The sequence below is a fragment of the Toxorhynchites rutilus genome, chromosome 2, assembly GCF_029784135.1.
Source record: "Toxorhynchites rutilus septentrionalis strain SRP chromosome 2, ASM2978413v1, whole genome shotgun sequence".
Taxonomy (NCBI): Eukaryota; Metazoa; Arthropoda; class Insecta; order Diptera; family Culicidae; genus Toxorhynchites; species Toxorhynchites rutilus.
The window spans coordinates 55,604,806-55,822,097 of record NC_073745.1 but is presented as its reverse complement, the minus strand read 5'-3'; the positions used below and the strand labels follow the sequence as shown (position 1 = coordinate 55,822,097).

The window sequence follows — 217,292 nt, the reverse complement described above, 5'->3', positions numbered from 1 at the left end:
TGTTTATTGATAAAAATTATAGCCTTACCAATGGTAACGATTTGTCATGAAATCTTCGATTTTTTTCAACATTGTCCGGGAGCTCATTATTTTCTTGCAAATTCCATTTACGCTATCTCCATATCCTCACAATGTTTAGTTTACATCCCAAATCAGAGTGCCTTTTTATTGCTTAAACAAACATGTGGTTTATTTTGTTTATGCCAAACGTACATAAATATTTATAAGATAAGGAAAACATCTTGATCATTTGATTGCTTGTGTAACAACATTGTACGAGTATTACGTAGTAAACTATAGACTTTCTGTTTTTATCGATATTATTATAATCAGCGAATGATTTATTAGGGAAAGTGGGGGGAATTTGGACCCCCTAAGCAAATCGCCTAATATTTGCAAACCAATACGGTCTAAATAAAAAATGTCACATTGTATACTGAGCTACACTTGTTTTCTCTCAATCAATAATATTTAATCATTATATCGAGCTTCAAATTACCACATATATCATAAAATAAAAGAGATGATTGATTTTTGAACATTAAAATTTGATGCGGGGTGATTTGGACTGTCTGTGGGGTGATTTGGTCCAGTGTGTGTTTCATCGAAAAAACATACTTATGGCTATGTAAAGTATTTTGGGATAATGCTACAATCAGTAACAATTTTTCTTGGATTGGTACCAAGTGTCTTGGCCAGATTCCAGACCAGAAAAGTTGGATTGAAACCATCTCGAATTCTGCATGGATTTTTTCACTGTTGTTTGAGCCTTTTCAAACACTTGCGATGCTTGGTCAAAGAAAATCCGTTCTTGATGGTCAACGGGATCATCGATCACGATGATACTGCAGATGTTTTGTTTTTACTAGGTTCATTATAGCCATCAGGCACTACCGAACCTGTAAGGCACCGTGCACATATTACGTAACGCTAAAAATCCAGATTTTGTACCACATCCCCCCCTCCCCTACGTAAAGCAACTTCCTATCTCTAATACACAGAAAGTAACGCAACCTCGACCCCGCCTAAAAGCGAAAGCCATTGATGTTTAGACGAGATAATTCTGTTTTCAAATAAAGTGCTTAATTTTATTGCCTGATTTTTTGAAAACTCAAACAGCCAGCCAGCTTTAATAAAAATACTCGAGAATAAGCTCACAATCGATATTTTAAAATATCGATTGTGAGGATATGGAGATAGCGTAAATGGAATTTGCAAGAAAATAATGAGCTCCAGGACAATGTTGAAAAAAATCGAAGATTTCATGACAAATCGTTACCATTGGTAAGGCTATAATTTTTATCAATAAACATATGTAATAGAAAATAGAAACAAACTTGAAATGAAATTTAAGCGAAAAAATAGAATTTCTTGATTTTTTCCTCAAAACCGGAGGAATGTCCACGTGGACAACTGGGGGAGGGGTATAAGGAATGTCCACGCTTTTCCACGGAGGGGGAGGGGGGTGTCTAAAATCATGCTTTTTCTGTCCACGTGGTATGTGGACAGCCCCTAACAGAGAAATCAAAACCAAGCTGCCTGGGGGAAATCGCCATTGCAAATACATGAATGTAGGGGGAGCTTTTGTTCCTACCGAAATGTGTTCCCTAACAGAGACATCAAAACCAAGTAAGGGGGAACTTTTGTTCCTACCGAAATGTGTTCCCTAACAGAGACATCAAAACCAAACTGCCTGGGGGAAATCGGCATTGCAAACACATGAAAGTGAGGGAGAACTTTTGTTCCTACCGAAATGTGTTCCCTAACAGAGACATCAAAACCAAACTGCCTGGGGGAAATCGGCATTGCAAACACATGAAAGTGAGGGAGAACTTTTGTTCCTACCGAAATGTGTTCCCTAACAGAGACATCAAAATCAAGCTGACTGGGGGAAATCGACATTGCAAATAAATGCAAGTCGGGGGCATTTTTATATTGCAAGTAAGGTGAGTGATACGATTAATTCTAGCTAATAAAATTTAAATTTGGAACTTTAATGCTAGTTGCTTCGTGAAATTTCATATCAATGACCGATCATGCATTGTGAAAAATTTAGCAGTGTAGGTGTAAAATTGTATATGGTAGCAGTTGTGTTAAAAATGACTTGATACATGAAACGATTTATTTCAATTTTCATACATAAAAACCAAGATGTGTTCCCGCTTGAGAACGGGTCGTTTGGTTTAAGCTGTTTGTTTTTTTTTCACCCATTTTTACCCAAGGAAAGTTTATACGGAGAGAAAAATTAGAAAAGTGAAGAAATATTAGAAATTTGATTTCCCATATGCTCTACATATAGCATTAGGTATTGTTAATCCAATTAAAATTCGGATTGGGTTGAATAAACACCTAGAAAGTATAAATTATAAAAGAAAATTACCTTTTTCATTTCAAATATGTTTTCTCTATATTAAAGTACCATTTTTATACTGATGAGAAAAATTGATAATTGTGTTCGGTATTGGTAATTATCTTATATTACATTGGTGAGTTTTTTTTCCTTTATTTCATCCATACATAACACAGGAGGCATCTCGTCTGGGATCATAGAGGGCGGTTTTTTCAATCTCGTTCCACTTCGGTATCTTTTATCTGATTCGCACCGTCCAGCGACTGTTTACCATCTTTCTGTCATCATCACTCGGTAAACACTGGTGGAGTGAACAAACAATACCCTACAACCAAACAAAACGGCCCTTTTCATGGTCACCAAATCATTATCAAAGAGTTTAACAATGTAATTCTTCAAACATATCCAAAATCAACACATAGCCTAACGTAATCCTACGTCAATTATGCGGTCGTGTCTCAGACACAACCCTCCTGTGACTTTTTTTTTTATTAAAGAGATTTTCAGTCGAAAAAAAAACCTTTTGAGACGTTTTTTTGATGAAAATAAACTGAAACAAGCCAACATTAATTTTTTTTTCGTCTTTTTATTTAATAATTTTTTTCGGAGAAGAGAGATGTGTGGCGTGTCCAGTTCTGGCAACACGGGCGTCGTTAATTCAGCGATCAAGTTGACCAGGTACTCGGGACATTTCCCGCCATGATCACAGCAGGCAGTCACCGCTTGGCTTTGGGCGGTCTCCGATTATCCCGCGAACGCTCATGGACACACAAAAAGTACCCGCAGCTTGCAAAAACAAGACCGACTAGATTATATATCGGTTATGTTATATTTGATGAAAAATTCTTCTAATCATATGGTCAAACAGACGATTCCATTTGAATAATGAGAAAATTTGGTACAGGATATAGTTGTGACTCATCTAAATCAGTTGATTTAAATAACATTTTGGAATTGAATAACTTAAAAGATGGCGGCATTGAAGGCGTCATTATTGATTCTAACCCAAAAATTCATTTTGATTAGGGGAAGTGGGGGCATAGTGGTCACCCTAAGGAATACGCCCATTTCCAGCGTCCACATACCGATTCAGTTTCCGTTTCTCGAAGAATGTTATAGTTCAACTCATTGTTCTTCAAGATAGCAAACGGCTTTTACCATAAAAAATCGAAATAATACACTGTTCATTATTAGAAAAATAAGTGAAAAATCGAACATTTTTCTTGCTTGGAGGTAAAGTGGTCATCTAGTGGGTGCAAAGTGGCCACTCGCACATATCAAACTAAATGGGATAGATTTATGCGTTTTTTTTTCGTCCAAATTTGTTTAAATCATATTTTATTTAGTAGGTACATGTATGAAATAAGCTTGGTCTATTCACCTAGAGTCTCGATTCAAATTTTGTCATGCATGCAAAAAAGAAGTAAGAAACACATAACGTTCCGCATAATTAGGCTTGGTTTAGTTGGAGTGGCATATTTATCCAGGGTCAAAGCCACAAAAGGATCGTCTTCGAGAGCAGAATGTGATGCGGCTTTAGTAAACAGGACATTGTAAGTCGTTATTCACCTATGACCACTTTGCCCCAAAACATCAAAGTAATTTCTATGCTAATTAATCGCTGAGATTGAACAAAATATCTGTTCATCTCTCCTAGAAAATGTGAACAGTCGTCCAAACCGATGATTTGTGCAATATATCAGATTGAATAAATAAAATTTCACGAGAAATTCCTTAGATACCATGCGCACAGAACTACGGCCTAATGGCTATCGAGAGAGCAATTTCTGTTTTTATTTATATTTTGACATGTGACAGCTCTACTGAAGTACAGGGTGACTCAAAAGTTATTAAATTCTTCAAACATAAGGTGACTATCAATACGGCATCTATAGTCAATAGTTATACTACCAAACAAGCAGGTGACCACTTTGCCCCCCATGACCAATTTGTCCCCACTACCCCTACGTTGATTTTGAGAAGGTGAGACGGTGTGGCGTAGGAGCGGTGGCTGTTCGTTGTCACAAAAGTAAGTAAGAAGTTACATGCGACTCGAAAGGTCAGAAAAAAATGTGTATCATTATTTACGCGATGACTATGTTCAAAAGAGAATTCTCGATCGATCATACATTGGATAATTCGATTCATTTTATTTATTATATTCACTTCGTTTGGCTCAAATATACCTCCCAACCCGAAATGAGTAATACCAAACGTCGTTCTCCTCTGGCGTAACCACTAAATCGATTTCCTCCATTAGAACAGTTGTCCCGATGATCATTAAAACAATTTTACGACTATACGCCACGACTGCAAACTGTCGCTTCCACATATTTCGCCATGGTGACACCGTGCTGCAGCGGTTCCCACACAGGAGAAAAAAAATGCATTAATTTTTTGTTCAACCCTCGCATCAGAGTAAAAAAATACGACGACGGACGAAAACTAAAACCATTCTCTGTGGGCCTAGGAAAGTGCTAGAAATGCATTAAAATTAGAGACCTACACACCGAGAACCCGAACCATAAGAAGAAGGGAAAAAAACTCGTAATTAATTCCCTGATGAGTTCGACACTGGCTGCTGACGGGGTCTGCAAGAACAATAGACTCTCGATTTCGTGTCCCTTCCATCTCATCCTGCTTCATCCTTGTTTCGAATCGCTTGGTTGTTTAGTGTTTTTGGAACATAGGATATCAGATGCGCGCTATTCATCGAGTGTTAGGGTTGGCTCGAAATAGTTGCCAGTGGGCCTAAAATTCGGCTTTACTCCTTCTTGCCTCAAACTGTTCCCATTTGAGATGACCACAGTCGAGCATTTGCCCTAGCGATGAATGAATGACAAAGGATACAAACTTTCGTCTTCGCCTCCGGTTCCACGTTTGCCACACGGCAGAGGTGTTGGAAGGGATCGAAATGTTGTAAAAACAGAAGAGAAGAACAGAACAAAGTTTCTTCTCGTAACCATTCAAATTCGGTGCACAATCGATGATGGATGCTTGTCTGTGGTGGTGGTGGTGGCAGCAGCAGCCAGCCAGCAGTGATGATAATTAATTCTGCCGACGTATTTTTCAATGTTTGCATGAAAGATGTGCGTCCTTTTTACTCTCTCCAGCCTGCGTTGCTATCTCACTTCTCGCCGTTGATCTTGAAGAGGATGCTGAATCAGCGTTAACATCAAGAGTCACAGGAGGAGAGAAGGATGGCTCTGGAGTTGCGATCTTGAGAGATTAGAAACAAAGGATTTCGTTGGGACCGGTGTGTTGGTAGTCTGGAGATACTGCCGATGCAACAGTAGCTGAAGTGCTGTGATTCATGATCGCAGAATAAGAGAGGTGTGTTTTCTGAGATGCAGGGACTGAAAGATTATATATAAAACAATTAGATCAAAACATGAGGACCCAATGAACTAACTTGCGACGTAAATACAATAGATCGGACGTGTCATTTAGGGGTGCATTTGTGTGTTTTGCATGAAACCTTGGAGACCTCGAGCACAATCATCGGTTTAGGTTTATTTCATAAATGTAAAAAGGGTAAATCATCCTTTTATAGAAAAGTTTGTTTTTGATTTTAAAACAAAACACCCAACAAATTCAAAAAGTGGATTAAATTTCTATTCGGAGCAATAAATTGGGAAAGAATCAATTTTGCACCTCTTCGAGCATTTCAGCTGTATCTCACCAATAACTCAACTATCCATTTTTTCCAATTCATTTATTTGTAAGGCTCAATCGCATGAGCTTTGCGGAGCCACTAATTCATGATTTGTTTTTACAGAATTTCAACTTAAATCTTTGTTTAGTAGGTTTCGACCGATTACTCGCGGTTTACTCGAGGTTAGAGGGGCAACAATTTCTGTGGGACCGGTCAGGTTAGGGGTATGGATATGAGGGTGACCGGAATAAATCGCCACAGTAAACAACTGCAACAGAAACAACCGCTTAGAAAAAGTGTAGTAGGCTAGAAATATTTGGCGCGGGAAAAACATCATGTGCCTCACATTTCTATTATAAATTTATTCTCTTGTTCTCGTTTTTCGAAATTTATTCTGAGGACAATGTAATGGGGACGAAGTCCCCATTTGGCGAGGATAAGGAATCGAGGCGGCCCATGCCGCCAAGATGACGCAATCCGAGTCCACCGCCGACCCGCCGTCGGAAGCGGCGGTGTCTCGCACGCAAACCTGGGATCCACTGATTGCCCGGTTAGTTTGAAACATAGGATACGATCCTTTAGCAATGTCCGACCGAGCTCTAGCGAGCGTCGGACGGTATACGTCTGCCCGGGGCGTTACGTTTGCCTGGGGCGATACGTTTGCCCGGTTAATTCTTGTTTTGAAATACAATACCGCGCCACAATATTTATAGCCTACTACACATTTTATAAGCGGTGGTTTCTGTTGCAGTCGTTTTCTGTGGCGATTTATTCCGGGAACCGGATATGAGGTATCATTGTCTCCACCGAGAGTTGCCGCACGCACTGTAGCATTGTGCATAATGACCAGGGATAGCATCTGGTGTTCGACTATCTGTCGAGGGTGGGCGACGGTGAGATGAGGGGACAATAACAAACTAATAACGAAAGAGAAAAAAAACACACAAAAGCATTAAATTCTTATACTAGACCGTTCACAAACATATAGATCAACTGCATATAGCAGATGTCGCGAGTTCCCAACACGTCTCTAACAGGAACATAGGGTTGTCTTCCTTGGGCCCTAAAGGCATTCAAAAGGTACTCTCTGGCTGCGTAGTTATCCGTACATTGCCAAACTGCGTGATCGATGTCATCGTAACCGTTTCCACACCGGCAGACATTGCTTTGAACAAGATTTATTCTGTGGAGATGCACATTACACGAATGAAGTCACGTCTTACGTCCAAACCTTTGAGCCACGCTCTCGAAGAAACATTTGGAATAATTGAATATAACCACCGCCCAAGACTTCCAGTGTCCGAATCGGTTTGCCAACTCAAGAGGGAACTCTGACGCAGTAATTGGAAAAATTCATCGTATGAAATCTGTCTATCAAACAATTCGCTTTCCCATCTATCATCCTTTCTCATCTTTTTTTTTTCAAGACTTCTTTAATTGATGGTTTTTCCGTATAGACGAGATACTTTACGTAATCTCACGAAAAGAAGTCTAGAGATATCAAATCACACTATCTAGGCCCGGGTTTCTCAAAGTGGTCGATATTGGTTTCGACAAAAAAGAAAACTGATTTTAGGGGTCGACGAGGTCTGATAATCGACCTCTATTACCCCTAATAATTCAAATTTTTATTTGAAACATTCAAGATACTGTATATATAATATACAGTATAAAATATTGATATCTTATAAGAATGATTAATACTTCTGTACAAAGTATGATTGTTGTAATTTTCAAAAACTGCGTGCACAAGTTCGTACAAGACAGAAAATTCGGCTAGTAAAAAAGCGTGAGCAAGTTCTGACAAAACAAAGAAACAATTTGAAAATGAAGGAAGATTTGAGTCTTCAACTTACCATTATTGAACCAGATTCAGATAGATAGCCATTCCATGCCAAACCGACATAGTGGTTCTCAGATTTTCGTAAAAAGTGGTGGTTTATTTCCTTGTCGCAAAACATTAGGCCGGTATTTATTTTTATTTAATTTCTCATAAGGGTGCTCATTTCTATTTTAATAACTAAACCGATTTAGATGATAGACATATAAAATTATAGCTGATCAGATAGTCTTTTCTGAAAAAATATTACATCTGTAGAAGATTTGGATTTTACTTTCGTCGTTGTTGATCGTATTTGTTTTTTATAGTTAGTATAGCTTCGGACTAGAGCGCGCTACATTTTTTTATTTTTTTCTTGAAACCTAAGATTTTTTTTGCATATCATATCCTAAAATCAGAGATGTCTTTTTTTTTGTTTTAGATCAATGATTTTTCAAAGATAACCGATGGCACGAAAAATCAGTTTTCCCCCTTTTCCAAAAATAACCCTTCCCAAAAAATTGGTTGTTAAAATTCAGTTAAGTGAGTAAAATTCAGTAAATATCAAGGTAAACACCTTTTTTTTTTTAAATCTGTGATGTGATGGATGAACCTTCTACTTTCTACCAATACACAGTCATCCTTATCGAAAAATATTAAACCGTATTTTTAGTTTTTTCATTAGGGCACCCTCTTCCAATTTAGGGCGATATCGAAAAATCTTTTTTTTTCCCTTTTTTCAAAAAAACGCCATTTTTCAAAACATTTATAGCTTTTGAACCACTGAACTGATTCAGATAATCGATATATCACAACTTTTTTTTATCTTCGCTTATTTTTCGTCGGCCTAGTTCCGCCACTTCAGTGCCAATCACCGACATCAGGGAGGCGACTCCACCTGTTCCTACCTATCAGACTCAACAACTCATGAGCCGGGCCAACTTCTTGTACTTCCCCTCCGAAGGAAGATGTAACCAGAGATTTTTCGCCTCAGAAAATCCCAACGATGCCAGCTGGGATTGAACCCAATATATATCACAATGAAGCCTGCGATATATATATATATATATATATATATATATATATATATATATATATATATATATATATATATATATAGGTGCTCCCTTGTTGAGTGGTTAGCGTCATAACTAACATGCCGGGTGTTCGGGTTCGATTCCCGTTCTGGTCGGGGGAATTTTTCGTCAAAGAAATTTCCTCCGACTTGCACTGTGATCACGCGTATTCTAGAGCTTGCCACTCAAAATGCATTCAAGGCGTGTTATTTGGCATAGAAATCTCAACTAAGTACTAATAAAAATGACGCAAGTAATACTACGTTGAGACGGCGAAGTTCCTCTAGGAACGTTAGTGCCATTGAAGAAGAAGATGAAATAAATGGAGTGACGTCTGTCTGTCTGATTCTTAAAGACTCCGAAAAAGAAGGTTTTCGTGACAGTTTGAGACCGCACCACCCCCCCCCCCCCCCCTCTTTAAAGGGGGGCTTCCATACAAATGAAACACAAATGTCTGCATTACTCGGAAATTAATCAAGCAAACCAAACCAAAGTTGGCATGTGAAGGTTTTAGGATGCAATAAATGTTTCTATGGTGGCTAGACACTCCACCCCCTCTCTCTAAGGGGAAGCTGCCAAATTTCAACGGGGTCGATAGAAGATCAATCAATGTACAATTATGCGATTGGATCCATGAACTTGCTCATAGTAAGAAAACGTTAATGTTTGAAGGTATTGATAACAAAAAACAAATTTTGGGCGGGACGAAGTCTGCCGGGTCAGCTAGTGTTCGATAAAATTGGATTCTATTGACATAGGAATATTGAACGAAGATTGAAAACAAGTTAACTTTGAAAAATCATAACTAAAAACGATAAAAATCACATCGCTGATTTTTGGGTATGTTATGTAAAAAAACTTTTAAAAAGCTTTCAAGAAAAAATATAAAAAAATATACCGCTCTCTATCTTTAAGCATGCATAACATTAAAAACATAACATAATATTAAAAAGCAAATACAATCAATAATTACAAAAACAAAAACCAATTTGTTTACAGTTGTGATACTTTTGAAAGAAGACTATCTCATTGGCTTCAGTTTGATATGTCGATTTGTTGAATCAGTCCTGTGGTTAATATGTTATGATTTTTTTGAAAAAAAGCATTTTGGGGAAAAAAATGATTTTTGGGACCATCGGTCAACTTTAAAAAACTATAAACGATAAAAATCACATTTCTGATTTTTGGATATGATTCGTAAAAAACAGTTTTCTAGCTTTCAAGCTTTCAAGAAGCAAATATAAAAATATATAGTGCTCTCTAGTCCGAAGTCATGTATAAAACTATAAAAGAATTACAATCAATAATTACGGAAATAAAAACCAATTTGCTAGTACAATATTTTCCCAAAAACTTCCAAATTTTTTTGCAACTAATTATCTTTAATATGAAATGTCGATCATCTGAATCGGTCCAGTAGTTCTAAAGTAATGAATTTTGAATGATTTTAATGAAAAAAATTATTTTTCGGTACCACCCTAAAATGGAAGAAGGTGCTCTAATGAGAAAATAAAAAAATACGGTTTAATATTTTTCGATAAGGACTTTTCACGGAAATCTGAGAACCAAAACTGATATTTACTGAATTTTACTCACTTTACCAAAGTTTTTAAATTTGTAGGTAATTTGTATGAATGGAAAAAAATTGGCTACAGGGGTCTAAGGGATCACTTCATTCTGTAAAAGGGGTCTACGCCTTAAACTAGTTTGAGAATCCCTGATCTAGGCGAACAATTTACAAGCCCAAAATGAGAAACTCGCTTTCCAACTGGGCTATTGTTTCGCATGCCGAGTATTAGCCCAGATTTAAAAAAGTTATTGCCAACTAATCCTGAGAAGAAAGTTATCGCAATGTCGATAAACGAAAAAACCACCTTCAATCTGCTATTGATCTAAACCCAACTTAGGTAGAAGAGAAAGTCGTGATAGGTGGAGAAATATTCAATCCAGATTCTGCAGAGAATTGTAATGGAAGCTCAGTTAGTCAGGAATCTACAAGCTCACGAAAAAAACTAATTTCAATTTGAACCATCCGTTGGAAATTAAACTTATAATTTCAACTGAAATAAAGTTCAGATCAATTCGCCACAAATGATTATTATGTGAGTATACGATTCTGGGTAAATGAGTTTGCGAAACATTTTTTCATTACGAATTTTGACAAAGCATTCAATTACCTTCTACAATGCGATGATGAAGGGTGTTTCGATCGAAATTTGTTCAAACAAGAGTGCAAAACTCTTTCGTTTAAAGGTTCAATTAGTTGAAAAACAGAAACAAATTTAACTATATACAGTTTCTAGTTGACCGAATATGATGACAAACATGAGGCGTAAGGGATACAACCACTTCATCCACGTAACCGCAGAATGTCAACTCATCTTAAACTGCTTCTTGCTTCCAAGAGGTTTTGGGTCTTCTTCAGATTCCGCTTTACGCGTTGGTCAACGATTGGATGGAGCTCGGTTATGTTGGGAAGATTTCTTTCCTTGGGCACATCCAGCACGTCATTTGGGGTATACCTAATGGCGTCGAGTGGAGCTTTCGCACCCGAGGCGGAAGTGTCTGGTTGCATCCCATCCCTCTTAAATTTGTGTATATGAAGTATGCTAAATGGTGAAGTTCTCGTTAATGTGTTTCTGCACCCCTAAAATCGTGGATTCGAGAAAAATGCATTTAAAATTTTGGACACATTTCTTTCGTTTGTTTTACATCGTATCTTCAGTCTGCAATTTCTGGATCATAAAACTGTCCTACAACACTTAAAATGTGATCTTCCTGTCACTTTTTTGGTGCCAAATAGGACATGTTGGCTTCTCTAACTGCTTCTGACATCCGCACCTCTGCTCGTTCGATTCATTCCTTATCCGATTTTCCGCAGAAATTGTTGAACTTCTGTCCAATTTCAATCTTAAGTTCCTTCATTATCTCCAAACCGCCTTGTAGATCATCATTAATGTTACAGGTTGCTATATTTGCTGCAATTTCTAAAACTTTTGACTGTTTGTATGTTTGTATGTTTATATGATTGAAACATGTTTGTCTGTAGCGCTGACCCACATTAATTGATTGAGATATCTGTATCAAATGAACGAACTTGACTTGGAGAACACATTATGTATTTTCTGCAATACACTCAATATCGGTATCAAATGAAATTATTTGACTGATAGAATACAGTAGAATGGTTTTATTATAGAGAAATATTCTAAAATAAAATAAGTAAAAAAAACTTTTTAAGTTAAACGGTTTAATTGTGATTAAACACAACTAAACATGTACGCATGTACTAAAAGCTAAAAAATAATTAGGCAAGTAGCAGTTAGCAGTTATCACACCTCTTCTTCATTAGTCTAGGGCATTGATAAGACTAAAATAAAATCGTTTTTAAATTTTTTCAAGTTTTCATAGTGTACTACCCCCTTAAATGATCAATGTCTTTACACTCACAACGTTTCATTGTAATCTTAGATATTGTTGCCAACGGCCAGTCGAGTTGGCATGAAATTCATCTATATCAGGTTTTAATTGAGGGGCTCAAAATGAAAGAGGTGTAAGTGACATCATTGATTTGTCTACATCGACTCTCTCTTTTGGTCATAACTTAGCTGCGAACACATTTCCATCTGTATTTGATAATATGGAAGATACGTCAGAACCTCATTTATCCGATTCTATAGCAAACTCAAATTGAAACGTTTTTTGCAGTTGAGTTATTAACTTGAGCTTAGCTTGGGTACAATTCGTAGATACCGTAACTCCACCATATTCTGCGCAGTTAAGATTTTTCAAAGTTTAAACCTTTCTGTATCCAAAATATATGCACCATATCACAAAACAGCTAATGCGGTCTTGAAACTATTTCATTAGTAGTAACATTGAAAATAAAACCGTTAATGCTTCATAAAACTTTTTTGAAAAATGTTCTCGAAAACATATGATGTGTGCCTGATTCTGCGCACTTAAATTGTAATACAGGTCGGACTCGGACTCGGATTATCCGGAGTATTGATTTTTTTCACTCCAGATAATCGAATCCTCCGGATAATCGAGTCAAAACAATTTTTTTTCTTTATTTGATTGTTTGCATGTATTTTTCGTTTTTTGAAAACAAAAGAGGAATTTGATTTTTGATTCATCCCCTTAAAGTCAGAAAACACCTTTCTCACATGAAAAAAATTAATTTATCTAGATTCTCTCAGGAGGTGATAGACGATCATATTTGATGAAAAAAAATCCTCCTACGCATATATTCGAATTTTGACAGTGACAGAGTTACAGATTTTTTTTTCGGACTCTGTTGCTTCAATCTGGCTCTACATTTAAAAGTACGTTACGGAAGACGATTCTGATACTCTAATTTGAAAGATGAGAAAATTTAGTACAGGATATAGCAGTGGAACAACTAAATTAGTGAATTTTAATAACATTTTGGAAGTGAAACACTTAAAAGTTAATAATTTTTAATGTGTTATTATTAATTTTATCCTTAAAGTTTATATTAAACTAGTCTGTTTCTATCAATTAAAATGAAGTTCTTTAATCGCTCCACAATTTGTTCTTTGACGCACAACTTCTATCTTTCTTAATTTGGCTGCAATATCGATATAAACAATTCCTGGTAAAAATTCAAGCAAAATCTTCAAAAATCACGACCACGACGACCAATCATTTTTACCCCACTGCACATGTAATAGTCACTTAAAATTCACCTTAATGTTGAAAGGTTACATTTATTCATGAATTAAGCCATATTTAAAATATAAAAAAATATATTTTTTTCCAAACTGTATATAATCGAGTCTGTATATCATCGAGTCCGACCTGTACTGTATTCTATTAGTCAAATCATTTCATTTAATTCCAATATTGGAGGGATTGCAAAAAATACATTTTGTGGCGGCGACCTTTTCGAATTTATAGTTGTATGGTTATTCAGCCATTTTTTGCGGCGTCCAGATTGAATTTTTCAAGATCATGGAATGCGCAGTTTTATAATGACAGTAGGACTAAAGGTATGTTCCAAATTTCAGATCAATCGTTCAACAGGAACGGGGTCAATTTTCTATTAATGTGGGACAACCCAACAAACATTCAAACGTACATAGAAACAGGTCAAGCTGAATGAAACCATTCAAAAAGTAATTAGTTGTTTGGAAACTGCGGCCATCTTGAAATTGGATTTTTCATTATCTGCTATGTTCTACTAGTCGAGAACTTTCTTTTCATACATTTTTGGGCATTTTTGATCAATAACTGTGTTCTACTAGACAAGCCTTTTCATTTGATACCCATATTGATGGGGTTCTGAGAAAATAGGTAATCCGCCATTTTGTAGTGGCCGCTTGATGGGGTTGTGAAAAAAATATATATGGCGCCATTTTGTAGCGGTGGCCATTTTGGATTTGAATTTCTCATAAATAACTGTATTCTATTAGCCAAGCCCGTTCATTAGATACCCACATTGATGGGGTTCTGAGAAAATATGTAATCCGCCATTTTGTAGTGGCCGCCATCTTAGATTTGCATTTTTCATAAAATAACTGTATTCTACTAGTCAAGCCCTTCCATTTGATACCCATATTGATGGGGTTGTGAAAAAATATATATGGCGCCATCTTGCGGTGGCGGCCATTTTGGATTAACATTTTTCATAAATAAATGTGTTCTGCTAGTCAAGCCCTTTCATTTGATACCCATATTGATGTGGTTCTGAGAAAATATGCAATCCGCCATTTTGTAGTGGCCGCCATCTTGGATTTGCATTTTTCATAAATAACTGCATTCTACTAATCAAGCCCTTTCTTTTGAAACCCATATTAGCTATTCAATATAGAATTATTATACAAATTATTCAAAATTTCCGAAAATCAAAAATAAAATACACCGGATAATCGAGTCTAAAATTCCGGATAATCGAATCCCGGATAATCGAGTTAGTGCAACACCAGTCAGCCACTCGCGATAAACAAAATTCGAGTCATCATAATATCGATCAAGCCAAGCGAGCGATCGATAAATAAACATAAACACACCACATCAACAATCATCCAGACTATAAACATAAACATCATGCCACCCAGATCGTTCTCACCAAATATGCTGAGTTAGAATAAGATTAAATATTGTAAACCATTTCATTCAGTATAAAAAGGCAGGGATAATCATTGTAAAGAACAGTTCTATGTGATCATTCAAATAGTGAATAAAAAAGGAGCTTCACTCCGAAATTATTTTTTTTACATTATTTAGTCCGAAAGTTATTAACTATCGAGTTTCCGGATAATCGAGTCCGACCTGTATTTCTAACTCTGCGTGGGTGTGCTGTTTTAATACACCACTACAATTGTTTGTATCACTAGTGGAGGGCACAAACAATAAAAACTAAACGGTCCTTTTCAGGGCCACTAAATTGTTAACAAAGAGATCAATAATGAAGTTTTACAAACATATCCAAAATCCATATACAACAAACAGCCAAACGTAATCGTAAGTTTTATGTGGTCGTGTGGTCAAATGTTACCAGGTGCTTACAAAACTCAACGGATGTCTTTTAATGGACAAGAAATATATGTAAGGGGCGACTTTAGATGAATATCAGGACATTTTTTAGAAAAATTCTGCTCGAAACATGGTTCTTGTTTAATTCGTGTTTGCAGTAGGATTGGGCGATCTTTACGAAAAGATCAACCTAGACGGATCGATTTTATAGACGGCTCAGGGATCGATTCGCAGAAAAATTTGAGAGCCCAGAAAAAAATTGTATTTTCCAGGGCATTCATCTTGTACCGTCATGGAATTATTTAATTCAATAAATTAATTGAAAATTATTATTAGATATTCAACAACTGATATTCATTCAGAGCTCTGCTGACAATAATCTAATAAAACTAATACGTCTGGCAATTTTGATAACGTTTGCATTAAAAAATGGAGTTTTTTCGGATGATGATAAAAAAAATATAATTGAGTTTGATGAATTTCCCATGGAAGGAAATTATATTAGCTTACTTGCAAATTAAATTCTACGCCTGTGGGAAGCTGCAATCAAAAGCGCTAAAATGTTTTTGGGAGAAACTACTAGCAACCATGATTTCACGTACGAGGAATTATCTACACTTCTCTCCCAGGTGGCCACAATGAATTCGCGCCCTATAACTCCATTATCAACCAATCCCAGCGATCCCCAACCTTTGACACCGGCACATATGCTCATCGGGAGACCACTCACTACGGTTCCAGAAGCCAATCTCTTGGAACGCAACATTTCTCTTCGATGTCCCGGTGGATCTATATCCAACGACTCGCACAGGAGTTCCGGTGTAGATGGCAAGCAGAATACGTTCGAAACCTGCAGCGCTTAAGCAAGTGGCAACCGGGTTACCGTTCTTTGAACGCGCACACTTCTGAACGGAGCTGCTTCACTGTTTTCGCCATCACGGTTAGAGTTCGACTGATAGAGCGGTTACTATGAGTAATGCTGCATGGGCAGTTTCGTCAGTGCGTGTGAAGGTGAACCCATGTTTTTTTTTTAATGCAAACGTTAAGATGAGCATAACAGTATTATATTAAAGTCCATTACGGAATAGCCAGAAACTCAAGGTGGCATAAGTGAAAAAACCTCCAATTGATATAGATTACAGGAATTATAATTAATGAGATAAGAAGGTAGAACCAGTTGTACCAGTTGTAAAACGTTTTTCGAAAAAAAAACAAATTTCTTAAATTTGAGGAATTCGTGAAGCTTATAGAGATTTTGTGGTTGGATTTTAGTATCGCATCAGTTGAAAGATTTTTCTACAATGACAAAATTTGGTCACGACATTAACGCTTTGATAATTTACAAACAGAACATTGATCTGAAATGATAAGTTCCAAAAATTATATCCTACTTCGCAAAGTCTCATCACCATCAAAATTTTTTTATTTTGTAGGGATCAAAGCAAGTCTTTTATGAATGTTCAATTGATTGGTTCCATTCTCGGTTTTATTCACTCCCTAAAATTAAAAAAAGCGTAATGTGTTGTATCCATGACACGACCGCAGTTTTCGACGTAGAACTACGGAATTGGATTATTCAATCGATCACAAACTATGAACCTTTTTACTCCTTGAGGTGTGATCGAACCCCACAACATGCAACAGTAAGGTTACCCTGCTGGAATTTGAAAGAATACTTTCATACGTTTATCTGAATAAATCCAGTGTATATCTATCCAAAATTCTGGATACTCTTCCATATCCGCACTAGCACAAACAAATTTCGTATGCTGCTCTTCTTTGTCATAGAGGCTTCCTCTACTTGTATCGAGCTGTATGTGTATGTGTGTAAAATCAGCATTAGGCATGAATGACCTCTAGCCCTGAGAAGGGCCCTTGTGGAAAGAAACTCTATTCCATACTCCTCTTCACCCGACAAGAAAACAATCCTCTCCCGCTCGACGCTCTGCGGCAACCATGTAGCTTCGATGACCACCTAACGAGAAGTAGTATGGCTTCAGGGTAAGGGTAAGGTATTGTATTATAGAGACTTTAAACTTTTTCAGTTCATTCGTCTCTAGACTTGAGAAAGGCCCTTGAAAAACTTTACTCTACTCCAGCACTACTCCTCCAACATCTTGCCTTGAGAAAAGCACTCGATCCCTCGCCGTCCAGCTCGTCCAGCAACGATGTTGTCCAGTCGGTGTCTACGCGACGAATGTGTGGCTTCAAATTTCGGATGGATTATTTAAGCCAAATACGTTGAAAACTGGCGGAAACGAATGTATCAGTTGCTCGTTATTGATAGCTCTGTTCGGGAATGCACTCAAATCGGCAGAACAAATGTATGGGAAAATGAGAATGCTTCCAGTTTTCATTGATTTAAACTGTTTAGGCATTAGTGGATTGTACTGTATAGTATATCAAACGAATCTTAGAGAATTTCCGAATCTATTGGTGTGCAAAGTATCAGAATTTGTTTGCTGTGAAAATAGTTATTAACTTTAACTTTATTTCACAAAAACGTGACCCGTTTTCTGATTTGGCACTCTTCCTGAAAGACGTAGTTCTACGTCAAAAAAAAAATTGGTTTAGTTTTACGTGACCAGTTTTTATTCCTGATCTCAAAAACGCTCAAAATGGTACAGAAAATGGACATACTGATTCAATGGGTCACTTCTGGGCTCGGCATAGTCATAATCAACTGAGGATAGACAGCTGACTATCTGACTGACTATATCCGTATTCAGTCGGAAATGACTTTTGGCTTCTTCAAGCAGTTTCTCCGCCAAAACGAGTCGGGTGTTTAGTCGCTATCTCCCTCTACCGACTCGACTATATCATTTCATTCTTCCCAGTCAAATTGTTTCATTGCATTTTGAAGTTTCATTGCATTTTGAAGTTTCATTGCATTTCGAATTCGTTTTGACCTCCAAAACGAATTCGTTTCTCTCTCTCTTTCTTTTGGGGTCGGGGATGGTTCTTGTGATACTTCGAAACCCCTCCCCCCTCTCTAAGGGGGGGCTGCCATAGAAATGAAACACAAATTTCTGCATGACTCGAAAATTAATCAAGCAAAGGAAACCAAATTTGGCATGTGGAGGGTTCAGGATGCAATAAATGTTTCCATGGTGGTTAGACATTCATCCCCCCTCTCTAAGGGGGGGCTGCCATAGAAATGAAACACAAATTTCTGCATTACTCGAAAACTAATCAAGCAAACCAAACCAAATTTAGCATGTGGAGGGTTCAGGATGCAATAAATGTTTCCATGGTGGTTAGACATTCATCCCCCCTCTCTAAGGGGGGGCTGCCATAGAAATGAAACACAAATTTCTGCATTACTCGAAAACTAATCAAGCAAACCAAACCAAATTTAGCATGTGAAGGTTTTAGGATGCACGAAATGTTTCTATGGAGAATTGTGTCTGAGATAATCTGATATTATAATGACGAGTTTTGGTAGAAGTACTAGGAATTTTATAGTAAAAGGTAATTTTAAAGGTATTTTTTTTTAATCAATGAACAATTCTGCGATTGGACCCATGAACAGCGCTTAGTAAGGAAACATAGATGTGATAACGAAAAATAAATTTTGGGCGGGACGAAGTTTGCCGGGTCAGCTAGTACTTCGTAAATGTCTAAGTTCGTTGGTTTGAGTTCTCCATGGGTAGACAATTAACCGTCCATTGATGGGGTAATCATCTGAAATGATGGGGAAAAATGGAGTAATTGCATCACAAATCAAGCTTTCGTTCCTCTTCATATTCGGGACATCGAAGCTGAGTTCCACAGCGAGTTTATATGAAGCAAATATAAACCAAACGGAAAGTAAAAAGTGGTGGATTTGAACAAACGGTTTTGCACGAATAATAATTTTTTTTTTTATGACGAAGAGCATTAGACAAAAGTATAATGTTTTGCTGAGCTAATTAGGTTGAAATATATAAATTAGCAACATTAGAAACATCTTTTCATTGCTGTAGAAAATGATGCTTTCTCTCTGGCGGGAAAAATAAACACATCTTCAGGAACAACATTATTAATGAAAATCAAATTATCCGTATCAAATGAATATTCTAGGTAAAAGTGTAACGAAAACATTGTTTAGTAGTGATTTTTTTCACGTTTTTTCAGGAGTCATTATTCGGAGAAAACGCAACCTGCAATGTATTTGTGGGCCTAGCAGATATTTCTAATTTCGCTGCCGGAGGGAATCGTTTGGTTGTCGAGGGTAATTTTACATACTTTTTTTTAATAGAAATGCAACGCGCTGATATGAAAACGCTAGGCATGGTTAGTTATCAATGGCTCAATCTTCATCCTGAGCCGTCGTTTTTCGATGAAAAGTTACAATATTCTTGGCCAATATCATAATTTACAGGGTCCGGCAATTGAACTGCTACATTACTTCAACAGTAATTATTACGTTGCACAGAAAATTGTATTTGACGACCCCTCGTCAGTTTGTTTACATTGTGTCTTAGCTGCAAGTGGATGTATGTGTTACTTTTGAGATCGAGTGTTATCCGCAAATATGGATATCGAACAGAAACGTAGTGCTGTAATTGCCTTGTTCCCAGCTGGGAAATGTCAGAAAGACATAGTTCGTGAGCTGTCCGCTATACCTGTGTGCAGAAGTTTTGTACACCGTACAGTTAAAAGATACCTGGAGACCGCAAGTGCCAAAAACGATATGGATGCCATGGTGAAGATCGTCAAGAAGCGCCTTAAGAGAAATTCTCGACGTAGGGCCACTAAATTGGCGAAGGATCTCAAAATATCCGATCGAAGTCTCCGTCGGATCCTGAAAGATAAACTACAGACCAAACCTTACAAGATCCAAAAGGTTCAAGATCTTTCGATGAGGCAAAAACAAGAACGGAAGGAATGTTGGAGAATATCGTGTTCACCGACGAGAAACTCTTCACCGTAGCACAGTTCGTGAATAAGCAGAACGACAGAGTTTGGTTGCCAGAAAGATACTGACGGCGACCAGGCGACAGAAACCTGCATCGGTGATGGTTTGGGCCGGAATCACCCGTGATGGCCGGACTCCGCTGGTTTTTGTCCCTGAAGGAGTGAAGATCAACCAAAATACGTGTCGGGAACTAGTTCTACAGAATGTCGTCGAACCGTGGGCACGTCGTCATTTTGGTTCCAGAGGTTGTGTTTTCCAGCAAGACTCGGCACCGGCGCACAAAGCGAAGAAAACCCATCTTCGGATTGTAGAGCATTTTCCAGGGTTCATTGCGAGTTCGGAGTGGCCGGCGAGTTCGCCGGACCTGAACCCTATGGACTTCGCTGTCGGGAGTATGTTTGAGGCCGAAGTCTGCTCTAATAAACATGAAAGTTTGGAAGCCTTGAAGCGACATCTGACAGCAGCCTGGGATAAAATACCACAAGAACATCTGCGAGCCCCTTACGATGCGCTCCTCGATCGTCTGCGGCGAGTGGTTAAACTCAAGGGCGAATAGGTTGAATTGTACCAGTGAATTTTTAAGAAGTGATTTGTTTTGAAGCAAAATTGAATAAATTTGAAATAAATTTTGTTTGCTTTGATCAATTTATCTGTTTGGTTCAATGTAGCACTTCAATTGCCGGACCCTGTATAATCAGGAACGACTATACAAATCGAGCGACAGTTAGGTTCAGCGTTATGATCATATTTTTCGGTATCACTAACAAAAGCAATTTTCTTATTGTTAGGGCAATTCGTCCAACTTTTGAGGTCCACTTTTCAAAGGTCCTGGTGAGAAGATTAATGAGTTATTTTAGTAATAATTATATACGGATTCGGAGTATGTAACATGACCATGCAAACAACATTTCAAAATAATTTTCATTCAATGTTTGAAAATTTAATACTGCCTTTGAGCATACTAATCAATTCTCTTATTCGATTCTGTATTGTTTGTCAACGAAATAAATAAACAGTTCCTAAAGTGAAAACCACTTTACAAAGCTCCACTCTATCACCACGTATTTGTTTTTTTATAAACTACAAAAATTCGTGAAAAAAATAGCACTCAAAATACAGTTGAAAAACCAACGGTTTGTTTACTTTTTCCTCACACATCCATAAAATCCGCCAGACGGCGACACCGTACCTGCTATGTCGCGAATGGTGACCGGAATAAATCGCCACAGTAAACAACTGCAACAGAAACAACCGCTTAGAAAAAGTGTAGTAGGCTAGAAATATTTGGCGCGGGAAAAACATCATGTGCCTCACATTTCTATTATAAATTTATTCTCTTGTTCTCGTTTTTCGAAATTTATTCTGAGGACAATGTAATGGGGACGAAGTCCCCATTTGGCGAGGATAAGGAATCGAGGCGGCCCATGCCGCCAAGATGACGCAATCCGAGTCCACCGCCGACCCGCCGTCGGAAGCGGCGGTGTCTCGCACGCAAACCTGGGATCCACTGATTGCCCGGTTAGTTTGAAACATAGGATACGATCCTTTAGCAATGTCCGACCGAGCTCTAGCGAGCGTCGGACGGTATACGTCTGCCCGGGGCGTTACGTTTGCCTGGGGCGATACGTTTGCCCGGTTAATTCTTGTTTTGAAATACAATACCGCGCCACAATATTTATAGCCTACTACACATTTTATAAGCGGTGGTTTCTGTTGCAGTCGTTTTCTGTGGCGATTTATTCCGGGAACCGTCGCGAATGGACGTAAAATAAGATTGCGTACGCGGGTATAAAATTACTGTCAGGGGGAAATGGAAGTGTGGCATGAATTCAGTGGAATTAAGAGGCAGATTGGTATTCATTAGTCACGTCAGTTAAAATAACCACTGACTGGACGTTAGTCAACGCTAGTCAATTCATTCTCTAGTCAAGTCACTTTTTGTTGACGGCGACTGCCGAAGCAGTTCTAGTCGAAGCGAAGCTACTGAGAGTCTTCATTTTTCACCTTCGAAGATTTTGGGCACTGCTTCTGGTAACGTGTAAATATTTAGAGAAATAATGAAAATAACTGAAACAATTCTATTTTGATGCATTTTATTAACATGTTTATATATAAAATTTACAGAAGCTAGTCAACTAATTGATGAAAAATATTTCTGTGAGTAAAAGTCAAAACCTCACAACGCAATGTGTCGACACTTTACCCCGCGTTTTTTTTCTCTCCAATTTGCTCATCTCGAATCATCAATTCTTAACAGTAAAATCCATTATATCCTATCGCTGTGAATAATTTGACACCTAACGGGAGCTGCGTTTTTTTTCTCCCTCGTGGCATCGTTATGCTTCATCTCGGTATCGGCTTCGCCTAGTCTCGTATGTGTGCAAATACGGCACATCACAGTGCATGTGTCCCCCACATACGGTGCGAAACATCCGCGCTAGGTTAGTAGTAGGAAATGCTCAGAAATAATGGTAAAAAAGCAGTGGAAATGATATAAAAATGCTATAATTAATGGTTGTTATGGTTCATAAAAGTATACAGTCGCTGCTTGGCTGTGTGTGTGAGGAAGAGTGTCCCCTCGGGTTTTTTTTGTTATTACTTCCTCGCCACTGTCTCCTGCATCCCTTTTTTTGCTGTCGCTGATTTGACTTCGATATGCGTTGCGTTTGTTTAGGCTAAACATTTTTTTAAGGGTTATTCTTCCACTTTTGCACGAAAAACGTAAATTTATTGATATTGGGAATATTGGTTTTCGGCTTTGCCGGATGCAGCCTGCTGCGAGTATCGCATTCTAATGGGCATAAAGGCACATAGTTCGAATGTTTGTGCGCAACGGCGGAGTTTAACTTGGGGCAAATATTGTGTTTTTTTCTGTTGAATGGATTGGTGACTCGTGCGCAATGTCCCCGTCTTTAAAGTCGCGCTTATTAGCGGGCAAATAATGTGTCGTGCGATATTTTTATTTTAATTTAAGAAGGGTTCAAGATCGACGAGGGGATTCTCCTGTGCCTTTCCTGTTTGTTTATCCCTTCCGTGAAACTAACGAGCATCACTTGCTCGCGTGCTAAAAATCTCCATATCAAATAAATAATAACAATCAATAGCTTTCGATAGGGATCATAAGGACTTTCTGCCTCCGATTTTGACCTTATTGTCTACTGGCTAGTTGGAAAAATACATTGTGTTTGCCTGTGTGTAAAAAAATCAGATTTAAAAGCCGATGCTTCGAAAATATGATAATTAAGAATCGGTTGTAATTGTATACTACCATGTGATGGCACTCGATAGCTAACAGAATAACATCCGTCAAACCACGTTTGTTCTGCAAGGCTTTACAAAGGCACTTTAAAATTCAAACTCATCCATAGTTCCCTACATTTAGCGGGGAAGATGTTTTCAGTCCATCTCGTACACAACATGTTAAAATTTAGCTTGACTTCGTCTGAGTGCGACCTAAGTACGATTTTGAAATATATTTATTTCTTTCCCATCCAACGCCCGGCTGGTTGATGAAGTACGACTTGCCCTCGTGTGGCTTGATTATTGTCCCGCAATCTGTGTGGAAAACGAAAATTGTTAGTGATATGAACCTCCCTAGAAGCTTCTAATAATTTGATACTCACAACCAACAGGTTTCCGCTTTTCGCACGCGTTATGCTCGGCTGGGGACCAGTTTGAATCTCGATCACACCCGTTTTTCCTCGGACTAGATTGTGCGAAAGTCTGGATGATGTGAATCGATGTTAAAAATCTCACTTTCGAAGATCGTTGAAACAAAACATGAAAACTTACGATCCCGTCTCGACGATGTTCACAATCTTGCGGTTCTTGGTCACGTCCACGATCCAGACGCAGCACTCGATGATGTCCGCCACATCCAGTATCAGGTCACCCTTGTCCTTCTTGAGCTCGAGCGGAATGCGTATCAGCATCAGACCGTCCCGTTCGCTAGTGATGCAGAAGTCGATCTTGTCCAGCGGGAGGCGATGCTTCTGTTTGTACGTTTTGCCATCGAGCAGGTACACGGCTTTGTCCGACAGCAGGAAGAAACGCTCGCGCGGTTTGTATCCGTGCCGATCGTACTTGATCACCGGGGTGGAGTACTGGAATGAAGAGGACGGTTGAGGTGTTTGATGTTCATTTGTTATTCAGCATTCATGGCAAACGTAACCGAAAATAACATGCGTTCACTTATGAGTACCATTAACGGAAATTTCCTTGAAATAACGATGAATAATTTATTCTAACGAGTATTTCAATAAGGACGCTACAAAATTAGACCGATAGGGACAGCAAACGAACGATTTTTTTTCTCGCTCTCTTGACATTTCTCTTCAGTAAGGTTTGCCATTTCAAAATGGAAAGATATACGATCCAACAACGATTTGAGATTATTAAAATTTACTACCGAAATTCGGAGTCAATGGCCTCAATATTAAAAGCGCTACGTCCAATTTATCTCTGTGACGTCGTTGTTGCGGATTTTGCAAAAAGATCGTGGCGTACATCCTTACAAGATCAAATTGACGCAAGATACTGAAGCCGGTTGACCACCAGAAGCGTCGTGTGTTCGTAAATTGGTCTGAGCAACAACTTGAAAATGATCCGGTTTTTCAACGATAAATCATCTTCGGCGATGAGGCTCATTTCTGGCTGAATGGCTTCGTCAATAAGCAAAATATGCGTTATTGGTCAGACAGCAATCCACACGAACTCCATGAGTCACCACTGCATCCCGAAAAAATTACGGTATCGGCGGCTTCATTGGGCCGGCCTTCTTCCGTGATCATCAAGACCGGTACGTTACTGTGAATGGGAATCGCTACCGCTCAATGATAACCGAATATTTTTGGCCCGAATTGGATGATATGAACTTGGTCAATATGTGGTCTCAACAGCCACAAGCCCCACAGCGAATTTAACAATCGATTTATTGAAAACCAAGTTTGGAGAGCGTGTTATCTCTCGAAATGGCCCAGTCAAATAGCCGCCTCGATCGTGCGATTTAACGCCGTTAGACTATTTCCTGTGGGGATAGGTCAAGTCTGTGGTCTATGCCAACAAGTCAGCGACGATTGATGAACTTTGTACGAATATCGAACGTGAAATTGCGTTGATTTTTGGGTAAATTGGGTTCAGCGTCAGGACTTCTGCAATCGTGGCCATACAAAAGAAATCGTGTTCCATACATAATGGGATCAAATGTACTTTCAAATGAATAAAGATTTTAATTGATATCCAAACCCGTTTTGTTTTAATTAAAAAAGACGGGTGGGTAATGTCGGGGACATAACCGGAGTGACGTAGGACTATACAAAGGGGACAGCTTTTGCTAAATATATATTTTAAATATATAGTTTTATTTTCTTCTCCTACGTGAATACCTACCTATCTACCTGAAAAAATTGATTACTTTACTGTTTACTTTTTATGAACATGTTGGGGGTTCTGAAAAGAACCTTTGGTGTTGTGTTTTTGCGTTTTTTTTTTACAAAATTGATTCTTGATTTTTTTCTGAAGGCTTTGTACTTTTTAAATGTTCAACGCCGAGCATCTTTCGGCGTATGAACATATCGTACAATCAAACTGATGGCTGTGATAGAGAATGCATAGGTGGTCATCAGCTCATTCACTATCATATATTTCACTATTGAGCACATTACCGTACCTTAAACTGTGGTATCGGAGACGAATGAATTGTAAGATTTGTAGTCTCCGCAAACAAAATAAATAAAAATGAAAAAGAACTGAGGTTTAGGAGACGAACTCTACGATCTGTCGAGAAATAAACGAGCTATAAGCGTTCTGAAAAACCAACAGTAAATACAGGGACGGATGACCTTCGGATTAAAGTCCTTTAATATAAGAACAGAGCAGCAGGAAATACATAGCTCATCATGATGCTCCTTAGTTATTTTTCTATACAATGCAGATGTAACGTCAGTCAATTTTCAACATCAGTTATCAACCAAAGAAAGCAGTTCTTGCTACCGAGAAAATTCGTTAATGCCATCCTGCATACAATGTGAAGCCACTTTTAATTCGGAAACCATGCATGGGTTTGTGAAAACTGAATGATCAATTTAAAAGACCCCAACCACCAATAAGTTCAAGAACAAGCATAACCAAAATAAAACAGTTTATATTATATGTCATATTATGTCACTTTAGAATGCATTGGTATTGTGAAAAACTTTTAATAACTCTTCTTTGAAAGGTTTAATGGCCCTGAAAAGCGCCGTGTTTTACGGTGGCTGGTTTTGCCACCAAAGCAGTCTGTATAAACAAACTTTTTCCTTCTTCTACCTGCTGCCGTTTTGCGATTGCGTTTGCCACTCGCTGAAACTAGTTGTTGCCACCGAACCGAATGTGCTCTGTTCTGTAGGCTGGTTTTCTTATTGTCGTGAACAGCTTCGCAAGCCAACTCGAGCACTCCGGCGGCCGAAATTCTATAACCGCTATTAGGTATACTGGTGCTCCGGCATCAATCCGTTGATGCGATGTGATGTGAAACGATGCCATACAACCACACTGATTTACGGCTTGAAAGAAAATGAGATATTTTTTGGGGTCCGCGCGTTTTGTACTCTAGCGGTACACACTCACAGGATAGAGACCAATCGGCAGACTCAGCCAAAGGGGCGAGTCCCACGAGACGAACTTGTGTTGGTTTGTTGATGTGATGTGATGCGAAACGATGTGGTGTACGGTTTGGATGAGAATGAGCGTTACCGCAGCGGAGCGGGGATTTTTAAGCTGACTGGCTGGCTCGAGAATTACGCATGCGTGACACTGCAACCAATGTTTCTTCATTTTTTTCTTTTTCCTTTCCAATCGTGCTTCATTCTATTTCGCTGCTGCTCTGGTTGCCCGTTTTGGTCAGTACGATTTGAGGAGCACAAAATGGACCAATCAAAAATGGGCACATAGTGCATTTTGACAATGCTTGATATTTCACAATTATTCAATTATTTATCTCAAGAAAAATGAAATGTTATTCGTTATGATAGATGCGTAGATATATTCGCTATCAATTGATGCAAAAATCTTTGCGATCTATTGAGAAATGCTCGAGTTATAAGCGTTCCAAATCTTGCATTTTTTCCTACTTGTTCAGTGCCTAGATTTTCATTTCACCCCCTATATCTTCCGGTTAGACGTAGTCCTACGTCAAAAAACATTTGTAGCGCTTTTATTGAAAAACCCGATATCTTTGTTCCTAAAGTTACATGTTTTCAACTATGTTTCAATCTACATAAATAGTTTTCCGATTCATTGAGTTGTAAACGAAATTGGAGCATTTGAATATGTTCCATTTCTGAATGATCTAATTTCAAAACTAAGCGAAATTCACTTGAAATAAAAAACGGTCATTTTTTGGTATTGGCCAGCTTAAAAAATATTTTTTAAGGTTTATCATTAAAAAATAAAAAAAAGTTAGACCGCTCCGTCCGAGATTTCGCAAATATGCTGAAAGTATCGTTTTTAACAAAAAAATGGACTAAATATGAACCGATCTGTAGGCTTATAAGAAGATTGTGACTCTAAACCGCCACAATAAACAAAATAAGTCGACCAAAACACGATCCCGGAAGTTGTACACGACGATGATAACAAAATTTGATTGCGTGACGATGGACACCGAAACCTACGTATTATAGGCTTCAAACAGCTTTCTGGCAGGAGGAACCGGAGTGGGGAAAAGGAAATCGTTAATCCGGGAATTAACGTGAATGAGTTTTTGGATAAAAAACGACTATGACCTTTCTTGGAATACGATTGCGATGTGCTATTTTGACCAAAGGGGTATGCCGCCAACAATGTGCATGTGGGATCGAAAAATATTGGGTCATCGTCAAGCGGAACCTCAAGAATACCCAAGCAACTGTTAAAAGCTAGAAGCAATTTAAGGGAGACTGGTGTTCTACGGCTAAATCAATTACAAAACGATTTTTTATATAGGGTTGGAGCAAAAGAAATGTCGTATTTCTGATCGAAATTTGACGCTTTATTTAACATATTTAAAATTATCCAATTTAATCCAAATATGCGCCGTTTTGTTCGCAAACTTGTTGCCATTTAGAAGGCAACTTCATTATCCCCCCCTTACAAACCCCCTCTCCTTATTTGCAAAAAAAACTCAGACAGCCAGTTTTCGCAAGTCTCTTTTGAGGCCAACTTAGTATCACCAAGAGTGTTTTGCATGGACCGGAAGAGATGATATTCTCTTGGAGCCAGGTCCGGGAATTCATTTATTTGTAAAGCTCAATCGTATAAGCTTTGCGGAGCCGCTAATTCAAGGTTTGTTTATACAAAGTTTCAACTAATTGCTATGTTTAGTAGGATTCGACCGAATACTCGCGGTTTACTCGAGGTTAAAAGGGGCAACAATTTTTGTGGGACAGGACAGGTTAGGGATTAGGATAAGGAGTACCGTTGTCTCAATAGAGGATTTCCACACGCACTGTAGCATTGTGCATAATGACCAGGGATATCATCTGGTGTTCGACTAGCTGTCGAGAGTGGGCGACGGTGAGATGAGGGTACAAGACAAACAAACTAATAACGAAAAAGAAGAACACAACAGCATTAAATTTTTATACTAGACCGTTTCACAAACATATAGATCAACTGCATATAGCAGATGTCGCGAGTTCCCAACACGTCTCTAACAGGAACATAGGGTTGTCTTCCTTGGGCCTCAAGGGCATTCAAAAGGTACTCTCTGGCTGCGTAATTATCCGTACATTGCCAAACTGCGTGATCGATGTCATCGTAACCGTTTCCACACCGACAGACATTTCTTTGAACGAGATTTATTCTGTGGAGATGCACATCTAGCGAGTAGTGGTTGGACATAAGTCTACTCATTACACGAATGAAGTCACGACTTACGTCCAAACCTTTGAACCACGCTCTCGAAGAAACATTAGGTATAATTGAATATAACCACCGCCCAAGACTTCCAGTGTCCCAATCGGTTTGCCAACTCAAGAGGGAACTCTGACGCAGTAATTGGAAAAATTCATCGTATGAAATCTGTCTATCAAACAATTCGCCTTCCTGGGCACCCACCTTTGCTAGAGTGTCCGCCTTCTCATTGCCAGGAATTGAGCAATGAGAGGGGACCCATACAAAGGTTATCTTATAAGATCTTTCGATCAGTGCACTCATCTGTAGCCTCACTTTTATGAGGAAATAAGATGGGTGCCTACAAGTTTTCATCGACTGGAGAGCCTCAAGCGAACTGAGACTATCCGAGATAATGAAGTAATGGTCTGCAGGCTTGTTGGAGATCATCCCCAATGCGAAGGCGATTGCTGCCAGCTCAGCAACATAAACGGAACAAGGTTCCTGCAGTTTACGGAAGGCGCTCGAATTTTCATTGAAAACACCGAAGCCAGTGGATCCATTGAGGCGAGACCCATCAGTGAAGTATCTTTTCATACAATTGACTTTTGAGTACTTTCGGTTAAAAATACGGGGAATGTAAGTTGATCGAAGCTGATCTGAGATTCCAAGTATTGCTTGTTTCATCGACAGATCGTATTCAATTGAGGAACTGCTGATGGTGAAGTGAGCACGGTCTGGAGTAAACGATGGAAGACAAATATCCGACGAAATATAGTGGTAATAAATTCTCATAAACCGAGATTGTATATTTAGATGCAGAATTTTTTCAAAGTTTTCAATCACAAGTGTGTTCGTGACTCCGCATTTCACCAGTATTCTGAGAGAAAGTTCCCAGAATCGGTTCTGTAGAGGAGTTACTCCTGCCAGAACCTCGAGACTCATGTTATGCGTTGAGTGCATACAGCCGAGAGCTATACGCAGACAATTATATTGAATTCGTTCCAATTTTAGAAGGTGACTTTTAGCTGCTGAGAGAAAGCAGAAAGAGCCATACTCCAGAATAGATAGAATAGTTGTTTTATAAAGCGTTATGAGATCTCCCGGATGAGCTCCCCACCACGTGCCGCAAATCGAGCGAAGAAAGTTGACCCTCTTTTGACATTTTTGCTTCAAACACGTAATGTGGGTATTCCAAGTGCATTTTGAATCAAACCAGACACCAAGGTACTTGAAGGTCAATGATTGGGTAATGCTTCTGCCCAAAAGCTTAAGTTGCAATTGGGCTAGGAACCGCTTTCGAGTAAACACTACCAGTTCTGTTTTCTGCGGCGAGAATTCGATCCCTAAGTTCCTTGCCCAAGAAGACAAGTTGTCTAGGGAATTTTGCAATGGTCTTTGCAAGTTTTCGGCATAGGGACCTCTGACGGAAACCACACCAGTTGTCTTAGCGTGCATTGTTCTGCCAAACAAAGGTCAATATCTTTTACATAATAATTATAAAGAAGGGGGCTGAGACATGAGCCTTGGGGTAGACCCATATAACTATTTCTGGAAGTTGTCAGTTGTCCAAGGGTGAAGTTCATTCGCTTTTCTGACAACAAATTGTACAAGAAGTTATTCAAAATTCCAGGAAGTCCACATCTGTCCAGATTGTCTGACAGAATTTCTATGGAAACCGAATCAAAAGCTCCCTTAATATCCAAGAATACTGAAGCCAGTTGCTCCTTGTGCGCAAAGGCCAGTTGAATATCTGTAGAAAGCAAAGCTAGACAATCGTTTGTTCCTTTGCTCTTGCGAAACCCAAATTGTGTACTTGATAGCAAATTATTTGTCTCGATCCATTGATCGAGTCTTCGAAGGATCATTTTCTCCAGCAATTTTCTAATGCACGAGAGCATAGCAATCGGACGGTATGAGTTATGGTCAGACGCCGGTTTGCCAGGCTTTTGAATTGCTATTACTTTTACCTGTCTCCATTCTTGTGGCACAATATTGTTTTCTAGTAGGGTATTGAATAAGTCTAGCAAGCGTCTTTTCGCGATATCGGGAAGATTTTTTAGAAGAACGAATTTAATCATATCGCTTCCGGGTGAAGAGTTGTTCGATGAAAGAAGAGCCATAGAAAATTCCAACATTGAGAATGGTCTGTCCAGAGATCCACCGCTTGGAGACGTTTCTCGAAGAATATGTTGGGTTGGAACTGAGTCTGGACAGACCTTTTTAGCGAAATCGGATATCCATCGGTTGGAGTATTCCTCACTCTCGTTGGTAGATGAGCGGTTACGCATGTTGCGAGCTACCCTCCACAAGGTACGTATTGAGGTTTCACGAGAAAGACCTTCAATGAAATTGCGCCAGTAACCGCGTTTTTTTGCTTTAATTAATTGTTTCAGCTGTATTTCAAGCTTCGAATATTCCTCGAAGTGTGTGGATGTTCCATGTCTACGAAAAGCTTTGAAAGCATCCGATTTTTTCAAATACAATTTTGTGCATTCGTCGTCCCAGCCAGGAGTGGCTGGTTTTCTTTTAAACGGAGCACTTGGAACTTTTCTTCTTTGTGCTTCCAATGAGCTTTTATACATCAAATCTACGAAAAATCGATATTCTTCCAATGGTGGAAGTATATCTATTGATTCGACACCAATTGTTACCGCCGTTGCAAATTTTTGCCAGTCGATGTTCCTTGTTAGATCAAATGGAACTCTAGATGGTTCAGTGGATTGCGGGCTACACTTGATTGATATATTGATTGGCAAGTGGTCGCTACCATGGGGATCATTGATGACCTTCCACTGACAATCTAATGATAGCGAGCTTGAGCAAAAAGATAGGTCGAGTCGACTTTCTCGAGCGTGTCGCTTCACCAGTGTTCAAGATAGTTAAATTGAAATCGTCACATAAATCGTAAAAAATAGCCGCTCTAGCGTCATCATAAGGATCACCCCACCCAGTACCATGGGAGTTCATGTCACCCAGTATTAGAACTGGGGATGAGAGAATCGAGACTAGATTCCAAAGTTGACTACGGCTAATGTTAGTATTTGGAGGGACGTATACTGAAGCTATGCAAAGTTCTTTATTCTTTGCCGTTATTTGACACGCGACAATTTCGACGTCTGATAGAGCTGGGAAAGGAATTTTATAGAAAGAGTAGCACTTTTTGATCCCCAAAAGTACTCCTCCATAAGAATCATTTCTATTCAGGCGAATAATGTTAAATTCGTGGAAGTTGAGTTCTGTATCTGAAGAAAGCCATGTTTCAGAAAGGGCGAATATATCACAGTCATAATTTTTAAGTAAAAATTTGAACGAGTCTAGTTTAGGCACTAGACTACGGCAGTTACATTGTAGCACATTGATCATATCTCCTACTACGTTAGGATATGATTGATGCAAGGAGGGGCCATGAAACAGTCAATTGCTTAAGATAAGACTTCAGAGATGGAAGCAAGGCAGAAATAAGGCTTCTAAGGGGGTCTTGAATATTGAGGGTGTTTAATATAAAGTCCACAATGTCCGAAAAAGCTATCAATCCTCGATTGGACGCGAATTTTCTATGAGAAGATCGAGGGGCATCGTTTTTATTTCTCTCTCTTCTGGGTAACGGCGTATAATCCTTACTGCAACCAGGAACTGGCTGAGAAGGAGTCTTCGGATTCGTTTTTTTACCATTACCCTTGGAATTAGACAATCTTCTGAGGATCATTTTAGCTTTCTTGCGGTGCATCATTGGTGAAGAGAGTTTTCTTTTTTGAGAATCATCCTTTGTCGAAGATTCTGGTGCAACCGTAGTATGATCCTCATCAGAATCAGAGTCCAATTCTTGAGTTGACAAAACCGAAAATTGGTTTTCATCATGAGCGGCTGATGCGGCCTTGAGCATTTCTGCATAAGTCCGCTTGGAGCGTCCTGTGATAGAACGCTTCACTGCGTGAGGATTCTCGCCACAGTGGATACATATTTCAACTGTTTGTGTACAAGAATCCTCACTGTGTTTTTCACCACATTTATCGCAGCGGAACTTGTTGTCGCAATGGCTGGAAGAATGTCCCAAATTTTTACAGATGGTGCAATTATAGATCCGCGGTACAAACAAGCGCATCGGAAAAAAACACTATCTACTTTCACATAGTTCGGGAGAACACAACCAGCGAAAGTCACCCGAAACGAGTGTGAAGGCTTATAGACTTTTTGGTTGTCTTCCAAATATGCTGCCTGTAGTTGCCTAACATCCAGAATCTTCACAAGCTCACCAATTATCGAGTTTTTAAAACAACCCGATGCTTTGTTCAATTCTTCAACACTCAGACTCGCATCGGAGACTACGCCTTATATCTCCACATCTCGAGAAGGGATGTAAATGTGGTACTCCCTGTTGAAAATCTCGTGGTCAACAATCTTGTTCGCCACATCAAAAGTCGGTGCTTCTACACGCAGTTTGTCCGGTCTCTCTTTACGTATCAAGACATCCGGATACTTACGCAGCAAATCTCTTGAAATATCAAGAGCTCTCAACGGTTTCCCTTTGGGCCGAAAGAAAACAACCCATGGTGCCTTTGAGGACTGTTGGTAATATCGCGTCCGCGCAACAATAGCATCAGCGGACGCCATAACGGTTGCGCAGACGGTGCGCAACCGTCTATGAAAACAAACAAAAAAAAAACTCACACACACACTCACACGCACACACTCGCGCAAAAACTCAACTTAAAACTAACTTAGAGTAAAAACTAACTTAAACTAAAAATTAGTTCAAATAAAAAATCTTCTTGAAAAAAAAAACAATAATTTCTTTAAGTCGATTCTTGTGTTATACTGGGAAAATTCAAATTTCTTCATTCGTGAAAAAAATTTGATAATTCGAGGCACTGATCAGAATGTATACCGAAGAAAATTAGACGTAGAAATTTTACCAACAAATGACTTATTTAGTTCAACACATACATATACGAAATTCGAAAAACAAAATAGAAAAATCACAAGAAAAAATATAAAATATACAACGATCATAAAAGTTTGTTGGAATAGCTTAAGGTGAAGATGGAACGAAGTCATTGTAGTAGTATAGGTAAAACCACGAGTTCTTATTGGGTAATAGTGTTTGTGAGAGAAGAGCAAAGCACACCGTTTGTTTTGATTTTCTTACGTAAATAGATCGAATCACTTATCAGACTGTGTGGCGCTTCACTGACACGAGTCTTAGAATATAATTGAAAAAATAATAGGAGTATCGGTAAGTTTCTTCGTTTTTTTCAGAAATTAATACTTTTTTCTGCAAAAATGGTTACAAATTTAGCATTCAAAGTATTGCCCATCGCAAGTCACAACCAGTATTGCCATACGTACAGATTTATCTGGAAAGGTACAGATTTTTTCGTTATTTTTGCTACAGATTCTGTACGATACAGATTTTCGTCAAAAAGTACAGATTGGTACAGATTCCTCCGCGTGTGAAATTTATTACATTCGAACAAAGCAACATTAAGGTACATGGCGACTTTTACGCTGCAGAATCGCTTGGAGCAATTTTTAATTCAAAATTTGTAGATTCAAAAAAACTATGTATTAGCATTATAAAACAAAAGAAGGACTTGCAAATGTAAATGTAGTATTTGTAGTAAATAAATGAGTATTTTTTCATGCTCAATTTCTACAACGAATATTTTCGATGGCACAGATTTTTGGACGTAAAAGTACAGATGAGAAAGGTTTTTAACCCCTCTGGTACAGATTAAATTGTGGCAACACTGGTCACTACTTTTCCCACCTTTCTGGCAATTCACGGATCCCTTTGTGGAAATAATCGGCCGGTTTGTCGGCTAACCACGAATCGATCCAATTTTTGAATTCATCAAAATTGGAGAAGTACTGGTCAACCAGGCCATGTTGCATCGATCGAAAAAGATAGTAATCGGACGGAGCAATGCCTGGAGAATACGGCGGGTGGGATAGGACCTTCCAATTCAGCGTTTCCAAGTATGTTAAGGCCGGTTTCGATGCAAAATAAGTTTATCGTGTTTTTGCTCGTATTGTAGCCGTTTTTCCTTCAGTGCACGGCTCAAACGCATCAATTGTCGTCGGTAGAGGTGCCCCGTAATGGTTTCATTCGGTTTTAGCAGCTAATAGTACACTACACCCAGCTGGTCCCACCAAATAGACAGCATAACCTTCTTCTTCTTCTTGAATGGCGTTAACGTTCCCTGTGGAACTTTTGCCGTCTCAACGTATTCATTAACTAGCGCCGTTCATTAATACTTGGTTGAGATTTCTATGCCGAATAACACGCCTTGAATGTACTCTAGAGTGGCAAGCTCTAGAATACGCGTGACCACAGTGCAAGCCGGAAGAATTTTCTTTGACGAAAAATCCCCCAACCAGAACGGGAATCGAACCCGAACACCCGGCATGATAGTGTGGGACGCTAACCACTCGGCCACGGGTGCACAGACAGCATAACCTTCTTGTCGTGAATATTCCGCGCGGCCGTCGATGTTGATGCATGGCCGGGGTATCCATACGTTGCCCGACGTTTAGGATTGTCGTAATGGGCCCACTTTTCATCGCCAGTAACGATTCGATGCAAAAACCCTTTCTTTTATGCAGTTGCTCGCACGTGAAAAAACGACGTTCGACGTCTCGTGGCTTCAATTCATACGGCACCCAATGTCCTATCTTTCGGATCATTCCCATTGCTTTTAAACGATCGGATATGGTTTGTGTATCTGCAAGTTCTTGTTGCGTTTGTGACGGATCTTGATCAAGTAAAGCCTCCAATTCTACATCTTCAAACTTTCTGGCGGTCCGGAACGTTCACTATTTTCATATGAAAAAAAACTATTTACATATGAAAAATAAAAAAACACGGGTGATTAAGAACGCTACAATTCAATCTGATGCAGTGCTGACTCAATTTATCTGTTCTCTTAGTAAGTCCTTGGGAATCCGAACGAGCCGGTGAGCTCACAGATTGATCCCATCAGACTGTAAGAACGGAGTAGGATACTCCAGTGAACCCTCATCCTGGTATCCAGAGAAGCAGAATCCACGTAACAGGAGGCCAACCGTACCGGAGATTCTGGTAAATAGCAGACCCAGATCGAAACAACCAGAAGAGTCAATGGCGGGCCTATTACGCACATTACACCGAACACCTGTGAGTAAATGTGAAAACAACTAGGGAAATACGGAAATTAGGATTCATTGAATAAACTCCGCAAAAAACCAAAATACACGTGTGTTTCGAGTTTATTTGTGAATGAGCTGATAATCTGGATACGTTTAAAACACTGTGAGTTTTGAAATATTGCAACAATTAGTGAAATATTTCACACAAACAAAAGTCTCTACTAAAAGAGGATATGGATGATTTTACCATGAACTGATCTTGTAAAGCCCTGATGGAAATTCGAACGTTTGACGATCGAACTAGAATGTCGCCAGAATTCGTCCAAAAGTTAGAGTAACGTTCGCCTCCAAGAGCAACGATAAATGAAAAATGACGAAACGACGTGCTTGAAAACTGCATTCCGATTATTTGACAACATTTACATTTGTAGTATGAAGCCCATAAGCTCAATATTGTACCAAAACTTGACAATCCTCCCAATTGTACTGAGTTACGCTTAATCGAAAGATTTTGAGCTGAAACGGGTGTTTTCTAGAAAGAAGCAGGCGTTTTAAAATGCAAAGTATTTCCAACAAATCCAGGTCAGACCTGCCGGTAACGTCACTGAGGAGCCTGTACAAACTCCTATGGCTCTCCGAACAATCTGTAAAGAAAAAATAAATAAATTTAAAAACTCACGTATAGCTTCTCGTAGTTCATTTGCGACAAGACAAAGTTGCTGATCGGGGTCGCGTGCGCTTTGGAGATCCGGTCGTCGATAAACCACGGTCCAACGCTTTCCGGGTAGTTTTTCTTCTTGTGCTGGAACATTGACTCGGAGAGAACCTTCAGCTCGAGCTGGTTTTTCCTCTCCGGCGTCAGACTACATCGATAGAGGCGCGCGAGGTGCAGTTTGTGCATTCGTCGCAACAGGATGGACGCATCTTGACAGTGCATCGGCGCTGGAATCCAGGTGTGGTTCATGAATGACCGAGGGAGGCTTCGGGCCAGCTTGTTCAGCCAGTGGCGTTTGGTGTGCTCGATGAAGGACCGGTTGCATTCGTTCGGTTCCTCGTGTCGGGTGATGAACCCTTTGATGAAGAAGCGGATCTTGTCGGCCGCGGCTCGGCGACGGCGGCGCTCTTGGATGGCTAAATAGCGCCGGATGTACTTCTGGCAGGCGATGATCTTGGCGTAGGTTTGTAGATAAATTTGCCGCTGCCGACGGCCCTTCCAACGGGCCTGAATAATCGAGGCGAGATAGTGCTTTTTCGCCTGGAATGCATCTTCAGTCTCGAACAAGGTTTTCGGGAAACGAATGAAGATTTTCGTCTTGCCCATCCGGTAGTCGTCCTTATTATAGCCCATTTCGCACGCAAGGACCTGAACGCCTTCCTTGGCGGGTCCATGGTAGTGTGGCCATGTCTGCCTACTGAGGCACTTGTAGCGCTTGAGGAACAATTCGTAGGACCGGCGATACGCGAATCCGGCCCTTCGTACGCGCAGGTTCTCCATCAAACCAAGATATTTAACCTGGTGACGGATTAGTTCAACATCGAAGTGACCAGGGGCCTGCAGGTCATTGGGTTTGATACATCGAATGTACGATGGTTCCTTACACATCAGGATGTCCATGAGATTGTTCAGCGAGTTCTTGAACTGTGTAACAGCCGTTTCTGGGCGTTTTTTGCTGGAAATCTCCGACGCTGGGAAACACTTCCGGATGATATCGTTTTTACAACCCGACATAGCTTCCTTCAAGTCTCTGAACAACAGATCGTTGTTTTTGTCCAAGAATCCATGAACGTGATATGTAACATCACCAGCATAGTGAATCAATCGGAACTCGTCACGACCCATCGTTTTCTGGATGGTCGTTGAGGCCCGGCTGTGGCAAATGTAGTGAGGGTGATTACCAAGGTTATCATTCATTTTCCCCAGGAAACTCATATCGGTGGGGTCTCCCGGGCGCAGACATTCTTCATCCATCAACGCAATAATTCCTTTGTGTTTCTCTTCGATCAAATTACAGATAACTTTGTTGTCAAAATATTCAACCGGTTCCCACTCGATACCTTCCTTCAGGTACTCCTCTTGTTCCTGTTTAAGTGTCAATTCCAGGAACAATTGCTGCAGCTTCTCGTTGCAAAAGTTAATGCAGAACTGCTCGAAGCTGTTCTTTTTGAATATCTCAAAGCCATAGATGTCAAGAATGCCCATAACACTGTTCTTCTTGATTGTATGTTCATTGTGCAGCGATGTGTTGATGCGTGACACCAGCCAGGTAAACAGTCGGTCGTACACTGCCTTTGCCAGGGCGTCCCGGGCGTAGATGGCCATATCACGATTCAGGGGACTTGTTACGATATCACCTCTGGCCTCGATCGAACGATGGATGAATGCAGTCCGGAGTTGCTCCTCCTCGCAGTTGAGAAGCTGAGGAAGAGAAAGGGTTTTACTGTAAGTATTTTCAAATTATGGTGAATACAGGGTCTTTCAGATTAAACGCTCACGCAACAAATTTCAATAACTTCTACAAAAGTGAACCGATTTTTATTTTTAAAAGCCAAAAATAAAGCTTATTTTAGGACATTTTCGATGTGACCACCCCTTTTATCGATAACGCGTTTTAAACGACGAACAAAATTCTTCATACACAACTCTAACATTACGACTTCGATGCTGTTGAAAATCCCAGTTATTTCTTCTTTAAGTTTCTCCAAATTGTGTGGCTTTTTATCATAGCAACGATCCTTCACGTACCCCGAGTAATACGATTTCACTAAAAATACACATTCTTGTAAATTGTACATCTTGACACTAAAAACCATCTAATCAGACTGAACGAGTAGCCGAATATTATTGTCCCGAAGTGGGGAATGCAGTGTTGGTATTGACGGAGCCAAATTTTTTTTTATAAGGAGCTATTCGATTTTTTTGCTTGAGTGTTTAATCCGAGAGACTCTGTATTATTGTCATTTATAACGATGTAGATAAGTTCAATAGACTGAAATTCTCGTAGTCCAAGAAGAGGCAGCACTCTGTGAGAATCGTCGGAATCTAACCCTGAAGTAGGACAGAGGATACAAACGATACAAACGATCTTCAATATACAGTGGAACCCTGTGTATCCGTGAGCGGATGATCCGCGGTGCGGATTATCCACGAAAGCGAGTTCCATAGTAATTCTATAGAGCTCCCCAAAATTTGTCAGTGTGACTTAAAGACTTGCTCTTTTGTTTTGGTTATGGCTTTTATATTATTTTCCCACTGGTGCACACTGATGGATAGTTTAATGATTCCTTTATTGATAAAACATAATTTTCGGGCTAAAATATCCTTATTTCGTGTTTACGCCTCGTATATCGCATTATCAGCGATTTTAGTTACCCGCGGTGACCTAGCCCGGCTATTTCGCGGATAATCGGGGTTCTACTGTACCACAAATTGAAGAAATTTTTCTTTTTAAATATCAATAAAAAAAATTCTTTCTAAATTATCTCAATTATTTCTTTGTTGTTGTGTCCATGATAATCCTGTGTCTGAATGAATTCCAAGGTATTTCAAGTGGTTCACCTTCTTCTGTAGGAGCATTGTACCACTGCGATCATTAGTTTGATCTATTGTGGCTATTGTTCACCTTGTCAATCACATGATTCTCGAGCTGTTAGTCGGGACAAGCGGAGATTTTTCTCGTAGGTGAGTGAAAACACATATATTTCGTTTTTGACAAATTTAGTCACAATAGATTTTCTTGGAAATCAGTCAGTCAGTCAGTCAGAACAGTCAGATCATTTTCAATATTTGGTACGATGGTTATAGAGTCAGAGCATGGATATTATGTCGTCAGCGAACAGTCTAGCAGTTCCTATCAATGGCAGATTATGGTTATCATTGTTGTACAAAAGAACCAACAGAGGTCCAATATTGCTACCCTGTGGTACACCAATGTTTATTGAACACAGGGTACTTCTGGCATTATTCAATGAAATATATTGCTGTCTGCCTGTGAGATAGCTATGTACAAGGTCCTCGGATGCTATAGATATTCAATTTTTTTAATAAGATTTCATAGTCAATGGTATCGAAAGCCTTTTCAATGTCAAGAAAAAGTGCGCCATCTATTAACTCATCCACAAACTCAGTGATGCCTGTTGTAGTGCTGCTGCATTGTCGAACCCGAACTGAAGTTTGTAGAACACATGTATGATCCTAAGCACCTCCGTTTGATTTGGCGGATACAAAAAAAGGAGTATGGGACATGATAGGAGTACATCAACGGGTTACCGTCATTTCGTTCAGGAATTTCGCGAGATAACTGCATTCCGTTGCTTGAAAAGCATTCGTCGAAAACGTCACACACTTCTTCATCATTTGTACATTCAATACCATCATGAGTCAGACCAATTTGGGTTCTTTCCTTGGAGCGCCCTAAAATGAAATTCAGTGTTTTCCACATTCGTGAATGATTCGTATTGTTAAGTATTTGTCATAAAAATGCTCTTTTAGATTTTTTTCTCTGTTTTTTTCTTTTTTCAACATAGTCCAGTATATTATTACTCGCATTGCGTTTATTATGTGTTTCAACAGATAAAACCTAATGACTGTAATTTAATTAGAAGTCGAATATAGTATTCCTGTGCCATTTTGGAATCGAAGATGGTGACTTTCGGCTTGTTAAAAACTGCTCTAAAAGACCGGACATGGCATGAAATCTCACAATACGATCGGGACAATAGTATAGGCATATATTAGGGATACCATCTGTTCGGAGTTGAAAATCAGGACACCTGTCACAGCTACGATTATGACCAAACCATTATCAATTTTTTGAGATATAAATAAATAAAAACACGTTGTATGTGATTTGCACTTCAAGAGGCCAAAACACTTCAATTTATTTATTTAAAGTATTTTTCGGATGACCCTTGCGGTGAAAATGATCCGGAGGTGATGGCTTCTGTTCTGTATGAGAATAGGAAATTTTTGGGCGGTTTCCGAGCCATCAAACATCAAGCGCAATAGTGTCGGAGAAAATCCATGGGTTTGAAGTTTTTAAGATGTTCGCAATGAAAGAGTCACTTCTGCAGCCCAAATCATCTGAACGATTTGATTTTTACACCACATAATCCCGCCTGGATTTGGAAGCAGTCTTCAGAAAACATACGCTGCGCTGCACTTGAATTGAATTTTCATCAGCGCGCGTTCATAACAAACACGTATTCTCTCTTGGTATGAATGTAAAAAAATCATAAACACGAGAGAACCGAATGAGATTCAGAACGAGAGAACAGCGCAAAGTTCAGATACTAAACATCGCTTCTCACTTGTGTTATACGCGCCTCATTCTAGACACATACACACGTAAAATTCTAGCGCCCGTTTTGTTTTCCCTCGTTCTAAGCAAAACATAAAAACAACAGCGCACATCCATACCAACCGTATGCACTTGTGTGAAAAAAAAAATAACTCAGATAACCAGATTCAAGCGCGGTGTAAAACAGGTATGGTAATACAGCGCAAAATTCGGTGCAAAACTCACTGCAAAAATGAAGCTGACAACAAAATATTTTATTTGTGGTTTGGAGCGTGCTCATTCGCCAGAGCGCATCTGGATACAAGGAGTGAGATCTCAATTGATTACAAAACACATAAGCACCGCATTCTGCATTCTGAAAACGGGTTGGAAGTGGAATCCAATTGAATGTTGTTGTAATATTTCGGTATTCGGAAAAGCTTTCCCAAATCAGATTTACATGTACGAACGATTGATGTAAATATCTCGTGCGGATCTTCTTCTTATTTTCTCTGTTCACGGAGACTTTAATGTCAGCAAATGACTAAGCAATAAGCACTTGAAATTGGACAATTTTCGCGATGCGGCAGATTTTTCGTTTTCCAATTTGTGATTTTTGATATATGGTAGAGAATAATTCACCATGTCAAATAAAATGTTTGATAAAAGCAACAGTGCCAGAGTTCAAGCAAGCTTTGGGTGCAGAAGCTCATATGGATTCTCCACATCGTGTAGAGAGTGCAGAGAGTTCGTGTACTGAATGGCAAGTAAAGGTTGTTGATTTTATACATTAACAAAGATATATAATGGTGGAACAAATATAAAATCGTCTGTGGTGGCAGTAAATGTATAGATACACGCTGGCAATAAGGTCACGTGTATTGATCTCACAAGAACAAGAATAAATCACGTATCAACCATCTTCAGTAGCTTTTACAAAGCCACCCATCGATCCTTTTCAGGATCACCAGTCAGTTTAAAAGAATCGAATTTTGTGTATTACCCTGTATCAATTATAATTCAATACTAATACTCATCCACTCACACATTCGCAAGAAGAACGATCAGCGAATTCTCAAAATATTCATTCATTCATTCATTGAGAATTGATTATAATGCAACTTTAAACAAATGATTATCACACATATCACAGATACAACCCACGTCTAGTTTTTACTCAAAAGCGAAATACAACAAATTTTTTTAATGAATTATGATTAGTCAACGCAATTCAATCTTTATAAAAAATCAGGACGAATGATAGAATATAAAAAATAAATCAGTACACCCCAAAAGCATCTCAAAATCAGGTCATGTCCTGCTAAACCAGGACAGGTGGTATCCCTAGCATATACTTTAAAGTTTAGTTTTATAGTGAACAGATAGGGTTTGAGCGAGAAAAAGATAATGTTAGAGTGGGAAGAACAAAGTCTTGGAGCGACGCGTGTGGAGTTGAACAAAAAAGTGCAAATTCAAATACACACTCAAAAATCAACGGTCAACGGTCAAAGTCATCGACAACGTTTACATCATCTTCAAGACGCGAACACAAACGTCCTTGCACAGATACGCGAAAATGTGCACACAGATGAATACATAGAGTCACTTAAAAGTTTCTGATACCAAAATCAAATGCATTACCCCGGTAGTGAGCACCGCCCGATAAGCCAAGCTTGTGCGATCCATTGCACAATGGTGCAGGAAGTGCAGTGAGATGGAAATTGGCACATTTATTTTTTAGACAAAAACTGTCTTTGACAAAGTTGTTACATATGATAGAGCGCTCGATTCTCTGTTGTCAAAAAAAGGGTGATCAAATTTTTTTATAGGTAGAGGTAAACATAGTTCGACAATGTTGTAGCACCAGTTATTTTAAGCAAGTTTGTACAACAAAGTCTTTTTTTATCTCTTAAAACAAATGATATAGCGCTTTTTTCTAAGTTGCGTAAGGGGGGGGGGGGGCCACCATAAAAAACGTTTTTTTTTGCTCTAACTTTTTTATTTATTTCAAATTATAAATGCAAACTGTCTTCAGAAGACTTTTAGAACGTACTAAGACAACCACAGGCGATGCAAAATTTGTCAATATCTCGACTCTACTCAAAGTTATTTATATTTCATCCCCAAAAATACGCTCTCTTCATTTGTTTGTCGTTCTTTTTGAGGCAAACATAAAACATGTTCATTGGCGGTATTTGAAAAAGCATATTAGACTCTATATAATAAGGGTTTTTCAAAATTATGTATTTTTTCTATTTGAGTTAACTTAAATTGAAATCATGAGTTTTTGGGTGAAAAACTTTGAAAAACTTTGAGTAGGATTAAGATATTAACAAGTTCTGCATCGCAAAGTGTTAGTCTTGATAAGCTCTATAAGCTGTCCGAAGATAACTTTCATGTTGAAATATAAAATTAGAGCAAAAAACCCCGTTTTTTCATGGTAATTTTACTTTGACATTGTTTATTTTTTTTTATTGGCGAGAAAAAAACTTGTTTTAGTGAGTCACAACGTTGTCACGACACGCTGGAAAGGCTCTAAAGTCAAAAGAGGGAGGGACGGTAAACACCTATAACATCGAAAATCTGACTATTGAGTGAGAGCTCTATATGTCGGTTTGGTGCTATTAGGGTTTTCATTGAACGTTCAAAATTATTTCGATAACTTATTCCTCCTGTAGGCGTTATTTTCCAAATCTGATAAATGTTGATGCTAGTTAGTGTTATAGATAATTACAAATAAAATGGAAAAAAATGGAAGGAGTGATAAAAATAACGGGTGTTTTTTTTAATGAGAAAAGGTTGTTGTGCAGAAATTAATGCGACACAAACTAGCAATTGATTATTGGCAGTAGAAAAAAGGCATATTGCGTGACTCATAGAAATCTATAATAATGGAAATAATTGGCGAAAAAATATGAAAAAATTGTATATCAATGAAGATCATGAAGAATCATGAAGAAGAATCTGTCGAAAAAAGGTTTGTTTCGATTCGGCTCGAACCTTGCAAATTTCTGATGTATGTTCACCTGTTTCTATAATAGCTTTAATTCAGAACGTTTAATCATTTAATCAGAATTTCTCTAAGATTTGTGTGATATGCTATACATTACTATTCCTCTGTCCGCAAATAGTTTAAATTTACAGTAATTATAACCATTATAATTTTTCCATGCATTTGTTTTATTCTATCCAAACATAGTCGTTTATAACAATTGCAACCACTCACCCAATCATTATCTAAACATGGTGCATTATACTAGATCCTAATTGGCTTTTTCCAAAATTCTTATTGTCAAGGCTAGAAGCTAATGAACTTCGAAGTTTGAAAACCGCATATAATAAGAAAAATACAGTTTTTGCCAATTGTTGCTCTACTACCGATTGATCGCATCTAAATCGTTCGTCTCGGAATGTGTAATGTAGACTCAGAGCAGTGCATTCATTATCACTAAGGAAACACACTGCGATATATGGCCGGCCAGCTTGTATATTGTTCTTGTGTGGACAAAACAATTTAATCAACCATCCTCGGCTGTTTCTACAAAACCTCACTAATCCATCGGTACTTATCAGAGCCTCCCAAATTTTTTACTAATGAGTTTATTCTATAGATTCGTTTCTTTCCCGAATAATGTCCAGACAGATGAACGGACGAATTTAATAACATAATTTTAAAGGCCTACGTCAATGAAGATGTTCTACAATTCATAATAATGGAATTTAAGGGTGAAAATCAAATACTAAGAGAAAGTAGATGCAAACACAAAACAAATTTTAGTCATAGAAAATCATTTCATGTTTACCCGGGTACCGATTTATCCTTGAAGCCAGGATTATTTTCAAAATACATTTAATGCATTCTGTATTTTGGCTGAGCAATATTATCCACGTACGAAAAAATTACACAAGTAATAATATTTTATTGACACTGAGAAATTGCTCTAAGAATGTGAGTGAAAAGAAAAAGAGAGAAAGAAAAAATATAATGCATACAGTTTGATATTTCAGACTTGATTAAGTCGAAACAGATACTGTACAGATACAAAATTGACAAAAATCGTTATCATTACAAATTACAAATTACGAAAAAATACAAAAACGACAAAAAATTACAAAAATAAACAAAAATGACAAATATGACAAAATAACAAATTAAATTATTATGTGGAATGTAGCTTACAAAATGTTTGATCTAATGCAATAACTCGAAATTTTGAATTTTGCGACCTGGTCCGCCCTGACTTAACACCGATTATATGTATAAAATGAGTCCATCTAAATTTTGATTGTCAATGATTTTAAGTTGAATTGAGTTTTTAGCGAAGCCAAGACCACCAGCAGATACCTCACGACAAGAGAAGATCGCTCCATATCCATTTCTATTGTGAATTGAACGAATATCAGCTTTAAGCCTCGTCTTGACACATCACAACGATTAATAAATAAAATTATCTGGTCAAATTTTACTAAGTCATTCATTCCATGAACATTCCATTGAGAAATTCTCAAATAATCACCGTTAACATTATTCGAACTAATGTTCTAATCATTCATATCGTAATGGAAAAAGTTAATTTTTGTGAAACATTCTATTGCAAATAAAAACAAATTAAGTAAAACAAAAATTGCAATTGAGATTTTAAAATCTAGTTGTTTCGTTTTTTTCTCTTGTACAAGGGAGTCTTAGTCATGTTTGAATATCTATAGCTCATTTTACTGAGACCGCTCTATTTTTTACGACGATAGAATCGTTCCAAATATATTTAATCTTCAATGCTTTCTGCGTACTTTCACGAAGTTCGCGGAGTAATTCGAGAGAGAAAGCGGAGTGTAATCGCCACGAGTGTGGTTCGACGTTATACGTGAAGGGGCAGTATAATCGGAACGAAAATTTAGCTTACCTTCGAAATTGCCGTCACGGATTCCGGCTTCAAAATCTTAGCTTTTCCTTCCTCTTCTGTGAATCCCACGTTGCCCATGTGAAGGACGCAGGCGATGATTTCGAGGATCATTTTCTGTTCTTCAGGTGGAATCTCAATCACCGTCATGGCTTTCTGTACCTGACGGAAATTGTCCTCATCTCGAATATTGGCATCGATTCTGTTGTCCTAAAATCGGAGCAAATTTCAATTATAAAGGTACAGAAACACGCCACGCCGCAACATTACCCACCCCATCAGTCAGATAGTAGTAAGTGTCCTGCTTCCGCTTGAGGAACAACTCCTGCAGCAGCTGGTCATCCGCCCCGGCCAGCAGCTGATAGAATATGTGGAAATTGCGCTCCCCCGCGCTCTGATGCACCACTCTGCTTTTCTCCAGCAGGTAGTTCAAAATGTTGCCACCCTCCGGAGCGCCGGTGAAATCGAACTGCACATCCATGTACTTTCCGAAACGAGACGAGTTGTCGTTCTTGTTGGTTTTGGCATTGCCGAATGCCTCGAGCACGGGATTGCTCTGTAGCAGTTTATCCTTGACTCCTTCGACGCTGCTGGTGTGGCCCGTCGCTGCGGCAATGAACTGCAGAACCTTCTTCGAGGCCTCCGTCTTGCCCGAGCCACTCTCGCCCGAGATGAGGATGCACTGGCCCCGGTTTTCCTCGGTCAACGACCGGTACGCGTTGTCGCTCAGGGCGAAGCTGTGGCAGAAGATGAATCGGTGTGTTATTTATAGCATAAAAGTAGTGATTCTGTAGTGATTCTGGCGCTGGTGGTCACTGACCGTTGGTGCCAATAGGAGTTAGTAATAAATCAAATAAATTAAGCTTGACATTGGCACTGCGCCAGATGCGGAGACTGATGTGCCACGCTGACAATTTTGCGTTTATAATTATGCGCAGAACGCATTCGAGTATTGTGTAGGTTTAATTTGAGAAGCAGACTGAATGCAATATAAAACTTAGTTTGTCTTGTGAAATTCGTGCTTCTGGAGCAATTCTGATTGGTATTGCTTCATTCAATCTGCTTCCTATTTATGAGAGTGCACACTTTCATAAAGATTTCGAACGAGAGACAGGTGCGAATAATTAACCAAATACTCACATATGTGGAGGCGCTTCGAAAAAGTGTCGCTTCCGGTACTCTTTGACATCCTCCTCCGTGTAGATCGGCAACTCCTTGTATGGATTGACGGAAATCAGGACGTGTCCAATGTAGGTCTAAAGGGGAAACGGAACACCGAAACATAAGAAATAACTTTATATCACAAATCACGAATACACACGCAACTCGTTAGGTAATTTGTAATTTGATCGAGCGCAGCCAAACATTTCCCTCGGGGGCCGTAGGGAAGAAGACAAAAGAATTGGGGTATCAAATTTCGAAACCAATGGTGCCGACCTCTGCAGCTTCGCTGCGTTTGCTTTTTGCAATTATGCAATGTGGCCTTCCTTCGCAGAAGGGTTTCAGCTAAAGGGCAAAAACTAACGATCGTGAGCTAGAGGCGAATGAACTGAAAAGTTTAAACCCTCTTAAAGCCAAAAAGAAGAAGAAGAAGAACGATCGTGATCGGTTGATTGCTAATTGGGAACTGTGTGATGTATGTGCATTGAAAGGGATCTGGGATAACGCGCGGAGAGATTTATTCAATTTGAGCGGAAGGATCAGATGAAAAATATGGCGACTTACGTATATGAGATTCTCCTGGAATCGCTTTTTCAGATTATCGATGAAGGCGTCCTCGCTCTGGTAGTCCTCCAGCAGGACCTGATCCTGCAGCCCCACCCGGTCCCGATCATGTAGTCCTCTTTCCATCTTGTTGCGGAATGTTGGCGGTTTTCTGCGTAAAAAGAAAGTGATGCGTGTTAGAGATGATGAATCAATTTTAAGACAAGTTAGTCATTGGTTTCAGATAAATTATATAAGTTGAAAATGATATACTTGAATTCAATTTAATCTTCCGTACAATTAGCCGATCTAGTCGTTATGTTATGTACATCTAGTTTAACGCATCAGAAATTATCAAATATGGTTTCCAATTTCTGTAATTCAAACAGCTTAAGTTTGTGCGACTATTCGAATCGCAATCGCTACTTTATGATCGGTCATTTTAAAGACTGTAACATCACTACTTGTATATTGATGAATTGAGCACACAAGTTGCCATCCAAGTCAAAAATTTTGGAGCGAAAGAAGATAAGAACAAAGCAAGAGTAAATGTGTACAAGATCTTCGAATACATCAATGCATGAGATGAGCTCCGCTGTTTCAAATGTGGGTTGGCGGGTTAATATCAAGAACAAATGTCCGGCTCATTGAAAAGCTTGTAACAACTACAGCGGACATATTACATAAATACAAAGAACAGAAATAAATCCGTAGATCGCCAGCAGCTCCCAAGAAGGTCCGAGTGGCTGGAGAGCTTTAGGAGGTTCTTCTTCTGTAGGAGCATTGTACCACTGCAACCATTGGTTTGATCTAGTGTAGTGCAGCTTTAGGAGGTTAAGCGAGTTGAATTCAGAGGTGAATCAGAATCGGTTGGTATCGTGAGTGAGAAGAACACATATTATGCCTTACATTCTAATAGTGGCTCAACCTATACTGTTGGTGGAATTTTGTTGGACTTCTAGGTAGGGATACCATCTGTCATAATTGAGCAGGACATGTTCTGGTTTTGAGATCCTTTTGGGGTTTCTTGATTTATTTTTCATATTACAGCACTTGTCCTGATTTTCATAAGAAAATCATTTCTGTTGACGAATTATATTTTATTCAGTGTATTTTGTTTTTGAGTAAAAACTTTTTTATTGGTAACAAAATTTTGCGAGCGCATATAAAGTGAGAATTGCATCTTACACCAGATCTTCCATCTGTTTTCATTCTAAGCTTATGTTTTACCGGCCACAGTGTTGTTATTGTGTTGTGTCTCAAAGGCTAAATGCTGCATATGTGATTCATACATGTAGGTGGCTAATAGCTTTATTTTGCTATTTTGTAATCAACGATGAGGCATTAAGGGCAAATCTGATTTGAAAAAGCATATACAAACACCGAAAAATTACAATAATATTCAATTGCCATTCGCTTTTAAATCCATTCTGAATTATGTGGTGCATAAAACAAATCCAGCCGCTGAGGGGTAGAAGGAACCCTTGCGTTGCATCTTAACAACTTCAAATCCATGGATTGTAATCCGCGCATGATGTTGGATGATTCAGAGATCGCTAGAAAATCTCCTGTGTTCGTACAAAGACAAATACCTTCATCTCTGAAAATTTTTCACCGCATGAATCCTCCGAGAAATATCCATATATATATATATATATAAATGGATTTCTGTCTGTCTGTCTGTCTGTCTGATTCTTATGGACTCGGAAACTACTCAACCGATCAACACGAAAATTGGTATGTAGGGGGTTTTTGGGCCCGGGGAAGGTTTTCGTGATATCTTGAGACACCTCCCTCCTCTCTAAGGGTTGCTAAGCTGCCATACAAATGAAACACAAAATTCTGCATTACTCGAGAATTATTCAAGCAAATGAAACCAAATTAGGCAATTGAGGTTTTAGGGTGCAATAAATATGTCTATGGTAGTTAGACCCTCCACCCCCCTCTCTAAGGGGGGGGGGGGCTGCCATACAAGGAGACACAAATTTCTGCATTACTCGAGAATTATTTAAGCAAATGGAACCAAATTAGGCATATTGTGGTTTTAGTGTGCAATAAATGTTTCTATTGTAGTTAGACTCTCCACCCCCCCCCCCCCCTCTCTGAGGGGGTGCTGCCATACAAATGAAACACAAATTTCTGCATAACTCAATAACTAATCACGCAAATGGAACAAAATTAAGCATATGGAGGTTTAAGGGTGCAATAAATGTTTCTATGATGGTTAGTTTCTCCACCCCCCCCCCCTCTCTAAGCGGGAGCTGCCATACAAATGAAACACAAATTTCTGCATTACTCGAGAATTATTCAAGGAAATGAAACCAAATTTCGCATGTGAAGGTTTTAGGGTGCAATAAATGTTTCTATGATGGTTAGATTTTCCACCCCCCCCCCTCTAAGAGGGGGGCTTCCATACAAATGAAACACAAATTTCTGAACTACTCGCGACATAATCAAGCAAATGAAACCAGATTTGGCATGTGGAGGTTTTAGGGTGCAATAAATAGTTCTATGATAGTTGGACTCTCCACTGCCAAACAAATGAAACACAAATTTCTGCATTACTCGAGAATTAATCAAGCAAATGTAACCAAATTGGGCATATTGAGGTTTTAGGGTGCAATAAATGTTTCTATGATGGTTAGACTCTCCACCCCCGTCTCTAAGGGGAGGGCTGCCATACAAATGAAACACAAATTGCTGAATTACTCGAGAATTAATCAAGCAAGCGAAATCAAATTTGGCATGTGGAGGTTAATGGTATGACACCCCTCCCTCCTCTGGAATGGAGAGGGGGTCCCATAAAAATATTACACATATTTCAACCAAAAATATTCCAACCAAACTAACAATTGAAAATTTTGGGAAAACTCTGAAGGAAAAAGGGGAAATTCGGAAAATTAAATTCCCATATCTTCTACAATTACATAGTGACAAGTGCTGTTAGTCCATTTGATGTTTGCGCTAGCGAAATTGATCTTTGTTCGAAACTCGAAATGGATTTTAATGTGATGAAACGCACTCTTATATCTTCTTCTATCCATACCAAAAAAGGGATCGCCAGATGTGTTGATAAGAGCAGAACTCGGGGAAGGAATTGTCCGATTTTTTTTTCTCTATTATAGTGACTTTCAACACATTTCGGCTGGTTCGTCACTTTTACTTCCATTTTTTGAAGAATGTCGGGAGTGAGAATTGAACTCGTGATCTCTGCTTGAGAGGTATGGATGTTATCACTACGCCAGATCGCCTCCGCTTATTGTCCGATTTAGGACTGTTTTCTATCATATTTTCTGTATAAAACATTTATTCCATGTAGCGGAGAAACATGTTATTTACATGTGGTTGAAAAATCTTGAACGAGAATTGTGTCTGAAAATAATCTGATATTATAATGATGAGTTTTGTTAGAAACAATAGGAATTTTATAGTAAAAAGTAAATTCAACGAGGACGAATAGAAGATCAATTAATAAACAGTTCTGCAATTGGACCCATGAACTTGCTCATAGTAAGAAAACGTGAATGTTTGAAGGTATTGAAAACACAAAACAAATTTTGGGCGGGACGAAGTTTTCCAGGTCAGCTAGTGTTAAATAAATAAATTGGAGTATTTTGGTCTCTTGAAGTAAAAAAACACTTACAAAAGGTTTTTCTAAATACATATCTCAAAGAATGTCAATGGTTTAGTCATAACAGAAGCTGTAACAGGTGTCCTCTGTTGGATAATTTGTGCGGCCGTTTCGTCGTTCATTAGGATGCATCCTTCGTACCTCGTAGATTATCATTGTATAACTGGGCACAGAGCATACACGATCTCAGCTCTTATGTTTACCAGATAAAAAAACACAATATTCTAGATTAGTAAAGATGCCATTATGGTATGGACCTCGGAAAGCCAAAAACAAAATGTTTTTTTAAAATAAAATTCTCGTTTGATAAAACAAATTGTTTTTAAAGCGTTTTCTATTACGTTGCCATTTGTTTAAAAAAAATAATTATAAAATTAGTTCATGCGATGGACAAAAGTATAAAAGTTTGATCATATCCAGTTTGAAATAAATCGGTTAACACATTAAACTCCGATTTTTTCTTGTTGCGCTCTCCATTTAACCCGCTTCAAGAGCGTTTGCACAATATCAGTGTCGGTCCCAGGTCCCAAAGATACTTATTGTATAAATAGAAAATAGTTAGAAACTCGCTTCATAGTCGAGTCACATTTCGTAAAACATTCGAAAACTCCCTCAATGAACATCATGAATCGAGTACAAATTCAAATAAATGAGACAAACCAGAAGAAAAGTAATTACATTTTTTTTTTAAATTTGAAATTTTTTTCCAACAGCACTGTATCACAAACACTTTGGCAGATAAGACAGTACAAGAGCCGAAACAAATTAGGGATTTAAGTTTTATTTTAGACTCCAAGCTACTTTTATTGACCGTATAATCCAATCATTAGAAGAGCAAACTACACGCTTGTATTAATAAAATGTTTTTTCCCACTTTATATTGCCTTTACACGGGCAAAATATTGAGTTTGTTCGATTGTAAACTGCTACTCAATAATGTTATGTGTATGTTGTGATATTTTGTTAAACTGAGTGAATCTTCTAGCTGTTGGGAGAAAAATCAGAGATATCAATTCATTCATTGTTCATTGTTCCAATGGACAGTTCCAGTTTCCATTTTTGTGTTATTATTAGCACATATATTCCGATGGTTCTTGCTGTAAGCTACAGAGCTTGCGTGAATAGAGAGACGAAGTTATTCTATAACAACAAACGAAGATGTTTGAAGGCCAACACAAAGTTAGGGCTCTGAGTACAGTCACTATCGTTTGCTTAGCAGTACGCGGATGCGCAACCATTTCGGCTTCGAAGACCACTCAAATCGTTCAGTTGATGCAAAATAAACTATAAATTCAATTCAATTTCGTTTCATCAAGTTAACCCTCTACAACCTAACCCCGCCTTTAGACGGGCTTCACGGATTTTCTTTTCAAATTATTCAGACATTATTTTCGATGCTCACCCCCACTAGAACGTCCTTAGAATATTTTCATCTATCACACATACACATTGGTTTTATGCTGGCAGCTTTCCGCTAGGAGTATTTTACGTTGAGAGTCGGAAATTCGAGATAAAAGTGGAATGGATTTTTTAGACAAATAAAAAATTTGGGTCTTAGAGGGTTAATCGACTAAAGCGTCTTTCAATAGCATCTTCAACGGTTTCAAGATAGATTTTAATACCTTTGTTCTTTATACTTTTTTCGAACAATGGACAGCATCAACTGCCACTGAAGGCGCTGTAGGATAGGGCGAGGCTAGTTGGTCATTTTTGAATAAATTTAGCTATAGCTTTATAGTACGAATTTTTGCGTTAGAATGTTATGTACCACAATAAAGCTTACCTTTTACCCTTTCAATGAAAAATAAACAGAGAATAATTTATTTAGCATTTTTCTTTTATTTAACGTCTTTATATCTCAGAATGAATTGACCAACTAACCCCACACACAGGGTAAGTTGGTCAGTAATAGGTATGTTTTTTTGAGCAAATAATAAACGTTTTTCCATTAGAAGTTTCCTTCATTATTAATTAATTAATTAAATCAAAACAAAAACAGTTTACTAATATCATGTAGCAAGTAAAAAAACAAATTAATGAAAATTTTAAATTATCATCGTTGTTAAAAATTATTCAGGTAATCTTTTCTAGCGATTTCGTCTCTCTTCCACTTTATGGCGAACCAGAGATTCCAGGCTTGAAGACATGTCTTCATTTTGAAGACATTTGGTTTGGTGAAGACATTTTGAAAACATTATGAAATATGTGAAGACATTTCAGTATGATAGTGTACGTGGATTGTAAAAGATAGTATTTCCATGAAATTCTAACTATTGGCCGAAAATATCGTCAAAAAAGCAGGGCTTCAGTCTCAGCGAACGAAGCGGTCTGAATACAGATTGTCTCTAGAAGACATTAGTTCATTTGCGCTCAAAAATTCAAATGATTGTGACATTGAATTTCTATTATTTTGGCCCCACTATACAATAGATTAACCTAGTTCTTTCAAACGACCACTTCACAAATCGAAGGTTTTCCGGTTACATACCTTTTCTACAATTAGTTTCATGGATATGGTTCGAGTTACAACCAAAATTTCAAAGCTGAAATAAACAAATAGAGTTATCTCAGTTCCGTTTTTTTGTGAAGAACTTTCCTCCGAGATTATGGTGAAGACATTTTCTCGTACCATGTCCAGACTTTTGAAAAAAATCACCTGGCATCCCTGCGACGCTAAACCGCTTGCATTCTTGCTTGCATTTATTTTGATTATAATTGTACCGTTCGCCCAAAGTATATAGAAATAGCCTCCAGCTATGCTACATTACTCAATGCAATATTGTGAGTTCTGATATTCAATGTGTGCGTTTATTATATTTAATGAAAATTTTACAGCACAAAATATAAATATGACAATTATATTGCAAGTGGTTTGTGTGGTGAATGTCTCGTTTCAAATACACTGGATTTAGCAGTAAAACATATGCTTTCTATATTTATTTATAGCTTGCGTAATGAAACACGGCATGTCTGAAAATTTTATATGCGTTGTTCTCAAACGAGCAATTTTTATGACCAACTAGCCCCTCTATATATGAAAAAGAATATTCGTGAAAATTCAATATTCAAATTCAAATTCAAACAAAAAAAATTTTAAAAGCGATTTCCATTAACACTTAAAGCTAATACGTACAGTAAACCTTTGTTTTACGTTTGAGCCGTTTTTTTCATGGTTATTAACCAGTTTTAGAACACATTTTATAATGCGCAAACCGTGAATAATTTTTGGCAAAATCGGAACTATGTCCGTATTTTTTAACCTTTAAGTTTTTCCAATTTGCTTATTTTATTGTATCAGCACATCGCTATTTTTCATCCATAGATCGCTAATTTTTTGGACGCTCGAATTCCAAGATATCGTCACTGACCAACTTATCCCTATGATCAACTAGCCCCGCCCTACCCTACTTCGTCTTTCAATCACTGAAATACAATCAAAAACTTGTTTGATGGAGCTGTGAATGTTGTAAGAACTTTTCTTAAATCAGGTAATCTACTAACTTTTGCGCGTCAAATGCCTATCGGAATATGACTTCACACTACAAAAAATGAGGTATACATAAGGTTAATTGAAATACGAAGACATCATATCGGTACCAGCCAGCACTTGTCCTGGAAAATACCCTTTTCAAGTTCTATTGAGATAGTACTGTTCTGAGGGATCCATTCCACAAAAATCGGTCAGATATTTTTGTCTACGACAAAAGTGACCGCAAAATCACCACATTGACGTCACTGTTTTACTGAACCAACTGTGCGAATGTCTGACAACTCCTTGGCCAAGCATGCAGAAACGTGAATTCCGTAGAGCTTAGTCCCTGTAAAATTCTAAACTAACGAATGCCTAAATTTTGCAAAAAAAATGCCATATATCATCGTAATATTAAAATCATATTTTTATGATATTTATTATGGCAAGTTGTTCATTATTTATTTGCTCACATAATAGGAACGCAACATAAGACGTGTAATGATCGATTCGACACATCGAGATAAGATTAAAGATAAAAATGTCATACCGTAATCATGACTCAGGTTGTATTCTCACAAAAATCGAAGCGTACTCATTTTTTTATTATTGAACAAAATTGCAACTTTTTTAGAACTTTTTAAATCCGAAATTGTTGAACCATTCGAGAGAAACATGTCCAAAACCTTGATTGCTTAACACTTCTAGCTTTTTGCGAGACCTCCATTGTGTCATGCCCTCACACCACATAAAATGGCACCGCTGGAATTCACTCCTGTGCCTAGATTCGGTAGGCCTATTCATCAACGTTGGCGTGACCGTCGGCTATTTCGATCTTGTAATGAGAAGTTAGTACCCCTGATACCACCATTTACATCTGCCTGTTAAATCCAATCCGCTCGGTTAAACGGTAATTGGGATGCAATTGTAATGTGTGTGTTTTTTTTTCATTTCGCAATGTTCTTCTCCGCTGTTTACACCGATACCGACTTCCCCATTTGATGAGCGCGAAAGTAAAAGCGCACTCACTGGTTGTACCTGGTGTCCAAGTCTTGCCCGGCGAGGAAAACTATAAATTAGTTGTAAATTCCATCTTGTACGTGGCGGAGTACTTGATTGAACGGTCCGAAGGATTGGATAATCCTCCGATTGCGTTCTCCGTTCTATACTTTCGGAGCAAATTGTTTGCTGTTATCTAAATACTGTGGAAATAAAAGTTGAAGATTGAAATTATTCTGAACTTACGTCATTTTGGTAGGTCTTCAACTTCGATTTTAGATCGATGTGAAGAAATTCACATACGATATACGCTAAACGTGATGCGTCGTTTGTAAATGTTTGAACTGGAATATTCTAGCGTTGTGGAAATTAATGATGGTTGAGGGCACTTTGTTATATCCAAAATCTTTAAGGATTTGTTCCAATTTCTGGATTGAAGTTTCTTGTGCAAGAAGAAACGTTATACTAGAACTCACAATTTTCAAATTCTTGCCGGTTCCCGCTGGTACTCGTGTATTTGAACAACAGAGTAATCTCCCTAAACCGGGGAATGGAATTTCTCCTTGAGTAATTCGGCAAACGTCTGCTGAATCAGAACCTTAACAAGAAAGCTTTTTTTTATTTAATGGATCCAAACTAGCATTGGTAGAAAAGATGCTTTTTTATTGTGTTACTAGCTGACTCGGCAAACTTCGTCCCGCCCAAAATTTATTTTTCGTTATCAATACCTTCAAACAATCACGTTTTCTTACTAAGCGCACGTTCATGGGTCCAATCGCAGAACTGTTCATTGATTGATCTTCTAATCTACCCTTTAAAATTACCTTTCACTATAAAATTCGTAGTACTTCTACCAAAATCCGTCATTATAATATTATTATTGAGGGATTATTTTCAGACACAATTCTCGTTCAAAATTTTCCAACCACTTGCAAATAACATGTTTCTCCGTTACATGGAATAAATGTTTGATACAGAGAATATGATAGAATAAAGACAGCCCTAAATCGGACAATTCCTTCCTCGAGCTTTGCTCTTACCGACACATTCGGCGATCCATTTTTATTTATTTAGAAAGGAGACTATATAGAAGTGTGTTTTATCACATTAAAATGCATTTCCACTTTTTCTTGATTAGTTCTCGAGGTATGCAGAAATTTGTGTTTCATTTGTATGGCAGCCTCCCCTTAGAGAGGAGGGAGCAGTGTCGAACCACCATAGAATCGTTCATCGATCCCTAAAATCTCTATATGCCAAGTTTGATTCCATTTTCTTGATTAGTTCTTGAGTTATGCAGAAATTCATGCTTCATTTATATGGCAGCCCCCCCTTAGAGAGGGGGGAGGAGTCTCTACTCACCACTGAAATGTTTCTTGCCCCCTAAAACATTCACATGCCAAATTTGGCCAAACTTTGCTTGATTGGTTTTCGAGGTATGAAGAAATTTGTGTTTCATTCGTATGGCAGCCCCCCCTTAGAGAAGGGAGAGCAGTGCCTAACCACCATAGAAATATTTATTGCCCTCCAAAACCTTCACATGCCAAATTTTGCTCCATTTTCTTGATTAGTTCTCGAGTTATGCAGAAATTTGTGTTTCATTCGTATGGCAGCTCCTCTTTAGAGAAGGGGGAGGAGTGTCTGATCATCTTAGAAACGTTTCTTGCCCCCTTAAATCTTCACATGCCAAATTTTGCTCCATTTGCTTGATTAGTTCTCAAGTTATGCAGAAATTTGTGTTTCATTCGTATGGCAGCTCCTCCTTAGAGAAAGGGGAGGAGTGTCTATTTACCATAGAAACGTTTATTGCACCCTAAAACCTTCATATGCTTAATTTGGCTCCATATTCTTGATTAGTTTTCGAGCTATGCAGAAATTTGTGTTTCATTTGTATGGAAGCCCCCCTAGAGAGGGGGAGGAGTGTTTACTCTCCATAGAAACGTTTCTTACCACCTAAAACCTTCACATGCCAAATTTTGCTCCATTTGCTTGATTAGTTCTCGAGTTATGCAGAAATTTTCGTTTCATTTGTATGGAAGCACCTCCTTAGAGAAGGGGGAGGAGTGTCTTTTTTTGGCAGACTTATCTCACTTCTTAACTAGGCGAACCTAGCCAGAATTTTCACCTGCCCCCGGGCTTCTGAATGCCAAAGACTAGGCTCTGCGGAATGCACGTATCTGCATGCTCGTGCTGTTTCAGTCCTGACCGAGAAATTGTCGGACAATCGCGCAGGTGCTAAGGATGACCGACTTTTGGATGCCGGCCAATTCCTTCTCCATGTTCAACACCTTTAGCGCTTCCAGAAGTGTCTTCGGGACAATTCCAGTTCCAGAGAGAACGACTGGAACAATTCTTGGGACCTCCCTTAGCCCCCACAGTTCCTTGAGCTCCACGGCCAATGGTCGGTACTTGCAGATTTTGCGACCGTGGGTCTCCTCCAGATTCTGGTTCAGTGGTATAGCGACATCGATGATGGTGACTTTGCGGTCGCTCTTGTCGTAAACCATTATATCTGGGCGGTTGTGGTGGATCGAGAGGTCGGTCAGAACAGTGCGATCCCAGTACAACTTGAAACGGTCATTTTCCAGGACAGGTGCAGGCAGGTACCGGTAGTTTGGTACGTTGTCTTCCAGTAGAGCACATTGGAGCGCCAGTTGTCGATGAACAATACGGGCCACGTTGTTGTGGCGCTCGGGGTAGGCTGCGTTGGCCAAAACGGGACAGCCTCCCATAATGTGCTCTATGTTTTCACCTGGTTGATGGCACATCCGGCAAATGTCATCAACGTCTTGATGCCAAACGTACCGCCTGCAGTTTCTCGTCGGCATTATCCTGTCCTGGATGGCTATCATGTCGGCTTCTACTACTGAAGAGAGTTCACCACGCGTTAGCCACAGATTAGATGCGGCCTTGTCGACGTGTGGCCGGTCCAGTTGATGGGGGTGGGCACCATGCACTGCCTTCTGCTTCCAAGCTGCAATCTTCTCCTCCACTGTCTGCAGATTGCAGTTGAGTTGGTACTCCGCTTGCGCCAAGTGCAGAGCGCTGTATCCTCTGTCGGCGGCGCAGACAGCCCGGTATAGCGCGTTTTGGTTGGCGCGTTCTGCGAAGTACTCGCGCAGTTGTCGTACCTGGGCAACACACAGTGCAGATATGACGACTATTCCAAGTCCCCCTTCTTTGCGTGGCAGTGAAACTCTCTCCAGTGCCGATTGAGGATGGTGCATTCCGGCCTCTTTGAATGCTTTCCTCATCCTCCTCTCAAGGTCCTCTAGGTCAGTTTTGCTCCATTTGACTACACCAAAACTGAAGGTCAGCAGGGGAACCGCGAATGTGTTGATCGCGCGTACCTTGTTCCCCGCGTTGAGGAATGTCCTCAGGACACAGTTCACTCGACTCAAGAACTTGTCTCGCAGCTCCGTCTTGATGTCGGAGTGGCGAATCCCGGTGAGCTGTCGGAATCCAAGATATTTATAGGATTCGCCACGAACCATGTCTCTTATGAACTCGCCGTCATAGACCTCGTAACCTCCGGATTCGGTAAGCTGCCCTTTCAGCAGATGGACACAGCGGCACTTGTCGAGGCCGAACTCCATGCAGATGTCCCTGCTTATGTCTTCGACAACCCGGATAGCTACACCTAGACGCAGACGTGAATCAGCGTAGACCTTGAGATCATCCATGTAGAAGGTATCAGTGCCAGACAAAACCAAAGCGGGCTGAAAGAGTCGCCTTGGAATATCCCCCTCTTTATCTGCAGCGTTCTAGACTGCAACACATTTTCCCCATCACTGAGGTGCAGAGACGTACTCCACTGCCTCATCGCATGCTGCAGGAACCTAACGACGACGGGATCAATTTTGTAGAGCTCCAATACCGGGACGAGAAACGAGTGAGGTATGGAGTCATAAGCCTTCCTGTAATCGATGTAGGCCATACTTAGGTTCCGCTGGTTATATACCGCCTGGCCGACTATCGCTGCGTCGATGATGGCCTGGTCTTTGCAGCCATGCGTATTTTTCCTGCATCCTTTCTGCTCTTCTGCGATGATGTGATGCTGTTCGCAGTGAGCAGAAACTTTGGCGGTAATTATGCTGCTCAGTATTTTGTACAGACTCGATAGGCACGTTATCGGTCTGTACTTTGATGGGTTCAATGTGTTGCTGTCTTTCGGGAGGAGGAAGGTGACGCCACGGGTGGCGAATTCAGGAAGGTTGTGTGGGTCACGTAGCACCTTGTTGAAGCACTCAGCTATCTTTGGATGTGCGACGGTCAGCTTCTTGTGCCAAAAGTTCTGGACACCATCGGGGCCCGGTGCTGCCCAGTTCCTCAGGTACCGCGAGGCTTCGCGGACATCGTTCTCTCCGACGATGATAGCTGGCATCTCTCCAATTTCACCACAACTCTCCTCCTCCCGTCTTAACCACATTTGCCCTTCGCGATGTTGTACTGGGGTTTCCCAAATACCAGCCCAGAAGTTCGTCACATCGCTAATATCTGGCAAACCTTCGTGGTAGTCGGGCTTCTCGTCGCTAATGTGGTCGTAGAACGCTTTTTCGTTATCTCTGAACATCCGATTTTGTTCCTGGCGCTTTGCAGAGTCAGAGTAACGTTTCAGCCGTTTAGTTAGGACGCTCAATTGCTGTACCAGTGTGTCGAGTTTTTCCGTCAGCTGGTGAGCTCCCAGCTGGCGAAGTTCAGTAGGCCGCACGATCACAGCAACTTGGCGACATAATTTCACCGATCTGCTGCCTCTTTTGTACGCCATCAGTCTTCCAATTGCGGCGCGCTTGTTTAGGATCCGTTGCTCCAATCTCCTTCGCCATGGAGGCTCACGCCTTTCACGGAGATGTTGGAGCAGTCCGCCTCTTGGCCTAATACGGTATCCTAAACTTTTGGCGGTCGCCACAGCAGCACAGTAAACTTTCAGTTGCAGCTCTTCCATGTTCTCAGCATCAACCAAGTGCAGCGGAAGAACGTGCTCGTTCATGAGCTTTACTGCACTTGTCAGCCTGCGGGAATGCTGCAACTTCGGGATCCTGGGGCGCGACAAAGGGTCCGTGTCGCGGAACTGTGAGATCGCCTCGTCGTAATGGAAGACCAGATCGCGTAGTAGTTGTTGATCTGGCTGTGGATCTTCCGGCTCAGGGGGTTGTTGTACTGTGGCCTCCACTGGTGCTGATTCGCGTGCCCCACTCGCGAATGAATTGCTCAGCCGTACTGAACTTCGTCTCGACACATCGTTTGCTCTGCTTGTTCTGGAGCTTAGTTCTCTCTGCACCTGCTGCTTGATCTCGTCGACTTGCGTTTGGGAGAGCATATTGTTGCGTACAATCGCTCTACGCCTCGCGTTCATCGCGTTTTGGTCAAGCCTCCCGACGAACTCTGGATACGCTTCCTCGAACATTGCGAGTATTCGAGGGCGACCGCTCATGTCCGTCTCCAAAGCAGTGCAGATGTAATAGGCGCGGATCACGAATTCATTCACTTCGTGTGTCCACATGATCCGTCGCCTAGTAGTACCCACAAGTGTGGACGACTGTCGTCTGACAGTCGCAACACGCCTCGTAGGCGCAGCGTTTCGTTGGTGATGTCGATGGCTGCTGTTTCCGTGTGGCGGTAGCTCTTCGGGTTGAACCCGGCTGGTGGCCCGCTCTTGCACATCGCCCTCCAGCCGCTGGCCGCTCGCTCTTACGCCCGTTCCAGGACCAGCTCCAGTTCGGGGACCCTCCTCGGGTGATCGCATTCGTAGTATTCGTCTTGACCTTAGCTCCATTGTCTGGGTGTATCTCCTTTGCCCGGGAGACAGCGGGTTGGCAGGCCTCCATGACCCGGGAGGCCTTCCCCGGGAGAGATATAGCGCTCTGACTCGCTCGCACCCCCTCACTTAGCCACTTTCGACACCCGTTCTCGGAGCCAAGACCAGGTGTGTGTTTCCAGTTCACGCCCGATCTAAAAATGTCGTCATATGATCTTCGTGGAAGCGTGAGATAGGAACATTTGAGACCAACAGGTAGGCTCCTACCCTAGTGTTGATCCCCATTTGAGAACCATCTTTTTTTTTTTTTTTATTATTTTTTTTTATATCTGTATTATAGTTTCAACACTTTTGGCTGGTTCGTCACTTTTTACTTCCAATTTTGGAAGAATGTTGGGAGTGAGAATTGAACTCGTGATCTTCAGCGTGAGAGGTATGGATGTTACCACTACGCCAGATCGGCTCCAGAGGGAGGAGTGTCTAGCCACCATAGATACATTGATTGCACCCCAGAAACCTCCACATTCCAAATTTGGTTTCGTTTGCTTGATTAATTCTCGAACAATGCAGAAATTTGTGTTTCATTTGTATGGCAGCCCCCCTTAGAGAGAGGGGAGGGGCTGCCACGAACTATCATAAGAACCTTCCCCGACCCCAAAAACCCCTACATACCAATTTTCATGTCGATCGGTTCAGTAGTTTTCGAGTCCATAAGAATCAGACAGATATAAAGACAGAAAGACAGACAGACAACATTTCCATTTATATATATATATATATATATATATATATATATATATATATATATCGTCAAATGCACAAACAAGGGCACCTATTTTGAAGAGTGTTAAAATGTTTGTATGTATGGAGCAGATTTTCCGTTCTCTCAGACTGAATGTCAGCTTTGGAATTGTACCTTAAAAAGATCCATACGATGCCAAGAAAGGATTTAACCAAGGCCGGCTGGGTGTAAGGCTTTTCCACACAGCGACGCTATCCACAGGTGTCGTTATACCAAAGCGCAAGAATATTACACCACATTATGAAAAAAAAATGTTTCTTACAAGTATATACGGGATTTTTTTTCTGAGCGTAAAACGTAGAGCGAAAACAACTGTATTTAATATGGAATTTTTGATGCCTGCTAATTTGCAAAGCGTCCCTTATTTTGCTATGACATATACAGGGGAACTTGTATATAACGTACCCTCGATATAACGTACATTTTATTTCGATATAACGTACTCATTTTCAATGTGTAAAAAATATTTTCGGAATTGGTACTGAGAGTTTCATGTCAATCTCACAGGTTCAACAAAGGACACTCGGTGGCCAGGGTATAGGTTCCCGAATTTTAATAAGAGCATTGGAAGCCCCATATAAACAATCGACCTGTGTATTGTGAATTCTGAAGAAGCTGATTATAGTCTCATGTTTGAAACCATAGCCCATAACAAGGACTTCCAAATCAAATTTGCATTTTTGCATTACATGCTCTGCAGTAGGACTTGAACATTTGTGCTGACGAATGAAGGCCCAAGCGGTCATTTTATCTATTTACCCTTAGGATTCGATTCAGTTAGAATCCGGAATGCCATTTCATTTTATACCATCGGTCGTAGTAGGCGTATCTCAAATATTTTGACAGCAAATTGTTTCGAAAACCTGTATCTTTCGACGGTAAAAATTTTACGTTGATCCGTTCCGTTTTGAAAAATTTGTGCAGGATGAATGCCGAGAGAAGACACCCACATTAAAAATCCGACGTGGTCAGGTACTCAAATCACGAAATTGACAGTGCATGATGTACTGAAACGCTTTCGTGGACGTGCAAGTGTTGTTCTGATGGGTCAAAGGATGCGTCTTAGTGGAACATACGATCAGAAGCCAAGGTGTGAAAATGAATAGGAGAGAGTGCCTGCAGAAACTCCCGTTGAAGTTTTGGTCAGATTTTGTAAGCAGTGGTACCCCGTGACAATGGGATCGATTACATTGAAAAAGACCTCAATCCTCCAAATCGACCCCCCTTCCCGACCAATCGAAAAATCTTGGGCAATTGTGAAGCGGAATTGCGAAATTGGTGCCAACGTGACTCGAAATGCTGCAGATATTAAGAGATCTTGAAATAAAATGGCCGCCGAGAATGACCAACAGAGAGTCCAACCGTTGATGGAGGTATCCGATGAAAAGTACGAAAATTCATCAACATTGTAAAGGAATAATTTCCACAGTATTTTTTTCTGAAAGAACAATAAATTATCTATATTTTGATATAAGATTTTTTTTGTTTTTTCAACCAATCCCGAGATACAACTGGTTTTATGATTCCGGATTCTAAATGAGTCAAGCTTTAATCAACAGTATGAAGGAAAACATCATGAGAAAGGGTGGCTTCATTTTCTAGTTGAACTTTTTCATCATTATTTACTCAAACTCAAACTTAAACAACAACATAAAAATGTTCCTGAGTTATTATGCTTCAATATAACGTACAATTCGATACAACGTACAATTTTGAAAGTCAAAATTTTGATGTCAAAAAATGTGCTTAATATATATTTTGGGTGTGATTTACTAAAAGTTGTCAGGTTGGGAGAAGATCATTTCAACAACGTTTGTCACAGTCGATTTGGATTTTGCCAAGGAGGCGTTAGAATAATAAGAAATTTGCTTATGCTTATGTTACGCTTATGCTTTACCTACAAAAAGGGACGGGTTAAGGATTTTTAAACGCAAAAAAATCAAATTTGAGTCGACCAATTTTTGTTCATTCCACATTCAATGTCAATGTTTCATTTTTTCCTTATCTTACGCAGTTCTAGTCATTTGACAAAGCAGTCTGAATTCTATAAATCGCCTAAAGCTTTGTCAAGCTCACATTCAACAGTCCTGTTTCATTTTCTCCCAGCGTACAATATCAATTTCATTTCATTTCATCAAATGACCACAACTCAATCTTATCCCCGGGTATCGAACAGTAAAGACCGACGTAAGCGTGTGCACTGATAATAAACAAAGTCACCCCCATAAACGCCATTCGCGCGAGATGTTCGCGCATACATACGACGTTTTCGCAAATAGATTCTTTTTTTCGCTTTTTGCTGCCTCACAATATCGCACCCTAGTGTGATAAAAAGTAAATAACCGTCCGGACAACACAATCTGAAATTACCCGAAGAAGTGCACAGGCACAGGCACAATAGCACAGTGTGGTTATTAGCGACCGCAAGAGAGATGTTGTTAGTCATCGACACCTTGGAGATTATGGCAAGGCGTTCGTTCATGAAACAATGTGGCCTACACTTTTTGTTCTAAATTGAACCTTCGAGTGGACTATTCCGGGTGATTTTTGTCTCTATTGGCTGGCGTTGATGTCAATCGGTACACGCCATATATTTTTCCATCGAATCAATTGATAATACTATCAAAGAACTGCGTACGTGATAGGGTGCAAATATGGCCGGGATGTCACGTTGTTTTTCTTGGAGTTTACATTTCACTTCAGAATTATACAATTATACGAACGGGTAGTGTTTGAAGTTAACATGATTGCATTACGATTCATAAGTCATTTTCATTTATTGTATCCGCGAGCGTGTTGATTGAAATTGTAACGATATATCATAAACATGGCTGCATACATTGTATGCATGCGATTCAACAAGTTAGTAACCCATTTCGACGATCAGCAGTACAAGTCGATTATGAACCGATTGATAGATGGAAAAATTTATTTGGAATTAACGCATTGGGAGGCTTTTTGATAGGCATTCTCTTATAACAGCGGGCGAAAATTCATTCAAAACGCATCAAACACTCATCAATGTACAACTTATATCACTTGAATAACGCCGCTGCGGATTGGGTATACACGTTCTTATACACAGCCTTGTCAGAAGAGAGAGAGAGCTTGCATAATCTTTACTCGACATTGTAGCTTTCTGTAGGTTGCACTAGAAAGTACCGGTAATGTATAGTATTGCACAATTATAGATGGTCAACCATAATGCGCTAATGCTGACGGCAAATTTATCCCTAATGCATTGCTATTCTAAATTCACTGAGATGGCATTCTTCCGATGTATGGGTGTCTTGTTGGAAATTATGGAGGCTATTCATACCTATTTTAAAGAAAAATTAAGTTTAATTTTCGATATAGATATAGGATATTAAATAAGATATTTTGGCGGTTTTTTTTTTGAACCCCTATGTGGTTTAACATAGGATCTATAGTGAAAATCGTACTTTTTCGTTTATTTCAAGCCATCTTCAAAATCTTCGAGTTATAAATTTGAAACAAAATACTGAATATGCATCTCACTACAGTGTATCAAGAAAAATCATCAAAAATTGAAGTACTAAAAAAATATTGAAATTTTGAAATAATTTTTTGGATTTAGAGATTCAGTAGAGTAGTGCGGGGCAAAGGTGCGCACGGGGAAAAAGTGCGCATTGGCCTTTTTGAAGCAAACGAACATAAAAATGCTACAACAGTGTATTCGTTTGATACATTACTACACCAGCAGCTCACACATATAAACACGATACATTTCATGAAAGTGACAAAAAGTTATGAGGTAAAAAGAGTTTTGCGATATTTGGATCTATTTTTTTCAGTTTTGGAGATGACGCTGGCGGATAATCGGGGCTCCACTGTATGTGTGATTTTTCTCAGTGTTGCGCGGTACAAAAAAATATATGTTTTTTATAATTCCAAAGGGTCTGGCTGGGTAAGGAAGTAAAATGTGCCCCCAAACCAAATCACCAGCTGTATTGAAAACATTGTATAGGGTACTAAATAAGAAATTTTGACAGTAGTACCATATATTTGAGTTCTTATATGGTACAACATAGGATCTATGGTAAAAAATGCACCTTTTCGTTTTTTAATGCCATTCTTAATAGCTTTGAGACAAAGATATGAAAAAAATACTAAAGTACATCTTAATAAGGTGTATCGATCAATATTTCCAAACAATTTTTTCATCAAAAAATCAAATGCTAAAAATTTGAATCAATTGTTATTTTAATTTTAAATTAGATGTTATTGTTTTTTATTTTGAGATTCAGTACTACTTTAGTTTGTATTTAAATTTCTTCCTACGTCTAATTTAGATATATGTGATTTTTTTTCAGATTTTTAGAATGTTTTTCGCAGTACAAAAAAAAAATATATATATATATTTCCAGGCATTTCGGAATTTTAAAAAAAAACCACTTTTGCTCTGATTTTTATTTAATTGCGTCCGTATGTGTTGTTTTTTCACATGTAGCGTAATTTTATCTTGAATTTTTGAGATGGTTGCGTAAAAAAATAATGTTTTGGCCTTTGGACATTTTTAATTTATTTTGAATTTAGAGACCCAGTACCGCTGTAATATTATATTGTAATATTTAAATTTTGTTTTTTGACGTAGGATTACGTCTTTCGGGAACATATCGGGGTACAAATTGAAAATCGAAAATCGAGCGCACCGTGAAAATTGTCTAATTTCAAATGCTTATTGTTCAGTCATTTCATGATGGATTGATGAGATTTTTGCGTCAATCAATTTCGGCACTCCATAACATTTTTTTACATTGAATAAAATAATATAGGTCATGAAACTAACTATCGAACAATTGAAAAATCTCAACCCATATCCTAACGGAAATACCCACTTCTGATAGGTCGAAATTGACGACATATGCGGCGGGTCCCAAACAGAGACATCAAAACCAAGCTGCCTAGGGGAAATTGGCATTGCAGATACATGAAAGTAGGGGGACGTTTTTTTCCACAGACATGTATTCCCTAACAGAGATTTTAAATCCATGGTTTCTGGGATAAATCAGCATGTAAAAACCCTCGATAGTTTAACTAACGACGCGTACAAATGGATAGTGCTCATTGTAACTAGCGTGGGCATTGCTGATTGCATACGTGCTGGCGAATAAGTTGGGAGCGATGAACAAGTGTGTTTTCGTTCCAATAAGGATCTTTCGATTGAAGAATGATGTTTCAATGAACTGAATAGAACTTATGCTTGATAGAATATAAATACAATTCAAATTTGGAACTTTTATGTTGGTTGCTCCCGTGGCCGAGTGGTTAGCGTCATACCTAACATGCCGGGGGTTCGGGTTCGATTCCCGTTCTGGTCAAGGAAATTTATCGTCAAAAAAATTTCCTCCGACTTGCACTGTGGTCACGCGAATTCTAGAGCTTGCCACCCAGAATGCATTCAAGGCGTGTTATTCAGCATAGAAATCTCAACTAAGTACTAATAAAAAATGACGCAAATAATACTACGTTGAGACGGTGAAGTTCCTTTAGGAACGTAGTGCCATTCAAGAAGAAGAAGATGTTGGTTGCTTCGTAAAACTTTTAGCACAACTGTAAGTGTAAAATTGTTTATGGTAGCTATTGTGTTAAAATGACTTGAAATATGAAACGATTTTTTTCTCCCAAGGAAAGCTCATGCGACGAGCAAAATTGGAAAAATGAAGGAATATTCAAAAAAGTGATTTCACATATGCTCTACATATCGTATTGGGTGCTGTTAGCCCAATTGAAATTCGCATTGAGGCATGTAGCATCGTGTTCCGTTGGATTTAAAGCGAAAAGGAAATGGGTTGAATAAACACTCAGAAAATAAAAAATTATGAATGAAATTACTTTTCCATTTCAAATATATTTTCTCTATACTTAAGTAACACTTTTTTTCTGGTGAGAAAAATTGGGTTCGATAATGATAAATATCTTATGTTGCTTTGATGAGCTTTTTTTTCTTTATTTAATCCATACATAACACAGGCGCCATCTCGTCCAGGACCACAGAGGGCGGCTTTGGTACGTGATACGCACCATCTAATGACTAATCACCATCCTTCTATCATTATCACTCGGTTATGGACACTAGTGGAGTGAACAAACAATACCTAACAACCAGACAAAACGGACCCAAATCATTATCGAAGAGTTTAACAAAGTAATTCTTCAAACATATCCAAAATCAGCGTGCAGCAGATAGCCTAACGGAATCCTACGTCAACTATGCGGTCGTGTCTTGGACACAACCCTCCTGTGACTTTTTTGTATGTCTAAATTTTGTCGGTATATTTAGAGCAAAAAATATACAAACAATGTTTTTTTTCTTGTATTTTTTTATCCCATTTGTTTATTTATTCAGGCTCATTAGCATTTTAGCTGTAATGGAGCCGGATTATATCGTGTACATGTTACATGTTTATTGTATCTATAATTTGCAAATTGAACAGAAGCCATTTTAGGCGTAAGAGTATTCCTTTTGTTCTTCCATGTTCAGTAGACCGGACAGCGGAGACAGTTGATATGTTCATTGTTGTGTTATTTATAGCACAAAAGCCCGATATTCTTATTGTTGCAAGCAGAGCTTGCATATATAAACTGACCAGACGTCCCGCGTTACGCGGGACAGTCCCGCTTTTCAACAAAATGTCCCGCGTGAGATTTCGTCCCGCGAAACGTCCCGCATTTGGCAAAAGAAACGAAAATGTCCCGCGATATCAATATATTTCAATATCACAATTTGATCATGTTGATTTTCTTAAATGGATGAACCTAAAAAAAACCTTTATTTGGCAGACTGTTCAAGTGCGCTTCTAATGCATCCAAAGATTAATACGTTGAGCTGGTTTCATCGCACCGACATTAGGATTTTTGTTTAAAGAGTGTCAACTGGAAGCGACAGCAACAAAATTGGAAAATGATTTTTATAAAAGTCCCCTATTGATCCGCAGGGACCAACGTGAGTCAGACGAAAAGTTCATCTTTGGTCCCCTAGCTCGGTCAGGACTTAACGTTTTGAATAAGCCGGAAGATCTAGTGTATGGTGGACAGGAAGAGGCAGAGTTGTTTGATGAAGTATCGTAAATGAAGCACTGGGCGGTCTTACGGAAGCTGGCCGGAACCTGAACCATGGCCGATGAAAAGATGTATATCGGTGTGTTATTTTACCATTTCGTGGGTTTGGTGGTCGTCTGTCCCTCCATTTTGGCCTTTCGCCCAAAAGTTTTCTATCGGGCGCAGCTGGGGAATGTTGGGAAGGTTGGTGGTCTTCGCGATAATGTTTATCTCCAGCCGATCCATTCTCCAGGGATCTTTTGGCATAATGGGCTGATCCCAGGTTCGGCATAAAGACCAAATCACCTTCCCAACTCCGGCAAGCACTTCGTACTATATATCTCCCCATTCACCATATGACTCGAAAGAAGAGCGGCTTGGACATTCCCTTTAAGTACGTCTCGTCTTTCATTATGAGTACGAAATAAAGGTTTTCACTTCTTTCGCCGGAAAGAAGTTTTTCACCAGCACCTCAAGCTACTCCTTCTGGGTGACTGTCTGCTGCTCAGATACGGCCGGTCTCGTCTGATGCTTCCGTATAAAAATGTCCATTTTGGCCAGATTCTTCCCCACCGTTTGGCCGGTTGCTTCGATCTCCCGGATTAAGAAGCGGCAAAGAGATGATATTGTAAATACCAGATCGGCTATATCTGGCGGACACAAAGTGCCTCAGAATGTCCAACTCTTTCGCTGTGGGGTGGAGCTTGCAGTATGGAAGAATCATCAAGTTGCTTGACAGTGCTGCTGCAGCGAATCAACAGCCTTGAATCATTTTTGTTGTAGACTTAATAAACGTAAGATTTAAAGAAAATTTGTTCCTATAAATTACCTTTCATCGCCATCCGAAATTAGTCCATTTTTTTAAATGCATACATTAACACTAAAATCGATGAAAAATTAATTGGAATTTTCGAGCATTCCATTCGGTAATTTGAAGAAAATTGTAGAATTTAAATCGTGCTTGCCAGGCGTAAATGCTTTGATTGTGCGAGTGATTTTCGGGCGTAAACAAAATCTAAACCACTGAAAAATCACAAATTAGTGCCGATGCTCAGAAAGAAATAATACTGATCAGTTTAGACTCGCTAAACTATGGTTTATGTTCACAGAACGTATATACATAACGTTTTGTTTTTTATGTCCCGCGTTAGACCTCTGACCATCTGGTCACTTTATGCATATAGATAGAGAGAGGCCAGGACTCCAACACTGAATCGATCTCCATCGCTGATGATTGTAGCTTGGACGCAGTTATTCTATAACAACACAAAGATGGTCAATTGAGGGCCCTGAGTTTTGAACTCACGATCGATCGCTTAGTAAGCGAACGTGCAACCAATGTGGCTACGATTTCTCGTATCTTAAAATATATTAGATTATATTAGATTATCAGATTTGGATTCAGGTGGTTTACCAAATTCAGTACGCAGTACACAGTACGATAGAGCTCTGTGAGAAAAAATAAAGTCCTTGTGGAAAGATCATTCGGATTAAACTTTTCACTACGAAAGACGTATAAATACGCTCTCGCCAGTCTTTCACTTCGAGAAAGTAAATACGAATGCAAAGAATGTGATCTAGGTTTATGCGTTGATCCGTGTTATAGAATATATCATAACGAAAGTAGTTATTAAATTGTTTCATCAATTGCGACATCCGCATAACGCGCCATAATTGCTGATGAATTTCTCCGAGGCGGGGCCGCAGTGAAATGGTTAATGAGAAGAACATTTTAAAAAAATCCAAATTATTATTTTATTTTAATTTGAATTTGATTGAAAACCACGAATACAATAAAATAATCTATTTCAATAAAATAAGAGTAATAATGCAGACGACGAAGAAAATTATTTTTGTGTCTCGCAATGCTCTTAAAAATTCAGGAAAAAATTACGCCACATGTAGAAAAAAGACACATACGAACGCATTTAAATAAAAATAAGAGCAGAAGTGGGTCTCAAAGTTATTTTTTTTTCAAAATTTCGAAATGCCAGAAAATATATAAAATATATTTTTTTTTGCACAGCGCATTTAATTTTTATTATTATTAGATTTTTTTAAAAATAAAAAATATATGAAATATTTTTTTTTGCACCGCGTATTTATTTTGTTTTAATAATTAGTTTTTTTGATGAAATAATTGTTCCAATATATTTATCGATACACCTTATTAAGATGTACTTTAAGTATTTTTTATCTTATTTTTGTCTCAAAGCTAATGAGAATGGCGTGAAAAAAACGAAGACACAGTTGAAACTAAGTTTCGCGCAACGAAAACAAGCTACACCCATAAAGCCAAACACTGATGGCTAGGAGCGACCTATAGTCATTTGCACTCTTCTCTTTTTCGCCTGCTTTGCCATGGCTCGGATGGTTGTGTTAATTGCAATGCCAGATGCACTTCAAGTGAAATATTCGCTAGCGTTTACAGCTCGAGGGGAAACATAAACCACAAAACGAGCAGAATAAGCGACCTTTATTGTTTCGGGCACAGAAAGATTCTGAAATTTTTTTCCTCAGAGGAGATGCAATACTTATACGCTAGCTTACTTACTAAGCAAGGGTGGAGTTTACTTCGCAAGTATCCTATTTTCACTATCCTTATTCGTTGTTTCTATTCCAGCGGCTGCATAAGTTGCCCGTTATTGACAGCTCTGTTCGGGAAAGCACACACATGGACAGAACAAATGTATGGGGAATGCTTCCAATTCTCATCAATATACAGACTATGGGATTGTTATGTATAGTATAGTTATTAACGTTAACTTTATTTCATAAAAACGTGACCTATTTTCTGATTTGGCACTCTTAATGTAAGACGTTGTCCTACGTCAAAAACAAAAATTTTGGAAAAGTGGCGATTTTTTTCTCGACATAGTCTCCTTTTAGCTCGATACACTTGACCCAGCGATGCTCCAACTCCTTTAATCCATCTGGAAAATACGTTTTTTCGAGGTCTGCATAGTAGGCCTCCGTGGTGGCGATGACCTCCTCGTTCGACTGAAATTTCTGCTCGGCGAGTAACTTTTTCAAGTTTGGAAATAAAAAAAAGTCGCACGGGGCCAAATGTGGAGAATATGGAATACGGGGCAGCAGCTCGTAGTGCAATTCAACCAATTTGGCCGTGGCGACGGCGAAGTTTCCATTTTTCCCATTTTTCTGAAATCCGCGGACACGCCCGCTTCCACAACGGTATACGGTCTACAAAACTACTAGTCCGATTCGGCTGAAATTTTGACAGTAGCCGTTTACGAGAATGTACTACACGATAAGTAATCTCTCTTGCGATACTGACACCATCAGTCGAAGAGGCTAAGTACTTATCGGACCGCCCTCGTATAACTCTTGAACTATGTTTTATACTAGTCGGTGTGGTTCGTGAGTACTAAAAAAGTGGAAAACGGAGACCAAATCGGAAGTCCCCTTATCGACACCTACAGAAATAGTGGCCCTAAACCGATCCCCCCATTGTTCTGAACCGACCTTCGAATTTTGCAGTGAATTTACGCCCAATTGACCGGAAATGACATACACGAATATATTCTTGTTTCGACTTCCAGTTTGCTGATAATGGCTCTAAATGATTAACAATGAACAATGATATTATATATATATATATTGGGTGAAAGGATTATAATAGCGGAAGTCAAATATCGTATTCCGATGCTATCTTGGAAACGAACTTCCAAAACGTGGCTTCCGGTTCATTGAAAACGGCACTAATAGACCGGAAATGAAGTTTGGGGAGTTGAGTTAGTCGTAGAATGTGTTAGAGCGAAATGGTGGTAGTAAAAGAACACAAACGGAAACGGAAACGGGAATGAAAATAATCAACGCTCAACACTCAAACGCTCAACACTCAAACGCTCAACGGCCATGGTTAACACGCAAACACAAACGCCCTCGTACATGGACACACAAACACACATTCATAAATAGATGTTTTGACACGTTCACACCGTCGACGGCGGACGAGAATTAATCAAAGGCGTCTGATTACACTGACAAATGCGTTCCCCCAGTAGTGAGCGCCGCCCGATGAGCCTTGTGCTTCCGATTGATGGTAAGCACCTGAGTGAGCCTATTAAATAGCTACGAAGCAAAAAAAAAGAGTGTCGGTTTAGGACCTTCTTCAGTTCGAATGGGTACGATTTCGCAGAGTATTGAAACTTAATAAATGTTTAAAAACTCATATCTTCATTTTGAACTATATCCACTATATCCATAGTCAGTTAGTAATGAATTTTGGCCTCTTCACGCAGTTTCTCCGCCAAAACGACTGAACAGTCAGTCGGGCGTTTAGTCGCTATCTCCCTCTACCGACTCGACTAGCGACCTCTACATTTCATTCTTCCCAGTCAAATTGTCTTCATTGCATTTTGAAGTGACTTTCCCAAAAACGAGTTCGTTCCTCTCTTTCTCTCTCCCATGTACATGTGCATGCATCGATGTTTGAGTTCAACGTGGTTTGATATACGCTACAGGTGAACTAGATTTTTTTGTATCGTACATGAAAATTACTTACACGTATAAAATAACGTGCAGTGTGTGTGTGCTATTTTGCACGCTCAATACTAACTAATACTAACGCGAGTACCTTATACTTGATAAAAGTCTAAGTTCGTTGGTTTGAGTTCACGATGGGTAAACAATAAACCGTCCATTGATGGGATAACTTCTTTTTTGCATCAGAAATCATGTTTTCGTTCCTCTTTATATGGACGTAAAAATAATATTGCGTACGCGGGTATGAATTAGTGTCAGGGGGAAATGGAAGTGTGGATTGAAGTCAGTTGAATGAAGAGGCAGATTTGTATTCATTAGTCGAGTCTGTTAAAATAATAAGTGACTGGACTAGTTCACCAGTCATCCTCGCTAGTCAACGCTAGTCAACTCACTTTTTGTTGGCGGCGACTGCCGAAGCAGTTCTAGTCGAAGCGAAGCTGCTGAGAGTAGAGTCGGTCCTCATTTTTCACCTTCGAAGATTTCGGGCCCTGCTTGCTATTTTCTATTTGATTATCCAAAAATATTATGTTTATAAATATAAATGTTCGAAGTAAAAAAGGCATTATAAAGAATCCTCGTGATTTTTTTCTAATTATCGCTTTCAAGAACAAAGCGAGCTGTAAAAAAAATCCGTGATTATTGCACAAAATTCTTCACTGTCTAATATTTGTTTTAAATTGATAAGAAAAAGTGCATTTTACACACGATTATGAATTTTCATGAATGAATTATGAATTTCTGGAATAACAAATGGAAAACCCTCAGAATAGTTTCTTGAAAAATCTTAAAACTTGAGAAGTTAATTTTACAATTATTTCAGGGTGTTGTTTAGTGGATATTCCCTCAGCATTCAAATGGAAGTATTTTAATTGTGCTGGCGTTTCTTTTATTCAGAACTAATTTTAGACAAGCATAGCTCAAAATCATTAAAGATCGATGACTATGTAATGGTTGAGGTTTCACCATATGCGTCGAGTCATTTTTTCATGAGATATTATTCTCTATCAAGTCTTAAACAATTTTCGAAAAGCTACCAAATACTCTGTGTATGATAACAACATGGGAAAATCTATTCAAATCCAGGTTCTTTGGAGTTAGCTTCAAACATAAAGCATAAGAAGAATGAAGGGGACTGGATTTCTGTTTAATTTTGGAATACATAGGAATTATGAGCGCCTTTAAAACATATTATTCAAAATGAAACCAGGTGGCGCACTGTTCGAATATTATGCTGGTACAGGACAAAACTGTGCACAACCAATCGTGCAACCAATAATTACTTTGTTTTTCACATCATAAATTGTGTAAAAAAGTGTAATATATACAAAAGAGGATAGATTTATTTCATCTCGAAGCTTTTAAAAATATTTTCCGAATTTATGAATGTGTTTTACTCCAGAACGCAAACATTAATATTGGTACAAATGGTTCGATAAAAAACGCTTACGCTTCATACGCTGCATTATTTTCCCCTAAAGGGGTTCGCATGTTCGTCAGAGCAAAAAACGTCACGACGTGTTGAAAAACTTCACACATAAATATCAAAATCGAACCGTTGAACCGTCCCACAAAAAGTGGACCCACCACCGGAGGTAGACGCCCAGACCCGGTTACATAAATGGCGAGATGAAATTCCACCTGGACCAAATGAAACACCCATTGGCGTTATCAGTACTTCACTCTTATCTCCCACCTCCCCATTGATATTCGTTCCACATATGGCGGTGCGCTTTCACCTTGTTGATTGTGTTACACAAGTCCTTCGATTAGTGCCATCCGGCGACAACCGACGCAGTCGAGCGCGAGTTAAAACAACACTTAGCCTGCGATCACCACAACGGATGAATCATGATAATCCGTTGAGCGAGGTGTTCCTACAGTATGACGCCATCTACTCCCCAATGTGCTGTTGTTGTTGTTGGTGGATGTTTCACGATCACCTGTGGGGTCATCATCTTCTGCTCATCCAGAAGTAAAACATGCGCTGGATATTTAGTGATTTACCCGCAATGATGCCATCGATGATTCCGATGATTCATCCCAGCCTCTCGTCTGCTTGACATTACCAATAGGTGGTCGATTGAGGTATATCCGCGTTTATGCACAATTCAAGGTTTGTCCGCATGGCATGAGGAATAAAATAAACAAATTTGCATACCCAAGCGCAATGGAGCTGACCGCTATAGACTTATCGAATAAATTATCAATCTGGTTAGGCCTAATTATGCATTATTCAATAATGCAATTGCAATTTGCGATGAGTCACCCGTAAAAAACGCACCTCTAGTTTATCACTTTCCTATGTAAATTATCCTGGAAATTATCGCATTGCCACAGAATCAATTCCGTAGCTTTTCTCAATGCCACATCGCCAACAATCAGAACAAAATGATGTCCAATTTAATACTCACCTTGAATTTTGCCAGTTATCCGCGATTGGGCACAGGAGAAGAAAGTAACGTTCCAAAAATCACTCCCGAAATCGGTGGTGTTTACACCGCGTTTTACCTGTTTGGAGTCCGACCCTTCAAACCAGACTAAATCGATGGTTCTCCTTCACTAGGTACGGCTGTCGAACTGTTTTGTGCACTTTTTGCCAATAATTTTCCGCGCTATCAATGCCCACCCGTCGTTATCAGTTAGTATCTTTCGTCATTACACCCACGGAATGACGGTGGATCGGGGGATGGAGGAAGGGACGGTTATTTTAACTTATCGTGCGCTCGCTATCTTTACAACGCACCAATAGTACAAATAATAGGTATGAGACAAATATTAGTCAAAGGATTTGGTGGTGTGGAAAGTATTGAAACAACGTGTGTTATAATAATTTGATTACGGTAGTTATTGTAGATTTGGATGTATTTCGATTGATTTCGGTAGGGATGAAATTCCTTCAATATTCATAAGTTGACGAGACTAACAGAACTCACAGATCTTCGATTCGAGGAACCCGCAAATTGTTTTTCCCCAGATTTTGCACGTGACAAACCACATTCAAATAGTCGATAATCATATAATAAACGACACTTGAGGAAAAAAAGTTCTACAAATCAAAGTTTCCGCTCTTATTTATAGAACTTTAGTGTCATCACGATTAAACTACCATGTGTACAGCTTATTTTTCCATGGATTTTTATTTCCGGCGTCCGTCCGCCAAAAAGATCATCCGCATAAACACACGCGCGCGCGATGATTGCAACCGATGTGTTTGCCCCCATCTGGGGTGCAATACAGCAGCTCATGGTTTTATGTGGGACGTGAAATAATTTGCAGATGCAAAACCGCTTCTTTATTGATATTTACTTGTAAATAACCGTACGGTCCAGCAAGTCATCCTTGGGATTTGATCATTGTGTGTTTGTTTTTATTCGGCTGCTTCAATGGTTAGCAGATGAAATTTTTGGATGAAGACAAGATCGTGCAAAACAAACGGATAATAACAAAATCAATACAGGGAAAATAGGATGATTCCAACAGCCAAGCTGTTGAACTGGGCTCAGCTGCTGATTGGTCAATTCTAAAACTGTATTATTAAAAAAATTTGAAAATACACTTCTACAGAATGTACTCGCGGTACATACTCTTAAATTAGTTTTCATGGCGAAGAATAACAGAAAAATATTATTTTTCGATCATCAAAAATATCGCACATCCTCTATTCACTATGTATTTTGTATTCTATTATTTTTTCATTACACGCTAAACGATTTATTTTCGACGCATTTTTACATCTTATATCGAACATGAGACGACAGGACATCACGCTACATATGAATGTCAAAAAGAGATTCATTTCATGAAATAAGTGAGGTGGGGAAAAATCATTTACATCAAGCCATTAGTTATATTGGAACGTTATTTTAAAATATCTGTATATTCTGAATGCGATAATGCGATCCGTTCGAGAAATTTTATAATACAGGAGAGTAGTTAATCAGTAGATGGATATGGAATTCCCGAGGAAATTACATCATCGATTTCCTCAGAGCGTGTGTCGAAAAAAAAATCTAAGCTAAGAAAGTGCGTATGAGGAACTTCTCGCTTTTGTCATTCAACCGAATACATCCAGCAACGTGTGGGATCGAATACGTGTAACGTCGTAACGGAGCTCATTAAAGATTTCATTTTTGTTTGAACACGTGTGTTGTAATGTCATGAAATTGCATGCGTTTTGCTCTGGCAATAGTAAAGACTGTGTCGGTGTTGCTCATGATAGCCTCTCGCAAGTGAATATATTATTCCTCACGCCCCTTCTGTGGATTGTGTCGTAGGAATTGCAGTCGTTCGCTCTGACATATCGACCATAAATTGTTGACACAACTCACGACATCGGAGAATGACGTTGTCCTGATCGCGTCAAATCATCATTCGACACACATAAAAATCCATCGATCACGCTCTCTTGTTTGTTTTGTCTCCTCTAATCACATGTTCATAAAAGAAATTTCTTCTGACTCCTGTGGTCACACATATTCTAGAACTTGTCACTCAAAATGCATTCAAGACGTGTTTCTTGGTATAGAAATCCAGATTATTGTTTCTTCTTCGAATCACAATTTCTTGTTACTGTGCAGAATTTTTCGTACCTCGCATTGTACGCGGCACTGGGCCGCTCGGAATCATTCCGTGGAAACACACTCTCTACTATGTAGCATAAATGCAAATTTGGTTGAGATTTGTACATTCGTTGATCTTGCGTGTCAGCCGCTTGGGCATCTGTGGAAAATTTAAAATCAAAAACTCACAGACAGGATCGCAGCTTTATACAGTCCACTGCTTGGAAAAAAAAGCCAATGTCTTCTATTACTGCCTTCTAGTATCGAACAAATAGTATGAAATAGCAAGTAAAATTTATTTATACTCGCGGAGCCTGGTTAGTATTTTTTCTGCTTTACTTTTGCGCTTCGATGCAAGCTCTTCAAGAAGGATCCTCGTTGCTACGTTAATTGCTTGTTTTGTTCGACAGTGAATCACAACCTAACTTCAGAAGCGCCGATCTGATTTAAAACCCTGGGCCATTTAACACGGTAGCGAAAGAGGACACTGATGCACGAATTTGTCAGGTTACTTCGGTTTCTAGCACAGGCAATTTTTTTTTGTGCATGGGATAGGGACCGCGCTAAAAAAATCGTGCAAAACTTCATCAGCGGCTTTAAAAATCGTGTTCGGTACACATTTTGAAAAAAAAAATTCTGTGCGGTAGAAAGGGACCGCATAAAAATAGTTTCCCCCAAGAAAATAACTCAAATCCACGCCATTCACCGTTCGACACTTTGCCTTTTCGGTTGTGCGTGGCTGTTTTGAGCTTTTAGTTGCATGTCGAAACGTGTTGCTGTTAGAAATCATGTCATGCAAAAACTTAGAAAAACTTAGAGCATTTCGTCGGTGTTAAGTCAGAGGGGACCAAGTGGCAAAATTGAAAATTTCGAGTTATTGATGGCATTTGGTTAAGCATTACGTGAGCTACATACCACACTTACCAGATTTGGAAAATCACGCGTACAGCAGGAATAACGTATCGAAATTGTTTTGAATGCTCAATGGATGCCCCTTATAGCACCAAACTTCAAGCTCGATTTTCTCGAAATTAGAAAAATGTTACATGGTCCGGTTTGACTTAACAACGACCATTTGATGAGAGGAGGGGAATGATTTCAGAAGTGGATAATTGAGACGCAAATATGCTTTTTTCGCACTGAAATGCATATAAACCATCGAAAAAACTAAATGGAAGATAACTTCGTCAAATATGCTTATTTTCATACACCGCACAAAAAAAATCGCGCCAAAAAAACCGCACAAGAACATTATTTTTTTTATCAATTAGTAACATTTATACTAGCTTGATAAAAAAGTTTCCTGAATCACCACCGTGTGGCGCTCTCTCTCAGTCATCCGTTTTTATTTTTCATTTTATCGTAGGTTGGCATTTAATAAAATTTCTATAAAATTCTATAAAATTTGTAGTGATGTTTTACATTTCTAAAAGTTACATTGTATTGAGTACATATTGTGCGTGACTCGATTTTGTACAATTTGCAAAAATTGCAAAATCAATCGTTATTCGTGAACATTTGGCTTAAAACGAAACGAATACCATTCAGCAAGCACCGAATTCACATGATTTGGCTCCTTTACGACCATTCGAACGACTCAAGAAACCACGTTTCAGCACCCGAGATGAGATAATGGAAAAATCGAAGATGGCACTCATGGCCGTACCACAAATCGAATATAACAAATGTTTCGAGGATTGCATCAAGTATAAGTGCGTTGCAGTCGATGGGGAGTACTTTGAAGGGGACAATATCGATATGGATGTATCATCTTGTATTTTTCATTTCCTGAATAAATTCCGGGAACTTTTTGATCAAGGTGGTATTACTCTTAAACATTTTATCATTGGAGTGAACTGATTATCATGCTACTTCGTTCAGTCGACAAAAAAGTATTAACGCTCCAAACATTGTACCTCCGACGTAACGTTTTCGTTTTCGAAATTTTGAACTTACATCCCGGTACAGAAATTAATGACGAAGTCCTACGTCAAAAAAACTCAATTTAATCCTGTACAAAACAAAATGCAACTATACATATTGTGTATCAAATAATAATTGGCTTTTCAAAATTTCGTAGCGAATTCTTCATTTTCGATTACATAATCCGTGCAGACATAAACTGGAACAGGTGGGTAATAAAGTTTTCGGGAGACGATATCCAAGCTTAGTGGATTTTTGAAACAATTAATTCAAATTGTGGAAACCTTCACGATTTATTCTGCGATTAACAACCTCTAGGTTGAGTTGATATCCGAAAATTGAGGTGGTCGATCCACTTGTTTTAACGCGCAACTTGTTTAAAGTGATTTTGTTGTACAATTCGGTTGATAAGAACAATAATTTAACCGTGCATTCTTCAAAAAAATAATAATTCAAAAACAAACCTATAAAATACTAACCTTTATGTTTTGACGTAGGACTACGTCTTTCATTTCTATACTAGGGTGTAAGTTCAAAGTTTCGAAAACGAAAGCGTTACGCTGGAGAACGAGATTTCGAGTGTTAATAAAGGGTGTGTCACATCAAATTGCATCACAGAAAAAACGCTGTAGAAATTCGCCCAGTAGACCGATCCTTTTGAAAATTTTAGACAGAAAAATTAAAACTATCAAACAACTTTTGGTATTTTCTTTTTATTCATACTTCGAGCCCAAGCCCGTATGCTCGCACCTTCCTCTTTACCCCGTCCATAAGGTTCTGTACAACGTCAGGTTGTAGTTTTTTTTGAACAGAAATACATTTTCTCTTGAAGTCCGCCTCCGATTTGACAACTTTTGGGTTCTTCCGGAGGGCCTGCTTCATAATCGCCCAATATTTCTTTATTGGGCGAAGCTCCGGCGCGTTGGGCGGGTTCATTTTCTTTGGCACGAAGGTGACCCCGTTGGCTTCGTACCACTCCAACACGTCCTTTGAATAAAGGGTGTGTCACATCAAATTACATCACGGAAAAAACGTTGTAGAAATTCGCCCAGTAGACCGATCCTTTTGAAAATTTTAGACAGTAAAATAAAAACTATTAAACAACTTTTGGCATTTTCTTTTTATTCATACTTCGAGCCCAAGCCCGTATGCTCGCACCTTCCTCTTTACCCCGTCCATAAGGTTCTGTACAACGTCAGGTTGTAGTTTTTTTTGAACAGAAATCCATTTTCTCTTGAAGTCCGCCTCCGATTTGACAACTTTTGGGTTCTTCCGGAGGGCCTGCTTCATAATCGCCCAATATTTCTTTATTGGGCGAAGCTCCGGCGCGTTGGGCGGGTTCATTTCCTTTGGCACGAAGGTGACCCCGTTGGCTTCGTATCACTCCAACACGTCCTTTGAATACTGGCACGAAGCGAGATCCGGCCAGAAGATGGTCGGGCCCTCGTGCTGCTTCAATAGTGGTAGTAAGCGCTTCTGTAGGCACTCCTTAAGGTAAACCAGCCCGTTTACCGTGCCGGTCATCACGAAGGGGGCGCTCCGCTTTCCGCAAGAGCAGATCGCTTGCCACACCATGTACTTTTTGGCAAACTTGGATAGTTTCTGCTTGCGAATCTCCTCCTTAACGCTGAATTTGTCCTCTGCGGAGAAGAACAACAGGCTCGGCAGCTGACGAAAGTCCGCTTTGACGTAGGTTTCGTCGTCCATTATCAGGCAATGCGGCTTCGTCAGCATTTCGGTGTACAGCTTCCGGGCTCGCGTCTTCCCCACCATGTTTCGCCTTTCGTCGCGGTTAGGAGCCTTCTGAACCTTGTATGTACGCAGGCCCTCCCGCTGCTTGGTCCGCTGGACGAATGAACTTGACAAATTCAGCTTATTGGCGACATCCCGGACCGAACTTCTCGGATCACGTCTAAACTGCTTAACTACGCGCTTGTGATCTTTTTCACTGACGGAGCATCCATTTTTTCCGTTCTTCACCTTCCGGTCGATGGTTAGGTTCTCGAAGTATAGTTTTAGTACTCTGCTGACCGTGGATTGGACGATTCCCAGCATCTTACCGATGCCCCGATGTGACAACTCCGGATTCTCGAAATGAGTGCGCAGGATTAATTCACGACGCTCTTTTTCTTTCGACGACATTTTCCAAATTTACGAAAAATTGACAGTGAAGCATGGCCAACGTGATCTATACACTCTCATCTGATTATAAGCGAAAACTGAAGATATAATTCCTAAAAATTAAATTTCTACAGCGTTTTTTCCGCGATGCAATTTGATGTGACACACCCTTTACCTCCTAAACAACTTGACAAAATGTTATGATAAACACTTTATTCGAAAGATAGAATGTCTACGAGTTATATGCTTGTTACATTTTGATTCAGAAACGTTTTTCAATAGCCCTAAAATTGCTTTCAAGACAGGCTATTGAAATCAAACCAATCGGTATATAAACGAGTGCCGCTCGGAAATCCACTCAGTTATGATTGTGCAACGATTGAGGTACGATCCCTGGAATGGATTGATGTTTCTCTAACACAGACTTCAAAACCATGGAGCCTGAGGAAATCGGCATTGCAAAATAAATACAAGCTGCGGGTACTTTTGTACTCGTTTGCGTTTTTGCAAATTGGAATGTTTCCCTAACACAGATTTCAAAAACATGGAGCCTGGGAAATTGACATTGCAAAATAGATGCAAACTTCGGGTACTTTTGTACTCGCTTGCATTTTTGCAAACCGGAATATAAATTCCGAAACCAAGAAGTTGGGAATATTGGCGTTGCAGATACATTCAAGTCGGCAATACTTACATACCCCAATGCATTTTTACACTCCGGAATTCGTTTTGCTAACACGGTCTACAAAAGCGGATACAATTGCAACGCTTTGGTTCGATTATTCAAGACTGCATTGGAAGATATCCCTTCATGTCGCCAGCTCACTGAACTTCTACGCATACCGTTTGATGATCAGGCAAAACGTTGATAACTATTTGCTGCGATAACTACTACCATAATGCATGAATTGACTTACATTGGGATTTTGTTGCAATTGAATTCGTAAATAGTTTCATTCATTCACTACTTTAATCAATACACACAAAAGATAGCTCTAAACAGCGGCGATATCGTACGCAATGAGGATCATCCGAGGTGGGATTACTGCTAATTGAAGAGATGTAATTGATTACTAAGCCAACGTTAGTCCTACGTCAACCTTGCGGTTATATCATAGGTATAACCCATCCATAGTATTTTACTTTTAAAGTTTAACTAATCCTACTAATCTTACTAATCCTAATAATCCTATTAATTCAAATGTTTGACTATCTATTTCGGTAAAATTTTCTCATTTTGACGTAGGACTACGTCTTACATTAAGGGTGCCAAATCAGAAAACAGGTCACGTTTTTATGAAATAAAGTTAACGTTAATAATTATTTTTGTTGCGAACGGATTTTAACAATTTGCCCACCAATTGAATCGGAAATTTTCTAAGATTTGTTTGATATGTTATATATTACAATCCCATAGTCTGTATATGGCTTAAATTGGTGAAAATTGGAAGCATTCCCATTTCCCTATACATTTGTTCAGTTCAATTGTTTGCTTTCCCGAACAGAGCTGTCAATAACGGACAACTTGTGCAGCCGCTAGAATAGAAACAACGAAGGGGGATAGCGAAAAGAGAATATTGGCGAAGTAAGCTTCACTCTTGCCTAGTAAGTAAGCTGTCGCTAACGTATAAGTATTGCATCTCCCCTGAGGAAAATACTCAGAACCTGTCTGTGCCCGAAACAACAAAGGTCGCTTATTCTGCTCGTTTTGTGTTCTATGTTTCCCCTCGAGTAGCGAAAAATATTCGCTAGATTTTGCGTGCATCGGCTCTGTTCTTATGCAACAAGCTCCTAGCTTTGTTGATGGTTTAGACCGAGAGTCGAGAAACAATTTTTCATAAACGGTCATTCTCGCGATGTTTCATTCGTATCGCTGCAACTGTGTGCATCTGTTAGACGCGTGTTTGATGCTTATTGAATGGCGATGCACGGAAGATGCCTCTCGTTGAATACTCAGTGCAATGCGTGCAGTGATATAAAGAAACAAATTGTGACATATGACCAATTAGTGTATTGTTCTCGCAAAGGCAAGAAAGAACTCAAAACTTTTTACTAAAGAGTTATTTATGCAATTTCGACTTATTCGCAAATAATATCCGAAATGATAAACCACCAATTTAAAAAAAATAGTTTGCGTAGTTCTACGTCCTAAGCGGTCGTGTCTCGGATACAACCCCTTGATTTTTTTTCAAATGAAAGCAACAGTGTCGTTCTCTTTGAATTAGCGCCAGTTTGAAGCAAACAGAGCCAAAAAAACAAAAAAAAAGTTCATTTACTGTCACAGTTGAGGCTTAACCATATGGCATATCCCAGGCTTCAACTTTAACTTTATTTTAATTTTACCATAAATTCATATTACAAGTTATTTATTACTTTTTTTTCATGTTATTTATAATAATCCTTCTCAATAACTCAGTAATGAAACCAACGAAGAAACCCCTAAAAAAGACCACCGAAACAGTCTACAAAAAGCTAAATCTTTTTCAAATGAATCAAAATTATCATATTTCCTCAACACGGTGCAACATTGAACAATCGAATTTGCATCTCTCTACAGTGACAAAATTGTATCAGAAAGTACGCGGTGACTAAGTAACGCGCCACAACTTACAATCGCACGAGAGTAGGGCAGCGGTGTTGCAACGCGTCTGGAATCTCTAAACAGCCCGATCGATGAAAGTGGGAAGTTTCCACGCATGTTATTAAAAGCCTACAATGCTAGCAGTTATTTGCATTCCCATTTTCGATTCATCCCACGAAAACATCGTAATAGCGTTCATCATTCATCATACGCAGAGCGTCAGATTCAAAATGATACGCGTCTGGCAATAATATGCAGAGCACGTGTCCATCGGACGCCGTGATCGATAGCGTTTGCAAAGGAAAGCAATTTACCGGGAAAAATTCTCAAAAATGGATTTGGGTCATCTATTCGATTTCCATTTTTGTACTTTCACTCGGAGAGCGTTTGTTTGTTTTGCTTTCGACTCGGCGGTGGCGCATATCAACGAATGAACTGTCAACCAGAGATGCACCAGACGTTGTATACGACGTTGTGTGCAACTCAGGCAAGCATGGTCATCGAACCCGCGAAGGTTGTGTCGAAGGAAAAACATGCTTCAATCAGTATCGCGCAATGCAAAACTCTTGACCTCAGGATGATTTGCTGCGTTCAGCGGAACGCCCCGAACCTACATCCATTGTACTTCCCAGCATTATTGCACTTGAGGGGTCCCTCATCGATGGCGTAAGCCTTGAGCTCTCGGAACAGGCCAAGATAAACACAAGAGAAGAGGTGAAAAAGTGGAGAAAAAATACATGCCAAACGTGACGATGGCAATCTGGCCGCCATTATATACCACTTTCGACTGTCGTGACGCTGACACATCATTTTCTCGCGCGTCTAAGTACAAGATAACCACCGCACAGGAAAGCGATAAAAATAGATCCTTCTACATGCTCAGAAAACCAGAAGCACGGCATGCTCTTCATTACGGCTCGCATTCGCGTCGTAAAATTGCAGTAAACTTTCGACATCACGCTGCAGGAATCACACTGCCATGAGAAGAACAGCTTGTTGCTGAGAGCAACTGTGGATGCCTTTCTTCAAGTACCTACTACCCATTTCGTTAAAAGCTAGTCGTAAACGAAACTACACAGATCTTCCTCCTGGCGTCATAATATTTGACCCCGACCAGATCGGCAACAATAACAGTTCCGGAACGCGCGAAGCTGTGCGAGAACTCATTGAAACGATTATCATCCGGAGCGATCTCGCAAAGCTACTAGCTTTGCCCAGATTACATTCGATTGTTAAAAAGCGCGCACAATCATTTAGGCCGACCGAGGAAGAGAACTATCATTGTCTCCGACCGGCGGCGTTCAGTGGATTCTTCCCACACCGTATGTATAATTCACAGTTCAGCTCAGCGATTAAAAACAGCCAAACTAACGGAGTCAAGCCGCGTAGGTTCAACTGTTTATTGCAAAATTTTTATGTTACACGAGCGGTCGACTTAAATATGCTCGATGATACTTTTTTAGCGTAGAAGAGTGTGACAGGTTTAGAAACCCGTTGTCAGTCTTCTTTAATCTTTTCATGAGAGGATGGCAGGGCGTAAGGAAGGGAAGCTGTTGAGTTAGAGTGGCCTACTTGAGATTTGTCCGTCTGTCAAAGGTTCAATCCTTCACCTACCATAAACCTGGTAGTCGATGGAGAAACAAGAAATCTGTTTTGTGTTTGAGGACCATAAGAAGTGATTGGTCAAAATAAAATGAGCGAATTAGTTCGTTCAAATTGAAACAGTAAAAATTTGACAATTGTAAAAAAATCATCCTCCAGGCTAAATAGAAATTAAACCCGAAAATCTCTACGATTTGTATTTCGGTAACTCGAGCACAAAGGGTGCCAATGAAAATGGTCATCTCGAATTTCAAAAAGTTACCCCATAAAAAATGTTTACCACCTCGAAAAAACACCCCATGCAAAATATCAGCTCAATCGGACTTAAGGGAGAGTGGCGCAAAGCGGTCAATTTTTTTTTGAAAATCGAAAAATCACCCAAGGGAGGAGTAAAGGAAATCGGGGTTTCGGGGTTTTTTGATGCCAAATGTCTTAAAAAGGCATGAAACGTCGAGATCTAGTGTCATCTAGAAAAAAAAAATTTGTTTTGTCAAAAATCGGCACTCTGGGACTTGGTTTTTTTTTTTGGAGTACGAAACGAAAAGTATGATTTTGGTAGCTAATAAAAAATAGTTATCTCGATTTTTCAATCGGAACTTGCTAAGAAATGTTGATTTGCACGATAATATACCCTATGCAAAATATTAGCTCATTCGGACTTCATTTACTGGTGTCACAAACGATAAAATTTTAGTTTTTTTTAAAACGAAAAATCACCGAAAACCGAAATTTTAAAAAAAAATTGATGCCAAATGTCTTAAAATTGCATAACTCATCGAGATTTACTAGATCTCGACAATCCATGCAATTTCAAGATATTTGGCATAAATTTTTTTTTCGGAAACCCCGATTTCCTTTCCTCCCCCCTTGGGTGATTTTTCGATTTTCAAAAAACTGAAACTTTGATCGTTTTGTGCCACTCTACCTTAAGTCTGATTGAGCTGAAATTCGGCATAGTGTGTTTTATCGAGGTGGTGAACACGAAGCCAAATATTATTGTATGCCTAACATATTTTTTCGGTCTGTTCTTAGAACCTAGTTAGGTTAGAAATGGTTAGGTTACCTTAAATATTTCAGTCGATTTGTTTCCATGTTCGATGTTTGACATTGTTTGCCACTGTTAATAATGGAAAAGTGGCAAACAAAATAGTGTTTGTACAAATTTCAAACCAAACTTTATCTGTCAAAAAGTGTAAAATATTTGACCCCCGGACAAACAATGTAGGGCCGCCTTAACTGTTGTTGAAAACCTGATTGGGGATACTTTGACACATTGACAAAAAAAAGTGAAAAGAGGGAGTGTGACCAGTATCAGCCGATGAAGTTTAGTGCTGGAGAAAATAATATTTTATAGTGAGAATCAATGAGAACCTAACATAAACTCATTCCTAGGATGATTATTAAGACATTCAAATTGGCGACGAGGTGAAAAAACATAGGACCAGTGTTGTAATGGACGACACTTTTTGTGACCATCATATATCGCCCTTGCGCGAAAATAACGGCTCAATATGTACTGTGAACGTGACGAAGAATGCATTGCTCCAACAGTTACATAAGAAATAAATGCACAGCCGCAAACACAACCATCAGTTGAACATTTAAATGTTCTCTCTTTCTGTCGGACGCATACAAAAATGCGGTGAAAATGTGCTATTTCCATACTACCGATTGTGGTCATAACCAGAGATGCCAACCTTTCTGATTTTTCAGGATTTCCCAGAATTTTTAGCACGCTCCCTGATATCCTGACGAAAACTTAATTTATCCTGATTTTTCTGAAATGATCCTGATTTTTTTTGACGTAGGACTACGTCTTTCATTTCTATACCGGGGTGTAAAATCAAAGTTTCGAAAACGAAAGCGTTACGCCGGAGACCGAGATTTTGAGCGTTAATAGCTCCTAAACAACTGAACGAAATGGTATGATAAACACTTCATTCGAAAGATAAAATGTCTACGCGTTCTATACTTGTTACTTTTTGATCCAAAAACTTGTTTCAATAGTCTTAATATTGCTTTCAAAACAGGCTATTGAAATCACCAATCGGTATATAAGCGAGCGCCGCTCGGAAATCCACTCAGTTCTAATTGAACAGCGATTGGAGCATGTTGTGGTGAAGCTCTTCATTTATCATGAAAGCGCGGATGAACGGTGTCACCAAGAGCCTGTTTGTGCACCTTAGGCCAGAAGGGAATCCATCAGGAGGAGAGTGATGCCACAAACGGTTCCCCGGGAAGACATCGCTACACACACATACACGCGCGGAATTCCTTCCGTTTGGATGCCATTCAGCATCGAGAAAGTTCCGGAAAGATCTAATCATTTCTGGAAAATAATCTGCCAGTTCCTCTGGGAATTTAAAAATACATTCATGTGAAAGAGTTTATTTGAATGTTTTCTATTCATGTAACACTGTGACCAAATATTTTTCAATCAAGTACTATTAACAGATGGTTATCGAGTTAGTATTAACCACTGGTGGGCTTCCAGTATCGAGGAAAATGTGGAAATATCTAATCGTTGCTGGAAAATAATCTGCCAGTTCCCCTTGGAATTGAAAATTACATTCAAGCGAAAGAGTTTATTTTAATGTTTTCTATCCATAAAATATCCATATAATACATTTGGGTTTGTGATTTGTCAATCAAGTACAGTTAGCAGGTTAGCTTCTGAAGATTATTCTTCAGAACAAGGTTTTTCGTATCCTATATTGGATGCATAAAACCTTGTGCCTCCAACGTAACGCTCACGTTTTCGAAGTCTCCCAAATATTCATTTATTCATTCATTCAGAATGGATTTAGATTCAACTTCAAACAAATGATCTCTAAATCAACGATAGTCCTACGTCACCCTTGCGGTTATACCATAGATATAACCCACTTCCTGTTTTTTTTATTTTTGAACTCCGCAATAAATATACTAGTTTACATGCCAAAGTTTTCTTCCATGATAGTTCTCCGGTTCGCACTTGTATATAACTTACATTAAGTTAAATTCTCTTTTTTATCTCTACCCTCAACTGTTTCGTGACTTTCCAAAAAGTGATTGTCTGGTGAATTTATGAAATAACGACGAGATTAAGATTGAGGAACAAATTGCTTTATTGAGGATAGTGTGTATGTAGATGTATCCCCAGCGTTATTAATGTAGGAATACGTTTCATGGTGCAAAATTACTCAAGAGAAAATTTCTGAATCCACAGTCAATATTAAGAGATTTTATTTGTAAATTGTTCGTAATAATAATTAAATAATTAAATCAACTTTAATTATGAGACTATGGTGAATACATCTATAACCGTACTAAATATCATTAAAAAAAGGAAATTCAACAAGTCTTCATCTGCTGATATGCTTTCCTCATTTGTTGAGTAAAGATTCATTCCAAAGCATGAACGATGAATTCAGTGAAAATGTTAGTATTGATTTCTCTGAAATTGACTGTAGTGATGCTGTAGGTTTTTTAGACAACATACCAACGATCAAAAAGTCAGGCGGAACACTAGTATTTCCGCTTATGCGAGGATTTATACCATGCTTATTGATTCTTTTACAAATCCGGTCTTCGCCCGAAGAAATATATACTCTATTTTTGGTGGGATTTGGAATGGATTCTGTATTATGAGCTACTACCAAGCAACCTGTTTCTCATATGTATGGCTCGCAGCAGTTTTCAACGAGGAAGCAAACATGTTCTGGGAGGATATACTATTTAAGCTGTGTGAAAGATGACGAAAGATTGTGAAACAAAACTATGGATACGAAATTAAATTATAATGTTTTGATTGAAAATGATGTTTTTGTTTTCCGAAAAATCGACATTAAGTTTCCGGACAACCCAATATGAGCTATCCTAATTTATCCTGATTTTTATTTTCATTCTGCCTGATTTTTTTAAATAATAGTTGGCAACCCTGGTCATAACCATCGTTTAATTCTGGTTAATTTGACTGTAGTTTTGATGTCAGATGACTGCAGATGATATGCATTCTTTCTCTCTGTATTATGATTTGAAGCGTAGCTTCACATATACAGTCACCTCCTCACTCACACACAAGCAAACCATTTATCATGACAATGTCATCCGAAAATGCGAATACAGAATAGAAACTGAGACAGGTTGGCGTCGACATCATGCCTCATACAGTATGAGTCATACGGTATGAGGCATGATGTCGACGCCAACCTCTCTCAGTTTCTATTCTGTTTTCGCATTTTCGGATGACATTGTCATGATAAATGGTTTGCTTGCTCACACATCCATACACGACGGATGGTACTTACACGGATTGCTCATACCAAAGCAACCGTCAAACTTTTCCCTATCAATTCCGAATGTGTTGAATGAACGTATTAAGCGGTGAACGTTCCCCGTGAACATCAAATGAATAAAACGAGGAAGTATCGAGATATCATATAACATTTTTAGTTCGACGGTCGTTTGAATGTTCATTTTATGATATTCATTAATAACACAGCACATACGCCTCCATTAATAGTCATACGATGGTGACCACTAGCGAGACTGCATGAGATTATGATTGTGTGTAGTGATTACATTTGAATTGAGTTATTTCATTGTTTTAAATCTTGGCAGGCGTACTCCCACTAAAAGATCGCTTCAATTTATTATTTCCTCGGTTCCTCATCCGGTGTAAGGTTATGAACCCATTGGTGATCGGAAATTTTGAGCAGTTGATTGAGCTAAATTTTCATTCTAGATTCATGAGTTCATATAATGAATTCATCTCCATGCAGGTTGTTCCTTCTTCGTATATTCCCGACCGTGTTTGTTTTCCTTCAATTCCTCTGTACATTTTGATCTGTTTATGAAGGAGAAAATCCATGAAATTCCAGATTATCTTCGATCGGGGATCGTTCCAACGATCTTCGGTGCAAAGTATGGGCGTGTCAATTGTGATAATATACTTTACTGATGGGTCCTCTATGAATGAGTCCACAGGATTTGGAGTGTTCAACGAATTTTTTAGCACCTCCCACAGTCTCCAGAATCCTTGCTCAGGGTATATTGCTGAATTGGCAGCAATACACTGGGCGCTGGACAGCGTCGCCTCACGACCTGTTGAACACTATTACATTGTAACGGATAGTCTTAACTCTGTCGAAGCTATCCGTTCAGTGAAGCCGGAAAAGCACTCGCCGTACTTCCTCGAGAGAATACGAGAAATTTTGAGTGCTTTATCCAGACGCTGTTATGTCATTACCTTTGTCTGGGTCCCTTCACATTGCTCCATTTCGGGTAATGAGAGGGCTGACTCATTAGCAAAGGTAGGTGCAATTGAAGGCGATATTTATCAGCGTCAAATCGCCTTCAATGAATTTTATTCTTTAGTCCGTAAAAATACCATCGCTAACTGGCGGCGCAAGTGGAATGAAGATGAATTGGGCCGGTGGTTCTACTCGATTATCCCTAAGGTTAGCCTCAAAACATGGTTCAAAAGTCTGGACTTGAGTCGGGACTTTATTCGGACCTTCACCCGACTCATGTCCAATCATTGTTCTTTAGATGCGCTACTTTTTCGTTACAAGCTTGCCGACAGCAATCTCTGCGTTTGTAGCCATGATTACCACGACATCGGACACGTTGTTTGGTCGTGCGAGCTGTATCTTGTCGCCAGATCGAATTTAGAAAACTCCCTTCGGACCCGAGGAAGGCAGCCCAATGTGCCGGTGAGAGATGTGTTGGCTCGATTAGACCTTGACTACATGTCCCAAATATATGTTTTCCTTAAAGATATCGATCTTCGAGTGTGATTGTTCTTAAAGGGTGTGTCACATCAAATTGCAGCACGGAAAAAACGCTGTAGAAATTTAAGTTTTAGGAATTATATCTTCAGCTTTCGCTTATAATCAGATAAGAGTGTATAGATCACGTTGGCCATGCTTCACTGTCAATTTTTCGTAAATTTGGAAAAATGTCGTCGAACGAAAAAGAGCGTCGTGAATTAATCCTGTGCACTCATTTCGAGAATCCGGAGTTGTCACATCGGGACATCGGTAAGATGCTGGGAATCGCCAATCCACGGTCAGCAGAGTACTAAAACGATACTTCGAGAACCAAACCATCGACCGGAAGGTGAAGAACGGCAAAAATGGATGCTCCGTCAGTGAAAAAGATCACAAGCGCGTAGTTAAGCAGTTTAGACGTGATCCGAGAAGTTCGGTCCGGGATGTCGCCAATAAGCTGAATTTGTCAAATTCATTCGTCCAGCAGACCAAGCAGCGGGAGGGCCTGCGTACATACAAGGTTCAGAAGGCTCCTAACCGCGACGAAAGGCAAAACATGGTGGGGAAGACGCGAGCCCAGAAGCTGTACACCGAAATGCTGACGAAGCCGCATTGCCTGGTAATGGACGACGAAACCTACGTCAAAGCGGACTTTCGTCAGCTGCCGGGCCTGTTGTTCTTCTCCGCAGAGGACAAATTCAGCGTTCCGGAGGAGATTCGCAAGCAGAAACTATCCAAGTTTGCCAAAAAGTACATGGTGTGGCAAGCGATCTGCTCTTGCGGAAAGCGGAGCGCCCCCTTCGTGATGACCGGCACGGTAAACGGGCAGGTTTACCTTAAGGAGTGCCTACAGAAGCGCTTACTACCACTATTGAAGCAGCACGAGGGCCCGACCATCTTCTGGCCGGATCTCGCTTCGTGCCACTATTCAAAGGATGTGTTGGAGTGGTACGAAGCCAACGGGGTCACCTTCGTGCCAAAGGAAATGAACCCGCCCAACGCGCCGGAGCTTCGCCAAATAGAGAAATATTGGGCGATTATGAAGCAGGCCCTCCGGAAGAACCCAAAAGTTGTCAAATCGGAGGCGGACTTCAAGAGAAAATGGATTTCTGTTAAAAAAAACTACAACCTGACGTTGTACAGAACCTTATGGACGGGGTAAAGAGGAAGGTGCGAGCATACGGGCTTGGGCTCGAAGTATGAATAAAAAGAAAATGCCAAAAGTTGTTTAATAGTTTTTATTTTACTGTCTAAAATTTTCAAAAGGATCGGTCTACTGGGCGAATTTCTACAGCGTTTTTTCCGTGATGCAATTTGATGTGACACACCCTTTAGTCACCTAGGTTTTCCGTATTGGATGTGTGAGTGGTTGCGTTCCTACCTATCTGGACGGTGGGCGTATGCAAACATCAATGGCTCTCACTCTCGGTACTTTCCTATCACATCAGGGGTGCCACAGGGAAGTGTTCTCGGACCGCTTATCTTCGTTTTGTTCATAAACGACCTGAGCTTTCGACTGAATGCTGGAAAACTTCTCTATGCCGACGATCTGAAAATTTATAGATCAATAACATCTCATCTTGACTGTTGCGCGCTTCAGGCTGACGTAGAGGAGCTACGGCGGTGGTGTGAGGATAACGGAATGGAATTGAACATCAAAAAATGCAAGGTTTAATGAGCATATCTGCGTCACTACCGCTATAGCGTTTGCAGCCCTTGGATTTGTTCGTCGGTGCACCAATAACTTCAGAGATGTTTACGCAATCAAATCGCTATATTGCTCCTTAGTACGTAGCATTTTGGAGTATGCTGCCTGCGTGTGGTCTCCGTTTCACAGCACCCAAATCACACGAATGAAGAGAGTACAGCGCAGTTTCATCAGATATGCACTCCGACAACTCCCTTGGATAGATCCACGATAGATACAATACGGTAGCACGACTTATGAGAAAGGCCTTTCAGCCATCTTGGATTTTGTATGTAAACAATCTGCAATATTTTGCAATATCTTGTTTTTGCTCTTTGTGTGAGGTATTGTTTTGGTGGGAATAAGAGCATTGAAAAATTGAAAGGTAAGTCTTTTACGGTTAAAGTTAGGTTTGTAATATACTCTATCTTATATGTTTCAGCTCAAGAGAATAAATCGACTTTCGGTGTCGTTAGGTGATGGAGGTATTTTTCCCGCGTTTTGCAGTTAGAGACGTCGGTTAATTATTCGATTGTAAGGTTTCTGGAATTTCAAGTTTTCCTATATCTAATATTCTTTGTTTCTGTGCTCTTGGTTAACAAAAACTTAATGCCTGTTTTTGATGGGGCATAAAAGGATTTCTAGGAACTTCCTGCGACTTGTTTTATCGTCGATATTGTTCAGCTCATATATTATAGAAAAAACCCGAAGCTGTAACTGTAAAAATAACCATAAGCCACCGATTAATTTTTAATTTACAGTTTACAATTCTTCCGCAAGTGCATTTATTGCACAAGTGTGTATATGCGTGACCGTTATATTTAGTGAACAACTATACGAATGTTAAACATTTATACTTTATTTTTGCACGTATGAATCTAACGACGAGTATATCGACGAATAATATATTAATCTATTCAATCCGGTGACAAAAGGACTAAAATCAAATAAGAATAGTCCGAAAATGATATAACGCATTATATTTAATAAATATTCCACGCCACTGACATTAATTTATACATTTCATTTAACAATATTCTAAAATAGGAAAAAAAGTCACTTGTCCAAAAAAGTTACTCCTGTACGCGCGTCGGTGTCTCAGACCGAAGGTGGTGAAAAACTGGTATACGTCCCCTTCGTACCAACTTATATGATACGCCAAACGATGATGAACAACGAATGACGAAGCTAGAGAGAATCGCAATGTCGTAGTGTTGATGTTTTCTGAGAAATGAACGAATTATTGATTTCTTGGTCTCTCAGACCTATGCGCGAGTATAGGAGTGTTAACCGTCATGGTGTTTCGTCGAAATTCTTCGGATATGCTAAATCATTTACGGTTGAACCATAAAAATGATTCCCTGGTGATGGAGGAGACTGGGAAGAAGAATTCAGGGTCTGCAGGAGTAAAATGCGGACTTAGAAAAGGTGCTCCCGTTCTAAAATAGTAGTATTCAAATTCAGAGTGCCGAGGAAAATATACCATACTAGTGGTCAATGATTCTATAAATGTACCTCTTTTGAACTAGTAGCTATAAGGACCAAGCAGAAATATTCAAACAAATCAGCTATTTCATTCAACATTCAAAGAACAGGTAATTTTGAACAGAAAAAAATTTATGTTGGTACAATAATAATATTGTGCATCATTCTCATTGTGTACTTTTTTTTCAATCGTCCTCAAAAAATCATGAAATGGTAAATTTATCAATATACTAAAATACCATTTCATTCAAAAACAATTATTCTGCACCATGTTTATTTCAAAATTATATTCAATGTAACTTTTAAAATTATGACATCATACTTTTTTATTACAAATATGTCTGTTCTTTTTGATTACTTTTTGATTACAAGAAATAAATATCGGTTAATCGAATACTGAAAAACAATTATTCGAATGAATCGAATATTTAAAAATGACCCCACGATTAATCGACAATTGAATAAACGAAAAATATAGACATCTCTATTTGCAGTCAAATCCCTTTCCACAGTCCTCTGTATATTTATACCGTTTCCCCTCGCGCACTTATTGACGACACGGTCACACCTTTATTCCACACATCTTGGATAGATCCAGACCATCTCCCCGACTACTCGAGCCGCTGCAGACTGATCGCGTTGGAATCGTCAGCTTCTAGGCGCGCCAACCTTCAAAAAATATTTGTGTTTGATCTGTTAAATGGAAATATTGACTGTTCATCCTTATTATATTATGTATCACTCTATGTACCATTCCGACAACTACGTGAGCGAGATTTGTTGTTTATCAATCGCCATAGGACTTCCTACGGATTCCATAACCCCTTAGAGAATTGTTTCCGTGAATTCAATAGTGCTTGTGCCGTGTTCGATTTTAACGTGTCCAAAACTGTCTTTAAAAATAGGATTAAGAATTTAATATAAGAATTCAGTCTGAGGAATTATAAACAATTCGAGACGGTGATAAATAAATAAATAAATAAATAAACATTTTCCAAAAAATATTAGAAGATAATTTTTTTGGCCAATGTGTCCCGTTTTTATTCCTGAATCATTTGGTCAGCCTAGAAATAATGGATTCTAAAAATGTTCGAAATTTGTGTCTCTATACTGGAGTGTTTACGAGCACTTAATATGATCCACACTGTGATGCTTTCAAATAGCTGATGTATTTTATATAGAATTCAAATATGGTTAACTGCCTAACCATTGTCTAGCTTCATTCACGCGGCTATCGAGTCAATATCCGGCATTGGTTATTGAAACTTCGTGGCGGCACACAAAAGCAATAAATCGCGTGAGCAAACGGGTGAATGTTTCTGTCCTATTGACATTCATTTTTCGATACTGTCGTCTATTCACATCACGCCTTGCTATTAAATACAGTAGCATCTGTTGAAGGTATCTTGAAATTCTGAGTGTGACAAAAGTCAGTATTGATACCAAAAACCAAATACCTAAACGTTGAATGTCGCCCAATTGTAGTAATTCGAGATGGGTTCGATTCAAACCACAAAAACAATTCGCTCACGATCCATCATCTCTCGCAGACCGGGAAAGTGTAACGAAAACAAAAATCCAAAACACATTACCCAACACATCGATAGCGCCATTTAGCGAAACTTCCTGGATATACAAACCGCCAGTCAGCCAGCCAGCCAGCTGCTGTCACGTTTGACCTACAAGTTCATATTTCAATTGGACCATGGTACGTGATCGGAGCTGTATCCTCGTTCCGCGACATTTTCCTTCACTTCACATTTACATTTGCACACCGCTGCTGCTGGTTGCGCTTTGCGAATGTCCTCACCTGACCTAGTCCTTGAACTGGGTGCAGCGCACCCATTGCCTTTCATAAATGAGCATTCATTCGCCTTTCCAAGGTGCGCCTCATTTTCGGCGGTGTGCATTATTTCGTTGGAGACCTTGTCGTCAATCCTAGGGTTCATCTCACTAATGGCTCGCGAATTACTTTCGTCATTGAGAGTGCTGTGGAGAATGCAAACAACGGTCAGCGCCAAAGTGAACTGCATGGTGCAGCCAAATTGGTGGTTAATAAGGTGCTCCATCGAGAATTCAAGCGAATCGTCGGCAAACAAGGTTCAACAACATTCGCTGGGCTAATGGAGCCCACATTAGTTCGATTGCAGTGGTGGGGAAGCTCCCGTTGTCGCTTAAAACGAACCCATCCTATATTTTTAAATTGAATCATATCATCATTCCGAAGAGGTTTGTTCCAACCGGTATGAAAAACCAGTTGAACAATTACTTCTGATTATCGCCGTGTAGTACGGCTATTTGAATAGCCCCATAAAACTGTATCTAATCGGATCTAATAACACACTGAATCGCGAAGAAGCCAAACTAGATTCAGTGTGCTTAGGCAAGAGTAGCAGTAGCCGTGGTAAGACCAAACTTTGCCTGTTTTAGTTTGCTCCGGTCAGCGGAAACCTTGAAAGGCGCTGGCGGAGATATGCCGAGCGGCGCGCATCGCATCCACGAGGAAAGCAGACAGCTGAACCTCAAATCCACGGCAAACCCCGGGGCTGGGAACAGAGGAACTATTATTGCTGGTCTACATGAACAAAAACACAAGCACATACGCACGATATGTGTGTGCGCGCGCATCTTTGCCAAATTGATCTAGCCCGAGTACTTGGGGTACTGGCCCCGGAGAAACTGGTTTTCGGCATGCAATCCATCGGTGTTGCTTCTGGTTTTCCAATCTTGTAGGCAAAACAGCGCAATAAAAAAGACCGACCGCATTGACACCATCACGATCGGACTGATTTCACTCCAGAAGGAAACCAGCCTGCGAAACTATTTACATTTTCATTTCCTTTCATCAAAACGAATGAGTATTTGTATGAAGTGTCATGAAAGTATGCCGTAGATGTTGCCAATTCTAGAGACTCCCGTGGCCGAGTAGTTAGAACCTTCTATTGAGATTCTTTCACTATCGAAAATTTCTTCGTTCAGCATTGGTGTACAACCACTCAGAAATTTGTGTTAATTAACATTGAAGACTCAACCATGAACTAATGAAAATTACCCGTGGAATACCACGTTGCGAGGAGGAAATTCTTCAGAAATCATTCTTTCCTAATAAAAAGTTAGAACTGCATGTAACAAGAACACGTGAGAAATCATTCATGTCTTTTTGTTTGAGGCTGATGCCACATAATCTCTTACGACTACTCCAGTGAATCATTTTGCCTTCTTTTTCCAGGAAGTCAATCACACCTCGACGAACCATGAATTAACAGTCCGAAGAAGTAACAGACGGATTATATAAAGTTTGCCACCGTTGAATTATGGCGCGTCATTCTTTTTTTCCGATGCTGTAAATCACCGCTATACTTGGGTTCGGAATACGAACCGTAGCTCTGACTGAGTTCATGGTTACGTTAACCAGCAAAACAGTCAGTCCATGCCAAACCGATATAATGGTTCTCTGGTTCTCGTGAAAATTGGTAGTTTTGTTCCTTATCGCAAAATGTTAGACCTGTATTTTCTTATTGTTTTCATTAGGGTGGCCATTTTCATTTTAGGGTTGTCCAAAAAATTATTTTTCCCTATTTAACAAAAATGGCTTTTCACAAAAATTCACATTCAACTTTCAACTTTTTTTTAATGATATAATCATACTTTCAGGCTGGCAAGTGAGAATTTTACTATCGTAAAATGGTACTCGTTCTCGGAAGAAGAACATTCTGTGAAACTGTAAAAGTAGCTTTAAGCATTTTATGTCTATCGTATGAGGAAAAATATCCGAACAAAACTTCTCTCTATATATATTAAAATGGATTTCTGTCTGTCTGTCTGTCTGTCTGATTCTTATAGACTCGGAAACTACTGAACCGATCGACATGAAAATTGGCATGTAAGGGTTTTTGGGCCGGGGAAGATTTTCATGATAGTTTAAGACCCCTCTCTAAAGGGGGGCTGCCATACAAATGAAACAAAAATTCTTCTTACTCTACATTACTCGAGAATTAATCAAGCAAATGCAACCAAATTAGGCATCTGGAGGTTTTAGGGTGCATTAAATGTTTATATGGTGGTTAGATACTCCTCCCCCCTCTCTTAGGGGGGGGGGGGTCTTGTGTGGTCTGTCATACAAACGAAACACAAATTTCTACATTTCTCGAGAATTATTAGAGCAAACGAAACCATATTTGGCATGTGAATGTTTTAGGGTGCAATAAATATTTTTACGGTGGTTAGACACTCCACCCCCCAGTCTATGGGGGGCTGGCATACAAATGGCACTCCTCCCATCTTTCTGAGAGGGGGCTGTCATAGAAATGAAACACAAATTTCTGCATAACTCGAGAACTAATCAAGGAAATGGAACCAAATTAGGCATATAGAGGTTTAAGGGTACAATAAATGTTTCAATGGTGATTAAACCGGCAGATTCTATTGTTGGGAAAGGTGTATTCAGTATAATTTATTAATGAAAAACAAAACTAATAATCGAAATTGATTTTGTCTCTACGGATAACATGATAATCTAGGATTAGAAATTATGGTAGTCTAGTCGGATAGGAATAATGAGCGAAACACATGTTATATATAATATATTTTTTTAATTTGTAGTTTGTGTTTATTTTTGCAATAGTTGCTTTTTCCACGCATCAATACCCAAACAACGGTTAAATCAACCAACCGCCTCTACCCTACTAAAACAATTTTTTTTTAAATATAATTCGTTTATTTTTACGGGTTCAGTTACAAAAGTTTTAAGGAGCCTATATCTTAACTCTATTTTTACTAGCATATACACTCGACAAAAAAATAGAGGAACAGAGTGCGAAGTTGGAAGTTTTAAGTGATTTTTGACATGCTGTAACTTCGTGCAAATTCAACGCTTGTCGGTGATTTTGAAGCTACAACTTTCAGGTATCCCATACAGAGATATTTCAGTTTGAATGAAGAATTACCCCTTTGTCTTGGAGGATCAATTTTTCAATAAACAACCCTTGCACCGCATATCGAAAGGCAGTTTTGAAAACTCCAGTAAATTCTGCACAAGGACAATTTGTTACTCTGACAGAAAAAAAAATTAGTTTTTTTGTAACGATTTCAAAAAGGTGCTTAAAACAGCATTTTCACAATGCTTTACAAATTCCACTGTAATTCTGCAAATATCGCAGTAAGTTATAATGTTTGCAGGTAAATTTTTAGCCTAGTTTATTCCCTAAGCATCTGTGAATGTTTCATATTGATAATTCCAGCCATTTTTTCTAGCCGATTTTTCAGTAAATTAGAGGAGCATTTAATTCCAAATCATACCAGAAGTATAAAATCCTACGTGACTCTCAGAATGAACGATTCGCAACTTTCGTTTTCATGGAATATTCATACGAGGGAGGTTAAGGTGAAGAACGAACTTATTATTACCCGATATATATATATGTATGTCAGATTTAAATTGAGCATCCCAAATTGCTGAAGAGCAACTCTCGCGCATTCCAACAATACCTCTGAAAGATTATTTTAGTACTCATTTGGATGTGCGGGGGACCGGTCCTTCATCCCGTTTAATCAAATCTTTAAATAAAGTTTGTTGAATTTAACGTGGAGGTTGAATAGTTATTCGTTTGCTGGAAAATAATCTCGTGGTTTCGACATATATATAAAATAATTGCACTGAATGATTTAAGAGTTCTACGTTTTGCAAGATTTGCATTATGTTAGAGTAATAAAAACCGCATATTCATAGTTACCCCAATGCAACTCAGATAGAAGGCGCTAAAAACAACTCTGTGGGAGATATTTATTGTTAAGACAAAAACTGTCTTAGACAAATTTGTTACATATGATAGAGCGCTAATTTTTTTGTTATCAAAAATAGGGTGACCAAAATTGTCGATGAAATGAAAAATCTAACTTTCTTATCTTTATAGATAGAGATAAACATAATTCAACAATGTTGTAGCCTCAGTTATTTTAAACAACTTTGTGGAACAAAGCTTTTTTCTATATTTTAAAATAATTTAACGCTTTTTCTAAGTTGCATTAGGGTGACCATGAAAAATCTTATTGAAAACTTTTATATTTCAAATTCTACATCAAAACTGTCTTCGTACAAGCTGTCTTTTAGAGCTTATCGATACCAACATTTTGCGACGCAAAACTTGTCTATATCTTAATCCTACTCAAAGTTATTGAGTCTATCATGAGTAACAACTTTGTCTATAACAGTTCTTGTCTAATTTCCACTTAAATGCATCTCCTGGACCGTTGTGCAATGGTTTCGTTCCACCTTCACCTTAACACCATGAAAGATAGTTACACCTTTTATGAAATCTTATAATTTAGGGAAATTATCCGGAGCCACGCCATCAATTTGAACAACATTTGCTGGAATATATGATATTCTTCAGTGAAAGTGAAAGTTTTTCACAAATGCGTTAGTATCTTTACAGTAAGAGTGCACAACGCGAAGTTTATCTGTATTGATCTTCGTAGTTTCCAAGACGCTAGAGTATTTGGACATTAGGTCTTCACAGATTTGAGTCTTTCTCAACGATTCTCCGCTGGAACGGAAGAATACCATCAATCACTTTTGAAGTGACACGGAATTAGTACTGATGGTACTTATCTGTAATCAAACTTGAAAAATGACTGAGCTTCGGGAACTTATCAAAGCAATTCAAACAGTTTCAGTTTGAATTTCAATATACGTTCCGACTTCAAAATTCAATAATCCGTTTTTCTGGGGCTGCAAAACATTCGCGCTTTGGAAAAAACGCTCCTGTTTCTTCATTTATTTCTCGAAAAATCGTCTTCAATACATTTCACTCTTGCCACGCAATTTATGCCTGGAAAGTAGTTGCCAACTTATTCTAAATCAATCTGTCTTGACTATAGCGCAATCTCTCTTTAATTCAACTGATCACCATATTTTGAAATGATACCTAATAGTTTTCGGAGATGCTGATTATGGTAGTTACTAACCATTGAAACAATGTGGTTACTCTTAACACAGAACAATGGATTACCAAAGCCCAAATGTCGCAATATGAACGAGGGCACTCTACTTATGCTGTGGTGCCCATAACGACAGATTATCACTTGAGCGTGTAACGAGTTTCATTATACTGTCTAGATAGTAGATAGTCAAAACGTTTTGCCAAGAATAGAACCGCACAATCGTGCCAAGGGCAATTATGATGATGTTCTGCGTACAAGCGGATAATCTTTCTCTAGTAACGCTGGGTGACTTCCGAGACGCCATTGCCTCACTGCAGACCATAACCGCTATGGTTCATGCGTCCGTTGAAAGAGCGAACATTGTTGAGACGGTTGTCGATGGCGTCACGACAGAATTGCACACACATGTGATGTATAATTTTAGCGCAGAATCTCTGGATCGAGATGCGGATCAAGTTCCTGTGCTATAATCGTTCTAAACATCCTACGATTGTAGGTCTATTTCGAACCAACATTGTGTAAACTATGTGTCACAAGAAAACAACAACAAAATCAGTCCTAATTAACCGATTTTAACGATAATGATATTTGTTTCGTGGCACCAGAATATACACACAAAACCGACTCTCAATACAAGCCGTAAAACATTAGATCCAAAAACAGCGACCGACCGATCGGGTGCGATCTTTGAAACCTGTCATTCATTTACATCACACCCATTCAACACCGAAAATGTGGGTTCTCGTGCGGTTCTCTCAGAACCGTCACGTGCGGAATGCAGGCGGTTGCCACTTCGAACGCACGCTACCAAACACTGAAACTGTCGAATAATTTACGATCTGTTTTTCCTCATTATTGTGTTAGCCTTTTGCTACACAGTCGGAGATTGCGTTAAGTAGTTGTCCCGCCACATTGGCTGCCGAAAGCAATCCGCTGACCGTCACAGTCACCGGTGAACGGGACCGATTCGTTTGATGAATCAGTTGATTTCGGAGGTGTTGAATGAAATATAATAAACAATCATTGTGAGCATCTTGCGTTTTGTATGTTTTATATGATTACGTACCAATGTTCTAATTCGGTACAATGTTTTGCGCTAATTTTACACTGGTTCCTTTTTTGTTGATCCGACTGACAAGCGGAAGTATACTTTGGTAATATGAGCGGAGAGAAGGAAAAGAAGAGGACCGGCGGACACATGTCAGCACGGGAAAGTGGAGCACGGTTAGCACCGAGGAAACCTTTTGTTGAACAGTTGTATGTCATATGTAAATATAAAAAAATGTAAATAATATCAAAATGCAGGGATCATTGACTTCCCTGATCATTGATAACTAATTAGCGTGGTGTGATGTAAGCAATATCATACAATGGACTAATACAGTTCGAATTTATTATAACGTTAATCAAACCTCCGATGCCCAAAATGTACACAGTGTACATAATGTCCTAATGATCATCCAAAGAATAAGTTTGTGTTAGATTATTAATTAATTTGTTAATTCTCACTATAATTTATTATTTTCTCGTCCCTCTTTTCACTTTTGCTGTCAATGTGTAAACGAATTGATAAGATATGCTTTTCTCAATAACAATTAGGGGCAAGATCCTTCACCGTTCCCTTCTAGTCCGTTCCCGGGTCTAGAAATTAAAAATTTGAAAAGAAAATCATAAAAACAATTCTTTCTATTTCTGAAGTTTTATCATTCAAGAATATACCCTAAAATTGGCTTATCCATTATCTACGGAGTTAGAGCCATTTTAGAGCTAATCTACAGGGTGCGTGACGAATTTTTGCAGTAAACGACATGTTTTAGAAAATTTATACCAGTCAGTGATATATGCGATGAATATTTTGTGGTTTTTTTTTCTCGTAACATATTAGAATTGTGAATTATTTCATTCAAAAAAATCGTCTGCCTGTTCGATGACTATTGATAGAAGCTTCCGGAAAATGCCACATGCACTTTTCACCATGTTGCGATCCATACATGGCATCACCTCCATAATCTTAGCTTTCAGCGACCAAAGTGTGAGGCGTTCTATAGGTATTCCGCTCGACGACACCGCACACAAAATAACCCAAAGGATTGATATCGGGACTGCTAGGAGGCTAAATTTTCTTCTCCCAAACATTTTCAGCAAGCAATTCCTGGGTTTTTTTTTGGCATTATGAGCAGGTGCTCCGTCTTGTTGAATGATAAAATGACGACCAGCATCAACCTTCTTTATCCCCGGGACAACAACATCCTGTAGAACCTTCAAGTATACATTGGCTGTTACCTTTGGAAATATAGGGGCTTTACATCCCCCTTGCTGGAGAAACTTCGTTGACATGGCGATAGGAACCTGACTACGATCTGGTGGAAGCCACCGATTATTCTTTCAATTCACTTTTTAAACTGAATAAAAAAATATCAGAGAAAAAGATTACAGAACTAATATGATGAGGATGCTTCAACCGACTTGGAAATTTTTATAACTTTCTCCAATCGCCATGATTTGTTCACAGCCTTCATGAACTGAACGAAAAATTGCCAAAATGGCGCTCATTTTGTTAAAAAAGAGTTATTTTTCATGAAAAATTACTGTTTAGAAGCTGTTTAGAATAATCGAATAAATGAGATATAGAAGAACGGCTATGTAACGTTTTAGATAATTCATTTTTACATGTTGATAACAAATTTCAGTCAAATTGGTCGAGTAGATCCTAAGATATCGATACCACCAGCTGAAAAAACATGGTTTCGAGAAAAACGCGTTTCTTTCAGGACAACATTTCTGAGGTCATAACCTTCCCAAAAATGCAGAAAAACATAATTGGATTTTTTCGATCAGGGTAACCAACATTTTGATAATTGGGTAATTTGGCATCAAATCTAAAATCATAATCATCCCCTATCGACATTTTTCACAAATAATCCAGTAATGATCATCACGATAACACATTCATCCGTTCCGTCCAGCGCAATCTGCTTTCCTCATGTAGGGGAAGTGCGGGTAAGAGAGGCAGTAGGGGTAATAAGGACCACCACTGTATTTGTGTAGTTAAATTTGGCATTTCAAACTTCTGTTGATGAGAACTCCTTCTACATGTTATTCTATAATATTTAAGCCACTCTATGACAATGAATACCTAGGGTAGGGCGAGGCTAGTTGGTCATAGGGGTATGTTGGTCAGTGACGATATCTTGGAATCTGAGCGTCCAAAAAATGAGTGATCTATGGATGAAAAATAGCGAATTGCTGAAATATAAGCAAATTGGGAATACTTTTTATTAAGTAGGTTAAAAAATACGAACATTTTTCTAAAGATCATTCACTGTTTGCGCATTACAATTTTTTTTTCTGAAAATGGGTGATAATCATGAAAAAATCGATTCTAACGTGAGCACAGGTCTATTGCAGATATTATTTTCAAATGTTAATGGAAATCGCTTTCAAAATATTTTTTTTTATGAATTTTTTTTTCATACACAGCCATTCCATGCCAAACCGGTTCTCAGATTTTCGTCAAAAGTGGTAATTTTGTTCTTTATCGCAAAACATTACACCCGATTTTTTTTGATTTTTTTTATTAGGGTGCCCCTTTCTATTTTAGGGTGGTCCGAAAAATATTTTTTTCCACTTTTTTCCAAAAATGACTTTTTTCAAAAATTCCAAACTTTCGAACTACTGAACCGATTTAGATGATCGATATATCAAATTGAACCGAATGAGCTAACATTTCGTTTAAAAATATAGAAAATATAAGAATATACTTGGAAAGAAACGGATTTTATTTTCGTGATTAATGATTGTAGTCGTTTCTATTGTAAAGGCTTTGGACTAGAGGGCGCCATATTTTTTCATATTTTTTCTTAAAAGCTGAAAATTTTTTACATAAAATATATGATATCATAAAATATCAGCATCAAAGATGCTTTTTTTTCGTTTTTGAGTTATGATTTTTCGAAAAAACAATTTTCCTCTCTTTTTCCACTACAAAAATTTATAACTTTTAAACTACAGGACCGATTTAGATGATCGACATATCAAATTGAAGCTTGAGTTAGTGAATAAATATTTCTTTTGCGAAAAAATTGGATTTTTGTTTTTGTAATTGTTGTTTGAGTTAGTTTTTCAAAGTTTTCTCGGTGAAAGATAGATATTTTTTTTCTGGAAAGCTGAGGTTTTTTACTTAATAACCGAAAATCAGAGATGTGTTTTCATTTTTGTTATAATTATAATTTTGCAAATTGAACATATTTTAAGTCTTCGTTCTATATTTCTATGTGACTAGACTAGACCTATGCGACTAGAATCCAATCTTCCCGCAAGTGTGATATTGTTCTCAAGGCTCATTGGCTTCAATTTGATATGTCGATCATCTAAATCGGTTCAGTAGTTATGTTATGAATTTTTACTATAAGTAATTCTTGGATAAAAGGGGAACAATAATTTTTCAGACCACCGGTTGAATTTGAAAAATCATATCCCAAGAATGAAAAAAATAGTATTTCTGATATCGAGATATGTTATGTAAAAAATCCTCAGCTTTCAAGCAAAAATATAAAAAAATTAACGCAACCTAGTTCAAAGCCATGAAAACAATAAAAAACGACTACAATCAATAATACGAAAATAAAATCCATTTTTTTTGACGTAGAGCTACGTCTTTCAGGAAGGGTGCCAAATCAGAAAACAGGTCACGTTTTTATGAAATAAAGTCAACGTTAATAACTATTTTCACTGTGAACGAATTCTCATGATTTGCATACCAATCGAATCGGAAATTCTCTAAGATTTGTTTGATATACTATACATTACAATTCGCTAATCTCTAAACGGTTTAAACTCATGAAAACTGGAACTTCCCTTTCTCCCATACATTTGGTCTGCCGATTTGTGTGCTAACCATACCCGTATTTCGAATGATTATAGCTCGAACATTTCTTAACAGATCGGAAAGAGGTTTCCGTTATTTCTACGAAATATTTCTATTAATACAATATTATTTTTCATGAGATGAACAATTGAATAACTGTAAAATGTCAAGCGTTATTTAAACGTCCTAACTGCCTCTTTTTGATTGGCCCGATTTACGGTTTCCCCAAGACAGACTTCAAAATCGATGTACCTGTGGAAATCCGCTCTTCAAATATACATGCAAGTCGGGGGTATTTTTGTTCCCTCCGAGCTGTGTTTCCCTAACACGGACTTCAAAATTAATATGCCTGGGAGAATCCGCTTTGCAAATACATGCAAGTCGGGGGTATATTTTGGTGTTGAGTACTTTTATACTCGCTTGTCGTTGTGCATACCGGAATATGTTTCCCTAAAACGTACTTTTAAACTGAGAAGCCTAGGAAAATCGACATTTCAGATACTAGAGGTGAACTAACTTTCGCGGTTCGAGAACTACGTAAATATGAGATGTGCTATATTTTCAAAGGGAAATTCAAAATACAATAATTGTTTGACAATTCTTCCGTTCACATATTCTGGTAGTCCTAGGCATCATATCAAACGTAAAAGGACGTTCATCAAATTTATTTGTAACGAGGAACATAATATATCACAAAAAATTCGATGCCCTCTAAAATAATATTTGAAGTGGTAAACAAGTGGATTGCATAATATAATTGCGTAGTTCTATGTCGAAAATATGCGGTCATGCCCTAGATACAACCCCTTACAATTTTTTTGCAATTTCAATATTTTTCAGTAAAAGGTTAGCTCTTTTTTTTTCAATTTGATATATCGATCATCTAAATCGGTTCAGTAGTTCAAAAGTTATGAATTTTTGAAAAAGGTGGAAACCACCCTAAAATGGAAATGAGCACCCTAAAAAAAAATGCGGCTCTAATGTTTTCCGATAAACAACAAAATTGCCACTTTTGACGAAAATCTGAGCACCACTATATCGGTTTGGCATGGAATGGCTGTATATAGAAGGGCTAGTTCGTCACACAACAGCGGGACTAGTTTGACATACGAATAGCACCGTTGTAGAAATTGCTAGTTCCATTGCACAAGCTATTAACAATTATAGAAAGCATATGTTTTACTGCAGCTTTTACTGTGTATTTGAAACGAGACAACCTGATACCAACCACCGCACAAACCACTTGAAATATAACTGTCATATTTGTATTTTTTTTATCAAATACTAGCTGACCCGGCAAACTTCGTACCGCCCAAAATTTGTTTTTTTTTGTTATCAATACCTTCAAACATTCACGTTTTCTTACTATGAGCAAGTTCACGGGTCCAATCGCAGAACTGTTCATTGATTGATCTTCTATTCGACTCCGTTGAATTTACCTTTTACTATAAAATTTCTAGTATTTCTAACAAAACTCATCATTATAATATCAGATTATTTTAAGACATAATTCTCGTTCAAGATTTTTCAACCACTTGCAAATAACATGTTTCTCCGTTAAATGGAATGCATATTTTATACAGAAAATATGATATAATAAGGACAGCCCTAAATCGGACGATTCCTTCCTCGAGTTCTGCTCTTATCAACACATCTGGCGAACCTTTTTTTTTTTTGGTATATATAGAAGAAGATATAGGAGTGCGTTTCATCACATTAGATTCCATTTCCAGTTTGGTTTCATTTGCTTGAATAATTCTCGAGTAATGCAGAAATTTGTGTTTCATTTGTATGGCAGCCCCCCTTAAAGAGGGGGAAAGGTCTCAACCTATCACGAAAACCTTCGCCGGTCCCAAAAACCCCTACATACAAATTTTCATGTTGATCGGTTCAGTAGTTTCCGAGTCCATAAGAATCAGACAGACAGACAGACAGACAGAAATCCATTTTTTATATATAGATAGATATAGATAATGAACGCTAACATTGAATATCAGAAATCACACGGTACACATGTCAAAAAAATGCAAGCAAGAAACCGGCTGTGCACAACAAATTTTGGATTCTGATGCCAGCTATATGGAAGAGAGACGAAATGGCTGGAAAAGATTGCCTGACCAATTTCCAACAACGGAATTCCACGTTATCGATTTAAAAACCGGAAGCTACTACAGGGCGGACTTGATTATATACAGTCTCTTATTTATTTTTACTGTATATAATCGAATCAATTTTATTTTTCTTTAAATCGTTTTTCATGCATATATTTTTCGTTTTTCGGAAATAAAAGAAGAATTTAAATTTTGATTCATCCCCTTAAAGTCTTAACATACCTTTCTCATATTAAAAAAACGAAATCATTCGGGAGGTGATAGAGGATCATATTTGATGAAGAAAAATCCTTCTATGCATATGTTCGAATTTCAACAATGACAGAGTTATAGAACTTTTTGTTTGTTCCGGACTCTGTCGCCTCAAACTACATTAAAAAGTACGAACAGAAGACGATTCTGTTGCTTTCATGAGAAAGATGAGAAAATTTAGTACAGGATATAGTTGTAAAACATCTAAATTGGTGGATTTAAATAGCAATTTCAGTGCACCCGTGGCCGAGTGGTTAGCGTCATAACTAACATGCCGGGTGTTCGGGTTCGATTCCCGTTCTGGTCGGGGGAATTTTTCGTCAAAGAAATTTCCTCCGACTTGCACTGTGATCACGCGTATTCTAGAGCTTGCCACTCAGAATGCATTCAAGGCGTGTTATTTGGCATAGAAATCTTAACTAAGTACTAATTAAAATGACGCAAGTAATACTACGTTGAGACGACGAAGTTCCTCTAGGAACGTTAGTGCCATTGAAGAAGAAGAAGAAATAGCAATTTGGAAGTGAAAAACTTCAATGTTAGTAATTTTCAAGGTGATTGTTTCTATCAATTAAATTAAAACTCTCTAACCGCTGTACAATTTGTTCTTTGACACCCAATTTCTATCTATTTTTATTTCGCTGCAATATCGATATAAAGAATTCCTGGTGAAAATTCAAGCAAAATCTTTAAAAATCACGATTTTTACACCACTGCACTTATAATAGCCACTTAAATTTCACCTTAACGTTGAAAGGTTACATTTTTCCTTGAAATAAGTCATATTTGAAATGCAAAAAATAATGTTTTCAAACTGTATATAATCGAGTCCAAACTTGTATACAATCGAGTCTGTATATAATCGAGTCCGACCTGTATTCTAAGCCGAGCCAGACTTTTGAAGGCTTTTATGTAGTTTTCAGATAGAAAAAAGATGAGAAATTGAAATTTCATTGATTCGTTTTTTTTTACTTGACAACATGGTATTTGTTAACTGTTTTTGTTTTGATTTAATCAATTAATAATGAAGGAATGGAAAACGTTTATTATTTGATCAAAAAGAACTTTCCTATTATATGATAGACATGCCCTATATACAGTGGTAGACATTCGTTTAGCCGCACCCTATTTTTCCTCAATATTTTTGAAAATAAGTCAATTCTTTGTACAGTTTTGTTCATAAAAGACTATTATTGTTTATTTTCATCGAATTCATTCTAAAAAAAGTAAGGTACACCGGGGTAAGTGTACCATCGGGGTAAGTGGATCAATTGATTTTTATAAAATCTACTGTACATTCGTTTCGATCTAAATGAGCGTCTTAAAACGAATCGATCCCTAACAACACCCCAGCACCAATACTACGAACAAATCTAGTGTATGTACACATTTATGAATTTAACTGGGGGAAGTGGATTTTTTTTGTTCACTTAGAGTGCAGCATAATTAGTTGGCTTATTTCGCTACCTGTTGGTTCAATAGAAAATTCAATTTATTCCTTATATCATTCCAACAGCAATGGCTTGGACATTCGTGAAGAAAAGGTCGGCACCGGCATATTCTAAAGCTTCTTTAGATGCGGCCATTGACGCTGTAGAAGGTAAAATAATGACAGTGTCCAAAACTGCACGGTGCAATGTAATCCCCAGATTTACTTTACGAAAAAGATTTAACGGACAGAGAAGCGTTAAAAGTACTACAGGAGGAAGACCCACTGCAATTTCGTTTAATGTCGAAGCTAAAATTGCCTCATGCATTAAAACGATAGATAAATGGGGTTTTGGCTTATCCAAGACCGAGGTTCTACAGGCCATCGCACGGTATCTGACTGAAAACCATATTCCCAATCCTGTCAAACATTCTTTGCCCGAAGATAAATATTTTGATCACTTCAAGAAACGTCACGGTTTATCTCAAAAGAAGGCTCAATCTATTGAGATTGCTCGAAAGAGAAATGTCGATCCATTTATAATGGCTAATTTTATGGAGTTCCTCCTGATCGAATCTACAATGTAGTTTCTGTTTTGACCCTACTCGTATGAAGGTTGTTGGAGAGAAAGGGAGACCAGCACACCGTGAGCAGCAGGACATGCCAAAGAGAATATTGCCGTATTGATGGGTGGGAACGCAGTTGATGGAAAACTGCCTCCGTTGATGGTATTCAAAACAAAAAAAAACTATGGACATGCTGGATGGCATCTAAAGAAGACGACTTTCCTGTATCAGCTTACGCAGCTACTCCAAACGGATGGATGAATACTGAACCATCCACCAATCATTTCGAGCGCCAATTTTGAAAGTGACTCCGAAGACACGGTCAGTTTTTCTGATATATGACGGCCATTCATCACATATCATTCTGAAACTGATTAAAAAAGCTATGGAGAAGCAAGTCGTGGTTTTGAAACTCCCACCTCACACAAGCCACCTGTTCCAATTGCCATGTGATTATATTTTTTTTTAATGATAGACTCACTTTGAAGGAAAAAATGTATTTTTTCTCAATTGACTTTTATCTATACACTATAATAAAAGTTAATAAGATATATTTGCCTTATTTTCTCCTATGATTTTGTATTATTATCCATATGAACAATCATGATCCACTTACCCCTTAACATAGGGGTAAATGGATCACCTGGTATTCTTTTTTCAATTCGCTTCTATAGTGTTCTAGCCAAACCCAAGATTCTAGTTTCATACCTGTTTTCTTTACAATACCCTCAGATTTATTCCATGTTGAGTAGACGGTAAAATACTATTTTTTTAGAATGTGACACTAAGTTGAAGAAGGACTTTTCATTCTATTGTATCCACTTAGCCCGGTGTACCTTATAAATTCACTTTTTGTTTTCTAAGTTATTCAAATATGTGGAGTCAGCGTGGACATTCGTTTACCGCATTCTAAAATTTCAATAAAAGAAAATTTGTGCGGTAAATTTCGAGTCCAATCGGTAGCTAATATTTAGTATGTCCAACTCTATTTCGGATAACTTTGAAAACTCGATTTGGCATCGAGTCAGACAGCTTTTAAAGTGTTGCCATATTGATTATAGCCCAACATTCCTGAATTTCTGCCTTGAGACTGGAAATGTTGTCAAATTATCATCCGTTTGCATAGATCATCTCGGCCAAGATTCTCCATAGGTTCTCTATGGGATTGCAATCAACTGCAAGCAGGTCATTCAAGAAGCAGAATGTCCTTCTCGGCAAACCATGCCTTCGATTGCTTGGGAACGTTGATCTATGCATAATCCTGCAGAAAAAACGACATCCTCGGTAGCGTTATTCTCAATATGGCCAATCAAAACGTCCTCCAGTAATTGAAGATACTTTTCGGAGTTCGTTCGGGTGAAAATGAAACAAATGGGAAGCTTGCTGTGATAGGAAACGGCTTCCCACACTGTCAAACTTCCGCCCCCAAAGTTTCGCTTCGATCTCACGACATGCCGTTGACTTAAATTGCACCAATAGCAACTGTAACAGTCCGGACCATCCAAATTGAACTTTTTTCGCCGGAAAATACAACAATTCTCCATTCTAGTTTCCATTCCATGTATTGCCGGGCGAAAATGAGATGGTTCTGCTTATGGGTGGCGGTCAGTTTCGGCTTCCCTTGAATTTTCTTCCACATGATGTTATGTGACTCATTCAAGATGCACGCAATATGCCTCTTCGTTACTGAAACAATCGATTCTACTTAATGTATGAGCAGGACATCGTTTCCTGGTTGCTTCGTGTCTTATTCGACCTTTAAGACGCAAAGTAACTTTGGTGTTCCCATATGCTGGTCGTTATATCCCATATTTCTAGCACTATTTAAAGAATTTCCTTACCACTTTCTCAGATCGACCAATTTTTGTTACGATCAAGCGATTAGAAAACTTTTGTTCACTGAATATCTTTATTATTTTCCGCCCCTCTTCCGTCAATAGAATACCTTTCGCGATTCCTTTCAATTATACGTAAATCACTAATCTGGCCAACTTCTTACGTTGCACATCTAATACTTATCTTGTAAACTAGCTGATCTGGCAAACTTCGTCCCGCCCAAACTTTGTTTTTTGTTATCAATACCTTCAAACATTGGGGGTCTTCGTAGCCACTTGGTTACGCGTTCGCTTACTAAGCGATCGATCGTGAGTTCAAACTCAGGGCCCTCAATTGACCATATTTGTGTTGTTATAGAATAACTACGTCCACGCAACCATCATCAGCTATGGAGATCGATCCACGGTGGAACAAAGATCGATTCATCCATGAAACTGCTCTGCTCTGCAAGAAACATCGGGCTGCTGTTCTATAAATAACCCAACAATGATCAATATCAACTGCCTCCGCTGTCCGGTCTGCTGAACAATGGAAGAACAAATAGAATACCCTTACGCCTAAATGGCTACTACATTGCAATTTACCATAAAGTAATGGAACAGAAAACCTAATGCCTAAATGGCTACTACTGCTATCTGTCACAGATAAAATGCTAATGAGCCTGATAAATAAATAAATGGGATAAAAAAAACCTTCAAACATTCACGTTTTCTTACTATGAGCAAGTTGAATTTACCTTTTACTATAAAATTCTTAGTATTTCTAACAGAACTCATCTTTATAATATCAGATTATTTTCAGACACAATTCTCGTTCAAGATTTTTCAACCACTTGCAAATTACATGTTTCTCCGTTAGATGGAATAAATATTTTATATAGAAAATATGATAGAATAAAGACAGCCCTAAATCGGACAATTCCTTCCTCGAGTTCTGCTCTTATCAACACATTCGACGATACTTTTTTATTTGTATAGATAGAAGAAGATATAGGAGTGCGTTTCATCGTGCGTAGTACATATGAGAATTTAATTTTCCGGATTCTCCCTTTTCCTTCAGAGTTTATTGTACAGTTTATTGTACCCTAAAACCTCCATATGCCTAATTTGGTTCCATTTTCTTGATTAGTTCTCGAGTAATGCAGAAATTTGTGTTTCATTTCTTTGACATTTTTATATTCTTTAGGGAGGGAAGGGGTTATGAAGCTGTCCTCGTTTGTCCATGGTGAGGGGGGTGGGGGTACAGATAATTTCCACGTGGACACATAAAGTGATTTTTTTCAAATACTTTACGTCTGATCTATAAGTTTCTCGTTTCTAATTTATTCAACCAATTCAGCAGTTACTGGTACTGTGTAGAGATGTCCTAGCTTCGGCTGGACATATACTAAAATAGAAAACTGTGTAGAGATGCTCCACATTGTTTTCTTCAGCTTCCGTTTGCCGTTCTTGTTGCCAATCGTGACAACAATGCTCATTCATTTTATTTAATTCGATTTATTTTGCCTTAAATAACAATACTTTCTCTATATAGTGGATTATTATAAGAAAAGAACTTTTTATAAAAAACACTTTTTTCCCCTCCTGATTATTGGATATCGTTGGACATTTCTATTTGATTCTGCTTGACAACCAATTTGATTCTATCCGCATGACTCAGATTCAGACCACTGCCCAATTCTTTCAAGCGCAAGAACTGCGATTCTTCGGATAGTATAAAAAACACAATGATAGTTTTTTGACGAAAGATTGTAGAAAATATATATAATTAAGTTTTTCCTTAAAACCGGCGCGAGCTTTCCGACCAACCGAATATTTCCCACGCAATTACACAGGAAGATCATTGGTACGCTACCCAGCCTAGTTAAAAGACTTGAGTGAGTTAAAAGAAATTGTGCTTTGCGATCGTGGGATCTGATATTGGAATGGTTGAAAAACGGGAGCTTCACGCAAACGAGTGTGAAGCAATTCCCTGCAGACCTTTTCGTAAATTCACAACGAAATGACTGAACAACTTTGAGGTGCCGGATTTACACCTATGTCAGACAAAATTATAGCATTTTTCATGGACAGAAGCTAGCCGAAGACAACATAAATCGAATTCGAAAGGAACTGACGAGCGATACAAAAAACTTCCCGGGTAATGTTTAAGAGGTCAAAGAATAAAGAACAAATCACTACTATGGCATTGGGCACCAATGCACCATAACGCTAAAGAATACGGATTTTGGACCACCTCTCTTCTAATGTAGCGCAAAACATACTCATAAAATATTACAAGTAACATAACCTCGGCCCGTGACTATTTCATTTTTTGAACATCATCAACTTGACTTCCATGTTCCCCGAAGGACTTTGCGGCAATCATCCCTGCTACAGCCAAGTTTCCATCGAACTCTATACGGATATCATGAACCGATGACGGCGATGATTCGTGAATTTTCTTTGGTAGAATCTGCGTTTGAGTTTGGAGAACCGTCAAACCGATTTAGGAATAGATTGAGGAGAGCATGACTGTTTTTATCGGTGTATTTATGTGGAGTTTCATGTATGTAAACTAGTCTAAGTTTTTATTCATTAACACAAACACAATGTCGGATGAATTATACAATATACAATATCATATCTTTACTCATTGAACATCATGAAATATCTTTATTTATTTATTTATTTATTTGTCAATTCATCAACGGGCTTTAAGGGCCCCAATGATATACTTAAAAGTATATAAGAATCTAAATCTAAGTCTAAATCTGAACATGAATCAATTACAATTAATTACATCAAATTACAGTCATCACATATTGAAAATACACATAAAAATAGTAATCACGTGGCAGTTTGTTCTGTGAAAAAAGAGCTAAATCTCCGACGAAGAAGCATTCGGGATAGATGGTAATCGAACAGCCCAGCTACCCTGTTGAAAAGACTTTGCAGACAACTTAATCCACCGAACATGCCGTAGTTTGTACGTTGTGCGGGTAATCGTAACATCAAGTTATTTCGGAGAGCGCGAGGTCGAACGTTGAAATTTATTTTTTCCAGGAGAACGGGACAATCGATGCGTCCTTGTAAGGTACCGGCGATCATCAAAGCTCTGGCTGTGTTTCTACAAACCGACAAAGGTTCCAAGCTGATCAGCTGACAACGACTCTGGTAACTCGGTAATCGGAGGGGGTCAGTAATAGTATCTTATAGTAATCCTACGTCAACTATTCAGTCATGGTTCGGAAACAACCCTTAATTTGCTTTTTTGTTTTTCAAAAAAAAAACATAAAACAGAAAATAGAAATGAAATGATATTCAAACACAATTCAATTATTTTCTTGAAAACAGAAGTGTCCACGTGGACAAAAGGGGAGGATTATAAGAAATGTCCACGCTTGTCCACGGAGGGGGAGGGGGTGTATGAAATCGTGCTTTTTCTGTCCACGTGGTATGTGGACAGCCCCCTCGGGAAAAAACGACGTTTGAATGTTTATATCCACCGAGGCCGCCTTGTGTGTGTGATTGTGACGCACGTCCTTTCAATAAAATTGACTTAAATATACTACCACTACAGCAAATAAGTATCCCGTTAAAAAGAATATTCCTAGTTGTTTTGTAAGAGTTTCAAGTTTTTTTTTCAAGTGCGGCTAAACGAATGTCTATCACTGTATTGACCAACTTACCCTGTGTGTGGGGTTAGTTCGTCAGTTTGTTCTGAAAGAGTTGAGTGAAGTGAAAGTTAAGTACAAGAATAATGTCAAATAAATGATTCTCTGGTTATTTTTCATTGAAGGGGTAAAAGGTGGTAAATGGTGGTAAATAACATTCTAACGCAAAACTTCGTACTACAAAGTTATTACCAAATTTATTCAAAAATGACCAACTAGCTCCGCCCTACCCTACTAAACAAAGAATATTTACTAAAAAAACACATTAGGCAGCGTATAATTGATATCCAATGGGACAGTTCCTCGTCGTGATTACACCCAACACATAACGGTTTTGCACGCTACTGTCGCATCGATTACAACCGCTGTGTCCTGCCGTGGCACCGGTCTGCCTAGCTCTTCGGCACTCAGCTTCTTCAATTTCGCAACAGTTGCATCACGCCTGGACCGAAATCGCATACTCATCACATGCTTCGGTAACCTTTTAATGGTATATTTGTTTTGGGTTGCGGAAAATGTGTGATACCTGAGCCGGATAACCGACCGTAAACAAAGAAAACCAACGCCAGACGCTCGTCGATTGCCACACTCACTCTCGTGTGCGCACTTTATGATTGAGTTATAGTCCTTAAAGATACACATTTCTGTGCCGTTTCAAATGGAGTTATGAAATTGATCATTTCTTTAGAGCAGCATGGCGCCGCCGGGCAGCGACCGCCCAAACAAAACGAAAGCGAGGCGGATTGCATGTGATTGCATTTGTCACTGGGTATGAATTTCATATGCTGCGTTCTAGGAAATGTTTACTCAGTTTTTGTGCATGTTACGCAGAAAGATAGTTGATATTTAAAGATTGAAACCAATGCACATTTCGTGCTGAAACTCAACGGTAACATCCTGTCTGCGAAGTTACTCGCTAACGATCGCACCTTCCACCATATAAATAAATGGGTGAGCCACGAGTTCGAGACCTACCTTTTTCAGTCCAACGGAACGAAACTATGCTGCAGTGCAAGTGTCTGGCTTTCTACTAGTTGCGCGAACTATGGTAAGTCGGTCTAATCCAAGCAGTCACTGAATTGTTGCTCCCGTTGATCCTCCTCCTCCTACCCCTTCACGGTGCACTAATGCAAACAACGTAACTTGGAACCAATGCACTAATGTTACATTCGCCGCACTATTTCGCTGCAAATTGTGTATATTTTCAACGCCGGATCACTAGATTAGTTTTCTTGGCCTACATCACGGGGAATAAAAACAAACATAAAGCCTTTCAAATACACTCCTCAACGATCATTGTTGACATTCACAGATTAAGCTAGAAGATAGTTTTGTTGATCTATCACAGTTCCGAAAGGACACAACACACATTAACGGTCGCCACCTTGGACACTTCGACCGATTATTGGATTGACTTAATTGATGGTCCCCCCACCGCCTCTAAATTGCTTCACCCAGATGAACACGATCTAATTTGTAATGGTGTAATATCCTTTGGCACATCGAACTTAATCACTATCAGCTACTACTTCGAAGACAACGGCCGATGATTAACACCAAAATTCAAAAATTGATAACCTAACATCATCGTCGGTGTGTTCCACTACCGGGAAGTCTATGCAAATAGATCCACAATTGCGCGCAATCCCGCGTTGTCTACTCTGCTGTACCAAAAACCATTAACAGAGCGTACAAAATGGATACATATTACACAGCAAGAAAGGTGAAAAACCAGCCGGAGCACTTGGAAACAGAGGGCAAACACACGCAAGATGAAATCAAGAAACAGGTAAAAAAAACTCAAAAAAAGGACCAGAACTCTCTCGTACCGCGATGCCACAAGGTTCGGACAATGAGGAGGGCTTCGGGAAAAAAAACGCAGGCAAGACCCGCGAACTGGACTAACAAGTTTGCCGTTGTGGACAAGACTGACTCGCGCTCGATGCGTTCGCATGCTTCGGACCGACAGCACCACCGACGGCGATCGATCGGCAGGCAGCAGCGTCTTGAGAGCGGTGCGGTGCGGTCGAAAGAATGAACACAACGCGCGCACCACCTTGGGCGCGGTACTCACTCCCAGCGGCAACTCGCATGCAGCAGCCAGCAGCAGCATACTTTTCAGCGATCAGGTTTGACCCCTATGGATGCAGGGCTGAAAGATGGGCCACCAGAAGTTCGCGAACGGTGGGTCAGAATGTTATTGGTAATCGGTTGGAACAAATACATTGGAACGTATGGAAAAAATTTCATCATCGAATAGAAGGACCGACCATGTAGGGGAACCCGGGGCAAGAGTGCCCATCTAATTATTATGCCTATTTCCATCTTTTACAATTGTTTAACTACAGAACTTTGTTTTATACAGATACTGCATATATCTCACATATTATCAGCCAGAACCTTAAATATTTTTTATTAGAAAACAGATAAATACTAACTGAGCTTCTTACAACTGCAATCTATATAAGAACGCACAGGCGCAAATTAACGAAATACCCTCAGTTTCTATATGTTTGCATAGATTTGCATGACTCCACCCATAAATACAAATAAGATAATCATTTTTCTTCAACATACTGTATGAACTAATTTAAATCGTACGCATTTATTTCAATAAAAAATAAATTTGTTATCTCTCAACTTCCGGGGCAAAAGGAGCCATTATTACCGGGGTGAAAATGCCATAGTCGTAACCTCGAATTCGATCTGTCAAACGCAAATAGTGTAAACAGTGTGGTTGTGTTTGTTGTGGTCATGATTGGTAAATGTAACCGGACTTCGTTCCGAAACCAGTGACAGATGGAAACTATGGTTGTTGCCGTACATTCTGTAAATCATGGAGACGAGCTGCGGAGGAATATAGTTTGCCCAGAAGAACATTGGCCAAATATGTGCAGAAGTTAGGCCGTTTGAAAACTGTTTTTTTCTAAACAACAGGAGGCTTCTTCCTAACAAAAATAAGACATCTATTGAGTGTTTTGGTCGAAAAATTATTCAAGATTACCTTAGCATGGGTTCCCTCTCATTGCTCGATACCGGGGAATGAGAAAGCGGACTCGCTAGCTAAGGTGGGCGCTTCAGAAGGCACACTTTTTGGAAGGCAAATTACTTATAATGAATTTTTCCACATTCCTCGTCAGCACACGCTCGTAAGTTGGCAGGGCATGTGGAGTGAAGGTGAGTTCGGTCGTTGGTTACACACGATTATCCCTAAGGTCTCGACGAGTGCATGGTTCAAGGGATTGAATGTAAGTCGTGATTTCATTCGCGTGATATCTCGGCTTATGTCCAATCACTACAACCTAACCCGCATCTTTATCGCATTGGGCTCGCAGCAAGCAATCTATGTGTTTGTGGCGATGGCTACCACGACATCGAGCATGTTGTCTGGTCGTGTATCCGGTTCCATGCTGCCCGCTCTCAGCTCTCCAGAGCTTTTAGGGCACAAGGCAGACAATCGGATATCCCCGTCCGGGATATCTTAGGTAGCCGTGATCCTGATCTTCTGCTCCATCTATACCTGTTCCTCAGAAACGCCGATGTCAACGTTTAATGATGTTTCCTTCGTTGTGTCCCTGTTTCATATCCCTCCTATCCGATCTATGAACTTTTACTTAGTCGTTGCAATACATACACACACTCTTTACAGATACACGGGCCGAAGGTTGTGCAGTCCACTGATGATTTAACAAGAGCCAAAGGTTGTACCGCTCATGACAACTCTACACGAGCTGATGATTGCGCCGGCTAGTGATCATTCTATCCTGGATTCCTAGAGTCGAGAAAGACGCATCACTCTAGATATGGGGTGCACACTAGGGGGGCGTTGCTGATTATCGGTCAGCTGCATCCCAATAGGAAGTATCCCATGTCGGGCACACGTACAGGGCACTGAAGACTGCAACAAGCCTGGAAAGCTGCCTACATCGTTCCCATTCACAAGTCTGGCAACTACAAAAAAGTGGAGATTTATCGTGGCGTTACTATACTGTGTTGTATTAGTAAAGTATTTGAAAGGTTGGTGCACAAAGTTTTGTACAACGTGATGTCCCCCATTATTTTTGAAGGACAACACGGGTTCATGAAGCATCGCTCTACTACTACGAATCTTATGTGCTACGTCACTGCCCTGTCTCGCGAAGTAGAAGATAGACGACAAGTTGACGCAGTATACGTTGACTTCGCGAAAGCGTTCGATACGGTTCCGCATACTATGCTCATCGAGAAAATGAAGCACATGGGATTTCCAGATTCAATCACAAATTGGACTTCCTCGTACTTGCGTTACAGAACCGCATATGTGGCGCTCAACTCAACTCGATCCCGAGTCTTTAATATTACATCTGGAGTACCGCAGGGTAGCGTATTAGGACCGATGCTATTCCTCATATTTATCAATGACTTGCACATGTTACTTTCCTCATCTAAACTCTCTTTCGCTGACGACCTAAAATTCTACCGTACTATCGAGACTTCCTCAGATTGTGATGCACTCCAGGCAGATATTATCACTATGTTGGTGTGGTGTAGAGAGAACGGAATGCGTGTCAACGGCAATAAGTGCAAAATTATTTCTTTCGGCCGTTGCAATAGTCTTGTTATGCATCATTACTGGATGGAATCGACAGAGTTGGAACGTGTATCGTGCATCAACGACCTTGGAGTTACTATTGATTCCAAGCTTAGATTCGGTGAGCATGTGGCGGTTACGACCGCGAAAGCATTTTCCGTTATGGGCTTTATTCGACGTCACGCAGCTGAATTCACAGATATCCATGCACTGAAAGTACTATACTGTTCACTAGTTCGCAGTACGCTGGAGTACGCTGCGCCAGTCTGGTCCCCTTACCACGCTGTCCACACCTTGTCGATCGAGCGGGTGCAAAGAAAGTTTTTGCGCTTCGCTCTTAGACTACTTCCATGGAATGATGCGAGCAACCTACCGCCATACCCTGACAGATGCAAGCTCATAGGATTGGAAGCATTATCAGCCAGACGAATTACGATGCAGCGGTTACTTATATTCGATATTCTTGGAGGTTCTATTGACTGCCCTGAATTGCTTGCACAGATCCCGCTCAACATACCTCCCAGACGTTTCCGGAACTCGCCTTTCTTTGCAATACCATACCACAGAACAAACTACGGCTACAACAATCCGTTCGATTCTTGCCTCCGCCAATTCAATCTTATTTGTGATGTGTATGATTTAAACTTGACTAAGAACGCTTTTAGAAATAGGATAAAATGTCTATCATAGGTATAAGCAAATTACAGTCTGTACGACTAGTCGAAGACGGTGTAAATAAATAAATCCCAATTATGAGAACACTTGTAATACTAAACTCGAGCCAACCGCGAGTAATCGGTTACATATTACTAACATAGTTTTTTTTTTCCAAAATATATATTTTTATAAAGGCTCATATGGCGTTAGCCTCACGGGGCCGGGAGTTCAATACAATTTTTGTTATTATCTATGTTAGTAATATGTAACCGATTACTCGCGGTTGGCTCGAGGTTAGTATTACAAGTATTTTCGTAATTGGGATGTTGCTGTCTCCAATGCTCTGTACGTGTGCCCGACACGGGATACTTCCTATTGGGATGCAGCTGACCATTAATCAGCAACGCCCCCCTAGTCTGTACCTCATATCTAGCGTGGTGTGTCTTTATCGACTCGAGGAATCCAGGATAGAATGGTCTCTAGCCGGCGCAATCATCAGTTCGTGTAGAGTTGTCATGAGCGGTACAACCTTTGGCTCTTGTTGAATGATCAGTGGACTGCACAACCTTTGGCCCGTGTGTCTGTAAAGAGTGTGTGTATGTATTGCCGCGACTAAGTAAAAGTTTATCGATCGGATAGGAGGGATATGAAACGGGGACACAACGAAGGAAACATCATTAAACGTTGACATCGGCGTTTCTGAGGAACAGGTATAGATGAAGCAGTAGATCAGGATCATGGCTACCTAAGATATCCCGGACGGGGATATCCGATTGTCTGCCTTGTACTCTTAGTGCTCTAGAGAGCTGAGAGCGAGCAGCATGGAACCGGATACACGACCAGACAACATGCTCGATGTCGTGGTAGCCATCGCCACAATCACAAAGATTGTTTGCTGCGAGCCCAATGCGATAGAGATGCGCGTTTAGGTTGTAGTGATTGGACATAAGCCGAGATATCACGCGAATGAAATCACGACCTACATTCAATCCCTTGAACCATGCACTCGTCGAGACCTTAGGGATAATCTTGTGTAACCAACGACCGAACTCATCTCCACTCCACATGCGCTGCCAACTTACGAGCGTATATTGACGAGGAATGTGGAAAAATTCATTATAAGCAATTTGCCTTTCAAAAAGAGTGCCTTCTAAAGCGCCCACTTTAGCTAGTGAGTCCGCATAGTTGTAAGCAAACATTGTCAAAATATTGAACTCCCGGCCCCGTTAGGCTGACGCCATATGAGCCTTTATAAAAATATATATTTTGGATAAAAAAAAAACAACAGGAGGAGTAACTCGTGAGTCACATCCTTAATATGCAGAAGTTATGTTATGGGCTGACAACACACGACATCCCGAACCTAGGGTATAAAATCGCGAAGTGAAATAATTTAGATCACTCTTTCGACAAAACAACCAAATTGTCCGGAGAAGATTGGCTTGCCGGTTTTCGTGAACGCCATCAGAACTCGAGTTGCGTTCTTTGGAACCACTGTGAATTTCACAGTTGCTTTTTTCATCAAAAATTATATTTCTATAAGATTGGCACTTTTGTCCCGTACTGGAAAAATACAAGCTAAAAACATCATTTTTGTAAATGAAACATTTTCATAGTAAACATAACTTTTGAAAAATTTGATGCATAGCTACACCTAAATAGGAATATAAATGAACAAATCAGCAAAAAAATGGAAAAAAATATAACAAAAGAGCATTCAAAAACGCGTATTAACTTAAGGTGGCACTCTTGCCCCGGGTTCCCCTACATTTTCCTTATTGGCCCAACAAATTACCTGTGATAAATTTCAGCTCAATAGGACATAATTTATACGTGCCTCGAAGCGCTCAAAGTTTTTATTTTTTGACCCTCGAAAACCTCCCCAGGGAAGTACATGAAATCGGGGTTTTCAAAAAAATATTTGATGCCAAATGTCTTCAAATTGCATGAAAGGTGGAGATCTACTGTCATCATCTTTTTTTTTTGTCAAAAATTGACTTGACTAGTTAAATGACTACGAGTTATGGGTTTTACACGATTTGTCCGAGAATGACAATTTGTTTTCTATCACATGTTCTCTACAGTATTCCTTCCCAGTTTAACATAAGAGTTCTAAAATTCGTTCACTCGTACGCCAACGAGTGAAATTTTTGAACTAACTGCTCATTAGCTTCAGTACAGACTACTTTCCAATTTTGAATACTCTTCCACAACATATTTCTCAAATGTACTAAATGTTTCGATTGCCTTAACCTGGGACAGTTTGGGAAATTAATAATATTTGGTACAAAATTCACTCCATTGGCCAAAGTCAGGCTACCGTGTCCTTCGCGTATTACGCTCATTCACAAACATTCCAAAACATAAACATCAGCTGTTATCAGTCTTCAGAAAACAAACGCAGCGCTGTGCTTGAGTTTAATTTTCATCAGCGCGTGTCAAAGAACACTCGTATTCTCTCTTGGTGCGAAGCGCCAATTCATAAGCACGACAGCGCAAAATGTACCCGGCGCAGAACTCAGATACTAAACATTTTATCTCACTTATGTGATGCGCGTCTCATTCTATATACACAAACACACATACACATCAAATTCTAGCGCCCGCTTTGTCTCCGTTCGTTCTAAGCAAAGCATAAAAACAACAGCGCGCACTCATTTGAACCATATACGCTTGGTGAAGAAAAATATCTCAACAGAGAGTGCAATCCAATCCAAGCGCGCAGCACGGCGCAAATTTCAGCGTAAAACTCAGCTTAAAACTGGGCTTGCGCCCACGGCGCTAACAACCAAACATTTCATCTGCGCTTCGGAGCGTGCTCATTCGCCAGAGCGCAAGGAGTGGGAGCTCAACTGGGTACAAAAATCTTGTTGCGCATCAGCACCGAGTTACATTCTGAAGACTGGCTGTTATTGTCATTTATCACGAATGCCTCTGAAAGCATTAGGCACTCATAGACTGCTTGTCAGATCATTTTTCAGATTTTTTTCCAAACTTCAAGGACGATGCAGAACTGGTCACCCGGAAGCGTCTAGTACTTTAATTTAACATAGGGGAAGTGGGGGCATAATGATCACCCTAATGAATGTGTCCATTTCTAGCGTCCACATACCGCTTCAGTTCCCATTTTTCGATGAATATTGTAGTACAACTTATTGTAATTCAAGACAGCAAACAACTTTTATCAAAAAAAATTTTTCGTCATTAGAAATTTAGGTATAAAATTAGAACATTTTTTGGCTTGCAGGTGAAGTGATCACCTAGTGCGGGCAAAGTTGTCATACACTAGGTTTCATCATTTATGAATTGCGCTACTTTTCGGCTTTTTCTGCTTCTTCTAGGGCTCAAGTCCATCTTGTTTTGTCACGATCAACTGTACTCTTCGATGTTCCAACTTTTTTGGCCATATCTCAAACAGATACACACTTCTTGAACGATTTTCCGGTTTGGGTTTTGGTCCATAGAGCTCGATCTGCATGCGAATTTCTTCTAGCCCTCGAAATTATTCTTCTCACCATATATCACCATTTTCGCCGTCTAACCCAGCGAAATGTTAGGAGTAGTGTACTATCTATGCACGATTTGTTTGCGCTCCGGGGACTACACCTTTTCACTAGAACTAAATCAACCGATTCTAGAAACACACAAACTTAAAGATTGAAGAGTAAACAGCAGGACCCGAAATCTTCGAAGATGAAAAATGAAAATCGACTCTCCTTCCAATAGCTTCGCTTCGACTAGGACTACTTTGGCATTCGCCGTCAACATAATTTGTTCTAGTGTTCTATTCTAGTCTATGATTATTTTGATTGACGTGACTAATGAATACAAATCTGTCTCTTCATTTAACTGGCTTCAATCTACACTTCTAGTCCCCCTGACATTAATATTGTTACCAGCGTGCACAATCTTATTTTTACGTCCATATAGAGTGAAACGAAAATTTGATTTCTGATACAAAAAAGTAGTTACACCATTAATGGATAGTTTATTGTCTACCCACCGTGAACTCAAACCAACGAACTTAGACAGTTATCAGGTATGCTATAAAGGTCCTCGCGTTAGTATTAGTAAATAGCGTGCAGTTTGGGAGGAATTCTAAACAAAATTTTAGTTCACAAGGTCAGGGAATCAAACCCTCTATGATTGCCAAAGCCCAGTAGTAGTTTAACCCAGGAAGGTTGGTTGACTGGAGACACCAACCTGCAAACGATCACTACGGAGATCAAATAATTAGATATCTCCGTGTATGACAAGACCAACTTGTACAAGATGATCAAGTTCATGTCTGGTCTTGGAACCTTCATAGGATGCGCTATGAAGGAGGTTTGTCGAAAGAACAGAAACTCAAAACCGAAAAAGAGAGAAAAGGCAGGATGCGCCAACAAAAGAAGAGCTGCTCGAAATGGGAAAGACTACCAGAGCCGTAACAATAGTATCGACTAGGTGGGGTGTGAAGACGCGAGCGGTAGCAAAGACCTGGGAGAGAGGCAAGACCTAGGAGACAACAACGGCAATAAGAAAACAACTGGAGCGCAGTTGTACAAAAAAGGAAAAGGCAAGGTAAGGAAGAAAAAAAAGAAGATAGAATAAGGGAAAAAAGAGAAAAAGAAGAAAGAGAGAAGGAAAAGAGGCAGAAGCCGAAAAATGATAAGAAATCTAATCCTTGCCGGGCATGAAGCAAAGGCGACATTCGCACCGTCAAAACTAGGGTTGACGTGGCATACGCTGACCTCTCCAAAAAGATGCGGAGAGTTCTCAAGCAACTGGAGGAGAATGTAGTGAAGTTCAAGCGCACCCATTTCAAAAAAAAAACTCGGAGTAAAAAAAGTGAAAAAAGGCATACAGAAAATCACAAATTTTTCAGTGGTTCTGAACACAACACTGCACTCTATTTTATATGTATCAATAATTTTCGTGCCCGATACAAAAAAAAATCTAGCCCAACAGTAGTATATGTCAAATCACGTTAAGCTCAAACATCGATACATGCATACGGGATACATGAAAAAGAAACGGATTCAGTCTGAAAGGAGTCACTTCAAAATGCCATGAAGTCCATTTGACGGGGAAAAATAAAATGAGATAGTGAAGTCTTAGAAGGAGATAGCGACTAAACGCCCGACTGGCTATTGAGTCATGTTGACGGAGAAACGGCTGGAAGAAGCCAAAAGTCATTTCCAATTGAATACGAAGGGGAATTTCTTCATAATTCCCTGACTATCCTCAGTTGAAAATATGTCGAGCCCTGGTAAACAATGATACGTAGGGATGATCTGCTGTTTGAACGTAATCTGAAAGTAACGGTGGAGTATCCAAACCGTACTTAGAAATTCTTGGATACCCCATAAAATAAGGTGGAATATTTTCGAAAAGGGAATGCATACAGATAAAGGAATCCTTGAAGAGAGATCAGAGTTATAAAGGAATCCTTGAAGAATATCAATCTCCAGGATCCTAATCCTACATCGACTACAACTTTAAATCTTCTGTCGTCGAGGATACTTTGTACCTAATGACTCATGCGACCTTTAATTCCCCATACCAAGGCTAACCAAAAAGTTCACGATTAAAACCGGGACAGGCAAGCCGAAAAACAAAGGAAAACATTTTTTTAAAGAACAGAACAAAACCAAACAATCAAAAATTCTTAGATGTACCTGCTTTGTTTTCTACAACGAAGGAATATTTCGGTTATAGCTATAGAAACTTTGCGGCGGAGATTATAATTTTTATAAATTTTATCATTAAATTTGTCTTATTCCCGATCAAAGTTCAGTTTCTAAATTTTCTTACGACTTTTCTCTTGCCATCGTATTTGTGCATCGTAGAAAAAACTAAAAATTAAGCCATTAAAATTCCTGACCATTCGGGAATGAACTTTACCAGGGCCATACAATTTCACTTCAATTGACACACCGTCACTCAATAATGAGTCTATCGCCTTTCAATTTACTGCAAACTCGTGCAGACAGAAGAAGTGCTTCTCTCTCTTCACGCTCAATAAAGAGAATAACGCTTCACCTTCATACAGTCTCGTTTCGCTTCACGTCAATTCCTTTCTTTCTTCACACCGAAGCGAAATTATCAAATCGTCATATGAAAATGAAACGTTTTTATATCGAATGAAAATGTCTTATTTCGAATGAAAATTTCGTTGGAGCTCGAACCGTATTCAGTGAAACTAATGAAAATGAAGATGCGAAAAAATGTGTATGTGTATGAAATCGAATGAAACTTTCAATTACAAGTAGTGATCGTCCTTTCACATGTGAAACTGAGAGCGACATAAACCCCACTGAAATGATAATGAATAGGGCAGTTTTAATCGTCATGTGAAAGCGTCTGCTAAGACAGGTTTTAAAATAAATGATACAAAAATAAAAACATGAAAATTCATACCGTGAAAAACTTCTAGCGTTAGTACTTCGTTACGCATCACTTCACGCACCCATTTCGACATGGATTCCAACAACAAGCTTGGATCCTATCCCACTGTTGCTGCTTATTCTTCGACTTCTCCGTGTACATTGACCTTTTGTTGGCCACTCCATGACGTCAACTTTGTTATACTGGAACCACTTTTTGACGGTCTTGGCGATATGCTTCGGATCGTTATTCTGCATGAACTGCCATTACAGGGGCATCTCCCACTCGGCGTGTGGCAGGGTGTAGAGGTACTGATCATGCTTGAATGTCTTCGTGGTAAACTGTGGCATGTATGCACAGCACAGGCGATGGACCCAAGTTTTTCCGTCTTTCCATTTTCCTTCTCCGGACCGATCCAATCGAAGTGGGCTTTCGCGAACTTCAGCTGTGCCTTCAGATGCTTAGGCGTCAGCATCGGGACTTTCCGGGGGCTTTTACCACCTAGTCTCTCCTTGAAGGGATCTTTCTTGGAGGATCGCTTTATAGCAGAGTCATCCTTCGCGGTCGTTTTCCTTGGGCGTCCAGTCGTTTCGGATTTTTTGCGGTCTCTTAAAAAATCTCGCAAAATTATTCCCAATGTTCATTCATTCAATTGGCGTTGACGGTTTCATTTTCTGCGAAATGTGAAGCGTGAAATTGTGATGCGAAAAACATAATGGATTTTCAGGTGGAATAAACGCACTACGTGCTTTGAGCGTTCAAATAAATATTGATACGTAATAATATATAACGAACGAAAGAAAGAGCAATCACTATACAAGGGAGAACCGGAGAGCTTTTTTTGTAGGCTATGTTAACAGTTCTTGTTTCCAACCAGTAAAACTTTGACAGGAATCCCGGTATACATAATATGGATCCTTTTTATTGTGGTGAAATAAAAAACTAAAAAATCAGGAAAAATCAGGATCACGTCAGAAAAATCAGGAAAAATAGAGTGTTTGTCTGGATGTCAGGATACGAACCAAAAAGTCTGGGAAATCCTGAAAAATCAGGAAGGTTGGCATCTCTGTATCTAACAGTTTGGCTGAAAAGTTCATGAGATAATACTACTATATAAAACTATATTTTTTGCAACATTCAATTTTATTGTTCAACTTTATTGACCCCGAGAGCGATACAGCGATTATAGCGATCTTGCAACTTGATACCATTTTTATAGTACTCTTTCAGATTTTCCTCAAAATAGGCCTCAGTTTCTTGCCAGCGAGCATTCTCTTCAGATCTGCGAACAGAAAATAGTCGCTGGGGGTCTGAACTGGAGAATACGGTGGATGCGGGAGCAATTCGAAGCCCAATTCATGCAATTTTGCCATCGTTATCGTTGATTTGTGATTTTTCCATTTTTTCACAATAACAAAAGTTGCTCCACTATCAATCCTGTGACTCACGAACCAATCAACCGATTGCTGTCAAATTTTGACACGTATTCATTGAAAGATGGTGCTTTGTGATAGTCAAGTAGATTTTTGCAAGAGGCGCCATCTAGACGGTAACCTTATGAACTTATCAGCCGAACTGTTAGTTTCAATTTCTTTAATCATTTTCATCTTATCTCGCACACAAGCGTTTTCGTTATATTCATCCGTTCCATCCAACCCAATCTGCTTTCCATATGTATTCAGTTATTACAATTATTCGTTCCCAATGTAATTCGCTATATTACATCATTCGTTCTCAAGCAGTTCGCTCGCAATCAGTTCATTCGGAATCAGTTCGTATGGCGAACTACATTTTTTTTAAAGAACGACCATTTGTTCATTATTTTTCGCGAACTAGTTCTTTCGTACCGTTCGTGATTGGTAAGCCTGAGGCTAAAGCCCGAATTGTATCTAAACATGTTGTTTGGTCATCTCTTTTTGTGAGATTGGGACTATTTCCTGAGTGGGCTTACTCCCAATTGGACAACCCACGTGAACGCTTCACAATCATTTATTGATATATAATCAACCAGGCAGAACTTATAGATGATAACATTTGTGAGTTGGCTATGAATGCAGCTCCCTGTTCTCAGACTGTAACTCATAAATCGCAGTCGAATTCAATGACAATTGATTATGAACTTGGTTTAAGATTACTCGGAAACGGAAATTTCGAAATATGCTAGGTCAGTCGTCAAAAATTCAGAAAAAAATGAGGAATAGGATTGAAGCAATGAAAAAATGCTCCACAGTGGCCCGATAGACAAGATATGTTATGTAAAAAAAAGTCTGAAGGTTCCAAAAACTATAGAATCTGTTGGGTTTCGAAATCTCGAAAACCACAAAGCACTATTTTTGAAAGGGTTCGCCTAAGAATAGACCAATGTTCAATGGTCCAGGAGGTGCATTTAGGTGGAAATCTTGAAATAACCGATATAGCGCCTTTTTTCTAAGTTGCATGAAAAAAAAAAATTTTTTTGCTCTTATTTTTGCTTCTAATTTTATTTTCAAATTCTACATACAGACTGTTTTCGAAAGACTTTTAGAGCTTACTAATACAAACATTTTGCAAAACAGAACTTGTCAACATTTCAACTTCACTCAAAGTTATTGATATTGCTTCCCAAAAACTACGCTCTCTGCAATTGTTTGTCATTCTTTCTAGGGCAAACATGAACAAAGTTTATTGGTGGGATTTGAAAGAAAATAGTTAACTCTACATGATGTGTGATTTTTAAAACTATGTTTTTTTTTCGTGTTTGAGTAAATAAAAATTGAAATCATGAGTTTTTGGGTAAAAAACCATCAATAACATTGAGTAGGATCAAGATCTTGACAAGTTCTGCATCGCAAAATGTTGGTCTTGATAATCTCTAAAAGTCTTACGAAGACAGTTTTGATGTAGAATTTGAAATAAAAAAGTTATAGCAAAAAAACCCGCTTTTCTATGGTCACCCTAATGCAACTTCGGAAAAAAGCGCTCAATCGATTATATCAAAAGATAGAAAAAAGCTTTGTTCTACAAAGTTGTTTGAAATAATTGGGGCTACAACATTGTCGAACTATGTTTATCTCTATCTATAAAGATAAGAAAGTTAGGTTTTTTATTTCATCGACAATTTTGGTCACTCTATTTATTTTATTTATAACATAAAAATAAGCGCTCTGTCATATGTAACAACTTTGTCGAAGACAGTTTCTGTCTAAAGAAAAAATATCTCCCACAACGTTGTTTTCTAACTAATTAGGGTAACCATGAAAAAACCGGTTGTTTATTCTAACTTTCACATTAAAAATTCTACATCAAAATTGTCTTCGTACGACTTTTAGAGCTTATCAATACCAATATTTTGCGATGCAAAATTTATCAGTATCCTAATTCTGCCTAAAGTTATTGATAGGTTTTCACGCAAAAACTCATTATTTCCATTTTAATTTACTCAAATACAAAAAATAAAATATCTTTGAAAATCACATATTATATAGAGTGAAATTTGTTCTTTCAAATTCCGTTAACAAACATGTTTTATGTTGGCCCCAGAAAGCACGGGAAGCAATTGAAGAGAGCGTATTTTTCGGGAATAAATACCAATAACTTTGAGTGAAATTGAGAAATTGACAAGTTCTGTATCGCAAAATATTGGTATTGATAAGCTCAAAAAGTGGTACAATAGACAATCTTGATGTAGAATTTTTAATATAAAAGTTAGAGTAAAAAACAGGTTGTTTCATGGTGACCCTAACGCAACTTAGAAAAAAGGCGCTATATCGGTTATTTCAAGAGATAGAAAAACACTTTGTTCTACAAAGATGTCTCAAATAACTGGGACTACAACATTGTCGGACCATGTTTACCTCTATCTATAAAGATAAGAAAGTTATATTTTTTATTTCATCGGAAGTTTTGGTCACCCTATTTTTGATAACATAAAAATGAGCGCTCTATTACATGTAACAACTTGGTTAAAGATAGTTTTTGTCTAGAAAATAACTGTCGAGCTCTAAATACTAATTTCCACTCAAATGCATCTCCTGGACCATTGTGCAATGGAGTGCACTCAAATCTTTTTTTCTCAGGAAGTTCACTCAAATACTTTTTATTTGCTGGCAAAAGATCGGAATTTGGGTCGGCAACTCAAAAAAACAATTCAATTTCCAAAATGGATGTATCCAGCAAAACAACGGAATTCATACTATCACGCTCTGAGGACGAAATTTAAAATATAATCCAAAATTCGTTGAAAAGGAATGAATATATGAAGTTTGAACAAAATCAGATCATTTTAATTTCTTGGTAGTTGCATTTTAATGTTATAGCATAAGTATGTACACTGAAAACATATATGCAAATCAACATTAACACATTGAACTTCTTATCGATCTCAATTGCAATCATTCCGCTATCCAGGTCATCCCATCATTTGACCATCGGTGGTCGAAACAACTTTTTACGGCTTCTTCCGAGCATACCGACACATCATTTTCCCCACAACATTCAACCATTTTCGGTCAACATATTCCACTCACCATAGAAATTCTCTCTGAGTGGAGCACAATGAGCGCCTCAAGCTGTGAATGAATCCCAACGAATGAACCAAGTCGTAATGCGTGCTGTAAACCGTGAATGATTCAACATCAAACAAGCTAATTGCGGCAGACATACTTTGTTTACAGTAGAGCTTGCGTTGCGAACGTTGCACTTTTCCGAAGAATCTCGACAATATTTAAACAGCTGAGTGACACACCCAAACGCCCAGGCGTATGTACACGCGCATGAGGAAGATGAACGCGACAGTTCAAACGCTTGTTTACACGCGTATCTTGGACGGTGTGCCAAACAACGGACAGAGACATGCCAGTCAAATGGCACGAGTTTCTGTCTGTTAAACTGAAAACATTGCCCCCAGGTCACTCGAATATACAAATAATCTAATCTCGAATCAGTCAATCTCGAGCAGCACTCGAAAGAATAACTCCCACCAATCAACAGGAGCAGTTCATCATCCGAAGCAGATGTAAAATATGACCTTACACGCGTACGACTCACCGATCAATTCGATCGTTTTATGCTTCCTTCGCCTGACGATATGATGATCGTCTTCGTCGTCGTCAATTAGTTTCCGCTGAATTTGCTTTCAGCTCGTAAAAGTGCAACGTTTGGTTAAGGGCGTGAGTTGATCTTTTCGCCGGCAATGTCTGCCACTCTCATTCGGCCTCAAAATAGGTCACGTATTGGACGATTTATTTATAGTCTCACTCCGACTGGAACTGGAGTTTCGTCTCTCAGGGTGTCTCTCGTCGCTACAATAATCGGAGCGCGTGGAATTTTGCAACTTGGGCAAGTGGCGCCATTACCTCAGCCACATTTTCACATCCAAACAAAAACAACAGATTTTTCAACAATTTTTAAACCAAAACAGACAGACAACATGTTTCCGAAAACCAACAATAGCAATATTTATTCATAAGGTCAAAAAACGCCGCTCGAATCACAACCGTGTGCCGTAAACAAACGGTGGACGTTTTGGCGGGTGCCGTGTTACTACTTGTCCTCAACAGTTGGGCGATATTTATCACGTTTGTGCCTTACTGCAGTATTTTCACTTCCTGAGACGAAACAAAATTCAGATGGACGGATTACGATGTTCCCAAACTAATTAGATTCAAAATCAGTCAAGCTTGCGGTGCGATGCTTGTGCGATACGTAATGTTAAATGTGAAAAGTAAAATTTGGACAATTCTTCGTAAGCTTTCGTTTATCGAGATAACAGAATCGGATAACATACGCGTAACACACACACACACGAGTCGAAACAAGCGAAGCATAACTTGTAAAGGGAGTAATTATCGATGCTAATCTTCGTAATGAAATTAATAACTTGGCACTTTGGAGTTCACTCATTGGTATATAATTAAGAGGTATTCAAAGGAATAATAAAACAATCATTAGACTGAAATTTTACTAACCAAATGCAGGGACAGGGTGATGATCAGTACACGACCTAGGTCAGAGTAATCTTGTCTTATAACAAAGTGTATTAATTAAGTTCTGAAACTCTGGCTATAATAAATTATGGTTTGTAAAAAGCTTGTTCTACCTTTCTAAACGGATACTGTAAATTTATTTATTAATCGACATTATTGACACAAAGTCAAAATCAAAAAATCTGCAAACGTCATTAAAAAGTCTGCAGCATTGTAGCCATAGGCAATACGGTGTTTTCGAATCCATAAAAAGCTAGTATTGCGAAGCTGGCGGGCTGGAGCATAGAAATTGATGTCCTGTAGCAGACTACTGCAGTCAATATAATGACGAGTCTCTGTAAAAAGTCTCGTCGACTCGATAGCGTTTGTAGTCCTATGAGCGCACATCTCTGCTCGTATGGAGGCGAATTGTCAGGGCTAGCCCATGGAAGTCGGCGTAACACAAATCTTAAGAATCTTTTTTGAATCCGTTCAATTCGCGAAACGTGGACAGCATGAAATGGGGCCCAAATTTGTACTCCATATTCTAGAACACTACGAACCAACGAACAATACAATGTTTTAAGCGCGTAAACGTCGTCGAACTGCGCAGTGTTGCGGCGTAAAAATCCAGACATGGCATCGGCTTTCGCGATCGACATGGATGTATGTTCGTTGAATCGTAGTTTGCTGTCCAGCATCAGTCCAAGATCGTTTATAGAATCGACTTTTGTAAGCGTCAACTATGATATAAAAAAAAATTCGGATCTGATCGGCGACTTACCACGCGTGAAGGTGATGGCCTTGCATTTGGCTGTGTTTACTTGCATGCCGTTCAACTGACACCACGTTATTAACCGAGCAATATCAGTTTGAAGTGCACAGCAATCTAGCATCGAGTTGATCGTACGGTATAACTTAAGATCATCAGCGTATAGCAACTTACAGGAGCTTAAGTGGTCACAAACGTCGTTGATGAATAAAACGTAGATCAGAGGTCCCATGTGACTGCCTTGCGAAACACCTGATGGGGTATCGAAGATCTTAGATTTGGCATCGTAAACCTTAACGAAGGTCTTCCTACATGATAAGTAAGAGTTCAGCCAGCGAACAATCCACGGAGGCAGACCAAGGCGATTCAGTTTTGAAATGGCAAGATTGTGATGTACTTTATCGAAAACCTTCGAAAAGTATATGTACGCGGCGTCTACTTGCTGAGGCTTCTCAATGCTGCGAATAACTGTGCTGGTGAAGGTCATCAAGATAGAGGTTGTCGAGCGCTTTTTCATGAATCCATTTTTTTTATCGAAAATATATATTTTTATTAAGGGTCATATGGCGTCAGGCTAGCGGGGCCAGGAGTTCAATATTTCGACAATGTTTGCTTATAACTATGTTAGTAATATGTAACCGATTACTCGCGGTTGGCTCGAGGTTAGTGTGTGGCCTACAAATGCCACTGGAAATCACCCATTGCATCCGGAACGCGAATACACGTCTCTCTCGGTTGGATGTTAGACTCTGACTTGCTGCGAGCTGCGCTTGTGAGAGTTGGTTGGGTCCGAGACGGCGTATAATCTAGGGTGGTATACGACAATGTCGTCCTGCCTCACACAGTATCGCGAGTGTTCTCATAATTGGGATGTTGCAGTCTTCAATGCTCTGTACGTGTGACCGACACGGGACACTTCCCATTGGGATTGAGCTGACCGTTGATCAGCAACGCTCCCCTAGTCTGTACCCCATATCTAGCGTGGTGCGTCTTTCTCGACTCGAGGAATCCAGGATAGAATGGTCACTAGCCGGCGCAATCATCAGCTCGTGTAGAGTTGTCATGAGCGGTACAACCTTTGGCTCTTGTTGAATCATCAGTGGACTGCACAACCTTCGGCCCGTGTATCTGTAAAGAGTGTGTGTATGTAAAGGGTGTGTCACATCAAATTGCATCACGGAAAAAACGCTGTAGAAATTTAATTTTTAGGAATTATATCTTCAGCTTTCGCTTATAATCAGATAAGAGTGTATAGATCACGTTGGCCATGCTTCACTGTCAATTTTTCGTAAATTTGGAAAAATGTCGTCGAACGAAAAAGAGCGTCGTGAATTAATCCTGTGCACTCATTTCGAGAATCTGGAGTTGTCACATCGGGACATCGGTAAGATGCTGGGAATCGTCCAATCCACGGTCAGCAGAGTACTAAAACGATACTTCGAGAACCTAATCATCGACCGGAAGGTGAAGAACGGCAAAAATGGATGCTCCGTCAGTGAAAAAGATCACAAGCGCGTAGTTAAGCAGTTTAGACGTGATCCGAGAAGTTCGGTCCGGGATGTCGCCAATAAGCTGAATTTGACAAGTTCATTCGTCCAGCGGATCAAGCAGCGGGAGGGCCTGCGTACATACAAGGTTCAGAAGGCTCCTAACCGCGACGAAAGGCAAAACATGGTGGGGAAGACGCGAGCCCGGAAGCTGTACACCGAAATGCTGACGAAGCCGCATTTTGCCTGGTAATGGACGACGAAACCTACGTCAAAGCGGACTTTCGTCAGCTGCCGGGCCTGTTGTTCTTCTCCGCAGAGGACAAATCCAGCGTTCCGGAGGAGATTCGCAAGCAGAAACTATCCAAGTTTGCCAAAAAGTACATGGTGTGGCATGCGATCTGCTCTTGCGGAAAGCGGAGCGCCCCCTTCGTGATGACCGGCACGGTAAACGGGCAGGTTTACCTTAAGGAGTGCCTACAGAAGCGCCTACTACCACTATTGAAGCAGCACGAGGGCCCGACCATCTTCTGGTCGGATCTCGCTTCGTGCCACTATTCAAAGGACGTGTTGGAGTGGTACGAAGCCAACGGGGTCACCTTCGTGTCAAAGGAAATGAACCCGACCAACGCGCCGGAGCTTCGCCCAATAGAGAAATATTGGGCGATTATGAAGCAGGCCCTCCGGAAGAACCCAAAAGTTGTCAAATCGGAGACGGACTTCAAGAGAAAATGGATTTCTGTTCAAAAAAAACTACAACCTGACGTTGTACAGAACCTTATGGACGGGGTAAAGAGGAAGGTGCGAGCATACGGGCTTGGGCTTGAAGTATTAATAAAAAGAAAATGCCAAAAGTTGTTTAATAGTTTTTATTTTACTGTCTAAAATTTTCAAAAGGATCGGTCTACTGGGCGAATTTCTACAGCGTTTTTTCCGTGATGCAATTTGATGTGACACACCCTTTATTCCCGCGACTAAGTAAAAGTTTATAGATCGGATAGGAAGGATATGAAACAGGGACACAACGAAGGAAACATCATTAAACGTTGACATCGGCGTTTCTGAGGAACAGGTATAGATGAAGCCGAAGAACAGGATCACAGCTACCTAAGATATCCCGGACGGGGATATCCGATTGTCTGCCTTGTGCCCTCAATGCTCTGGAGAGCTGAGAGCGGGCAGCATGGAACCGGATACACGACCAGACAACATGCTCGATGTCGTGGTAGCCATCGCCACAATCACATAGATTGCTTGCTGCGAGCCCAATCCGATAAAGATGCACGTTTAGGTTGTAGTGATTGGACAGAAGCCGAGATATCACACGAATGAAATCACAACCTACATTCAATTCCTTGAACCATGCACTCGTAGAGACCTCACTCCACATGCGCTGCCAACTTATGAGTTTGTGCTGACGAGGAATGTGGAAAAATTCATTATAAGCAATTTGCCTTTCAAAAAGTGTGCCTTCTGAAGCGCCCACCTTAGCTAGCGAGTACGCTTTCTCACTCCCCGGAATCAAGCAATAAGAGGGAACCCATGCTAAGGTAATCTTGAATAATTTTTCGACCAAAACACTCAATAGATGTCTTATTCTTGTTAGGAAATAAGATGAGCGTTTATCAACTTTCATTGAGCGGATTGTCTCTATTGAGCTGAGACTGTCTGAAAAAAAAAAATAATGTTCGATGGGCAATGTTTCAATGATCCCCAGTGCGTAGTATATCGCACCCAGCTCAGCGACATACACGGAACAAGGATCTTTGAGTTTGAAAGAGGCACTGGAATTTTCATTGAAGATGCCGAAGCCAGTGGACCCGTTTATGAATGAACCGTCAGTAAAGAACATTTTATCAGATCTAACATTCCCATATTCTGCCGAAAATATCGACGGAATAGAATCATAGGTGATCTGGGATTCCATGGATTTTTTGTCGCATGGACAGATAAAAAATGACAGAAGAATTGCAAAAGTATGTGAAACGTGGGTAAGGTACTCATGGTATAAAGATATGAAACTTGACTGAGGAGTCAGTTGGAGTAGATTTTCGAAGTTAACAATCACCAATGGATTCATGATCTTGCAACGGATGAGAAATCTGTAGGACAATTATTTGAACCGAAGAGTAAGCGGGAGTACTCTTGCCAAGACTTCGAGACTCATCGTATGTGTCGAATGCAAACACCCCATGGCTATACACAAGCAACGATCTTGTATCCTCTCCAGCTTGAGAATATGAATCCTGGCAGCTGATCGGAAGCAAAAACTGCCATATTCCAACACTGATAATATCGATGTTTTGTACAACTAAATGAGGTCTCCTGGATGGGCACCCCACCATGTTCCGGTAATTGTTTGGAGAAAATTGATCATTTGCTGGCATTTCTGTTTCAGATACGCAATCGTGCTTCCTAGAAAAACAGACCATTTCAGTTATCTCCGTAGAGAATTCGATACCTAGCTCGAGGGCCCACGTGAACAGATTGTTCAGGGTATCTTGCAACGACTTTTGCAGAACGACGGGATTAGTACCCGTGATAGAAATAACTCCATCGTCTGCAAGTTGTCTCAGTGTGCAGTCTCTCGTTAGACAATCATCCATATCAAAAATCCAAAGGTCAGAGTATTCCTCACTTTCGTTTGTATGGTTCCAGCCACGCATTTTCCTAGCCGTATTCCAAAGAGTGCTCATAGCGGTCTCCCTTGACAAACCATTGACGAACTTCCGCCAATATCCACGCTTTTTTACTTTAATCAAACCTTTTAGTTTGGCTTCTAGAGCTTGGTACTTTCAAAACCATTCCACTAATCCAGTTTTCAATTTTTTGAAAGCGGATGATTTTTCAAGGTAGACCTTTGAACACTCCTTGTCCCACCAAAGTGATGGAGGACGACGTCGGAAAGTGGTAGCCGTTACACGTTTCTTCTGAGCTTGAAGTGCGCTTTCGTAAATCAAACTCGATATAAAGATTTACTCTTCGAGTGGAGGAAGTTCATGCATTGAAACAATTGCTTCAGATATTATTTCCGCAAATTTTCTCCAGTCAATATTCTTCGTGAGGTCATACGAAATATTGACTGACTCACGAGAGCTTGATTCATTAGCAATCGATAAAATTATTGGTAGATGATCACTACCCTGAGGATCTTGGAGTACCTTCCACATGCAATCCAGGGATAACGAAGAAGAGCACAGAGATATGTCTAGCAAGCTTGTCCGTGCAGGAGGGTTGGCTATTCTAGTTGCTTCCCCAGTATTCAAAATTGTCAATTTGAAGTTTTCGCACAGATCATAAATCAAAGTGGCATGGTTGCAATCATAGAGTGATCCCCATGCATGGGAGTTGAAGTCACCTAAGATTAACCGCGACTCCAGCAATGCCTCGATAATATCAAAGAACTGATGGCGGCCTACCATAGTTCTGGGAGGAATATACAGGGTTTTCCATTTCGGGCTTCCGATAATATACAGCCCTGCGCTGACAACCGTTTGACATAGCTGTCAACCAAAGCGTCATATCGTTAGTTGAATGTCTGCCATTTTACAATATGGATCGTTTCAGCATCGCACAACGTGTTAATTTTGTTAAATTATACTATAAAAATGATGAAATACCGGCAAATGTTTTTCGAGCATTACGGACGGATTTTGGTCGTCATGGACGGCCTACAGAGCACACAATCGCTAATGTAGTGCGTAAATTCGAACAAACTGGATCCGTAGCGGATATTGTGCAACCTGTGCATCATCGTAATGTGCGTTCGGCCGAAAATATTGCTGCTGTTGCTGCCAGTGTGGAGGATGACCCGAATGTTTCGATTCCACGCCGTGCTCAGCAATTGGGCTTGTCAAACACATCATTGTGGCGAATTTTGCATTTGGACTTGCACTTACATGCATATAAAGTCCAACTGGTACAAAAATTAGAGCGTGGTGATCATGGAATGCGTCGAGCATACGTCGATTGGGTGAACGAACAACAGCAGCAAAATGCTGAATTTTCGCATCAAATTTTCTTCAGCTATGAGGCACATTTCGAGCTCGGTGGATATGTGAACACCCAAAATTTCCGTATATGGGACTCAGAAAATCCACACGTGATTGTTGAGAGGCCATTGCATCCGCCAAAAGTCACTGTTTGGTGCGCATTATGGTCTGGTGGAGTCATCGGGCCGTATTTCTTTGAAAATAAGGACGGCGAGACGGTAACTGTGTTAACCGATTTTTTTTTTGCCACAAATTGAAAATATGGATACGGATGACATGTGGTTTCAGCAGGACGGCGCCACGTGCCACACAACACGACCGAACATGGCCATATTGCGAACGAAATTTGAGGGACGCATAATTTCGCGTTTTGGTGATGCCAATTGGCCGTCCAGATCATGCGATTTGAACCCGCTAGACTTTTTTTGTGGGGTTATGCGAAAGACCGTGTCTATGCCAACTCTCCGCAAACTCTTTTGAAAGAACATTTGAAAGACAACATTCGTGAAGTTATGACCGACATACCGCCCCATATGTGCCGAAATGTCATCGAAAATTAACTGTTCCGGATCAAGGTGTGCGAGGAAGCCCTAGATGAACATTTGAATGATGTTGTATTTCACACATAATGGCATAAACCAAACTTTAATTTGAAATAAAAGTTTCATCGAAATTCGAATTCTAAGTGTGTTTTATTTCAATTTACTTTCGGAATTTAAAGTTGAAAAAGCCTGTATATCGAAGCAATGCAGAGGTCTTTGCCATTGATTTGTGTCTGGCAAGCGACAACTTCAATGCCTGTAATCGATGGGATAATGACTCTATAGAAGGAGTGACGTTTTTTGATCACCAATAGTACGCCACCAAACGAGTCGTTACGATCGTGGTGAATAATGTTGAAATCGTGAAAATTCAGCTCGTCGTCTCCATGTTTCACAGAGAGAAAACACATAACAGTTAGAACTGTGTACTAAAAATTTAAATTGGTCTAGTTTAGGGATGATGCTTCCGCAATTCCACTGTATGACAGTGCGCTGAATTATGCATCGAAGGAAATGAACGCTGCTAAAAATCCACATTTTTCTTTCAAAAATGTTCTCACAAACGGAAGCAAACATAATATTATGCTTTTAAGAGGATCATGCATATTTAAAGCATTTATCCACAAGGTCTTAAAGCGTAAGCAAGCCAGGTAGTGGCTGTTGCTTCGACCGCGAAAATGGAACAGACGTGTTCGTTGTTGTTCCGGGAAGTGCTGAGGACCCCTGGTTGACAGCAGGACCACGTAAACCAGGGGTGGCATTGTGCATTTCGAAACGAGTAACTCGTTTCGAGAAAATTCGAACTCAAATCGAAATGGTTTTACTATTATGTATATTTTTTAAGTTCATATTTTCGGTCTACAAGATTTAGAGCAAAATTTGTCTCGTAGAGAAATGTAAGATTTTTGGGTTCGTAAACAAAGCTGGTCAAAGGCATGTCAAAATGGTCGAAACGAACAAAAATCACTCGTTTCGAAATGTGCAATGTCACCCCAGGAGGTACTTGCTTCGTTCTATTCTCAGCACGTTTGTTCGAGGTTTCATTCCAACATGGGAAGATTCGGTCTTCTTTCTGGGAAGTGATGAAAAAGAAGTAATTTTTTTTCTTGATGGCACCCTGCGATGTACCGGAACATCCGGCATTGGGAGCGTCAACAACAGGCTCGTCGTTCTCTAGAATGGAGTAGGGATTGTCCTGTGTCGTTGCCACGGAACTCTTCTGCATAAGTCCGCTTGGAACGTTCTTTTATGAAACGCTTGATTTTTCCCCTCGTTATATGTACACCAGGCATTGAGTAAGATCATGAGAAGTCCCGCCGCAATGAAGACACTTGTGCTCCTTCGCGTAAGGATTCTCATCATGGCTCTCTCCACAATCTGCGCAACGTTTTTTATTGCAACAGTAGGCGACCAAGTTGCATACATTTGTTGCATTTCATTACCCGGGGTACAAACAACCGAACAGGTAAACGAAGTTCACCTATTGCAAGGTAGTTTGGAAGAGCGGAACCCTCAAAAGTCACACGAAAAGAATTTGTCCGATTGAGAACTCTTTTGTCATTATTTTGTGACACAGATTTCAGTCGATCGCATGCAAAAATCTTCTTTTCGGGTCATACACTTATTACGCCGTCTATTTCGACGTTGCAAAAGGGTGCGTATACGCGATACTCAATCGCAAAGAGGTCGCAGTGCGTTATTTTGTTCGCATGGGTCCTGCTTGAGACAACAACTCGTAGTTTGTCTGGCCCCATCCGTGTAATCTCGGTAACGTCAGAAAAATGATGAGTTAGTTCCCTTGAGATGCGAATGACATTGAGAGGTTTGGATTTTCGTCTACAGTACACAATGAATGGGCTTTTGGAACCTTCAGGGTATTATTTAGGACGAAAAACCTGGTTCTCGTCGATTTCCTCATCTTCGGAACTATCAACTTCGTAAACAGAATTTTCTACCTCAATTTCTGTTTCATTTTTCTGCTCTTCAGGAAGAGGTTCGGTATCAGAAATATTCAATGGCGTCAACGGGGGGTCCTTTCCGCCCTCAGCCATATTAGAAAAATCGACCAACAAATTACTCTGTTTTGGGGAGGCTCTAATTCAGACTCTTAAAACTGAATGAAAACGAAGATAACATATTTTCTGGAGTTTTTTCCTTCAATTATACCCTCTTCTTCAAATAAATACCAATAAAGAAAAATTCTACTTTCGGTCTTGGCACATCAACTGAAAAATAGGCCTACGTCAAAATGAAATTAATCGTCTACAGCAGGGTTTCTCAAAGTGGTCGATATCGACCCCTTGGGGTTGATCTCGGTTTCCCAGGGGTCGACACAAAAGAAAACAGATTTTGGGGGTCGACGAGATTTGAAAATCAACCCCTATTAATTAACACATGTTCGCATTTGAAACTTTCAAGATACTGTCTAAGTTGTATTACGCGATTCTTGTAAGTTTACTTATTATAAGAATGACTAATATTTTAATAGAATATATTAGGCTGGGGAAAAAAGTAATCCATTATTTCGCGTTAAATTCAAAACTTTATTTGAGATACAAAACACAAAACAAAACAAAATACTTTTTCTGTTGGCCAATTTTGGTCATGTCTGGCCAATCGCTAGCTTGGAATAGTCCAGTTGTTGATAGTAGAGATCTAAATTTAGTGTTTGGCCACACGGAAGAAACTCATAAAAAGTGATTCTCTTTAACACTAAGCCTACCGATGTTTCATGTATACCTATTCCTACCACAGCGAGTCAATACATAGTTAGCGAATAATGACTCGATTCATATAGTTTTGTTGAGGGACATGGCATACCATTTTCTCCTGTATATTTCGACGTTTTGTGATAACAATTATCAGCAAAATATAGAAATTACAATTTTTGACACGCTAAATAGCACTGTAACTTGGAATGGTTACTGTTTGCTCGCTTGGATAGTCAGCAAAACATTTAGTTCTGTTCATTCACTATTCATTCACAAATACAACAAAATATATAAAGCAGAAAAAATGTGTAATGCAATGGTATAACAACCACACACACAAATCTTTCTGATATCACATAAATGTTTGCAAGGGTCAAATGACCCGTTGCGGTAGTTAGGGCAGATAACATATATTTCTCAGTTAAAATAATAACCTCTCTTGTTATTATTTTAATTGGGAAATATATGTACTGAAAAATACATTCGATGTATGTTTTAGAAAAAGTAGTGTAGGCAAATGATGTTGTGACGATGTTATTATCAAGAAAATTTGATTCAAAATTTAAAATGGGTCATTTGACCCCTCGTGGTAGGTTTAGTGTAATCCATTTTTCATTCCTAGCCACTATCTGTTTGAGAAATGAGTCAATTTTATTCCCTTTGGCCAAAACTTCAAAGATGGAAATTCTACGATATATTTTCGGTTTTTCCAAAATAGGCCTCAGTTTCGGTAATCACTCCATCATCGTCTTAAATTTCTTGCCAACGAGCATTCTCTTCAGGTCTGCGAACGGAAAACAGTCGCTGGGGCCAGATCTGGGGAATACGGTGGATGCGGCAGCAATTTAGAGCCCAATTCATGCTATTACACACGAAATTCGGATTTTTCCGTTTTTTTCACAATAACGAAAGTTGCTTCACTCTCAATGCTGTAACTCACGAACCAATCGACCGATTGCTGTCAAATTTTGATACGTATCCATTGAAAGAAGGTGCTTTGTGATAGTCAAGTAGATTTTTGCAAGAGGCGCTATCTAGACGTCAACCTTATGATCTTTTCAGCCGAACTGTTAAAAGGCTTTCAGTTTTGACTAGTGCTTGATATATATATACTCGATTTAACAGAAGGCAGTCATGATCAATTTCAAGTCCAAGCATGCTCCAAATTAGGATTGGGCGATCTTTGCAAAAACATCGATCTCGACAAATCGATTTTCTAAACGGCGTAGGGATCGATTCACTGATTAAATCGGCACAAAAGAATCGTTCTTTGCCGAGTCGATCTTCAAAAAATCGGAAGCATTTTTCCAATTTATCTATTTATGTTATATGGGTATCGTCTTTTGGTTAAACATGGAAAAATGATTCATGGTCCTATTTAAAAACCAAGAACACAAAAAATTAGATCTTCGAAAAAAGTGTTCTCCAGAGAGTGTACCATCATGGAATCATTTAATTAAAAAAATTATTTGAAAATGAATCATTAGTAACTCATCAACAACCCTTAGTAGCTGTCGCAAGTTCTGATCTTGTCAGAACTCATTTTGTAATGTGGCGAGATTGAAATCAATGAATTGTGAAATCGGAAAAATCGAAAGAAGAAAACGATCGCGCAATCCTACTCCAAATATTTCACTGTACAAGCTTGCGCTTAGGTCCAAAGTTCTGAAAATCTGACATTCGAATGAAGCGATTATCATATCACTTCGTTCACCCGGCAAAGAGTTATGAACACTCAAAACCTGCACCTCCGATGTAACCTCTTGTTTTTGAAGCTTTTAACTTACAGACCGGTACAGAAATGTAGACGTAATCCTAAGTCAAAATCCATGCATAGCAAGCTTACTACTGTACAGTTTTCTTTGTGCATATTGTGAGAACGCTTTGTGAAGCTTCATTGGAGCTTGAATGATAATACACTTACCTATTAATTTAATTCAAGAGATAACAAAATGAGTATATAGCTAAATAAAGTGAACTAAAGTAAAGTGATTGAAAAAGAATTTACAAAATACTCAGTTACCTACGCGGGTATCGTAACCATACTTTTCTGCTGTTTATGAAAAAGTAATTGATTAGAAACATCCAAAACATGTTTCAATATTTTTCTATTTTATTTTTCAAATGACTCCAGAAAACTTATTACCGAAACGTTAAAAATGATCGATTTTCTTTGTTTCCGTTTAAAAATCAAAGAACGTGGAGATTGAGGGGTTCAACTCACCAATATTGAACCGAATTAAGTATTTGCAAGCAATTTGTTATTGTGAGTAATTTGTATTAATAATTGTTAGTTACAATTGATATTCACCGAATTTAATGTCTATTTATTATGTTGAATTTCGTTGAGAGAATGTTATCAAGTAACTTAACCCTTTATAAGGATTATGTGGCCGTATCATCCACAATCTTTATTTCTTTCGCCGCGCTTGGAATATTATTTGAATATTTTATATTTTGCTTAACCAAATACTCCTAAGGGTATCTGGTAATACTAAAATTTTGTTAGAACTACTAAAAATTTCCGATAATTTCCGATTTTAGAGTCTTTTATATTCAGAAAATGTATTTTTTTTCGCTGCACTAGAAATATTGTTTTAATTTTCACATAACCAAATGCGCATTTAAGTTAGCTTACAAGGCAGCGACAGTGTTTTTGGGGTTAACAGGCAGTCGCAACTATATTGCCACCATTTTGTTCAACTGTTTCAATAGGTTATTTTTTATCAAACGTAAATATGTGTTCTTCCTCATGTCAGGATTTTATTCTCTGAAGTTTGAGTCGATTCCTTGTCTAGTTTCCACGGTCTTATAAAGATTTAATGAACAGCAGAGTTTTTCAATTGTTAAGTATTTCTTATGATTGTATAATTTTGACTATGGGTCTGAGGTATCACGTCATTCTGGAGAAGGGGTCTCTTGCCCAAAATAGTTTGAGAACCCCTGGTCTACAGTATATCAGAATTCAGGTTGCCAGCACTGTCCCACTCTGACAGCGATAGCAAAACATAAACAGAAGTAAACAAAAAAACAGAGAGAGATGGTTGTTGTTATGTCGCAGCAGCTGGGCTGCACCGTTCACAAGTCGTGAACACAACGGCAATAGCAAAGGACGATACAACTGATCTATTTGGGTGGACATTGTATGGCTAGTAATATTACACCCAGCCAATTGCGCGATTCTTCCAGTAAACTTTGGTGAACTTCTGATATCAAAAATTCCTTAGCAGCAACGAATTGCTAATAATTGGTAAGTGTTGGTGCAAATGGATGGATTTAAACCACGATTTAGAGACGCAGCAAGGCAAATTCGTAGGGTAATGCCTGAGTCATTGTTTTTCAGCGGAACTATGTCAGTTCATCAATAAGGCAACAATGTAAATTTATTTTATCTCGGATCACAAAGTTAATGCAATGATGGGTGGTAGTTTCGGTTAATTTCTTATTCCTCGAGATTTTTTGAGGCATATCAAATTTCGACGTGTGATTCCACGCAATAATATGGCTTTATTCTTGTTGCTAATTGATCGACCAGCAGAAATTATCGAACTGTGCATGTGATTGCATCAATGTTTTTTTTTTTTTTATCTTCGCTTATTTTTCGTCGGCCTATTTCCGCCACTTTAGTGCCAATCACCGACATCAGGGAGGCGACTCCACCTGTTCCTACCTATCAGACTCAACAACTCATGAGCCGGGCCAACTTCTTTTACTTCCGCTCCGAAGGAAGACGTAACCAGAGATTTTTCGCCTCAGAAAATCCCAACGACGCCAGCTGGGATTGAACCCAGGCCGATCGGATTGTGAGGCTGTTACGCTAACCATACAACCACTGGCGCCGTCAAAATGCATCAATGTTAACGCAACATTACTTTTGCAAGAACCAATTTCACAAATCAAGCTCCGTCTAACCATATGCTGGAATATGTTAGCGATATAACCCATTCATAGCGAGCCTCTTCTCTGTTTATCTCCCGGAAGCGAGTTAATAAGTGTTGATAAAGTATTATCTCCTATTTCGGGATGTTGTTGATGTCGAGAAATGCGTTTGCGTTATCAGCCAGATTATTTGATGCTGAGTCAATCACTTAACCAAAAGCGTGATTAGGTATAGAATTTCCGCATTCTGATTATGACACATATTGTTCCTAAGAACAGCATAAATTTCGGGCAGTCTTGCTAATCTTGATTGCTTTTTGTGCAGGTACATTCGCCGTGCCAGGCTGTAGATTTTCCCCGAGCATCACCAACTGATGTCACGCGAAGACACGGGCCTCTCCCAGGGTGGAAGTGGCGCAGGACCACGCGATTACGGGGCGACCAGTAGCAGTACCGTAACAGCCGTGGCGATGGACGCGGGGAACTCGGGCGGCTTCAGCCCGACTGAATTTATCTCGCTGAGCGAGTCAATTGCGGCCAACACAATCTTCGTGAAGCAGAGTTGGCAGTTTCTGGAGAAGGCAAACCGAACCGTCGGCACGACAAAGGATAATCAATCGCTTCGGGACAAGGTGTAAGTTTGCTGATGGAATGCGTCTGAAAGTATTCATTAACTGCAGTTGGCACCTCTGATCTTTCAGTCACGAGATGCAAACCGGGACAAACCAAAGGGTTTCGACGACAAGCAAGGATCTGCAGAGGCTCACGGTTGTTGTGCGACGAGGTGATAAGCAACAAAAGTTGCAAGTTGAGAAACTTACTTCAGATTTCAAGCATGTGCTTCAAATGTACTCCAAGAGCCAACAGGTGAGAGGGATTCTACTTTTTAACATGTCTTTTCTATAGTTGCTTACAGCGTCAAAATTAGAGGAATTTATTATAGGTAAAGTTTCACATGAAAAAGGATGCTCCGTGAAGCATGGGTGGGGCAAGATTACAAAAAGTTTTGGCAAATGATCATTCTAATGGTTTAGGTACTTTCAAAAATGTGAACGGAAAGTGCACTTCTAATGCATCGGAGACCTTGAGTTTAATTATGCAAGTTCAGTTCGCAGGATCATTACCGGTCTCAGGTAAAAAAACGACACGCCACGAATGGGCATTAAATTCATTTGATCCTGTCAAATCATCGGGGAATGATAAGTTCCGCCCTGTGATGATCCAGAAGAGTGGAGTAACTGTAGTGTCTTGCTCAACTGGAATGTTCAAAGATTGCCGGCAATTGAACTGTAATATTCGTGTGTATAATATCGCGATTGACATGTTCTGCAAATTTTTTTCAATTTAGAGACGTATCAAGAACATGTCGAACATGAGAATTTACGAACAAAAATGTTACCAGTAAAACATTATTTTTCCAGGAGTCTCCAGACAAAAATACCATATAGTCCAGAAACTATAATAGATAGAAAGTTGACGTCTTCGACAAATGTCCGTATATTACTTCTTAAATGTCACTAACGTTCCTAGAGGAGCTTCGCCGTCTCATTGTACACCCAAAGTTAATTTTTAGCACATGTTATGGCATCCCAATTTATTACATTAAATGAGCTGAATAATAACAGAAAATGTTCTACTCCCCAATACACTTATATCATTTGTATAATATATTAGGCTGTCAAAAAAGTCCTGCGGTATTTTTTTTTTGAATTTTCATTTGTTCATAAAATTTTTGTTCGTTTTGTTCGATGACTTGTTCCCAACGAGATGCCAACTTCATAATACCCCTGTTATAGAAGCTCGCTTCCTTATTGGCAAAAAACTCGGATAGCCAATTTTCACAGGCCTCTTTTGTGGCTAACTTCTGACTACCTAGCTCGTTCGCCATGGACAAAAACAGGTGGTAGTCACTTGGTGCAAGGTCCGGACTATACGGCGAATGCGAAAGAACCTCCCATCTGAGCTCCCGGAGCTTCTGGCGCGTCACCAAAGAAGTGTGTGGCCTGGCGTTGTCCTGATGGAAGACAATGCGGCCTCTGTTTATCAAAGATGGCCTCTTCTTCATGAGTGCTACCTTCAAGCGGTCCAGTTGTTGGCAGTACATTGGAATTGAGAGTTTGGCCATAGGGAAGCAGCTTATAATAGATTATTCCTTGACAATCCCACCAAACACACAGCAGAACCTTCCTGGGCTTGGCCACCGTCTGAGCCGCTTCAGCGGGCTTCGACCACGACCGTTTGCGCTTCACGTTGTCGTAAGTGACCCACTTTTCATCGCCAGTCACCATCCGCTTCAGAAACGGGTCGATTTTGTTGCGATTCAGCAGCGATTCACATGCGTCGATACGGTCAAAAATGTTTTTTTGCGTCAACGTGTGTGGCACCCATACATCGAGCTTTTTTGTGAATCCAAGCTTCTTCAAATGGTTAATAACGGTTTGATGACTTATCCCCAGCTCTTGACCGATGCTACGGCTGCTACTATGCCGGTCTTTCTCGGCTAATTCAGCGATTTTGTCGCAATTTTCGACGACAAGCCTTCCGGAGCGTGGCGCATCTTCGACGACCTCTACACCAGAACGAAAACGTTGAAACCATCGTTGTGCGGTGGAAATGGAAACTGTATCGGGTCCATAAACTGCACAAATTTTATTGGCAGCTTGAGATGCATTTTTGCCTTTGTCATAGTAGTACTGTAAAATATGTCGGATTTTCTCTTTATTTTGCTCCATATTTGCGACACTATAACTCACGAATGACTTAACCAAACAAAACACTGTCAAGGACTATATTATAGCGCGCAAAAATACCTTTCCAACAAGCTATAGTATGACTCGATACAATGAATACAACTAGAACTACGCGCTTACAACGACACCTCGCGGAAATACCGCAGGACTTTTTTGACAGCCTAATATATGGTAGAGCCAATATGAGCGAGCGAAACAGGAAACACATTTAAATGAAAGCATATGAAAGCTTTTCGTATAGTTTGTCAAATACACGGCCCCGACAGAGAAAGATATATTCTCGTTCATGTTCTTCTTTATCCTCTTAGAGAACACTTTCCAACTTCATTTTATGATGAGGTGTAATATTATCACGCTTTTGTATAGCGTGGTCGTGTGAAATAGCTTTGCATTCCAGCCGGCCTTAGTTCAATCCCCATTGACGTCGTATGGACTTTTTTGTTACAATCCCAAATAAAATGAGAAAAAAAAGAAAGAAAAAAAGAAAAAAAAGAAAGAGATGTGTGCTCGTATACATACCCCTTTTTTGAGCCTTTAAAATACCTCATTATTTGCGCATTTGACCCTCCAGCACGCGAAATGGCATTATTTCTGCCAAAGATGGAATGTTTTCAGCTAACGGTAGTTTGGGTGTAGTATTACTTGCGTCATTTTTACTAGTACTTACTTGAGATTTCTATGCCGAATAACACGCCTCGAATGCATTCTGGAGTGGCAAGCTCTAAAATACGCGTGACCACAGTGCAAGTCGGAGGAAATTTTTTTGACGAAAAGCACCTCCGACCAGAACGGGTATCGAGCCCGAACCTCCGGTGTGATGCTAACACTCGGCCAAGGATGCACCAAGGATCCGTATATTAATAAGATCAAAAATTTGTCGATTACACTATATCGCTATTTTGACTTTAGCCCAATAAACCAATTATTCTCAAAAAACATCAAACTACGACTTGAGATTCCAGATTCAAGAATCACAATCATCTGGTAACTATCTTGAAGGTCGACATACATTCTGCTCTTCGAAAAAAGGTGTAAGGAGTTGTACCTAGGACCCGACCGCATATTTTCGACTTAGAACTACACAATTATATTATATTTACAACTTAGAATATTATTTTAGAATGCATCGATATTTTTGTAATAGATTATGTTCTTCGTTACAAATCAATCTGATGAACGTCCTTTTACGTTTGATATGATGCTTAGGACTACCAAAATATGTGAACGGAAGAATTGTCAAACCATCATTGTATTTTACATTTCCCTCTGAAATTATTGCACATCTCATGTTTACGTAGTTCTCGAACCGCGAAAGTTCATTCACCTCTAGTATCTGAAATGACGATTTTCCCAGGCTTCTCAGTTTAAAAGTACGTTTTAGGAAAACATATTCCGGTCTGCACAACGACAAGCGAGTACAAAAGTACTCAACCCAAAAAAAATATATAGGACGTTGCGTTCAAGACACGACCGCATTGTTGACGTAGAACAACGCTGTAGTTTAATTCAAGTCGCTTGTTTATAACTGCGGATAATATTTTATAATGCTACGAAATTTTTGTAATAACCATTCTACCAGTTTTATCGCTCTGAAATATTTTATACGTCTTTCATTTCTATACTGGGGTGTAAGTTCAAAGTTTTGAAAACGAAAGCACGCCAGAGAACGAGATTTTGAGCGGTCATAGCTCCTGAACAACTGAACAAAATGGTATGATAAACACTTCATTCGAAAGATAAAATGTCTACGCGTTATATGCTTATTACTTTCTGATCCAAAAACTTGTTTCAATAGTCATAAAATTGCTTTCAAAATAGGCTATTGAAATCACACCAATCGATATATAAGCGAGTGCCGCTCGGAAATCCACTCAGTTATGATTGCGCAACGATTGAGGTACGATCGCCGGAATGGATGGATGTTGCAAATTAGATGCAAGCTGCGGGTACTTTTGTACTCGTTCGCGTTTCTGCAAATCAGAATGTTTCCCTAAACCAGATTTCGAAACCACGAAGCCTGGGGAAATCGACATTGCAAAATAAATGCAAGCTGCGGATACTTTTATACTCGCTTGCGTTTCTGGAAATTTGAATGTTTTCCAACCAATGGAGCTAGAGGTAATTGGCATAGCAAATTAGATGCAAGCAGTGGGTGCTTTTGTACTCGTTTGCGTTTCCGAAATCGGAATGTTTCCCTAACACAAACTTCAAAATCATGAAGCCTGGGAAAGTCGGCATTGAAAACAGATGCGAGCTGCGGGTACTTTTGTACTCGTTTGCGTTTCTGAAAGTCGGAATGTTTCCCAAACACAAATTTCAAAACCATGGAGCCTGAGGAAGTCGGCTTGCAAAATAGATGCAAGCTGCGGGTATTTTTGTACTTGCTTGCGTTTCTGGAAATCAGAATGTTTCCCTAACACAGATTTCAAATCCATGGAGCCTGGGGAAATTGGCATTGAAAAATAGATGCAAACTACGGGTACTTTTGTACTCGCTGGCATTTTTGCAAACCGGAATGATTTTCCCTAATACAGATTCCGAAACCAAGAACTTGGGAAAATCGGCATTGCAGATACATTCATGTCGGAAATACTTTTATACCCCCATGCATTCGGAATTCGTTTTGCTATCACGGTCTACAAAAGCGGGTACAAATGCAACGCTTTAGCTCGATTATTCAAGATTGCATTAGAAGATATCTCTTCATGTCGGCAGCTCACTGAACTTCTACGCATACCGTTTGATGATTAGGCAAAATGTTGATAACTATTTGCTGCGATAACTACTACTATAATGCATGAATTGACTTAAATTGGGATTTGAATTCGTTATAGTTTCATTCATTCACTAGTTTAATCAATAATTTAATCAATACACACAAAAGATAGCTCTACGCAGCGGTGATATCGTACCCAATGAGGAACATCCGAGGTGGGATTATTGCTAATTGAAGAAATACAATTGATTACTAAGCCAACGGCAGTCCTACGTCAACCTTGCGGTTATATCATAGGTATAATCCATTCATAGTTTTTTATTGTAGAATCATTTGACGATAATTGTTTGATGATTCAAATATATTGCATTGTTCCTCGCAGAACAGTACATGCTCGAGATAAGTGCAGCTATCATCCTTAGTGGAGAAAGTTTTGCTACTGGCAAGCGAAACCAAATTACATACAAAATTTCAGAACGACATTTACTTTCTTGGTGACTAAATAAACGAAATAATCTCAACAACCTCGAAAAGAGTAGCATTGCTTCATTACGATCAAGATTAGCGCAAGTGCAATCCTAGTTGAAGGGAGTTTTGCAACTGGCACGCGAACCCAAATAAATTAATAACTTATTATAATTTATTGAATAACTTGGTGTTTCCCACGTATTTATTTTTTGGTGTACAACCTTAACAACTGCTTCACCATAGAACCTTACGTACGCACACAAATATCCATATATCGATGGCTTGAAGCAATTCAATATACACACACTTATCTCCGTTTTGTGCTTTTCTCAACAGAATCCCTTTTTGTTAATATTGCCGGTCTAGATCAGCTTGGCTGTCATCCTTTGTTGAGAGAGTTTTGCTACCGTCATGCGATGCGATGATTGCAATATTAGAGACATCAGCGAGTGAGTATTTTGGTCGCGTCCACAGCTCAATCCGAAACGAAGACATGTGAGACTTCAAACTTCTTCAGTTCATTCGTCTCTAACCTTCAAAAAGGCCCTCGGAAAGCTTTACTTTTTTCTCGTATTATTCCTCCACCTCCATTACCTTGAGAAAGGCAATCGATCCCTCACCGTCCAGCTCGCCCAGCAACGATGTTGTTCAGTCGGTGTCCTCACGAAGAATGAAAGTTTGCCTCAGCGTTTATACTCTAGGGGAATATTCCCCTTCATTCTTCTTCTTTTCCTTTGATCACGGAGACTTTAAATGAAAACGCTTACAGTTTTCATGAATTTTAACCATCAAACAAATCTTAGTGAATTTCCGATTCGTTTGGATCGGATCGTCAAAATCCGTTCGCGGCAAAAATAGTTATTAACGTTAACTTTATTTTAGAAAAACGTGACCTGTTTTCTGATTTGGCACCCTTAATGAAAGTCGTAGTTCTACGTCAAAAATATCCCCGACAATGTATTTGCAAAGCGGATTCCCCCAGGCACATTAATTTTGAAGTCCGTGTTAGGGAAACACAGCTCGGTGGGAACAAAAATACCCTTACTTGCATGTATATTTGAAGAGAGAATTTCCATAGGTACATCGATTTAGAAGTCTGTGTTGGGGAGACCGTAAATCGGGCCAATCAAAGCTTGGCAGTTAAGGCGTTTAAATAACGCTTGACATTTTAAAGTTATTCATTATTGTTCATCTCATGAAAAATATTTTTTTTATTAATTGTGATAGACGCGTAGCAATATTTTCTGTCAATTCATGTAAAAATCTTTCCGATCTGTTAAGAAATGTTCGAGTTATAAGCATTCGAAATACGGACAGGGTTAGTACACAAATCGGCAGAACAGATATATGGGAAAAAAGGAAGTTCTTCCAGTTTTCATGTATTTAAACCGTTTAGAGATTAGCGAATTGTAATGTATAGCATGTCAAACAAATCTTAGAGAATTTCCGATTCGATTGGTATGTAAATCATGAGAATTCGTTCACAGTGAAAATAGTTATTAACGTTAACTTTATTTCATAAAAACGAGACCTGTTTTCTGATTTGGCACCCTTCCTGAAAGACGTAGTTCTAAGTCAAAAGGATTCGAAAAACACGTCACAACTGCATGAAATGTAAAAAAGACGGGTGGGTAATGTCGGGGACATAACCGGAGTGACGTAGGACTATACAAAGGGGACAGCTTTTGTTAAATATATATTTTAAATATATTGTTTTATTTTCTTCTCCTACGTGAATACCTACCTATCTACCTGAAAAATGGATTAGTTTACTGTTTACTCTTTATGAATATGTTGATGGTTCTGAAAAGAACCTTTGGTGTTGTGTTTTTGTTATCACTCGATATTCCCATCTTGTTCGGTTAAACCTTCCTGTTTAGCTATTGCGTTTGCCACTCGCCACAGCTTTCACAGTTGGAAAATTTCTTCCCATCCAGCTTTGTGACATATTGTACAGTAAATTACATTCAATGCGACGTGCCGAAGCGCCACTCAGTGTCGCATTGGAGGCGATTTTAACCTGTAATTGAACATTTGCGATGACAGTGGTACAGTGTCGACTTTCAATGTGGGGTCATAATTTGGATCTCTATGTTTACAAAAATGTCCAACTAAATAAGTCGCATTACATGTCCGTCCAATTAGCTAAATGTCGAACTAATTGTAAATTACTGTACTTTCAATCTGGAAACAATTTAAGAATTGGTGAAAATTGAATAATCAGGAAATTCCCCAACTATCAATTAGCTCAGAACAACTGCCAAATTCACATACTCATCATATCCTGGCAAACAAATTATGAAAAAATCAATTTGTGTTTTATTATTATTTTGGATATTGTTTTAGAAAGCATTGAACTGTATTTCCTAAACTCTTTTTTGGAAGGTTTAATGGCCCTGAAAAGCGCCTTGTTTTATGGAATGGTTCCAATTTAGAAAACTTAGTACTCGTGGTTTTGAAAAAAACCATTTCGAACGCCCTCTTTACCGCCTTGTTCTGGATTTGCCACCAAAGCAGTTTGTACGAAGAACAAACGTTTTTCTTCTGCTACCTGCTGCCGAATTGCGATTGCGTTTGCGTCCGCCTGTTGTTGTCTTGATGCCCACCGAACCAAAGCGCAAGCAGTTTTGCCAGCCAACTCGATCACTTCGGCAGCCGGCGAAGAACTCTATAACGGCGGCTAGGTGGACTGGTGCACTGGTAATAACGCGCTCGGCCTAGCTACCCTTGCGGAGCAATTGGCGAATACACCTACGGGAAACTGCAGTCCAAAATGGTTCGAGCGGAATTTTGCCTTTCCCTTCACTTTTCCTCCTTTACCATGTCCAGACATGGCTGCTTGGGTTGGTTTGTTGATGTGTTGTGATGCGAACCGATGTGGTGTACGGTTTGAATGAGAATGATCGTTTCGGCAGCGGAGCGGGGATTTTTAAGCTGACTGGTTGGCTCGAGAATTACGCATGTGTGAGACTGCGACCAATGTTTCGTTCATTTTTTTTCTTTTTCCTTTCCAATCGTGCTTCATTGTATTTCGCTGCTGCTCTGGTTGCCCGTTTTGGTCGGTACGATTTGAGGAGCACAAAATGGACCAATCAAAAATGGGCACATAATGCATTTGGACAATGCTTGATATTTCACAATTATTCAATTATTTATCTCAAGAAAAATGAAATGTTATTCGTTATGATAGATGCGTAGATATATTTCCTATCAATTGATGCAAAAACCTTTGCGATCTATTGAGAAATGCTCGAGTTATAAGCGTTCCAAATCTTGCATTTTTTCCTACTTGTTCAGTGCCTAGATTTTCATTTCACCCCCTATATCTTCCGGTTAGACGTAGTCCTACGTCAAAATATGTTTGTCTTGAGTAGTGATGATACGGATAGTAGTGGAAAAAATGGGTACCTATCCGGAAGCCATTGCAGTACGATAGTTTGTATTTGTTTGACCGTGGAAGAGTTTTGGGACTCAAAGTGTTATGCAGATGGATCTTAGTGATTGGATTCTGTTGAAACGAGCAATCTTTTAGCTAACAGAACAATCTTAGCACAAATTTTGGAGGAGTGTTTTTCATTGATCGGTTCTGTCGCCGTTTGAGAAATCAAGTCCACCCGAAGATCAACAGCGAACACATAGAAAATTAACATTTATCATAAACTTTGTTTCGACTACCGGTTTATTCTCCGTTTATCCCCTAGGTTATCGCCGCAAAAATGAAGCAGATTCTGCTGGTGAACGTCTCCCAACAGGACGATATCAGTCGTGACTCGCTTGGCTATGGCGACACCGCAAACAACCAGGATCGCCAACTTCTCCAACAGCAGCAGCAACAGATACAGCAAAGTCTCGAGTTCGAGCAGGATATGCTGCTCGAACGGGAGCAACGATTCCGCCAAATCGAGGCCGATGTACTGGACGTGAACCAGATCATGAAGGAGCTGAGCGGTCTCACCTATCAGCAGGCCGAAGTTATTGGTGAGAGGACTCTATGTGCTCTATCTTGTGATAGCTTTCAATGAGAATGCTACTTTCAGATACAATCGAAAACACTATCGAGACGACTGTCGCAAATGTGGAATCCGGCCGATCGGAATTGGCCAAAGCCGCCGAAAGCCAGAATAAGTACCGCCGTAAGGTACTCATTCTTCTGTTGATCGCTGTGATATTAGGAATTATAGTCACGGGAATAATCGTTTCCAAACTTAAAAGCTAAATGGCACCCCCTTGGGAATGCCATTTTCTCTGTTTTCATTCATCTCCTTTTTTGTTTAAGTTTATATATCTTTATTTATAACGATTGTTTTAATCATTCTTCCAACAGCGAACACATTCATTCGCTATATCAATGTAACAGAAATTCGAAACGCTGAAATGTTATACATAACCATGAGCGAATACAAAATAATTATAAGTTCTGTTGCACTCGTACGGTATCTGAATGAAAGAAAAGATTTGTTATCTCAATAAGTTTGCCTTTAAATTTTCTTAGGCTAGTGAACATATAAATCCAATCAATTGTATGGATTAGATCATATTTAAAAAGGGTTTACTTCAGCTGGCGGTTAGGATTTGCACCCGACAGTCAATGAATAAATTTGAGGGGAATCTGTAGCAGACATGAAAGTCTGTGTTATGATACAAGAACGAAACGAAATGGACCCCATATATCAGTGGAAATCAAACAGTTATCTTTAGTATGAGTTATAATAGTGAACAGATCGAGAAATATAGATCATAGAACCAAAACAAATTCACGAATCGCCATTTTTGATGCTGATGACATTTTCCCAGGTGTATGACACGATTATCGCTATCTCACTCTACCTACCGTCACCGCCTATCTCACTATCCCTCTGCTGTAAAAGTTCATCATCGACATCACGATATGTCAGATGGTGGTAAATTGGTAATTCGCGATAACGTCGACGTCTGGTGGCGACTTCAAGTTTGAGTCATAATTTGGGTCCCAAAATCGTTAGGGTCTCTACCAGATTAGAAGACACGAAGCTGATTTTCAAATTTTAAAATTTGAATGAAAATTTTCACATTATGTTGTTTAATTATTAGAAACACGTATTTCTGACTTTCATTCAACCATATGGTCATACAATTCCAAAATTGTTGCTGATTTTTTTCTTTATAATATAAAGTTGTCTTCATAAACATTTTTCGTATGAGACTTTTTCCCCACCTGCAAACAAAAATGTTTTTAATTTAAACAGAATACTAATTTGATATGGGAAAGCTAATTTTCATTCATAATTTTAATTTTGAAAACGTCCACTCCGACTGAAAATCAGCTGTTCTTTGACGCTCCCCTAAACTAGTAAACGAAGCTCACTGCCGTCAACGCGGATCGCTGTTTTGAAGAAAACAAATACTTCTGACGTGTGAGATGTTGGCATCAAAAACATGGCGGGTGCCATACGGCTGCATTTTCCCGACCGTAGCTAAACCGTTTGAGTGCGGAAGTTAATCATTTAATCTTTCTTTTCTCCATGGTGTTTGTTATGGGTTAGGGTCATTGATTGAATTTCGACTTGATTGTCTTCTCAAAATTACGATAACAATTTTTACATTCGTCGTCTCGAGGGTTCGATTTGTTCTATAGCCTATTCTGACGATTTTTGGGCATAACTTTTTTTTCATAGCACGGTACAATATCATTCCTTGTTCAGCTATACAAATATCTCAGGAGCAAACAGTGCTTTAGGCTATTGGTTTTGTCGTTCCACGAAAAAAGTAAAAAATATTCTTAGAATATGCCTCAAACTATTATAGTCCTCAGGAACTGCAGAATATTGCGCTGCTGCGTGACATAGTCTGTGGATTTCTCCGTGAGAGACGAATGAACTCTCAGAGCCTAAAGCCTCTATAGTAGTTCAAGAAGAAGAAGAAGTCTGTGGACGGCTGCTATTTCAATAACTCTACACTCTGTCTAACCTCTATAAGACCACCCTGAATATATTTCGTTGTAATACAAACAGTTAGAATTTCAACAAGATATTTTCATACATTGTTGAATGCTAAGAATGAAGTATATTTAACGTTAATTTCGTTCAAAAGAGTCGTTCGTTTATTTAGTGGGCTTAAATATGATAATTGGTAACCTTGCCATTTCGGTAAATAACCTAGAAAATTCGTGTTGACATACTATTTACCAAATTCTGCAGAATTTCCGAAATTGCAGCCCTGAGTTCATCAACCTTGGTGTGAGTTTTGGCAAAACTCAGACGTCTTTCGATGTGAGATGGTGTAAGCCGTTCACGTTCGTTCGGCATGGGGTTTGCAGCTGTGATCAGCCAATATTCTCGTCACAAACATGACAATGAACTCGAAAATGTATACGAGAGAGTACCTGCGGAAATCACCGTTGATGTTTTGGTCAGATTTGGCAAGCTGTCACTACAGTCGAGAGATTGACCAGTAGGTACCGTGACAATGGGATCGAAAAAGACCTCAATCCTCCCAACTGCCCTCGATTCCACCCAATCGAAAAATATTGGCCAATTGTCATGCGGAATTGAAAAAGGGTGCCAAAGTGACCCAGGATACTGCAGACATGAAGAGATCATGGAATGAAATGAACGCTGAGGTTGACCAGCAGAGAGTCCAAACTTTGATAGAGGTATTCGAAGAAAAGTACGAAAATTCATCAAAACTGCAAAGGAATGAGATCGGCTGATCTGACAAAACAATGGATTATTTGTATTTTGATATAAAAACATTTTTTGTACCCTTCACGAATCCTGAGGTACGACTGGTTTTATGATTCTGGATTCTAAATGAATCAAGCTTTAATCAACAGTATGGGCCTGATTCTCGAATACACCTCGAATACACTTCACGGTGGAAACGGAATGAAACGTATCTGCGATGACAACGGTACGGTGTCGACATCTGGATACGAGATTAGTTTCCCACTAAACTTATCATTATAATATCAAATTATCTTCAGATGAAATTTTTATATGAGATTATTATATCACATGAGGAAAACAAAGCTTTCCACTCACATTGAATACCAGTTTGATACGAAAAAGTTAATTTTCATTAATGATTTTTTATTTGAAAAGTGCTCATTCTGCCAGAAAACTCATTATTATCTTCGACACTTCACTAACTCGTAAAACGTAGTTCAATTGCGTGCTGTTTGTTTCGTTTCCACCGTGAAGTGTATTCGAGAATCAGGCCCTATGAAGGGAAACAGCAAGAGAAAGTTTGGCTTCATCTTCTAGTTGAACTTCGTTATTTACTAATTATTTACTAATCTCATCCAAGCAGCAACACAGTAAAGTAATATAAGCTATGTTCCTAGGTTTTGTTATTATGTTTCGATACAACGATACAATCTCATATTGATTATCATAATCACATTAATCTGCCCGAAGGTAGGCAGAATTCGAATATCATGGTGTGACAAGCAGGGCCTGACAATTTCACTTCAATTAGCACATCGTCACTCAATAATGTGTCTATCGCTTCTCAGAACAGAACCAGAACCATGCAGGCTAAAAATATGTCTATTCTCTTTTCACGCACAATAAGAAAAATATCTCGTCTCTTTCGTACATATTCCTTTCATTTCACGTTGATTCCTTTCATTCTGAAAACAAAAGCGACGTTAGAAATCGTCACTTGGAAATTAATTTGAAGCATCCATGTATTCTGGCAGTTTGTATAGAAATGAATGTTTCCTTGTTGCATTCGAAACTTATTCACTGAAACTAATGAAAACGGTGCAGGAGTAATCATTTATCGGTGCTAGTTGTCAGCGTGAAATTAGAGATGAAACGGATAGTGGTTTGGTCGGATACTGGATACCGGTCAGCTTCGAGTCCGGATAGCCGAGTATTCGACAGCCCGATGTTTGTGTTTGTGCTTGTTTGTGTGCGTGCACGTGTATTTGTGTGGGTGTTTGTGTATGTTCGCGCGTTTTTTGGGTGTTTGTGTGCGTGTGTGCGCGTGCGTTTGCGCGTTTTTTTTTGCTTGCATGCAGGTGTGCGCTTTTTTATGCGCGGGCATGTGTAGGCGTGTTTGCGCGCATTTGTGCGTGTTTGTGTGCGCGTGTGTACGTGCCTTTGTGCGTGCTTGCGTGCAGGTGTGCGCGTTTTTTTGTGCGTGGGCATGTGTGGGTGTGTGTGTGTACGTGTGCACGTATTTGTGTGCGTGTGTGCACGTGCGTGCTCGTTTCTTTCCGTGCGTGCGTCTGTGCGTGTGCACGTTTGTGCGCGTGTATGTGCTTGTGTGTGCGCGTTTGTGCGCACCTGTGCGTCCATTTGTTTGTTTGTGTGCGCTCGCGTTTTTGTGCATGTTTGCGCGTGTGTGTGCGTGTTTGTGCACGCATTTGGTATGTGCGTGCGCGTGCTTCCGGCGTTGTGTATGCGTTTGTGCGTGCGCTCGCAATCCTGCGTGGGCATGCTGAAAGCGCAGACCTAGTCGAAAATCGCGTAATTTCTAGCAAATCGTGTAAAAAAATCGCGTCATTTTGAGCGAATAGCGTAAAAATATCACGCAAAAAACGCATAAAAATGAATCCATTGTACTTGCATTGTACTTGATACAGGAAATATAATAAAATAAAGACAGCTCAAATCGGACTATTCCTTTCACCCTTAGAGAGGGTAGAAATCATAGAAATATTTCTTGCCCCCTAAAACTCGAGAAAGGAATAGTCCGATCTGTGCCGTCTTTCATTTTATTATATTTTCTGTAATAAACATGTATTCCAAATAACAGAGAAACATGTTATTTACAAGTGATTGAAGAATTTTGAACACGGTCCGCGACGATCCATTTTGGTAAAATAAAACTTACGTTTGAAAGCAGCAAGCATCCTCTAACATGCGAAATGAAAATAAATATAACCCGTTCAAGCAGTTTTAATCGTCAGTGAAAGCTTTTGCTTTTATACTTGTAAGAGAACGAAAGAGGAATGTATGCGTAGAGAATATTTCGTTTCCACTTCACCCCGATACACTGAAATTAATCCACCGAAAATGACTGTAGTGGAAGTGAGAGCTGTATGAATAAAATTCAATCACATTTATTAGCTTAGAAAATAACTAGCCCTGGTGACAAGCCCAAGAATATCATGGTGTGATAAGCCCATCTGGACTGATATTTTTCTCAGAACATAGAACGACGCAATGTTGTATTTTAATTTATTAATTGCGTTATTTTACATTCTCTTCAACGAATCAAAAATCATACTTGCTCCCATCTGGTCTTCATTCAATGAATAAACTGTGGTGGCGCTGGTTTTTCGAACTCATCCAGATCGGCATCGTAGTAAAGGGCAGCCCGGAAAGGCCTCAGCTCCCATGGAACCTGCAATGATATTTCGAGAATTGATGTTAATTTTATTATTCATAAAACATATCATAGAGGAGGTATCCGAAACACAGTCCACCTAGTCTTCTTATTCTCTAGGAGCCTTGACCATTAGTTTGATCTATTGAAGTGAACTCCAGTTCACTCAAATCGGAAAACGGATTTTTCAATCAAAGCTGTTTTTATACGGTGCCCGTAAGCAATAAGCAACATCTTTTCCTCATTCTCCTCATCCTAGTCGGTCGGTTATCACAGCATTTCAAAACCATAATTTTACATTGTTTCTTTTCTCTCTCACTATCTTTCTCTTTCTCGATTCTCTCACTATCTGTCTCTATTCTCACTATCTCTCTCTTTCTCGATTCTCTCTCTTTCTCTATTATCACTTTACTTTAAGGATGACAGATTTTAATTTGGCTGATTTTAAATGTATAATTTGTAACATCCTTGTACGGTTCAATATTTGAATGTCATATATTTGACAAAACAAAATCTGGAGTCTCTGAGTAATTTTTCGCAATTGATCTCGAAATTGAATCTATACTAATAAGTCGCTATCAGAAGAAGTGTTGGTTCGGATGAAGAAATGAAGCGACAAGAATCAGTGATTGTGGCAGTGCCACACAATTTGACCGAAAACCCTTAAATGGATTGCATTTCCATCTCCCATTTTCGACTAGAAAGCAAGCATTCTAAGAGGTTGGAATTTTTAAGCTGCGTGAAAGACGGCGAAAAATTATGAAACAAAACTGTGCCTACATAGTTGAATAAATGTATATCTTTTTATAAAAATGGTGCCGTTGGTTTTTCGAAAATCGGCACGAACTTTCTAGACATATATGAACATATATGTCATATATGAACTGTCCTGATTTCTTCCTGATCTTCATGTTCATTCTTCCAGATTTTTGGAAACTCACAGAAGTAAAGATGTTAGTTCGCTATCATTAGGTTGTCAATGAAAAGTCATCAATGATCCCCATGGTAGCGATCACTTGCCAATCAATATATCAATCATGTGTGGCCCGCAATCCACTGAACCATCTCGAGTTCCATTTGACCTAACAAGGAACATCGACTGGCAAAACGGCGGTAACAATCGGTGTCGAATCAATAGATATAATTCCACCATTGAAAGAATATCGATTCTTCGCCGATTTGATATATAAAAGCTCACTGGAAGCACAAAATAGAAAAGTTCCAAGTGCTCCGTTCGAAAGGAAACCAGCCACTCCTGGCTGGGACGATGAATGCACTAAATTATATTTGAAAAAAAATCTGATGCTTTTCGTAGACATGGATTTCGAGGAATATTCAAAGCTAGAAATACAGCTGAAACAATTGGTTAAAGCAAAAAAACGCGGTTACTGGCGCAATTTATTGCAGGTCTTTCTCGTGAAACCTCAATACGAACCTTGTGGAGGGGAGCTCGCAACATGCGTAACCGCTCATCTACCAACGAGAGTGAAGAATACTCCAACCGATGGATATTCGATTTCGCTAAAAAGGTCTGTCCAGACTCAGTTCCAGCCCAACATGTTCTTCGAGAAACGTCTCCGAGCGGTGGACCTCTGGACAGACCATTCTCAATGCTGGAATTTTCTATGGCCCCTCTTTCATCGAATAACTCTTCACCCGGAAGCGATATGATTAAATTCGTTCTTCTAAAAAAATTTCCCAATATCGCGAAAAGACGCTTGCTAGACTTATTAAATACACTACTACAAAACAACATTGTGCTACCCGAATGGAGACAGGTCAAATAATAGCAATTCAAAAGCCTGGCAAACCAGCGTCTGACCATAACTCATACCGTCCGATTGCTACGCTCTCGTGCATTAGTACTCTTTATTTGCGAATACGAGTCTGGGAGAAACTGCATGTGTGCATGAAGCAAACAACGGATTACATTTTAGGAAGTAACAAACATTTTTACATAAAAATAATGAACTATGATTAAATTTTCTGTTTATAATGAATATCCCTAAATAGAGTATTAAGTTTTTTTGCAAGGAATATTGAACAGATTTTCATTCTGTTAAGGATTTAATAACAGAAAAGGTTACAATGATGAAATTGATACTACTAAACAGTGATGCTAGTCGAGAAACTAAACTAAGTACTACGAATTTATAAAAGCAAAGAACATCAATCAATTATTTTCATTCAAGATTTCAGAACTCCACAATACACCACACCACAACAAATTGCCACAAATCACCACAAATCAAATTGAACGAAGAAAACTCGACGAAACAATTAAACCTTACCATGAAGCTCACGACACCTTTTGGGACTGTTTCAACGAAGTGGCAAACAAAAGTGATAGTCAACATCACGTTCAGGAAAAAAATCCCATTGCTGACAAAATCGACTGTTATGCGAAAACATTTCGAATAAATCGCAATCACATTCCTTACGTTTGGTGATCATCAAACTCTAAGCAGGACCCCAATTGACAAGGTTTGCTATAGTTTACCATTCAGCATTTTGAAGTAGTGTTTACAGTGAAAGACTGTTCTCTGAAGCTGACCTGGTGTATGAAGCAAAGCGTAATCGGTCGGTTGAAAAATTTATGATAAAAGTCATAGTGTTAATGAATTAATGTTATGAGTTAATATTGATTTAATTTTGGGAAAAATATGATTTATCTTGTGTAAATGAGAAATTATTGATTTTTTCCTAATATCCGGTATCCGGCCGGATAGCAAATATTGGCCGGATACCGAATAGTTACCGGATATCCGTTTCATCTCTAAAAATGATCCTTCGAAGACTCGATCAATGGATCGAGACAAATCATTTGCTAGCAATTACACAAATTGGATTTCGCAAGAACAAAGAAACAAACGATTGTCTAGCGTTGCTTTCTACAGATATTCAACTGGCCTTTGCGCACAAGGAGCGACTGGCTTCAGTATTCCTGGATAATAAGAAAGCTTTTGATTTGGTTTCCATAGAAATTTTGTCAAACTATTCGAACAGATGTGGACTTTCTGGAATTTTGAATAACTTCTTGTACAATTTGTTGTCAGAAAAGCGAATGAACTTCCCTTTGGACAACTGACAACTTCCAGAAATAGTTATATGGGTCTACCCCAAGGCTCATGTCTCAGTCCTCTTCTTTATAATTTACATGTGAATGATATTGTCAGTTGTTTTGCAGAACAATGTAAGCTAGGACAGCTTACAGATGATGGTGTGGTTTCCGTCAGAAGTCCCCATGCCGAAAACTTGCAAAGACCATTGCAAAATTCCCTAGATAACTTGTCTTCTTGAGCAAGGAACTTAGGGATCGGAACTTAGGAATTCTCGCCGCAAAAAAACCGAACTGGTAGTGTTTACTCGAAAGCGGTTCCCAGCCCAATTGCAACTTAAACTTTTGAGCAGATGCATTACCCAATCATAGACCTTTAAGTACCTTGGTGTCTGGTTTGATTTAAAATGCGCTTGGAATACCCACATTACGTATTTGAAGCAAAAATGTCAAAAGAGGGTCAACTTTCTCCGCTCGAGTTGCGGCACGTGGTAGGGAGCTCATCCGGGAGATCTCATAACGCTTTATAAAACAACAATTCTATCTATTCTGGAGTATGGCCCTTTCTGCTTCCTCTCAGCAGCTAAAAGTCACCTTCTAAATTTGGAACGAATTCAATATAATTGTCTGCGTATAGCTCTTGGCTATATGCACTCAACGCATAACATGAGTCTCGAGGTTCTGGCAGGAGTAACTCCTCTACAGAACCGATTCAGGGAATTTCCCTCAGAATACTGGTTAAATGCGGAGTCACGAACACACTTGTGATTGAAACCTTTGCAAAAATTCTTCATCTAAATATACAATCTCGGTTTATGAGCTATATTTCGTCAAATATTTGTCTTCCATCGTTTACTCCAGACCGTCATCACTTCACCATCAGCAGTTCCTCAATTGAATACGATCTGTCGATAAAACAAGCAATACTTGGGATTTCAGATCAGCTTCGAACAAATTACATTCCCCATATTTTTAACCGAAAGTACCAGAAAGTCAATTGCATGAAAAGATGCTTCACTGATGGGTCTCGCCTCAATGGATTCACTGGTTTCGGTGTTTTCAATGAAAATTCGAGCGCCTTCCGTAAACTGCAGGAACCTTGTTCCGTTTATGTTGCTGAGCTGGCAGCAATCAACTTTGCATTGGGGATGATCTCCAACAAGCCTGCAGACCATTACTTCATTTTCTCTGATAGTCTCAGTTCGCTTGAGGTTCTCCAGTCGATGAAAACTAGTAGGCACCCATCTTATTTCCTCACAAAAGCGAGGCAGCAGATGAGTGCACTGATAGAAAGATCTTATAAGATAACCTTTGTATGCGTCCCCTCTCATTGTTCAATTCCTGGCAATGAGAAGGCGGACACTCTCGCAAAGGTTGATGCCCAGGAAGGCGAACTGTTTGATAGACAGATTTCATACGATGATTTTTTCCAATTACTGCATCAGAGTTCCCTCTTAAGTTGGCAATCAGATTGGGATACTGGAAGTCTTGGGCAATGGTTATATTTAATTATTCCAAATGTTTCTTCGAGAGGTTGGTTCAAAGGTTTGGACGTAAGTCGTGGCTTCATCCGTGTAATGAGTATACTTATGTCCAACCACTACTCGCTAGATATGCATCTCCACAGAATAAATCTTGTTCAAAGCAATGTCTGTCGGTGTGGAAACGGTTACGATGACATCGATCACGCAGTTTGGCAATATACGGATAATTACGCAGCCAGAGAGTACCTTTTGAATGCCCTTAGGGTCCAAGGAGGACAACCCTCTGTTCCTGTTAGAGACATGTTGGGAACTCGCGACATCTGCTATATGCAAGTGATCTATATGTTTGTGAAACGGTCTAGTATAAGAATTTAATGCTTTTGTTTTTTTTTCTTTTTCGTTATTAGTTTGTTTGTCTTGTCCCCTCATCTCGCCGTCGCCCACTCTCGACAGCTAGTCGAACTCCAGATGCTATCCCTGGTCAATATGCACAATGCTACAGTGCGTGCGGCAACCCTCGGTTGAGACAATGATAGTTCATATCCATATCCCTAACCTGACCCGTCCCACAAAAAAAAATCCCCTTCTAACCTCGATAAACCGCGAGTAATCGGTCGAAACCTACTAAACATAGATTTAAGTTGAAATTCTGTATAAACAAATCATGAATTAGTGGCTTCGCAAGGCTCATGCGATTGAGCCTTACAAATAAATGAATTGGAATAAAACTTCAGTGAAATCAATATGATTGAAACGAAAAATCAAACAACACCAAATGCAACATAACATTACAATACATTACCTGATCCTCCATCAGTGTCAAATTCACGCCCAAGTCCTCCAACGTCGGGACACCCTTCTTGACATCATCGGTTACATACTCGCGCTCGACGCGTTCGGTGTGCAACTCTCCCACCGGGAACGAGGTGCAAACGAATTCCGTAAACTTCACCTTCATCATGAAAGTTGGATCGTACCGCAGATCATAACGCCAATAACCCCACCAGCTTTCATCCTTGCGCATCACCCGGTGGAACCAATCGACCAGCTCCGACAGCTTGTACCGGCGTGGACCAACAGCCTGATAGGTTTGGCCCTGGCTGTCCGGATCCTTGATAGCATTCACAATACCCTGGGCAACGTCCGAACAGTACACAGGCTGTTTGTCGGTGCGCTCGCCCTTATACCACAATGGCATACCGCGGAACTGTCTGCGCCAGATGTGAGCATAGTAACGCAGGAAACGATCTTCCTGGCCGTAGATATCCGAAGGGCGAAAGATGACCGCCTCGGGAAATTCTTCTCGAACCGCAAGTTCGCCATAATATTTACTCTTGAGAAACTGACTGCCCTCCTTGGTTAGTATCGGGGTTGGATTTGGCGATGCATTCAAACTGGAAACATGAATAAACTTTTCCACTCCTGCTTGCTTCGCAATGCGAGCCAATCGACGGGCACCATCCACATGGACATCTTGAAATTTGAAATTCTTCGTCTCCCAGTCTCTTCCCACCAGATTGATAACAACGTTCGAGTATTTAACCGCATCGTAAATTGACTTCTCATCACAAAGATGATAAGGATGGAACAGCACTTGTCCCAAATCGCCGACCAGCTTCAAACGCAGCGCATCATAGTGATCCCCACGATATGGCAGAATCAGCTGGGAACCAGTCTTGCCAAGCTTGTTGCACACGTAGCGACCGATGAATCCGGTACTTCCGAAGACGGTTGCAACAATACCGTTGAAACTCGAACGGCCGCCAGTGCCACGCTTAAGCGCGGCCAAATTGGTAGTCGGTAGCTTGCGCGGTCCCTCCGTGCTGTAGTTGGCCTTAAAACAAACTACACCCAGCACTCCGGTTTGCTGCTCTGAAACATAAAATAAAGCAAGTGATAAATTACATAACAAAGACGCAAACTAGTTTCGCACGTAGCAGGGTAATAATTGCAGCAGATACTCACTGGCCAGCTGTACGCCGTTCACCAAGATAAGCGATGCCATTGCTAGAACTGGTTCCCGACTATCAGCTTGGCAATGGTAAAGGGATTCTCGTTCACTGTTGTTCTTGTTTGGTGTCTCCGAAGTCGAAGGAGAAAATTTTTGTCGATGAGATTTTTGACAGATGAACTTGCATGAAAGTTCAATGTTGTCACAGAGTTGTCACTGTTCACTTTGATCGATTATTTTTACAAAACCTGTGGTTGGGTAGAAACACAAGACGGAAAAACAATATGGACACAGACAATAATGAATAAACTTAGTTGATACATATATTGTGATATTGGTTTAAAATATCTGTAATTGAGAAAACATAATTCTGGAACACTGGGTAATAAAATAATAGGGTATTCTTGCGACTTGTTTGCTTGTCGATATTGTTCAGTCCACATATTGCAAAAGAATTTATCCCAGAAACGTTCACAAGACTGAAAAAAATAAGTTTCTCTAGCGCAGTTATAATGGATGTCAACTTAAAAAAAACACAGGTTTTTTGAGATATTGAGTTCAAATTTATTCTGGTTGTAGTTCTACCCTTGCATTTTAAGAATGATATTCGATTTTGATCATACCACGGGCCCGTTTACAACGATCGATCCCAATTTTCCACTACTTTGCCACACATTTCGGCCAGAATGTTGCGAATTTTCCGTTGGTGTTTCCTCAGAGCTCTTCTAAAGTTGCTGGCTTGTTGGCATAGACCAGTAACTTGACAGATAAAAAGAAATCCAAATGCGTCAAATCACATGAACGAGGCGGCCTATCGACAGGTCCAATCCTCGTAATAACTTGTTTCACAAACTTACTTTTCAATAAATCCATTTTAAAGTGCGATGTGTGGCAAGTGGCATCTTTTGTTGAAACTACATATCATTGATGTTAAGATCTTCAATTTTGGCCAAAAATAGTCTTGCAACATGTTGTGATAGCGCTCTCCACTAACGGTAACATGACGGTCGTTCTCATCGATGCTATACAGATGCAATACAATTGATGCAATGGTGTTTCTCAAAGCACATGTGGGTTTGCATCTGAACACTAATTTTGCTTGCTGACAAAGCCTTATCGCTGAAGACGATTTTGTGATGAATCAGCTTTTTTTTAAGATTCGTCAGAGCCCAATAGGAAAAGTTTTGGCACTTGATATGGTCGAGTGGCTTTAGTTCATGAGTCAATTTGATCTTGTAAGGATGTAGTCCAAGTTTTATTCCCGCAAAATACGCCACAATGAGATACCCAATCCTTGAGAATGCCGTACAATTGATTGATTTGTGTGATATTTTCATTTTTTGGGCGATCTTTATAAAAAAAATCGATCTTTCCGAGTCGATTGTATACACGTCGCAGGGATTGAAACGGTACCAGAGAATAAATCCTTCAAAAACCAAAAACCTTTTTTCAATTAATATACTTATTCTATATTAGTGCCGTCTTTTCTTTGCACAGGGAATAAAAATTTAATATTTCTATTCACCAATATCTTTTAGATCAAAATTTGTTCCTCAGCATAAGGGTAAAAAAATTAAAACCCCATAGAAAAAGCATTTTCAGAGCATTCGTATTGTACCGTCATGGAATCATTTAATTAAATTAATTAAATTGAAAAAACATTATTATAACTTCAACAACTGGTATCCCAGAATACAGCTGACAACGATTCCATAAAAGCCAATTGCGCCATACGTCTGGCTTTCAGTCGAGGCCGATTCTTGGTTTTTGCGCCAGTATAGAAAACAGTCTTTCGGCTAGAACCGATAGCACCATACAGTTCAGTGATGCTTTTGACCTGTCAGCCTCTGTACGGAAGTAAATCGTAAATCAATCAAACCAACTTTGTCAGCAAGCTTAAAAAAGCGATCCAAATATTGACATTATGTTTATAAAATTTGTTAGATGGTCTTTAGTGAGAGTGGAAAACACAAAAACACTGAAAAATATGAAATCAGAATGGAAAAGATCAAAAAGATCTTCTGATTATCGATCCAAGAACGCCCAATTGTATCTAGCGAGAATAAAGCATCAGTATTTTGCTTTTGCACGTTTGAATCTAACGATGGCCTTCGTTCAACCTGGTGACAAAAAGGACTAAAATCAATTAAGGATAGTCCTGTGTTAATATTATTATGCATTATATCCAGCAAATATTCTACACCACTAAAATAAATTTAACATTTCATTGAACAATATTATAAAGAAGGAAAAACGGCACTAGCCCAAAAAGGTTACATCTACACTCGCGTCGGTCTCACAGATGGATAATAGTAAAAAAGTGAAGACATGAAAAATTGAGAAAAATTACAAGTCCTTCTATGTGATTTTAGTCTAGTTAGTTTTGTTCGATCATTTTTAAGGCCTATTTAAAGACCTTCAAAACTTATCGAGTACATAAACTTGAATTCTCAGTTAGTATCTATCTTTTCTACCCCAGGTGACTTCCCCGACTCATTCATACTTTTTGCCGGATGCCGGACACATTAATTTTTCAAAATGTGCCTCAAAACAAATTTTATCACAAAAAGAGATCTAGACTATCAAATTGTGGTGAGATAGCTATAATTTTTTTTTGTGAATTCAAGAAACAAATCAACGTTTACTCAAGCTGTCCGTCTTTACCACCCTTCTCTTAAATTATTGTAACAAGTTTACATTTGTTTTTCTGAAGGTGTCGATATTACAGTTTGCACGCGCTAGCAAACGATTATCGCATTTACAACCGATTTCTGTACAAACGTTACATTCTTCGTACACAAGACAAATCTGAAGCGGTTTTGGAATTTCGTAAACACTAAACGGAAAGGAAGTGGATTACCTGTAGAAATGTTCCTGGGTCCCGAATCAGCTCGATCTCCCTCTGAAAAATGCGAAAAAGTGAAAACACTTCAAAAGCGCATTCAACAACTCCATCGCTTCCGATGAACAGGCGGAAGTTGCTTACAAAGATACACCAAACAATTTCTGTGATCGACGGGTACACTCTGTCCAACATCTATAAGACCCCCCCCCTGATTCTATTTCTTTGCAACACAAACAGTTAGAATTTCAACAATATACATTCATACATTGTTGAATGCTTAGAATAAAGTATATTTAACGTCAATTTCGTTCAAAAGAGATGTTTGTTTATTTATTGTGCTCAAATATGATAATTTCAGCTGTCCAGTTTCTATAAGTGGTTAGCGTCATAACTAACATGCCGGGTGTTCGGGTTCGATTCCCGTTCTGGTCGGGGGAATTTTTCGTCAAATAAATTTCCTCCGACTTGCACTGTGATCACGCATATTCTAGAGCTTGCCATTCAGAATGCATTCAAGGCGTGTTATTTGGCATAGAAATCTCAACTAAGTACTAATAAAAAATGACGCAAGTAATACTACGCTGAGACGGCGAAGTTCCTCTAGGAACGTTAGTGCCATTGAAGAAGAAGAAGAAGAAGAAGTTTCTATAAGACCATTTCAAAATTCATAAGTATTATGGATGAAAAATTCAAAACGATCGGCATGTCAATAATTGGCAACCTTGCCATTTTGGCTAATAACCTGTAAATTTCGTGTTGGAATACTTTTAACCAAATGCTGAGCGAATTTCTCGATATTTTTCCATGTCGTGGTTTACCGTTTTCCCTCAGTGTAGATTCTGCGTACATGGATCTCCCTATGATCCTCCCTATATTTTCAGCTGGATTCTAATCTGGAGAGCGAGCCGACCAGTCTAGAAAATTGAGTTTTTGGTCCTTAATTCATTGCTTTGCTGATATGAATAGTAGCATTGTTTTGCTGGAATGTGAATTTTTTGTGACGATATCCACGCAGAAACGGTAGAAGAGAGGATTCTAGAACATGTATGTAATCCTTGAATGATGTGAAAGCTATTCAGTGCTTTCCGGTTGCACAGAATCCCGCCCAAACCATGCACCATGTCCCACTGCTTTGGCAAAACTCAGACGTCTTCCGATGTGAGATGATGTAAGATGAGGAGTTTAGACCTTTTAAACCCTCTTTATGTGAGGATTTTTACCAAAACTTGACGAATTGTCACCCTTGTAACATTTAAATTGGAATATTGCTTTACTTGCATAAGCGATTTTGAGTTATTCGAAGCTGTTCTAGCTATTTCCCGCTTATCCCGGTCAGAGAGCTTCGATTTACGTGGAGTTCTCTCCTTCTTACCGTTGTAGGGACCTACTACTACTAAGATATCAAAATAGAGTACTTACCTGAACGGGAGAGATCTTGGCAATAGTGAGGAAAAAGATAGAAGGGATTACGAGGAGTACAGTTATACGCGAAGGTTGTGAATTAAATAGTGGTGTAATAAAAGAGTCTATTACGGAGTTATAATTGATAAATTAGTTTTTAATTTGAGTGTCCGAACGAGTCGATACATTTGGCGACGAGGTGAAGTAAAAAAGGGTATGTAGGATACAATTTTTTTTTTAATTGGAAATTTACATATCTATGCCATGGTTTTTTGTTCGGCGACGAATTCAAGATGGCTGACAGAAAAGCGAACGAAAAAAGAAAATATATTTGTGGAATGTGCTAGAACGTATGCCGTTATAAACCTAACGGATGTCTTATAATGAAGTGTGTGTGTATGTGTGTTATTCATTGGAGGAATGGGAACATTGGGAACGGAACATATGACAGTTCGGGAAAACAAAACAATTAATATGAATGTCATCAAAATTAGTATTTTCCCAGTGATGAGAGAAGAAAATGTGTCTCAATGAGTTTATACAGGTAAGCTGAACAATTCTGTTAACTTTGTATTAAAGCGTGATACCGCTACTTTATTATGAAAAAGGAACCATCGTGTTAAGAAAGATGATGGTCGGTGTACTGTCTGATGGGAATCAGCTAACGGTGAATTGAATTTCTGATTTGGGAATCAGCTAACGGTGATCGGAGTGTCTGATTTGGGAATCAGCCTGTGGTGAGAAAAGTATCTGATTTGGGAATCAGCTAGCGGTGAATAGAATGTCTGATTTGGGAATCAGCTAACGGTGAATAGAATGCCTGATTTGGGAATCAGCTAACGGTGAATAGAATGCCTGATTTGGGAATCAGCTTGTGGTGAGCGGAAAGTCTGATTTGGGAATCAGTTATTGGTGCGTTTAGTGTATCATTTGAGAATCAGATGATATGGTGATATACAGTGAAATGATGCAATCGACGGTTTAACTAGATGCTCCTGCGTATGAGAAGCAGGCTCATGTTCCGATTTGGGAATCGGTATTCGAGTTGACTGGTCGGTGTGGAAAGAAATTTTAAAACAATAGTCAGCATTATATCATGTGTACCGGTTTGGGAATCGGTTATCCTCGAAGGATAAGATGTTTTATATTCAGATAATGGGTTGTATTGATATAATTGTTGTTTTCAATGCACTGTTTTATTAATTATTAATGGATAGGTGATACCTGAATACACACATACACCCACTTATTTGGAATCACAAATGAATTGAATTGATGGAAAAGATAAATTATGTTTATTGGATTTAACAATATTGTTATGGTGTTTTATTTATTCTGTTCATCATACTTATATTGTTTTCAGATGGATTCGTCAAGGGTCATTCCGTCATTTAGATGCAATGAAATTGAAAAAACAAAATTGCATAAAGAATGGCAAATCTGGATACGATCATTGGATTATTATTTTGAAGCTGAAGACATAACTGACCTTGGAGGTTCACAGCTGCAAGCGATATTTCAATCGTTACCTGACAGTGAAAAATTTGCGATGGTATCTTTAGAGAAGGCTTATTATGATGTGGCGATTCAAGCATTGGACGATTTTTTTCAACCGGGTCGGCAAGATGTACTCGAGCGCCATAACTTACGAAGAATGAAGCAACAAGAAGGCGAGAGGTTTGCGGAATTTGTTATCAGGATTAGACAACAAATTAGTGAATGTGGCGTCGATAAATATGAACAGAGCGTTTGTAAGATTCTTACAGACATCATGCTGACAGATACTATAATAGAGGGCTGTATATCAGATGAACTACGGAAGCAGATTCTGCAGAAAGATCGATCAATAGAAGAAATCGAAGAAATCGGAAAATCACTGGAAGATTTTGGATCAAACCGCGAGGAGTTTAGGCAACATGAGCGCGTTTATGGTATTCAAACCAAACGACGGTATCAGCCATTGAAGCAGAAAGAAGACTTTCTACAGAAGTTTAAAAATCCGGAGATGAACTGTTTCCAATGCGGGCTTTTCGGACACATTTCGAGTGACACACGATGTCCGGCCAGAGGAAAATGGTGCAAGCGATGCAAGAAAATAGGACATTTTGAAGCCCGATGTCGGATGCAAGTCAGACCTTTCTCACGTTGGAAGGAAGAAACAGTAGGAGCCAAGAAGATTCGAGCTGTAAAACGTACTGCTGCACAGGACCAGGAAGTCCAAGAATTAAATGTAATTGAGGCTACAGAACCGTCGTCGGATAATTCATCGAGAACATATTACGCTTTCTATTCTGGAAACGAGTCAAATACGGTGAAATGTGTGATCGGAGGTGTTTCTCACCCGATGTTGGTTGACTCAGGAGCAGAGGCAAATTTGATTACTAGTGATGCTTGGAAGGAATTTAAATCTGCGGGAATCGAAGTAATCAGCTGTAACAAAGGGAGCGATCGTATACTGAAAAGCTATGCAACGACACTCCTCTCACGGTATTGGGCACGTTTACAGCAGTTGTCCGGGCTGGAATAAGATCCGTAGAAGCCGAGTTTTTCGTGATCCAAGGAGGTCAACGGTGTCTGTTGGGAGATGCTACGTCCAAACAATTGGGAATATTAAAAATTGGCCTGGAGATCGATCGTATTTCAGAAAATATAGAGCAACTTTCAAAGATTGCTGGCGTTAGTGTTCATATTCATTTGGATCCAGATGCTATACCGATTTTTCAACCTATGAGGAGAGTTCCCGTAGCACTGGAGGAAGCTGTGAACAGGAAACTTGAAAAGCTAATTGCGAGAGATATTATCGAGGAGAAAAAAGGTCCGGTGAGCTGGGTATCTCCATTGGTAGTAGTTGGAAAGGCGAACGGCGAACCTAGGATTTGTCTGGATCTAAGGAGAGTTAACGAAGCTGTACTGAGAGAAAGACACCCAATGCCAATGATCGATGACTTCTTAGCTAGAGTTGGACCGAATATGATACGTAGCAAATTGGACGTCAAAGATTCCTTCTTGCAGCTCGAGTTGAATGAGTCTTCAAGAGATGCAATGGTATTCCTTACATCAAATACACTCCTTACACGACACTCCTCTCAATGTACCGGTTCAAGCGCATGCCCTTCGGACTAGTGTCGGCTCCTGAAATTTTTCAAAAAACCATGGACGCAATATTGGCAGGTACTGAGGGCACTTGGTGGTACATCGATGATGTGTATATTGAAGGAAAGGACAAGGTGGAACATGTTCAACGTGTAAAGAAGGTAGTAAAAATTATGTAATTCTATCATGGTTTTTTTTTCTTCCTTTTTCTATGCTTGGTTGCTTGAGATCATCTTATACACAAATAAAATTGAGTAAAAATAGTTTTTCATCGATTTATCGTTGTTTACGTTTTTTTTTTGTTTTATATCTGATTTAATCCAGGTGCTAGCTAAATTGAAAGCAAGGAATGTGCAGCTCAACTGGGATAAATGTATTTTTGGGGCCGCAGAGCTCGAGTTCCTAGGTCATAAAATAACTAGAACTGGAATAATACCATCGGATGCCAAAGTGGAAGCTCTAGTCTCTTTCCGACGACCTGCGAATGCTAATGAAGTGCGGAGTTTTCTTGGGCTGGCCAACTACTTGAATCGGTTCATACCAAACTTGGCAACAGTAGATGCGCCACTAAGAGACATGATGAAGAAAGGAGTCTCTTTCAGTTGGCTGGTCGAACATGAAAAAGCCTTCCGCGAGATCAAGACAAAATTGGCTGATTCATCTACGTTGGGTTTTTATCAGAAGGGAGATAGAACATTGGTAATGGCTGATGCCAGTCCAATAGGACTAGGAGGCTTACTGATTCAAGTAGATAAGCATGGAAAACATCGAATTATAAGCTATGCGTCCAAATCATGACCTGAAACGGAAAAACGATATTGCCATACTGAAAAAGAGGCATTGGCACTTGTGTGGTGTGTTGAAAAGTTCTACATTTATTTGTATGGGATTGTCTTTGAGATTTTGACCGATTGCAAAGCACTTATCTATTTGTTTACACCGCGATCGAGACCTTGTGCTCGGATCGAAAGATGGGTTTTACGGCTCCAAGGATTTGATTACTTAGTAACGCATATTCCAGGGGAACAAAATCATGCCGACGTTTTATCGAGATTGTCAACATTAAAACCTGTAGCTTTTGACCAGCGGGAAGAAATCATGATTAAGGAAATTGTAGACTTTGCTGCAAACGCGGTAGCTATTCCATGGGAAGAAATGGTGGAAGCAAGCAAATCGGACGTGGAAATACAAACTGTTCTAGAAATAATTGGAAGCGGTAAACGTGATGAACTACCAATCGAATTTCGGGTTTTTGGTAATGAACTATGTCGAGTAGGATACCTTCTGTTACGCGGGGATCGTATAGTTGTTCCACGTGCATTACGGTCTCGTGTTCTTCAAATTGCTCATGAAGGTCATCTAGGAACTTCAATGATGAAGTCATCATTGCGTATATCAGTGTGGTGGCCTAAAATGGATAGAGAAGTGGAGCACTTTGTAAAGAATTGCCGTGGCTGTATACTGGTATCAGCACCTGATGTACCAGTTCCTATGGCGAGAAAATTGTTGCCAGCTGGTCCTTGGCAGGAGATAGCTGTTGATTTCATGGGACCACTGCCAGAGGGTCAGCGACTTTTCGTAGTAGTTGGCTATTACAGTCGATTTGTAGAAGTTGCAGAAATGAAGAACGTTACTGTGGCCGACACAATAAGAGAGTTATCAACGATATTCGGCCGTTTTGGAGTTCCTATTACGATGAGAGCCGATAATGGACCGCAACTGAGCGGTGAGTGTAAAGAACTTAAGCAGTTCTGCGAGGAATTCAACATTGAATTGGTTAACACGATTCCGTACTGGCCGCAGGCGAATGGTGAAGTAGAGCGTCAAAACAGAAATATCTTGAAGCGGTTACGAATAGCGCAGGAATTAGGCAAGGATTGGCGTTTAGAATTGAGAAAATTTTTACTCGCATACCATTCGACAATTCACTCGACGACTGGGAAGTCCCCATCGGAGCTGATGTTTGGGCGCAGGATCAGGAATAAGCTGCCTTCAATTCCGGAGCACAAGGAAGATGAAGAGGTTAGGGACCGGGACAAAATTGTCAAAGAAAAAGGGAAGGGATACTCAGACAACAAACGTAGGGCTTGTAGTAATGATGTTACGGAGGGGGATTTAGTATACATGAAACGACAAAGGAAAGAGCATAAGCTAGTCACAGATTTTTCTTCGGAGTTATTCAAGGTCATCAAACGAGTGGGATCGGAAGTTACTGTTAAGTCATTGAGATCAGGACATGAATACAAACGCTATGTCTCACATCTTAAGAAAGCAGAAGATCGTGTTCAGGATAGAGACGTTCAAGAAGAATCATTAGAACAAGAGGAGGTTGGCAGCGAAAAAAGATCAGAAGGCTCAGAAGGTCCTCAACATAATAATGATGAGAATATTGTTGTACCTGAGAAACGAAAATGTTTAGCTCCCAAGAAGTTTCAAGACTATGTGCCTTTTTGAAAATTAAAAACAAGGTGGGATGTAGGGACCTTCTACTACTAAGATATCAAAATAGAGTACTTACCTGAACGGGAGAGATCTTGGCTGGCGATGAGAGAGGCAATAGTGAGGAAAAAGATAGAAGGGATTACGAGGAGTACAGTTATACGCGAAGGTTGTGAATTAAATAGTGGTGTAATAAAAGAGTCTATTACGGAGTTATAATTGATAAATTAGTTTTTAATTTGAGTGTCCGAACGAGTCGATACAACCGTATCCCTGAGGATTCTTCAAATAATTGAGCACAACTTGATGAGATCGTTCAATCTGACGTGAAATTTCTATGATACCAACGCCTTCTTGGTAAAATGCATCGATTTGTCTTTCTTTTCTCTCCGTGAGCACTTTTCTCTTCGGCATTTTCCAGATTTATTCATCAAAACAACTAAAACAACGGAAAAATGTAACTGGTCTTGTAAAAACTTGACACATGAAAAATACAAAAACATTCGTTTAAGCTCAGCGCTTGCACACACACATATGAAAATTATGCAGTGTATGGTTGTCACCAATACCAATAAACTAGAATATAAGTTGAAGCATTGTTTGTTTACAATGGCACAAAGCAGCAAGAAAAATAGCACCTGGTCTTATAGAAGTTGGACAGAGTGTATTACTGTTACCCATGAAAAGGTAGATTCTGCTATTACCAAGATGAAATACTCTACACCACCTAGTTTAGATGAACTTCATTCCTGTGTTTTGAAACGTTGTTCGAGCGCACTGGTGCATCCATTAACAATAAACGGTACTTTCGTATTAGCGTCACCGGAGCCGAAATACAATAGATAGCATTTTTAACCGCCGTCGGAAGCGGCGGCCTTTACAGTGCTATTTTGCGTGTAAAAAATTGTAATTTCAATATTTGGCTAATAATTGTTATCCCAAAAGGTCGGAATATACAGGAGAAATATGGTATGCCACGTTCCTCAACAAAACTATATAAATCGAGTCATTGTTCACATAGGTATACATGAAACATCGGCAGGTTTAGTGTTAACACTACTTTTTAACAAGTCGCTTAGAGAAGGCAGATTTCCATTTTGTTGGAAGTTGTGTTAAGATATTTGGTAATGATGTACTGTTCGCTAACTGTGAAAATTATATATCAGCTGATCAACATGGACTCTACCCTAAGAGATCTCTTTCCACAAATTTGGTGCAGTTTACTTCATTTTACTTGCGTAGTCTAGATGTCGGTTCACAAGTTGACGTAATATATACCGATCTCAAAGCAACGTTCGACCGATTCGATCATAGGACACTACTTTTAAAACTGGATAAACTCGGAATCTCTAGTGATCTCATCAGATGGTTTGAACCATACCTTACAAATCGCAGACTCTGTTTTAAAATTGGATCTAAATCGTCAGAATATTTTTACCAAAAAAAAATCCGGCGTTCCACAGGAAGACAATTTGGCGAACCGAGCCATCTAACGAACTGAAATGTGTCCAGGATCTTCACCAGGTTTTCGGAATAACGTTTTAAGCCAACATTGAGGTAGTTTTAACACATGAGGGACCGCAAAGAAATGTGTAAGACATACGCCTGGAACCGCACGTTTCGGGGAAAACTTGTACGCTTAATTTGTTTGGATTCCACGAATAAGATCGTTTCCTTCGGTGTGGATGAGACGAAGGTGAGCCATCGGTAAGCCTTGTTAGATTCATGGCAGACCAAGACCCATCGAGTGTACACGGGTTATTTCGTGATCCATCCGTAACGGACCTCCGCGATCACGAGAAAACTCGTGAGTGGTCCTTAATATGTTAAGAAGATTTTATATTTTGATAACTTTATATGCAATATGTTCTTGTGTATGTTTATGTTTAATTAACTTAGTTGGTCTTCGATTGTAAAGTTATTGTTATTTGTTACGAGCACTAGAAGATATGATGTTTTTATGCCCTTCTGAGTAAAAGATTCATTAACTCAAAAGGGATTTTCCTTATCATGAAACATTTCACTAAATCATCAGGCTAGATGGGAATAAATGAATAAATAAATAAATTACCCGCACTACCTTTTATTTCACCTAAAAAACACCAATTTTTGCATTCTATCAAAATTATCAATAGATTCTGTAGAATGGTTCATGTAGAGTTTAAGAGAAGTTCTGTAACGATTTGAGGTCACAGAAATATGGAAGGTCTTGAAAATATATGAAAATCTTTATTGTGTCGATTTTTATCCTGATTTCCCTTACAATTTCCTAGCACGTGTTTTGACCATAAGATGCTTTTTCAATGTCCGATTTGATTGTTTGCTGGCACATACGGATTCTCTGAACAGTAATTTGGTTGATACCCAAGATTTTCTAAATTGTTCCCGATACCCTCGAACGTTGATTCAATCTAACGATAATTTTACGTACCCGAATATTTGGAAATATTATTTGCCTTTGAGTTCCACAGGGACAGAGTGCTACATGCGCCAGAGGGCAATTTTCCACCTCCATACGTCTGAAAGATGTTACTGTTCAATTTTGTCCTCTCATGCATTGTTCTATGAAATTCCACCTAATGCATGTCCCGAACCATTATCAATTCTCTTAACCCCGCCAAATCACACAGCGCATGCTCCGGCCGGAGTGTCATCAAATGTTTTTCACAGCTGCAATTTTCCGCCTCACTGTTGTTTGTTTATATCGGAAGCGCAATATCGACTGCACTGGTCAAAAGTTTCGTCCCGTGAGGAATTTTAACCGTTTCTCAGGCTCCTGACAATCGTTACCGGTCGATAAGCAATGTAGTATGCCTGGTAGTCTTTGTTGGCGCCGGTTCGCAACTAAAACAGCCCTCTAGTCAGTATGTCAATCAGTTTTTTCCATCACCTGCTGTAGAACTTAGACGATGTCCAGTTTCGAGTTCCTACCTTTCGAGGTGAGTGTTCCGGCGCAGTTATTCAGCTCAACGAAATCAACAACTTTTTACTTCAGATTTGCTGCCTGATTTTCGACTATCTAAGCGTGGCGGATTTAAAAAATGCCTCCCTCGCCTGTCGCCGTTGGTGTCACATAATATTTTCGGATTACTACATTCGAAGGTTCATGCTGAGGATCAACCTACATCGAACAGATCATTCCAAGATGTTGAAAGCGACGGGATCTCCGGTGATGTCGGATAGATCTCTGGCAACCGGCCCAAGCTCGTTTCCCTGTTCGTTATATCAGCGCTGTCGCTTGGCGAAGGGTAAATCCAAATGCGAACTGCGGCAGATGTCGGTGATGTTGATGCGGTCCCGTAGGCACTATAGCAATATCACTTTCGTTTGCGATAACCGGAGCGAGTTCACCGACAATGTGTTCAATGTCATATTGAACCTTCTGAGACCGAGCGGATTGGAGCGGGTCGAGATGTTGAAAATTATTCTCTCATCCAATTTGAACGTGTTGGTTACGATATTGAATAGTGCTATCAGAAATATGACGCGGCTGAAAAGCTTCCACCTGATATATGATCCCCAGCGGAGAATACAGTGTGGGGACCAGATAAGACCATGCGTGATCATCGAGAGTCAAACGATAACGCACATCGAGCTCAAATCAGTGATTCCCGAACAAATCAAGCTGCCGAAGCTGGACTCGCTGGACGTTAGTCTGCAGCCTGGAATCGCGGCTATAATCGAAAGCGTGGCGCACAATCTGACATATCTCCAGCTTCAACTCGACTGCTCGTCTGCGAACTGTGGCGAAGAGGAAATCTATGCACTGACATTGGACCGTCTTAAGGTGCTGAAAATGAGTCGTGGCATCATGAACGAATTCAGTTTCCCGATTCCGGTGAGCTCGAATCGACCGGGACTGAAGCTTCGCTTCTTTCGTCATTTGGACCAACTGGAGAAACTGATCCTAGAGGAAAAGTACACAGCGGAGAATATTTTTCTCGCTATCTGTGAAACCTCCCGCAATCTGGTAGAGCTAAAGATAGACCACCTTAAGGTTATCAACTGCACCGTTTTAGATAGGCTTTCGTTGCTGCAGAATCTCAAGGTACTTTCGCTTCCAAATATTTACTCATCGCACGAAATTTCCTTCCACTATGTCTACCTGCCAAAGCTGGAGAGTCTCCATCTGGAGATTTTCAAGGACTCTACGTACTCGTTCAGCAAATTTCTTAATCTAAAACGTCTTACCATCGGCACGTACTCTTCGCAAGCACCGGAAATAATCGACATCATCTCGATGCACATCCAGCAGTTGCGTGAGTTGCGGTTGTACTTCCTCGACTTTGCTGGCGTTCCATCGCGCACATTCCGCAAGCTTGCCTACCTGGGGCAGCTGCGCAAACTGGAACTGATCAAGGGTCACCTCCGGAGGGATGCCTTCGGACGGTGTCCTCCGGGCATGAGCGGACTGGAGCTGATTGTGTTCAACTTCTGCCAGCTTGACACAGAACACTTCGACGGGCTGCGGGAGCGCTTTCCGGCGCTGAAGGACGTCCGGTTCGAGGATTGCCTGGTGCGCGTCCAGATGCCGTACTCGGAGGTGAGATTTAACTATCGTTAAGGGTTTCGTAGTGAATTATTCAAATTTTATCGTTAATAAAAAAAAGATTTGTTGATGAAGGAACAATAGTGTTTTGAACACCGGTTTTTGAGCTATAGGAATCAGATGGGAAAGTCTAGGGGTCTTCTTTTTATAAGACCGCGTTTTTCAGTAAGAGTGCCAAATCAGAAAACAAGTCACGATTTTATGAAATGAAGTTATCGTTAATAACAAATTCCGCTACAAAAGAAATGATTGAAATGATTGAAACAGCAATCAAATCAGAAATACGTTTGATATTCTCTAGCCATTGTGATTCCCTAATCCGCTAACGGTTTAAATCAGGGATTCTAAAAGAGGTCGATGTCGAACCCTTGGGGTCGAGAACAGCTTCCCAGAGGTCGACAAGATACTGTATAAGTTGTGTTACGTGAACCAACTCGTTATAAGAATGACTAATATTTAAGTGGAAAATATTATTGTTGAAGTTTGTATAAATAATTATCAATTACACTTTATATTTTCCAAAATTTTTGTCTATTTATTGATGAGAAAATGATATCAAGTTTACTCATATGACCAACCACAAAGTTTTCGAATTAATAAGTATTTTGTATTATTTTTCATATTTTTTTTAAATGTCAAGTTTGTTCTTTATTTAAAAATTACATAGTTAATTCACATTTGAATTGAATTCCAAAGCCGCAATATCTATTGATTTTCAAAGAAATTTGCTATGGGGGTCGATGGTATCACTTTATTCTGGAAAAACGTTCTCTTGCTAAAAATAGATTGAGAATCCCTGGTTGAAATTAACGAAAATTGTTCTAAACACCAGTGGTGTCAATAAGACGCAAATTATGCATCTGTGAGATACAATATTCATATACTACTGCGAATCAAATTCAGCGTTCGTGTTACGGACCCAATTTAGATAGCAAGGCCAGCCAATAAACAAAATAATGTTATTGAAGTGCAAACGAGCGCATAGAAAATTTATAGCCCAATGAATCACCAGATACGGCCATGTGATTCATCCCTTTCTTATTTTTCCTTTCCTTTTGTATAGCTTCAGACAAGCGGTGCATGACGCACCAGAAAGTAGGGACAAATAAATAAACAAATCTGTGACCCGCACGATCCTCTGAATAGATCGTATTACTCATAGTGTAGCGCAGGCATACAAGATAGGAAATCACGTGTTCATTTGAGACCGTGAGCAGGCAGCATAGACAGATAAGGCGCCTGGAATACACAAAGACAACAAGGCACCAGGCGAAAGATTATTGCTGGTAATAAGCCTGGCCTCGCCCATTATCGAATATACGAAGGGCTATAAACAAAAATAACATTTTAAGCCGACGATGAGTAATAAACTTTCTAAATTGTACCCCTCTAGCGAGAGCGACAAAGGTCCGCAAAGATAAGCGGGTAGTAATAACATGTAGGGAAATAGCAGGCAGACAATCGATATGGGCTCGGTTGTCTGAGAAGGAAAGAGAGATCTCTTCTCTCCTTTATAGTTTTAACGCCTAGGAATGAATTCTTGGGTATATATACTGGGGATTCTGGCCTAGGAAGTCAGTTCAATTTCACAGTTCAAATCAAACAGTTCAATTTCACAGTTCAAATCAAACAGTTCAATTTCACAGTTCAAATCAAACAGTCCAATTGTTGAGTCCATTTCAAAATTCAAATCAAACAGTTCAAATCAAACAGTTCAAATCAGAAGTCTAATTCGTTAGTTCAAAATCAAAGTTCGTAGTTCAAAGTTCAATTCGTGATCCGAAAATCCACCAAGCGTTGACAACCAGGCGTCACGCATCAGAATCCGGATACACCCAAGCGTTGGCAACCAGGCGCCACGCTATAAAAGGTATAACCAAAAGGAACAAATCCCAATCCGAAAAGCAGACCATTTGCTTCGCTTCACCGGACCGCACTGGAGCCGGAAGAGGTTGAAGTTTTGTGGCTGCCCTAGCCGGGATTTGTTCACGCAAAGGGGCTTAGCCCATAAGAGACCAACCAAGTCCAGGGAAATAGATCCCTGGCTTTAATAAATTTAAACCGTGATTCTCAGGCCTCAATTGCCGACATCTAGGGAAAAAGTTCCCTAGATTAATCACGAAGCGCTCGAGAGAGGACGAGCGAAAAGTCTTGCCTTCATAGCAAGCATCTAGGGAACTCCAGTTCCTTAGATTATATTTTGGTGGCTCCAGAGAGGAGATTTAAAACTCACACCTTCGCCAAGAAAAGAACCACGATCCCTCGCGCAAGAGGAGTAAATCGGGAGGCTCAGAATCACGCCTTTTTGAAAAGACTAAGAAGTCAAGAATTGAAATTTGAACTCTCGCGCCAGAGAGTGAAATTGAACTCACGTGTATTCAAACGGGAATCACGTTGTAAGAGGAGATAAGACTTGGAACTCAAGCACTCATAGAAATTGATTTGAACACACGTGCATTCAAAAGGGAATCACGTTTATAAGAAAGAGATAAGACTTGAAAATTTAAGCACTCAAAAAAGATCTGAATTGAACTCACGTGTATTCAAGAAGGAATCACGTTAATTAAAATGGCTACATACGCATATAAAGCCAACCCTAATGGGCACTGCCGTCTGTGTACGGACAAAGACAAGAAAGAGGACATGGTCGCATGCGATGAATGCGATCGGTGGTTCCACATTTCATGTGTGGGACTCACATACCTACCCAAGAAAGATGAAAGGTGGGTATGCCCTAAGTGCATGAGCACAGAAAGGGAAATGATGGAACTGAAAGTCAAAGTCAGACAATCAGTTTCCGGAGACAGCTTGCAAGAAATTTTGCAAGAGAACAGAGCAGCAATGGAGGCTCTGGTAAAGTCCATGAGGACAACGAGATTCGAAGCTGAACCAGGTACAAGTTCAGCACACAATAATGACAGCATCGAAGGTCAAAATCAGGAGGCAGAGCCAGAATGGACTGTCTACCTAAAGCGACAAGCACTCATGAGCTTGCCAAAATATGGAGGTGCGGCCAGAGAATGGCCGAAATTTAAAAAGGCCTTTGATGAGACCACAAAACAAGGTCAATTTAACAGGCTTGAAAATTTGAATCGCCTGCAAACAGTGCTGTACGGGAACGCAGAGAGGAGCGTCCGACAGTTAATGATGGATCCAAATAATATGGACCAAATAATTGATAGACTAGAAGATAATTTCGGAAGACCCGAACTAGTCTATAAAGAACTACTAGCCGAACTCACCAATATCAAAAGGGAGAGTCGGAATTTGATTACCGAGATATCCGAAGCACTGGATAATCTCGTCTGTAATGTTTCTCTTATGGATAGAGAAGAATTCCTGATTGACCACCGATTGGTGGAAGAGATCATAAGGAAAATGCCCTACGGTCTACAGGTGAAGTGGACTGAAGAAATGTACGACGGGGCAAAGACTTTAGCTGATCTCAATGAGTGGCTGAAGCCTCATTCGAGAACCAATAGACTGCTGAATGGCACCAGCAGGCCGCAGCCGCGAGAAACAAGCAGACCGCAGCCGCGAGAAATTAACAGATCGCAGCCGCGAGACACGAGGCCTGAGCGTCGATTTAACGTAAATACGCATCAGGAAAATAGATCGACAATAATAAAACGCAATTGTGAAGCATGTCGGGGAAACCACAAACTCCTCGAATGCACCAGATTTAAGGCTATGAAGCCTGAAAAGCGAAATGAATTAGCCTTTAAGGCAAAGGTATGCTTGAGCTGTCTCGCATTTACAAACCATATGATGCGAGACGGCAAAAGAGCAAAACAATGTGGAATTAATGGATGTAAGTTCAAACATCATCCATTAATTCATAAATCTCATGAGAGAGAATCAAGTGATTCAAATCAGTCGGAAGGACAGCATAGTCCAGATACACAAGCAGATGGTGAGATACACAATCACCAACAACTAACAAAATCCAACGTATTCTACCAAATAGTTCCTGTGACGTTGAAAAATAATGACAAAATCATCAACACGTTCGCTTTCTTGGATGCGGGGTCATCACTCTCTCTAATAGACGAGGAGATTGCGAACAAGTTAGGGCTCAACGGAAGAATTGATCCGTTAATGCTAAAGTGGACGCAGAACGTCACGAGAAACGAACAAAACAGCCGTAGAGTTCAGGTACGAATCAACGGCAACAATGAAAAAGAATACGTCATGAAAGGAGTGAGAACGATAAAGAATCTCCAACTCCCAGAGCAAAGCTTCAACAAGGAGGTGATGGAGAAAAGGTATCCATACCTCAAGAATCTGCCGTTGAGCAGTTACAGCAGTATACGCCCGACGATATTAATTGGACTGAGTCACAGTCACTTGTTAATTCCATTCGAAAGGCGAATGAGAAAACCGAACGAGCCCACAGCGCTACGAACCAAACTTGGATGGTTCATGTTCGGCAACATATCGTCCAATGTGCAAGGCGGACACATCATGGTCATTCAGCAAGAAGATGAAATGAACAAGGCTTTGCAGAAATATTTCTCCACCGAAGACTTCGGCGTTAAGGTAGTCAAGAATCTACCAAAATCAGCTGAAGAAGAAAAGGCTGAACAAATTCTAAGAAGTACTATGAAATACAAGGATGGTAGATACGAAGTTGGACTTCTATGGAAAGATGAGGAAACGAAATTTCCAAATAGCTACAACAATGCAGCAAAGAGGCTGACAACGAGTGAGAGAACGTTAAAAAAAGACCCAGAGTTGAAAAAATGGGCAATAGAAACATTTGCGGATTACGAGAAGAAAGGCTACATCCGCAAACTGTCAGAGGAAGAAATTATGAAGCCGATATCAAGAGTGTATTATCTTCCACACTTTATTGTGCACAACAAAAATAAGTTGCCACCTAAACCAAGGTTGGTTTTCGATGCGGCGGCAAAGATACAAGGTGTATCATTCAACACGGAACTGTTATCAGGGCCGGATGCTACTACGTCATTGTTCGGTGTTTTAGTAAGATTCCGAGAAGGAGCAATTGCTGTATGTGGAGACATCAAAGAGATGTTCCACCAAGTACGAATCCGAGCTGAAGATCAACACGCTCAGAGATTCTTATGGAGAGATTGTGATAGCAGTAAGAAACCTGATGTATACGTAATGCAGGTGATGACATTCGGATCAACCTGTTCACCGTCATGTGCACAAGCGGTTAAAAACCACAACGCAGAAAAATTCAGAAAATATTGTCCAGTGGCGACTGAAGCAATCATCAAGCAACACTACGTCGACGATTATTTGGATAGTTTCGAAGAGCTTGATAAGGCAGCAGAGATAGTACTACATGTTATGAAAATTCACGATCACGCGGGTTTCCACATCAGAAACTTTGTGTCAAACAGCAGAGAACTTCTGCAAAGTTTACCCTCGGAACGTGTACAAATTTCCGGAATCAAAATGTTCGAAGAAAAGGATTCAATGACAGAAAAGGTACTTGGTGTATATTGGAACACCACGTCTGACACACTCGGCTATCAAATCAAATTAGACAAGCTAGGAAGTGATGTTACACAAATGCTACGTTTACCAACAAAGAGAGAGGTACTAGCTTTCGTGATGAGTGTCTACGATCCACTTGGACTCATCTCAAATATAACTGTGCATGGAAGAATCCTCATGCAAAGGCTGCACATAGAAAATATAGATTGGGATGACGAAATTCCCGAGAAGTTGCAGTCAGACTGGCAACACTGGTTAGAAATTATTGAATCTGCTGATAGCGTAACGATACCAAGATACATCCTCGAAGAAAGAACAGGTGAAGTAGAACTACACACCTTTGTAGATGCTTCTGAGAAAGCATTTTGTGCATGTGTGTACGTAAGAAGTATATCTGGAAACACACCACACGTAAGACTTCTATCAGCAAAGTCTAGAGTAGCACCAGTCAAACCATTGAGCATACCACGCCTAGAGCTACAAGCGGCCGTGTTAGGAAGCCGATTAACCAAAACGATAATAGATGAAACGAGGTTGAAAATCGTCAGCAAAACATTTTGGAGTGATTCACAGACCGTATTGTCATGGATCAAGAGTCCAAAACGAAGAAGCGTATTTGTGATGCATCGAGTAGGTGAAATCCTGGAAGATAACAGGAAAAATGAATGGCGATGGGTGCCAACAGATGAAAATCCAGCCGATGAAGGCACAAAGGAAAAGCTAGGAAAATCACAATGGTTTGAGGGACCTGATTTCCTAAAGCTCTCAGAATCGTCATGGCCTTCCATTGAAGAGAAGGAAACAGACGAAGAGTTGAGAGAAACAGTGCTAGTTCACGAAGAACTAAGCAAACTTAGTTTCATCGATAAGTACAAGGAATACTCAGATTGGTGGAAATTGGTGAAGAACCTTTGTGTATTAAACAGGACAAAGGAAAGATTACGTCGTGGATATATTCCAGACATTGAGTACAAGGACTACCAAAGAGCTGAGAACGTGCTCTATAGAAAGATGCAATGGGAAGCATTTCCAACAGAGATGGAAACTTTATTCAATGGCGGAACAATATCGTCAGGACCATTGGTCAGTTACGCACCCTTCCTAGACGAGGCAGGGGTAATGAGAAGTGGAGGACGTTTGAAGAAAGCCATGTCAGTACCATGGACTACAAGAACGCCAATATTGCTCCCACAAAAGCATCCATATACATATTTGATCGTGAAAGCAACACACGAAAGATATTTCCACCACGGCGAAAACACCGTCATAGCAGCATTACGGCAGAAGTATTGGATACTGCATATAAGAACAGTATTAGCAAACGTCAAGAAGAATTGCAATAGGTGCAAAATACGACGTGCAACTCCGGTAGAGCCGATGATGGCAGATTTACCACATTTCCGCACAGAAGCGCATATACCTCCATTTACAAACTGCGGAGTAGATTACTTCGGACCTTTCGAAGTAGCGGTAAAGAGATCGCTCGAGAAGAGATGGGGCGTCATATTCACCTGTCTCTCAACAAGAGCAGTACATATTGAGATGGCAGAAAATCTCAGTACTGATGCGTTCATGGTCGTGTTAAGGAACTTCCAGAACCGAAGAGGAAAGGTCACCAGTATCTACAGCGACAACGGAACGAACTTCGTTGGAGCAGAGCGAGAGTTAAAGTCGCTAGTCAATGAAATCAACGAGAAGATGGGCAAAAATGAAGCAGCAAAAATGGAAATCCAGTGGAGATTCAACCCACCTTCAGCACCACATTTTGGAGGCGCTTGGGAGAGATTAATAAGAAACGTCAAAGTAGCACTAGCAGAGATCCTGAAAGTTTGGGGTAGGAGCAAGCCATCAGCAGCAACGTTGCAAGCTGCATTCATCCAAGCGGAATTTTTAGTCAACTCTCGACCGTTGACACACATACCAGTCTCCTGCATCGACGATGAAGTGTTGACGCCATTCCACGCGTTAATAGGAAGAGCAGGAGAGTATGCCCCACCGTATGCACCAACGACCAGTCAGTATGACACAGCGCAATGGAGACGCATTCAACATTATTCCAAGTTGTTTTGGAACCGATGGAAGAAGGAGTACTTACCAACTCTGTTAAAGCGTAATAAAAATACGCAGAAAGTAGAACCGATCAAAGTCAACGACATCGTCTTAATCACGGACGACGACGCACCACCAGGAAAATGGCTTAAAGGACGAGTCATCGAAACGTTTGTGGCGAGCGACGGGCAAGTTCGCCAAGCAAAGATCCAAACCGCGAAAGGTGTCCTGAAACGACCGGCAGTTAAAATTGCAGTACTGGACATTATCAAGGGAAATGATCCAGCCATCAACTAATCAGGAAGAAGACGTCAGTGCTCGCTACCAGAGCACCAATATCCGAAAGATGCAGCCAACTGATGTAAGCTCGCGTCAGAGCTAAGATGTATGATCCATGGACCAAGCATTGAAGAGGACATCCTTTGGAACCAGGCAACGTGCCGAAGAATTGAAATTTAAAAGTGTTTTTAAACTCTGTTAGAATATAAGGATGAATGTAAAATAAATGATGCTCCGAAAACATGTAAACAAATAGAGATATAAGTAACACAGGTAGCATAGGGTCCGTTCAGGAATTTTATAAATCGAACAAGTAGATTTATCAGGGCCGGAATGTTACGGACCCAATTTAGATAGCAAGGCCAGCCAATAAACAAAATAATGTTATTGAAGTGCAAACGAGCGCATAGAAAATTTATAGCCCAATGAATCACCAGATACGGCCATGTGATTCATCCCTTTCTTATTTTTCCTTTCCTTTTGTATAGCTTCAGACAAGCGGTGCATGACGCACCAGAAAGTAGGGACAAATAAATAAACAAATCTGTGACCCGCACGATCCTCTGAATAGATCGTATTACTCATAGTGTAGCGCAGGCATACAAGATAGGAAATCACGTGTTCATTTGAGACCGTGAGCAGGCAGCATAGACAGATAAGGCGCCTGGAATACACAAAGACAACAAGGCACCAGGCGAAAGATTATTGCTGGTAATAAGCCTGGCCTCGCCCATTATCGAATATACGAAGGGCTATAAACAAAAATAACATTTTAAGCCGACGATGAGTAATAAACTTTCTAAATTGTACCCCTCTAGCGAGAGCGACAAAGGTCCGCAGAGATAAGCGGGTAGTAATAACATGTAGGGAAATAGCAGGCAGACAATCGATATGGGCTCGGTTGTCTGAGAAGGAAAGAGAGATCTCTTCTCTCCTTTATAGTTTTAACGCCTAGGAATGAATTCTTGGGTATATATACTGGGGATTCTGGCCTAGGAAGTCAGTTCAATTTCACAGTTCAAATCAAACAGTTCAATTTCACAGTTCAAATCAAACAGTTCAATTTCACAGTTCAAATCAAACAGTCCAATTGTTGAGTCCATTTCAAAATTCAAATCAAACAGTTCAAATCAAACAGTTCAAATCAGAAGTCTAATTCGTTAGTTCAAAATCAAAGTTCGTAGTTCAAAGTTCAATTCGTGATCCGAAAATCCACCAAGCGTTGACAACCAGGCGTCACGCATCAGAATCCGGATACACCCAAGCGTTGGCAACCAGGCGCCACGCTATAAAAGGTATAACCAAAAGGAACAAATCCCAATCCGAAAAGCAGACCATTTGCTTCGCTTCACCGGACCGCACTGGAGCCGGAAGAGGTTGAAGTTTTGTGGCTGCCCTAGCCGGGATTTGTTCACGCAAAGGGGCTTAGCCCATAAGAGACCAACCAAGTCCAGGGAAATAGATCCCTGGCTTTAATAAATTTAAACCGTGATTCTCAGGCCTCAATTGCCGACATCTAGGGAAAAAGTTCCCTAGATTAATCACGAAGCGCTCGAGAGAGGACGAGCGAAAAGTCTTGCCTTCATAGCAAGCATCTAGGGAACTCCAGTTCCTTAGATTATAGTTCGTTCATCCCAGAAAGATGAAATATTACAATGTAAGCTCCGTCTGCTTTTAATTGAGTATGAATATCGATTGCAATTCACAGTCTTACTCCAGCTAGTGAGTAGAGGTTCTGCACAAGACAGAAAGAAAGGAAGAATGAATGGAAAAACAAACAGCGGTGCAGTTTGGCGAGAGGGCTCCAGTATTTATTCATGACATACACACTTTGTTTCGGCATTTTCTGCTTGCCAAAGGTAGATTGAAGTGGTTAAAATGTATAAGAAACGTACTGGGAGAGCGAATATTTGATTGCATATGATCGACTTTCGTGATAACTACTGCATCACTACATTACTATAGACTAGACCAGGGGTTTTCAAATGGTGCTCCGCGGGAAATTTGTGCTCCGCGAAGTTATAGCAAATGCTCCCACTTGAAAACCCACATTGAAAAAAAAATCTTCAATTCAATTTCACTGAGAATATAGTGATTTATTTTGCTCCGTCATATATTTTTGCTATAAAAAGTGCTCTGCCATAAAAAAAAAATCTGAAAACCCCTGGACTAGACTGACTATAGAGCAATTCCACGGCAAATGAGCCGGCCGCGGTCCCGGCCCTCTCGGATTTTTGAAAACTTGATACTTACGATGGAAACTAGCTGAAATCACAATCTTCATTATTGTATGACCAGATGAAATAACGACTGATTTTTTAAAAGGGTGTATTCAAAATCATTGATATTTATTTAAAAAAAATCGAAGCTCAAAATCCAGGGGTCTGATTGAAACATGATGTTTAACGAAGTTGTTGGAAAATTAATTAACTGTTTAGGAAAACTAACATTTTAAATGAACTGTTAAAAAATCTTACTCGAGAATTGAATTTAATATTAAAAACATTTATATCTCAAAACACCACCGATATTTTTATGTATATATTTTTTTGGAAAACCCTTCCAATTTAACAAAGTTTGATGTTCACTAGAATGAACAAAGATATTTTTGAAAATTTGTGAAATTTTAATATTTTGAGAAATCGTAACCATTTTAGAAACGTAACATATGAAATGGGATCAACATGCGATTCTACATGAAAAACTTCATCTTTTCTTAGGACTGACCGTCTCGAGATATAACCAATTTAATATAGCAAATATAATGCTGGACATCACGACGGAGGTTCCGACATCATATAGAAAATTCACTGATATTATTTTCATTATAGAAAAATGGTTATATCTCGAGAACGGTTTTTCAATTCAGTCATATGATAATGAAAATTGTGATTAACCAAGCTTAAACATAATCGAAAAGAATCGCGCCGAATTTGATGGTTTGCGTATTGCTCTATTCTCGAAAGGGCAAAAATTGATCATCTTTAATTCCGAAAATCCAAATCTGTAATATCCGACATAATAAAAAGCAAATTTATTTTCATGACTTTTTGCCAAGAAAGAGTTTGTGTGAATGAAGGAGTGTTTTCGGACTTATTGGTAGCTTTTTCCGATCGATTACTCAATTTTCATGAATTCGAACAGTGTTTCCGGGTTAAAAGTGGCGTCAGCAGCGTATCTCAAGTCGGATGCTTTTGGCAACTCCGCGTGTGGTTTATTGGGAATTTTGTCGACGGGGGGTCTCAGTGCGTTCGGTGATGCTTTTCGCTTCAGACGTATTACACACTAAGCTGAAGGAACGCAGAGAAAGGGGCTTAAACTGCGGATCGGCTATTCTGTTGCTATTCAGCGAAAGATGCTGTATAGTATAAATTGTAGATTATTATTTTAAAAGTGTGAAACTAAAAGTGTTTCTCGGAGATGATTGCAAGGTGATATAGAAAAACTTATTAGATATTCTATAAGTTCATTCATTCATATATTCTTAAATTTTATAATGTTTGTTGTCGCCGGCAATAATCTTATAGTCCTACGTTAACAGTGCGGTCGTGTCTTGGGCATAGCCCTTCCATTTTTGTTCGGGAAAATTTTAGAACAATAACACTTCAAATCATTTTTTGAGGGTTATCTGAATCTTTGGGGACAGAAGAAACTTCCACGATGAAGGGAAGTGACTAAGATCCCAGTATCGGTTCAAAATCTATGCTTCGAAAGCAAATAAGCTCAAGTGCTGAAGATCAATATTAAAAGTGTTATCGAAACGGGCCTTCATGTTGCTAGAACTTTTGATAAGACCTATCAGCGCATCAGCAGTGATTCATGACCCCTCCGGAATTAAGCTTTCCGATTGATCAACCATGAAGACTCCTACAGCGACTGCCTATTTGTGATGGCTGATGTTTTGCCCAAGGTTGTGAGATGACGTGACGCTGGACTGCAAGGTTTTGAACGTTAATATCCCTTTTCCGGCTGAACGGAGTGGTATTATATTCATTTCATTCGAAAGATAAAATGTCCTCGAGTTATGATTGTTAATTATTGACCCGAAAACTTGTTTCAATAGCTTTAAAATTGCTTAGAAAACAGGTTATTGAAACCGTATATAAACTCGCATACGCTCTGAAAATCTATTCAGTTGATGCAGCGATGTGAGATGAAAACGATCGCACTCAGACGCCTATGCATTATGGTCTTATTTTCCAATTTCATTTTTCTTCTGCAGTTGAACCGAACGGATGGCTATAAAATATGACGCTTGCTTTGTTTTCGTTTATTTCCACCTTTACTCTCTCACCGTGAGGACTCGTTTCATTGGGACCAAGCTGACAGCTCGTAAATCTACCGGTGGTAAGGCACCACGAAAGCAGTCTGGATACATTCAACGGCCCTTTTCAGGGACACGAAATTTGATGGATTAGAGTTCAGAAAAAATTTTGCAGGCCGAACTGAACGAAGCATTGAGCGAAAATCGTGGTGTCGATAATAATTCGATACCGATGGGCGTCATTGACTATGGATTTGATAATGACGAATACGAAATATATGATAGTGGATATTTCACTATATCGAAGAAATCACTTTGATGAAAGCTGCGTTATAAAATTATTTGTGTACGAATGCCGCAATCGATAATCGATTCTAATTTGCGCTGGGTATTCCTTTGGAGGACTCGATTCATCCTTTAAGCATAAATAATCTCTCTGGCAAAACGAAGTGGTATGATAATCACATTATTCGAAAGATAAAATGCAGAAGTTTTCTGTCGATCTCCTTTCAACCTCCAACATCTCTTTCTCCCGTTTGTCGTTTTTCAATTCCATTTCTCCTCTGCAGTCGGACCTAACGGAGCATTTATCGAAAACCGAGATATCGATAATAATTCGACACCGATGGGTGCCATTGAATATAGATTTGATAGTGAAGAACACGATATGATATGATGTAGTGGATATTATCGAAGTGGATATTATATTACTTATTAATATATGTTTACGAAAGCTGCAATCGATCGTCGTTATTGGGAAGTTGAAATTGTTGTGAAGGGGGTCTTACTTTTACTGTGTAATTCCGAGGAGGAATCCATTCCTTCTCAAGTGTTAATAATCCTGCTCCGAATCAACGATTATTCCACTTGTCGGGGCTTGAGGAGTGGGTACTATTTGCGCTGGGTATTTCCGATGAGGAATCGATTCCCCCTTTGAGCGTTAATAATTCTTTTTCGGCTAAACGAAGTGGTATGATAATCACTTTATTCGAAAGATGAAATATCTAAGATTTATATGCTTGTTACTTATTTAAAGTCAACGTTAGTCCTACGTCCACCTTGCGGTTATATCAAAGACATAACCCATTTCTAGTTTTTTATCCCATCGAATGTTCACAGTTGGACCATACACAGCGGGACTGTTGATATTAGTTGATATTAATAGTACCAATTACCAATAGAACAGACCGTATGTAAAGTGAGAGGGGGGGGGGGGGGTTACCATCACATGATGATTGTTGCGTGAACGTAGCAGCACATAAAGATAGTCAATTGAGGGTCCTGAGTTATGAGCTCATGATCGTTCGCTTAGTAGAGGAAACGCAACCAACAAAGCTACAAAGACCCCCGATGTGCGCCATGTAAGCATCGGAAAATATTCGTGCCACCATTTTTTGGCCCAATTTTCAGTTATCACGCAAAGCGGTTGTGCCTTCGACCGGATTAGTCACTTATTTCTTGATCCCATTGATGTTGTACAGGAAAAGGTGGTTCGACATCAGAGCCTCTTGGTCCACGATTTCCTGGAAAATTAAGGTCAGCAGTCGTTAATTAACAACGCTTTCGACTCCCAACAATATCGCTTCCAGTACCTCGTCGCTCGTATGACGGGAAATCTCACTAATGCCTTCATGGCTACTTCAACCGACCAATCCACACGCTCCCACGTGCGGAACAGCAGGTAGAGCTTCATTCATTTCGAATGCAGAATCACAAAACCAGTTGTATCTCGAGATTGGTTAAATGTACAAAACTGTTCTGTTCTGTTGTTGTATTGAACTTCCGTTACAGTTTTGATGAATTTTCGTGGTTTCTCCATATATCCTCCATCAAAGTTTGTACTCTCTGTTGATCAACCTTAGCGGCCATTTTATTCCACGATCTCTTCATGTCTGTAGCATCTCGAGTCCCTTTGGCAACGTTCTTCAATTTCCAATTGACAATTGAATTGAATTGAGAGGATTGAAATATTTTTCAATACAATCGACCCCATTGTCACGGTACCACTGAAACATATCTGACCAGAGATGCCAACCTCCATGATTTTTTGGGATTTCCCAGACTTTTTGGCACGTTCCCTGATATCCTGACAAACACTCAATTTTTTCTGATTTTTCAGAAATGATCCTGATTCCTTCTGATTTTTTACACTTTTTACTCTATAAGAATTAAATTTGTTAGTAAAAAAATAGTAAAGGATCTCTGTCAAAGTTTACCTGGTTGGAAATGAGAACTATCATTAGAGCTCTCTGATCTGCACATGTGTAATGCTTACATTAAAGTAAATTCTGCTGATACAAAGCTGTAGCAAACTTTTTTCTTATCAATATGTATGATCGTTGTAAATCGACTGAATAAGCTTTTCCAGAGTGAAAATCCCGAATTATATCCACTACGCACACATATTTCGATATTTCAAAAAAGTGCTAGATAACTTCATGAAACCAGAATATTTGACGAAATTGAGAAATAATTAACTTTAAGAAACAACAATCATTTGTGTGATATGTATGTACGAGTAGACGCAAAATTATTGATAAAGGAATACGTTCTAGAGCAGCGGCTTTCATCCTTTTTTGCTCCATTCCCCCTTAACGAAAATGTATCCCAGTGCTTCCACCCATCAGTATTTTGTGAGAAAGTTTGTAGCATATCAGTAAAATAATGAAAGAATACAAACGGGTTTCAAGATATATTCGCAACAAATTTGATTTTATACTTGTATCTGATTACAAAAAAGGTCTATAAAGGCTGTCAAGTCAGTATGGCACCTGCGCCTGAACGATTTCCGCCAAAATCATAATTCTTGAGAACGTTCTCGAAAAGCACACCTCATATCATCTTCGATATTCATTCTGTTACGGTGTTTTGTTTCCATCAGCAGCATCATAGGAAATCCGGATTCACATGAATACTACGCAAGAGACAACAACACTCGTAACGCTTATCTCCGCATATAAAGGAAAATTTGTTTCAAGTTAAACTTGTTGTAAAAAGTCTTGACAAATGATGTACAATTTCATTTTTTATGGTCTTCTGTTTCGTCGTCTGTTCCATCATCATTCACTGAAGAAAGTCTTCCAAACATTGTGAAGTTGTTCAATTGAACATTACATTTCAGATTTGGAAATGTTAACCGAGGATCGCAAATTTTAGCGTATCCAAAAAAGCTTTTGTGGCAATATTTGCTAATAATTGTCATCTTCAAAGCGAAGTGAATGTGCAATATTCCCTTGCACGATTCCCCCCTTTTAATGACCAAATTCTTCACTAGGGGGGAAATCCCCACCGGTTGAAAATCACTGTTCTAGAGTGAAATATTACTCAAGAGAAACTTGTTGAATTCAAAGTCTATATACGAGGGTCGTTTAAAAAATAAGTTTCAGTGCCTCAGAAATCGCGGAAAAATAAAGTTAGGACAAAAACAAGGTGATTTTCATAACCTACGTTTTATTTTCTATTTTTCCACATAATCGCCGTAACGTTCGAGGCATTTTTCATAGCGTGGCACGAGTTTTTCTATTCCGAGCGCGAAGTGCGTAGCGTCCATCTTTGTAACTGTAACTGCGATATAACTGCGTCACGGATTTCTTCAGTGTTATCGAATCGTTGACCGCCGAACGCCTGTTTCATCACCGGGAATGAGTGATAGTCGCAAGGGGCAAGGTCTGGGGAGTAAGGAGGATGCTTGAACACAGTCCATTTGAATTTTTTCAATTGCTCTTGAGTTACGCGAGCAGAATGGGACCGCGCATTATCGTGGATGAGGAACACTCCTTTCGTCAATAAACCTGGCCTTTTGTTCTTAATCGGTCCTCAACTTCACAATAGTACGGTATACATATACCATATAAAAATGGTGCCTTTATTTTACCAAAAAATCGGCATGAACTTTCCGGACAACCCAATATGAGTAGTTGACTGTAGCTTTCCAAATCTAGCCAAAATTACAACGGATCTTTGTGAGTCATAATAGACCGAAAGAGATGTTTTTGCAGGAACTCTTCCCTATACATTTCCGAGTACATTGTCTTTTTTGTGACAAGAATCTTGGTTTTCTGTCCACAGCTGTAAATCCCTTGCCAAATCAAGAATTTCCTGGCAAATTCATCAACGAAAACAAATCTAAATTTGCTAGGGACATCTCCTCTGGTAGTGACTGCATAGAATTTCAGGGCAGGGATCTGCCCAAAATCCATCATTAGGTACGTGTCGTCATCCATCAGCATTCATTCTTCGTATTTCGTTAAAACCTTCTTGTACGACTTTCGAGCGCCTCTCTTGGCCGCCAGATTTTGCTTCAGTGTGTTGTTTGGTTTATTTCAGACACGGAAATTACGATAATCTGCTCGCACACGGATTCTTCGGATGGTACTTTGAGAAGAGTTGTGTTTTTTAGGCGATGTCATAGTCCGAGAGTCCCGGGTTTTGGGAGGCGATCTGGCGTAATGGTAACATCCATACCTCTCACGCAGAGATCACGAGTTCAATTCTCACTCCCAACATTCTTCCAAAAATGAAAGTAAAAGTGACGAACCAGCCGAAATTTGTTGAAAGTCACTATAATGGAGAAAAAATTGTTTTCAATACCGTCAACTCTGTTCTCAATACCGTCAACTCCAGCTTCCCCAGCACTACTATGCGTCCTCTTATCCATCCAAACAACGGTTGTACGTTCAAGGCAACGTTTCATCACATCATACATAGTCGATTTAGTCACTTTCAGCGATTTCGCGATTTTAGTATCTGACCACGCCACATTTGTAATGTTCGTGTCCAAAATCAAATTTCTCCTCTCGGTTTCCATACTGCACAACTTTTTCAAAACAAAACTGATAAATGTGAATTTTTTACCGTCGAAAGAAACGGATTTTCCAAACAATTTGCTGTCAAAAGATATTAGATGCACCTACTACGATCGCTGCTATACAATGATTCCGGATTATAACTGAATCAAACCTTATAGCAGTTTTTAGTACAGTGTCCGAATCAAGGAAAGTGAAGTGGAAGGTAAAACGTAATGTCAGAATTGCCGTTCGGACGTATCCCGAACTCTGTTGATTTGCAGTCACAATCTAGCATTCGCGTCACCACTTTTCATGTAAACAAAAACAAAATAAAGTTCGTATCTTATTCTTGTTGTATCCACGGATCAGTTGAATGTTTTTAAAAATAACACATTAACATTTACTAGTTTAGGGGAGAGTGAAAGAATTGCTGATTTTCAGTAGGAATGAACACGTTTTCAAAATTTAAATTATGAATGAAATATAGCTTTTTTATATCAAACTAGTATTCTATTTAAATGAAAAACCATTTTTGTTTGCAGGTGGTGAAAAAGTCTCATACGAAAATTGTTTATGAAGACAACTCTATATTATGATGAAAAAATCAACAATGTTGGAATTGTTTAGCCATATGGTTGAATGAAAGTCAGAAACACGTGTTTCAAGTAATCAAATAACATGATGTGATAATTTTCATTCAAATTTTAGAATTTAAAAACCGGCTTCGTGTCTTCTAATCTGATAGAGATTACACTAATGAGTTTGGGACCCAAATTATGGCCCTAATTTGAAGTTGTCACCAGACGTCGACACCATGCCACTGTCATCGCGAATTCGGCGCAAGCAGTTTAGAACAAATGTTAGCGTTTAGTACAACGATGCTAATGACGCAACGCATTATTGTGTTCGACTAAATTGAAACACACATATTTAAAATGAAGTGTCAAAGCACAATTGTCGCAACGCGACGCATAGCGCTGCATTCTGGTCCCACCTTTAGTGTACAGCGTGACGTCTCGATGATGAGGATGATATAACTCCCATGATACGAAGCTTCGAAAGATTCTTGAGTGTTCTGAAATTTATCTCTGGTAAGCTGTAAATCTTTGACTGTGATCATCAAGATTTTCCTTTCCTTCAAACAAATGCCAGCCTACTGATCTCAATACATCTGCGTCGTATTATCATTCAACCCTAGTTATGAGCAAAAATGCGAAACGAAATCATCTATTGAAAGCTTCTGGTGTGGCCTTTTTTATCCCATTTGTTTATTTTAGGCTCATTAACATTTTTGCTGTAACAGAGCCATCTATCTATAAATAGTACATTACACAGTTGCCATTTTTCGACGTAGAAGTATTCCTTCTATACCATTGCATATGGTACATCTACACAGTAGCCATTTAGGCGTAAGAGTATTCTTTCTGTTCTTCCATTATCCACCCGTTAGACCACCGGACAGCGGAGACAGTTGATATGATCATTGTTGAGTTATTGATAAATAACAGCAGTCCGATGTTCCTTGCAGAGCAGAGCAGTTGTATGGATAAATCGATCTTATTTCGACCGTGGATCGATCTCCATCGCTGATAATTGTTGCGTGGACGTAGTTATTCTGTAACAACACAAAGATTGTCAATGAGGGCCCTGAGTTTTGAACTCACGATGGATCGCTTATTAAGCGAACACGTAACCAATGTGGCTACAAAGAACCCCAAGAGGTGGACTTTAACATTATTAAAAACAAAAAGGAGAATTCCTCAACCTGTTAAATATAAAGTAGCTGGGGGTCAAAACCTATTTCCAAGGAATTTTCTTTCTCAATGAGGCCTTTCATAGAACTCCTAAAAGCATCTATTATCGATTGTAGAATATCAAATAAAATTAAAACCACGAGACGGACGAAGAAAAGTGACATGGCTACACGATATGCGCACTAACGACGCAAGCCTTGGTACACGATGATATATGACAGACTAGTTATTGGTTGTTTCCGACTAAACCGGACACCAGCAGTTTGGGTAAGTCATAGACAAGAATATCGATATTTTGAATAATATTGTTCTTGATAGGGGAACAACGGACTACGTTTTAAAATGGCTGAACATTGAAACCACAATTACACTAACTTACCGAACTCACACCCCTTTTACGTCTTACGTTTATGATCTCGTTGTTGTTCAGGAATTTCGTCCTGTAGCTCCAAAATATGATTCACCGGTTGGGGTCGCCCATCAAGGCCAATCTTACACGGTTGTACAATTCCTTGCCGCTGGAGTTGATCCATCAGCGCCACCAGCTGCATTGCTTCGAATTCTTTCTGCTCTTCGGACATACCCTCGAGAGGATTTGGCTTGGGTGGTTCATAGCAACCAAGCACAGGATTGATGGCGTGTTGTATTTGTTTGTATTCCTCAGTATCGCTGTCTTCGGAATCCGATGAATACTGTTCAGTATTTCCCTGGCGACCACCCAACAGTCCCCGATTGGCGAAAAGACCGGCTGCATTACCGTATCCCGTGTATTTTATCATGCGGCCAACGTTTTCTTTGCACAGAACAAACAGCAATTCTGCGGATAGGTCGGCAATTTGAGTGCAGGGGCTCGTCAGTAGAGCGCAGAGATAATTTCGAAGCTCTTTTCCAACCTCTGGCCGGTCTGTTACATCTATGAGGGGAGGAAGTATCACGGATCTAACATAACGGCGGTTCAAGGCCGATGCTCGTATGGTTTTTATCAGAACAGTCAATATGGGCGACAACAACTCATACTGATCTGATTTCTTCTCTGACTTCTGGAAGTGTTTCCTCAGGAATTCCACCAAAACCTGGAGAACATAGACATTCTTTCCCTCGAATGGCACAATTGTCTTGCTCTCGGGATCGTTCTGATCTAAGCAAGTCACGAGATCATTATAGCAACTAACCGGAACGCTCGTTAGCAGATTAACGATATTTGACTGAAGTGAGAGTATTTTATCTCTATTCAAGGTACGGTAGAAAAATAAATCGTGAACAACAATCACAAGCCGATGGAATTGTGTAGCTTCCTCCTCCTCTGGAATGGCACTGCTGGGTGTGCGTACAGTCAGATTAAATAACACCTTCAATACTTCATTCACCAACTCAAGCTCCTTATCCTGCAAATCACAAAAAATTCAATGACACGCCCTTATTTCAATGCAGCAATTAGACGAACATTAAATTCCTTAGCTTCGGCAGATTTCTTCATGTAGAGATCCAGCGTTTCAACAAGATACGCGAGTCCGTGCAGATCCTCGCGGACCTTCATCCGAATATCACAGTTGATTGCCGTTAACAGAAACAACAGTTTCATGTCAAAATACTGAATATCATAGCATATATTGCCATTCCTAAAAGAAGAAAACATTTATTGGACGACTAACAAAACGAACTTCTGTGTTCTCTCACGTATATTCTTTAATCCTTTTCATAATCCCCTCCGTGGAAGAATTAACCAGGCACAACTCCTGACATTTCTTGCTCTGGAAAATCAAATTACTCAAGCACTTGAGTGCTTCAATCTGAACATCTTCGGTCGCATCGCAGTACCCTTCACTGCCAATCCCCGCCAGGTACAGCAAACAGTCCAACTGCTCCGTGTTGACCGTCTCATTCAGGTAGGTTTTATCCCGGCTGAGCAGCTTGATCGCCACGAGACAACCCACCTGATGGGGGAACGTCGGATCGCACAGATACTCGAACAGTCGGTTCCACAGCAGTACCCACTGGCCGCTGGTTGTGAGTGATGAAAAATTGAAAACCTGCTGATTTTGTTTGTTGAACTGAACCAACGCTTCGTTCAGCTGGGGATGGTCTCCGTCAAGCAGGCGGTTCAGCGTTTCGGCATCCATCGATGAGTTATTAGGGTTCGTATTCAAACTAGTAGTCACCAATAAATTTCGCGGGCAGTAATGAAATTCAAACCAATGGAATAAAATTTCTTGATATACTAATTAGATTATCGTACGATAAACAACTCGAATGAGCTCTGCGACTTCACTTAGGATTAATGTTTTTGTTTATCTCGGTATCTGTCAGGGGTTGATCGATTTTAATGTCATTGCATGGATTTGGCAGGGGTATGACTAAAACCAGGGGATAGTAACTTCAAGCAAAAAAATGAGAGCGATTCGAGAATGCTTTTATGTAAACAGTGTACTTTTTTTACACTCTAAAAATTGCACCGACTTGCACTGACAACTGAATGATATTGTCAATTTGTGCGAGATGCCTCAAAACAGCTGGGAATAAATATTGTTTATATGTACAGTAAGTTACATTTAATGCGACGTTTAGATTATTGGACAGACCTGTAATGTGACACGTTTAATTGGACATTTTTGTAAACATCGAGTTCGGGGGCGCCTCCTCAGCGACACTGAGTGGTGCCTCGGAATGTCGTATTAAATTTAAATTACTGTATTATATATTGTTATTTATGTTCGCATCATAAGCAACGAACACACATTTATTTTCCACTTGCAACAGTATTCACGATGATTGGATGGATGAATATACGACTTATACATGAATATAGTACGACTATTGTCATGCGTATATACGATTTACTATAGACAACCAAAAAAAAAAAGAATGGCGGAAAACGTTCTTGATAATTATAATAATTATTATAGATTTTTGTAAATACATGTATGTTTGGAATATCACGTTAAAAAATATTTTTAAGTCCGAATATTTCTGGTTTCGAGAAAAGTGAAAGTTAAAGTTGCTTTTTTTATTTTTAACTATTAAGAACGAAAGATTATCTGTTTGCCGGTCTTTTGCGTTTTGATAAACATAATGACAAAAATAAATTAGTTCAACTTCGTCATTCAATTGCACTTAACTCAAAACTGTAAACATGAGATTATGAACTTGACAAACCAAGCTGCCAAGTATTCCAACCCAGCAAACATTAAATCGTATAACCATCGTATATAGATCGTCGAATATCTGATATTTTGGGTGGTATATGATGCGCCCAAATAGCATATACCTCTAATCCTCAACATATCGAGCACTACTCAGTGTCGCATTAAAGGTGATTGGCTTGTAATTGGACATTCACGATTATAGTGGTCGTAATGTCGACGTCTAGTGGCGGCTTTCAATCTGAGGCCATACTTTGGGTACCAAACTCGATGTTTACAAAATATCCAATTAGAGATGAAAATGTCCAATTATTTGTGTCCCATTACAGGTTTGTCCAATTAACTAAATGTCGAATTAAAGGTAACTTACTGTACATGCAAGGTTATTAGGCAATAACTAATAACATAATAAGTCTGTTGTTATACGAATATACGATTCATCACTGCCATAAAAAAATGGCGGAAAATATTGAAGTAAAATGTTCGGTCCGGGGAATCACAATTTTTGTATGTATATAGAACCTTTATAAACATTTATGTTTGTAGAAATAAGAATTAATCAATTGACTTTTAGGGATATAAATGTTTGATATGAGTGGTGGCGACGGTTATAAAATTGCTCCGATGGGATTTGAACTCTGGTTGTTTGGATTATCAAGCCGCAGCTATCCCGTACGGCTATCTGAAATAGGACTCTAGGGCAATTAAAGCTCTTACATATGATACGAAAGAGTTGCAATCGGATACGTCATTCCTGATTGTTTATTGTGCTTCAGTGGAAATATCGCAAAATTTATATAGAAATGGTTGTATCCGAGACACGACCGCTTAGAACGTAGGACTACGCAATCGTTTTTTCTTTTGAAATTTGATGGTTTATCATTTCGAATATTATTTTGCGAATACGTCGAAATTTCATAAATAACTCTTTAGTAAAAAGTTCCGGGGACCCTGAAAAGGTTTAATGGCTTGCGTAGTTTTGTGGAATCATTTCGAGAAGCAACGATAATTTTTTGCATTTGCGAGAACAATACACTAATTGATCATATGTCGAAATTTGTTTCTTTATATCAATGCACGCATTACACTGAATATTAACGAGAGGCATCTTCCGTGCATCGCCATTAAAGACGAATGAACTCTCTGAGTTTCAAATGTCTATAATTCAAAAGAAGAAGAAGAAGAAGTGCATCGCCATTCAACAAGCATCAAACATGCGTCTAACAGATGCACGCAGTTGCAGTGCTAAAAATGAAACATCGCGAGAATAACCGTCTATGAAAAATCGTTTCTCGACTCTCGGTCAAAACCGTCATTAAAGTTTCTAAGTTCTAAGTTTCGCGCAACGAAAACAAGCAACACAGAAAAAACCAAACACTGATGTTTAGAAGCGACCTATAATCATTTGCACTCTGCTCTTTTTTCGCCGGCTTTGCAATGACTCGGATGGATGGTTGATGGTTGTTGTCGGAATTGCAATGCCAGATGCACTTCAAGTGAAATATTCGATAGCGTTCACAGCTCGAGGGGAAACATTAAACACAAAACGAGCAGAATAAGTGACCTTTCTTGTTTCGGGCACAGAAAGATTCTGAGAATTTTCCTCAGAGGAGATTCAATACTTATACGCTAGCGACAGCTTACTTACTATGCAAGGGTGGAGTTTACTTTGCAAATTTTCTCTTTTCGCTATCCCCCTTCGTTGTTTCTGTTCTAGCGGCTGCATAAGTTACCCGTTATTGACAGCTCTGTTCGGGAAGGCACACGAATGGACAGAACAAATATATGGAAAACTGGGAATGCCTTCAATGTTCATCAATTTAAACCATATACAGACTATGGGATTGTAATGTAATGCATATCAAGCAAAATAATCTTAGAAAATTTCCAATTCGATTGGTATGCAAATCGTTTAAATCCGTTTGTAGCAAAAATAGTTATTAACGTTAACTTTATTTTATAAAAACGTGACCTGTTTTCTGATTTGGCACTCTTAATGTAAGACGTAGTCCTACGTAAAAAATTGGAGGCGATATACATAAATCCAAGACACATTACTTGTATGATGTGTATAACTGGCATATTCATATGAAATTGGAGGCCATATACATGTATATGGGGTATATGATGTAATATAAACGATAATCATACGATTTAATTTTTTCTAGGATGTATGTATATCGCCTCCACGTTTGTATGTATGAGCTAGCTAGGCGCATCATATACATGCAATTTATATTAGTCATACTTGTATGTTTGTGAATATAATCCTCGAAATAAAATCATTACACTAAACCTTCGTTTCAAACAACTTATACAGTAACCAAATCACGCAATAAACATCAAGAATTGCTGGGAATATCTTATCAATAATTGTTCAAATTTAAAAATGTGCTTAACTCCAGTTTTGTTGACAACTTTTATGCATTCAATTAAATCGTACGATAAATCATATATAAACATAAACATTCCCTCCTTTCATCCTTCATTGGACACCTCGTAGTAGAAATCTGTTAGTATGCATACACTCTCCTACGAAACATAGTGGAAAAAAATATATTCGCCGATGTAAACAAGCGGTGAAAAAGGAGACACTTTTCGACGAGTGATTTGTATGAAGTTCCACTGCCGTGCTAAAACGTCAAATCCCTTATATTGCCAGTGTACCCAATATTGCTGCGGTTCACTGACATTTTGGTTCTGTCAATTACTGTTGTTTACAACTCGGTTCGGTTATATAGTCGAATAGTGGCTAACTTTAAACTCCATGTTAAATGTGAACACCTCCATGTGAAACCGAAATATGAAAATCGCTCATGCAGTTAGAAATAAAGCATACTATCTCCGTGATTTCAACGATTTCAATCCTCGCAAATGATATGTTGGTAAACAAATGACGCCATATTGATTTTGATTTTGGGTAGCCTATATTCAATTGATGTCTAACCCCTGAGATTTGGTGCAATTTATGGCATCCGATGACCTTTTGCTATAATTTTTAGAGAACACAGAGTGATTCGCGGTTGCTCCTAAAATTGAACTACAGTAATTTACATTTAATGCGACATGCCGCGGCACCACTCAGTTTCGCATTGTAACTTACTTACTTACTTGTAACTTACTGTATCTATATAAAATACTAACTGTACCCTGCCACACTTTGCTGTGGCACATTGTGGTTGCATGGCTGAGTTGAATTTTTAAATTTTTCATGTTGTAACAACAATCCTAGATGCGTTTGACTGTTTTGTATATTGTATCATAGTTTGAGCTCAATCGGATCCGAACTTTTGGAGTTTTTGACGCGAGTTAGCTTCGGTGACAAATCCAGTAACTGCTGACACGATGAAGCCCATAAATAAACCGAAAACGGAGAATCAATAAACACCAGAGTTGATAATCAAAACATTCTAATCGGACGTGACCGCCAGCGAAGCTTCGGATGAAAATACAGCGTCGACGAAACAAAGAATCATGAACTTTTCTTTAGGATTAAGTTGAAAAATAAAGATTTAGTTTAGTTTGAGCGGTCAGGGAGATCGGTATTATTTTTTAAAATCTAATCACAATAAAGAACTTTTAACTCGCGTACTCAAACGAACAGAACATTTTTATGTATAGCCATTCTATGACAAACCGATTTAGTGGTCACTAATATATTTCGTGGGCAGTAATGAAGATATTCAGATATCCACGAAAAGTGGTAGTTTTGTTCTTTATCACAAAACATTAGACCCATATTTTTTTATTTTTTAGTTAGGGTGAACAATTCCATTTTAGGGTGGTACGAAAAATCAAATTTTTTCCACTTTTCCCAAAAATGATTTTCATAACTTTTCGAACAACTGAACCGATTTAGATGATAAACATATCTTTGAGAAACATAATTTTTGGGAAAACGTGGAAAAAATTGATTTTTTGGACCACCCTAAAATGGAAATGGTCACCCTAACGAAAAAATAAAAAAAGACGAGTTTAATATTTTGCTGTAAAGAACACAACTACCACTTTTCATGGAAATCTGAGAACCACTACCAATATATGATTTTCTCAAACATTTGGAAAAAATACACTGGAGTCGCTTTTTACGCGGGGGATACGTGCCGCGTAAACAAAAATCGCGTAAATTCCAAAATCCGCGTAAAAATAAACCGGGTAAATTTCAAAATCAGAACAAAAATCCAACAAACAGTGAATTATTAATTAAAAATGCTACCCATGTTCTAACAATTGATTAACTTTTTTTTTGTATGCTGTTGTCATGATATCTGTATCTTCTTTTATTTCTCAGCTACTAATCAGTGATACAATACCAAGTTATTTCGTGAAAAATCACACCAATAAACACATTGAATTTGTTGGCGGTTGATACGTGCTGCGTAACAAAACCGTGTAAACTTCGAACTCCGCGTAAATTCTGAAATCCGCGTAAGTTCCGAAATCCACGTAAAAATAAACAGCGTAAAAAAAGCCGCGTAAAATAAAACCACGTATAAAAAAACCGCATAAAAAGCGACTTCAGTGTATGTTTCCATCAAATAAAACACATATTCAATACGGAATAGTCGATTTTCATTAGAAGCTCAATTTCAGAAATGCACTATGGCCATATAAAAATCAATTTTCTTCAAATTTTTCAATTTTTTATGCCGTGACAAGATTCCTTGATGTGGATTGTATATCGTGTCCAACCCAAAGGCAAAATGCAAAAAAATTACGCGGAAGTTAAAAAAAAATCGAAGGGTTGTATCAGAGACACGACCGCTTAGGACGTAGGACTACGCAATCTTTTTTTTAATTTGTTGATTTATCATTTCGGATATTATTTGCGAATGCGTCGAAATTTCATAATTAACTCTTCAGTAATAAGATCCGGGACCCTGAAAAGGTTTAATGGCTTGCGTGGTTTCGTAGAATCATTTCGAGAAGCAACGATTCTTTCTTGCCTTTACGAGAACAATACACTAATTGGTCATATGTCGCAATTAGTTTCTTTATATCAATGCACGCATTACACTGAGTATTTAACGAGGGGCATCTTCCGTACATCGCCATTCAACAAGCATAAAACACGCGGCTAACAGATGCACACAGTTGCAGTGATACAAAGGAACATCGCGAGAATGACAGCTCGAGGAGAAAAAAAAACACAAAATGAGCAGAATTAACAACCTTTGTTGTTTCGGGCACAGACAGATTCTGAGAATTTTCCTCATAGGAGATGCAATACTTATACGCTAACGACAGCTGACTTACTATGCAAGGGCGGAGTTTACTTCGCAAATATTCTTTTTTCGCTATCCTCCTTTGTTGTTTCTATTCTAGCGGCTGCATTATTTGCCCGTTATTGACAGCTCTGTTCGGGAAAGCATACAAATGGACAGAACAAATGTATGAGGAAATAGGAATTTTTCCAATTTTCATCAATTTCAACCATATACAGACTATGGAATTGTAAATCTTAGAAAAATTCCGATTCGATTGGTATGCAAATCATTAAAATCCGTTCGCAGCAAAAATAGTTATTACCGTTAACTTTATTTCATAAAAACGTGACCTGTTTTCTGATTTGGCACCCTTAACGTAAGACGTAGTCCTACGTCAAAAAAATTAATTGAAGCTATACAACTTTGCCTTTGAAACTACGAAGATTTAATTTAGTTTTGAACTCAAACACAAACACGATTCCAGCCCTAATGGTTAACTGAAACAAAAAAAATCGAACAAATTCTGAATTAGTGAAGATGTTGCTATCGCATGAACCTCGGACAAGTCAAAACCATGTTTTTTTTATATAGGAGTACCGGTAAGTTTCTTCGTTTTTTGACGTAGGGCTCTATCTTACATTAAGGGTGCCAAATCAGTAAACAGGTCACGTTTTTATGAAATAAAGTTAAAGTTAATAACTACCCGAAACAACAAAGGTCGCTTATTCTGCTCTTATCCTAGCCATCAGTATTTGGCTTTGTGTGTGTTGCTTGTTTTCGTTGCGCGAAACTTAGAACTTGTTCATTTCCTGTACATGTGAATAGCGCACCTTCGATATTTTAAGCTGCTGGCTCTTTTCTGATGTAACATTCTCCTAGCTTTGTTGACGGTTTTGACCGAGAGTCGAGAAACGATTTTTCATAAATGGTCATTCTCGCGATATTTCATTCTTATCGCTGCAACTGTGTACATCTGTTAGACGCGTGTTTGATGATTGTTGGATGGCGATGCACGGAAGATGCCTCTCGTTAAATACTCAGTGCAATGCGTGCATTGATATAAAGAAACAAATTGCGACATATGACCAATTAGTGTATTGTTCTCGCAAAGACAATAAAGAATCGCTGCTTCTCGAAATGATTCTACAAAACCACGCAAGCCATTAAACCTTTTCAGGGTCCCCGGAACTTTTTACTAACGAGTTATTCATGAAATTTCGACGCATTCGCAAATAATACACGAAATTTAATATTCAAAGTATTGCCCATCGCTAGTCACAACTTTTTCCCATCTTTCTGGCAACTCAGGAATCCCTTTGCAGAAATAATCGGCCGGTTTGTCGGTTAACCACGAATCGATAAAAATTTTGACTTCATCAATTGGAAAAGTGCTGGTCAACCAAGTTATATTACATCGATCGAAAAAGGTAGTAATCGGACGGAATCCTGGAGAATACGGCGAGTGGGATAGGTCCAAGTATGTTTTGACCGGTTTCGCGACATGCGGACGAGCATTGTCTTGCTGCAAAATAACTTTTTCGTGTCTTTGTTCGTATTGTGGTCATTTTTCCTTCAGTGCACAGCTCAAACGCATCAATTGTCGTCGGTAGAGGTCCTCCCTAATGGTTTCATTCGGTTTTAGCAGCTCATAGTACACCTCACTCAGCTGGTCCCACCAAATAGACAGCATAACCTTCTGGCCGTGAATATTGAGCGCGGCCGTCGATGTTGATGCATGGCCGGGGTATCTATACATTGCCCGCCGTTTAGGATTGTCGTAATGGACTGACTTTTCATCGCCAGTAACGATTCGATGCAAAAAACCCTTTCTTTTATGCGGTTGGAGCAGTTGTTCGTACCTGAAAAAACGACGTCCGACGTCTCGTGGCTCCAATTCATACGGCACCCAATGTCCTATCTTTCGGATCATTCCCATTGCTTTTAAACGATCGGATATGGTTTGCTGAGCTACTCCAAGTGTATCTGCAAGTTCTTGTTGGGTTTGTGACGGATCTTGATCGAGTAAAGTAATGCTCGCTCAGTTGGAGCATGGTTACCATAAACTTTCACCAAAATGCGATGACTTTCCGCAGCTTTATCTTCATATTGAAGTAATGAAGTAACACTTCCCGCAAAAACACTCTCGTTGGTACGAAATTCGACATATTCGAAGTGGTAAAAAACTATGTTGTCTACGCTTCAACTTTTTGACATATATTGAAAAAAACGCGCAATGACAGTAGCTTTCCAACGAATGTCTGAATTTGATTCACTGGAATAATAATCAAGTTACGCTATCTGTTGTAAAACCGAAGAGACTTACTGGTACACCTGATACAAAATGGCGGCCATTTGGAGGTGTTTAAAACGTTTTGTCTTACATTTTTCGATTTTTTTAAAATAGTTAAATTGAAAAATTATGATTTTCAATTGATTCATGCAATAGAGATACATGTGATAGACATACATATTGTATTCATATAAATTAGACATAAATCGGTTCAGTAGAACTCGAGATAACGTGTACAATAGTTTGAAAAAAAAAATAGTTTCGAGAAAAACACGTTTGAAGTCAAAACTAATTGATAAAAATAAAAAAAATTCTTTGCTTTCAATCCATTGTGTGATCTATTGAGTGTACGTGTTATCTACATTTGTTGGGTTCTATTTATCATTAAATGTTGTTCTTGACGCCGATATTGATACCAATGAACGAAAGAGCGAAAGCACGGATCAATAGAACTAGTTCATCGAATAGTTAGCGACTGGGCTGCTCATCAAAGTGAATGGCTTTGCTCATCTCTACTACTGGTATGGCTTCCTTATTCGTTCTTATATGCTTTTTTCGTAGCGTAGTGAGGCGTAGGTGAGCCGATGCGTATGAGGAGTTATTCTACATTTGTCGATGTAAACCACTAATCAGCACCAAAAAAGAGGAGATGGCTTGAGGGAGGCGAGACTCTATTATCCCCCAAAAAAAAAGTTAAATGAATGAGTTAAATTTATGAATTTCTGAACAGTTACAAAAAATAGAATCAAAACCATGTTCTTAAAGTTCTACGTCAAGTTCCCGTCAATGCCTCTAGGCACAGACCTTTTTATTTTTTTTTTTGTTGTTAACTAAAAGTAAACAATTCATTATAATTCATGAAAGTATAAAGGGCTATGAAATAACATAAAAACGCACCAATCGATTGAGGTTTCGTTGATGTATCAATCAGAAGATACCATAATTTATGTAATATGCTCGAGACAAACATATTTTTACATTTCATGCTGTTGTATGATGTTTTTTTTCCAAGAGCAGAATGTATAACGACTTTCTAGATAGTTCCCAGACGATAAATATTCTGGAATATCAAGTTTGCATAGGGGGTCTTCGAAGCCACTTGGTTACGCGTTCGCTTACTAAGCGATCGATCGTGAGTTCAAACTCAGGGCCCTCAATTGACCATCTTTGTGTTGTAATAGAATAACTACGTCCACGCAACCATCATCAGTGATGGTGATCGATCCACGGTGGAACAAAGATCGATTCATCCATACAACTGCTCTGTTATGCAAGAAACATCGGGCTGCTGTTCTATAAATAACCCAACAATGATCAATATCAACTGTCTCCGCTGTCCGGTCTGCTGAACAATGGAAGAACAGATAAAATACCCTCGCCTAAATGGCTACTACTACTACTACTGTGTAATTTACAATTTATAGAAACATAAACATATGTATATCTATATATATAAAAATGGATTTCTGTTTGCCTGTCTGCCTGTCTGATTCTTATGGACTCGGAAACTACTGAATCGATCAACATGAAAATTGGTATGTAGGGGTTTTTGGCCCCGGGGAAGGTTCTCCTGATAGTTTGAGACCCCTCCACCTCTCTAAGGGGGGGCTGCCATACAAATGAAACACAAATTTCAGCATTACTCGGGAATTATTCAAGTCAATGAAACCAAATTAGGCATATTGAGGTTTTAGGGTGCAATAAATGTTTCAATGGTGGTTAGACTCTCCACCCCCCTCTCTAAGGGGTCTGCCATACAAATGAAACACATATTTCTGCATAACTCGAGAACTAATCAAGCAAATGGAACCAAATTAAGCATATGGAGGTTATAGGGTGCAATAAATGTTCCTATGCCATACAAATGAAACACAAATTTCTGAATTACTCGAGAATTAATCAAGCAAACGAAACCAAATTTGGCATGTGGAGGTTTTAGGATGCAATAAATATTTCTATGGTGGTTAGACACTCCTCCCACTCTCTGAGGATGGGGTGTCATACAAATGAAACACAAATTTCTGCATAACTCGAAATCTAATCAAGCACAATTTGGGATGTGAGGGTATGAGAAATTTTTCTATTATGGTATGACACCCCTCTCTCCTCTGGAATGGAGAGGGGATCCCATAAAAAGATTACACATAGTTCAACCAAAAATATTTCAGCCAAACATGACAATTGAAAATATTCGGAAAACTCTGAAGGAAAAAGGGAAAATTCGGAAAATTAAATTGACATATGTTCTACAAGTACATAGTGACAAGGACTGTTAGTCCATTTCATGTTTGTGCTAACGAAATTGATCTTTGTGCGAAACTGGAAATGGATTTTAATGTGATTGAAACGCACTCCTATATCTATACCCAAAAAAAGGATCGCCAGATGTGTTGATAAGAGCAGAACTCGAGGAAGGAATTGTCCGATTTAGGACTGTCTTTATTCTATCATATTTTCTGTATAAAACATTTATTCCATGTAAAGGAGAAACATGTTATTTACAAGTGGTTGAAAAATCTTGAAAGAGAATTGTGTCTGAAAATAATCTAATATTATAATGATGAGTTTTGTTAGAAATATTAGGTATTTTATAGTAAAAAGTAAATTCAACGGAGACGAATAGAAGATCAATCAATGAACAGTTCTGCGATTGGACTCGTGAACTTGCTAATAGTAAAAAACGTGAATGTTTGAAAGTATTCATAACAAAAAACAAATTTTTGGCGGGACGAAGTTTGCCGGGTCAGCTAGTGTACACGATAAAAACCCGGCTCTGTTACAGATAAAATGCTAATGAGCCTAATAAATAAATAAATGGGATAAAATAAATCAAGTTTGCATATTTCCAATATTCTTTGGAAAGTGCTCTTGATAAACTTAGAATTACTGTAAATAACCAACACTTCCGTTCGAGCTCCGCCTCTCACAGAAATAATAGGCCATCGACAAGCAGAATGGTGGGAAGCAGTGTTGCCACACGCACAGATTTATCTGGAATGGTACAGATTTTTTTCCATTTGTCAAATTTATTACAATTGAACAAAGCAACATTGAAGTACATGACGACTTTTACGCTGCAGTACGCTTTATGCTGCTGATCATAAAAGCGTTGACAATGCAATGATTGATCAGTTTCATAAGGACAGAATTCCATACAAGGATCGTCTGAAAGAATTCGCGTCGGACGGTGCGACGGACGACTGAATCGTTTGTCCCAGGCCGACAAATCTGAATTCACGATGCTACATGAAGAGCTGAAAGATTTTTATTAGATCATTCTCACTAATATATGCGAGGAATCTTACGTTGTTTC

At 39.2% G+C, this 217,292-nt stretch overlaps 7 protein-coding genes across 12 annotated transcripts; 4 read left to right on the top strand and 3 right to left on the bottom strand.

Moving 5' to 3' along the window:
• Positions 1 to 22,377: 22,377 nt before the first annotated feature.
• Positions 22,378 to 119,727, bottom strand: LOC129767476 (unconventional myosin IC). 5 transcript variants are annotated; one of them, XM_055768435.1, is made up of 10 exons: positions 119,580 to 119,727; positions 118,726 to 118,987; positions 48,179 to 48,329; positions 47,594 to 47,709; positions 46,728 to 47,190; positions 46,457 to 46,663; positions 36,959 to 38,695; positions 24,094 to 24,404; positions 23,925 to 24,024; positions 22,378 to 23,856 (listed from the first exon to the last, which is right to left on the bottom strand). In XM_055768435.1, exons 3-10 carry the CDS (start codon positions 48,302 to 48,304, stop codon positions 23,842 to 23,844), a joined length of 3,075 nt encoding a protein of 1,024 aa, XP_055624410.1. In that variant the 5' UTR covers positions 48,305 to 48,329; positions 118,726 to 118,987; positions 119,580 to 119,727; the 3' UTR covers positions 22,378 to 23,841. The 5 variants fall into 5 exon arrangements, with proteins under 5 accessions (XP_055624410.1, XP_055624412.1, XP_055624411.1 ...); XM_055768437.1 differs by having other exon boundaries at positions 119,564 to 119,677; XM_055768436.1 differs by lacking the exon at positions 119,580 to 119,727 and having other exon boundaries at positions 118,726 to 119,527.
• Positions 119,728 to 147,852: 28,125 nt separating this feature from the next.
• On the top strand, positions 147,853 to 159,362 carry LOC129769831 (syntaxin-12). The gene is made up of 5 exons (XM_055772315.1): positions 147,853 to 148,042; positions 148,997 to 149,305; positions 149,373 to 149,538; positions 158,307 to 158,583; positions 158,643 to 159,362. The coding sequence occupies exons 2-5, from the start codon at positions 149,046 to 149,048 to the stop codon at positions 158,819 to 158,821; spliced, it is 882 nt and encodes a 293-aa protein (XP_055628290.1). The 5' UTR covers positions 147,853 to 148,042; positions 148,997 to 149,045; the 3' UTR covers positions 158,822 to 159,362.
• A 4,393-nt stretch (positions 159,363 to 163,755) lies between these two features.
• LOC129771753 (NADH dehydrogenase [ubiquinone] 1 alpha subcomplex subunit 9, mitochondrial) lies at positions 163,756 to 170,588 on the bottom strand. Its single transcript, XM_055775752.1, has 3 exons — positions 170,428 to 170,588; positions 169,265 to 170,334; positions 163,756 to 163,938 (listed from the first exon to the last, which is right to left on the bottom strand). The coding sequence occupies exons 1-3, from the start codon at positions 170,465 to 170,467 to the stop codon at positions 163,843 to 163,845; spliced, it is 1,206 nt and encodes a 401-aa protein (XP_055631727.1). The 5' UTR covers positions 170,468 to 170,588; the 3' UTR covers positions 163,756 to 163,842.
• A 4,556-nt stretch (positions 170,589 to 175,144) lies between these two features.
• On the top strand, positions 175,145 to 182,271 carry LOC129771752 (uncharacterized protein K02A2.6-like). 2 transcript variants are annotated; one of them, XM_055775750.1, is made up of 4 exons: positions 175,145 to 175,203; positions 176,023 to 177,913; positions 178,077 to 180,548; positions 180,613 to 182,271. In XM_055775750.1, exons 1-2 carry the CDS (start codon positions 175,180 to 175,182, stop codon positions 177,184 to 177,186), a joined length of 1,188 nt encoding a protein of 395 aa, XP_055631725.1. In that variant the 5' UTR covers positions 175,145 to 175,179; the 3' UTR covers positions 177,187 to 177,913; positions 178,077 to 180,548; positions 180,613 to 182,271. The 2 variants fall into 2 exon arrangements, with proteins under 2 accessions (XP_055631725.1, XP_055631724.1); XM_055775749.1 differs by lacking the exon at positions 176,023 to 177,913 and having other exon boundaries at positions 175,175 to 175,203.
• A 567-nt stretch (positions 182,272 to 182,838) lies between these two features.
• Positions 182,839 to 185,200, top strand: LOC129771751 (uncharacterized). The gene is made up of 2 exons (XM_055775748.1): positions 182,839 to 183,130; positions 183,187 to 185,200. Exons 1-2 carry the CDS (start codon positions 183,101 to 183,103, stop codon positions 184,753 to 184,755), a joined length of 1,599 nt encoding a protein of 532 aa, XP_055631723.1. The 5' UTR covers positions 182,839 to 183,100; the 3' UTR covers positions 184,756 to 185,200.
• A 2,108-nt stretch (positions 185,201 to 187,308) lies between these two features.
• On the top strand, positions 187,309 to 192,555 carry LOC129765759 (uncharacterized). Its single transcript, XM_055766184.1, has one exon. It carries the CDS (start codon positions 187,309 to 187,311, stop codon positions 192,553 to 192,555), a length of 5,247 nt encoding a protein of 1,748 aa, XP_055622159.1.
• A 10,875-nt stretch (positions 192,556 to 203,430) lies between these two features.
• Positions 203,431 to 205,639, bottom strand: LOC129771750 (synembryn). The gene is made up of 3 exons (XM_055775747.1): positions 205,020 to 205,639; positions 204,787 to 204,961; positions 203,431 to 204,727 (listed from the first exon to the last, which is right to left on the bottom strand). The coding sequence occupies exons 1-3, from the start codon at positions 205,460 to 205,462 to the stop codon at positions 203,738 to 203,740; spliced, it is 1,608 nt and encodes a 535-aa protein (XP_055631722.1). The 5' UTR covers positions 205,463 to 205,639; the 3' UTR covers positions 203,431 to 203,737.
• Between the last annotated feature and the right edge of the window lie 11,653 nt (positions 205,640 to 217,292).

Bases quoted from the DNA above. Each gene is read 5' to 3' on its own strand.
- LOC129771750 (XM_055775747.1), bottom strand. From the start codon at position 205,462: ATGGATGCCGAAACGCTGAACCGCCTGCTTGACGGAGACCATCCCCAG. The intron at 204,962-205,019 runs GTGAGAGAACAC...TTCTTCTTTTAG, and splicing joins AAAAGGATTAAAGAATATAC to GAATGGCAATATATGCTATG. The intron at 204,728-204,786 runs GTTCGTCTAATT...TGTGATTTGCAG, and splicing joins CCGAAGCTAAGGAATTTAAT to GATAAGGAGCTTGAGTTGGT.
- LOC129769831 (XM_055772315.1), top strand. From the start codon at position 149,046: ATGTCACGCGAAGACACGGGCCTCTCCCAGGGTGGAAGTGGCGCAGGA. The intron at 149,306-149,372 runs GTAAGTTTGCTG...CTGATCTTTCAG, and splicing joins CAATCGCTTCGGGACAAGGT to TCACGAGATGCAAACCGGGA. The intron at 158,584-158,642 runs GTGAGAGGACTC...TGCTACTTTCAG, and splicing joins TCAGCAGGCCGAAGTTATTG to ATACAATCGAAAACACTATC.
- LOC129771751 (XM_055775748.1), top strand. From the start codon at position 183,101: ATGTCCAGTTTCGAGTTCCTACCTTTCGAG. The intron at 183,131-183,186 runs GTGAGTGTTCCG...TTTTTACTTCAG, and splicing joins TCGAGTTCCTACCTTTCGAG to ATTTGCTGCCTGATTTTCGA.
- LOC129771753 (XM_055775752.1), bottom strand. From the start codon at position 170,467: ATGGCATCGCTTATCTTGGTGAACGGCGTACAGCTGGCCA. The intron at 170,335-170,427 runs GTGAGTATCTGC...TTTATGTTTCAG, and splicing joins GAACGGCGTACAGCTGGCCA to AGCAGCAAACCGGAGTGCTG. The intron at 163,939-169,264 runs GTAATGTATTGT...ATATCATTGCAG, and splicing joins TGACACTGATGGAGGATCAG to GTTCCATGGGAGCTGAGGCC.
- LOC129771752 (XM_055775749.1), top strand. From the start codon at position 178,851: ATGATTAAGGAAATTGTAGACTTTGCTGCAAACGCGGTAGCTATTCCA.
- LOC129765759 (XM_055766184.1), top strand. From the start codon at position 187,309: ATGGCTACATACGCATATAAAGCCAACCCTAATGGGCACTGCCGTCTG.
- LOC129767476 (XM_055768434.1), bottom strand. The intron at 47,191-47,593 runs GTGAGTATTTGG...CTTCTGCCACAG, and splicing joins TTCGAAGCGCCTCCACATAT to CTTCGCCCTGAGCGACAACG. The intron at 38,696-46,456 runs GTAAGCTAAATT...TCTCTTCCTCAG, and splicing joins CCGTGACGGCAATTTCGAAG to CTTCTCAACTGCGAGGAGGA.